The sequence below is a fragment of the Cygnus olor genome, chromosome 1 (assembly GCF_009769625.2).
Source record: "Cygnus olor isolate bCygOlo1 chromosome 1, bCygOlo1.pri.v2, whole genome shotgun sequence".
NCBI lineage: Eukaryota > Metazoa > Chordata > Aves > Anseriformes > Anatidae > Cygnus > Cygnus olor.
The window spans coordinates 207,066,839-207,309,017 of record NC_049169.1 but is presented as its reverse complement, the minus strand read 5'-3'; the positions used below and the strand labels follow the sequence as shown (position 1 = coordinate 207,309,017).

The 242,179-nt window shown below is 47.5% G+C and overlaps 4 protein-coding genes and 3 non-coding genes across 15 annotated transcripts; 6 read left to right on the top strand and 1 right to left on the bottom strand.

Moving 5' to 3' along the window:
• Window positions 1-2,102: 2,102 nt before the first annotated feature.
• On the top strand, window positions 2,103-7,523 carry RPS3 (ribosomal protein S3). 2 transcript variants are annotated; one of them, XM_040544641.1, is made up of 7 exons: window positions 2,103-2,229; window positions 2,624-2,754; window positions 3,087-3,180; window positions 4,419-4,513; window positions 5,241-5,428; window positions 6,615-6,811; window positions 7,455-7,523. In XM_040544641.1, exons 1-6 carry the CDS (start codon window positions 2,200-2,202, stop codon window positions 6,806-6,808), a joined length of 732 nt encoding a protein of 243 aa, XP_040400575.1. In that variant the 5' UTR covers window positions 2,103-2,199; the 3' UTR covers window positions 6,809-6,811; window positions 7,455-7,523. The 2 variants fall into 2 exon arrangements, with proteins under 2 accessions (XP_040400575.1, XP_040400576.1); XM_040544642.1 differs by lacking the exons at window positions 2,103-2,229; window positions 2,624-2,754; window positions 3,087-3,180 and adding an exon at window positions 3,188-3,206.
• Window positions 4,879-5,027, top strand: LOC121064226. The gene has a single exon (XR_005816425.1). It is a non-coding gene; the product is annotated as a small nucleolar RNA SNORD15 (small nucleolar RNA).
• Window positions 6,100-6,248, top strand: LOC121064227. Its single transcript, XR_005816426.1, has one exon. It is a non-coding gene; the product is annotated as a small nucleolar RNA SNORD15 (small nucleolar RNA).
• LOC121064228 lies at window positions 7,053-7,183 on the top strand. Its single transcript, XR_005816427.1, has one exon. It is a non-coding gene; the product is annotated as a small nucleolar RNA SNORD15 (small nucleolar RNA).
• A 2,842-nt stretch (window positions 7,524-10,365) lies between the features above and the next one.
• Window positions 10,366-16,577, bottom strand: SERPINH1 (serpin family H member 1). 2 transcript variants are annotated; one of them, XM_040544640.1, is made up of 5 exons: window positions 16,384-16,577; window positions 13,420-14,033; window positions 13,131-13,229; window positions 12,431-12,663; window positions 10,366-12,277 (listed from the first exon to the last, which is right to left on the bottom strand). In XM_040544640.1, exons 2-5 carry the CDS (start codon window positions 14,000-14,002, stop codon window positions 11,975-11,977), a joined length of 1,218 nt encoding a protein of 405 aa, XP_040400574.1. In that variant the 5' UTR covers window positions 14,003-14,033; window positions 16,384-16,577; the 3' UTR covers window positions 10,366-11,974. The 2 variants fall into 2 exon arrangements, with proteins under 2 accessions (XP_040400574.1, XP_040400573.1); XM_040544639.1 differs by having other exon boundaries at window positions 13,420-14,036; window positions 16,384-16,531.
• A 28,403-nt stretch (window positions 16,578-44,980) lies between these two features.
• GDPD5 (glycerophosphodiester phosphodiesterase domain containing 5) lies at window positions 44,981-208,905 on the top strand. 6 transcript variants are annotated; one of them, XM_040544630.1, is made up of 17 exons: window positions 44,996-45,225; window positions 104,601-104,775; window positions 161,299-161,402; window positions 168,195-168,288; window positions 168,894-168,953; window positions 171,932-172,030; window positions 173,097-173,190; window positions 176,832-176,977; window positions 186,640-186,722; window positions 189,649-189,799; window positions 191,234-191,452; window positions 192,987-193,144; window positions 195,061-195,208; window positions 198,136-198,218; window positions 200,790-200,804; window positions 204,798-204,910; window positions 206,222-208,905. In XM_040544630.1, the coding sequence occupies exons 2-17, from the start codon at window positions 104,659-104,661 to the stop codon at window positions 206,335-206,337; spliced, it is 1,800 nt and encodes a 599-aa protein (XP_040400564.1). In that variant the 5' UTR covers window positions 44,996-45,225; window positions 104,601-104,658; the 3' UTR covers window positions 206,338-208,905. The 6 variants fall into 6 exon arrangements, with proteins under 6 accessions (XP_040400570.1, XP_040400564.1, XP_040400568.1 ...); XM_040544634.1 differs by lacking the exon at window positions 200,790-200,804 and adding an exon at window positions 89,558-89,638; XM_040544635.1 differs by lacking the exon at window positions 200,790-200,804 and adding an exon at window positions 59,720-59,819.
• A 3,141-nt stretch (window positions 208,906-212,046) lies between these two features.
• KLHL35 (kelch like family member 35) lies at window positions 212,047-222,713 on the top strand. Of its 2 annotated transcripts, none has more exons than XM_040544628.1 (7): window positions 212,047-212,331; window positions 213,958-214,848; window positions 216,347-216,531; window positions 217,096-217,214; window positions 217,676-217,873; window positions 218,403-218,591; window positions 219,395-222,713. In XM_040544628.1, exons 1-7 carry the CDS (start codon window positions 212,090-212,092, stop codon window positions 219,581-219,583), a joined length of 2,013 nt encoding a protein of 670 aa, XP_040400562.1. In that variant the 5' UTR covers window positions 212,047-212,089; the 3' UTR covers window positions 219,584-222,713. The 2 variants fall into 2 exon arrangements, with proteins under 2 accessions (XP_040400562.1, XP_040400563.1); XM_040544629.1 differs by having other exon boundaries at window positions 212,049-212,331; window positions 217,676-217,864.
• The last annotated feature ends 19,466 nt before the right edge of the window (window positions 222,714-242,179 follow it).

Below are 242,179 nucleotides of genomic sequence, written 5' to 3'. Positions count from 1 at the left end.
GGGTCTGTGAAAGCCAAGCTTGGACTAGCCCAGAGAAAGGGGCAGGGGCTGGCTGAGGGCAGGACGTGATGGCTGGGCACGCAGGGAGTGAGAGGAAAACACGTTTGGCACCAGCAGACACAAGTCTCTCACCAGCATCTGTCCTGGCGAAGAGGGCGGTGGGTCCTGGCATCACCCGGCTTCTCTGGACAGGCTCCGTCTCGCCGCTGTCTCCGCCATCCCTCAGATCCTGGACAAATGAATCCCTTGGGAAGAAGAGAGGAGGGAGGTGAGGAGGCACACACGAAGCTTTTCCCACCCTGGAAACTGTCTCCACTGACATCTAGTGGCAAACCAGTCCTTTTTTTCCCTGGCACAGAGGAGAGCTGGCTCCTCCAGGCACTGCTGCCAACCCTCTGGTCCCCACTGGTGGTTCTGGGTGGTTCCGAGCAGGCTGAACACAGGGGCAGTGCAGGAGGTGGCTGCAGGACGGATCATTTTTTTAATTTAAAACCATTACCCCTCGTCCTGTCACTATTCTCCCTCACAAAGAGTCTCTCTCCATGAGAGAAGCCATGCTGGCTCAGAAGAAACCTAGTTCAGCGTTTCCGTCTGTAGCCAAAAGCCCAGGGAAACCTGAAAATACAACAAATCTGCTTGCAGCAAGCACCCACCTCCCACTGCCTTCATCTGCTCTTTGTGGGAGGACCGTGATCTTGAAGCCTGTGTGGGTTGGTGGATCTCGACCACATTTTTATCTTTCCAGCCTGCACAGGTTACTGCAGATAGAGGTGGTCCCAGACCTGTCAACACCCCTCTCCTCTACCCCTCTGAGATGGAGATCCAGATGGCACAATGCAGGTGGACTACAGACGTATTTACAGAACCACGAAATAATGCTATCCCATTTCTTCTTCCTTTCTTGATATATATATATATATATTTGGCACAGAGGCCCTGCAGCAACCACACAAGGCCCTCTCTGTACAACCAGAGCTGCACAGTGCCCCTGCCCTCACCCGTGGCTGCTCAGTTTTTGTAAAATCTCTAGTGAGGGTTTCCAAAAGAAGCCTTATGGAAAGCCAAGCAGCTTATTTCAACCTTTTTCACTATTATCCCCAAATCTTCTGGCTCTGTTCTGGGAGGTTTGCAAGGCAGGACTTCCATTTTCTGACTCTTCCCAAGCAGTCCATATTTACCCACAAGTTTGTGGATATTTTCATTTATTAGTTCTCCCCATTATTATTTTCTAATTTACACAGCACATCCAAAGGCCTGTAATCCCCTAAAATGTTAACAAAATGACCAATTTCCCCATCTTTGGCCACCATGGAAGTTTTATGCAAGAAATCCCATCCTGTTGTTATTCACGTAACACAGTGCCCAGACTGCAGGGATGATGACATGTCAAAAGAGGAAAAAAGAGGTGATGATGTCAAAAAAGGTAAAAAAAACAACTCAGAAAACCTGTCCTGCAACTACATTTGTCACGTTTATTGTCATTTGGCTTGAGCGAGGCGCAGGGATCACAGCCCTCCCTTGAGATGCTGCACAAACACAGCAGAAAAGACCTACAATAGCTCAAAATTTACAGTTAACCATAATCTATGTTTATAGGTAACTGTAAATAATTAATAGCTATTGTTAAATTTTACTTAAAGTAAGGGATAACAGTTTGGCACTCTCGAGCTGCCAAGACTCCTAAGGTTTCCCTGCAAATAGTAGAAAAGCTCGTCTGTGCTTTTCACACATTTTTCCTGAGGGGCGTTTCCTTCATTTGTGACTGACTAAAAATAGGAAGAAAGGTAAAAAACGAAACAAAACGCGGCCACAGCGGGGCTGGCGCCCTCCCCTTAGCGCCGCTCCCCTCATGGCGACGGGGATGGCAGCCATGAGGGGACGGCCTCTGTAACCGCCCCCAGGCCGCATATTGGGGTGAATTATCCTTCTGTCAGCGCCTGGGCCCTTTCACATCGGGTTTTCAGCCATTTTAACGCCGACTGAGGGCGCTCGCAGCCGCTTGGGAAGGCGGAAAAACGCTCTGACAGAGGGAGGGTTAAACCTCGCCAACATGGCGGCGCCGGGAAAAACTACATTTCCCATCGTCCCCCGCAGCCAGCCCCACGTGATGGCGGCAGGCCAATGGGGAGCGGCGGAAGGCAGATATAGCCCTCCCAGGAGGCCGCGCTCCCTCTTTTCCGCCGGGCGGCGCGGCTCAAGATGGCGGTGCAGATCTCCAAGAAGCGCAAGGTGAGGGGGGGCTTCCCGCGTCGCCGCGGCCTCAGGGCGCCTCCATATCGGCGGGGCCGCGCTGAGGGAGGTCTCGGGCTTCGTCGGCGGCGGGGGATGGCGGCGGATGGGGGAGGATGGCGGCGGATGGGGGAGGATGGCGGCGGATGCGGCGCGGAGGCCCGGTGGGGAAGATGGCGGCGGGAGGCTGGCGGGGTGCTGAGCGGAGGGAGGGGAGCTGTGCCTGGGAACCTCAGGGCAAAGGGTTTTGTTTCTCCTTATTTCTGTGTGAGGAGAGGAGCTGCCAGGCTGCAGGCCGGTTCAGGGATGAATTTGGCCCAGGCTTAAACTGGGAAAATCCTCACTTTATGTTGAGTGCTTGACCGGAGATTGACTTGGCCCGTTTGTTTTGTAGTTTGTCGCTGATGGCATCTTCAAAGCTGAGCTGAACGAGTTTCTGACTCGCGAACTGGCTGAAGATGGCTACTCTGGAGTAGAAGTCCGGGTTACTCCAACCAGGACTGAGATTATCATACTTGCCACCAGGTAACTGACACGCTGCTCTTGGGTCGTGGAGGCTGTGCCAGGCCATAAGTGGTGCTGCTGAAACTTTAAACGATAACGTTATTAGGGAAAGACGTTTGGGAAAGAAATCCTGAAATGATACTCAGTGATACAGCACCATTACAACCCCTGCTAGTCAAGGATGAGGACGTTACAACCCCTACTAGTCGAGGTTGGATGCTCTCTGGAAGCTCTGTGGGACGGTTGCAGGCTCTGACATGGGGACACTTTCTCAGTTATACTTCAATGTCTTGTGTGTTCAGTTTCTCAGTTATACTTCACTGTTCTGTGTGTTTGTTTTTTATCCATTACAGGACCCAGAATGTCCTGGGTGAGAAGGGGCGCCGCATCCGGGAGTTGACAGCTGTCGTGCAGAAGAGGTTTGGCTTTCCTGAGGGAAGCGTTGAGGTAAAACTGCCTCAGTTAAACCAGTAGTAAGTGGGCTGTTCACTTAGCTGTGTGCACTTTCTGTGTGGTTTCAGCTGGAAGTTTGTTTGGAGATATCTTGGGGCGCGTTTTACCTGTTCTCACAAAATGCTGTTGCCCTGAAAGAGAAGATGGTTGGCTCTTAGCGGTATTTTGAGTGCTGTCAGTTTGGCTGGTTTTTGCTGCTTTCCCTACGTGTAGGATCTGAACAGCAGATCTCTATAAATATCTGTGGCAGGGAGTTGGAGCTAGATGATCTTTAAGGTCCCTTCCAACTCTGATCATTCGATGATTCTGTTTTTTAGAGGATGTTGCTGCACTAATATTGAAGTGAGAGATGAGTCCAGCAGCTTAATTTTATTTGTACGTTACTATTACCCTTAGTAAATTCATAATGCTTCTGCCCTTAGAAAGTGCTTTGTTACAGAATGAGCTCTGAGATAGTGTATGGTAACCGCAATGAATTAGATAGTAAAGTGACACAACAGTGATCTCCTGGTGTATTTTTAATGGTTGAAATCTGGCGTCCTCACTAGTGCTTTCCTCTAAAAAATTCTGGGGGAGGCTGTGGGGTGGAAAGTTGTGGTCTGGGGTGCTGCTCACATTTATTCCTGCTCAGCCAGTGCTGCTGCATCACATTATACAGTGAAGGTTGCTGATGGTCTCCAGCAAATGTATAAACTTAATGACACCAATCCTCGGAATACATCACGAGTTGTTGGCTCTATGAATATTGTCTACGTGATTTTTGAATGTCTCCTGAAGTATTAGATGTTGGCTCTTGGAGATGTCAGAGTAAACGCACCTCACTCTCCCAGCTCACTAGTTAGGTTTGTTTTTTTCTGTTTTGGTTAAAGTCCTCTGTTTTATTCTTGGGGGTGCTGTGTTTGAGCTGGCGGCTTCAGCAGACTTACCTTGTGTGTTGTCAAAACTGCAGGCCTGGTTTCTGAGGCTGTCTGGATACCTCTCTCTGTTGTTACCGAATGTTTTGGGGCTCTTTGGAAGCAGCAGCTCTTGAGAACTGCAGCAGACGTGTTTTAATAGTGGAGTGTTAATGGGGTCCTCAGCTCTGCCAGGAGCCGGGTGCTAAGGGAGGGTTAACTGAACGGGGTGTAAGGGATGGGACATGGAGCAGTATGAAGCTCCTGCCTTCTGTTAAATGAAAAGCATCTGGAAATAAAGCCATTGCTGAGTTTACTAATCGCATTTTTTTTTTGTAGCTCTATGCCGAGAAGGTGGCCACGAGAGGTCTGTGCGCGATCGCTCAGGCAGAGTCCCTGCGGTACAAGCTTCTGGGAGGCTTAGCGGTGCGTCGGTGAGTAGAGCAAATCGAAGGCGGTGCAGGCTTCAAGCACCATTTCAAAAGAACCCCTCATCACCTTTAGTTTGAAAATTTAACCCGGTAATGCTGTACACGGAGAGGGCAGTTCGGAGTTTTGATTTCTGCTGCGTACAGCTTTTTGTGTAGTATATGGTTACTTTTTGTAGCAATTGCTACATACTGGATTTCAAAAGTAAATGTTGAAGTCCACAGCAGATGAGATTAAAAGTCGGGTGACTGGTGTGCATAAAGCTTGCGTTTCTTTCTTTGCGATTAAATGGTTCAGAACACAATTTGAAGCCTTCTGGCTGAGCTGCGGTTGAGGTGACGAGGTGACGGTGGCCCTGCTTCTCAGATCCCTTCGGTGATGATAAGATGACGAGTCAGAAGCGGGTGGCTCCTGCTGAGTGGTGCCCCTGCGGTGTCACGTTCTGTGATGCTGCGGCTGGCTCTTCAGCAGGAGCATCCTGTCCTCATTGAATGATTCTGAGGCATTTGTCTGAGGAGGGACGGGGGCTGGCCCCTGACGTAATCGATTGTCCACCTTCAGCTACGGAGCTGCTTTTGGCTCTCAGAACGTGCGCTTGTCGCTGTGCCCACAACTTTCCGAGGCCCATAACTGAAGCTGGTGTAAAATGGCACCGGGGGGCCGTGCGGATTTGGCCGAGATGCCCTCAGTCAGCGGGACTAACCCAGAGCTTGTTCTGCTCTCTGCCTGCAGAGCCTGCTACGGTGTCCTCCGCTTCATCATGGAGAGCGGCGCCAAGGGCTGCGAGGTGGTCGTGTCGGGCAAGCTCAGAGGTCAGCGCGCCAAGTCCATGAAGTTCGTGGACGGCTTGATGATCCACAGCGGGGACCCCGTGAATTACTACGTCGACACAGCCGTGCGTCACGTCCTTCTCCGGCAGGGTGAGTGGCCGGGGTGCGGATCCCTTCGCGGCTCTGGTGGTTTCTGTTCCAAGCGCTTTGGAGCCAGAAGATCTCAGCTGCAGGTATTCCGTGCCTGCAGGTGGGAGATTTTCCTCAGCTGTGAGGTGGCTGCATGGTTTTGATGCACCACTGACCTTGCAGTGTGCTTCTGTGGTGCTGCCCCTGGGAATTGTAACTCGAGGGAGATGGAGAAGCGTCCTTTAGCAGACAACAGGACTTCCTGTGGTCATTTTTAGTCTTCTGCCTTTGCTAGTAGTGGGGACTGAATGTTTCCAGTTGACAATGTGATTTTCCAGACGCTGATTTGTGTCTTACGGCTTCTGAGGCTGGTAGCAAAACACCTTAGAAATAGAGAAGCGCTTCCTGACTGTGTTCAAAGGTTGTTTGCAGTTGGATTCTGGCTCTCTTGGCTCCCAGGGGAAGTCGGGCAAAATTTGGGTGCTTACAAGGCCCACAAAAAAAGCAAACATTGCTGACAGGTTTCCCCCCATAGCTGTGCTGTTTCAGGTCTTCCCAGCTAAACCAGCCAAGCCTGCTCACCCTGGTCCTTCCCCTTGGTAAAAGTGACTTCTACATCTTAATCGGCTTCGCGTTACTTAATCGCAGAGCATCCGATGTAGGAATGCCAGCACAAAGTCACTCGGTCTTCCCTTCGGTGACGATACGATGACGAGTCAGACGGTGGTGTCCTCGCATCAGCGCGGCCTGCTCGGTGCCACGTTCTGTGGTGCTGTGCCAAGGCTGCCTTGGGCAGGACGTCCTGCGCATTGGGTGATTTAGAGGCATTTGTCTGAGAAGGGATAGAAAAAAAACGAGGCAGTTGGCTAGGAAACCGAGCTGAGTTATCCCAGGAAAAATGGTTTCGCATCAGGGTTAGCGTGACGTAAGGGTATAGGTTCTGTTGTAGTCATCCTGGGCTGCGAAGTTCATGAACAAATAGACTGATTTAGATCTACAGTAACTAGATTTTTAAGCTCTTATCCCTGTTGTCTTAATTAGCTGCCATCTATTCAGTGTTGTCAGGAGACGGTTTTGATGCAGGGACCATTTATTTTGTAGAGAATTCTCCAGGGAGAATTTATTTTGTAGCCTTGGGGCTTTTCACTGCTGACTGTGCACTTGGTATCTCGTGTTGAATGAGCGCGTCTTTATCCTTCTTTTGCAGGTGTATTGGGAATCAAAGTAAAGATTATGTTGCCTTGGGACCCAAGTGGAAAGATTGGCCCCAAAAAGCCTCTGCCAGATCATGTCAGCATCGTGGAACCCAAAGAAGAGATCTTGCCCACCACTCCCATTTCAGAGCAGAAAGGTGGCAAGCCAGAACAGCCAGCCATGCCTCAGCCAGTTCCCACTGCCTGAGAGGTAAGAGCCTGCGAGCAGCGGGACTTGGCTGGGTGAGGGTACCCGTGGGAGAGGTGTCGTGACACCAGGAAAGCTGTCAGGTAGCTGGGGTGCGGAGAAGAAAAGCAGGAGTGAGCTGTTCTCCTCCTTCGGACAGCTTCGCGCTGTTCCGGGGGCAGCCATCAGCTGGGGTGCGTGTTTTGGGGACCGCCGTCGTGGCTGCGGTGGGTTAGTGGCACGCTGCAAAGCACCCGAGCTTGCCCTTCGGTGAGGATGTGATGACGAGTCTGAAAGGGAACGTCCGAGTGCCCTGCTTCGTGCTGTGTTCTGCAGCTCGAGATCTGGGACCTTGGGCTGGGATTTGAGTGACCTAGAGGCATTTGTCTGAGAAGGGCTCCGTGCCTGAGCTGTTTCCACACCACTTCGCCCATCTGCCAGCACGCAGCTGACCCCATAGGGTATCTACTCCTCCAGCAGTACCCATCTGAAGTTTGGCTCTGAAAAGCCAGTACGTTGAACGTGATTTGTAGGCTGGTTTCACGAGTAAAAGATCCAGGTTTGAACTCCTGTCTCTAAATGAGTATTTTTGGGTAGGAGAATGGCAGTGGAAAATGGTCTGCTACCGTCTCACTCAGTATCTTGTTGTTTTTTTTTTTCCTTACAGGGTTTGCAGCATCTGCAACCAGAAGCTTGACTGTCCTGAAAACATCTCTTAATAAAATCACAAAAGACAGTGTTTGTGGAGGTGCTTTTTTTGCAAGGTGTATTCAGAGAAAGCCTCGCTCCGAGCTCTGGTGTGGAAGGAATTCCTTCGCGTTTCTTCTAGCCTGTGTTACCTTTTGGAGTGAACTTACTCGATCCTGATCTAAACGGAGAGGGGACAAAACGCTGATTTCTAGATAGAGATGGAGCAGCAGTCTGGTATTTAGGGTGTCATGAATATCTCCAAAACCTGGAGTCGTGGCAAATCTTTAATTACATACCAGTCTTTCTCCGAGGTTTCCAGAAGGGGGAGCTTTTTTAGCGATGTCCAAAGCCGTTGTGATCTTTCAGGCTTCAGCTGAAGTATTTCTGTATTTTTTACTAAATGCTTTTTTTTACCTCTGTGCTGCAATTTTCCTCCTCACTTTAAGATGTTCACTGTGGGGCTTTCAGGGCTACAGAGAAGAGCCTTACAGCCCTTGTTAGGGAGAGGTAATGTCACTTGGTGGCGATACGAGGTGAGACAACCTTCTGGGCAGCTGTTCACACATTACTTGGAAAAAAAAGTACACGTATGTATGTAGATCTCAAACCTTCTGTCCTACGTATTTAGATGAAAATACATTTAAAAGGTTGAGAAAATCTTGTCTTCTTTTGAGACTTGAACAGACAGAGTATTAATTTGTTGCTGTGTTACGAACTGGCTTCAGTGAGGAGCTGTCGGGTTGCGTAGGTAGATCCTGAAGCTGATAATGAGGTTACAAGGCTACTTTTTTTTTCCTTGGGAGTAGCTTCTACATCCAATTTTCCATTTTCCGGAGGCTCCTCTGCAAGAACTGTGTAGGCAGCCTCTGAACAGGAATTTCAAACTGACAGCGTCAGAAACTTGTCTGGCAGTGGATGTGTGAGCCTCAGCCTTCCTGTTCCTGGCTCTGGCAGGGCTTCTGGAAAGCTGGTCTGGCAGGGAGCTGGCTGGGATGCTGCTTAGGTCTGTCAGAAACAGACGTGTCTTCGCAGGGTGTCACGGAATGAGTCTGATTTTCGGGTTTCTGTGCACATCTTCTGGTGGAAACCTTTAAAAACCAGAAGTTCTAGCATGTTATGTGTTAGAATGATATCAGAAGTGATCAGTGTGTGTGAGTTTCTTAATTCAAATTTGAAATTTGAGTTTGGAAAAGAAGAAAAAGAAAAAAACAGACCAGCTTTGTCACTTCGTAGGAGCAGAAGTGTGTGAAAGAGGTGATCCTTCCCCTCTGCTCAGCGCTGGGCGGGTGCCGGAGCCCTGGCACAGGCTGCCCAGAGAGGGGCTGGGGGCTCCTCCTTGGGGATCTCCAGCAGCCGCCTGGACGTGGGGCTGGGCCCCCTGCTCGGGGTGGCCCTGCTGGGGCAGGATGCGAGCACCAGATGACCTCCAGAGTTCCCTGCCAGCCTCAAAACGTTCTGGGATTCTCTGAAAGCTGCAAGACCTGAAGCAACAGAAGGGCGATGCACAGTTGCAAGCCTTAATATCTAAATTTGTAGATGTCGCTGTAAGTAGTGTGTTCAGGTGTGGTGTGCTCTCTCCTTGCTACATGAAGTGGGCTGTGAGGACCTGAGAACGCCAGCGGGGTTTGTCCTATAATGCTCAAGACTTCTGTGAGGGAACTGAGTCCCTTTCTGTCATAGAATTATTAAGGCTGGGGATGGATGCTGCGATTTTCTGCAGTGAGAGGCTGTGAGCCAACAAGTACCTGGTGCTTTTTCAGTCCGTGAGGAGCCCCACGTGGATGTGTGCACCTGCTTGTCCCAGAGGTGCTGCTTTGGTGTGGGGAACGCAGGAGAAGGATGCGGCTTTTGTTTCGCTTGTGGCAGGTGGTGGCACACTCGAATACAGCAGGTTAACAGGCACAGGCCAGCAGGCTCTGACCTTGCTGGCTTTTCCAACACCTAGCTGTGTGTCCAGAACAATGCTGCAGGTTCTTGCTTTTCTTTATCCTTTTTTTTTTTTTTTTTATCCTCTGTTTCCTTCAGCTGGGTCCCAGACAGACAAGTTTTGGGCTGTAGGTTCAGGAAGGGTGGTCCTTGTGCCTAACGGATCACTTTTATTCCTACACAGATACATTTATTTTTAAGAGCCATTTGCTGCTCGGTTCAATGTCACAGCAGTAAGTCCTCCTGTTCGTGAAGCACCAAAGGTGCTGGACACTTGGCAGTTTTGCAAACCAGCCAGTAGTGCTCCTTTCCCATGACATAGATCATGGGAATTGACCCATATACGTTTGTAACTCTGGTCTATAAATACCCCATCAGCGGCAAGGAGCTGCCGTAAGCTCTTCTAAAAAGAATATTTTGTCCCCACCCAAGCCCTGCGGCTCAGCTTGGTTGCCCAGAGGTTTCATTGAAAAAGTTTTATTGCAAAATTATACAACTGTCATCATGTGGATACAAGAAGAGACGATAAAAGCCATTGGACAGCTGCATCCACATGACGCGAATTATTCACAATATCCCACAGTGTGTTCTCGCCTTGCCCTCCCCGTCTCTCCCCCCCCCACCCTGACCTCCAGAATGTGCTACAGCATGTGGGTTTCAGTGCGCTGATTCACCGCGTAGTGTCTAGCATACACGCTGGGTTTTAGGCTTCCCGTGCATTTGGGTACGTCCCTGTGGGTTCCCTCCTCCCCCCGACACAGTCAGGAAAGCACCTGGGAGCATGAGCTAGGAAGAAAATGGGGCAAGACCTCCCTTTCCAGCTGGCTTGGATGGGAATTAGGGCAGACCTGCTGTTCTGCAATCGTGTGTCCTTGCAAAGCTGGAGAAGACACGGTCAGGTTAAACCTGGGGGCGCAAGTTGCTGTGTTTTGGGCTGTTTGAGAGCTAACTCCTTAATTTCCACTTAATAAATAAGTGGAGACAGTCCTATATATGGTCTGAAAAAAATGCAGTATTGGGCTTGTGTAAAGCAGCCTGACAGCGAATGCATTGGAAGGGAAGTAAAAGCAACGCATTCACGCTGTCGTTGCTGGTTCCAAATAACTGCTGCTAATTTATGACACTCAGATTTCTCTCTCATTTCAGTAATTTGTCATGATTTGCTCTGTCTCAGTGCATAGCAAGGCTTACCTGACCTGTGCTTCGATGCTTGTGGGGTTGCATTGGTTATTTCTTTAAATAGTATTAACCTGACAACGTCCCTTAATGAGAGGAAGATAGGAAAAGCCTCCAAGTGGAGGCTGGAGCAGGCTGTGAAACTTGCTAATCATCAGACATAAATACGTATATAACCATAAATACATTTGTTTTTCAGTGTGCCCTTGTCCAGGTCAGCCGACAGGGAGCTAAAGTATCACGGAGGAGAAAGGAGCGTCAGAAAAGGGTCAGTAGGAAGCTGGGTAATGGCAGCTCGAAAGCTAAATTATACAAGAAAGTGGGGTTGAGACCTGATCCACCTCCCTGCGAGAGGCCAGCAGGAGGGCCTCAGCCTGCCCCGGGAGCTGATGGGTTCTAGCCCTGGCTGTAACTGGGGGAACCTTCACAGTGTAAACTTTGACATCCCTATGAGCTGATGCAGAAGCAGCGAGAAGTTCCTCTGTTGGCCCGGTACAGGATGTTTTATTTACGGATGTTGGCCCAAGAGCCCCCTCCGTGATTCCTGGAAACGTGGAGCACAGCCATTTATAGGAATTCCTCGCAGAAGCGTTTGAAGGGACCTCAAGTGGGACCTCGTTCTAGAGGCTCCTCTTCTCTTTCGCTTCTCTGCAGCGTAGACCAAAGCTGTGCCTGGCTTTGCGGTGTTCTAGCTAAGGAGCTGGTGCCTTGCTGAAGCATCTACCCATCATCCAGAGCAAGGGTTAGGCAGGACAGAAAGGCACAGCTCCGTGCAACCTCGGCTCTTACCTGCTGGCACTGTCCTGTTCTGCTCCCGCTGGCATGCCTGGGGCTGAACCCCAGAATCAGCCCTTGTTTTGCTCTGTTTTGTACCACTTAGGAAAGAAAGAGACAAGCATGCGTCTGCCTTCCATCACAAGCAAGAGACAACCGCAGAGGGATCAGAGCAGCTACGGCATAGCGTTTCACAGCACCAAAGTGTGGGGGGGGTGGGGGTGGAAAGCAGAGCTAAATGTGCACAAGCGTTTGAGATGGAAGGGTGGTGGGCCGGTGCCTTTGCAGGGCTGGTGGTAGTAGCAGGAGGCTTAATTTTAGCGCAGGGAGGTGCGAGGCATCAGCCTGAGCATCTCAGCTGAGGTGCCCAGAGAGCACGTGCCAGTTCCCAACCATTCCTGGTGACCCTCTTGTGCCAGGCTCCCCTGTTCCTCTGGAGGTGGGTTTGTGCAATAAGAGTATTTGGGGGTGAGGTAAAGTGTATGCTGGTTTCTCATCACAATGCACCCTGGTCTGAATAGCACCCATAGTTCGAGAAGGATACAAAATAGTGTTTCCCCTTTTTTGAAATCCCCCACTAAAAAACACAAACCAAAACAAGCTCTGGAAAAAAAAATAAAACTACAACTCATCACGCATCTTGTCTCCTTTGGGCCTCACGAGCCTGCCAATGAAAAGAATGGAGTTGGTTTTGCTGTCCTTGATCAGGAAGACGAAGGGGTGGTCAGCATAGAAGAGCTTGGGGTTCCTCATCTCCTCCCGGCCGTAGATATCAGCATCGTAGGGGTTCCCTTCCGTGTCCCATTCGAGAGCAGCGGCGTGGAAGACGTTGGACAGGTAAAGATCTTTCTTGCCCGAGATCTTTGACAGGTCAGCCTTGGTTTTGTCAATGGCTTCGGTCAGGCCCAGGTCAGCCAAGTGTTTCTAGGAGGAGAAAAGAGGTCAGCAACTCTCCCGGAGTCAGACTAGCCGATGGGAATAAAGCTGCCTAGCACAGATAGCCCATTATCCCACTGTTTTCTCTCCCACCCCAAAGAACTGCAAGGCTTAACTGCCTTCTTCAAGGACCTCCTTTACCTGAAGGTCATGGCTGACTTCCAGGACGACTTTAGGCAGTGAGATGGCCACAGATCTCTTCTTCATCTTGCCAGCCCAGGTCTTCAGCTGTTCCCTGTTCAGCAGTTTCTCGACCCTCTCCAGAGGCTCCACGTGGTTTGGCATGATAAAGATCATGCTGGAGAGTTTGTGAGCAAGTGGCATCTCTACCACCTGGAGCTTCTCTGTCTCATCATCATAGTAGTTGTAGAGACCTTGAAGTTGGAATCAGAGGTAGGAAATGGTGAGATGGAGAGCACAGGCAGAGCTACCCCCGACTTTTTTGCCAGTTCACCCTGGACTTGCCCTGACAAGCAAGGGAAGAAAATCAGTGCTATTTTGGGAATTACTGGAGCTGGCAACAGCTCAAAATTGTGGATGCCGTTCATGTGATGAGCTAGCATTTATTTCTAACAGCCAAACACTCAATATCAAACCTGGATTCTCTCTGCTTACAGAGATTGAATCAACAGCAAGCACACCCTGTTTTGTTCTCTCTCATTCATTGCCCATGGAGCAAAATGATCTTGGAAGCAGTTGGTAGAAAACTGAGCAGCAGGGAGCATAACTCCAGCAGGTTAGGAGTTGGACTCGATGACCCTTGTGGGTCCCTTCCGACTCGGGATATCCCATGATTCTATAATTCCAGGTCTTGGCAAGGGGCAAGAGGTTTGTAACTTACCTGTGCGATGCATCATAGGAACACCCACGGTGTAGGACCGGGACACCATGAAGCCACGGTTGTCTACCATCTTATGGTGGAACTTTTCATCCCAGTGAGCTACAGGAGAGAGAAATTCAGCATGTGAGAAAAAGGTGGTAATTTCATGCCTGGTTCCTAACTACATGCTCTGAAAAACAGTATGCCTCCCGTGGACCCAGGATTTATTTATCTTCCCACTTAGGCTGCTTTATATGGACTCAAGCTGGGTTTTGGGTCGCTTGCATCAATAATTGAAGGCAGAACTTACGCTTGAAGAACATGGCATTGACAATGAGGGCTCCATCAGTTTTCTCGACGTCTTTTGTGACCTCCGGCAGTTTCCCATCCGTGGTCTGGGCCGCCCACTCGTTGATGGATTTCAGGGCGCTCCTCTTGTCTCGGAAGTTGATCTTGGAGTGCTCGTAGTTGTAGTGCTTCTTGCTGTTCTTCACGAAGTCGTCGGCGAAGTTGATGGAGGCAGGGCCGTACAAGCGGTTGCCGATCTTCCAGGTGACGTTGCGGGCCGTGCTGTTGCTGACCTCGTTCAGGAGCTCCGACAGCCCGCTGTGCACATAGTCGTCGTTCAGCTTGTCAGCGCTGAGCACCGCCTTGGCCTGGGAGGCGGTGGCGGCCTTGCCCCCGAGGGACACGAGGCCGAGGGAAGAGGCCACGACCACGGGGGACAGCAGGATGTTCTCCATGTCCTTGTCCTTCGCCATGGCGTGGTAGAGGTTGAAGGCCAGCGTGGTGCTGCGGTCGGCCAGCGTCGTGGCCTTGTCGCTCAGCTTCCTGTCCTCCGAGGGCACGGCCGCAGCCAGGCCGCAGAGGGCGAGCACCGCAATAATCCACATGGTTTCGGCAGCACCCAACACCCTTGGGGACCTGCTGGGCAAGAAGAGTTCACCGTTAGGATGTCCCAAACCCTTCCTGTGGCGTTCAGAGACCCCAGGGGCTCCTCAGTGAAAGCCACTTCTAGTTTCCAGGGACTGCCAGAGCACCCACATCAATGCTTTGCTTGGGTTGCAACGATCCCAAGTCCATGTTGGGCCTTCCCCCAAACAACAGAGTCCAGGCTGCACTCTGAAACGCAGGGCCTGAGCATTTTTGAATGAAAGTTTCCTTTTTAAACAAATTTTGCTGTATTACTTTATGTTCGTGTACAGTAAATGACTTAAGGAAGGGCCAGGGAATGGGAACGACAAGTACTTCTGTCCACAGAGTGGCAAGTTGAACCTCTGCACTGGTCAGGAAAAGGTAAAAGTGGGATGTTTCTGCTGCCCAAGGGCCACGTAGCCGGTTCATCCTGGGGCTATCGGGGTCAGTGTGTGGCAGGATTGTCCCCTCTGGGGACCCCAGCTCAGCACCCAGCGCTCAGCATTCTAGGCACTAGGTGGAGCACGGGAGCTTCCAAATCAGAGGGGCCCTCTGAGGAGCTCCAAGGCTGGCCGGGCAGCTCCAGCTGACTCAATTTTGCCTGTTCAGCTCTATCAGAGAAGAAGGGGGACAGAGGGAGGTGGCAAATCCCCTCCTTTCCCCCTTCCTCTAACATACACGCGTTAGTGAAGCATCTCATCACAAGGCAAGTGCACCCAGGCCCAGTGAGGCCTCAGAGCTACTGTAGGGTTTTTAGATGAAGTCTAAAAACTGACCAGTCCTAAATGCTGTGCCTGAAAGCTAGCTCGTTGAAAGTTGAAACTAAAGTGTGAACGTTTACTCCAAGTGGGTTGCTTGGGCTCCCTCTCTGCTGAAAATATACATTTGCAACCCAAAGTGAGCTTTTCCCGCAGGCTGCCTCATGCCCAAGGCTACCAGGGCCTTGGTCCTGTCCTCCCAACCTGCTCCGGGCCTGCGGAGAGGAGAACTGCAACGGGTTAAAGCAAGCAGTGCAGGAAGCGAAGGGCCCGCCGGGATTACATATGGAAGGAAGCACGCACACAGCCCCGAGCAAAGCGAGTGCGCAGTTCCACTGGGGACCTATTGCCAGAGTGGGAATTACGTAGCTCCAGACGGGGAGGCAATTTATATCCTAAAGCCCTTTTGCGAGCAAGCCTTCCGTTGAAGGGAAGCACCGTCCTGGCTAAAATCAGAAGAAAAAATGTGTGCAGAGGGCTCAAACCTGCCCCTGATGCACTTTAAGGTGAAAATAGTGTTAGGTGCACCAAGCATTTAAAAGCTGAGGGGTTTTCTTTTCTCTCTCTTTTTTTTTTTTTTCCTTCCCTTTTATTTCTAAAAATACCTTGAAATTGTTTCATAGGGAGGTCAGCGTTTGCCTTTTTCCCTCTGAAAGAAAACAGATACACGGAGTAGTTCTCTCGCGAGCAACCCAAGGCCCGCGCCGCTTACATCCTCAGCCTAAAAAAGCTCCATGACTTCAGAGACCGGCGAAAAATTTTGGCCTGGCAGCCGGGCTGTGATGAGTAGTGCCTCAGCCTGCGGCAGCGAGACAGAAAAATGTTGCCCATCCTTGGAGGAAGGGTGAAATTATCGCTGAATTTGTAACCCAGGGTGAAAATAGGTCCGGATGCCACCGGAGGAATGTGCAGCTGATAGCATCCTCTCGGGGGCTGAACGGCCCAGCCCTGCGAGGGGACGCCCCATGCCAGCGTGGCATCCCGCAGACCTCGCGGGGACCCGCTCTCCGGGCAAGATTTGGAGGTGCCACCGCTTGCCGCCCCTCCAGGACCGTGCTGTCACCGCAGGACTTCAAGGAAAAGCCATCTCCGTGTGTTGGCAGAAGGAGGTGACGCTTTGGGAAGGCAGGCAGAGGGATGGGGATCGTCGGGCTCGTCTGCTGAAAGCTCGCCCTCCTGCGCTGGGCTGGTGCCCAGGGTCCTCAAGGCTCCCAGGCTGGGCAGGAGCAGGAGCTCGCGGCTTTCTCCAGCCCGGCACTGCTCAAACCAAGTCGGCGCTTCCCTTCTTCCCTTCTTCCACCCCCGCAAAGTTTCTCCGGGGTGCAGCTTCTCCGCCATCGCCCCTAGCAAACCTTTTAACGCCCTTCCTTTGGCAAAACAGAGCTGGCTTTTGGGGTGCCCTACCCATACCCCCCCCCCAAAACCCAACTCCATGCAACACCCCCCATTTTCCCCCTTTCCTCCTCCCCCCCAAAAAATCCCATACGTATTTTGGGGAGCATGCAACACCCCAAACTAACGGCCTGCAATCTCAGCTTGGCACATCCGTCCCCCCCTTGGCGGTGGGGGTCCCAAGGGCCATCCCCCCCCCCCCCCTTTACCTGCGGAATGGGGCTGCTGCCTTTCCTCTGCTCCCCTTGTGCACCTCCCGGGCGGGCGGAGGGGGTATATAAGGGGCCGGGGAGAAACTTCTGGAAAGTTGGGAAAAACCTCTCAAAAAAAAAAAAAAAAAAAAAAGGAAAGAAAACGCCTGGGGAGGGAGAGGAAGGGGAGGATCCGAAAAAAGCTCTCCCGGCCTCCCGCCAATGGCAGAGAGCGGCCAGCCCTGCTGCTGCAAAGGGGGGGTCCCGGGGGGGCTGCGGGGATGCGCGGGGGGCCTCCTTCTCCTGCCTCTGCTGGCCTCCAGCTGGGCCTCGCCTGGTGCTGGGGGGTACATGGGGGGCTCTGGGCTTGCTCATGCCCAAAGTGGGCTCTTGTGTTAGTGTGGGGCTCTGGAAGGGCTTCTTCGCAACGCCCCCCCCCCCCCCCCCGTGGCCCCCCAGGCACCTCTTGTGGCAGGGTGGTCGGTGGTGCAGGAGGAGTGGGGTTGATGGATTTTTTTGTAGGGTGTCATTGCTTTTTTTTTTTTTTTTTTTTCTTTTTCAGGGTGTCATCCTTTTTGTAATTGGTGGTGTTGCAAAGCGCCCTGCCCCGTGCACCAGCCGTGCCCACAGGCAGCAAAGGTTTAACGTCTGCATCAGTTTAGAGCCACAGCTCGCCGTCTGATGTGTCCCCAAAAGTCCCCAAAAGGCTTCCGTCTATTACCATATCCCACAGTACTGCTTTGCCAGCCCTCTCCCCTCCTGCATAACACCCTCTCTCCTCTTCCCCCTCTCCCTTTCCCCCTCTCGGTGCTGAGCCTCTTTTACCCATCGCATCCTCTGTACTTCCCAACCCATAGGTGTGAGGTTAGTGGGTTGGTGTTCCTTGTAGTGGCAAAGTCCTCATGTCCATCAAATTTCCGCAGTTTGGAAAGGGCTCATCTTCAGTCTCTGTTACGGCAGCAGATATTTGCAGCCCCAAAGTAACTTCGAAGGAGTTAAATATTCCCGATGCCTGTGTGCCTGGCTGAGAGCGCCTGCAGCAAAGACTGTGCCGTAGAGAAGTTTCTGTGCTGACTCACAGGTAGTGAACTCCAGTCGGCTTCACCCCTGTCACATTTTAAGCCGGCTTGGGATGTTTTTTATGGCAATCTGGCAGCCCCTTAGGGACATTTTCCAGGTACCACCCAGTAATTAAGCACCGTGCTCTTTAATGGTGACCACATTAGAAGGATGCTGCATCGTGTTGGTTAGCTTCTTCCCTTACTTCTAATCGCTGCTAATTTTATTTTGCCCCCTCTTAATGCTGGTTTTGGCTCTGCAGGTTTCCCTCAGTAGGCAGGGGTCTCAGCACGTCGCTACCTCTTGATGCTGGGGTAGAAAATAGCCCCATGTCTAGCCTGGATATTCTGCCCTCACCCCTGGTTGTTGTCCTGCAAGCACCAAGATCAGCCCATCTTTCCACTTGCCACCCCACCACACACTATCACCCCCCCAATTCCAGTGATATTTGTGATATTTGAGTGCTGTCTAAACCATTTGGATGATGCCTTGTGGGTATTTACTCCCCACCTCAAGCGAGGTGAGGTCTTTGAGCCATCCCTATACAAATATTCCCACCAGCAGCAATACACCAGCTCCCGGAGCTCTAATAATGAAACAAAAAGTGAGTTTCTGCAGTGACTGAGCTCACAACATGCCTTGCAGCAGCGAGACCTTGATAACAGCAGTAGTAGATAACGGCAGGTTTGTTCTGGTCACTGGATGTTTGCTTCTGGCTGTGAGGAAGATTGTCCCATTCATCCACTCCCAGCAGCATTTAGCGTGGCCAAACTGATCCGCACGGTGATATTTGCACAAAAACTGTTATAGGGGAAGCGTGCCAAGGGGTTCACTCATTGGGCGACCTTTTGGGTGCCAAGCAGGAAGTCATTTCAGCAGCCCGAAGGCTCCTGGCGTTATGTGAGGTTTTTATTTCTATTTCAGTGGCGTGTTGGAGAAAGAAATGCCTGAGCAAAATGTATTTCCAGCTGATGCCTTCCATGGGCATTTTGCATCCAAGCAGGTACCTGAGGCTGAGGTCCTTAATGGTAGGATGCTGAAATGGTCCTAATTAGCAGAGATCATGCCAGTGATCTCTGAGCAAGTGGTGGTGCTCAGAGGGATCCAGTGGGGGAAGGAGTTCTACGGTACCTTGAGCATCATGTCCTTCCGTGCTAGTGTACATTTGGAGCAGTTTTCTTGCCTTCAGTGGGGCTTTGTGTCTACAGAAGTGATCAAAATGCAGCCCTGGGGTTTTTACAGCACAATCTTTGCTTTATTACTGTGTTGCTATGGAGCAAAAAAATGAGTTTCCTGCTTGCAAACAGTCAGTGCCCAGGTGAAGTGGTGCTGGTCTGTACCAGCAGCACACGCCAGCTGAGAAATGAGAAGAGCTCCTTTAAACCTCCAGTGTCAGCCAGCTTTCCCTGCCAAGCTTTGAATTGCTCCACCTCCAAACCCTTCTAATAATTACTTCCCAGGTGAGATTTTATTTTATTTTTTAATTCTTCCAAGTGAGATTTAAAATACATTCTAAAACTTTTCATGAGATTTTATATATTTTTTTAATTCTTCCCAGTGAAATTCTAAATTTTTTCGTCTCTTTCAATGCCTCCCAGCACCAAACTATTTCAACAGAAGGACAGTGCTCTGTACTTCAGTCCTTTTCCTCTGTACTTTCAGTCCTTTTAAATGGACTTGCCTCGATAAGGGGAATATGGAGTTGATTAAAAATAGTTCTTGTGTCTGAGGACAGGCAGCCCAGCACCAAGATGTTTCAATTTTTGCCTGATTTTTTAATGTATTTTCCCCTATTGCCCTACTAATTTATCTCCCAGCTAGCACCATCCCAGCTGAATTCCTCTAAGATAACCACAATAAATCAGCAGGGATTTATGATGTTAACATGCAGAAAATGAGCGCATTCTACCAAAATATCTGCAACCAGCTCGATCGTGATGGGGAATATATTTTCCAGGGCAAAAGCGCTGGGAATCGGGCTGATCTGCTTGGCAGGGGGCAGATTTCTCTATCCATCGAGTGATTTCCAAGCGCAGTCGGACGTTTTCGGCTCTCCCAGCCCCCACAGTGCCACGTAGGAGATCCGATGGCGCTGGGGTGGGAGAGGACCGGGAAGGGGGGAGCGATGCTGGGAGTTGCCTTCTTCCGTCTTCTCTGCTCCCGTAATGAGAGGGCCCGGCTGCCAAAAGACACATCCACTTCTGCAGCCCAGCTCCTCCCCTCCAGCCAGCCGGCTTTTTTTCTGCAGGGCAAAACTTTTGCTTCTTTCATCGCCAGCTGCTTCAAGCGTGGTTGCGGTCCCTGGGGATGGAGAGCCTTCGGTTTAGGAGGGTGCGGATCTACCGAGCTATGAGATACTTTAATTAAAAATAATAATAATTCACGTGATATGGGTCTGATCCTACACAGCCCGACAAACCAGGCAGGGATTTACTGCATCTGGGCTGGGTTTGGGGGAGTTACTGAGGTAAATCTGCCCGGTACTGGGAGTCCTGCAGCCAGCCCTGTGGTAAACTACGCATGCCCAGACGTTTTATGGCCGCCGTGGTCGGTTGGCCTGGCTTTTGTAAAGCAGTGTTACTAATTCACTCGATTATATATTACAGGAGTGCTTTAGTCCTACGAAAGCAAGTGAAACCAAACCCTGCCCTCTACCAGGCTCTTTGGACAGAACTTTTTAAATATAAACACCAGCAGCTTTGCACGGTTACCCTGTCCTGTAGGCTGCAGTGACCCACGAGACTGATGTTGTTTTCCCATAGTAGAATCCAACGTCTCCTAAACTGCCATGAGACAGCGCTGCTGTAGGATTTCTGCTTTTCAAGATCAAGCATGGTCTAGCAAGGCTAGCAAGGAAGGTGATTTGTAGAGAAGATACCAGAGAAGGAGTCCCTTGTAACTCTCAGCTGTAATGGGGCAGGGGAGTAAAACTGCCTGCCTTATCCCACAGTTAAGAGCATGGAGCTAGGCAGAAGAAATCAAGTGATCAATTTAAAAGAGATCCCAGGCAGTCCTTTTTCACAAAGTTGCATCCACGGAGACAAATTTATGGAAAACAGCTCCAGGAGTGGATGCTACTGGGGGTAGACGCGGATGTACGCTGAGCATCCACAGCCCAGCAGGTCTGGGTGCTAGGGTGGCACAGGGGAAGGACCACAGGTGGGCTAGGACCAGGTGCTTGTCGTAAATTCTCTCTCCTGTGTCACTGGTGGAGTGTTGCTGGATGGACTACAGGACTGTCCAAGCAGGACATTTTGTACATACACAACACGCAGTGGGGTTAGGCGTTGGAGCATTAAAAGCCATGGGACCTGCAATGATCACAGGGGAGGTGGTGAAGGCAATACTGATCCTCTTGGCAGCCTCTACCTTGAATTGTAGAATTGTAAAATCATAGAATCAGAGAATGGTTTGGGTTGGAAGGGGCCCTAAAGCCCACCCAGCCTGGCCCCTACCAGGGCTGGGGCACCCCCAGCTCCTCTGGGCAGCCTGGGCCAGGGCCTCAGCGCCCTCAGAGGAAAGAATTTCTTCCAAATGCCTCCCTGCCAGGCTCCAGCCGGTGCCCCTCGTCCTGTCCCCCCAGCCCTGACAAAGAGTCCCTCCCCAGCTTTCCTGCCCCCCCTGCAGGCCCTGGCAGGCCGCTGGCAGCTCTCCCCAGGGCCTTCTCTTCCCCAGGCCCACCACCCCCAGCTCTCTCAGCCTGGCCCCACAGCAGAGCTGTTCCAGCCCCTGAGCATCCTCGCGGCCTCCTCCGGGCCCTCTCCAGCAGCTCCGTGTCCTCATGGACTGCTGAGGAGCTTGTCTGTCTCTGAATTTCACCAGCAAAATCTCTCCCAAGCCAGAGCAAATGTTGTGGATGAAGCCAGGCAGCAGCCACGGCCGCTGCAGCCTCGCAGCCCTTTTCCCCCTCCCTGGCTCGCAGCCGTGCCCGGCTCCCAGCTTGGCTGGGGCTGTACGGGACCGGCTTTGTCCGAGCAGACAGCACACAAAGGACGGCAGTGAAGCTGAAAGCTGAGTGTCCTGTGGATCTGTGCCCTGGCCTGTCTGGTTTGTAGCAACATCGAGCTAAACTCATCCCCACTAACCCTGCCATGCCTGGAGCAGGGGGATGCGGCTGCCCCACAGCGAGGGGGTGCTGCCTCTTGGGAAGTGTTGGGGTGGGTTTACGTGCCCTAAAATTGCAAGTTTTGGCCATGGATGCACATTTTCAGCGGTCAGCTTTCACTCCTTCAGCAAGTGTGATGGAGAACAAGGAAGAAAACAACACCGATTGCCCTGGAGGAAGTTCTGCATCGCAGGAATGTCGTGATGCACACAGGCCCCGGCTGCTGCTTTCCCGCAGGGCATAGAGGAGAGAGAGTCCCTTGATCCCACTTCGTAATCCCTGTTTAATACTCCAGAGAAAAGGTCAAAATCCACAGGGTCCCCTGCCAACCCATTGAGGACGGGGGGAAATTCCTCGGGTGCTCTCGGGTGGAAAGGAGGGCATCTGTTCGGCCTCAGCGCAGGTCCCACGTGGGTAGCGGCAGGTCGGCTGGCGCACCCCCATGTCCTAAACGATGGGGAAAAGAACAAAAAATGGGGGTCTTTGTGGGTAGCCGCGGCTCAGGGATGGAGTTTGCCTTCCCTAGGAACACCCACGGCCATCGGGTCCTGTGCTCTTTCTACACTGATTTAGGAGATCTGATTTAGGGTTGTGACAAGGCCAAGAGGATTCCCTTTTCCTTTCCGGGCTAGCTGGATGAGTGTTTGTGCTCCTCATCCCTCCCTCTGCCTTGCAGTGAACGGGACCATCTGGATCCGCCCAGAAGTTAACCAAAAGAGCAAGAAAACAATTAATTTTTCAGCCACGTCAGCCCCACAAACGCCAGGGCCACCTCAGGGGCAGGCTGCAGGAGCGGGGTGAGCCCAGTGCTTTGGGGTGCCGTGGCCTCAGTTTCCCCATTTCCAGCACCTGGTCGTTGTCCTCCTTAGAGGCAGGGAATGTGCCACCTCCAGTTTTTGACCCTTTATTACAAAATGTGAAGGTCCAGGACTGGGGAGGTATGTCTGCTCAGAGCCAGGCATGGAGCAAGGGCAGCTCCTGGGGGTGGAATCTCTGCTGTCTCATAAAAAGCTGCGTTCCCATCCACTGCAACATTTCAGCTCTTCCTCGTCTCATCCTGGCTGCCTGTTTTCCAGAAGGAACGTGGAGCTTTGAGCTCGGTGCCTCTCCTTTAAGTCAGGTCGAAGCTGTCAGAGAGCTGAGAGGAGGCGCAGACCCGCATTCCACCCCCCTGCAGCGCCGCAGTTTTGGGCCCCTTCGAAGGAAATGGGATGTAAAAGGAAACCATTTATTCCGGAGCCAGCTGAGGGAGCAGAAACGCCCCTAAAGCTGACCCTGCTTGGGGAGAAATCCTCTGCCAGCCAATCTTCTCCTTCCAGCACAGCGCTGGGACAGGCAGCGGGGCGGGTGCAGCCTGTGCACGCGTGTGCACGCGCGTAGGAGCACAGTTTGCACAACTGCGTGTGTCACCGTGACAAAACCAGGCTGGCTCAGGCCCCAGCAACCTTCCTGGTGTCCCTCGAAGTGGCGTGGTTGTTAGAAGTGGGGTTTGCTAGGTGCTGGTGATGGGATGGGGGTGAACGCTGGACACCCTGGATTCGTGTTTTACGCTGCATTGGGGATTTTGGGGTGCTCAAAGCTGTGGGGGAAGGCAGGAAGGGAGGAGAGAAGAGATGAATTCAAGGAAAGCCACACTGTGCTCAGCAGCCCCTGCACTGGGCAGAGGTCCAGCAGGAGCAAACGGCACGTACATTGCTCATTGCTCACGTGCTGCGGATATGTAAGCAAAGGGATGCTTAGGAAGGGTCGTGGCAGCCTCTTCGTCTTTTCCACTCTCACACAGACAACAGAAAAGCTGCCCAGAGAGATAGAAGAGGAGAACGAGCTTCATCCTGCCTAGGGACCCCATCCCCAGTGAGCACCTTGTGCTGATCTGTTGGGACCAAACCCGCTGCTTGAGGTCTGAGCTGTTGCCTCTTTGCTTGGGCGCCATGCACCCACATCAAATGTCACACCAGTCAGGTCCCTTCGTGTAAATGTGGGGTTGGGCCCAAATTTGGCCAGGGAGCTTGAGCCAAGCTTTTTAGTGCTTTTTGCAACTTTAATAGTTTTGTTTTTATTTTTATTATTATTTTTTTTAATATCATTTTATGGTGTCTGACAGATGCATAGCTTCACACATTGTTCAACACATTTAGCCATACGTTTCTCTCTGTCCAAAGTTTCCTATATCCCAGAATATAATTTCTGCATGCAGGACCCTTATAAAAAAGGGGTGTCTTTTACATATCCTATGCACCAAACCCCACATACTATATCTAACCTAAATACGACCGTTTAAAATATGCCAGCACAGAATTGCAATGAGCATTTTCCAGCTACTGTATGGATCTGGAGTGAAAGCCTGGCAGAAAAGTGGTGGCAGGCAGGATTTCTGGAAATGTCAAGGAGCCCACATGATGCAACCCTGCTGCATTCTTGCAGAGCGCCGTCTGCGAGCGTAATCCTTAGCAGGGGCTGCTGGCATTTTGCTCCAGATGTTCAGGGACTGCACTGACCCGCTAAAGACTTTTCCAGGGTCAGGTCTGTATCCCGCCAGAGCTCCGGGCTTTGTGCTGCCAGTGGTGCAGAGCCACATTCATGCGTCAGGGAGACTTCTAATTTTAGCAGCAAAAGCCACCGCTAGATTTCCATTTTCCTTCTTTTGTAACTCACAGAGAGGAGAGTTGTTGATCGTCCAGCGAACCTTTTTCTGCTTCCCATTTCAGATTTAACCCCAGCAGCCTGAAACCTTTACTAAAAGCACACAAAAAATGCATCCAGCTCCTGCAGATCTTTCTTCTTTGCTTCTGCCTTTGCAGAAAGCCACTGGACACAGCAAATCTTGCAAGGTTTTTGGTGCACACGTGGCCAAGTTGTGCTCAGCTTCCCTGGCACTAGGAGCCTTGATGGGACCTGGTGGAAGTGCCTTTTGGCTCTTCCTGGAGCTCAATTAGCTGCTGTGGGCACTGACAACACTTTGGCCACTGCAGGCAAATATACCCTGGCTTTTCTCTCTTTCATTCATAACACGCTGATGGAGACGTAGCTGTGACTCCTGTACTGCTCACACAAGTGTTAGCAAGAAAAATGTGGCCCATCTGCCGAATTGGGTCCAGAAACTCACAAAATAGTCAGATATTTGGAAGTCTGGGGCTGTGCTGCTGCAGGAAGAAAGGCAAACACAGCTCCTGGAGCAGGGACAGCCCCGGAGCTGTTCGGTGGGAGATGGCCCCGGCCGTGCAGGGCCCCAGGAACATCCTGACTCATCACATCAGAAGATTTGCTCGTGCTGGTTTCCAAGCGTTTTGTAAAGCTGAGCAAGGCCGATTTTCCTGGCTTAAGAGCTGGGGAAACCGAGGCACGGGTAGCAAGTCTGGGGCAGAGTGAGAAGCCAGGTGTCCTGCACTGTGAGTCCTGTACTGGTTTTACTGGTTTGAGCTGCATCCCCTCCCAAAAAGGTGCTGAGCACCATACAGTGGCTCATAGAGCCCCGTGACTGCTTGGACAAGCAGCTTGGACAAATTGCCTCTTTGCATCTCCACCTTCGGGGCTGTCCAGGAGCAGCCCAGTCCACGCTCTCGGCCAACACACAGCAAATGAAACCTCTCTCACATCTCACCCGTGGCTCGACGAGCTGTTTCGAAGCCCGGAGGAGGTGAATTTGGGCTTTGCACACAAGGTCTCTTGTTCAGCATGGGGCAGAGGTGGGTGGGCAGGCAGGGGAGAGGTGGGGTAGGGGGAGGCGATGAATGGGGACCGTTGTTTCGCTCCTGATTACCTCTGGGGGAAGTTTACCAGCCACGCACAGCTTGGATTCAGTCCTTCAAAATCATCATCACTTCTGGCCTCTGTCGGACCAAGGACGAGGCTCGTATCTCCCTGTAATTCCTCCTGGTTTGAGTCTGAGGGGGATGATGTGGTTAAAAGAGCCCTGAATCGAAGCCTCTCAGAGCCGCCCTTCTCCACTCCTACGCGGTCCTGGCGCGGCCCCATCCAGCTGGGATTTATTTCAAGCTCACTCGCTGCCCGAACATAGAGAAGAAGCAGCAAGGAATGAACGGCAGCTCCTGAGCTTTGAATAGTTCGGGCCACGAAACAGGGGCTGCACTTTTTTTAAAGGGAAACGCACAAAGCCTGAACTCCCAACCTCACAGGTATCTGATGGATAGGGTAACACCCAGCTGTATATTTGAGTGCAGCTTCCAGAGACATGCTGGACATGCAAAATAGTGGAGAAACTGCAATTTGTACATTGCCCAATTGTGAGAAAGCCCTGGACAACATTCTGCTCTACCTAGTCCCACCTAACGAAGGCTTGGAGTCAAATGCAGAAGTTTTGGTGTCTCCTCTTCACCTGGACTCGTGACTGCCCTCCAAGGGCTCATTTCCAGGTCAGGTTTCACATTTTTTTAATTTTTTCAGGAATTGCCTATGAGCATCCCTTCCTCTCCGTTTCATTTTTTAACTCTTGAACTGTTTTTGTTTGTTTGTTTTGTCCCTTTCCCATTCTCCAGCTGGAAGCAATGCCAGGAATAGAGAAAAAAACATTTCCATGGACCTTGTGCCTCCTCACGTGCCTGTGCTGGGACTCCTCGTACAGACTTCCCACTTAACGACCAGCAGGGGATAACTTGCAGAGAAAACACGTGGGGCTGTGCCTTTCCCTTCAGTCCACAGATCCAAAGGGCTCAGAGTCTGTCAAGCACCCAAATTAAACGTGTGGGTCTCTTCCAAGAAATTGGGACCTCTTGACATGAATCTGGGTCCCTCTTTGAGCTGTGTGAAGTCTGCGATGAGATTTTGTGTCAAAGAGCGTGCAGACCTTCTTTCTAGGCTTCCCCTCCAGCTGCTAGTCCACCTGCAGGCTGGATTATGTATTTCCTCTGTGACGGTGCGTCCTGGATGTCTGAAGCCTGGGAACTTTGTAACTTGGAGGGGGGCAAGGCCTGGAGAGGGACGTGATTTCCACGTTCCTCCTGAGGAGTCCATCCGGGAGTCCACATCCATCTCTCCTAACCTGGTGGAGCTGCCCTCTACTTTCCCCCTAACCTCCCTCCACATTTTCTCTTGTTCACATCGTGTCCTGTTCATGCAAGTCCAGGGAGAACCAGCTTTTGAGCTGAATTGGTGGAAAATCCTGTTGGTGGTGGTGGTAAGAAGGGGTAGGAAGGTGAGATGAATCAAGGTAAGGTAAATCAAGGTAAGATGAATGAAGGTAAGATAAATGAAGGTAAGATGAATCAAGGTAAGATGAATCAAGGTAAGAGAAATCAAGTAAGATGAATCAAGGTAAGATAAATCAACATAAGATGAATCAAGGTAAGACAAATCAAGGTAAGGTGAATCAAGGAAAGATAAATCAAGGTAAGAAAAATCAAGGTAAGATATAGCAAGATAAGAGAAATCAAGGTAAGATGAAGCTCACGCAGCTGTGTGTCCATGCTGGGAGGAATTGCCTGCCAGAAATGGCTCTCTGGTGGTGGTGGTGGAGCTGGGCAAACCCCCTCTGATGTTACGGACACAATTTGGGGAGGAATGGTGATTTTTTACAAAGGGACACTCCAGGAGATCAAATTCATTGTTCATTTGAGACAAATAAAGTCGGAAGAGGCAATTTTCTAGCCCAAAGGGAAATCCACTACACTTAATTTCAATGCAACATGGTTTCTCTTTTATTTCACTATTCTTCTTCTACACTAAAAAGGGGCCAAATGGAGCCTTAAATATAATTTTCAGACAAAGAAAAATAAATAAAAAACTCATTGAAACAAAGTGCTTAGATTATTATCCCCATTTTATCTTCTTTTTTCAAACACTCCCCCAGTCTAGAAATGCCTTCGGTCACTGTGACAGTTCGTGTCTTGATGAATTAACTTTTTAATAGGGGTTTTCTCCCTAATTCCAGCTAATAGAATAATTGGCCCTGCAAGTTCATAAAATGTGGGGTGTGTACCGAGTCCTCTCCTCCATCGGCTCACCCCGTAGCAGTGCACTGGGTGCATCCCCGCTGCCTCGAGCTGTCCTGCCAGCGGGTCGAGCTGCAGGGTGTGTAGGAAGGGCTGGGGATGGAAGTGCTGGGAAGGGGCAGGTGCCTGGGGGACACCCCAAAAACCCTGTGGCATTGGGTTTTGGAGAAGCAAGGAGAGCTCGCTGCTTCTCCAGCAGGTCCTGTAGGGTCCTATGACCTGTGTTTTCCTGTTAGCTGAAGGATCTCGATGCTCTTGCTTCAGATATGCGGAAAATTGTGTCCCTGATGTCACCCCCTCTCTGTCCTTTTGGGTGAGATCAAGGCAAAAGCCTCCCCCAGCCTCCGGGGCTGCCCTTGCCTGTCCCAGCCCCAATCCCACGCCCCGGATCCTGCCCTGGGAACACACTTCTGGCTGCGCATGGCGATGGACAACAGCTTCCCATGCTTCAAAAAGTGCCAGAAAACCACAAGAAACAGCACAGGGTCCTGCGCTGCTGTCTCCGAGCTCCCTCTGATCCCTGCGGGGCCGACACATGGGAGAACAATTATATTTCAGGGTACTTTCCGGGCTGTTAGTGTCACTGAAACGTACTGAGGCGGGAGAGATGGGTGGAAATGGATTTAAAAATAGTAAGGAGGAGGAAACAGGGCTGGAAGAGGTTCCAGACCTCATGGGCTGCCTCACAGGCTCCTTTTTCCCCACGATGGGTGCTGTAGCCATTTAAACACTGCATTGTTCTTGCCGCAGCCGTTGCTTCTATGCAGAGGAGCATCCTCGTCTTGGCCTCATCCTTTCCAGCCTCTCCCCGAAGTCTGAGCCAGCTCCTTGCTCCTTGCACAGCTCTGCAAATGCCTGCGGGGTTTGGTGATGGAGAAGAGCTCTCAGCATCCCTGGGGGCCCAGCAGGAGCTGCTCGTGGTACCAGGGATGCTGAAGGATGCTGGGGGATGCTGGAGGATGCTGAAGTCCTGGAGCCCCCCCGAGTGGTGAGCAGGGGGTATCCCCCCAGCTGCAATACCTCTGGTTATAACATCAGGTTATTTTTGTGGTAATGGGTCAGATTTCCATGGGATAGGGTTACTTCTGCCCAACACAGATGGAAACGATGCCCTTGGGTCCTGCAATCCCCTTCTGTCCTGGTGAGAAAATCACTTAAAACTTGCAAAGTATCATTTAACATGAAATTTATTAGAGCAAACATGAGGAAGGATGAGACAATAATATAGGTACTCCTATACCCTGCTGGACCCTAGATCGTGCAACATCAAAGGGGCGCCGAGCGGCACGCCAGGAGATGCCGCACATCTTTTTGGGTTCAGTTGTAAAGGCTTTGGTCAACGCTGCTGTTCCGCTGGAGGACAGCGAGGGGGAGCCCTTCTCCTTCTGCTCTGCAGCAGCTGCAGGATCGGGTCCTCTTGCAGGGGGCACTCTTCACACCGCCCAAATCCCGACTGCTCAGAGGATGCTCCGAAATATTTGCATCCTCGGGGAGGGAAAGAGAGGCAGGGAGCAGCGGGTTCTGGAGGAAAAACCTTGCAGCAGGATGGATTTGGAGAGGCTCCTTCACACTGGGGGAACAAAACTTGGATGGAGCCGGAGGAGCTGTTCCTTGCTGGACGAGGAGCCCCCAGGGAGCCTGGGGTGGCCCCATGGTGGGAGTCTGGAGGGCCACATCCTGCCAAAAGCCAGCAAACCCCCTCAGCACCCAGCGGGGAGCTCAGAGCATCTCGGAGGGATGCAGGGGAGAAGGATAAGCCACATCCCCCCCGTGTCCCATGGCACGAGTGGCTCAGGGGGTACATGGATAACAGCACGGGCAGCGTCTGTTCTGCACTGATTTGTCCCTGGGCTTAGTCCAGAGCTGCAATCCCAGATCAAATATCGACCAAAAAGGGGGGGGGGGGTGGTTGGTTTGTAGGGAAGTGTTTTTTTTTTTTTTTTTTTTTTTTTTTCTTTAATTACTTTGATCCGACCTGGCTGGAGACCAGCTGCTTTCTGGACAGCCAACAAGCCCTGGGTGTGTGATGGGAGCTGATGGCCTCACCGGTGTCATCGCAGATGCCAGCAAAAATTACCAACCAACCCGACAGAAAGCCTACGGATCTGACATGAATCATTTCATACTCGGGGAACGGACATTTTAAATTAAATATCAGCAATGGGGGCAGATTCTGCATCGATTTTGCAGTCACTAGAGTTTGGGAACCCCCCTGCAGAGTCGCTCAGACCTGCTCTAACAGCTGCCTGCATGAGAATAACCATCCGAAGCAATAAGTTTTACCCCATATATAACAAAGACAGAGCAATTAGAGCCTGTTGTAATTAGCACAGCCTGTCTGCAGGTGATTTACCCGCAGCCGAGTGCCTCTGCACGCAGCTCTGGGTGCCTCGTGCACGTCCTTCTTAAGGACGTGGTGCTTCCCTCAAGGATCAGCTGAACGAAGGAGGAATTGGAGGCATGAGCTATTTACTGGCACAGTTCACCAAAAGGCCAGGTTCCTGAGGAGGAGCAGCTCAGGGTCTTGCTTTCGAGGGAAAATCTGCTTTATTAGGGCACGGCAGCCCGCCCTGGGGGGAGCGAGGGCTGCGCCCTGCCTTGGAGGTAGCTGTGATTTGTCCTGGAGGTGGGTTTCTGCTTCTGTGCAAGGAGATGTGGGGATGGCGAGGTGAGCCATGGTGCTCTGGGGAGGTGGTTTTACCCTTCTATTATCCCTCCTGGAACCACTTTAACACTGCAGCCCAGCCTGGAAGAGATGCCTCAGCTCAGTGGGCACTTGGGGCAGATGCAGTCCCGGCGTTTTTCTCCCTCTTCCCAGAGCCCTGCCCCAGACCTCGCAGTCAAAGATGAATCAAACACACACAGAGGATTCAGTCAGCTCCATTTCATGCCTGGGCACATGCTGCCTTCCCACCCTGCAAACCTTTCTGCAGCCACAGCCCCGTGTCCCTGGGGAGCCGCCTCCAGGACCCCGAGGCCTTTTGCTCGCAAACACTTTATTTCCATCCCCTCGTCTCCCACCTGCCCTATAAATGGAAAGGCTTAGACAGCCACCGCTGCACATTTAGGGCTGTGTGACCACGAGATTTACCGAGGCAAACCCCGTCAGCTGATCCATCCTGGCGTGCTCGTTAAAGGAATTTATTTTCCAGCGACGTTCGATCTGCGTCAGTGCGGGGGAGGCGAGCTGGTGTGCCCTGCCGAAAGGGTGAATGCAAGGCTGGGGGCACACCTCCGCCGTCCCTGCAGCCCCTTCCCGAACCCAGGTGCCCTCTTCTGCATTGAATTTCCATTTTTTTCTGTCCCAGTGGAGAGGGGACAGAGGATTGTTAAAGCCTGCTGTGTCTCCTCCTGCTGTCCTAGAGGAGCTGCCACCTTGCAGGCAGCTCGTCCCTCGCTCTGCTTTTGGTCCTGCAAGAACCTCTGGCAGCACGTAGGGAGTGTTTCCAAAGGGATATTGTGAAAACTCCCCTTTTGTGGCAGCCTAAGGGGTCTGAGCAGTGCAGGCTGCCTGATTTATTTATTTATTATTTTTTTCTGGTCTGAAATCAAACTCGATTCCAAGTATGCCTTAGTATCATTGTAATAGAAATGCTGCTTTCTGCCTTGCTCTGTTGCTTCCCTTGGTGCAAGACACCCTGTTTCTTAACCCAGACTGATACTCCTGGGTATATTCACTTAGCTGCGTGGGGTTTTAAACCAGAGGTGGGTTCAAGCCCCCAAATGTGGACATAAATCGAGGTGCACTGCCTACATTTCCATCTCTGTGATGGGTCAACCTGTGTGAGCAAGGCAGGGATTTGATTTTGGCACTGGATCCACATTTGAATTTCCATTCCTAATTGGATCAGATGCTGGTTTACGCACAGGCTGCTGAATCTAGAGCTCTTCCAACCAACAAATGCCCAACCTGTATTAAAAAGCAAGCCCAGGGTGCACAAAGCAGGCGCTCTCCTGTGTTCACCTTATAGCTGCTCGAGCTCAGAGCCATGGGAGGAAGGTTTGGTTTGGGCTGAATCCGTGCTGAGCTGGCCCACAGCAGCCTTAAACTCCAAAACTTCTACAAAGGAGATGGGGAAATACTGATTGCATTGCACCTGAGCTGCCTCTTACAGTTCCTGCAGTTTGGATCAAGAGAAATCAAAGCCTGGAATGGGTGCTGCTGAGCAGTGCTGGGTTCTTCAAGACGGGGCAGGTTTCGGGAGGGGACGTTGGATTAACCCATGATAAACACCAGGCAAAAAGGGTCAGGATGTCCTGGGATGTGTCCTGCAAGCAGCCCTGCTGCTGGGATGTACACAGCCTGGTGCAGTCAGGAAAATGCAAGTCCTGGGGGAAAGATAGAATGAAATGTGTTTTTTTTTTTTTTTTTTCCTTTGTTTTGTTTTGCCAGAAGCGGAGACATGAGACAGACTTTAAATTCCTAGAAAAAAATGGTACAAACAAGAAAGGAGTAAACTCCCATGCCACGGTAGAGAGGAGGAGATGTCACAGATGTCACCGCTATGGTCAGACACTGGGGGAAATCACAGGGATGGAGAGGCTGGAGAGGGCTTGCAGTCCCCACTGCCGGAGGTTTTAAAGCACGTGGCTGATAAACACGGAGCTGGGCCTGCCTGGGGCAAGGCTCGGTGGCTTTTGGAAGGCTCTGGGATTCCGGGCGAGCAGGGTTTGTTTAGTCTGGGGAAGCAGAGGATGACACATGGCTGTAAGTCTGTAGGGGGTTTGGGGAGGGAAGGGGCAATAAACACACGGGGGAGAAAAGAGTGACTGAAACAACTTTGGTGGAGCTTGGTGTGACTTCAATGATGGCTGGGCAGGAGGAGGACTCTGAGAGCCACAAGGTCCCGTTCACAGCATCAAGGATCTTCTGGGCCTCCGCTAAGGAGGAGCTCAGCAGCCTCCGGGTGAGGCCGCATGCCCTGGTGTAACCGGGGACTGCGCCCAGGTTCCCAAATTCCTGCTAAGCCCTTAAGGAAACTCAGGGAAAACATCTGATGCAATGGTGTAAGGTCCTGAGTTTTGTACGGTTACAACACCAGGCAATGATTTCAACAGAGCTCAGGCTTGCAGCAGCCACGGGCAGCCTCGTGTGGAGGTGCCTCCTGGTGAAGGCATCCCACGAGCATCAAGCCAGGCGTGTCCCAGGCATGATCGACCTCTGGAGCACTTTCCTCCCACCTTCAGTTCTCCAAGATCTCCCACAGAATCATCTAGGTTGGAAGAGAGCTTCAAGATGATCAAATCCAGCCAAGTTTTGGACTCTGCATATTTCTTTTGAGGGTGAGCTGCTAACATGGCTGGGTTTGTTGTTGGCTTGGTGGCTTTTTTGGCCAAAATAGGTTCCTTCAGAACATGCAACTTGGTTGCACTTACCTTTGCATGCACGGCTGTGAGCCTGTACAGTCCTACCAGATTTCATTGTTTCCATTAAGAACAGGCTTTGTTTCTTTTCTGCTTTCTGTTTTCTTTTCTTTTTCTAAGATAAGGGGAGATCCTTTTAGGTTTGACTTTCTCCCAGGTTGGGGAGGAGCAGCAGAGCTGGGAATCAAACCTCGATCCCAAACAACTGCCCAATTTCCAGCCAGTAGGGCACAAAGTATAGGATTTTTTTAACTAAATCCTCCTTGATGTGTCCTGCTCCACAGCTGCATGTGCTAGCGTGTCTGGGAGCATCCTCAGCGCTCGGTGCTTTGTGGGACCAGCACCACAGCCCACAGCAGGACAAGGCCTGGATTCACACCAAACCCCTGCAGGGACCCACTCCTCCTTTCCCATGTTTTTTTTCCCCCCCCCAACAACTCTTTCTCTGTTCATTTTCGTGACGTTGTACCTCAAGATCAAGCAAAACCCGCCATCCACCTCTCTGTGCTTGTGCTGGCCTTGGGAATTAACCACACTGCAGCATTTTTTTCTGCTTCCCGCCCCATTTAACACTAAATTTTCTGAAAGATGCTCCTACACAAGTCTCCTTTCATGCACTAAACCCTTGCATGCACTTTTCAGGAAGCATCCCCTGCTCGTGCCTCTCCAGCAAAGCTGAAATGCTCCTGCCTGAAAAATTGTTTGTCACCCAGGCAATGCCAGGGAGGGCTTAGGCAGAGAGGGAGCAGCATTAAACAAGCTTTTGGCGTGGGCTTTGGCTCTGCGATGGAGCTGCAGAACATAATCCGTGCTTAGTTCCACTGGGGTGCGGGCTTCATGCACCGGGAGAATAATAAACCAGCCCCCGGGCTGAATCTCTGGCCAATGGCTGGAATCTGAGGAAATCCTGCAAGTTTCTAATCTTAGGCTGCTTTTCCTGGGTAGTTTATTCCTTTAAATAGAAAGGCTTAAGTGGGATTGACTCCTACAATCCTTCTGTTCGGGATGAGCCTGTAATCTTCCGTGGCCAGAGATGGGCATCGGTGCTGCATCGTGCAGTGTTGCTGCCTCTCCTGCGAAGGGAAAACAATGCTTAGGTGGGCTTAATTTTGGCTTCTTTGTCTCATCCAACCATTTTTGGAGCCTGTGGCCAATTTCAGACATGACCTTTGGGCAGTAGAAGTCTCCAGGCTTTGTGACATGGAGCAGGGAGAGAGAGGAGATAAATGTCCTGTTGGGCTCGGACGTGAGCACAACCCTTATGAGACACTAGAGAATCCACATGGAGGGAAAGCCTCTATGGCCAGAACTGGTCCTGGGTTTGACTCAGTTGTGCCACGTCCCCAGAGCATCCCTCACTCCAAATGTAGCCCAGGAACATCTAAAACACAGTGCACTCCTAAGGCATGGTGGAAGATGGATGCTCCAGAGGTGCTGTTGAAAGGATGGGCAAAGCTGGAGGCTTCACCTCCAGGCAAGACCCATTAGGAATTCCTAATTGGGTCATTAATTCAGAGATAGCCTTAGTGTCCATCCGTCCATGTGAGAAGCGTGGAATACCTGGGGTGCTTTCTAGAGCTTATTTTGCTCGGCCTGGAGGGGAATATCTCCTTTATCTGCTCCGTCTCACGTGTGAAAGAGGTCAGGGAGCACCGTCCCCACAGCTCGTGGTGGGGTCAGGGAATGTCTTCTGGAGGCTGACCGTTCACGTGTCTGTTTCGGGATGGCCACTTCTTTTGCAGGTCTCCAGGAGAGCATCCTTGGCAAACGGATGCAGGTTTCGCCGTGATTTTCCAGCAGGGTTTGCAGTGGGTGGTCACAGACTGGAGAGCTTCGCAGCCGTTTGGTAGTGCTGCTTGCTGCAGAAAACGCTTATTTTTATCGTTGCATGCAAAAATTGTCTCCTGCTGCCTGTGCTGAGACCCGTAATTCATGCAGCCAAGCTCCCTAACCCCACAAGATCCATACCACCATCCTTCACACACCTCAAAGCAAGGCACCAGCCCTGGCTTTACCCATCCACTACCCCAACTCTGCAAAATCTTCTCTGCAAACCTTCCCCTGGCAGTCCTCCACATCCTGAAGAACACCTACAGGAAGGCAGGTCCAGACCAGATCCCCTTATCTCCCAGACCAGATCCCCTTATCTCCATACATCCCCATCCAAAAGAAGATCCCTTGCATTGCCTCAGCCTGTCCCTGCTCCTCCACCCCTCTGGCGTGTCCTCGGTGCCCTCTGACGTATCCCCGTGGCCCAGGGGAGGGCAGGAGGAGAGTTTTCCTCCTCCCATAACCCTGTCTCAGGGCGCGGGGGGAGCCCGATGCTGTTGGGAGGTCGTGCTGAGTCAGCCTTTGGGCATGCTGAGTCACCGCGAGGCGAGGAAGGGCGGTGAGGAAGAGGGGGCTGCCTGCCTCCATCAGGAGTGGTGGTGGTAAAAATATCCTGCACTGAAGATCCAACCGAAAATGAATTCCTATTAATGACCCCTTTGTGGGGTCCTGTTAATGACCTATTCCTGTTAATGACCTCCTTGGGTAATCAAGGGCACACCGCCGTCTCCTAGGGTTGCTTCACCCCACGAGGAAAGGTTGGTGCCTGGCCCTGCCTCCCCCTCAAAACCCCTTCCTGCGGCTCCAAGCTGTGGCACCCCATAGCCACCCCACAGACACCCCAAAATGATCAGTCCCTAAGGGAACAGCTCCGAGTGCCCCAGGCAGTGCTAAACACACATCCCCAGGTCCCCTCCTTGCAGGCACTTGCTGGTTGTAGGGCTGCTCCTCGCCACCCGCATGAAGTCCTAGATATTTTTATGGATACCCGGATTTTTTTTTTTTACCTGGATATTTTTATCAAGCCCTTGAGTTCCTCTCTCTTCCCTTTCAGCTAGGAAATGGGGGAAGAATGAGCCCCGAGGATGGCAGCGGGTTCAGGAGGACGGGGGGACCTTCCCCTCTGCAGCTATGGTGGGAGCTTATCTGCAGCATGGCACTACCAGGTCTTCCTCCAGAAGGTCTTCCTCCTGTCATCCTATTTCAGATTTAACTTCTTTGCTGGTTTAACCCCCAGCCTCCTCCTGAAAAGCAGGCTTCAGCAGGACATGGACATACAATCCCCAAAAAGAGATTTAGTTTTGACATTTCTGCTGTTGGCAACGTTCAATTTTTCTTGCAGGTTCCCTCTTCTGGCTAAGCCCAGAAATGAAGCGAGGCAGCGCTGACTCTGGATTTTCATCCCCCCACTTCCAGCCTTAATGGGATAAATTTCCAGGTCAAGAAGAGCTGGAGGAACCACCCAGGAGTTTTCGGGCTCAGGGTCTCTGTTAGGGCCTGCCCCTAACACGAAATGAATTTTCTGTGCTCGCTCAGAGCAGAGGCCAGGCAGGGAGCGAGGCCAGAAAAACAAGTGGTCATGCTGGAGTTTCTTTTTTTCATCGCTTAACTCTGAAATAAAAATATATCTCGGGCTTGTTTTGGGATTAGCAAGAAAAAAACTTCCCCTTGATGGGAACCATCTGTGGCCGGGAGATGCCGGCTCCTTTCCACCCCGTGCACAGATGCTGTTACGCGGGGTGTGTTCCTCTCCCAAATATTATTCCTCTCATCCCTGTCTGAGGAATCCCAAGTATTCAAGGAGGTTTCTCTCCCAGCATGGGCCCAGCATCAGAAAGCAGGAGCTCGTTAGGCCTGTACAACATAATATTTGCTCTCTTCATTATGAGAGCACTGCCCCACACAGCGGGTCAGTGGCTGCTGTGTCTGTAGCATAAATAGGGGAAGCGTTTTCCTTGTAACCTTTCCACCCCAAACACTACAAAGTGTTCAAAGTAAATGTTTTGTGGCCTCTATGTGATCCAGGAGGGGAAATCTGCCCCGGGGGAGAGGAGCTGTGTTGGTGGACGTGGGGGCGTTTGCAGCAGTGTCCCCGTGGTGTAGGGTCGCTGGTGACCCCCTATGGGGCCTGGGGTGCCTGCTCCTAAAACGTGACCATTTCTGCTCAAATAAAAAGTGAGGTTACAGCATGGGAAAACAGGAAAAAAGCCTCCCGGACCAGGAAGAGGAGGGGAAGCTGGAGATGAAAGCAGCCAAAGAGGGGCAGGTCTGGCCCCAGGAGGATGGCAGCAGAGGCTGAGAACGTTTCTCCACGCTCCCAGTGGGTGAGGAGGATGGGAGCCTTCCTCCTGGGACTGGTTTCGGCAGGTGGAGCTGGAGGCTGGAGGCCAGACGAGACCAGCAGGTTCTCCGTGCTCCAGGGCCAGCAGCAGGACCTGAGCTAGGATCCTCCCTCTGCTAAGAGCGAGGCACAGGGCTACCTAGGCATGAAATGGGTCAAAATGAGCACTTTTGGGGCTTTTAACTCCTGGCTCGAAGGGAGGATTTTTACACGGCCACGCCGTCTTTTGGGTGAGGCCAAAGCTTGCCTGGGAGACGGTTTGGGCTCATTTGCCCAAGTGGTGGCAGAATGTGTGGGTCTTGCCTCCAACGCCCTCCTGCTTGTCCCCGGAGGACAACGTGCTGCATGCATCACAATTCCCCTGAATTATTTTAACATCTACCTGGATCAAAGGAGCTATCTCATCTCTCCTCCATGCAACCCATCATGAGCTGGCTGGGGAGCAGAAGGATGGATTTTGCAGTCCAGGGGATGAAGGCAAAAAGCCTCCCAGCTTTGAGGCTGGCAAAATCCATCCAGAGGGCAGCGGCTCCTGCACCAGGACCGTGGGATGCTCTGACGTTGCCGTGCCCAACCCTGCTCTGACCACAGGCAGCCCTGCCCGTCCTGCATCCTTTGGGATTCGTACGATAAATGCCGAAGCTCCCTTGGGCTCTGTCCTGCCCTGGCACCCAGGTACAAGGAGCCCTTGCAACTAATCCTGGTCCAGCCCTGGCCCAACCAGTGCCTCCAGTCCCCTGGGACCTTTTTCCTGCTGGTGGCCAGGAGGAGGTAGGAGCCGACGACCCCACTCTGCCTAAAATCCTCCCCGTCAGCCAGTGGCTGGGCACTTCTGCAAGGAAGACTCCACTTTCCACTGCCTTACATTAAGGTCCTGATGGGCCAAACATGCCCCAAAATCCCCACGTGATTTTAGCAGTTTGTTGCACGTAGCTACCGAGGCTTGGGCAAATGAAATCACAGGCACCACCCCCCTGCTCTATTTCATCCATCAAAAAAAGCAATTTACTGATTAAATTTGCATGAAAGGCCAGAACAGCATTATATAGAACTATGTTATATTGCGGCAGGGAGAAAATGCACCGCTTTTTTATTAGAAAGGGGGAAACGGATTCATGTAGTGCTTGCCAGACAATGAGGTTTTGAACCACAGGGGTTTAATTTCGGCATTGTTTGTGCAAACACGCCCTGTCACCGACATCTGTGAGGGGCCTTTCATCCCTGCCTGCAGATAAAGCCCCCGTTATAGGGTCACCGAACTGAGCCCAGCGTCTCCACCCGAGGAAACCCCGGGACAGAGATAATCAGCAAAGCGATGTTCTCCTCTGCCTGGCCGGATAAGAGCTGCTTTGTTCGGGGACCCAGGTCGGCTCTGTGCCACTGAGGTTTTATTTCAGCGACCTGCAAGCGAGCTATGAGAAGAATGCTGCAGGTTCCCCTCTGTCTGGAGAAGTGGAGGGATATCGCCCCTAGGGGTTGTTTAATATTAACCGGACCAGTGCAGGTCTATAAAGGGTTTGATTGTGCGTCTATCTGTGCTTATATATAAACGTCGCCTCCAAAGCTGTATTAATGAGGTTAAAACCTTGCACGGGCTGGAGCAGGTGAAAGTCCTCCTGGAGGGAGCTGTGTCGGTGAGGGCTTTTGTCGATAAAGGGATTTCTGTGCTGGCACCAGGAGTGTGAGCCCTGAGCCCCAACCAACCTCCCTGTGCCCAGTGCTGCGCAGGCACAGAACAAAGGCATCGTCGAAAGGTTTGATTAGTGTTTCTGATAAGGGAAATCTTATCTGAAACCAGGTGTAACCAGGTATCTGGAGCCAGCTGTAACCTGCTGCACCCCATGGGGATGGCTGGGATGGGAGCTGTTGCAGAAAAACCCACCTGGATTTTGATGCAAGTGAGGTTTGGCCTTCATCCTCATCCTCATCCTCATCCTCGTCCTCGTCCTCGTCCTCACCGTCATCTCCATCCTCATCTTAATACTCATCATCATCCTTTTCGGGCCAGATGGCATCCGGAGCACCTTTGGTAAGGCTGCTTCCCACATGGGCAGGGGAAATGTGCTTCACAAGGTGAAAAAAATAATTCTTTCCTCGCTGTTTCAGCCACATTTGTTTATTAATTGGACTACATCTAGGATCTAGAGAATGCTGTTAAACACCGTCATTCTGAGCAATTAGTTCAGAGAGAGCTTCACCCACCTGCCCTGGAGTTCTCACAACGTATCTCAACACAGTCTGGCGGTGGGTGGATAGCTATTCCCACCTACAGCTAAATGCACATTTCAAAAAAGGAGTTGCAGGCTTGAAATTATTTTGTTTGCCCCCGATTTTCCTCCCCGAAGCTGCCTTCACTCAGGGAACCACCAGACAGCGAGCAAGATGCTGGTGAGTGACTCCAAAAAGGGCAGAGCAGGACCTTTGGCAGTACTTAGGTGTTCCTTTGCGGGAGCAAAAAATGATCCTAAGAATGATCCTAAATCGTCCCTTTTGATGCTTCCCTCCTCCTAGCACCCTTGTGCAGATGCCAGCTGCACCCTTTCTGCTGACAACACGTGGCTGTAGCAGCAAGCACATTTTTCTTGAACATGGCCAGCTGCAGACCGTGGGCAGATGGGGAGGGAGACGTCTGGTCTGACACCCTGCCCCTTGGCCAGGCTGAACGGGGAGCCATCAGTCCAGGCTTCCACCCAGATATTTATTTTACTGCTCCGCTAATTGCACATGGCCACGAATGTCTTTGGCACACGCAAAGCTTTGGTAATGCAGGCCGATAGCTGAGACAATATGGGATTTTGTTCTAATGCATGCCTGTTTTTTTTTTTTTTTTTTTTTTTTTTTCCCTGTAACAGACCTGGGTTTATCCTAAGCCTCTGACCGGGAGCAGGGTTATGGATGGGTTCTGTACTCTTCACCCCGCAAAGACTCCTCCTGGCACCTCCAGATGCTCATCGTCTGAATTCCCTCCATCTCCCCATCCTTGTGCTGCCTCTTTGCACCTCTGAACACACTCGATGCCGTCTGCAGCCCGCTGCTGGGACCTCACCGACTTTGTCCTCACTCTTTTGGGAAAGCCAAGCTTCTCTTTTGAGAGTCCTACAGGTGTTTGGAGAAGATTGAGCAGAGACAGTCTTTTTCTTGCTATTTTTCCTGGTTTCTGCTCCTAAGGGAGACGGGTTTGTGCCTCGTTGCCTCTGTCCTTCTGCTCCTCTCCTTATCCCAAATGGGCTGACGGAGACCCGGGCACTTCTCAGATCTCCAGGAGGAATGCCTCCATCCCTACCCATGTATCCACCCACTGAAACTCAAACCTTGTCCCAGAATCATCCTTCAGGAAGGTGCCAGTTGGCCAAAAAACCCTCATTAGTGCAGTTAGAGCCACTTGCTGGGAGAGTTCACACTTTGCTCCCTAGGCATCGATTTGGAGGACGGTGGCAGGGAGGCCAGATGGGGCTGTGATAAAACATCTGTGATAAAGTGCTGGTTAACCTTTGCTCGGGAATACTCCACTCACCTGCTTTGGGGCTCGACTGCACCTTTCAGATAGGAAAGAAGAGGAACTGCCTTGTGACCTGATTGTGCACCTGATGTCATGTTCTGCATTTATTTACAAAACCAGTCTGTATTTAAATACAGAGCAGGAGCATCTAAAGGGAGATAAAGAAGTCCAAGGGGGTGACTTCTGCCTCTGTTCATCACTTTCCGTGCTGTTTTTTCCCAACAGCTAAAAAAAATGCTCATTTATCATCCCCATTGAAGCTTTGTTGCTGACTCGCAGCCTCTGGTCTATGGGAAGATGTGCTCAGGGCTAATTTTGCACCGATGACATGCCACAAAGCATTTTGGTCTGGCTGCAATTCTCTCCTCCAGACCGTGCCAGGCCAACGTTATCCCATTTATTGCATGGCTCTTAGGCCATCTGCATGGCCATGGTTTCTTCTCCATGCAGTAATTCGGGGAGACAGAGGGTGTCCGGGACCCGATTTACCCGCAGCGACAATCCATGTGAGTGACTTTCCTCTTATTTAAGCATCCTCACCTTATCTCCTCCTGAAAGGGCTGCAGGGTTAACCCGCCGCAGAGCAAGCAAACACAGCTATTGTGCAAACAGGCAAAGCGTTTCCTGGCTGAGCGGACACGCGATATCTTCGCCTCCAGTTGCTGGGTAACATCAAACATTCACATGCTCTCAGCCCGTGAGCAATTCAGGGATCCCAGACCAATTTCTGCCCCCGTTGCAGGGCTGGGTGCCTGGTGTGGGCTTGTGCGGGTAAAGAGAGGAGAAAAAAGGGTGAAGGAGAGGTGGAAATGCAGAGCCTGTAACAGCAAAATAGCTCCACAAGTTCTCCCTGCAGCTGTTATTATGGGGAAATGATGGGGCCTGAGGGGACACCGGCAGTCAGAACTCTCCTCACCCTTATTAGAGGCAAAAGGGCCGGGAGAAAGAATTAGGAAAAAGCACCTTAATGAAAGTATTTGCAGTACAAACACAGGAAAACGCAGCCCTCCCTCCTGTTTGTCCTGCAGTCCCCGAGCATTTGCAGGAGCCGAACAATAGCGTGTCCCTCGCCACGCTTCCTTCCCCTCACCCGGGGCTGGTCGGATGCTGGGGCATGCCGTGATGGGGTCTGCTTCCCACCAGCTCTGCTGCCATGCACGGATGGGCAGACAGACAGACAGACAGACAGACAGATGTGTTCAGCATAGCATTGACAGGAGGCTTCTGGGTGAACTTGGCCTTGCTTCTTTCATGCCTCGTTTTTTTTTCTTCTGCAAGATGGAGATGGCAATGCTAACATCCAAGTCCTTGCTCAATGGTCTCCACCCTAACGGGACATCGGGGTCGCCATCCCAATGGGACATTTGGGGTCTCCAACCCAATGGGACATTGGCATCTCCATCCCAACGGGACATTGGGGTCTTCATCCCAACGGGACATTTGGGGTCTCCATCCCAATGGGACATTAGGGTCTCCATCCCAATGGGACATTTGGAGTCTCCATCCCAACAGGACATTGGGGTCTCCGTCCCAATGGGATATTGGGGTCTCCATCCCAATGGGTTATTGGGGTCTCCATCCCAACTGGGCATGGGTGCCGTCACGAATTTCTGAGCTGTTCCTTGCTCTGCTCAAAAATCCCACTGTGGAGGAATCCAATAGCAGCAGGGTATAGACCGCATATGGCACGTACACTCGGCTGTTTTGGGGGTCTGGTCCCCCAAAAGGTAAGGGGCAGCCACTTTATTTTAAGGCAATGCTCTCCGATTTCTGTGTTTTCTGGTGCTGCTCACCATATACCTGGTCTTGTTCCCCAAACCTTCCTGTGGTCACCTTCCCACCTCTGAGCACAGCAGCAAATACAAAAAGACAACACCCAAAAATACTCCATCTTACCGGGGAGGGACCAGGCACCAAAACCGATCCTTTTCCATAAGCACATAACAAAACTCTTATGGGATGAGGTGAGAAATCTGCCCACTGAAACTTGCCCCTGGATCTGAGCATCGGGGCCGTGCCGGGTCTTAATGCAGCAAAGTGTGAGCTCTGGGGGAGCAAGAGGGCTTTTTTATAGGTAAAACATCCTGAAATGAGCATCACTGGGGTTATACGGTGAGGAATGAGCACAGTAGATTCCCAGCCATGCCGAAAGGAGATAATTAAAATAGCTCCCAGTACTCAAGGCTCTAAATGGGATCAGGAACTTTCAAACCAGAAAACATTTTCCCACTCCAAAACTGCGTTTATTTTCCTAGAAGTGAACTGAAATTAATGAGATATTTCCTTCCCTTGGTCACTCCGTGAAGGTTTGGACATTGGACGTGCTTGCTGGGGGGAGGACGGGCTTGCTGCTCTTCATTCCTCCCTTCACAGCTGCTTGGAGGTGGCTGGAAAAGGGAGCCTTGCCCAGCCCAGCGTGCTCCCCGGCGTCTGCGTCGGGTTCAACTGGCAACGTTGGAGAAAAAAATCCTGAAAATGTGCAAACTGCGGTTCTTTTCGGAGGTATTTCACTCAGCAAGTGTTCCCGGGGACGGTGAAAAGCAAGTTACTGGCTGACGCTGGGAGCAGCTGCAGTTCCTGGAACCTCAAGAGTTATAAGAATATTTTCCCCCAGTGCCAAAAAAGAAAATAGTTTTCCCTTAATCTTACAAACGGTCAAACTATTTCTGCTGAAATTACAAGGAGACCATCCCTATAGGCAGACACCCAAGCATGCAAAATCTCATCCCGGTTGTTTAAAGCCTGGCAGAATCACAAGGAGCTGCGGTCACGGCTCTGCTATGTGCCTCCAAATACCTGCGCCTGTCCCCCATCGCCCTGCACGCGGGGAAAAAAATGTGAAAAAACATCCCTGTCATCCATCAATGTGCCCAGCAAGCAGGCAAATAAAGTGCCCACGTGGGATGTATTTTCACCAGGATTTAAGATAACCGCAGAGCTGAAGGAGAGGAAAGGAAAGGCGTTTGCGAGGCGCTCCCAGATGCAACGCCAGCCTGCTCCTATCCTGCTGTGGCCAGCCATCGTCTTTTTGGATCAGGTTTTAGGTTTTGATTTTTTGCCTTCTCTTTTCTCCTCCAGATGAGGTTTCCCTGCTGGAGGGTGCAAGCTTTTGGGTTATTTCTGAGCTTGTTTTTTTGGAAAAGCTGCTTGCGAGCTGTCGGCTTTGCCCGTGTCGGTAGAGGAGCCTGGTGTCTGTCTCACCTCGCGTGTTGTTTTGGCAGCACATCTCCTCCTTTTGCACCATACAGAGCTCCGGGGCTGGCTCTGAGCATGGGCCAAAAGGGTGAAAAACAGCCAATTTGCGGAAAAAAAAAAAAGGGACTTGCTGAAGGGACCTGCTGCTCTCAGGTGAGTATTTTCCACCTTGCATTAAAGCCTGACGCCGGGGACAAAGTTCAGCAGGTCTGAGCACCCAGCAGCTCGGAGCCAGCCCCGGCTGCTCTGATTCATCCCTGCTCTCACAGCATGCGGGAAACAAATCCCAAGCGTGGTGTAGGCACAGCAAAACACTCATCATCAAAACACTCATCCTTTCCCCAAACTGCTACCACGTGCACCTCCTGCGCCGGGACCCCCAGGGCTTGCAGGTGAGGTCCTGGGGACCCCCCCCGTGGTGCACGCTTGGGAGAGCAGGGGAAGACCAAGATGGAAGAGGATGGAAAAAATACGTAATTGTTGGGTTGAAAAGGGCACAATTAGAGGAGGAGGAGATGTCAGCAAACTGCAGCCCCAAAATCTGTGCCTGACCCTTTTCATCTGTTCCCCTGCCACTTCCATCACCCGGGATGGGAACACCCCGTTGCGCAAAGCATCCCCCTGAGCAGGCTTTGGGACGTGATCGCCTTCGATATAAATATCCCAGAAACAGATTTTTTTTTTTTCCTTTCCCTTAGAAGTGTTTTCCCTTATGGCCACTCCGCTCCCCGCTGCCAAATGGGGATTTACTGGTGCCCGGTTAACTGCGTCCCGGGGTGTGCAGGGCTGGATTTGTGCTCTCGTTTGCCGAGGTTTCCAAGGGTAGATTTTATTTTCGCTGCACCCTGCGTGCGTGCGTGCGTGTGTGTGCACATCGCTCCCGGGGTGGACGATTTCCAGACCTCCTGCTTCGGAGGAAGATGGGGGTGGAAGAAGGCTGGCTTGCCCAGGAAAAGAAGGGGGGGAATCAGTGCTACGTGATGAGGCTTTTTTGGGGTTCATCACTGCCAAAACCCCTTTGGGATCAAGCACCCCAAGGCTTCCCCAGCCCTTCGGGGGTCTCCGGGCCGTAGGGGAACCCCCAAACCTGCACCCTGGGGGCACCTTGGGGGCACCCTGGGGGTACCTTGGGGGTACCCCGATGCTTGCAGCCAGCCGCATCCCCGTAGGGACACCCCTACTAAGAACGGGCTGGCAGCTTTCGGGTGCAGCCTTCCTCCTCCTCCTCCTCCTCTTCTTCCTCCTCCTGCCGCTGTCCGGGGCGGAGCCCGCCCGCCCCCAGCCCCCGCCCCGCTCCCGGGAGCGGGCGGCGGAGCCGAGCCGAGCCGCGCCGGGCTGCGGGGACAGGGACGGGGACAGGGACGGGGACGCGGTGGTGCCACCTCCCTCCTGCCGACCCTGCGCTGTCCCCAGCCCCCGCGCTGCAAGGGGACAGCGGGGGGGCATCGCTGGCAGCGGCCGTGTCCCCCCCCTATCCCACCCCACCTTGGCGACACGGAGGATCTCCCAGTGGCAGCAGGTAAATGGTTGGACTGGTTGGACTGGGGAGGTGTTGGGGGGGGGGGAATGGGGGGCTTTTTGCATCCCCCACCCAGCCTTGGGACCGGCCCCGGGGGTGCAGGGTGTGCCCGAGGGGTGATGCTGAGCCGGGGGGGGGGGTGTTGGGGTTTGGCCAATACACAGCTTTCAACACCCAAAAGGTGCTGCGGGGGAGCAAAAAGGCGTTTCTTTCCCCAAAATGTGCTTCCTTACCCTCTGTGCTCCCCCACCCTATTCCAAGTGGTGTCCCCCCCAGCCCCCCCCCAAAAAAATATTTAGCTCACCTGGCTGGGAGCATCCCAAGCAAAGTTGGGAGTCGATGGGTGCTGTCGTGTGGTGGGGGACGTGGGTGGGCACCCGCCTGGGATGGGTGCCCGGGTGCCCCCCGAGCTCCCCAGGACCCCCCCAGCTGCCAGGGTGTGGATCCGGCCACCCCCCCCCCCCCCCCGTCTCCTTTAGGCCATACTTGTTTTACAGGTAACTCTTCATTTTTGTACACCGCTCGCAAAATAACGCCACCCGCCGTGTCCCACGGCCCCGAGGCTTTACTCCGGGGTTGTCCGGTGCCGTAAAATCCTGAGAAAGCAAAATCCCAGGAGGGTTTTATGACAACTTGCCTGGTGAGGGCTGGAGGAGCACCCTCTGCTCTCCCAGCACCCAGCTCCCCCCGCCCCGAGCTCTGAAGCTGCTGCGGGGACATCCTGGGTGGCTCCTGGGGACATCACCCCGGAACAAAGCCCTGTCGTGTTGGGCACCCCGAATTTCTTGCCAGAGCCGAAGAGGGTAGATGTAGAGGGTCTTATCCTGTCCTCGATGCTCAGCAGGGACATCGGTCGGGGAAAGAAGGAATTCAGGAAAAGGGGAGAGGGAAAAAATCTCGCCGCTGTTTTATTGAAGCTCTCTCGCTAGTCCTGTGTGTTTGCTGCCTAGAAAACTGGGCGTTGAGGAGTCGCAGTGGAAATGTGAGCTCGCCTCTGGAAAAGGTCTGTTGTAGCAATTCCTGGTGTGGAAGCTGCTAAATTTCACCCTGGCCAGATGGAAACGGGGATTCTTCAGCCAGAAAGAAAACAACAATGTCAAAAAAAAAAAAAAAAAAGAAAAGAAAAGGCTTCTAACTCACAAGGACTTGGTTTTTAGGGGTGGGCTTGCAGAGCCACTATTATTATTTGTAATTGTGTGGGCTTAAGGTTTATTTTGGGGCTGGGAAGGGATAACTGATACATGAGCAGAATAGTCATGAAAATACTGCATGTGAAATTAAAAAAAAAATAATAATTATGGTTCTCTTTGCTGGCTTTTTGTCCCCGTGTGAAGGAAAAGGAGTGCTCGCCCGGTGAGCCCCCCCAGGGCTTTCTGCGTTAGGAAGTTACGCGGGGCACCGGGAACGCTGAGCCCCACCACGCTGGGCGGGCGCTGCCTTCTCCTCCGGGAAATTCAGAGCATTGCTTATTAGTGAGCAAAAGTAGCACTGGGGCTGCTTCTTAAAGAGCTTTTTTTGGGTTTGGATCCCGCACTGATGTAGGGTGAATGCCCTCTACCTGCTTTCCCTCTCCTAAATCGCCAGCTTGCGCTTGGCAGGTGTGGCTGGGGCAAAGCTGGAGTCAATGGGCTCCCTGCCTCGCCATTCATCCGGCACCTCCACGTTCGTGGGCTGTCAGATTGCTGCGGGAAGCAGTCCGTTAATGCATTTACAGCCTTTGTCCACCCGAGCGGCGGTGCATCCTTAAAGGCTGCTGTTTTAACCTGTGTTCCCCTCGTCAAGACCTGAAGCACCTCCAAGCTGATATTCGGCAGCATCCAGCTGCTCCGTGATGCAGTAGGTACGGCTTCAGTGGCAAAAATAAGCTCTGCTTCGAGGCAGAGTTAATTTTGGAGTGGGTGTCTCTGTCAAGCTGTACTTTTTTTCTATTAAATAAGCATGTTCTGCACGTTACGCTCCTCCCTGCAATGAATTCTCCACTTGAAAGCGAAGCATGACTGATGTTTGTCTTGTGCCTCGACAACGAGCGGCGCAAAGAAAATGAGTTCGGCTCCGATCAATTTAGTTGGTGTCGGGCTGTAGATTCAGAAGCTGCTGACTTGGAATTAATGATAAAAGGCTGAGTTTTAGCAAGGCAACAAATCGCTTTTATGAGTCAGGAAGGTTGTAGCGAGATACCAAGCCATCTGCGGGACCAGGGGTTGTTTCTTGCACCTTTATCCAGAAAGCGCCGGGTACATTTGATCATAGGTACCTGCATTAAGATTGTTACAACATTTCACTCTGCCCAGTTCAAAAATCAGTATATAAAGGATGTTTTTTTGTGGTTGTTTTGTTTTAAATATGTGTTACAATACAATTATATTGCAGGTTGAGGTCAAGATCTTGGCAGGGAACGGCTCCTTCACCCTTCTTGTTTGCTTTGAGGTGTTTTGGTGCTCACAGGTGGTGGAAGTTAGATCTGGGTGCCCTTTTAAAAGACGCACCTGCAGGGAATATTGTCCTTTAGCTGGCTTTTAAGTCTTTCTGAGGGCGAAGATAAAAGGATATGGTTGCACTTTGAAATACTCACGGCATTGCTGCTGTGCAGCTACGAGCTTGTGTGTCGTGGCTTGGGTTTAGCCAACACAAAGAGTTTTGGGGTTGGACGTGGATGGGTGTTTAGGGCTCCTCTCCTGCAAACATGGGGTGTAGCAGCACACTTTCCCTGGGGGGTGATGCTGCTTTGAAACTACTTTTCCATGAGAAAATACCTCTGGGGGGGGCGTGCTCCTGCCCAAAAGTGCTGTAACGAGATGCTTTACACCTTCCTGCTAGTAGGGAGATGAAGTGATGGGATCCACCTGGCCACCACTTGGCTCCTGCTATAAAGAGGCATCGTTAGGCTGTCCCAGCTGGGAATTATGCTTCAAGGGGACCAAATGGTGCTGGGGGAAGTTCTGGTTCTGCTGCTGGCATCACAACAACCGCTGCTGGTGCTGTGCGAGGAGGCTGGGGCTGGTTTGGGCTCTGCGGGTGCCAACCAGGGCACTTCTAGGGTGAGTGGTGCCTCTTGGCTTCTCCTTGTGCCTTTGTCACTCGGGACTGAGGTCCCAGGGTGTCACCCAGGGCTGCAGCTCCCCGGGGGCACCACGCAGAGCTGGCCATGGAGCTGAGCAGTGTCTGCTGCTCAGAAGAGGGCAGTGTGACACCAGCGAGCTGCTGCTGTCCTCCAGCCCTGTGCGGAGGTGCCCACTTTTCACCTACCCAGGGCTCCGGGAGGGTCCCTGGGGTGTAATTCCCAGTCCCCATGTGGGATCCCAGTGCCCCATTCCCCTTCCTTCCTTCCTTCCTTCCTTCCTTCCTTCCTTCCTTCCTTCCTTCCTTCCTTCCTTCCCCTACAAATGATTTCCCTTCCAGCTATGTTCCCTGCTGCCTTTCTGTGCATGCCAGGGCGCTGACGGTGTTTACCAGACCTTTGCAGGAATATTCCGTGCATGATGCGGGGAAAAGGGATTTAAAGGATTGGTTATAGCCATTGCTTTTGCTTGCCAGCCCGTCTATAAACAGTGATTAGTTGCAGCTACTTTAATGCATGGCTCTGCTTTCAAAAAAAAAAAAAAAAGCTGCACGCTGGTGTTTGGCTTCGCTGCTTTTTCCTCTGTAGCTAACTGCCGAGTTCTCCCCACTTCCTCCAAAAATACCCACAGATACTGGCAGGACAACTGCCTGAACGCTTGCTTAAATAGCCTCTCGTTGCTCAATAACCCCCCAAAAGCCTTATTTTTATATGTAATTAAATATTTGTATAATGCCTCTGCCAAGAGAGGGGTTCAAGGTACAGCGTGTTCCCCCGAAGGGTGTTCAAACAAGGACCTTCTTGGGTGGCAATGGGAAATCTTCCCGTGCTTGGGTCTATCACACCACACGGCGTGTTTTCACATACTGAATCCATTACACATCTTGATTGAGCTCTGTCTATTTTTGCCTGTCTGGCCTTTGGGTAGGATCAGCTTTATGAGAAACGTTTCTCTTGTGAATGTGTTTTTGGCACTGGTTTTTTGTGGCTCTTGAGCCAGGTATTGCTGAGATGGGCTCTTTTTTTTCCTCCTCCTCCTGGATGAAGGATGCGATGGGGGTAGGAGAGAGGCAAGCTGTGCCTCGCCCCAGATGATGCACAAATCTGGGCACCAGCTCCACCGCCGGGCTCCTCTGTGCACAGTCCTACTGGTGGCTAATCTCTTCCTGGGAAATAGCTCGTGCTGGTTTTGATGTAATTCCTCAGTCATGACAAAAACAAATCCTCCTGCTCTCCAACCACTGTGTCCTCTGTGCTGCTTGGAGCTGGGTTCTCAGCAAAGCCTCGTGCGGTGCTCGGGTCCGAGCTGCTGCATCCTGGAGGAGTTGGATGTGGTGGACTGTAAGTTTTTTTTTCTAGGAATGCTTAAAAGAGCCTGTTTCGCTTTCAGTTTTACCATGTGGCGCTGTGTTCATGCAGCTTTTATCTTCCAGCTTTGCCTTTAAAGCAAGTTTGCCTTTTAAAATGTTCAAATCCTACAGTTTCTCTCTTTTAAATCCCTGCAGTTTCTGTTAGCCGTTGTAACTTGTACAATCTATTTTATAATTATAAGATAGCTGGTCCATAGGTTTCCCTTCCCCCATGGTGAGATGAAATGAAACTTTCCTCCCCCAGCCTGAGGTTAGATACATGGTGCAGAAATGTTCTGTCTGGGCGCTGGTTTTAGCTATGCTGAGCTTTCGGCTCACACACGCACAGGTTGCTCAGGGAAAGCATCTCACTTCTGATGAAAATAGCACAAGGTGAGAACCAGTGTTTCCTTTAATAGGTATTTTGGATGCGGCATTAAAAAAGGCATAATGGACTGGTGAGTGTTCTTCTGAGCTGCTCTAATAGACTGTTATCTTGAGCCGCTTGTCTGGTATTGATGAACCTCTTGTGTTGACAGCCACCTCATCATAAATTGTATTGCCTCAGTCTCAAATCAAGCCACTGGTCAAGTCACCACCTCAGAATTCCAGTAAAAAAAAAAAAGATTAAATTTTTGGACTGGGAGTCACGAGAGAAATGGGGTTACTGGTTGGGATGTGGTCCCCAAAGGCTGTGGGCCATCAGGGTGATGCGCTGAGGGCTGAGCAAGGCTGTTGGAAGCTGGTGTGATCCTGGAGCACTCACTGAAAGAGGTTGGAGAGGATTTGGGGTCGTGTCTGGGCTTGCTGTCCTGCTAAATGTCCAAGGTCCCTGCAGTGAGGGCAGAAGCGTGGTGTTAAGGGGCAGGCTTGGCCCTTCAGAGGTGCCCCGTGCGTGTCACCAGTGCCCAAACTCTGCCCAAATGCCCCGGCTCTGGGATGGATGCCGAGGGCTTAGGCTTGTTTGCAGGGATTTACCACGGCAAAGTCTTGCTGTGATACTTGGGCGGATTTTGTTTGTTTTCTTTTTTTAACAAGGGGTAATTAATGCTTTCCTTGGGATTAAAATATTTCCTGCATGTCTCAGCTGTTGATGTCGGAAGGACTCATCCAACCCTTTGACCTCTGGCTCTTTGGAGACAAGAAAGGCTTTGTGGGGAAGGCAAGGAGTGTACAAAACCTGTTTCTCTCTTACCCGACTGCTTCCTTGTAGGAAGAAGCCCAGGATAAAAAAGTTTCTTGATGCTGTCAAGTTGGTAATGTTTTGTAGGCAGTCACCTGATAGAGCAGTGATTGTGTTTGTAGGTAGTGTGGGAATTGTGGTGTCAGTCTGCCTGCTCGTTATCCGTGCATCTCCTCGATGAGACTTTTAAACAGCCACTCAAACCTACTGCAGCTGGAAATCCAGCAAATTAGGAGGGCTTGTGTCTTGGTCAGGGTGTCTGTGCAGGAATCCAGCTGTGTGATTTGCTCCACTGCTCTCATCCTTTTCCCTCTGGAGTTTTTTTGGGTTGGGATTTCTCTGTCCATGGCTTCAAGGTGCTTGTTTGAGCCTGGAGATGTGTGCTGTAACAACGGCTGAGCGGTCCTCGTAACCCGTGTGTGGGTTTGGGGTTGTTGGGAGCCCTGCGATTCATCAAGAAAAGAGGTGAGGTGAGACCCATGGCTTCTCAAAACTGCTATTTTTAGCTGTGTTCCTGTTAACATGCAAATTGTGTTTATCGCAAAGGATTGCTCTGCGCTTGCCACGCTGAACTTGAAAGCCTTGTTTTCCAGCTTCTACAGAAATATCGAAAAGCTTACCAAAAATATGTATCTAACGTTTTTCCCATGTTCAGTCTGGGTCCTGTGAACTCCTGGACTGCTTGTGATGTGTTTGTGCTGCCTAAATTCACAGGGGAGGGTGGCTCCCTGTTTTAGGGGCAAGTTACCCCATGCTTGGGCTTTGGCATTAACTTGGAAAGCTGCTGGTGTCTGACAGCCTGCGAGCTCTTTGCAGTTGTGCTTCTTTTCTACTGTTTTTCCTCCTGCCCCAAGCCTGGCGACAGCATCAGTGTTAAAACAAAGCAGCTAAACTCATCCTTAGCTCTGAATTAATCACTGATGCAGAACGCTTGCCATCTTCATTAAAAGCCTGATTTAAAGTGCAAGGTTTACAGCTTGGCTGGAGACGCTTCCTTTTATCACAAGTGTTTCCTAATCTGTCTCCCCTGCGTGAGGATGTTTCTTGTTTGCATCTCAGGGCTCTTGCTCTGAGAGCTGTATGTTAAAGGAATGCGGTGTACTCGTGGGTAAGCCAGCTGTGTATGTTAAAATGTTAATGTGATGGGAGTAAAGTGTGCTCTGGTGCCTCTTAAGCTGTCAGGGAAGTCTCTGCGCCTCACAAGGTCACGCGGCTGCATAGATGTGTGTTGCTGAAACAAACTGTGCAGGGCCTCCATACGCAGTTTTGTTTTGCAAAGAGAAATAAATCCGCTCGTGTGGCGATAGCGAGAGAGCTGCTGTCCCTGAAAACACAGGCAGCAGTGGTGGAGTTGAAGGCCAGCACCCAAGGGAGCACCCGTCCTTGTGCCTGCACCCCTGCACCTATCAGCCCTGCAACGTGCTGGGGTTTCAGCTCTGGCCCTGGCCTTGCATGGGGTAACTGGTTGGGTGAAGCTGCAAAAGCTGCTGTCGTTACAGGCATTTGATGCTTCTATTTCTGGGGCTGTATGTGTGTGTGATTGCAATTGATTTAACGAGCTCAAAACTGGAGCTGGAAGGGAGTCTTTGCAAGAGGGTCTTTGGCTTTTGTGCAAATCCTTCCTGAAAGCCCTCCCCGGGGAGGTGTGCATCTCTCTTGCTGTCACAGGAGCTGTGCTGGAGGCAGGAACCTGATGGGCTCCCTAGATGTTGTCAGTGGGGCCAACACAACAAATTAGGGGACATCTCTTCTCAGAAAGAGCAGTCAGGCATTGGGATGGGTTGCCCAGGGAGGTGGTGGAGTCCCTGACCCTGGGGGTGCTCAAGGCAAGGTTGGACGTGGTGCTTGGGGACATGGTTTGGTGGGTGACATTGGTGGTAGGGGGACAGTTGGACCAGGTGATCTTGCAGGGCTTTTCCAGCATTAATGATTATAGGATTGTAACACCTGCAGCCCTTTAAAATAACCCTTCCAGAGCACCTTGCATATGGCCACTGGGTTTTAGCATCTACCAAGCTTTTTTCCTTCTACTTTTAAGGGGGAAGTCTTCCAGTGAAGTAAGCTGGAAGCTGTGAGCAGTCTGTAACAAGGTGGATATATCTGGTAGTCCAAGCTCCATCAGCTCCTTTTAGCCTGGAAAGTTGCTCTCCATTTTAAAAGGAGAAGATGCTGGGTAGAAGGTGAGCGGTGCCACCAGGGTGGGAGAGTTGGGCGCGAGGCTGTGCTGCAGAGGCCACCATGCCTGCGGGCACCTGGGGCATTGGGGATGTGCTTAGTGCTTGCTTAGGGGGTGGCCCAGATTGGTATTTTTGGGCACTGAAGACCACAAAGAAGCAGTGAAATGTCCAGTTTTATAGGTAGGAAAAACATGGCAGGAGCTAACACAACTGCCAGCTGTGGCTCGATGGGAACTGACCCCACAGAGGCTGCTGGAGTGGAGAGGGGATCCCAGCAAAGGACGGGCAGAGCACCCTGCTGGCATCTGGGTGGAGCAGGGCCCTTTCTGTGTCTTTTTTTATCTCCAGGGGAGATGAAATTACATGGCCTCCAGCTAGGAGCTGCCAGAGCTCTTGGAGAGATGCACCTACCTAGATATCCAGATAAAGCTTGAGCATACCCATTTGTCTCCCCTGGAAGAAGAACATGGGGAGGAAGCTCTCAAATACAGTAGATCACTCCAGTTTTGGGTTTGATCTTGAACGCAAGGTTGATTCCTATGGTTTTGGGGTTTCCAGCCCTCAAAACCTCTTTGGTTTGCTCTTGTCCTGGGTCATAATGCAACTCTAGCTCCACCAAAAGTTGCTGATTGGAAATATGCCCCCACTTCTGGGGGGCTGTTGCAAACAACTTGCCCGCTGTAATGCATCTGACAGACTGTGGAAGCTTTGGTGTGTGCTGATCTCAAGCTGCATGGCTGAAAAACGATGCTGGTGACCTACCCCTCTGTCACCTGGTGTGGGGTGGTAATTGCTTGGGCTGGAGAACAGGCTGTGCTGTGCTGGGACGGGGTGGGAGGAGTGGACAGAGGTTGGCTGGATAATAACAAGGCTGGGTTCGAGCTGGTGACCTGAAGGTAAAGGCTTCTGATGACCTGAAAACCCCTCGTGGCTCTATCTCGATGTGCTAAATGCTGCTGTATTGCAGTGGGAATGTGATTAGTTAGCAGGAATGGAGCCTGGGAGCTTGATTGTGAAGCTGTAACCTGAAGTCCAGACTTGTAGGGATGTAAAGAGTTAGAGATCCCCTTCTAAGAGCAGAGCGAGCTTAGAATAGGGGGGTCCTCTATTTCTAAAAGTGTCAGTTTATGATGCTAAAAATCCTTATATCTCAACAGTCCTTAAATGCAAGCTTCTGGGGCAGTAGTCTGCTAGTAGTGAGTGGTGTATTAGAGCCACGAGACCATCACTTAAGTTCTCTTGGCTTCTTCCTCCCAGGCACAAGGAAACTATTGTCTTTCTCCTCATTTCCCTGAAGTTTGTAGCTCAGCTGCAGTTTCTTTGGAGCAATGGATCTGGACTGCTGGCCTCAGGGCTGGAGGCTGTCCTGCTCCTCTCCTTGTGGTTTGGATGTTGGGCTCTTTTTGCTGTGGAGGTTGGGGGTACCTGGGGTGAGGAGCAGGGAGCCCCCGAGGTCACGAGCTTGGGGAAAGCTGTGTCAAAAGGCAACGTGTCCACTTGCATTTCTGCAGCTCCCCTCCATGGGCATTATGTGCTGCTCTCTATCTCTGCTGATATTTGCAGTGGTGATAAGAGGCTCGGCAACAAGCATGCTCTGCAGCAGATAAAACTTGCTGTGCGCAAGAGCTGTTCCAGCCAGGAGCTTATCGGCCCTATTAAAACTTTACTGATCAGCAAGGCTCGAGAGAGGTGGGTGTTTCGGGTCCTTTAGCAGAAATGCTCAATGAGGAATTGCACTGAAGTACTGCTGCTCTGTAAGTCCTGCTCAAATGTGTTTTTTTTTTTTTAAAGGCAGGGAATAACCTGGGGAATGAGGCTTGTAAAGTGGCCAAGGGTTTGGCTTGCCTGCAGCCAGCTGGTTACTGCCCTGCAGGTTTGTGCATGTAATGAGCTGGCTGCTGATTGAGGAAGGTGGTAGCTGGTCACAGTGTGGGCTGAATTAAATTGAGGGATCCTCCTCCTGCGTCTTGCTGGGCTGCTCTGTGCTTGGAGAAAGAGCTCCTGGTGCTTTTGTGCAACAAGTACAGAGGACAAATCTCCCAATTTGGCTTGATGCTTTTTCAGGGCACCTGCAGGGATGGTGAAAACCTGGCCTGAAAGGGTACAGTGGTGTGAATGGAGACAAGGAATTACCTGGTTCCCACCTTGATTTGGAAGCACCTAATTCCCATGTGCTGCCCAGATGCACCAAGATGAGTGGAGAGGCTGTAGTCTGAGCACGGGCATGTCTTGTCCTGATTTGGGCGGCTGACTCCATCTGTATGCAGACTTCTCCATTCTCATGGGATTTGCAACTTGTGGCCTCTCCAGAGGGTGGGTGCCCATGGTTTCTCTCTAAAAATACGAATAGGGTTAATTCTGTGCTAAACCCCTGAGGAGGGAGGTGTGATATCTGCTGTACAGGGGAGTGGTGCAATCAGAACTGTTCAGAAATATCCTTTTTCCCTTTTGGCACGAAGAAATGAGACCTTTCATCTCCATCCTCCCCAAAACCCCTTCCCTGGGAGGGATGGAGCCTGGAGGTTGAAACCAGATAGCCAAATATTTCTGGTGGCAGAAGTACTCATGCTGTCTTCAAAGCCATGCTTTGGATTTTGGTTGGATAAGCCAGGCTTATTCCAAGGAATGTCAGCCCTGGCAGTGCTGCAGATAGTCTGAGCTCTTCGAGGAGATGGCATTCGGACAAAACCGGGAGCAAACGCTTGTTGCTGTTACACGCAAGGTCAGTGTGACCGTCTGGTTCCCAAATCAGGCAGTTGGGTTCAGTTCTTCAGCAAACACTTGCTGCTGCTCAGCTGTGTAATCAGCTAACAGGATTTAACACAGCATCCACTGTTTCTAACTCAGCTTTGTGTTAGCAATGTAATCAAAAAAAAAAAAAAGGCCAGAGTTAAAATAAGTGGAAATGTGAGTTCCTGGGGCTATCCAATTCCAGTACCAGATAGAGAAACCGTCTGCTTTCTACCAGGATTAATACACTAACGGTTACATCAGAACTGACTCGAAACGATATAAAGCTGGGGATAAAGAACATCTATTGGCACTTATTACATCTCAAAGACCTTATGCTTAAGGCAGCATCTCCTGTGAAATTTCTCTTGTTTAAATAGTGCAGCTGGAAAATGCAAACAGCCTCTTGCTTTGAGGGCAGGTGGTTGCAGTGACCACAGGGTTGTCTTTTACCTTGGGAGCTGCCATCTGGAACCCACGACAATTTCATACTTCTAGAGGTGATTCTATGCTTCAAGTTGGAAATGAAACACAGCCATGGTGGAGCCTGGGGTGAGGCCTAGGAGGAAAAAAAGATTAATAAGTGGTGGTAGAAGGAGGAAGCCAACAGCTTGAAGTGTCTAGGTTGTGTACCATCACTCTCTAACCTTCCACGTGCTGCCATCAGATCTGGATCTCGGCACAACTCTGTGTTCATGTGGTGGTCTTTTGTTCTTTATTTTTTTTCTGACACCTTGTAAAGCTCCAGAAGATAACTATAGCCTTACAGAGTCCTAGGAGGAATGTTTACTGGAGGAAAACTCTTGTCTGAGGGTTGCTGTTTCTGGGGAATACCCAAGCGCTTGACCAAAAATCAGGACTTTACACCATCCTTGCATGTGGCTCAGCTCTGCCACAGGTGACTTTAGCTGGCTGCCATTAAACACATTGCTGTGGTTCAGCTTTGCCTGAAGCTGATGTGATGTTCTGCTCCCAAACTCACCTTTCTTTTTTTTTTTTTTTGGGTGATGGTTCCCATATGTTTGGTTGCAAAGGGTTAGCTTTTTTTGGAAGGAAAGGTATGAGATAAATACTGCCTAAAACACTCGTGGCTGTCAGTTCTACCGAGCCAGCTCTTTTACAGGGGTGTGAGTAAAACACTGTTATGTCTCATGCACCATCAAGTTTAATGCCTGCTAAATGGCAGAGCTGTTGAGAGGAAGCAATGGGCTGAGGCAATGTAGCTGGTATTAAAAGAATAAATACCGCTGCTAGTGGCTGAGCTTCCAAATAAATCGTGCTGTGGATGTTTGGTGAGTGGATACATGGGGATTGCTGAGATGCCTGGATTCTCCCCAAGGCTCGCTGCCAGGTGGGACACTTGGGAAAGCAGCAACTACCTGCACGTGGGGAAAACGTTGTGTCCCAGTGGTAATAAATCCTTTCCTTGCCATGAAATATGAGGGCTTTATTTAAATCGTTTTCCTGTTCTAGCATTTAAAGCAGCTACAGAGTTGGATCCTCTAACCTTTTTTAATGTTGTAAATGATGGCCAAAGTAGGGTTTGTTGCTTTTTTCTTCTGTAGAAGCATAAAATGCATGGGGGTTTATAGGGCTGAAAGATCTCAGTGCCCTAATGGCATGGGTTTTGTGAAGTCCTATGCGCCATGGCCATTCTGCAGCTCTCAGGTGCTGGAGGCCTGCTTGAGTTGTTGTGTTTTGCTCGTACTTGCTTAAGAAGGTTTCTTTTCTGGAAGTTACTTTGCAAAACAGCAGAATTTGCGGGGTAGGATGAGCAGGACTTGTCTGAATGCACTGATTGACAAAGATGGCTTGGTCTTGATTTTATTTTTCTTCCCTTCACCACCTGAAAAAAACCCACAACTTTCTGCTCTGCAGTTCCAGCACAGACGGTACAGGCAGCATGAAAGCTAATATCCTACTGCTCCAGTCCAGCATCTCCTTCAGGAAAAACCTTGCTGTGTGACGAGGACACTGAAAGCACTGGCATGGTGTCTCTTGTGGGGAAAAAGTGGAGATGAGCTGGGAAAAGAGTAAAGTGCAAACAACGTGCTTCAGGCTCTTTGCTGCAAACACGGACCCCTGCAGGCTTGGGCAGAAAGCTTAGGACTGTTGGGACTTAAACCCATTGAGGTTCTTGCTTCAGCAGATGAAGGTCCTTCATCCTTCATGCCTGTGCTTGGATTTTCTCCCCTTCCAGGGGAGATGATGCCTGCTTTGCATAAGTAGTACAACAAAGTGTCAGGGATTACTGCTGTGGACGTTAATGTATTTATCCCCTGGGTGCTTCAATGGGATTTTCTTAAGCTTAAAACACGGTGACCCTCAACACTAATCTTCCTGTGGAAAGAAGGGGAATGTTTTTACTTCCATGGTGTTATTCTATAAGATTAGCTCTCCTGCAGTCCTGTGGTTGTATCAGTCTCTGACCTTCCCAAAGTGTACCTGATGCTCCTTGTGTGGTTTTCTCACCCCACGTGAGAGATGGGGACAGGGAACGTGCTCCTCTTTCTTCCTACCAACACTATCCTGTGGCCAATTATTTTCTATTACAGATGACTGAAGAATGGTGTAAAGGGGGAACAGGTCTTTGTGGGATGTTATGAGTAAGTAGTTGTCCTGAGATTCAAGGCAAGTGTTTGCTTTGACCTTCATGAGACTGATGGAAACAGTTCTCTCCTTGGGTGGCTGGTGCTCTGGAAGCTTTTCTTCTCCCTTGGTCCTGAGAGGGATGTTTGCTGGTGGACTCTGAGTTATTCCTACCCAGCAAGAGGAAGGCATCTGAAAATGATCATCCAGGGAGAAGAGGCATTAGGTCTTGTGCATGCCATCTGCCTCCTGTTTCAGCCTGGGAGAGCTGAAGCACAGAGTTATTCATCCTGCATTTTAATTTGAGAAACTCTTGATCTGTTGGATACATGTCCATGATACTGTGGTGGATACTGTCCTGGATGCTGTGATGTTGTAATGAAGCCTGGGGTTGATGCTGTGGTGACGAAGGAAGGATGCCTGAGTTATTGGGTGATGGCTGGGGCTCATCTGTCTGCTCTATGCACGTATTCTAAGTGGCTTTGGACAAGGAGGAAAATGTCTCTGTCAGCTGAGGACATGACACCCCTTCAGGATGGGATGGTGGGGCAGTATGAGGATGTGAAGACTTGGGTACTATAGAAAGGCTTGTAGACACATAGGTTTTTCTCTCCTTGAGGTATGTTTCCACAAATCCAGCTTTCCTGGTGCTGATCTTGGGCTGACTGTACTTTGTGACTGCTCTGGAGAACAGTTTGGTGTCAGAAATGAGTGGTTTAATGCGAGAAGTCAGGTGCCTGCTTCTAAGTACACTTACCACCAGCCCTGGCCATCTCCTGGAATGGAAGGGATGCCAGAAAACTCAGTATGAGCCACCTCATTCTGTGAGAATTGTTTTTGGGGGGGGTAACCATGTGTGTCCTCAATATTTGCCACTTTGGAGGTTAGTGTTAGCAGCCTGTACAAGCCACCTGCAGGATCTGTGCTATCACAGGAGTATTTGTGCACCAGTCTTCCACGCTCACCCAGCGATGTGACACAAGAAGCTGTTGAGCTGTTGTATGGCAAGGAAAGTCTCGTTCCTGGAAAATGCCTCTCGTTAGGTGGGCTGCTCAGCCTGTTCCTGCTGTGATGCTGGTGGTTTGAGCTGGCGTACTTGACTTTTTGGATGCCTGCTCTAACAAATGGAAATACAGCCCCAGTGACGTGTTCAGAGTATCTTAGGCTGGCCAGAGGGAGGGTGATGGCCCCTCTGGTAGGGCAGAGCTGCAGCTTGCTGGGTGGGCAGCACTTCAGATGCACCACTGGTGTATGTAGATGCCACCCCCAACCACATGCACCCTGCTTTCTCTGTTGGGGGTGAGATGCTCAAAACCAAATCTGAGCATCTCTACTGTTGATGTGAAGTTGGGATTAAAAACCTCATCCTTCAATCCCTGTCCCAAAATTCTTTGTGTGCGCCCTCTAGGTCTGTTTTCCTCTTGCAATGGGCAAGATCTGCCATGGAGAGCTTGAAGGCGGTGGTTCCAGGCCACAGGAGGACTGGGATGGCACCAGCAGGGAGCGAGGTGACTTGGTGGAGATTCATCTCGGTGATGGGCTGGGATGGATGGGCATGTAACACCCGCATGAAGGCGGTGTGACGTGTCTGAAGGATGGGATTTCTAGGGGGAGTAGTGAGTGCTGAGATGAAAGAGGGTCCAGAAAGTGCCGTTTGGGAGGCTGGACTCCATGCCTGGCTCCCAAGCTGAGAAGCTAGGTTTTGTTCTGTTATTTTAAGCTCAGCATAATGGCACTCTTCCACAAGAGCAGTGATGCAGAGCCACTGGGGGACTATGGCCACTAGAAATGCAGCAGCTCAGGTGGGATTAGAAAAGAGAATCTGCAACAATTCTCCTCCTCCTTCACCTTTCCTTCCTAATGGTCTTTGTCTAGTGCAACAGCCAAATGATGAGCACTTGTGATTTCTGCCCAGCGATGGATGGTAACTCAATACCACAACTCCTTGCAGCATTGGATGCGACCTGCCAAAAATAGTTGGGAGCTCTGTGGGGGCTGGCGCTTGGTGAAGGGCTCTGCTGTCTTCATCCCAAGCGTGCCCATGGGCTGAGTTCATGGAGCATCTCTGGAGCCAGTGGGGTGTGAAGGTGGTAATGGGAAAATCTTCCTGTTGCTGTGGCAGTGACGCGGGGTTGTTTTGTCACCACCTGGTATGTTCACCGTGGTGTCTGCAGCTAGAAATGTTGTGTGAGCATTGCTGCTTTTCATCCCAATGATTGAGTAGCTTTTGGTACCCTGAGGTAGGACCAGGAACGTAACGGTGGTCTTTGAGCCCAGGAATCTCCCTGAAAAAGCAGCTGGCAGTGATTTGGAGGTGACTGTTCCAGTAACCATGGATCAGGTGGGGTGGGAGTGAAATCCCAGTCCTCTGGGTCTCATTACAGGACCATGAGATATCTTTAGCTGCTTTTCCCCGAGAGGCACCAGTCTGTGTGTGGTGCAGAAGTGTCTGAGAGCTGAGCTGGTCTCTGGGTTTAGAGAGGTGCTGAGGGTTGCTCCGTGAATTATTTGGGAGAACAGCAATAAGGAATGTGTTGGCTTCTTGTGTTCAATAGGGAAGGTCACTTCCTCAATGTATGGAATGTCACTGGAGCTGGTGAGCATGGGAGACCTGCCGAGTGCTGGAGGCTCAGCTTTTCACTGGTGTTCCCAGGCTGAGCTTCAGGTTGATGTTCAGCTGCAAAGCATCATTGCCATGGTCATGGCTAGCTGGTCACACTGAACAGCCTCTCCAGTGGAGGTGGGACCGACATGGAGGTTGCTTTCAATGCATGATTTGGCTTTTCCCCATACTCTTAGGGAAAAAAAATCAGGCTAAACACAGGTCTTCTTAGGACAGCTCATGAGCTGCTACAAGGAATAAAGTGAATATTGTTTTAATCAGGACAGAGTTTGAGGCTGTTCCATACCCTTACCAACCTTGTCAAGTCCAATTTTTGCTTAGCGGGGCTGATAAACTGGCGAGCCTCCCATGGCATAGCACAAGCTAATGGGCAGGTGGGGCTGCTGAGGAAGTATTCAGTCCCTAAAATACTTGGTCTAAATCTGCTCTGAGATGTCATCTTCCAAAGGGTTTCCTTGTGTCCTGAGTTTTTGCTGGCAAGTCGGTGACTGTGAGGGACAGCGGTGTGGTTTGTGTGCTGTTAGGTGTGGGGAGCTTTGTGAATTACTCAAACTTGTGGCTTTCTGGTAATATAGGAACTTGCATTGCTGGTATGGCAAGATCTTGACCTTTAATGGGATTGGCTGTCCCTAGCAGTGTGAGGCAGGATGCTTTGCTTCTGCCAACCCCTGCTGAGCAAGTTCTTAGGTGCATGTTCCTGTGAGCACTTGATGAGTAGTTGCAAAGTAACTTCCAGTCTCTTCCATAAAATGCAGCTGTGGTGGCTTAGTGGCCTTTACACATGGAGGGGAGAGCAAGGCAAGCTGCTTCCTGGAAAGATTTCTTGCTAGGTCCAACAGTGGTGCTTATTCAGGGTCATTTGGGATCAGTCTGGAGGCTGCCACTGGGTTAGTACTCAGCATGGCTTGGGCACATGGGTCTGAAACTGCTTCTGACGTGGCATGGGGTGTCCATCAGCTGATGGCTTCAGAGCTCCACGTTATGCCCAGACATGTGCAGGCTGCCCAGGTAATTGTTCATACCTCGTTCCTTCTTGTTTTCCCCTGATCCCGCAGCACCTGGAGAAGGGACTCATGCCCTGCTGTCGGAAGGGCTTCGGTCTGCAAGGATGTCCATCTTCTCTTTCAAAAATGCTTGTGAGTCTGCTTGCAGAGCAAAGTCAGCTTACAGGCAGGTGGGATACCTAAACCTGGTGGCTGCTGAAAGCATGGTTAGACATCTCAGTGTCTCCTGCCTTGAGAGAATCACGTGTGCCACAAAGCTTGCCCTGGCCGAGCAGGGCTTCAGGAGATGCTGGTGAGCGTGCTGGTCTTGCTGACCCTGTTCCTGCCTGCTGGCTGCAGCAGTGACAGTGTTGAACTGCATCCAAGCTGTCACTCAGGGCAACAACTCTACAGCAAGTCACTGGCCTCCCGGTGCTGGTTTTGGCAACGGGGGAAGCTTGGCTTGGCTGCCTTTATTTATACAGCTCAAATGGATTCGTCGCTCAATAGCTCGATCGCTCGTAATTATAACATCAAAGAAAATCACACCTCTTATTTCCTGCCTGCATACCTGCTTTCTTGCAGTTTACCTTTCTCTGTCCCTCCTGTTTGCTGATATTTTCATGCATCCTCTGCTTCAAAGGCTGTGGTGTTTCAATTTTATAATAACTTTTTTGGTGGGGCATGAAGGTCAACACTGCTGTGGCTTTTGCCAGCTGTCCCCTCCTGGGTACTCTGTGCACTATAGCACCACTAGGAAGGTTTTATTTTTTCTTAAAGTAGTTAAAATTTAAACGCGAAACGAAATGCGGAGGTGGGAGTCTTGGCTGATGGACCTAACTTGTGGAACTTATGTAGCAAGAAGGGCTTCAGCAATGCTCCCTCCTGCTTTTTACCTGCAGTGTTCATATTTTCCTCTTTAGCCCGTTGGCAATGACTGTAAAACTCCCATTTATTGACGCTATGCATAGCACCGAGCTTGCTGCATCGATCTGGGTGCTTAAATAGCACAAAGATTTTTACCTTGTATCTGGACTGGAATAAACTCTCAGCAAACCCGGGTGCTAATTTTGGCACCGCACACCCCTCTGCTCCCTGCGCAGGGCAGCAAAGTCACAGGTACTTAGCAGAGCGACCTCGGAGGAATCTTTATCTCGGTGGAAACAGATGGAGTTTGACTTGGTGTCAATCAGGAGCCTAGAATAACTTAATTTTAATGCAGAGGAAGCGGAAAGGTGCAGCGCTGCCACAGCCTGGATGCTGACAAGCAGGAATTAAGCTTGGAGAGCGGTGTCTGGTGTGCACGCTGATTATTTCCACACTTGAGAAGCTTGGCCACCAGGAGGAAACTGCACTTGTCTCCCTGCACAGGCCTCTGCTCGGGAAGGTCTTAAGCAGGGCATTGTAAAGCATCCTCTTGATTGCAGCCTGGTGGTGGATCCCACACCTGAAGGTGTCTCTTAGAGAAGGGATGTCACACTAGAGTAGGGGTGAGGATGTAATGGGTAAGAGCTTTGAGTCCTTTTCTTTCCCATCGCTTGATGGTCACCTGTAACACTAGGCCAGCTGTATATTTGGGAAAGAGCACAGACATGGAACAAATTTCATGTGGCTTACTTGCTTTTTTTTCCCCAAATAGTTTGGTGTTCTCCTCGCTGGCAGGCCTTTTGGACAAGGAGGTGCTGGGGTGCTCAGCCAGCTGCGTGCAATGTCCCCTAAATTTCCCTTCTCTTCAGTGCTTCAGGCACTGGAGTTAATCTTGCAGAAGGGTCTGACTTGGACTTTGCAGAGCACTCTCATGTCCAGGGCTTCCAGCAGCCTTCACAGGTCTCAGCTTTGTGCCAGGATGAAGGTGCACAGTGCTTTGGGCCATGCATAGTTGCAATCCATCCTCTTGAACCTGCCATGGCCTCCAAAAAGCTGCCTGGTGCTGTAGACCAAAGAACCTTCCAAAGGCAGCTTCTACGTTAGCTTTTCATTCCCTGGGGAGAGATGCAGGACCCTGGGAGTGCTGTGGGTCTCCTGGTACGTTCAGGTTTCTATAGCTCCAGAACTACATAGGCAACTCCTTAAATCATTGAAGAGCTGCTGTGGTCATTCCACAAGCTTCTGTGGGAAGGCTGAATGTGGTTTCAGGATGGCTCCACCAGCATGTTGGGTAAAGCTGCTCACCAGCTTTGTTTTAGTGGTTTGCTGAGGTCGCCAGCTACATCCATAGGGCTAGCGAACTTAACAGCTACGCAGTGACCTGCCATCCCCCAAAATGGAAAACCAAACTGTGGAACTACCCTAGTGCTTGGCAGGGAAGGAGACAGCAAGTTATAGCTCTCCTTTTTGCTAGCAAAGACTTCTATGAAGGCACTGGACCGAGTGTTTGTCCTGGTCTGCAGCCTCTGGCGTCACTTAGACACCAGAAAAACAATAGTTTCAAAGCCTGTTGCCAAAGCTTTTATTTATCAGCTGTTTTCACTGAGCTGGGGATGGGATTGGTTGAATTCAGCCTCCCCTAGCTGGTGCAGCCTTTTCTTTAGCCACCCCTGCTCTCCCTTACATGGGGTGTAAATATCTCAATCAAGAGCCTTCTGGGGTGTCTCAGGGCAGGACATCTGATTGAGTAGTGCTACAGCAATACAGCTTTCAGCAGCACATGTGGATGCTCCTGCCTGTCTGTACATGTGATCGTGGTGCTGAGCACGCCTTGGGTCTCTGCAGCCTGTGCCTGGCTTGTTGGCCAGGTCAAAAGCTAGAGGGGGTGGAATAAAGGTAAGACTTGACCATCACTACCATACATAGCTCTCTTAAATGCCCCTTAATATATTGCAAATAACTTATTAACCCTCCTGTCTCTTGCCTCAGCGAGTTTGGGCCTCTCCTAAGCAATAATTAAAGTTTAACCTCAGCAGTCCTTGCTGATGTTTGCCTTTTGCTTTGGAGGAAGGAAATGTGATCCTAATCGTTAGATCAAATGGCATCTGTACTTCCATTGAAAAAAGTAAATTTGTAGGGGGCTTAATGAAACCTGGAAAGATATTCTGGATGGGGACAGAAAATGGACAAAAACTACGTGCCTTTCAAAAACTTTTGTCTCCCGAAGTTACTTCAAGACTTCCTCTTGTGCTTAATAGGGATTTTTTTTACCCTGCTAGCTTTCAGACAAGAAAATGGCCTCAGAAAACAGATGTAAGGGTTGAATTGCATACTTCTGTTTTCATTTGGGTGGAAAGCATTCCTTAGAGACCAGTGCCTGCCTCTGCAGAGATGCTGATGAAGAGCTACAGATCAGGAAAAAAAAGTGGTAAAAATTTCAGAAATTTGACTTTTTTAAACTTTGTAGGTCTCTCTAACTTGAGACCTGTGGATTACTTGTGTGTATATGGGAGGCTGGTTGCTATAGCAGAACTCCAAAGGTCTTCCAGAAGGCACCTGTGCTTCAGAACTCCTGGAGTGGTGGGTTTTGGAGAACCACGTCCCTCGCAGAGCTGTTGCTCTGTCTTTGGGCTGGGTGTGTGGTGCAGGAGTAGCTTATAAACTATCTGCCTGTTGGTAACTGGGGTGAGGAGAGAGATCTGGCTGTGAACCCCAGGACTTAAAGAGCAGCTTAATGTCAAGCCATGTGGGAGATGTCAATACCTTTCTCTAAAGGTGAGTGGTTTTGTTGCTCCTTTCATCCTTGGGGATAAAACCCAGGTGTGCCAGAGCACCTTCCTCCTGTCCTGATGCATGTGAAACACCACGGGCAGCTGGATGGCAGCCACTGGTTTAAGAGAAAACGGAAGGAAATCAAGCAAAGGGATGTGGAGGCAGAATTTTTGGTCCTGGGTCCTGGCTGGAGTACTATATTTGGTCTGCAAGCACCGGTGAATGGCATGGCAAAACAGGGATTATCTAGGGGGGAATCTAGGAGGATGTGGTAACATGGCTGATAACTGTCTGAGGAAACAAACTGAAAAGAAATACGATTGTTTTCTAGCAACTTTGTGTACTTTCAGTTTTAGGTTGAAATCCTCAAACTTGGGAAAACAAGAGGAAGGAATTTATCTTGACTTAGAGAAGATGATTTAAGCTTACCAACAGGATCTCTTTCCATTGGTAGTGTTGTGCTGGGGCAGGGCTGTAGGACAATACTGGAGATCTTGGGATCCATTTGGACAAGGCTTTGTGCAAGGCTGACAAAACACCTATGCAGAGGTGGGAATCGAGTTGGGTGACATCTCGAGGGTCTTCCAAGCACCGTGCTTCAGACTTCTCCCTCTCCTGGATGCTGCCAAGACAGCCTACATAAAATCACTCAGCTTGTCCCTTGCCTGTGTCCTGTCCTCTGCTTGGTGGAAAGCTCATTTCCAGAGCGTCTATAGGAACTTGTAAGATCTTGCAGAGGAAGGAGTGGTGTCTGACCTGATATTGCAGTGGTAGTGTGGAATAATGCAGAGGGATTTGTAGGAGAAAGGTTAAAGATAGTGGGACTTGTGAATGATTAGCAGATGTGTCCAGTTTCCTTTGGGGAGAGGTGCAAAACCATGATGTTTTTAGCACTGAAAAAGCAGGTGGGGGAAAGTAATTGACCTTAAATGCTCCAAGAGCCTCCAAGCAAAGTCTAAACATGCAACTGCTTTGCTTCTGCCAGTCATCAGGGAACCTGATTTCTTTAATAATCAGTTAAAGATGTTAGTTCAGATAGGGATAACATAATTCAGTTGTGTACCATGACCTGTACTTTGGGGGGCCAGGAAGGGTCTTGCATAGTGAGCTCCTGGAGGCTGGGGTGGCACAGGGCAGAGAGCTGAGATCCAGCAGTGGGTTGTTACCGGTGTTAGTGGTGAAGGGCAGGGTGGCTTTGGTGGGATTAGCACTAAATGCTGTGCACAGGAAAGTGCTTTGAGGCTTCAAATATTTTTTGAACTTCCTCCGTTTGAAGGAGAAGGTATACTAAGGCTTTTGAGGCAGTGTCGGCAAAAAAAAAGTATGGTTATTGCATGATTGTTGTGTGCTAATAGGATTTAATTTCTGCAAAGCTTTTGATGAGAAATAAAACTACCTCAAAGGACCCACAGGTATTTTGGGAAGACTTAAGTGGAATAAAATTCAGCTGTGATCATGTTACAGCAGGGAGACTTGGAATTAACTGAGAGGGGAAGCAATGAATTTTGCCATTGCTAAATGGAATGTGCATGGCCACACTTCTCCTGCTTATGCAAGCATCCTCAGGGGCCTTCCCTGCTGGAAAGAGGGAGACAATGCCCTCAACCCTGCTGGATGAAAGGGGAAAAAGGGGAATGTGTATGCATCTATGAAGAGCTGTGTTGGGTCTGTAGGCTTGCCTGTGGAAGCTGAAAAGACTGCAGGTGCCCTGGAAACCTGGGCTGGATTAGAATTTGTGACCTGTGGGTGAGCTGCTGCATTTTGCTGCCACTTTTGTGTGCTGTGAGGACTCGTGGGAGCTCTCAAGAAGTGCAATAAACGTGTGGTCCCATTGTCCTTTGGCCTGTTTCACTGGAGGAGGCAGAATAAGGAGTCGGTCTCAGCCCTGGTGAATTTTGGGGGAAGGGCAATGCGGAAGGCTTCCTTCCTGGGGAAAAGGGCTGGTAACGCCACCTGGAAAAATCAAACAAAGCTGCTGCTTTTCCCTTCTGGCTCAGAGCAGGCAGGCAACATCAAGGTGGTGCTAAGTCTTCCCAAAGCATATAGGGTTTTCCTTTTGTTTTTCTTTCTCTTTTTTTTTGAGAGGTGGGGTTTGGGGACTGGTTCATATGGCTTTTGGTTAAATCTCTCAAACAATGTTGTTTCCTCTTCCTTGGAGCAATTGTTCCCTGTGCAGCTGACTCTTTTCATTCCTCTTCCTCTCCATCGTGGGAAGCACTCTGATGATATATGGGCTCAGCTTCAGTCTCTGGTTTGCTTTTCTTGCTCCTGCTCAGGTCCCTCTTATTCTTGTGTAATTTCTGTCTGGATCCCCATCACAGGGTCCGTGAAACCAGCTGTTTTAGTGCTGATGGAGAGAACTGGCGGGCCTCTGAAGCTGTTGTTTATCAGAGTAGCTTACATGGGCTGTAGATATGGGACTGCAAAGACTAACATGCCTCATGGTAACACTTAATTTCTTCCCTCAAGGTGTTGTAGCCTTTTCTCTGGAGCACTGCTTTCTTCCTTGAGGAAAATCTGGTCTTTTTGTGACCAGTCTGCTCTTAAAGCTTTTCAAGTGCACTCACTTTGGGGGAATATTCTCGTGTTCTGTGGTCTTCTAAATTTTTATTTTCAATTTAACTTTTATTTTTGCATCTGCAATGCTTGAGAATCCCTTGCTTCCTTCTCTCAGGCCTTGCGTCCTCTCTTCTTGGACCACACCAAGGTACTCAGAGGAGGAGAGGCCAAACTAGGCAGTGGGTCTTTAGCACCTATTTGCCACATGGCTAAATGGAGATGGATGCCTACCTTTTTTTGGTGCAGGGGAAGAAGAGCATAGTGGAGATGGTGTTCATCTTGGACCAGCCAGGTCTGAGATGATAACCTGATGAGACACTAAAGCCAGGAGAATCCTTATTTCTGAGGTATCTCAGTCCCCTGTGCCATCCACTATATCAAAGCTAGTAGACTTGCCTTGAATATTACTTGTAAGACTGGATTTGTTCTCCACAGGCATTTCCAAAGACAAGCTGTCATAAATCAAGCCTCGACAGAGCAGCATGAGGAAAGATGCTCATCAATTCACTAAGCCTTCACCATGGGTGCATGGGTTGGAGCTGAGCAATTTGTGGAGTGCTGTATGCAGAAATGATAAGCCCTTGGATGCTGCAGGCTTAAGGACATAAGTAACCACCTGATTATGCAGTTACTTAAGTATGACCTACTTCTTTTTTTGAATATATTCCATAGACTCCATGGCAGAGCAGATAAATGCTGAAAAGACCTGGCAATTCTTATCAGAAGAGCTTCCTGCAGGGAACTGTTGGTGATTTATGCTGTGGAGGAAGAGGAAAGGTGGCTGGTGTGAATGTTTCATGATAGACTTTGTGTTGCTTAGCTCATGGAGTGAGCTAGGAAAGGCAGCCGCAAACTTGTGGGCTTTGCCCACTCCTGTTAGGTGGAAATCACGTGCTCTAATTAAACAACAGCAGTTCTTGATAATGTTTTAAGGGATTATATCATGCTTTAGTGGGATGGGGCATGCAGCCAGAGCACATTCATCCTGTTGATAAGGCCAACGCCCACTGTAAACACTGTTATTAACAGTCTGAGCCTGTGTGCGATGCTCTAATGGAAAGCTGTAATTTGAGAATAGGCAAGAAGCTCAGAGAAAACCCTTGGTGGATATTTTAAACCTTGCCTACAAAACTTGTTCCCTTGGGCGATGATGACCAGTACCTTCTTGCATAGAGTATGTCATTATTTTTTATGGACAGAAGTGAAGTTAACCCTTTCAGCTTCAACTTGTATGTGATGAAACGATGTAGTTGGGTTTCAATGGCTCTCTTGGTATCCAAGGTCTGTCCTGGGGTTCTGGGATGGTGCTGGTCTGTACTTTGTGCTTAGACTTTGGGATCAGGATCCCTTGACCTTGTGCAATCCCTAGCTTGCTTTCTGCTCTCATTCCTCAGTTTGCAGAGCAGCAATAAAATGCTACAGCTACAAGACACGTTCTGGCAAGTTGATGTATAAACACTTTTTCTGGCAAATGGGAGCCTTGGGGTTGGAATTTAGTAGGAAGAAGAAACTGAAAAGCAAGAGCATGTCTGCACTTCCCTGCTTAAAAATAAATTCCTCGTGTAGAGGAGAACAGGGTGTTGTCTCCCTGGAGTACAAAGCTGACGAGCATCTGAAAACTTTCCACTTGGCAGAACTGGATATGAAGTTATCTGGTGGGGTGGGATGGAAACTCAAATGGCCGCTGTCCATCCTGTGGCTGAAATGCTTCAGCAGTGACTCTTCCCCTCCACAGGGCAGGGAAGGTGCATGGAGGTGATTTAGTTCAGATCTGCTGCAGAAACTTGTTTTCGTGGGATTCATCATAGCCATAATGATGGCTTTGGATAGAAGCTTCTCTTGGAAAGCTCAAATTTATGTGTTGACTTGAACTGGGGGCTTTCTGCAGTGGAGGCTTGCGTAGCTGGGTTGTTCTGCAGGAGTGTGATCCTCTAAGGAAAACATTTCATACAGTAACGTGGGGAATGAGGCCAATTTTTTTCTGGATTTTGTTTGTATCTAGCTTGGATCTGACAATAGATTTCCATTCCAGAACATGTGAGGTCTGTAATAGAGCTGTAACAAATAATCAGCCAAATCGGAGAATTTAACACCTTATTCTGCATCTAGTACTGTCCAGTGGGTAGATCTGAAATCCAGAAATTGCCCCCAGAGCAGATGTCTTGCCCACAGAAATATTGGTCTAAATCTGCAGAAGCTGTAGGAATACTGATGAGAAATCTAACATTTGCTCAGGCCAAGGTGGATTTTTCTTTTTATTTTGTTTGCCTAACTGGCCATGGGTACTATTATGTGCCAGATGACTGCCTTCCCACACATGCAGGAATGGAGACTGGTGTTCTAAAGAACTGAAATTTGTGCATATTCTCACTTTGGCTTCTCCTCTGGACTGTTAGTTATTCATCTTATTCTTCCTCTCCATTTAATCTATGCTCTTCTTTTAAAAAAAAAAAAAAACCAAACCTTTTCCTGGCCTTATCAAGGCATATGGAGATTAGGAACTGCAGGTAATCCTCTGAGATTATTGCATGAGAATTGCTTGGAAATGTTTGACTTGACAGATAAGTCCCTGAAACAGTGCAGTCTAAGCTGTAGTTTAGCAACTGTCCTTGCCCTATCACAGTCACTGAGACTATACCTGCATCTGCAGTGGTCAAAAGCCAGATGTATTTTTAGATAATGTTTAAATAGACATCGTCAAAACTGTTTAATGCTGTCTCATGGGGACGAGTGATTGCACAGAGGACTGTTCTCTTGTACTGAGAGCTCATTTGGGCATTGCGGTAACACAGAGGGCATGCTGGTGCAGCTCCTGTCACTTTACCCCAGAGATGCTGAGCAACGCAGTTAGCTCAGGTTGTGTACATGCTATTGGGAGGACTGAGTTTATCTAGGCTTTTCTGATCTGTTGTGTAAACTAAAACCAAAAAATCACAAAGTGAGGAGCTATTAGGAGATAGACAAATTCACCCTTTTCTGCATAAAATTCACACAATCCCAGAGAGGTTGAGGCTGGGGGCACCCCTGGGTGAGTTGCTCCCACCCTGCTCCACCAGGGCCAGCCCGAGCAGGGGGCCCAGCCCCACGTCCAGGCGGCTGCTGGAGATCCCCAAGGAGGAGCCCCCAGCCCCTCTCTGGGCAGCCTGTGCCAGGGCTCCGGCACCTGCCCAGCCCAGCAGTGCTTCCTGAGGGGCAGAGGGCACCTGCTGGGCTCCAGGCTGGGCACGGGGCCTCTGGGCCTGGCTCCGGGTACCCCTGAGCAGAGCATGGCTCCGGCCTCTGCGCAGCTCCCCACAGGCCCCAGCAGCTGTGGGGGAGCTCCCCACAGTATCATTAGGGTTGGAAAAGCCCTCTAAGATCATCTGGTCCAGCTGTTCCCCTACCACCAATGTCACCCACCAAACCATGTCCCCAAGCACCACATCCAACCTTGCCTTGAACACCCCCAGGGACGGGGACTCCACCACATCCCTGGGCAACCTGTCCCAGTGCCTGACCACTCTTGCTGAGAAGAAATGTCTCCTCATTTCCAACCTGAACCTCCCCTGGCACAGCTTGAGGCCATTCCCTCTGGTCCTATCACTGGTTACCTGTGAGAAGAGGCCGACCCCCAGCTCCCCACCCCTTCCTTTCAGGCAGTTGCAGAGAGCAATAAGGTCTGCCCTGAGCCTCCTCTTCTCCAGCCCAACCCCCCCCCCAGGTCCCTCAGCCGCTCCTCACAGGACTTGTGTCCCAGGCCCTTCCCCAGCTTCGGAGCCCTTCTCTGGATATGCTCCAGGGCCTCGATGTCCTTCTGGTAGTGAGGGGTCCAAAACCGAACACAGTACACAGAAATAGTATAATGCAGCGTGTTTTCCCTTTAGCAGAGGTCCAAACACCAAAACGTTGACCGAGTGCCTGCCAGGCTGGAGAAGCTGGGGCTCAAAACACTTCTTGGTTGATTCATTCTGGGAGGTGGGCTGAGATACCCCCTTCCCTCCTATTGGGAGGTGATAATTTATTTTTTGTGATATCCCTTGCTGGAGGGCAGAAGTTTAGAGAGAAGTCCTGTAGAGACCATCTCAGGTACTTTTCCATACAGCTCTGCTCGTGTGCAAGTCTATCCAGAAGTGTCAAATAAGTCTTCAAGACAGGCTCCTGTGTAATCTGCAGCAACCCTGAGATTGCTGGAGCCTTTCTGTTTTGAATCAGAAATGCTCCACGGATACAGCTGTAGTAGTGTTTTTCTGAAGTGCTGATCCACTTCCTTCCTTTCCAATTCCTCAAAAGAAAACAAGTCAGTTGATTTAGGCGCTGGAATATGCTGCTGACTCTGCACAAGTTGTTTGCTCTTCTGATGTCCTTTTTTCTTAGCTGAATTACTCCAGAGTTTGGGCCACAGGGAAGGTACTTCTGGAAGGTCTTCAATGCAAAGCTGATGCAGAGGCACAGAAAAGAGCAGAGGGAGAGCTGATGCTTAAATACATTGTCATCAGATATGCTTTTCCGTGCTTGTTGCTTGGAGACCTCCTGTATTAACTGTGTAATATTTTAAAGCCGTGTTTTAATGCCTTTTTTTAAACTGTAGGCCTTGGTAGAGTGTTTTTTACAAGTATATACCCTTGGAAGTCTATAAACTTGGACTTTGCAGGGTGCTGTGCCAAAGAGTTTTGCAGGTGGGCTGCTTCGTGACCATCACTCCTGGCATCAGATCTGCCACTCTTGGTGGAACCATGCTTCAAAGAGCCCAGCACTCTCTTTGCCTCCTGGGGGGAGCTTTGGACTCCTGTACACAGCTGTATTTGTATGGTTCAGCCCTCGGACAGATCCTGTGCAAAGGCACCAGCCTTAGCTTGGTGCTACAGAATGCCAGGGAGGACCTTTGTCTCCCGAACCTTGGGACAGGGACCCAGAATGGTGTGGACAGGGCAGGTCCATGCTCCTGCTGCACGGATGGATCAGCTCCCGTTCATCCTGACCTTGGCAGTCTGAATCACCCCTTTAATCCCTATACTTATTTAAAATTGTTGTCAGAGTGTGTCTGAGCAGAGATTAGAGGCGGATGAATGAGGCTGCCTGCACAAGTGTGAAGAGAAAATGCAAGTTTCTCCAGAGCTGAAAATTACTCTGAAACTCTTTTATGATTATTACTATTATTTTAAGTTTTCTGTTCTGAACTAAATACTAGAGAGCTGCCCTTTGTGCATCAAGGGCTGTAGTGCAAAGGGATACCTAATGCAAAGGCTCCTTCATCGCTAAGCAAAGCCATCCCAGCTCTCTGCTTGCCTCTTGCGTTGCACTGGGTGCCTTTGAGGTGACAGCTGTGGCATGGCCCAGCTGTCTGCGTTGCTCTGGCTGATCTGCACTAATGCACTGTTTGTTTGAGTCAAGCCTGTTTTGCTAATAATAGGCAGCTTTGTGGGAGATAAGCACCAGACTGACCTTATCTGTGCCCGTCACGTTTGGCCTGAGGGAGCCTATTAGCTTGTGTTTCACGCTGCGATGTATGTGAGGGGAAATTAGGAGGAAAATACAGTTTTTTGAACTATTGGAGGAGCCTTTGGAAGGGAAGGGCGCATTAAATAAAGGCATGGACTGTGGGGCTGCAAGCAACAATGAATGTGGCTTGTGCTGTTACAAGTCTCATCCCCTGTGCCTTTCCCACCCCTTTAATATGGGTGTCAGTGGTTTGGCACATGCAGCCTGGTCCCTGTGTCTCCTGGGACCTCATGGGGGGAAAAATTAATCTGTGCCTTGGGGCCATAACCAAACATCTTATCTTCTAGGCTGCTGTAGGGTGCAGGAGCCCTGTTTGTTTAGGCAGGAACAGGCTGCTGGTCCTGCATGCATCTCTACAGTGATCCCTGTGAGATGAGCAGGAGTCCTGGTGTTGCAGGGGTGGATGGATGGAGGTACAGAAACAGTTTTCTCATGTAGCATGAGAGGATTGCACATGCATACATAACCACACACAAAATTGGTGCTTGGAAGCACTCTATGTAGGTACTTCTTTCTCCCTTTTTGGGGGAAGAACTGGTGGTCAGCATCCAGCACCATACATCTAAAAGCAAGTCCCCAGAACCAGCAGCTGGTGTCGAATTCTTACAAACATCAACTCGCTCCATTTATTTCAAGTTGTCTGCTCATTTATGTGCTTATAGTTCAAAGGCAGTGTGGGAATCCTGACTCTGCTTCATGTGATCTTTCAGTGTTCGTGCCTTCTGGATATGGATTTAGCACAAAATGGGACTTTTCAGACGTCTTAGAAGGGGCCTACAGAAATACTGGGAGGAAAGCTAATGCGAAGGAAAAATTTCTGGGAGATGGAAGAGTGTTTGCTTCTGCTTTTCCTTTGGTGCAAAGGCTCAGTATGTTTGTCTGCTGAGCTGTGTGTTGGTTTCATTAACTAGCAGTCAGGCATCTCCTGGGCTGGTGGGCTCGACTCTTTTCCTCTCCCAGGCATTTGGACACAAAAAATGCTTGGGAAGATTACAGCAAAGAAATGTTAATGAATATTCATCAGGGCTGCTTATAACTGCTTTATTCCTAGTTGCACTTGCACTCCTGTTGTCTTGTTATGCCTTTATATTTTTGGCTGGAGTTGCAGAAGAAGGTCACGGTGACACGTATTAAGATGCCAGCCATTGTCTGTCTCTGGTGGCACAGTGGCAGTCCTCGCTGGCCATTGCCTAGCGAGTCCTTTGTTGCTAAAAACCACTGTCACAGCAGTGGGGACTCTGTGCCAGAGGATATTTTGGTGGTGTTTAAGGATCTTGCTGTGGTTCTTGTGAGTTAATTACTGGCCTCTGTGGATGCTATGGGCTGGTGTTGGTCCAGGGGTGCCAAGTATTAATCAGTCTTCCTCAAGGTGTGTGCTTGAATGCTTGGGCTGACACGATTGTGTCCTGCTCTGTTCTTTGTGGTGGAAGCTCTCAGCATTGAGGAGCTTTATTTCTGGGAATGGAAATGGTGGGGGTAGAGCTAGGGTGCAAAGTAAAGGTGGGTGCAATGCTTAATGTCATCTGCAGCCCCAAACTGGGAGGCCGGTGGGATCTGCAGCCCCAAACTGGGAGGCTGGTGGGAAGAGGCTGCACTTGCTTGGCTAGAGGTGGCACGTGTGTGACCGTGCCGTGCAGCTGACCAGCTCCCCAGAGCACCAGCTGGGCTCTAAATGCCTGACGTCAAGTTATGGGTCAGGCGAGGGCACTGTTTACATCCTGTGATTAACGTCTGTGCAGTTAATCACCGGGACTGGCAGACCCGGAGACGCTGGATTGGAGTTGCACTCTCCGTTGCAGTTGGATCCCTGTCCCAGAGATGACAGGAGGCTAATAACAAAGATGTGTCAGCTTGGACTGTCTGCTAATTCATCCTCCTACCCTTTCCAGCATGAGTTTGCAGTGTATAAATCAACCCCTCTTTATGAATCAGTGCTTTAACTTTAATTTCTTCCTCCTTTTTTGGAAGGAAAGTTTTTCTTTTAACATGTGAACCTGTGGGGCAGATTCAATAAGGCTTGGCAAAGGCAGAGCCTTGAACACAGCATTTTTGTGTGAGCTGATGCATTGGAGCTGCTTGTGGGAAGCCAGGTGGAGACCTTGCTGGGTAGCACAACCACCTCTTTGACTTGCGGAGACTTGAGTATCTTAATTACTGTTCAGCATAACTGAAAATCTAATATTTGGTGGATAACTGTGTTCTGAAATATGCTAATAGCTCGCTGGAGCGATTAACCTTGCAAAGCAGGAAATGTGTGTGATGTATTGATTTTTCTTTCCTTCCCCTTCCCCCCCGTCTCTTGGTGAATGCCGTTCTCGTTAAGGCGAGGAGGAAAATAAAGACAATCAGTTGGTTTTCCTTGGTTTAATGCCAATTTCAGAGGATGCAATTTCCGTCCCTCACAAAAGGATGGAGACAGCCATAGGAAGCCAGGAAATGGGGAGGGTGACCTGAGGTCTCCTCTCCCGGTGTGTCTACTGCAGAAGGTGGACTTGAGATTTCCCTGGGATCCCTTAATCCTGTGTGAAACCCTGGCATGATTAAATGCAACCAGCTACTCTCTTAGCAGCTGGTCTGTCTTTTCTGCTGTGACAATGACCTTTCTATAAAGGTTTAAACCCTATTTTGTATGACTTGCTTGCTCCTTTTGATTGATCGGTATTAACTTGCCTTGGAGGTGAAGAGAAATTCATATGCTCTCTCATCTCACTAAGCTGTGTATAAAGAAGGATTTAATTCTGCATCTAAAAAGGCTCCATAGAGGTGGTAAGGAACAAAATACAGCTTTCCTAGCAGATACAGACATGACCTTCTCCTTGTTAAAAACTGGTGTGGTTGAGACTTTAAAAACAGCTGGGGCTGTAAGAGTAGAGATGACATTAATTAACACTTATCCAAATATGCTGGGGAGCTGGCTTACATGGTCATCTCTCTAAAAACATTAGAGAAGGGCTGATGTATCTTTTGCTTCCCACAGTGGTGAGGAAGAAGAAAATTCTGGTCCAGAAGCTGTGCAGTGGGACAGTTTTGAAACCATTTAAGTCCTGCTCCATGGGTGAGCTCCAGGGAAAGGGAGGACGTGACTCTCCCTGCTGAAAATAGTACCGAGCACCTCTAGTATGGGTTGGTGATGGTTTATGGTGGTGTTTTTGGGATGTTGCCCCAAAGGTAGCCCATGTGCATTAGCCCACCTGCATTAGCAAAGGCTCTCTGGAAAAGGTCAGGACAGGTTCTCAGTTTCTTCGTGGGGAAGTGGGAGGATGGCTGAGAATCCGATTATTTCTGTGTTGGATTGCTGGAAGAAAGATGGGGTGATATTAAGCCAGTGTCGAGCCCTTTGGGACAGATTGGGATGAGCTCTTAGCTCAGATTTTCACCACCTACCCCTCCTCTCTTGAATTTGGTGTGTGGTTGTGGGCACTTTCTGAAATTCTCAGTCTGAGGTCTACAGAAGCCTGAGAATTTCTGCCTTCATTAAAAACTGTGAGCCTTCAATTTTGGAGAAAAGCTTAAAGAAGAATAGAGCAGAGTGACCCAAGCCATCAGCTCTGCTTCATTCAGCAAGTGGCACAGCTTGAACGTGTGATTTCCTGCACACGCAAAAAATTGGTGTGCCTCTCTTAGAGGAACATTTTGTCGTGTTCCTCAAAGGACAAAGAAGAACAAGGAGCAGGAGCTGAATGAACTCAGGTTCGTCTGCCTCACTGCTGGTTTCGAATGGACGTGCTGTTGTGTCTTAGCTAAAAAGTAGCTGCTATTGTTACCAGGCAAAAAAAAAAACACAACAGAACTTTAAGGTACACTTCTGCCACTCTGTGTTAAGTAAAACTAAACAGATGAGAGCTTTCTTCCTCTTGGTTTGAATAGAAGTGCTGTTGGTAGACAAGGCAGGGTGCTTACAGCAGGACATGGGAGGAAGGCAACGCAGATTTAAACATCTCTTGCACATCCCAGGCATTGTTTTCAGTCCTGGGACTGTTGGCTGGTTTTGGTGAGAAGGATGAAGTGCTTTGCTTAACATCCCAGCTCATTCTTCTGTAGGGTGGGAGAGGGAGATCTTTGTAAGCCACATCCCACAAAGGTGGAGAAAGCTGTTCTGCTTGGTGCACTGAACTGAAATGCAGGCACACTTCCATGCCTGCACTGACTGCAGCCCTGCAGAAAGGGCATGGGAAAGCAAATTATCCAAGTGGTGTTTGAATGCCCCAATCCCTTGGGAAAAGGCCAGAGAAACGATCAATCATCTTGAAAGTAGTGCATGAGGTGTCTGCATAGGTGGTGATGAGCAGGATGCCAAAACCTCTGCCTGCTGGAGGGTTACTTAGGTGCCTGGGTGGCCAGAAGTACCCCCCAATACAGCCTGATTCTCTTTTATTTAAATACCATAATTACATTGGAGGTGCTTCTAGTGCCTGAGGTAGTGGCCTCACAGTAATGAGGTGAGAGAGCTCTTAGGACTGTGGAGATTGACCTGCTGTCCTTCAGGATAAAAACAATCCTTCCTTAATCAACACTGACAAACAGCCTCTTTAAATTGGAACTATCTGATTCCTGGTAAATTGTGTTTTTCCTCTGTTTTCCTCCAACACAGTCCCAGAATGGCCTTTAAAGCTGAACTACATCTGTCTGTCCAACTCCTCCTGTGAAGCCAATAATCCTTCTCTACTTTATGTCCCTTCACCCCCAGATGTGTGTGTGTGCATAAGCAGAGTCAACAAATCTGACTTGCCACCGCAGGGCTCTGTGGCTGTTTCAATCATAAACCCAGCTCAGCTCTCGGTTCTCTCTCTGTTAGCTGCATGGCTGTCTTTCCACGTAATAAATTGCCAGCATTTATTGGTCTTCTGACATATAGGCTTCCCGAGGGAAAGGAAGCGGGGAGGTTGAACAAAGCCTTCTCTATAATTGGAGTTTGCAGGAGGCTTTGGACAGAAATGGCAACTGCTGGCCAGTACAGCTAGGGTTTTATGGATCTCCCTATAACGGCACTTATGCTAACCATAAGACTTGAGAGATGGTGAATAATATACCTTAGGCTGTATTAAGAGCTTAATGTGTATAATATATGATAGTATTTGCAGGAACTGATGAGAAACCAGTGTTTGCTGGACGCTTGTGTCTCCTGCTGGGGTGTGGGATGGGCAGTGCTGCTCATGTTCCCATCTCTTGAAATTTGCCAGGTAACTTCCACCCTCTGTGGGCACCGTGTGCATTTATACTGGCTTTGGAAATGGGCTGAGGCTTGGAGCTACTTGAAAACTGCTGCTCTGTTTGTCCTGATTTCTTTTCAACTGGCTGCAATAAGCTGGGAACATCCAGTAACATCTACCTGATTTTTTTTTTGGCACCAAGCACCACGTGCTGTGCAAGGTGTCCTGTAAATGCCAGCTGCATCCTGTGCCCTGGATGAAGCAAGAGGTGACTAAAATGAGCTGGATCTTTGATGTAAGAGGGATAGCTCTTGCTTCTTGGTTGCGTTTATTTTGCATCACCTTGTTCTGAAACAGTTTGCTGCCTTAATGAAAATATTTTGCAATGACACGCCTCTGTGACTCATGGAACCCAAGCCAATGGCTAACCCTATCAATGCACATCCGTGTGAGATAAGGTGAATTTCTTCCTCTGAAAGGCTTTCTCCTACAGAAAGGAGCGTGGGATAGCTATCCTTCCAAGGTTCTCATGACCCTCCAAAACAGGCTGGTCTGTTTTTGCAAGTACATGAGAAAAGTAATCCTCCTGAGATGAGTATGGTAGGGTGAATCTTGTCTGAATGCTACTGGTTCTGCTTCACCTTTGGCTGCAGTTTGGTGGCTCTCGGGTAGATAATCCAGCACGAAGATCTGGTTTGAGAGCCTCAGCTTGTGTAATAAATGTGAAACTTCCTTCAGTGGAAGCGTTGCTGGGTGAAACTCTGTGTTCCTCCTCCCTGGAATTTTTCTTGCATCTCTGGCCTGTTGCACGAGGAGAGTGGATGACTTATGTGGATTCTGGGAAGACTTTGCTGTCCATGGGTGTTCAGTTGGGGTTGTAGTCAAGCCAACGTGTCCATCACCTCAGTGGCTGTGTCCTTCTCCTCTTGGAGATTGGTTTGGAGAGAGGCTTTATGAAGGCACCTGACTCCTCTCATTTACCCGGAGGACACTGCTCTTCCTCATCCCTGAAGCAGAGCTAAGGCAAGCACTAGCAAAAGAGTTGGAGGAAATACTGCAGGCATAAAAGATGACTACAGGCCCTGCAGTGACCTCTGTCCATCCTGACTTCATCGACCGCTGGACCAGGCGGTTGTGATCTCAATGCCCGGGCAGAAGGACAATTCCCCTGCTTTGCAAGGGGCTGGCACGGAGCAGCCTGCGTCTGGAAGAGGCATCGCTGCAGCAGTTTTGGCAGGGCTCCTGTTCGTCTCTCATGCTTGCAGAGCAGCAATAGCAGCTGCCTCTCCAGCAAGGAGGGAGAAGTAGGTCAGAATTTGCATTCTTTGCCCGGCTTCTCGGCATAACATGCACACTTTTTTCCAGGTCCTCTTTTTTAAACGAGCTGTTCCTGTATGTGTGTGTTCCTTGGGCTGCCCTGAATCAGAGGGTGAAGACATAAATTCAGATGTATAATTGTGCTTTAATGCCTGTCTGCCCTCTGAGAGCACTTCTGGGAACCTCCTCAGACTCAAAGGCTGATCTCAGCATGTAAAATCTGAAATGATTGCCTGGAGCAGTGTCTTCATTTTGGTGGTTGTGTTTTTTTGGTCAGGATTTAAACCTTCTCCTGTAGGTTTTGTTTTGCATGACAAGAGCAAGTAATTGGGATGAAATCATCTGTGCTGCAAATGCGATGGTGAGATTTCTTTTCAGCACTTCTCTGTGGGCTCTGGTGGTGGTTTGCATGGTCCTGGTGGGGGAGAAGAGAGGGAGATGGAGCACAGCAGGCTTGTGGCAACCGGAGCAGCACCCGAACACTGCTGAAGGGCTGCAGGACACTTGAAGGTTTTCATTGTGATTTTCCTCACTGCAAGAGAAAGCTTTGATGCTCCTGAAACGCAGGTGTGTCAGATGAGGTCTGGTGCAAGGGGATGTCTTCTGGAGGGTGGGACAGGAGAGTGGAGTTAGCTGGTGGGCTGCATGGGGGCACCATCCTTGTGTGAACCTGCAGGCTTTAAGGGCCAACGTGTCACAGTTCGTCTTTCTTTTTATCCCTTCTCTTAGTCCAGAGATTTGCAGAAACTGGCTGTGCTCTCTCTGAGCTGCTGCTCGTAGCATGGTGACAATTTGTCTCCTAGTTTTAGGGACAGGGGCATCTCGTTAGGATTTCTAGCTCTCATTGCTGTTTCTCATCCCCAGTTCAAAACCAGCCTGTGTTTCCTGGGTGATTCAGCATCTCTGTCGGGTGTTTCAGTAATCTGACTGAAAGAGGAATGCAACAAAACTTCCTGAAATTGGGTGCCCAGATAGGTGGCTTTTTGTAGGGGAGGGTTTCAAGCCGTAGTTTCAGCATGTGATGGAAAGAAAAACCTGCTGCACAATTCCGGTCTGTCTTCCATGGTGTAGGTGACTTTTTGCTGAGGGTTTTTGTGGTTAGATGCTCTAGAGGCCTGCTTGCCTTTTTTCTTTCTGCCAGTGTGAACTATAAAGCGAATTGCTGTGTGGTCTGAAGACAAGCATGTGGGTAAAAGTGATAGAAAGAAACTACATTAAAGCAATGTGATCCTTGTTTCAAAGGACTTTCAGTTTATTTTTTGAGCAGGGTCAATGATCTTTTGCCTTTTTTTTTGTAGTAGCATGTGCATGCATCTAGCCAGAAGTGACTCATTTTCTTTTTCCAAGGAAGCTTCGGGGTGGTTTATCAGGCATATCCGCTTTGCTCTAGTGAAACTGCAACCTGAACGCGTCTAAGGCCTGTGCAAATAGCAGGCAGTGTCACGCTTATTCCTGTTTGTGGCTCCTCTGCTAATGTTTAGCTGCCCCCAAAGTCTCAGCAGCATTGAGTTCTCTGTGCAGGAATGACCTTTTGGGAGCTGAAGTCTTCCCCATCCTGCTCTGCTGCTTGATCTCCCTCCTTGGGGCTTTGCGTGCTCAAACACTGGTAATAGGAAGGCTGCTTAAAAGTAAATATAAGATGGTCTGAGTCTTTTTTTAAAGCACTGGAAGAATATAATTTGAGTAGGTTTGGGGATTGAGATAATTGCAATGGAAGCATCTTCTGATATTCTGTTCTTGTACCTGCCATCCAGCCCGCTGCTCACATTAATCCATGTGGATGTCCTATTGTTCCCTTCAGGTACTAGGTTTTTAATTGTGCTGTCTTCTCTTAAAAGCCTCAAGTCTACATGCTGAGAACCGTGTTTCAGGGTTGTGCAACACGTGGGTGTATAAAAGATCATCTGGGGAGGAGAGGGGTTGCAAAAAGGCACCGTTGTCTTTCTGCTTGAATATACCCCTGAGATGAAATGTATCCTGTGTGTGTGCACAAATCTAGCTAATCCTCCCTACCCAGGGCACTCAACTGTCACTGTTTATACGGACTTTTAAGGTAACCTGGTTTCATGGCTGTAATACACTTTGTCTGTCATGTATTCCTGTTCATAGCAAGCAAAGTGGAAATTGTGCGCTGCTTTTGCCACTATGGGATGTGGCTTCATCCCCTGGATGATGCTGCAGTCACAAGAGTGCTGTGACAGCCTTACAACGTGTTGCCCAACATCTCTGTCACTATAAAGCTTTTTCTGCTCAGTGTTGTTGCCTCTCACCTTGCTTCCACTTCCAGGTGTGGTTTGAAGAAACTACTTTTATTCTGAACTGTTGAACGTCTCACCTCTCTCTTCAGTTGCTGATGTCCAACTGCTATTTGTACTCTGGGCAAGCATCCTAGTGAATAGTGTGCTCTAGCTGTGCTCAGTAGCACCCAGATTGCTGCAAAGAATAGCCAAATGGCTGCTAGATCCATGTATAAATCTTTGCCTAGATCTGGTATCTCTCTTGGCATTGCATGGATGGAGACAGGCAAAACATCTGTGCTGCTGTGCAGGTGAAGTCTTGGCCACCTCTTTTTTCTAGTTTTGCTGTGAGTTGACAAATTGCGTTCATGAAATCTTGTGAGGAGAATTTCAAAGGCTGGCAAGACTTAAGATATATATTAAAATTTATATATAATGTTTCCAAGTGCAAGGTCCTTCACCTGGGCTAGGGTAATGCCAAACCCAACTTTGGGCTGGGCAGGGAATGGCTGGAGAGCAGCCCTGAGGAGAGGGACCTGGGGGTGGTGTGGGGTGAGAAGCTGGTCCTGAGCCGCCCCGTGCTCTGGCAGCGAAAGCCAAGCATGCCCTGGGCAGCAGCAGCAGCAGCGTGGCAGCAGGGCGAGGGAGGGGATTGTCCCCCTGGGCCCCGCTCTCGGGAGGCCCCCCCTGCAGCGCTGCGTTCAGCTCTGGGCCCAGCACAAGGACACGGAGCTGCTGGAGAGGGCCCGGAGGAGGCCGCGAGGATGCTCAGGGGCTGGAGCAGCTCTGCTGTGGGGCCAGGCTGAGAGAGCTGGGGGTGGTGGGCCTGGGGAAGAGAAGGCCCCGGGGAGAGCTGCCAGCGGCCTGCCAGGGCCTGCAGGGGGGGCAGGAAAGCTGGGGAGGGACTCTTGGTCAGGGCTGGGGGGACAGGACGAGGGGCACCGGCTGGAGCCTGGCAGGGGGAGGCTTCGGGGAGGCTTTGGGAAGAAATTCTTCCCTCTGAGGGCGCTGAGGCCCTGGCCCAGGCTGCCCAGAGGAGCTGGGGGTGCCCCAGCCCTGGCAGTGCCCAAGGCCAGGCTGTATGGGGTCACCCTATGCTGTGAGGACGTGTACCCTGCCCATGGGATGATCTTGAACATCCCATCCAACTCAAATGTTTCTGTGATTCTATGATTCTTCTGCCTGGGGGACCTGATTTCAGCAAGAAATTGGTGATTAGCTTAGTCTTTCTTGTGCAACCTCCTTTCATAAGGAGTAAGATGATGAATGGATGCCAGTTCTGCTTCTAGTAGGCAATAACTGCAGCTGGAAATACTTTTCAGCTAATAAACTGCATTATAACTTATGACAGGCTTGAGTTTTTGCTTTAATACAAAGATGGAGTCTATCTTGAATACAGCTTATGGCTTCTAATGTGAAAATATGAAGTCAGTAGTGCGAGACTGCCCTGGAGAATATTTGCTCTGTAAGCTGCTGACAACTGTGTTTGGAAATGCAGTGCTTCAGCCTCCTTGGGAAAGAGTGTTTGTAACAAAGCATGAGCATGCAGTAAAAAAACACCCTGTGAATCTCAAACTTCTTGCCAAGAAAATTGACTGTCCTCTTAAAAGCTCTCTTTCTTGTTGCTTCTGGTCTGCCTGTGGTTGGTGTTTTTTCTAGATGTGCTGGAGCTGATCCTGTACCTGCTTTTTCTTCCTGTATTGGTGGTCAGCTTTAGAAGGTTGTTTTCATTTTGGGTTAAAACAGATGATCCAGTTGGCCCTGCAGCCTTCAGCAGTGATACCCGACAGGCTTGAAATCTCTGCGTGCCACCTGCTGAACTCTCTTGAGGGGAAAAAAAAAAGGCTTGTTCTGATGCTTAGAAGGTCATCTCATCATGTGTGGCTGGTTCCTAGAATGCAGGGAAAGTCTAGGGCTACTGAGCAAGTTTCTTATGAAACCTGCCACAGAACAGGGTAAACCCAAGATGTTAACAGCTGGGGGTAAGAAATGACTTGTAGTGTGCTAACTGTCTCAATGTCCTTTTGGGGTGGGGCGGGGCTGTAAAGGAAGTTGGCAACCCTGCTTGGATCTCCCTGGTGCATCTTAGGTACTTCTGAGCATGCCAGACCCTCTTCCTTCTAGGGTTTTGTTTCAATCCTTTCCGCCTGATAGCTTGAGTAGGAGAAGAAACAGGGAAAACCTATGTACTGGTGGGTCCAAGCTGTTTCTGCAACAGCAAAGATTGTGACAAGGATGAGATTGTGCTCTTATACTCTCTGGCTCTAATGAAAAACCAAGTGACTTGCTGTGTTTGTTCTCTGATCTCCCCAGTGTGCTCTGCTCCTTCCTTCAGTGACTCCCACAGATCCTGGTAGGGGGTTAGAGCTGATGCTCTGGGAGGTGTCACTGTTGCATGTTTTGCTCATCCTAAGCTAATGCTGGAAGCAGGAGGAAGCACTGAAGACCAGGGATATTGGCCCTTGTAAGATGAGTATTTGTAGCCTCTTAGCTCCCTCCTTGTAAAACCTTGTAAAAATATCTATTCATCAATATCAAATCCCCAAGTCTCCATTCTTCTCTCTGTGTCTTGACAGCAAAGAACTAAGGTTCTGTGTATAATACCCTCAAGATTTTCTGTAAGACTTTCACTGGCCTGCCTCAGGATGGATGTTTTGAGATGTCATTTGCTCTGTAGAAGAGGTCTCTTGGGACAGATAAGGCAAGCTGGTGGGAGTTTAGTTGTGATAACAGTAAGTGAAGCATTTCCATCCTTCTCCAACAACCTTGGGAGATCCCAGTACTTACTCTTTATTGTGTCTAGCTCCTGAAGTCTCTGAACAAGAGATCAGGAAGCTGGGACGCTCTTGTGAAAGCTGGTGGCATAGTGCTTGGGTTTCCCAACTGGGAGTCATCTTAATGCTTTTGGTCTCACTACAGAAGAAAGCAAACCCCTTTCCCTGTATGAAGAGTTATCTGGAACATGGTATATTCCCCTCCATCCTACCTGCCTAAATAGGGTAATGCGAGCTTAGTGGCACAACCGCTCTATTTTTTTCCTATCTAAAAGCCATGCGGCCTTATATTTTGGAAACTTCTCTATAGATAAAGGTATAGATAATGGTTCATGTTGGCTGTGGACCACATGGGGCTCTTTGCAGCCATGTCTAAACTGTCAGTGGGATTATCTCCTGCCACGTGGCTGAAGTGTTTTTGACAAGACTGAATTTAGAATGTCATAGAAAGTGATTTCCAAGACTATGAAAAACTTCTTGAAGCTGAATAGGAAGGAACTTGTGTTAGGGAAAGGTACTTTCCTTACTGAGCATCCCATTGCCAAAGAATGTCTGGCTCTACCCCTTTCTGCTATTTTCTGTGACATGTTTGTGTCTGTGGTTATTTCCTTGTGTTTTGTGGCCAAGTACCAGGGTTGGGCTTGTCAAACTTGTAGATCTCTTATAGTAAATAGCCTGGGTTTTCAGCTGCAAGTCTGAATAATGACAGCTTTGACATCTCAGCTGAGCTGAGAGAAAACCTATGGGCTTCAGGATGCTCTGTTTAAAGTGTCTACTTTGAGCTGAAAGAGAAGATTTAAGAGAAGTCACACTTACATTCCTGTAAAAGCTGAGCCACCTGTTGCGGAGAGAGGACTTGTGAGCTTGGGTGTGCTGAGCAAGCTGCATATGCTGGGTTCAAACCTGTGGGCTGAGCAAATGATGGGTGGCAAAGATTTCACCAGCAAAGGGAACAAAACCTTATTAAGCTGTGAAAAGAAACATGAACAGCCCGATGAAAGACAGAGCTAGACGAGACGCGGAGCTGACTCCATGTTTTCACTTGAGAGGGATGCTGTGAAGCCAAACAGATTGAGGACCAAAGTGTAGGTGGTGTGTGAAGAAGATGCTTGCATAATGTCCCAGGAATAGAAACAGGTGTGTGATGCTCTGCTTTCCTCCCTGCTGCTGGAAGCAGGTGGTATCAGCTGTTTACAAAAAAAAAAAGTTTTAACAGGCTTCAGTCAATACTCAAAAGAACAAAAAAGGAAAAAATGTGGAATTGTCGGGGGCTTGGCAGAAGACTGAACAACAACTCCATTACAAAATACGTAATATTCAAATTAAAATTTACCATGTATTACTAATTATTGGGGCAGAGTGTTTTCTACCCCGGTGAAAATGTTGTCAGCCTTGCTTAAATAATGCTGAGGAAGACGCAAGGTAAGGGGTTAGGGCTTTAAGTCTCACAGCCTACTCAATAGCTTGCAATTGCTGTGCTGCTATAGAGAAATGGATATTCTTGGAAAGCAGCACAATCCAAAACCCCAGCTTTCTGGAATATGCGAAATTGCTTAGAAAGCTAAAAGTTAATAGCAAGGATTAAAGAGAAGAGTGATTTACAGTGATTTGGCCAACATTATTAGCTTGAGGGGTTTATGCTGGAAAAGTTTCCATCCTGACCAGACTCTTTTGGAGTCTGTTGTTGGCTGCAAACCTCAGACTGTTTTAAAACTTGGTAAGGAACTTTGTTTCTCTAATGGAAACATCCACTGAGAAAGGGAAGAAAGAGGGGGAAGCACTCAATTTTTCTAACTCCTCTTTCCAAGTTGCTTCTGAGTACAGTGTGAGTAGCGGTCATTTTTTCCTCGGTCACTGGGTTGTGCTCTCCCTGTCCAGGAGGCAGACACCAAAACCTCTCTCTGCAAACCTCATTCCTGTATGGAAGCTGCTGCTGGAGACCTGAGACTGGTGAAATAGCTGCTTGGCAGCTGGCTATCAGGAAGCACGAGCTGTGCCTTCTGTGCTTTTCTGTAGCGCCTTGATGTGTGGCAGAAGAATTAACGTGAGGCTGTGGATGAAATACAACGCTGCTTGTGCTTCCAAATTTTCAAAAGACTTGCTTTTACTGTGGCTGTTAAGCAAGTAGAACAGACTATTGCTTTCTCAGTTTTCTCTTAATACTTTACAGTGCATTTCTCAGTGCATGGACCTGGCTCATTCATTAATGTCCTTAACAGGAGATAATGAGATTGTCCAGTATTGGCAATACTGGTCCCACTGGTATGACGGACAACAGGGTCTAGCTGTTTTTACTGCAGAACAGGGCCATGTTTTCCCTTGATTGATGAGATAAATCAGTATATAAATCAGGCACATCAGTGACAGAACGAAGACTAGGAAAACTGTGGGTCCTCTCTGGGGAGGGAGCTCATGAAGTCACCTAGTCAAATCTCCTTCTCAGGTCAGCTCTGAGGTCATCTGAAAAGCAAGCTGATCAAATAAAACCTTACAGCTGAACCTCGTGGCTTGCCAGAGCTTGGTGTGATGTTGCAGCATGCAGAGGCTGACTGCAAGAGCATTGCTAGATGAGCAGGAACTGCCACATCCTGTATGATGGAGAAGAACATGGACCTAAGGCGTTTAAGTCTGCTGCTGTGTTTTGATTGAGTTCACAACATGAAAAAATAGAGTTCCCCATTGAATTGGCTAGGAAAAGAGGTGTCTTCTACCAACTATCAGTCGAGATTTCTTCTGGACTGCTTTGAAATAACAGTAGTGAAATGACTCGTTCACCTGGAGAGAGCAGGAAGAACATAGAAGTTTCCTTCACCTGTCTCACTTGACAGCTATGGGCTCACTAAAACCAACAAAAGTAACTCTGTTTAGCTCTACTGGGTGCAGGCATTGGAATGACTCTTTTGTGAATGATGCGATCTTCTGCCTCATCCTTTCTTAGACTTCTTGATAAGCTTCTTAATGGCTTGAAGATGCACGTATTCGCTCTTCCCCAGCTTTCTTGGCTTAAGAGCTTCCAGATCCATGTTTATGTAATAGTTGAGCTGTGAGCTGACCATATCAGAAAAGTGAAAACTTCTTCAGATACAGGTTCTCAGTCATTCCACTCAGGGACTTGTAAGGAGAAATAATCACTTGCTGGTTAAGAAAGTGCTATGTGGTCTAATGCCTAAAATATTTGAATTTTGGGGAGCTGATTGATTTGTTTTACATCTCTGAAATGAGGAAGGCTGTGGCCGAGAGATGTGGAAGATGTGCTAATACTGCCAGAATTCAGGTCAGAGAAGAAAGTGTCTCCTTTCCATTGTAACCAGAGGGACTCTTGCATAACTGTTCTTGAACCAGCTTAAGAGGTAGCAGAGATGAAAAAAATAGACAAACATATTGCTGATAAGCCCACAGAATCCAAAAATAGGATCAGGCTACCGGGAATGAAAAAGGACCTGATGGAGGTCTGCTAGATTGACAGAAATTCAGATACTGTCAAATCAACCGTGAGCCAAACAGAGCTGCTGTCACACATCAGCCGGGCTGTATCTTAATGTAAAGGTACCTGGCTTGGTTTATAAATTGTCCTATTTGGGAAAATTGTTTTCTAGTTCTAGCAAGTGGTGTGGAAACTGTCTCCTGTGCCTTACCTAGACCATGCTGCTCACATCTCTTGGATGGAGGGGAAATTGGAGGCAAGAAAGTCCTGCAGCGATGAAACAGAGGGAGAACTTATATCAGGTTCCTAGTTTTTAGTTGAAAATGGTTCTTAAGGAGAACAAATGGACTGCCACTTTTTGAAATAGAAGCATGAAGTATGCTTTTTCACATCTTTCTTTTTTCCTTCTCATTTGTGGTAGATTACCTGGCTAATTCATTACGCTACTGCAGATGCCTTCTGCCTTGTGCTTTTGATGAGTCCTTGAGTAGTAGCAGGACCCTGGTCACTTTTATAAATGGGGTGACTGTGTTAGGCCCTGTGAACTCCTGCTAGGTCAGCCTCTTTCCTGACCTTTCAAGCTGTTTCTTATCCCTGAATAACCTGAGAGGAAGGTTTCATGGCTTCAAGTGCTTGAGGGGGATTTTTATGAACTTGGTACAAGGGCCTCAAAGTATTTTTCTTGTTGAATATACATATATACTTTTTTTTTCCTGCTCTTCAGGTAGTTCTTTACCTTGTTAATGCAGGGTTTTTATATTGCAGCCTTGTGCAAATCTGAATAAACTGATTCTTGCTAAATGCAGTCCTCATGTTTCCTTGCTGCTCATCTTCACATCTGTGGCCTGAAGCAAGCTGGGATTACTACTCCTGCTCTTTCTCACTCTGTAGGGATTGCCCTGTCCCTATTACTTTATACTCGGCCATCCCTAGTGTTTGTACCTTTGTCCAGTTTATTTCCTAATTCCATCTTCCTCCCCTGTTCTCCAGTCTGACCAGTTACCCAGCTAAGAAATGCAGCATTCTGTAACAGTCTCTCTTTTTTTTTTCCTTTTTGGCCAGTTCTTTTCCTTTGGGATTAAGTCTTCTGGTTTATCCGGTCTACTGGTGGTGCTGAAATCAAGTGTGCTCATCCAGGGAAGGGTAAGTCTTGCCCTTGAGTTTTAGGATTGTGTAAGAACCGTTCCAACAACAAAATATTGCTAGCTGATGGTCCTTTCTGTTTTGTCTCTGGTAATTGTAAAGTCTAAACCTGAAATTTGTCACTGGATTAGTACTTGCAGAGATGTTTTGTTAGGTACTTGGTACTTTCTCTTAATTTGGTTAATAAGCCAGCATTTTTTTCAGGACCTTTTAAGTATGTTCAAGAGGTAGCAGATACTGGCTTGGTCATCCATCCAGCAAGTTATTTAATGTGAGCTGTTTTCAAAGTTTTTCTGTTTAACCAAAAAAAAAAAAAAATTGACCTAAGAGCAAATGAAGTCTGTTTCTTTGGGATTTATTTCAAACCTTTAATCTTCCCACTTCCATCCTTTCATGTCTTTAGCTGTACGTGCGGAGTAGTCTAGGCTAGTGGGCTGGACTGGGACGACTCTTCCCTGGGGGGCTCCTGCAATCCTTTTCCACCCAGCAGCATCTTTTGGAGAGCTTGCCAGTGCACAACTGCTCTGCGTTGGAAGAGGCTGAGGCCCCAGAGCATTGATGCTTGGGGAGGGAAGGGTGGCGGAGAGCAGAGAAGAGTACAGGATCAGAGAAACTTATGCAAGCAGACCGAGTTTTCTTAGAAAAATAAGCTGAAAATAAAGATATTTTTAGCTCTTGGCTAGTGTAAGGAAATCTGCTTGTTTTCTGTGGATGGTAGCTTTCCTCAATGTTCTTATCTAGACAGGTTCTTAAAGATGAAAACCCCAAATGGGCTCTGCTAGAAAGTGAAGTGAACCAGGCTAAAAGAAAACCATTTAATCCTGGAAACTGTTTGCATGTAGCTGACCTGCCCTTTCAAGCTACACAGGCTAATTTTCCTGGGAACCTCTTAATAACTAAACCCAGGATGGGCAAATTAAAAAAAAAAAAAAAAAAAGATGCTTTTCTGTGGGAGATCTGTGCTCCAGAAAGTCCTCATCCGTTTTCCTCGAATGCAGCTGCTTTTTGGTTTGTATTCCTGGTGTGAGGTGCATGATGCTCCCAGGTAGGTGCTTCAGCCTTGCAAACTAGCAAGTGTTTGTTTTTCTTGATGCTTGCATAAGGATGGCTCATCAAAAGACTTTCAGGAATCTTTTTTATTTTTTTCTCTTGCTTGGTGCTGAAAGGTCTGCTTTAGGTAGTGTCTGTGTCATCTCTGTGGTGACATCCATGTCCTCCTTGGTAGGGAAGGAAAGGTCTTGTTGAATGAACACGTTTCCCTCCGGCCAGGCTTATTAGCAATGACTGAATGCTTGCATAACTGATCTTTAGTCTGTGGTTCTGAGCGCTCTGCCCTGGTAAAAATCTGCGGTTGTTTTTCCCCTCACCTACTGCATTGTCACAGGGCTAAAAAGAAAAATCAGCTTTCTCTCTTTCTCTCTGAGGCTTTTTCCTAGAAAGCTTAGTGTTTCATGGGGAAGGGAAGAAAAATAGTGGTGCTGTTGCATCCTGGCCTCTGGGCTCCTGTGGGACTTGCTGCTTAGCTGCTCCAGATGTTTGGCTAAGCTGCTCTGGGCTGGAAGCAATTCCCACCAAACTACATAACTATGCATTGATGGACCCCTTGGGCTCTTGCCTCAGGACCATGTTCTCTGCAGCATGAGGCTGAGGATCATAAGCAGTGACCGATGTGGACATTGATGCTTTGAGGCATGTCGGATGGAGAGCTTTGTGTCACATCTCCAAAGCCCATTGTAACCTCACCAGTTTGCTCCAGGTGTCTTTGCCTGACCACCATAAATCACCTGCTTGTTGTGAAGGATGAGGGGGAAAGGTGGAAATAGCTGTAAGGATGGGCAGCGATGCTTGATGCTCCACCCTATAAAGGATGCTCCTGTTCTCTGTGATTTATTGTCCACCCAAATAAGTCCTGTTTAGCTTTGCTTAGGGTTTCACCAGGGGTGGAGGAAAGGCGGCTGTCCTGCTGCGAAGGCAGCTTGCTGCAGATGTCGTTCTTCCACTGTAGTAATTAATTTGGCTCTGCCACTCTAGTGGCAGAGTGGTGGTACCACAGAGTGGCTGAGTGGTGGTACCACTGGTAACTGTCTGGAAGAGCATCGTTAATGCTGGAGAGGGCTCTGGAATAGGCTGGGTTAATGCTCGTGGTGCTAAAAGTCCTCAAAAACATTTGAAGAAAGCCCTTGGACTGATAGGTCTTGGATTTGCATCAGTGAGTTTATGAATCCCTCGTGGCTGGTCCCTTCCATAAGGAAAATAAGATAGCAGCTGATGCAATGGTCAGGGAGAGTTCTGGTTTTTATTTCTATTAGAGCTGGGCTCTCCAGGCACGGCTTGGAAATGTCTGTGAGTCTCCTCTGTTTGCTCTGGGAGTCACCTCATGGATGGAGGGGTGGTTCCCTTCCTGGCTTCACCTTCTCTCCTCTTCCCTTGCTGTGTCACTTCTAATGCCACCGTCGCAATGACCTTGCCTAGCATTTTGAGATGCTCTTCAGAAAGCAGAATGCATTGGGGAACTTTGCAACCGCTTGCCAAGTGAAATGAGAAAATTCCCTTCCCCTGAAAGATTTATGCAGCTGCAAACAGAGTAAAATCACTTTGTCCTTATTCATGTCGTCTTAAAGATCAGCTCCTGGGTTTTGAGTACACACATCAGCAGTCAAGACAAGTATTTACCTGGAACGAGTGACTGTATGATCCGATGCTTGTCACCTGTCTTTCCTTACCCGCTTGTTTCCCTGGATGCCATTTTCATTCACCGCGCGGTGCCTGGATCGAGCTTTTAAATCCTTTGGGACGGAAACTGTCGTGTCTGCCTCCTTGCATTGAACAGAGACTGATTTATACAGGACTGGAAAGAATTCAGCCACAACTGGAAAGAGGTTTTAGGAATGCGAGACAAACCTCTGAGTATCTCTGGAACAGGAGAGGGGTGAGCAGGAGTTGAGCCCTTCCTCATCAGAAGTCAACATATCTGCTGTGAAATAGCTGGAGGAGGGGGTGTGAGTATAATTTCTGATCTTGTCTTTGATTGTCTTAAGGTTTTTTCTTTTTTTTTTGAGTGATCTAAAACCTGTAGCGGGAAGAGCCAATTGTGCGAGTCTGCTCTGACAGCTTGTCACAAAGGGATTGTGGTGGTAAAATGGAGTCGCTTTATAAGAGGTTTCCAGGATGTGCTGCAGGTTTGAAATACCTGTGTGCATGCTGATCTGGAAGCTGGGGCTCCTGTGGGGCTGGTGCTTGATGTTTTATTTCATCATGGATCCATCCGCCCACTGGGGTGAGAAGGGACCACAGGAGGGCTCTGCTCTATCTTGCCCTGCTCAAAGCAGGGTCGATGTGAGCTCAGACCAGGCTTTGCCCAGCCAGGTCTTAAAAAAAATCTCCAAAGATGGAGCTTGTGCAACCTTCCAGAGATACCTGTAGCACTGCAAGCCTTCCTGAGTCATCGGTCATACCTCCAGGTTTGAGACACTTTGCGTGCATCTTCCATGAGCCTTTTGAGCCACTTCTTGTGCTCATGTCACTTCTGGCATTCCCATGCATTTTTTCAACTCTTATCACATGCAATCACACTCTTGTTTTTGCTCAGCACTTTAATGTAGACAGGGAGAGAGAAACAGAGACATGAACAGTTCTTCTGTATCCATCTCCTGATGCACGCTGACCGTTTTTGGTTATCTCCTGGGCTTCATCAGTTAGCTCATGTTTTTTTTTTTTTTTAGTGCTCTATCCAAAAGTGAATATCTGGAAATCCTTCCTAGGGTTTGATGGTCTGTCTTGGTGGCAACTGGACTGATGTGGAACAATGGAAAGGAAAGGAAAAAGTGCTGGAGTCAGAAACTCTCCAAAATCTCAGAGATGGGGTTGGCTTCCTCATATCTCTCATGTCACCAGATCCTGCTGACTATCTTCTTTTTTTGATTACTTTGGCCATGGGACATGCAGGGTGTTTGTAGTGGGAAGGAGCTTGCTGTGCAATTAGAGCCTTATCAGGTTAATTTATGCCCTCTTGGTGTACAAAGCCAAAACAGTATCTGGCTTTTAGGACAAGGGAGCTACAGAGGAGCAGCTAACCGCGAGGAGCAGTGAATGTTTGCTTTGGGAATGGAAGGGGAAATAACGTCTTGGAAGAAGCAGAGGGAACAGATCTTGTGTGTGTGGGTCTCAATGTGGTCGGAGAGGGTGTTTTGGTGCAGAGCTGTGCACGTTGGCTGCATGCAGGAGCCTTACCTGGGAGGGAAGGAGCAGTTGGTACATGGGGAACAAGCCTACTGCCCCCCAACTTAGCTTCTCTGCTGTGTAAGAACAGTTGTGAAGAACGTTTCTTGCAGCCGCATGGAAGGAATCAATCACAGGAAATAAAGAGCTTGTAATCCATTTAACTAGGACTTTCCACCTCTCATTAAGTCAGGGACATTCACGCTTAATTCTCTGGATAGCAGTTGCACAGCAGACGTGCACGGTATTGATTGTAAAATAAATCTTGCTGTTTTTTTTCCCCCCTTACTGTTTCAATTAAAGTGTGTGCTGTGGGTGTGGAGGCATTTTGCTCGTTCTCAGATGAACGCTGTTGGCGTGGTTCGTGCAGTTCTCTTCTCCTGCTGGCGTGAACCAAACTTTCAGCAGTGCAGAGGGGAACACGTCTTGGGGAAAGCAGATGACAAGCCCTCTGTAGCAATATGTTGGACCGACTTCTGCTCTAGCTGCTAACACCTTCCAGAGGAGATGAAAACTGCCCCTCGGAGGGCCAGCTAATACAATTCACGTGTGGTTATGGTGAACCCTTCGGGGTGTGGGTAGGAAAGGGTAATCAGGGAGGTGGGAGAAGCTTGTCTGTAAAGGAAACTGCATGGCAGGGTGTGCATGTTCAAAAACACTTCTGTTTCCCTTTAGTTCCTCAGCGAAAACACATGTCGAGCCTGGATAAGGCTCGATACAAACTTTTGTTCTCCAGCTTGGCAGAGATGGCAGAGCTCTAGGGGTATGCGGGAAGGAAAAGCTGTGCAATCTTTCAAAAATTTCTGAAGGAATCAAGAGATTTCATTTTAAAAAACAACCGGAGGAACTCACAGATATTCTTCAGCATCTAGTTGTGTTTTCTTGGTCTTACTGTCTTCTCCCACTGGTGACTTCCCTTTCATCGTCGGCTGTCTGCTGACATGGTTTCATCTCCCAGACTGTGCTGGCATCACAGTGCACACTATTAGATGTTTGTAGGCAAAAGAGGTTGAACACGGGGTGTGCTGGACAAGACACAGCCTCCCTCCCCTTCCAGCTTCCCCCAGACCTGCTTGGCACTTTGTGGTATGACTGCTCCTGTGACTCAGCTACTGCTTCTTCCACCCCTTCTGCCAAGATCAGCAGCCACTCCTGGTGCTGTCTGGGTCCTTGCCTTGTCCCACCCCAGTTTACTGTTGAGCTGTTTTTTGGTTTTGTTAACTGTTGGACTGCTGTGCTCTTGTGGTGCTAGCCTGGATATTTCTGGCTTGCTGTCCCAAGGTGGCACCACCAGGCATGGTGCCAAGGCACTGCTCCATGGTGATGGGATTTGGTGGCTTTTTCACATCTTCCACCCATCTTCCTCTCTTGCGGGGCCAATGATCTGAGACAGACGTGTACTGGAGAACCTGTGCCTTCTGAAAACCCTGTGCCCCCAACATATCTGTGGTTGGGGAAGGGTGTAATCCAGAGGTTCTTCGGTTCTTCCCCACGGGTTCTCCACTATTTACCAGCAATGGCATAAAAAGTTGGCTGTTGTAACATGGAAACTCCTGCTGGCCTCCTGGAGGATGCCCTCCCTCTTTCCAAACGCTGGCTCACTTGAATACTACTTAAATGCAGGATAACTCTATAAAAGTGACTGGGATCATAGAATGGTTTGGGTTGGAAGACACCCTAAAAATCATCTAGTTCCATGGGCAGGGATGCCTCCCATGACACCAGGTTGCCCAGGGTTTCATCCAGCCTGGTCTTGAACACCTCCAGGGATGGATCTCTTCTGGCTGATTTGGTTCAGGGTTTCAGAGCCCAGAGGACTGGGGATGTCCTCAGCACTCTTAACCAACCCATCAGGACGTTCTGGTGCCCTGCTGAAATCCTGTCTTCCTGGCATATTATTTTTTTGGCTTGGAAGTTAGCATGTGCCTACCAAATGCTGGCTCAGAAGGATGGGGCTTTCCTCTCTCCCAGTGTAAAGATTGCGCAGTGGTTTGGCTGCCGTGGCTTTCCACGTGAAACTGTTTGTATTTCTAATTGGGTAAGTGACCCTGGTGCAACACTTAGAGCCTTAGCTTCTCAGCCAGAAAGCACTATATAAAGGAAATGTACTTATAGAGCTAATTAACTCCTTGGAATGGGAATTCAGGTACTGCTGATATTTCCTTTATTAATCTTTCTACCCTTTTTTTTAAAGTCCCTTTCAGCCTTGCTTAAAAAATGAGTTTAACATTTATGTTCCAGCAGTGGAATAATGTTTCTGTGCCTGCCAAACACTGCCCTGCCTTGCCCAACAGTTGTCAGCCTTTCCATTCAAGCACAGGAGACACCTCTACGTGCAGCCCAACTTGGGCTTTCCCTATGACAAATACTCAGAGGTGGAAGTAGACCTCTACCATTCTCACCAGCTAACCTAAGGATGGGACCAGCTCAGTCTGTGGCACTTTCAGCATTTTCTTAACTTTTTTGGGTACTTTCAGCTCCCCCCAGCCACCTGTATTTTCAGATAGTTTCTCTGCTAGGGAGAATCAGGTTTTACACCTCTTGGGCTGCTTAAAACTTCTTTGCTACTTCTAAAAGCAAAAAAAAAAAGAAAACAACCTCATTAGACTTGGAGATGTAAGCAATTGATGAGGCATTGGCAGGAGTTGTTGCCCATCTCTCCACCAGCCCCCAAAATAACAAATTTTTCACACTTGTTGCCAGACAAACTTTGGCAGAATGGGCCAACAAGTCCCTTGTTTATCACCTGCTGTTTCATAGCCTGGCGTGCATTTGTTGCTTCCAGTTATTAAATATCTCTTTTGTGCAGAAATCCCTTTCGTCTGCTTTGACAAGACAGCAACCCAAGTAAACGTGTGGGGTGTCTTCCTGGCTGTGTTGATCTGACTTCTGTTGACCTTCTGAATTCTGTGTATGAACCAGAGCCCATTTCAGCTGGTTGTGCTGGTTTCCAGCAAATAGTCACTTAGAAATCAGGCGGGCATAGCTCATGGAGCTCCTTGTAAGCATTTGTCAACTCTAATCTGTCTCCAGCTGGGTCTCCGTATCTTTCCAAGAAGAAACCAAGTTTATCAAAGATAGTTGGTTTGTGCTTTGTCCATTCCTTGTGGACTAAGACAAAGGAGTAGGTTTTTGGTTTTAGACATCGTAGCTGGTGCTTGGGATTATTGCAGAGCCATAATCTGGCAGGATTAGGGCAGGACTCTATGAAACTGGTGCTGTTTGCTCTTGAACTTTGGAAGAGGGGAGACAACTGAGTCTGCTTGACGGCTTTGACTGTAGCAGGCGTTGGGCTTTCAGAGCTACACTAGTGTCTTGGCCTGCAGGGTTTTGTTGTAAAGGCTCAAGCTCATGCAGAAAGCAGAGATGCCATTTGGTTATTGCTCTGTAAGAAGTTTGTACAGGTTTTTCCGGTGTCCTGTTCCGCTTCTTCAAGCCCTTTAAAATGCTAGGCACCCAATGTGCCCTTAGTTTGTGGAAAATGTTAAGAAGCTAGATTGCAGAGGGCGTTAGCATGTGCCGTGCTTATTTATTTAGTGAGATTAAAGTAAAAGTCCTTCTTTTGTAATTCCTTTGAAGTGTTTATCTTTTGAAGTCTGAATTCTCATTAACTGGAAGTGTGCAACCCCCGAACTACAAGCTGCCCTAGTTTCAAAGTGTTAATTCTTAAAAAAAAACATAAGAACAATAAACAACAGGTCAGACCCATAGGGGCTACACGTCAGCCAGCTCCTGCCTATTTGGGTCATCACTCAACGCTTTGTGAATCAAAGTGGCTCTGCAGGGTGTCTGCCTAGGCTAGGATGTAGTCACAGGGTTTTTGGCATCACCAGGCATCAGGGAAACAGTACTGTTCCGCTTCGTAAGGGTAAGAGTTCTCTGATAAATCAAGCCCTGTAGGCCTCTTCTTAACTTTTATTTTCCCCTCCATATTTTTTGTCACTGGAGCAGTTGCGTGTGGCACACATGCAGCAATGAATGGCTTCGGATTATCCTTTTTTTTTTTAATTGTTTATTTGCCAGGGAAAGATCTTGGTGGCGACAGGCACTTCAACACATCTGATGCTTCTCCTTGTGCTGGGATTCTTCTGTGTTGCCCAGATAAAATTGGGTGCTTTACCCCTGGGGAAAAAAAGGTGGGAGACCTCTAACCTAACCTGATTTCCAGAGCAGGGTGTAACAATGTGTTGGAAAGAAAAACCCCACTGGCTCATCAAGAGGGCTTCAGGAATTGAGGGGTCACCACAGCTGCTCCTTGGGCACCCTCCACCACCAAGAGGCAGCATCTCGGTGATTGAAGCTGCTCATGGCTTTGAGGTCTTCTCTTGCTGTTCCTGCCTCGAAATTAAATCTTGGTCTTGCGAGCTGAGATGTTCTGGGCCTGAGCCAAGAAAATGTGGAAAGTACTGCTCAGCACGTGCATATAGATTTCATCTTGTGGGAATGGCCGTAGCTAACATCCCTTCTGTAGGAGCTGTTCTATTATTAACCAGATGGGGATATTGTCTTTCTTCCATTCCTGTCTTCCAAGCTGGGGAAAATGAAATTGCATTACTTTGTTTTGGATGAGCTCAGCATGTTAAAGAAAAGATTGCTATGAAAACCGTGAAAGTCACAAGGATTTAGATCAGTTTCTTTAAAAGCTTTAAACCATTTCAGTTCTGGCTGGGCAAAAAGGATTTCTTTTGCGTGTAGAACTGGAGGGCTTGCTCTTGAAGAGATTAACTTCTTTTATTTGGAAAGTATTTTAAGAAAATCAGGATTTTCCAGTGTAATTAGGGAAACAATTGACCTGGAGGCTTACAAGAATATCAATAAGGATAATTGGTTATCAGCAATGTTCTCATGTGTTTGGTATAGGTAATTACTTGCTTAACAAGGTCTTACGCATAACTAGCTTGATAGAAGTTTTAATAAGAGATGGAGATGTTGAAATTTGACAGAGATTCTTGATAAACAGTGATCCCATGAGTCACCAACGAGAGGAAAAACACTTTTAATGTGGAAAGTGGCAGAATCTGCCAAAGCCCTTTCAAAATGGGTTGGTTAAGAAAATATCTCAGGCACTAATGGAGCCTGCGTTTTCGGCGTTTATTTCAACCGCAAGCGGGGAAACTTTGCTCAGGCCTGATTTTTGGGAGATTGCACTTCATGTGCTTGGGGCCTGCTCTGGTTTTGCTCGTCCCAATGGTGTGCTGGCCTTGGGCATTGCTGGGTGTGGGAGAAGCACATTGAGGCTGTGGTGACCATGACATTTCTGTCCCCATCACTCTCCCAACAAACCTGCCTCTCTGAAACTACAGAATCCTTCTCTTCAAACCCCATGGAGACTGTTTTCCACTTGCTAGGTCTTTCCAGCCACATCTTGATGGGTGGGGATGTGGAAGACCGCAATGGTCCTCCTCTCCCTAACTGCTTGGGTTTTCATACTCTAGCTTCTCCCTAGACTTCAGGATTCATGAGTTTCCATCAGAACATCCTCAGCTCTGTTTTTGTTCTTTCTTGGCTGTGCTGAGGCAATTTCAGAGTCCTTGGCAGGCTCAAGCAAGAAGTCACACACTGCACTGTACCAGCCTAGGGGATTTGGGGGAAGGCTGGAAGTAGGAGGTCGAGGTAAGGCAGGCAGGAGTCCCTTGCTCTCAGCTCTTCCCCCAAACCATCCTGGCCAAACCACGCGGGCGTTCAGAATAGTAATGCCAATAATGTTGCTGGATGTGCAGTAAGCTGCTGGTCTGTGGGCTATTAAAAGATTTGTCCCAAGGTGCTGGATGAGATCAGCCTGACCTGGGTGAAACTGGGTTGATTAAATAAAAAGTGGAGAGGGATTACAGGGGAGGGCTTGGGCTGTACTAAGCCTTGCGAGAGGGTTAGGTCCTACTAAACCCGATGCTCCATGGCTTCATTCACATTATTTACTCACTGCACTGAAGGATTTGTGCTGTTGCTCTTCCCTTTGCTAAAATGATTACGTTGAGATGGTTTAATGATCGGTCCTGCTTGCTCTGTTCTCCCCCAACTCCAGGCTTGTAAGGCTACAGCAATGGAGGAGTTAACTTGTACAGGGGAAAAAAAATCCAAATTTTTAGGCCAAATCTCCTCAGAGAGCTTCCCTTTTAAATTTGCAACTTGGATTCTCTTGCCTTTTTTTTGTTCCAAAGCTGTTTGGAAAGGAATAATGTGTCGCAGGCTGTAACGGATACCTACAGCCCAGGACCTCAGGAATGCAGTGTGTGCTAATTAGGCATCCCAGAGCCTTCAGAAAATGCTCCTACTGTATTTGCAGATGGATTCTTCCCTGCTCCCCCTTTTGGGGCAAGCCAGCTGCCGAACCTGGTTATTCAGACCTAAGATGTTTGTAGCTATTGGCAGCTGATGCATCTTTAAAATCAAGGAGGATGGGTTATGTGGGTTTGCTTCTTATTTTATTTTTTCCTCCTTCTGGTGCGTGTTGCTGGATTTGAATAATTAATGTATGTTGTTTTGCTTCCTGTTTTCATTTCTGTATGTAATGCTAACCAGCAGAGGTTTGAATCATTCATAGCCTGTTTTCTCCACCTCAAAGCTGTAGATGTCATGGGAACACTGATTGTAAGGTACGGACTTTCTGCTTTTCTCCATTAAATCTGTTTCCGGAGGCAGAAGTAAGTATGCAGTCCATGATCTCAGCCAAGCAAGGAGCTCTGGTATTAGTGTGGCAACTTTATCCGTGGTTTGTCTTGAGCAGCAGCATCGTGCTTGCTGTGCTTCAGTCTCTTCCCGTACCTCCTGGTCTGTGTAAGTGTGGTGGGGAGGATGGGTGCTGTGCTGTGTGTTCTCCTTTCTGCTGGGGGCTTCTGTGCATCTCCTAATGACACTGATGGAGAAGAGGGGATGGTTTTAGGCTTGTAGGCTGTGCCTTGTGTAGTTCAAGGCAAAGGTGCTCATGTTGCTCTGTTTAGGAATGGCTTTTTCTAAACTCATGTTGGATTTCTTCTTTGGGCTTCTGACTTCTCTTATGGAGGGCAGCCTGAAACGGATGGAGAAGCTGCTGCAGCACAAATCTCTGGGCTCCCATAGCGTGTGCCCCCGTGGTGGTTCAGCAAGAGGATGAGGGCAAGAGCTTCACTTGGTGGGCTATGGAGCCTTCTCAGCTGTATTTTGCCTTGCGAATTTTTTAAAACCTTCCAGAGGCGCCTTCTGGTGATGGTATTGATTGACAGATGTGCCTTTTTGGTGGCCCTTTTACACTGAAAGCACCCAAACCCTCCTGAACTGGCACCAGGAGTCTGGGAGATGTTGGCTTAGATGCTGCTGTGGGAGGCTGCTGGATGCTCTTCAGAACTGGACAGTAAACTTGAACTGTTTGCATCTCCCCTGGCTGCTGGTAAGGGTTTTTCTTTAGGAAGAAGGGTCAATTGCTGGTCCCTCTCCACTTGAAGTGCACTCGTACCTTATTAAAGCAGTGCAATGCTATTTGAAAAGGCTCTGGTGCCTCCAGCTGTGGATGTGCAGCTTACCACGGTGAAAGCTCATGCCTTTAACTGATGGCTTTGCTGGATAAGCCATCACGAGGAGGTGTGTGGATCTTGAACTGGTTGATTCAGGGATCCTTGTGATAGCCCTGAGATGAAATTTCTTCGTGTACCTGAAAACGTTGGACTGAAGCTTTATGAAAGCTTCTCATGCTTCTCCCTCCCCTGTATTTGTGAGAGTCCTGGTTCCAAGTTGCATTTCCAGATAGACTTCTATTTAGTTATTCTTTTATTATTTTGGGAGAGGTTGAACATGCGGTCTGTGTCTCAGACTTCTGGAAGCTTACGAGTAGTCCCTTGCCTTGTTTTACTCTTTGAGCGTCTGTGGACCACCACTGTCAAACAGCAGCACTGACTGTCATCTTCTCTTGCTTCCTATCCTTTTTTTTTCCCGTGTTGCCATCCATTTAGATTGTGATCTCTTTTGGTACACAAGGATGTATGGATGGATGCAACTCTTGTCTCTGGAAACCCCAGGTACATCATCATGCTATAATGATGCTGACTAAGTCTCTCATCTGTAAAACTTTGAATTATAAAGCGGATGAAGCTTCATGTAGGGACTTAGTGATAAATGCTCTAGCTTCAACTTCCCTAAAGGACTTGTGGATCCAAGACTTGCACAGCATATGGGTTTTATTACTGCTGAAGGGCATTCTCTCTTCACAGCCTCCTGGCACTTTGGATGAACTGGGTTTTTGTTTGAAAAGTCAGCCTTGCCAGCTTTGGCACTCTGCTGTATGGCACCACTTCTCCAGGTGTCTGGGCTGGACAAGAGCTAGTGGCTTCCCAGAAGAGTGCAGTGATGAAATGCTCAAGCGTAGCACTCCTGTTTGAGTTTGCAGTGATTCCTGTAAGTCAGCAAATAAAACACCTGGTCAAAGCTCTTGAAGATGGAGAGGGTCTGTTTGACCTCATAACTAAATAAGGAAGAGGTGGAAATTGGGAGACATGCTGTCTTTTTGAGGTTAGTTCATGAAGGCTTTCTCATAACAACTGTGGTCTTCAGGACACTGATATGTGGCTTGGTGGTGGGGTTGTTAGACTGAGCATGATTTTTAAATCCTGCTTGTGTCCTGCGTCTTGACATCACTTGCTGTTCAGGATCTTCAGGGCAGACATCGTGGCTTTGTCAAAGTCTCTCAAATAGCATTGAACTTCTCATGTCTTCATGTCCTATTCCAGCTGGCAGTTGTTTCAGCCTGCGGTGTGCTGCTGGTGTGTGGGGAATGCAGCCTGGGAAGCTCTTGTAGGGACACACCAAAGCAGACAACAGCTGAGGGAGGGAAGGGAAGAGGCAACTTGTGCAGTGACTAATGCTGGGTTTTATAAATAGCATGAGAAAAGACGGAGTGCAGGTGGTGAGGCGGGCACGAGGCCATGGGGTTGTGGGGGCACAGAGCTTGGGGCAGATGAGAGAGAGCAGAGGCGATGCGATCAGGAAATAGCTCTGGTTTCAGACTGGATGTTCTTGTGCCTCCATGCTGTGTCCACCCCGAGGGGATGAATAAAAACATGTTGGGATCTACGTCAGCTACCACCCGATGTGCAGCCAGCAAGTTCTGCATGTCTCATGTCCTCTGCATGGGTCAATGCCCCGAGCGGTGCTGAGAGCCCTAAAGAGAGGTTTCCTGAAAGGGCAAAATGGATGGAAGGACAAAATTTTGATGGAAGGAGAAGGGCAGAGGAGCTCAGGTTCTGAACCCTGGAGGCACCACATTAATGGGCTGGTAGGCAGCAACCAACCAGCAACATCCATCTGCCTGCAGGGTGCTGAGCCCTGGCTAGGGAAAGCCAGGACAGGGCTGTCCCAGGCTGTCAGCGTGAAGCCTGGAGTATCAATGGGCACAACAGACAGAAGCTGGAGGCGCTGAGCTGTCTGTACCCTTGTTGAAATTTCTAGAGCCTGCCACAGTGTTTGCAACACTTGCAGCATCTCCTGGGCACTGGCTGAAATGAAAAGTAGGGGGTGAGCCTCGTTCTTTAAGGCTTTCCTCTGTAGGACATGGCAATGAAAGGTTTTTAGATGGTTAGGATACCTCTTCAAGCCATGTCGTGCTTTGGCGCCAGGGAGGATGTTGCTGCTCATAGCTGTAGCAGCTTTTGCAAGACCTGAGCACTGGGGATCCTGCAGGTAAGGCCACAAAGTGGTTACCCTATAGAAAGTGCAATTTGCTTACTGCCCACATACTGCGTGCAATCTGGAAAGGTAGCAAAACGCTTTGCAAGCTCAATGATTCTTGAGCATCACTCAAACAGCACTGATTATCCAGGCGACAGCAGCGTGTGGGGCTGTGGGTGTGCACTTGTGCACGAGGAAACTGGAAAACCCCTGGTGGGAGTGAGTACCACCGAAAGGCCGACGTGATGCCACGAGACTGGCGAACGTTTGCTCTGAGGTTCCCATCCCCGAACGCTTACTCTATGAATTAGTAAGAATGTACAGTGACTCGGTCTGTTCTTGATATGAATCTCAATGGAGATAAAAGCAAAGCTTCTAAATATGTAATAATGAAGAAAAAAGAAAGAAAACCCCTGTGACGCACGGAGCATGTAATCGATAGAGCGAAGTACTTTCCCTTGAAACAGCGGTGTTCCCACGCGTGGCAAACAGAGAATTGGAGTCAGGCCAGTCCTTTGGGAGTGGATGCTGCTTGGTAGAGAGGGAACCGTGCTGGGGGAAGGCTGCTCCCAGCTCTGCATCCTTGCAAGTGTTTGCTGTAAAGGTAGGGGGTTAATATCTGCCTCTTTGCAGCCTGCACGGAAGTGTTAGCTCCTTGCCTGGGACCGTTTTGCAGCCTCCGTAGGATGCTCGCTGTAAACTGATTTAGCTTGGCAGGGTTTCAGCTTTGCAGAGGTCTCTGAATCAGTTTTGAGGTTGTGCTTGTGGAGGGTACGGTTCTTTACATTTCAATCATTTCTATGAATCTAATCATCTGGGCAGCAAGTAGTCTGTCTCTCACTCTTGTCCTTGTGTGCCTTCTCTCACCGATAACTCCTATGAATGTGGTGTTCTTCAGTGGTGTGGGAGAAACAGTGCGAGGAAATAAAACTTGCAGACTAATTAAACTTCTCAGTCTTGTTGAGTAACAAGCTGGAGACGTTGGCAGGGCTGGGAATATCTGATTATCATTTCTTCTCTCAATAGCCAGAGGACATGGTTAAAGTATTAAAACATCACTTGGCACCTCTAATTTCCTTCCCCCCTCTCTTTTTTTTTCCTCTTGCTGAAGGGCGCTCCCAGGACCTGATGGGTTTCTGATACCTCGCTCCTGAGGGGCTGGAAGGAGCATGGTTAAACACCAGCCGCTGCAGTACTACGAGCCGCAGCTATGCTTGTCGTGTCTGACGGGGATCTACGGCTGCCGCTGGAAACGGTACCAGCGCTCGCATGATGACACCACCAAGGTGGGTAGCGGACCGTGAAAACCCAGCCCAGGAGCTTTGAATGCAAGGGAGATGCTGGCTGAAAGTGCTGGGTGCTTGTTTTTTTGTTTTTTTTAATAGATTGCATCTGGGACAAGTCCTCAGCCTGTGGGTGATATAGGAGATGGGCATGGATAGTTGGTCTTGGTGCTCAGTGGGGTTGAGTGGTATGGGTCTGGCTAAATCTGTCCTTATTTTCCCTTTTGGTGCTGGGGAGAGTTCTGTTTTCTCCTTGCTCCTCCATCGTTTTTGGTGTTTGCTCCATCTTCGGCCAAATATGTGAAACCTGCATTTCTTTGTATGTGTGGAAATACCTTTGTGGGTAGGTAAAGGCAGCAGGAGGTGAGAACCAGCTGGGGATGAACAGAGGAGCTGTTAGAAGTGACTGTTCCCTCCCCTGCACAAATGCAGCTTATATTCCCTCTGGCAGAGGGAATCCAGGCGGCTGGGGCCAGACTTGTGTGTCCCTGGTCATTTGGGGCTGGAAGATGGGTCCCTAGGACACCTGCTGTGTTTGCAGGAGGGAGGATGGAAAAACTGCTGTCAAAGCTTCAAGGCTGTCGCACGTACAGCAGCTATTACCCAAAAGATGAAATTACTGCTCTTCTGTTCTTTGTTGTCTTTTGTGTGTGTGTTCATTACTTAAAGAAAAAGAAAAAAAAAATCACAAAGCAAAACTTAAATCTCACTTGTTCTGGCAGTGCTCCCAGGAGACACTTTGATTGCTTTCTGAGGGCTCAGTCTTGCTCTGGTGACAGTTAGCTGTTTCACTTTTAAGTCTATAACCAAGAATCTTTCAGGCTATGGATTGCCTCTCTGGAACAGAGACTGTTAAGGAGAAAACACTTCTGGGCAGCAGATCCCATGCCAGAGTCCTTCTGGTTCTAAATTGCATCAATTGTTGGTGGTGCAGCTTGGCTGGGAGCTCCCGTGTGAATTGAGAAGTCATGGCTTATGTTTGTGCAGTGTAAAACAAATTTCCTTTTCCAGAGTAGAAGTGTTTGTGCTGTTTTCCCTCCTCTCTGTCTGGCCAGCTTATTCTCAGTGACTGTTTTTCTGAGCCAGCAGAAATTTCCTTTGAGCAAATGCCCGGGCACATCCGCAGCGGAGGGTGTAGTTGGGTTTCGAAGACTTGGTCAGGAAAACAGTGGGATGTAATGTCTTGGCATGCATGCATGTACTAATTCAAATACTCAAAATGCTTTGTTCCTTATGTCTTATGAACCAGAACATCATGTTTCTGAGCTAAAAATCCATAGGAAAAACTGCCATTGACATAACTTTTCATTGAAATCTGGCTCCAATTGCACTGATTTTCTTTTACCAGAAAATATCAGTGGCAGCTTTCCAATGCTACTTGGAAAGTCAGTTGTTTTTCTGGTGCTGGAAAAGAATTTGCTGCGTTTAAATGTACTTGGCTATGCATAAAAATACGTCTGGTCTCTGAGCCTGTTTTAAGCCTGCATGGGGGTCTCAACTTCCACTTCAAAGGCACAAATGAAGGAAACTTATCTTTTGTGTGAGCAAGAGAAGAAGGTCTAGTCTAAAATTAGCTGCTGACTACGGAAAACCAAGGTGCGAAGAATCTGTCCCTGTCTTCCTGTCAATAAACTGCCTTTCAGGTAGCCAGGTGCTGAGATAAACGATTGTAGCACTATGGGGTGAGGGTAAAAAATGTGCAAATGAAAGCTGGTTGTCCTCTGGAGTGGTCTATTTGCACGTGTGTGAATACTGACACAGTTTTTGAGTGTATCTGCGAGAGATTAGCTAGGAAAATATCATACCATAACTTAAGTGCCTATTTGCTTTGCACAAAGGCAGTGGCATATTGATGACAATAGCTATTCTGTTACCCTGTATCCATCCCTATAGTAACTCTGCCACTGCAAACCAAGGGTAGAGCCAATTGCGGTGTAATAAACCTTTGTAAGTGTGGTTTCTATTATGTATATTAAAAAAAAAAAAAAGCATTCCATGCTTGGGAGGTCTTAAGTCTTGCAAAAAATCTAGAGCTACCTGGAAAGGGAAAAATAAGTTGTGTGTGTGTGTATATATGTTACATCTATACATTTTGTATACATGCTTTGCTTTCTGATAATTAGAGAGCAATTTATCTTAGATGGCCATGATGTACCCTACATTGTTTCTATTCAAAAGATCAAGTTTTCTAGAATGAAAAGCTTTCATTTAACAGTGGGCTATGTCCCAGTCTTGCAAAGAGCATCCTTGAAATCTGATGATCACGAGCACTTGTTTTCTGAATTGTGCTGCTGCTCAGCAGCCAGAGTTTTAATGATTCTGCTCCTCTTCCTCCAATTTTATGCAGTTCAGGCTTCCTATGAAACACAAATTTGCATGAAAATGAGGATTTTAATTGTAAGCTTGAATTCTAAGTTTGTTTTGGGAGACTGCATGCTAGAATTGTGATTATCTCTTGCCTTCCTAGAATGGCTTCGGTTGGAAGGGGCCCTAAGGGATTGCTCAGGCTGCCCCCAGCCCCACCCAGCCTGGCCTTGGGCACTGCCAGGGCTGCGGCATCTCCAGCTCCTCTGGGGCAGCCTGCGCCAGGGCCTCAGCGCCCTAAGAGGGAAGAATGTGCCTCAGCTTTGCTGATCCCATCCCTGCACTCTTCATCTCTCCTTTTGAGAGCGCAGGAGGGGGGCTGAAAGCAACCTGCACACTTGGTCTCCTTTTTAAATTGAGTTTAAACAGCTGCAAAATTCCTTTTTATTGTGTGGCTTCAGCTTTACTGGCAAGATCTTTTTTTTCTTTTTTAGTGAAAGCCATGTAAAACAAAGCCATCTTACTGAAGTTCAGACCATGATAATCTCTGTAGCTGGTGTGAGGGAGCAATTTCTGCTCTAACTACAGCTTGTTCAATGGTTATTCAACCAAGGACGTCCTTAGGAAATCAGTGCATCTTCTTAACAGGGCTCTATCTCCCTGAACACAGAAAATGCGGATAAATAAGCTTTGGCTTGTTAGTTGCCAGGCGTGCTTCAAAAGGTCCAAAGTTCAGATGGCAACTTCCAAGGTAGCTCCTGGACAACACGATCCTGTTGATGGATTGCCAGCAATTAAACACACAGAGCGGCACGGCTAATTGCTGTGTATAAACACAATGCTCCATGCGCAGCTTGTGTACTTCACCTGAAATGACCTGCTGCTGGGTATTACACCACCAGAACAGCTCTTGCTTCCAAGGAAGAGTCCAGAGCCGGCTGCAGCATCTTTTAAAATCCATCCAGAGCTCTTGCAGGATCAGTATCCACATGGGAGATATTGATGGGTTGCGTTATATAAACATGAAGTTAGATTTATCAGCTGGTTTTGTTCTTTAATTGATTCCAAAGCCATGTTGTTTGTAGACAGCAAATATCACACCTGGGAAATCATCCTGGGCGGGACTGGGGGAAGAGATGTTCTGCAGAAGAAAATGGCAGTGATAATTTTTAATCTATCCAGCAACGAGAAGTAGCTATGTTCATTGGCTGGCTGTTCTTAGTGGTTACTAAATATTGAAGTCGTGAGAGTTTTGCAGTCCCATTTAATTTGCTGTCAAAGGGGATAAAATAATATAGCTATTTGCAAAGAGCTCTTCTGCTTGGTGACAGGTTTGATTGATAACCATGCTTCCCAGCCATCAACCCTTCTGAGATACAAGTGGAGGTGAACAAAATGTAACTGGGATCTCTTCTTGTCTCCCCCATTCCCACTGAAACTTTCCATCTTGTCCTGGTTTTGGTGCATATGCCATCTTTTTCCTCTCCAAAACTGCCAAGAACAGGCAAGGCTAGGTGTCTGGTTTGATTGCATACAGAAGGAAGGGCTATCACCTGGGCTGAAACCCAAATTGGCAGCTTTGGATCCCAGATGACTGAAATTGCAGGATTTCTGTGATTTCTGTTCTTCATTGTCATCTACAACATATATAAATGGAGGTCTCTTCATCTACTGTATGAATGGTGCCCTTCATGGGACTCGTACCATCTTTTTTTTTACCTCCTGTTACTCTTGTGAACACCCCTGGGATGTTGCGGGTGAGAAGTGTAGTGTTAGTGATGAAATCCCATACACGCAGAAATTTGCTTTCTGAATGCCCAAATCCTAGAAGTGTTAATCTGAGTGTCTAATAAACCACATTCTTATTAAGAACCTGGAAAGATGGTGAAACTGGAGCTAATGAGGTGCAAATCCAAGTGCAGGAGTGGATTTCTTTGCAAGCCTTCGGGGCAGTCAAGGCTGATCGTCAATGAAACATGGGGCCCTTAAGGTTGGATTTTTGGGCATAACAGTAAGGTTTTTGTTGTCCTAAAAACATGACTTGTTCAGAATCTATCACAAAACAACACAACCTCTCATCTTTCAATGTAGCACAGAAACAAGTTATTTAACATGGCTTTGCAGTGTCTGCTGCAATGTTTCCCTTTCTGCCTCCATCCTCTCCTGACAGCAACATTCAGTAATTGCAGCGGCGGAGACGTTTCCTCATCGCTGCTGCTTTGTAGGCATGCTGCTCCCATCAGTGAGGAGCTGTCAAGTCCTGAGCAATGCCTTGGCATGCTTCAGCTCCTCTACACCCAGCAGCAGATGCTTCACGGTCCGTGGAGCTCAGGAGCTGTCAGGTTATGATATTAGAGATTCTTTGGAAACACCTTGGGCCAGGAGTGTCACTCCATCCCTTGTCCCTCTCAACAAGCAGGCTTTTATACCTGTGCTGGGCAAAATACTGAGAAGGGTTAGGAACACCTGCGGCTGCTCTGATTTAGTGCAATAAAAATTTAATAGGGCTTTGAGTGCCTCGAGCTCCCTGACCTGAGGCCTCTGCAGCAGATGGGCATGTCCAAGTGGGAGGGAAGGGAGAATTTCCCAACATGGCCAGTTCTTGCACAGCACCCTTCTGGTCTTGTCCTCCACCCCATGGCCCAGTGGTTAATGACTGGAATTGCCAATCTTCAGATGGAATACCAAAGCCTTTAGCCCTCCCACATTTATCTTGCAGTGTGAAGCATCATAAGCCCTTCTACAATCTTGCTTTTTTCTGTAATGGGGTAAACTGAAGCACAGGAGTCAAAGCTGGTCTGTGATGACTTCGTGGTGGCCAGAATGGATGAGTTTTGAATCCCAGGAGTCACGCTGACGTGGACACTTCTGAAATCTCACCAGTTCCTGTGAACGTGCTTAGGGGCTTCCTGGTGGCGCTGGGTTTTGCCTGTTGGTTTGGAGGGGAGAAGCTGGGCACAGGATCTGCAATGCCTCAGGAACTGCAGGCAGCTTGGTGGGTCAGGGTTGTGTTTGCTGTGGCTGTAACTTGGCTGCCTGTGGCTTCATGCTCTGTGTAATGTTACAAGTGGCCCACGGGCAAGGCTGATGTTTTTAGAGGTGATTGAGTAGCTCTTAGAGCAATGGTTTGAAAATTTCTAATACTTTGTCGTTGCTGCTTTATTCAGAAACTTTGAAGTGATCCATGCACAAGCTCCCTGCGATAAACAGCCAGACCAGCCCCCCTTGGATACACAAAGGTGCCTTGTGACTTTTCCAACATTATGGGCCTCCAGGGTTTTATTCGGATTGTGGCATTTCCTCGTTATAGCTGCCAGATGTGCTCCCTCCAACTGTTTTTTCTTTATGCATTGTACTAATTATCTGGGTGAATAATTACATTGCTGGAGCCCATTATTCCTCCCTCTCTCCTGCTTGCTCTCGTGTCTTTTCAGGGGGGTGTAGCAGATGCTGCTGCTTCTGTCCTTCTTGAAGCCACTGCACACTTGGTGTTGCCTTAAAATGTGATTTGAGAAGGTGAACTCAGCATTACTGAGTGTTGGTAGGTTGCTTGCCCGCTGAAGATGCACCAGAAAGTCCCAAAGTAGGCAGTGAATCTCCAAAAACACAGAATATCAAACTAAAAGAAGATTATAGGGATGGACCTCTATCTCACCCCAAGTTTTCATCGTGGGTGGTAGTGAAAAGCAACCTTGAATTAACAGCTTAAAACAGGGCCCAATTGTTGGTGTGCATGTAGTATGTGCAGACCAGCAGATCCAAGGACTGGTGGCCATATGCTCTCTGTGCAGGAAAAGGAGGCTTTGGGAAGTTGAGGCGGGACTGGGGAAGAAAGAAAAGTGAGGAAAAGGTATAGGGATAAAAGGGATTTTCCAAACCCTTTAAAATAAATATTCCCAGATGAGCTGGGACAAAAGGGGGCTTCGTATTTTTCTGATATTCAAGAAATCTCCATTTTCTGTCTTTACTCCAGCAGTAGCCAGTGGAGATGACTCTTGTACTCTGCCCCCCACACCCCTTGTCTATGGTTTCCAGACAGAAGTAGGCGGCTTGTGCTTCCCAGGAAATCTATTGTATATTACCAGAGGGTTTAGCCAAGCCTTTGCTAGAAAGTACTCAAAAAGCGATGGCTTCGAGCTTGCTGTGCTCAGCCTGGGAAGAAGAAAGGCTGAGAGCAGGTAGCATCGATGCCTTGGAGCTCTGGAGGGTAAGCACTGCAGAAAGGAGTTAAAGGCTCACAGTTGGTTGTGAGGACCCTGATTTCTGACTCGTTGCTGGCGTGAGCTTCTGGAGAGAGGGGCTGGAGTTTGATGTGGGTTTCCAGGGTCAGCTGATGGAAGGGATAGGAGGAAGTTTTGTGCTCTGTGCTGGGAAAGCTGATTGGAGACTTGCAAGCTGTGGCTGGTGCCAAAACAGCAAGAAAAATGACTTCAGGCACTCTGGTTTCATTTGAGATGTGTTCACCCATATCATTTCCATCAAGATTTTTCTCTGAATTCCTCCTTGGATGTTTGACTGTGCTGGTGTTTCCATGACAGTCATCCAGATTTTGGTACTTGGAGGAAAATCTTGATGCATCTACATCCTCCTAATGCAGTGTGTCCCAGCTGGGATACTGCAGTACAGGCTTGCTGAACACACATTTTCCTTAGCTTTTTTTTTTCTTTTTAAAGTCTAGAAAATGCCAAAGTGCTCTGTATTGTCTGTTGACCAGTTATATACATGCCAAGGGCAGAATATGAGTTGATGCACCCCTCTACCCCTTCCAACCACCCAACAAGTGATGGAAGAGGGCAGTTATTATATGGCCAGGCAATGCTTTAGGAACAAACATGGGGAGAAGCAGAGCTACCCCAGTCTGTGCTCACGAAACTGATGCTGCATTACAGGGGGGTGACAACACTGGTCTAATTAGTGCATTATAAACGCTGTAGGTAGTGTTAGGGCACGCATTGGCTGCTGCCAAGCTATCAAAGCATCCTCCTTTATGGGTATGTGTTCTCCTGTTGTGGTCAAAGCAAAGAAATGGGGACTGCTGGGCTACATGAGAGAGCAATGGGGAAAAGCAGAAATGCCCAGAGCCAGATGCATCTCCCTGCATCCTTTTAACCTCAGCAGTGCTCATTTAGCAAGAAAAAGCAGAGAGCTGCTGTAACGGAGGTTAGAAAGCAGGCCGCCCCTTATGATTTAAATAAATGTATTGTGCAGATGCCTTGTGGTGCATGGTGTGTGAGGGAAAGGCAATGGGTTTGTTGTAGCCCATGGGGCAGCTGAACACGCTTGTCAGAAATCAGCGGCGTTGTTGGAGGAACTGCACCACTGCTGTCGTCGACACGGTGTTTTGATGGTACACATCTCCTAACCCCTCTGGTTAAATAAATGTAAGGTTTCTGAAATGTGCAGATATGGGGGGGAAGAAGATAGACTTACAATGTCTCTCCCCAGCTTCAAAGTATCTAGTGCTGCTCGTGTAGCTGCAGGACGATATAAATTAGTTATCAAACCGTTCCTAATAAATTGGGTGTTTGCTGTTAAAATTTATTCCCTTTGAGTAAAATGGTAATGATTCAAGATGGTCCGCCTGCTTAAAAACATCACGCATCTTTGAGCTCAGGCTTCTGATGGCCTTTTTGTTTTTTCCTTTTGGAAAAAGATGAAGCTGTGAGAAGAATGCAGAGCTGCGATCCATCGACATAATGGATTGCTGTGCCGTGTCCATGATACGTGCATTAATTCACTTCAGAGTGAAATACTTTTGTAATTCCCGATTGGTAAGAGTTGTTAAATGACTTGAACAGATGATCTGAGCCACGCTGGTGTGATATACCTGTGTGACTGGAGGGTTTGGAGCTGGGACTTTGCTGGGTCTTTGGTGCTAATCCCCCCGATGGCCAAAGGTCACTGGTTAGCCCACAAAAATTGCTTGCTTTGCTGAAAAAGGGGAAAGGTGAATTCTCCCTTTTCAATGCAATTTCAGTTCGTTGATGTTTGTAACTGTAGGCCTGAAGATACGGGAGCTTTTCATGAAAGATGCTCTTTGAAGGCTATTCACTTTGTGGTAGGCTCTAAGGCATCAGATGCTGGCTTCTGTGGTGGGACGTGACCAGTGATCCAGAGCTGGATCTCCACGATTGGATTTACGGGGTTATGTTGGAGTGATGGGCTAAATGCAGGAAAACCCAATTATTGGATTAAATACTTGGTTTATTTAGTTTTAAACCAGTGCTTGCAATCAGAAGCAAAACTACCCTGTTCTCAGGGCTTTACCCATCACTTAAACATCTTTTAAAATCTGCCTTTTGAGTCCTTCTTTATACAGGGAGGCTGTGAGGTGATGCAGGGTAGAGGGTTGGGGAGGGACGGGGTTTGAGATGCTCACAGCTGCATGCGGACACATCACCCTGCCTACATTTCAGGGTCTGGAGGCCTCATCAGTTTGTGGGTTTTCCTGAACTCCCTCAGGTTTCTTGTCGTGGCTGCCTTGCAGGAATTGTGCTACCTGATTTTATGGTATCTCTCCCCCAAAAAATCTTTCCCTGAGCTCTGGGAGATGCCCAGGAGTCAGGGAAAAATGCTAAACCTCTCCTAGGGCTGCAGGTGGTTCTCCTGGGAGTGTTGAGATCATTTAAGTGTTTTCTTGCTCTGTGATGTTTTTGGGATTCAGATGCTGAAACACATTAAAAGCTTCATCAGGGGTAGAAATCTCCTTCAAATGAGCAGGACGTCTCTTAGTTTGGGCAGAAAGTCCCATGTAAGACTGGCATGGAGCAGAGATGTCCTAGAGGCAAAGTGGATCTCAGAAACTGGTCTTAACCCACCTGGAGCTTGCTTATCACAGAGACCTACATCCTCAGAGAGCTCCTGGATGTCTGAGGCTGGGATGAACCTGCCACAGGGCAAGGCTGATGCTGAAACCATTGCCTGCTTTAGACAGGTGAGCCTGCAGAAGACCATTGCTGATCATATCTAGATCCTGCCATGGGTGTACAAGCCTAGAAAGCTGATGTGTTCATGATCACTTGACCAAAAGTCCAGGCTGCAATCCATTAAAAAGCTGCACTTCCAGCCTTAATGGATTTGGGTCGCCCACCGAGCTGTTCTTCAATGAAAAGTCACCGTTGACCGCAGATCTTGCGGCCTCTCTAAATTCCTTCCTGCTTGCTCCCTGTGAAGGATGTTTCCTACTCCCGTAATGCTCGTTTGAAGAATGAGAAATCCCAAGCCCCAGGAAAGCCGCAGGGTTTGACTTGCTGCCTGTTGCAGCCTCATGCTGTCAGAGTGAGGATGTTTGACTAATGCTAAATCTCTGGCTTATTCCCCATGTAGGCAGAAAGCCGGTGGGAGGGAGTCTGCAAAACCCATTGACTGTGCGCCTGAGTTTGGATTATGGGCTCAGACTGGGTGATTAACATGCCCTGTGATTTATAATGCTTTATAGGTGTCAAAGGTTTTTACTGCAGAGCATCTGCAAAATGCGTTTCAGGCTGTAAACGGCCAGTGCTGGGCTGGAGCTGCATCTGGAGAAAGGGGAGAGGGAGGCAGGTGGGAGATGAGTGGAAAAAGATGGGGAAGGGGAATCTTTGGGTTGTGGTCCCTTAGTTCTGACCCCATGCTTTGCTAATAGGAGCTGGTGGCTATGCAGTTAGAGTTTTGCCAGGGATGGAGAGGTCCTTCCAGTCTAGAGGCAGTGGTGTGCAGCCACTCTTGCAAAATCTTCATTGATTTAAAAGATGCTGAGTTAGAGATAGGATTTGGATGTTCAACCAGCATGGGGTTTAACCCATCACCACGTATGGGAGAATGTCCCTCAGTTGCAGCAGCAAAAGCATCACGCTGGGTGAAATCCACCACGCTTCCCGTTTTGTTATTTAGCTAATGCCTTAGCATTTCCACCAGGCTGTGAGAATTCAGCAGGCTTGGGCTTCGTCATTGAAACTGAAGAGGCCAAAGGATGGCGTGTTGATTCCCTTAAATGCATGCGTTGCTTTGCTCTGTCAATTTTTCTTTACATGAGCAAATACTTCACTTTCCCAGTACAGCACCTGCGGAGGGACTGGGGAATTCCAGCACTTGCAGGGAGGAAGGTGAAATATTTACCGAATGCTTTCTAAAAGGGGGAAAAAGGATGTCATTTTTCTGCTTGCTTTCCAAAACAAATATATTTTTTTCTTGGCAGTGTAGTTGCTGCCAGTGCTAGAGGTTGGCTTTTTAAATTAAACTGGAAAACATCCTTTTTCAGAAGAAGCAATGGAAAGCAAGCTTTATCAGTGGTAGTGGCTATAACACAGGTTAATTCAATGTCATGCTATTTACTTGAATATTTTGTCCTTTCCCATAATGGCAGCAAATGCTAGAAGTGAGGTGATATTAAAATCATGGAAGGTTGGCCTGTTTTGGTGTGTGAAACCCTCTCTGATCCAGCAAAGGATGGTGACAAAGCAGGGTCCTTCTCCAGAGGAGACTTCACTTATCCTGATTCAGAGAGAACCATGGTGTCCCTGCTGCCTATCAGTTGAACCCAAGTGATTTACTTTTACTTTGGGGTTTGAATTTACTGGTCTACTGATCCAAGTCTACTCTCTCAAAGCCTTTCCCTGATTCCCAGGGGTGATGGTGCCAAAACATCGATGGGAACTAAGGCTGCCTTCTCCTGGGGATTGCTGGTGAGATGTGCTTTGCAAACAGCCTCCTGCTGTGGTCCTCTCTTTGTTTTCAGCAGTGGATTAGATATTTATAAGAACAATTTGGACTTGGCACTGCTCTTGCTGCTGTTTTAAGTGGCTATGGATAGCAGCCTTTGGGGAAGGGAAACAAGGAAGTGGAGGGATCATTGAGCTGAAGAGGTTGAACTTCCCGTGAAGCCATGGTTGGAGCACATATGGCCCCAAATGATGGTGTCCTGCCCCTACAGCTCTTCTTAGAGAGGTCTGTTGGTGTCCAAGGGAGATGGAGATGTGTGGCTTTGAGGGTACTTCACCAGCAGGAGGGCAGACATGGTGATGGAGGGCCCAATCCTTGCCAGCTGGGATGGGTGGGAGATGCTGCTGTGCAGATGGTGGGGCACAAGCTCATGTATGGGTTGTTGCTGTGGGAAGGGAATGTGGTGGAGCACCTAGCCAAGATTGGGATGGGAAGGCTTCAGCATGATGATGGGCTCCAAAATGCTTGGGGGTGTGAAAAGGGAGAACTTGGAGGGAGGGAGGAGATGAGGCTTGGGCTGGGAGAGATGCCCGTGTGTCCTGCATCATTTGAGAGAAACCCATCTTTGATGTCTGTGTTAAAAAAGCATTTTGGAAGCTCTGCACTGCTCAGTACAGAGCTGCTTGTGTTGGGGATTGAAATGTTTGCTGCAGACTTCACAGAGCTGAACCTGCCTAGTATTTCTTTATTTCAGCTAATTCCTCTGCCCAAAAAGTTGCACACAGTCCTTCAACCCCATCCTTTTGGTACTGGAGTAATGCAGAATTGAAAATAAAAGACTTGAAAAGAGTAGATTTTCAGTGAAATAGGTAGTTGCTTTTGAAGGGTGAGAAATGTTTGTATAACAGGGAAAAAGGAGCACTATACCACTGTTCTCTCTTGTCCTTTAAGCACTTGCTCCTTTGCAGAAAGTGGTGGGTTTTTATATGCAAAGGTCTTTTGGCTAAAAATGGTAGGGGGGAAAAAAACACATCCTTCTGCAGAACTGTAAAGGTGTGAGGGATGGAGCTGTGCAATAAGCTTAGCTCAGAAATCTTGGCAGTGGGGGCAGGTTTTGGAGCTACTGAGTTCCTACAGATGCTGAAAATGAGCATCTGGGAAGAGTGGAGAGAGGGGAATGAATTTCTCTCCCACCGGGGAGCCTGCAGCTAAGAAATCTTTTTTTCTGACTTGCCAGGTGGCCCATGAGTGTAAACCCAGATAGCATCTGGTAGACATGTACCCAACCACTCCAAATGCTATGCCCAAATAGTAATTGGATTTTCTTCCTCTTGTCCAGCATAAGGACTGGCGTGTCTCAGTGGTCTCTGGCTTAGGTCTCTGGCTTAGACCAGAAGTTGTAATCTGGGTCTAAGAAACCTCCTGATGAAAAATCTTGTGGTTTCCTGGAAAACTTCCCCAACCTGGCACTTTTTTGGAAGGTCATGCTGAAAAATCCCATTGTGCTGCTTTCCTTTAAGCTGACTTTTCTGAAAATTAAATTTCTTGGCAGTTGAACCTGCAGCTCTCCTCCAAAGTTATGTATGTAGCTCTAAATGAAGAACATCTTGCCATGTCTAAAGATGATGAGTGGGAATTGCATCCAATGGGGGATAAACTTGTAGGTTCTGGTGCTGTGAGTGCTTTTCAGTGGTGTTGATTCTAGTTTGCAAATCAGCATCATCCCATATTGTGTTTGGCCTGATATTTTGGAGAGTGGGTCACCTTATTTTGGGTTGAATAACATGTCCTCTGTGACCTTAAGTATTGAAGGGATAGTTTAAAGTCTGTGCAACCATCTTCATTTGCATCGATGGACATGATTTTGCTTGAACAGACTAACAATTCTTTGCACAAGTGGGTTACTTGGATCTGTTTCTCCCTTCTCTACTGCTCTTTAGGATTCTCGGTCTCCAAACCCATTGGATCTCTTTCTGGAAAGTGCGCCTAGAAACCATGTTTAACTGTAGCTCAGTGCTCAAGTAAGGGGGTGACATTCAGTGGCATTTCTTGTACAGAAGTCAAGCTGGATGATTTAATAGTCCCTTTGGTTTTCAAAATGTATGTGTTTTATTTTGTGATGTAAAAAGCTTCTAAATTGAGGGCAGAGGTTAGCTTGCCAAATACATCGCAGCTGTTCATCCTAATTTAGAAGAAGAGGCTGCTAGAAGTTCTGGAACAGAAAGGCTTGGAAGCCAGAGTGCTTTTGCATAATATCTTCCTGCCTTTAATACAGATGTTCACATTCATGCCTCCTATTCTGGGAGTCTGGCCAAGCTTCTGTATAGAGTAACTGCACACAGTTCCTGGTCCTGTCCTTCACCCCAACATCATCCTAGAACAGGTACAGCCTGAGATTAATTTCCTTGCTGGAGTTTCCAATCCGTTTATTAATAAATCAAACAGCGCGCTGCTTCAGACACATGGCTGGCTTTTGCACTGGAGGGATGGATAGAGCATATTTCCCCACAGGGCAATTGTTCTTCATAGCTTGCAAACTAGTCCCATTAAATTAAAAAGCCACCACAAACTGAAAGTCTGAAGCTTTCTTGCAGCGTGTGGGTTATTGCAGTGATGCTCGTTCAGGGGATTGATTCTGACGGTTGTGGCTGTGGCTTCCTTCATCTTTACCAGGAAAAGACTGTAGCAGTTCAGCAGTTTTTGTTCTTTTTTTTTTTTGTATGCCTCTTGATTGCAAGCATTTTTTTGAGAAGCAAACTCTGCATCAGAGAAGTCTCTATTCCCCAGGTAGCTTTACTACTCAAGCAAAGAATTTTGGCATCTATAACCGTGGTTGACAGCACTAGCAAAGGCCAGCTGAAGCTAGGAAGCTCACAGCAAAGATTTGGAAGCACAAATAGGTTAGAAATTGTGGTTTTGGGGATTGTTCTTGTGAGCTTTTCTTAATAGAAGTTGAATTTTCTTAATGGACATTGAGCAAACACCCAGAGTGGCTGCCAGACCAGGTGTCCCGCGGTGCACACAGGTTTCCAATGCTTTCAGGAGTCATTGAGGTGTGGGTAAAAATGAAGCCATGCACTATGACCACATGCATACGGGTGGTTTGGCTTCTGGTAGGTAGTTCTACGGCATGCTGTGGTTAGGGGAGAAGAACTTGAAGAAATTTGGTGATGTGGCTTTCCTGGCATCCGTCTAGGGCTAATCGCAAGGCGGTTTGTAGTCTGCCAGGAAGTCTTTTTGCAGATGATGTGGCTGCCTGTCACCTCTACGGGGATCCAAAGGGCCTCAACACCGAGGTGATCAACTTGGACGCCAGAAATGCTTGCCTTTTTATGAACTGGAGACCTCTGTGTTAACCCGTTGGCTTATTTTAAAAAGAAATAGATTAGCAATGCTTAAAAACATACATAACTGTTCTGCACTGTTGGCCATGAAGTTGAACTAGACTTGTGTCTGCCTTTTTGTCTTGTGAGTTCCTCTTGAAAACTTAGGAGTCTTGAATTTAGAGTTGTTTAAATGCAGATTCAAACTTTTTCTCCTGGTTGTTTCTAGGAGATCTGCTGCTGGGCTCCCAAGTGTGATTTCAAGGGTAGAAGTGACAGTAGGAGATGTGCAAGGAGAAGCTGTCCAGGGCTTGAGGTTTTAATAAGCTTTTCAGTGGCTGATGCTTGTAGCTCATCTCAAGCTTGAAATTTTTTTTATCCCTTTATGCCACTTCTACAATGAGCTGTTAACAGGGAAGAGCTGATGAACTGGTCTGAACCCATAATTTGTCATGTTCTCCTTGACACGCGGCTCTGAGCCTTTGTTTGGCAGCATGCTTTTTTGCACATGACGTCAGCCAGCACTTGAGAATCAATTGACTTCAATACTGTCAAGAGGCCCTTTTACCGGGACAATTATAAGAGAGGGGGAAGAAAAAGGAGAAAATAAAATTTAAAAAAAAATCATAAGACGCACCTTAAGGTCTTGTTTAAAGTCTTCTAAACTTGGAGCGTTCTGACTCTGTTTAAAAATTGAGTCACCTGTGGTTAACTTCCTCGTGTGGTTTCCTGAAGCAAGCTTCCCAAAAGTCATAAAACTTGCTTATCTCAACCGGAGGAAATCAGTGGGACACTTAGCAAAGGAACATGATGGGAAGCTGGGGCACTCCTCTCTACTAGAAGCAAGCAACCCCTCTCCTGACTGAGATGTTTGGGGTGATGCTTATTTTTTTTTTTGGTGTCGTGCAAGACTCCAGTGCCATCAGCCCCATTGCCAGGCTGAACACCACCGGTTAGTGGTGGAGGAAGAGAGCGCGTTGGCTTTTCCGCTCTCCCAGACTGCTGGTTTCACCGCAAAGCTGTTCTTTCATTCTTGCTAGCTGCTCTTATCTGTTTTTTTTTTGACTCAGCTATGCTGGCCTCTCTGGAAAAACAAACCACCTCCTGGTTCCTCTAATTCAGAACACGCTGCTATGCCTTGCTTTAGGGTTTGCTTAACAAGCCGAGTTCATAACCACCTAAACCGCCGCAGAGCTTGAGCAAACTGTGCTGCTGCGAGCTGCACCGGTGTCTTGGTGTTTTCCTCGCCAGGAAGGCCAAGAGCTTGAAGCTGAGCTGGGTGTGGTGGTGTAGCTTTTAGCTGAGTGATATCTGAAAAGGATATCTCATTTCATTGCTGTTCTTGAGGTCGATGTGAATTAGTGTGTGTGTGTTTGCAAGGGTTATTAGCAATGCGCCCGAGTCTGAACGAGCGATTTTATTGCATTTGTCTGCCATCAGGGTTTCCTGCTTCTTCAGCAAGAAGGGAGTGATAAATGGGGCAATGCAAAACGAAACCTGCCTTGATGCTGTTGTATTATGCTTCGGTGTGTTTTATCTGTGCTTGGCAAGTGTGGCACTGCCGTGGCTGTAAGGCTGTTGTGTGATGAGCAGACCCCAGCACTTACACTATAGCCATGCTGGTTGACTTTTTTTTCCCCTCTATGTTCAGTCCTTGAGAGGTAAAAAAAAAAAAAAATTCTGCAAGGAAAACGTCTGTCCTCTCTCCAGATGGGTGCTGGCTTTGGATACTCAGCTGCTGCTGAAGTTTGTGACTTCATTTGGTTCCCCTCTGGCAGTGCACTGAACCCGTTTAAATCTCTTACAGGCAAAAATAAGTAAATCCCTTCCATATGTCAAGTATTAGAAAAATACATGATTTCTTTGACTTGCACAAAGCGTCCCGTTGTCTGGCAGATAGAGAAACAAGTGCACCCTTGTTTCTGGGAAGCAGAGCCTTAACCTCACGCTGGTAAATCTGACATGTCACTGTCCACTGTTTCAGACGGTCTCTGTTCACGTTAACTGGGCATGTGGAGGCTGGGCAGGGCTCTGATCTTATCGATTTTCTTCCCCTTAAAAGAGAGAGACTTCAGTTTTCTCTGCTCTAAGTCTCTTATTATAGTCTTTCAGGTCACTGGATTGCCCCCAAAGATGGGGGAGAAAGCATTTTGTGTGTTAGCTTGCTCAATGGCTTTTGTTAGCAGATATGTCTTTGCCCTCTGGATCCCCCATCACATGGGAATTAATAAGTCTGTGTACTGACGGGGCAATGTCTCGTCAAGCAAAGTGCAAGCTTGTAGATCTTGCCAACTGGGTCAGACCAAAGGTCATTTTACCCGGCATCCTGTCTCTGCGAGGGTCCAATGATTGATGCTGGAGAGAGGCAGGAGATCATGCTGGTTGTGCTCCCTTCTCTCTCGGCTTTTGGCAAGCACTTTTTGGATGCAAAACCATGAAACGTTGCTTCATAAAAAAACGTAGCATTACTCCATAAAGCTGCTTGTGCTCATCTGGAGTCACCTTGTGCCACCAGCTTGCTCCCGAAATGCCACTGGAAATGTCACTGGAAAATGCCTCGTGGTCTGAAAAATGATCATTGAGGAATTCCTGGGAACTCAGGAGCTGCCTTGTATCTGAATTGGGGTCCTCACTGGAAGATCTCTTCCTGCTCGTAGTGCTTACAATGGGGGATGCTGCCCAGTGATGAATACATGGAATGAGACATGAACCTTGGGGTCCCTGGGCATCTCTTCCCAGTGCACTGGTTGGTCAATTTGGCCGAGAGGAAGATGAAAAGGAGATAAGCTGGGCCTTGGGTGGGAAGGGGAGGAATAAATGGAGGGGGCAATGTGCAGACAGAGCCTCAGCAAGAGCTTTTGGAGGTGTTGGCCAAGGGGCTGCAGCCTGTGCACTCAGTAAGCCCTTTTTCTAGGGTTTTCACCCCAGTAGAGGAGGTCCACATGCTAGGGTCCACTTAATCTCCTCCATTGACGATGGTGTAGTATTAAGTTCCCCTTAATGATGGAAGCAAGCCAGTACAGCTGTTAGGAGGATGTCCCTTTTTTAGGGGGACATGAGGGTGCAGAGGTGATAGGGAACAGGACAGGGGATTGAGCTTTTGGTCTGATCCAGGATGGGCTGGGGAAATGTGCTCTCCTGCTGGGAAGATTAGCCTTGTTCTTTTGTTCATCCCACTTTAAAAATAAGTATAGAGAGGCTGCAACTTGCCTGGCACCCTTGTTTTATGAGGGTTAAGAGCAGCCCGAGGGACAGATCCAGTTGATCTCGGCTGTCCTCAATAAAAACTGATTAAAGCACACCTGGGGATCCATGGACCTCAGAAATAAAACACCCAGAATACAGCAAGAGAAGGACTGAAGTTTGTACATAGGTGATAAGAAATTCATGCGGCTAATATGTACCAAGACAAGAAAGTTTTCTAATGGCCAGGTATTTGAGCTAATGAATGACAGAAGGATGAAGGAGGTGAATGCAATACAGGTTGCCATCCAGCTGCCCATCAGCCTTGCTCCAGGTAGTCCATAACAATAGTTTTTGTAGCTGAGGCATGAAAAGCTGGCAAAAAGAAGCCAAATTATGGGGTCGTACCTCTGAAAGAAGGATGAGTTCTAGTGGGAAGTCTTGCTCCTTTCTTTCCTTCCTGGCTCTTCCCCACCCAGCCTTTTTTGTTCCTTGCAGCACTCTTTAGCTGAAGAAAAAGGGCTGAATTTCAGATCTGTTTTGTGCTTAAGAGGCTGAGTTACTTTTGTGGCTGCTGTCCTGAAGCAGTGAAACTTGTAAAACCTTAAGACAAAGCCTGGGGAAGAGGAAAGCAAGTAGAAAGACAAGTAAATAAAACAGAAGTGAGGAAGGATGTGTGTCTGGTCCAATAGTTAGCTGCACTTTTTGATTTTAATTACCTGATGTCTATCAACTCGCCTGGGAAGTGAGCAGAAAAACATTTCCAATTGAAAGTATCTAGTGTGTGTGTGTGTGGGGGGGGGGGGACATTTTCTAGTGAGATTATTTTGGATGAGTACAGTACTGCCTTAGAGTAATAAAATGGCATTAGGGTAATTTCTGAGCACATTTCCTTTGAACACCGGAGAATTTTATGCGTGGTTGGAGCAGGAACCCCCTTATGTATACAGGCTTTTTCACATACCTGTTAATCTAAGATATTGTTCTGCTACTCTGAGCCCTTCTCAGGCTGAGCTTACCTTTGTGGGAGTAGAAATAAATTCTGGGTCATGTACTTTTGCTGGAGTTGTCTTGTTACTCTGTAAAGACTTTTTTTTTCAATATAGTTTAGTTCTGCTAAGGGACACCATGCTAAATACCAGCTTTGCAATATTTTTAGGAAACACATGTTTTACTGGGTCTGAAACAAGTAAAACGCTTTTTCTTCCCACTTCCAGTTCATGTATGGCATGGTTGGGTTACTTTGCATCTTGGTTGCTCAGAAGCACGAACTGAGCACCCAAATTTGGCCTCATCCAAATCACCACAGTTTGTTTACGTCCGACCCAGAGCCAAGCTGCAAGCTGCTCATGAATCATTTTGTTTTCTGAGACAGCCAGCATTGGTAAAGAACATTAGGTTGTGGGTGCTGTAATGTGTGAACTAGGGGAAATGAAACCCAAGTGTTTATTTCATAAAGAGCTTTTCCAATTGATGAAGCTTTTGGATCTGGGCACTTTATTATATTTTTCTATTGCTCAGCAGTAAACCCATATCTGCCTTTAACCAAAGGAGTAACATGCTGATATCCCACAACTTGTCTACATTTTATTTTTTTATTTTTTTTTCTGGGTGGCACAAGCTGCTGCTGCTTTCATCCCAGCTCCTTAGGGATGCTGTGGCAGGTCTGGTGCGATGCAGCTGTATTGGGGGAAGGTGTGATGAGACTTCTGCCACCAGGGCAGAAGGGGATGCCAGGGCATGTTCAGCACAGACACCAGGAGGAGGTGTCTGAGTGTTTATGGGTCTGGTTTTGATGGAAATAGCTGAATATTTCCCAGGAGGCTGGTAGTGTAAATACGTCCAGAAGAAGAGAGACAAGAGCTGTCTGACAGCCTGGGTCCTCTTTGCAATGCTTGGCACAAAAAAAAAAAACAAATCATCGCAGGGCACTGTTTCTCTACCATCAAGCAGGTGATGTGGGGAGCTTGGCTCCTCCAGGAGTGACTAGCCCATTTTGCCATTGGAGTAAAAATTTCCCTTAAAAAAACAAACCACAAACTTTGTTATTCTATTTTTTTTAAATGTGTGTTACTGATTCTGGAATATAAGCCTAACTCTCAACAATATCCCTTTAAAAACTTCCAGCCAAGCTGGGAAATGGTCATTATTTTTTTTTCCTTCCCCATCTTCCCTGGCTAGCTGGGATGGGGTTTTGAGTAACTCCATGCTCTGTAATTCAGTGGGTATTCTCACTGGGTTTAATTTCATCAGCTCTAGCGTTGGCTCCTCTGCAGCAGCCTGTCACTGTTTCCATGATAAACTGCAATATTTATGGGTGGCAGATAAGTCTGTGAAATACATCCTTTGTGTATGCATAAGCCTTCAAGCAGAGATCTGGGAGGAATTTTATACATTCAGTTATTTAAGTCAGAGCCAGAGGAAAAATTTACCTGTTTCGTATGTGGTTGTCTTGTATTATTATTTCAATAAGAGTTATAAATCATTTTCTGTGTTTTCCTTGACTTGGACTGGTTGTGATTGTGGTGTATGGACATTCATTTGAGAGAAAGTATTTCTGAAGTTATGGGTAGTTTTCACCAGCACTTGTTGAAAACTTGGGTTGCCAGTACTTCCAATTTTATTTCTGGCCTTGCGATGAGAGATTTTTGTGCTGGGGACAGCCTGAGCTCTGCAAATGTATTAAGCTAAATGGGAGAAATGGGAGGTGGCCTGGCACTTATAAAAAGGCAGCTGAGAAAATGAAGCAAAAATAGTCCTCCTGCCCACCCTGGGCTAAAGTGACAGCAAAACACCATTAAAGCAACCTGTGCTCTTAGGTCAGCGTCCTCCTGTGGTTTCATTGGGATGAACCTGGAGGGATAGCTGGAAAATGAATTTCTTTGGGACGGATGACACACTCTGCTCAAAGCTGTCCCGTAAATAGTTACTCAGAGCATTGGGTAATGTCCTAAAATTGGCCAACCTCGCAGCCCGGGTCTCTGCTCCCAGCCAGGCGTCTGGAAAGGTTTTGCACAGGAGAGGTGTAGACAGTCTTTCAGCCCTTGTCCAGAAACTGCAATTTATGAACCGAGCAATGGCCAGACGCAACAAAGTAAAGCATCTCTTGTGTAAATAAATGCCTGCTCTTGCTGTGCAGCCTTCCCGTGGCTGGGGAGAGAACTGGGGAAAGGGTGGATATTTGTCTGCCTGAGTTGGCTTTCTCCCAGGCAATTCCCTCCCTACAGCTTAATGATAGCTAGGGCACCCAGCTGGGCTTTCATATTAATGAGGACAATGGCCTTCTCTCCTCTAACAAACTCATCTTTTGATACATAAGGAAATGTTACGTGAGAGGATGTCCTAGATAAAGTGCTTACCAGTCAGCCTCTGGCCATGCTTAAGGCTTTTAATTGTGTTCAGTGGGAATAACCAGTGAGTAGATTGACGTGTAGGACCAGTATCTGCTTTCACAGGTTTTAGATCTGCAACAGTTCTTAATTCAGAAGAAAATGGGTGATCTCGGTGTTTTTTCCTCTTTTTTCTTCCTCAAAATCCTTTTACTGTTGTACTTCCAGCCTAAAGCATGTCTTTTGTGGTGCTGCACAGGGGCACATCCCAGGTGGATGCGCCCTCTCCCATGGGAGGCAGGAGGTGGCTGTGCAGCAGAGCTTGTAGGGGACCATTCCTACAATTCCCAGGTGTAGCCTGGGCCATGGTGCAGGACATACAGCTCAGCTCCGTGATTGTGCAGCCCTTGTTATGAATTAGGGTCGTGGATGTGAAGGGATGCCAACTACTGCCAATGCATGAAGTGATGGCGCAGCAGGTGGGGTGGGGAGTGCTTTGCCTTCACCCCCCATTTCTAAATTCTAGGTTGTAGGTAGAGGTGATGCAATGGATTTATCCTGATTTCATCCCACCATGGTTTGATCTGGATGTAGGATAACACCCTCATAATCAACAGTCCATATTCTGTCATAGTTGTTGGATAATGTTAAGCCAAACATCTGCATTTGGTGGTTTCTTTCAACCTAAATTCTGCATTTGTCTTTCTGGTGGGGTTTGAGACTTGTCTGTGCGCCCTGTGTTTTGCAGTGTTTGTTATCCAGGCCGTTGCATGATCAAGATCTTGCTCCTCTGATGGAGTCTGGTGATACCTGTGTTCCTTGAGTAGCAACTGCACTGCCCCAGCCTCTCCCCAGAGCATTACAAATGGGCAGAAAAATCAGTATCACCGAGGTAATTTGCGTCATGTAGCCTGCCTTGTCTGATGAAGCCTGAGGTGAGGGACCAGCTGAATTTACGGTCGATCTATTAATATGAAATGCAAACTCGTCTGGCTCTCCAGTTTTCCGAAATCAATGGGTTCTTTGAGCTTGTGTCGGGTTCCCTCAGGCCAGCAGAGCAGTGGCGATGTTGAGCTGGTGGCTGGGCTGGAGAGGGACGTGCTGTTTGGCTCAAACCTTTCCCTGCCTGGTTGTGTCCGAGCTGATTAGCTTTCAGAAAGTAAATGACTGACGTGAAACAAAACCACCCAGGAGTTTTTGCTACCAGGCTTGTTCCTGCATGGGGAAGCTGTAGTACTAATGGGAGCTGCTGCTCTTCATTGCTCCTTTTGCTCTGGCTTTTTGAATAAATTAAAATAAAGAATAGTGCATTTGCTTTGATGCTTATCGCTAGCTTTACTACCTTTTCTGCTGGTTTGCCAAGAACATCCCCATCCCAGACTGCAAGGTGTTTCCTCAGGCCCTATTGCCAAATCTCCACGAGCTGCTAATTCCTTGGGGCACAGGGAGCTGCTTGCTTCGTGCACGGCTTTTCTGAGCGAGACCCGGAGTATGACGGCAGAGCCGAATGTTATGCTAATAAACCATGATTCAGTGCATTTCATTGTGTTTTGTTGACTGAAGACTGAAACTCATTGAATGAAAAAAAATGTGCTTGTTCCTAAGGGTTTTTTTTTTGTCATCTTATCTTTCTAAGCAGCCTGGACTGTGCCTGTGCTTCTTGCCTTAATATTCTGTATTTCTTTTCCTGTGTTTTTTTGTCTGTTTCTTTTTTAATGATAATAAAAACCCTGAATGATAGATCTGGTGGGGCGCTGGTGAATTAAATATAGGCTTGGGATCTGGCCTTTTTATTGCCCATCATTCTGTCTTTGGCTTTCAAGGTGGCAATTTAATCTTTCTTCCTCATCTGCTAATGGGGGAGGGCTGATCTGATATCAAGGAAATGGCATTTAATGCTTCCCCACGTTTATCTCCAGAGTGGTGAAAGTGCTGGAGGTATGATGAAGTCATTAAAGTTCATACCACTGTTTGGGGAATGAATGTTGCATTGGCCAAAAAGATGTGCTTTTGCCCATATTTAGGTGATGTGACTTGAAGTTGAGTGTGGCTGTGGGCAACGCCACCCACGATGAGGTTTGGAAATAAGGTAGGAATGCATGCAATGTGTATAAGCCTTAGTAGGCAGCACGTATTGATTTATCTGTTTTTCTAGCATTTTAAGTAGAATCTGTCTCATTGGATGTTTGCATACATATGAGTTTATTAGGATTCTTTCTGTCTCCTTCTGTGGCATGTGGCCGAAGAACTGCCAGAACCCTTTTCCTCCTGAGATCTTCTAATGGAAGTGCTTAACATCTGCCTGGCATATGCAAAGTGTCTAGAGGTTTATTTGGAGTGACAGAAAGTGTATGAACACTTACTTACAGGACATGGTGTCCTAAAGGGCTGCGAGATCTGCAGGAGCAGTTCTCCAGGCCTGATCTCTTCACCCTGAGACCAAATCTCCCTGGGGAAATAGTGGCTGAATGTTTCTGTGCTCAGATGCAGGGATCAGCAGATGAACTTCTCTGTGCAGTAGCCATGATAAATTATTTGAAGTTATTCCTTTCTCCGTTTCCTAGAAACTTCTGCAAGATTTAAGAAAGCACTTTTTCCTGCTCTAGGAAATAAAGATTTTCTGTGCTGGTCTTGTTGCTTAAAAGCAGACCTGTGGAGAGCACCTCAGCAGTTACTGCTGGGGAAGAATGAAGAAGTAACCATCTCTTTCCATTTTTCCCCCCCCTTCTTTCACTTTGGTCAAAGTTTTTTTTTTTTTTTTTTTTTGTCTCTCTAGCCTGGCTTTGCAGGAAACACATTTAGGGGAGTGCTGAGGGGACAGAGCCAGGCTCTGCTCAGGCTGCCCAGAGAGGGGCTGGGGGTTCCTCCTTGGGGATCTCCAGCAGCTGCCTGGATGTGGGGCTGGACCCCCTGCTCGGGGTGGCCCTGCTGGAGCAGGGCTGGCACCAGACGACCTCCAGAGTCCCCTGCCAGCCTCAAACATTGTGTGGAAAGGGGAGGGACTGGGAATCTTGCTTGGGGGCGAGGTGTTTTTGTGCACGGGCTTGGTTTGGGGCTCTGGGCGGTGGATGCTCGCTGGAGGCAAAGGCACCTTGTGACTCCATCATGAATCCGCACCAGCCTTGGGGAACGGGATGCTCCTATTCTGTTCCTTCTCTCTTTGGAAAAACGCAAGTCCTCCAGTCTAAATTACAGAGTCCCTGATTGCAGGAGCCTGTCCTCATTAACATTTCAATTGCCAATTTGTGGCAGTTGTCTGCCTGATACAACAGGGCCTCGAAGGGAGGCTCTGGCTGAGGCTCCCCGCAGTTATCTTGTTTCGAATATTATTTTTGAGTGTTTTTAACTAGTTCTGCACCCAGTTACCACGTTTTTCATGTTTTTGTTTTAATTTTGGCTCCTTGAGTTTTAGCTCTTTGTGTTCAAACAAATTGTCAGGGCATTTTTTTTAATCTTGGACCATTACTAAAGGGATCAGGGTGTTGATGGCAAGAGGGAATTCTCATCTATGCCAACACAGGACACGTTTTTAGTCCCTATCTGCATCGACCTGTAGGGATGCTTCAAGGCATTGAGTCAACTGGAACTAAACAATTACGTTTTGCAACAATGTTAAGGTCTAGAAAAGTTCTCTGCCCACTCTGTCTAGGTGTGATTCATGAGATAATTCACTGCCTGTGCTCCTGAGTTGTTTTCCTTATCAATTATCACTTGTTCTCCAGCCTGTCATTAGCAGCTGCTGGAAGTGCTGCTGCTGGTGTGGATAATGCGAGCTGCTGGAGCCGGGTGCACCGGCTGCCCAGGGGAATGCAATTTGCCTCTGTGGCTGCTGGCAGTGATGGATGGGTTCACCTCGAGTCAGATGCTCCTGCCTTGAAACGATGCTGAGCAAGCGCAAAACCTGATGGATGGTGACACCCTGTCACCAGGCAATGGGGTGACATGATTTGCAGCAACCCCAAGGGCTGCTGGAGCGAGTTGCTGGTTGCTTTTCCATTGACCTTTGCTTCTGTGCTGCGTGTAGGATGCTCTTGGACCCATTTTGTTTTCAGGACCAGCACCAGAACCTGACTCGCACCCATTCTGCTTATTGAGGGCTATATTGTAAAGCACTGGGGCATCTCTGGAGATGAAGACTTCTCTTCCTTTCCTACCTTCATTCCCTCTGACTAGTCTGCAAATGAGAATACTCATCTTACCCTTACGATGCTGTCCTTGGAGCAGATTGCTTTATCTTCTGGCAACCTTTGCTTTACAAACGACTCCCAGCGGCAGCACTGGATGTTGTACCGGAGGGAAATTTTGGAAACAACTGCTGGTGTTTGCACATAAACTGGTTTATGAGAGGTTAGCAGTAAAGCTGCTCTATGAGAGGTCAGCACTCAACTTATTAGTCCAGTGCCTCTGTGGCTTGGAAACAAATAAAATCTGATATTTTAAACACTTGCAACCAATGCTTGAAGCTATTAGAGAGCTAGAAGAGGCTGGAATGACTGCTGAAGCCCCCATTATAATCATTAAAACTGATTGAAGTGTTTCACAAAGGTGCCTTGTAATGCTGAGTGTAAGTGCTTAATGTAGCAAGCAGAAAGCAATGATATACTGTAATGGTTTTTTTGAAGCAGCTTCTGGACTTTCCTCCTCTAGGAGTCTGCGGTGAAGTTGGGAGGGTGAACGTGGTCCAGGGACAAAGGTCTCCCAGCCCTGGGGGTGATGCCCAGTGGTGTCCTCTGGAGGGATGGCCATGGATAAGGGCAGAGTCCCTGCTGGGAACAACCCTTTAGAAGCCTCCAGAGGATCTGAGGTCAAAAAAAATAACAGGAGGAAAAGAAAAAGCCCCAGCTTCACCACTTCTGCAATGCACCAGCAAAGCAGGCTTGTTTAGCGTTTTAATGTTGCCATGAATGAACTGTTTTCTTCAGCATTAAAATTACACATGTTGCTTTCTGGTTTTAATTTAGATAGTGTACACCTTCTTTCCTTCTCTGCTCTGTTTGTCTGTTTTTCTGTATTTTTTATTATTTTTTAAATTATTTTTTTGCTCATGGTATCCCCTCCTCTGCCAAGGAAACAGCCAAAATCTTTCTCCTAGGAGCTGCCATGCTAAGAAACATCAGACTGTTTAAAGGCAAACTCTTTTAAAGTCAGATATCTGTTTTTCACTACTGTTTGCTGAGGACAATGAGTTCTTGTACTCTTGTTCCTGATGGTGCTGATTTTACGACATCAGACAGATTGTTTTTCCCCTGCTTTGACTTCCATAAAGAAAAGAACTAGGTGGCATTCAGGCACTTCCCAGAAACAGGCAGAATGCGTTCCTGCTGCTGGGAAACGTTATTAATGTTTTTTTACTTAAAGTGTGTGAGCAAATTCTTCAGGACCAACCTGCCCAGATATTGCTGGGCAGTGGGTGTTAAAATTGGATGGAAGCTCCTGGTGGAAAAAAAAAAAAAATAATTTGAGGCTGTTATTTCTTCTGTGTATGTTTGTGTCCTCCTCTGGAGCAAGTTAAAACCTACCTGAGCTCTGCAGCTCTGGTTTCTTCTCTCTGCTGATCTGCAGTGCTTTGTGTATCTGCTGCTATCATGGTGAAGGGAGGTGGTGATAACAGCATAAAAGCATGTCAAAGGCCAGAGAAGAGATGTGATTTAGCAAATACAGCTCACGGGCTGCAAGTGCACTGAAGTGATGAGTATAATAGTGTTGGACTCTCATATGAGTATTTGGCATCCTTTGTTCTTGCACAAATGAAGCTGCAGGGAATGGATATTGTGGTTTTCCTCACTCCATTGCACAAAACACAGGGGCTGGCTTTGGCCAGGTGTACGCTTGGCAGGGAGCTAGGGGTCAGGGGGAGCTGTGCCAAATTTGGGCTGTCTCAACACCCTGGGTCAGTGACAAGCCCAGCTGCTGTGTGATAGTAAATGTTGCCACCCACGTCACTTCCGAGCCCATCTGTGCAGCTGCAGTTTGTGCCCACATTTAATTTATAGCAGCAGTACCTAAAGGTGCGAGCATCCCTCCTTGTGATGCCGCCCCCAAAAACAACACCCACAAAGGAATTTCCCCATTTTTCCTCCTGCTTAACACGTGACTGTTGTTTGAGAAGTCCTCTCGCTTGCTATGCAGGCGACCCATGAGACTGAATCAATTCACTGCTGTGCTCAGTGTCTCATGTCACCCACCATCTGATCTGGCGTGCTCGGATGGCTGCACTGGCTAAAAGAACCTTGGAGGTTTTGGGGGTGAATTGGGGGAGCTAGGTCCGTGTGCTGAAATGTTGTATGGGGACTATAAAGCCTGTAAAAACAAGGCTGACCATCTGGCAGAGTGAGGAGGATCAAGTTAATTTTGCAAACATTATTTGGACGCTTAAAAATCACCTTTTCTCCATGCTGGAAGGCAAGAGACTACAGAGGTGGTGACAAAACTGTAGATTTAAGGAAAGCTTTGAAAAGGAGAGGGATTTGGGATCAGGAAAGGTCTCTAGACACGGAACTGAAGGCAAACTTTTGCAGGTGATGGTCTTCAAAACTGTGTCCCTCCTGTAGGTAGAAAAACACTTAGAGATGCAAGACAAGTGCTACATGAAATGCCATCCGGGTATCTCCAGAAAGTCAATTTCTTTTTTGTCCTTTGAGGGATAGGAATGATGATGTTTTGTGTAATGGAGGCCCTGATCTTAGCTGGTTCCTCTGAGCTCTCTTTCTACGAGCAGTCCGTTGTTCAGGCTGGTTTACAGGCTGCTAGGAGGGTTTCAAGAGGTTTGTCAGGTCTGGGACTGACTGCAACATGTATAGTCTTTTGTACCCTATGGCTGTTCATGAGCACGTACATGGGAATTGTTACCTGGTTCTTGGCTGTCTGAATGTGTGCCTTTGGCCAGGGAGGGGGCTGGAGCCAAATGCCTGGATGGAGAGCCCAGGTATGGTTTAATGTGCGAGAAGGGGATTGCACAATGACCACCTACCTCCCTGGAGCTAGCTGGGAATCCTTCATCTCCTTTACCTTCATCTCCTTTTTAAAGGAAGAAGGTTGTTTGCATATTTTTTTAAGTACTACTTTTTAGAGAGCTCTGGAGCCCCAGGGAACGTAGTTTTCAGGGGTGGTTGGTGCTGCAAAACCAACTCTGAAAACGTTCTGGTTTGTTTATTTAACCTGAAGCTGCTGCTGCTTGCTGTGAAGATGATGATGACTCTGCGATCACGTGTGCAGGAAGAAAACTGAATTACTTCATTGGCCTGTCAAATATAGCAGCATTCGATTCAGACTTGGGGTTGGATGGGCAGGACCAGAGGTTTTTGTCCTCTTCTGTTCCTAAGATAATGTGATCATGGCATGCAGAGCATATCTCTTGGACCAGCGCACAGTATCAGCTGCATAAAAGCTGTGCTCTTTCATGTTCTACGTAAGCAGGTATCAAGTGTTGTAACTGCCTGTGATGGGTGTATATAATGCTCTTTTATGCTCTCCTCTACCCCTTCTCTCTATGTCCTGGCCCCGTCCTTCCCATGTCTTGTGCCAAATAAACTTCCGTTCAGTAGCCATTTGGTTGACGTGTGTTTTGGTAGCTAAAGCTCCAGCTTCTCTGGAAGAGGGCCAATGAGCATCGTGCGGCTAGCTCCACCGAGCTGGCAGGTGGGCTCCTGTCAGAGAATCATGGAAAGGTTTGGGTTGGAAGGGACCTTAAAGCCCATTTAACTTCACCCCCTGCCATGGTAAGGGCCCCCACCCCCACCCAGCCTGGCCCTGGGCACTGCCAGGGCTGGGGCACCCCCAGCTCCTCTGGGCAGCCTGGGCCAGGGCCTCAGCGCCCTCAGAGGGAAGAATTTCTTCCCAATGCCTCCCCGGAGCCTCCCCCCTGCCAGGCTCCAGCCGGTGCCCCTTGTCCTGTCCCCCCAGCCCTGACCAAGAGTCCCTCCCCAGCTTTCCTGCCCCCCCCTGCAGGCCCTGGCAGGCCGCTGGCAGCTCTCCCCGGGGCCTTCTCTTCCCCAGGCCCACCACCCCCAGCTCTCTCAGCCTGGCCCCACAGCAGAGCTGCTCCAGCCCAAAGCTCTGCTTTAGCAGTCCTCAGCTCCTGTCCATAGCTCCTGTTCTGCCACAGCTCTTGTTTATGAAGGGGACGGACCTGCTGCTTTTCAGCAGCACCTTGCCAATGCGCTCAGTGTGTGCTTTTATCATTGCATCCAGCCTGCTTCCATCATAGCACTGGGGGGTTGGGTCTAGAGACTGCTTTTTTCCCTCCTCTTCCTTTCCTCCTCTTTCTTTACCAAGCTTCTGTTTTTCTGTAGTCTCTGCTCTGGGGGGACAGTATGAGTGAGATGTTGGTCTCTAAAGGGTGTAGGACCTTTCTTCAGGTTTTCTCATCTGATGGGAGCCATGGCTTTTGAAATCGATGCTTATACATCCTTTGTTAGCTCTGAGCATTCCTGCTTTTTCCATGGCTCCAAAGGTGCTGTATCCAGTGTCACCCTCGGTATGCACAAGATCAGATCTTCCAAGGCCTGTGATAAACGCTTGGAGTAAAAAATATTCTAGATAAAAGGTTCCAAACCAATGGCTTTTACCCTTACAGATTCATGCAGGCAAAAATCTGAAAAAATAAATTGTATTTGCTTCTTTTTTGTGTACTGTCTCATTCTGAAAAAGCACTTCTAAGTTCTGCCTGGTTGATTGGATTTTCAGTGTCTTAGCATAAGAGTTTCGGGTTAGAAAAGAGCATCTCTAGCAACATGAACGCTTCCCCTTGTATTGTGTGTAAGGATAAGGTCTGGTGCTTTGGCATTTCTTGGCTTTTGGCATAGACATTTCTCCCTGTCTCAGCTGGTGTTGCTATTAAGTGATTTTACTGCTCCCTCCAGACCTTGCCTTGCTGCCCTTTGGGTATCACAGATGCAAGCTACAAAGGGTGTGGGGGCAAGATTTTGGTCATGCGTGGTCTGTCTTCTCTATTAACCTCTCAATGGAAAAGACAGTCATAGTTGTTTTTTCAAATGAGTTGAGCAGTGATGAATGAATTGAGCTCTTCTCAAAGTCCAGCTCTAAGATCAATGGGCTGAAGAGAAGAAAGAGTGAGATTGGAAGCAGGGGAATATAACTTTCTCACTCTACCATGGCACAAGATTACATTGTTTTCAAAGACTGGTGCAAAAATTGATTTCTGATGCTGCAAGGATATTGGGGCACTCCAAAAACCTCTTGCCTGTCTCCAGTTCGGTGGCAAACCCTTGTGTACATCCTGCCTTGATGCTGGTTTGAGTTGGGATGGTCCAAATGTCAGAGAGGTACCAAGACACTTGCAAAACTAGGAGTGCCCCCAGATAAAAGGAGCGCCCTTTATTTGTCATCGTGCACTTAATGCTGCAGATGGAGGCTGGATGACCAGCCTGCTGGAGCACCTTGATTAAGGGGCACTTAAAATAATGAGGCTGCCTTCTAAGGATGTTAAAGAGTTGCAAAGAACAATTTAAGCATTTCCCATCTGACCAAGACCAAAATCCTTTCTATTTTTGTGTCAGGGTCGTGATAGTTTAACAAATGCATTAAGGCAGCTGTGGTAAAAGCACCTGTAACTGCAAATCACTATACTGCAATTTAATCACAAATTGTTTGGCTTTATTCAGCTGTGGCTCACAACTGAGTAGATTAGCTAACGACAAGAAATGTCTCTCAAGCATTTTAACTTGCATGTAGTTTCTTGCATTTTGTCTACTTCCCCCCAGGTCTTGGATAGAGTAGGAAAATGCAGCTAAAAACCCCCAAATATTTGGCTTTAGAGAGAATTGATGGGGAGTGGCAGTGGAGGTTTAGTTAGCAATTCATAATGACAAAGGAGCTATCTACTCTTGTTGCCTTTTGATTATCTTGTGCAATAGTGATCACCCTGGGAACTCTAGAAAAGTGAAATAATTGTTTGTCTCTTGATTTAAAAAAAAAAAAAAAAAAAGGAAAAGGTGCTAAAGTGCCCTTTCTGTGGGGCTTTAGGAAGCTTTGAGAGGGTCCTGGGGATTTGGAATTTTGTTTTCCAACCTCCCCTCAGAGTTTGTTCCCTTTTTCTAGAATTAATATTCCTAGAGACAGAACTTGCTTTTTTGGGTTGCTTTGCATAGAGTTGAGAGGATGAACTGGTGCGATCCTCATGGAGAGAAGGGTCAACCTCTCCCAAAACTGAGAGCTCACTCTCTCTTTCCTGGGTGGCCAGAGACCAATTCAAAGCAGGAAGGGATTAGTAAGTGGAGAAAAACTAAATATGTGGACACGATTGGGGGAAAAGATCATTGAACAAATGTAGTGGCAAAATGAAATGGCAAATTTTTGGACTGTTGACTTGCTTATGGGAGTATGATGAAATGTTCTTTTTCACCAAATCAGAAGACACACAAAAAGGTTTTGAGCTTAGTAATTCACGCATCAACTTCTTGAGCTTTGTTTAAACACTTTTGCCTATGATTATAGCGCTGGCTTGAAATAGGATTATGGTTTATTTTTCTTGGCATCCCAAAATTTTGCTTAAGGAGGACTTTATTATTAAGCCATATTTACTCTGTAAGGACACTAACACCGATGATGAAAGCTTGTGAAATAATTCACATGCTTCCTGCGTGTTTGGCTACTGCTTTATATTTATTATAGCTTTCTACAGTAGATTTGCTTTCATATAATTTGTGGGAGGAGGGTTACATACATATGAATCTAATTATTTTAAATAGTAGTGAAGGAATCCTCCATCGCAGTGTCATTCCTGTCTGCAAAATTGCACCTATTCATCCTCCCCGGGGTCCTGTTGCGGTAAAATTCCAGATGTCAGTGTTTGCTGGGTTTTAAAAATGATTTTAATTTTCTCAGAGGTCTAGAGAGTGTGTCAGGATTGATCTGCTGTCTGTGAATAGAGGCTTCACCTCTGTGGGCTCTAAGCTTGAAAGACAGCTTCAGGGCCACTGTGCATCTTTTGATAAGCTTTGGGAATATTGCAAACCAAATTATCCAGATCAGTCTTGTCTTGAGAATGTTACTTCTGTTTAGAACCTGAGAAGGCTCGTGGGAGGATGAAATAGGTTGGGTTATCTTGATGCAAGGACTTGTCTGTGCCTATGAAGTGTATCTACCGCTGTAATCTCAGACCCAAACACGTGTAGGCATCCTGTGAGGGCTTGATGCAAGAAACACATTTTTTTGTGAGCTCTCATACAGGATCGTGCCTTAAAGCAGTAAAGAGGTGTCTGAGTCGTAGACTCATGAAATATTCAAGGCTTAGCCTTTTGTTTCCTTGTTTCTGAACTGCAGGTAGGAGCAGATACAGATACAGCCCAGGTCTGCTTGGTTGTGCTCTTGTGTGAACTTAATAATTACACGTCCTCTGGAAGAGCTTTCCTTGTGTTGGTTTTTAGGGAAAATGGGACAGATTTCTATGAACCTGTTATACAAATTTATCTCCACTTCCTTGGTCTCATGGAGCTTTTTTTGGTCCCAAGGCTAGGACTGATCTGCTTCCTGTGCTCTTTAAAGAATACAGATTTTTGGTCTCTGTGGCAGGGGGTGAATCCTTGAAAGCCCTCAGCACGCGCAGTCCTCCCTGTTTGTAGGTGGGGAGGAAGTGCAAAAGGTTCAGGCTGTGTTTTGGGAGGTTTACTGGGCTTCCTCACTGCCAGCACCACCTTCCTCTTGGCTGTCAAAGAGCATTTCTTCAGTGGCTGGGGGCAAGTGTGATGTCCTTTCTCACACATGAAATAGAGAAAGAGAGAAAATCTGCAGAAAGCAGGGAGAGTTCACATCTAGGGCTTGCGCGTGGTCCAAGCAAAACATCATCAAGGTATTGCTCCAGGCCAGCCTGCCCTGCTGGAGATCAGAGCCCAGTGTTTTCCCTTGCATTGCTCCGTGTACAGGATGGTCAATACGGGAGTTTTCAAGACACTTTTATTACTTATTGGCTGCTATTCAAACTCTGATAGAGACCCGTTGATTCCTTCAGCCTTTCCGTGACTCTCCCCCCTGGAGCATCTGATGATGGTTTGTCCTTGGAAAAGGCTAAACATTAAACTGCAGTCAAAGAGTACAAGACAGGGCTAGAGCGGGCACACACGGTGGGAAATTAGACAAAGTGAATTTTGGGGGGCTTGTAAAGTCACTGGGCTGGTGGAGGATGGAGAGCTGGCTGGATTGTGGGCTAAGCAAACAGTAAATCTCCTTCCCTTCCTTCTCTCTGTGTTCATAAAATGCTGTCTTTGTAAGACAAATAAATCTGTCTCTGTCCCCTGCTTTTTGGGGGTGGATTTTTAAATTCAAGGGATCCCTCTTGCTGTTACTTTTTTTCCCCATCTTACATTTATTTTCTAGCATGGATGCTTCCAAGGACTTTAATATTCTTACAGTAAGAGATGTGGAAGGAGAAATAGAAACCACACACCTGCATGAATGTCTGAGGGTATTGGTGATGCTTGCCCAATCCTAGGGAAGAAAAGGGTGGAAACTGCTTGTCTCTCCCTTCCACACAACTTTTGTGGCTCAATAGACATCTCAGAGGCACTTTCTCTAGCCAAACAAACCCTCTGCAACTTCCAGAACCTATTCTTGCTGGTCTGCCCCATTGGGACAGGTTTGCTCCTTCACAGAACCCAATAAAAGCAGCGTTTCCTGAGGCAAAATGCTTTCTCCTGATTTAACTAGATCATCTTCAGCTGTGCTGTAACAAGGAAAGGTAATGTGTTTCATGAAATCTGGCCACACTTCTGAACTGTTGTTTGGAGGAGTTTCTTCTCCTGCCTTCTCCATCACCCAGCCAAGTGGTCTGGTGGAGATCCATATCCCCAGATCTGTCTGACCTGTCTCTGCTTCCTTGTTTATCATCAGAGTGGATTTTTTGCCTCCTGTTTCTGTATATCTCCCTGCACAGATGTGTAAAGGTTCTGGTTTGTGGGGTATTTCCTTAGTTAGCTTTTAGGGAAAGATGCTTTGCTCTTGGAGAAATTTCTGTGCTGCAGAATAAAAGAAGAGAGGTGCCATATATCACCCCTCGTGACGTTATGATAATTATGCTCCCAAAGCAGATTTTTAATTTGTGCCCTTCTAGGGTTGGCCATAACTTATAATCCAATAAACCTATATATTGTTGCTCAAGGCAGGCAGGGATGTTGTATCAAGCCAAACCTAATAATTTAGAAGCTCTTTAGTAAGCTCAATAACATCTATAATGCAATTGCTTTTATGGGCTGGTTTATCCCATTTGGCAGTACCTAGTTTTTCCAGCATGCTGCTATGTCCTAAATTTATTGCTACAACCCACGAATAGCTTGCCTAATTTATTTTGATTGGGGAAATGAGGCTGCCTATGTGGTGAGAGGATGGGCCCTAAAACATCTCTGTGCTGAGAAGAGGAGGCTCGCTTAAATGGGCCCTTCCTTCTGGGAAGCACCTTTGTGGAAGAAACTCCTGGGGATTTTTGGTGACGTGAGAGAAGTAAGGCAGGAGTCCGCGTGCTCCACAGGGACTGTGGTCAAAGCTTTTGGTCACTCCGACCCCGTAGCTCTAAGAGCAGCTGAAAGTCTGGAGGTGGTCAAGGTGCTTTTGTTTGCCCTGATGTCTGTGTTATGCGTGAGGAATAAAGCCCTTGAATGATCTTAAAGGATAAGGGGACTGTTTTGGCTGAACCCTGTTGAATGAAGGCATGAACCTTGCTCTAAAGTCATGTCCTGTTGCTTTCGAAGCTCCTTGGGGATGTTTAGCCCTTGCAAACAAGCTTTGTGTGGGGTACCACAGAATCACTGAGTGGTTTGGGTTGGAAGGGGCCCTAAAGCTCCCCCAGTCCCCACGCCATGGTCAGGGCCTGCTGCCCTCAGCCCCACCCAGCCTGGCCTTGGGCACTGCCAGGGCTGGGGCACCCCCATCTCCTCTGGGCAGCCTGGGCCAGGGTTTTTGTTTTGTTTTTTTTTTTTTTTTTTTTTATTTTAAGCAAGCATTTAGCTGTTCTAACCTAGGAAATCTCCCAGGCAGTGGTTGTTTGATGTGTACACATACTTTCTATTGAAAAAGTAAAGCTGGAAGACTTGAAAGAAAGCTGCGCTGGTCATACTGAGCCTCTCCTAATCCACACAAGGAGCACTCCACCTCACATGGAAGACTTCAGGTGGTAGAGCAGCGAGATGCTTGGCTCTACTCCACCACTACAAGCAAGAAAATGCAAGAAATCCCCTTGTATTTTTGTGGTGGTTTTACTCGGGTGGGCGGCCAAGCTCCACCACAACCGCTCTCTCACTCCCCCTCCTCAAAGAGGAATGGGGAGAAAATACGATGAAAAGGGCTCAAGGGTTGAGATAAGGACAGGGAGATCTCACAGTAATTATCGTGACAGGCAAAACAAACTCAGCATAGGGAGATAGTAAGATTTATTACCTATTACTAACAAGCTAGAGAAGTGAAAAACAAAGGAAAGAAACCGAAAGCACCTTCCCCCCCATCCACCCTCTTCCACCTCCTCCCCCTGAGCGGCGCAGGAGAACGGGGTAGTGGGGGTTATGGTCAGTCTATAGCGCGTCTTCTCCACCGCTCCTTCTTGGTCACTCTCGTCCCCTGTGCTGTGGGGTCCCTCCCACAGGATGCAGCCCTTGCTGAACTGATCTGGTGTGGGCTGCCCAGAGGCAGCAGCTCTTCAAGAACTGCTCCAGATATGGGTCCGTACCACGGGGTCCATCCCTCAGGAGCAAACTGCTCCAACCTGGATCCCCCACGGGCAGCAGCTCCTGCCAGGTCACCTGCTCCTGAGTGGTCTCCTCTCCATGGGCTACAGGTCGAGCCCAGAATCTGCTCCGGCAGGGGTCTTCCACAGGCCGCAGTCTCCGTCGGTGCAGGTCCACCTGCTCCACCGGGGTCTCCTCCACGGGCTGCAGCCTGGAACCCTGCTCCACCGTGGTTCTCCATGGGCTGCAGGGGGACAGCCTGCTTCACCATGGTCCTCGCCACAGGCCGCAGGGGACTTCTGCTCCAGCACCTGGAGCACCTCTCCCCCTCCTTCTTCACTGACCTTGGCGCCTGCAAGGCTGTTCCTCACTCCTCTCACTCTCCAGCTGCTGTGTGATGCAGTGTTTCTTTTCCCTGTCTTAAATATGCTCTCACAGAGGCGCAAAACAACATCACTTACTGGCTCAGCTCTGGTCAGCAGTGGGGCCCTTACCAAACATGGGGCAGCTTCTAGATCCTTCTCACAGAAGCCACCTCTATGGCCCCCTGCTACCAAAACCTTGCCACGTAAACCCGCTACAATTTTACTACATCGTCTTGTGACAAAGCAGTGGAGATGTTTTTCTTTCACAACTGACTTGTGTATACCATTTACTACCCAAGCATATGCATAAAGCATTTGTTGTGTGACACAGGACCTAAACTTTTGATAAGGCAGAGTATTATTTTTTTAAATACCTGCTAGCAGAAAGCTCTGGCTTCATCCCTTGTCTCCAAGCCATCGTGTGATTCTGACACATTTATTTTATATTCTCTCTTGCTTGACCCCAGGCAGCTACTGCATCTCGCTTGCTGTTTTCTACATCCACATCTGTTGCATGAGGTGGCAGCAGCATGCTAATAGCTCGCTTTTGCAGATGGCATTGAGCACATTGAGAAGAAAATTGGCCACAGGAATAAACCTACCAGTTCCCTTGAAGTCTACATCATTCACTGGAGACCTTCCAACACAGTGCTGTGGAGGTGCAAGGAGAAAGTTTTGCTCTGTCTCATGAGCAGAACACAAATTTCTGGACCTGCAGGAGTTGTCCAAGGTGTCAGGATGAGCACCTGTGAGGAGGAAGCCCTGGGCACCATCCTCCCAGACTTGTAAATGGCTTCTGGATAAATAAATACTTTCTGCAAACAGTTGGCATTGATTGGAGCCATCTCTGATGCCAAGCTGGTCTGGGCTGATTCTGTTCTTAAAATTGAATGAACCCCTGGGCTTTGGGCTGAGAGGCAAGTGAATTTGGTTCACGGTTTCCCGTTCACACTACCTATGCCTTTGGGTATTTCCAAGTGGAGAAGGATATTTCCATTCCCCTATTTCTTGTTCTAGGTATGGATGTGTTGAGCCAGAGCAAATCCTTGTGCTTTGAGATGTTCCCAAGTATGTGGTGTGAATATTTGTAAGGGAGCAGTGAGCTCAATCTGCTCTTACTTAAATGGTCCAGCCTCTGCTATATTGGTGACTTGGCTAAAGTGGATGTCTTAACTTCTGTCCCTGGCAGCAGTTTTCTTGCTGGAAATACCAACATCCGCATGCAATTCTCCTGTGGCTTCCTAATTTGAGGCTGGGGGGTCATGTTCCACCTTTTTCCTGTCTCTCACCTCCTGCAAGCTCAACTGTAAATTAGTTCGGACTGCGGTCACAGCCTGCTTCCAGGTTGTTGCCATGTGATTTATGAATGCTTTTTTTTTCTTTTTTTTCTTTTTCTTTTTTTTTTTTTTTTTTTTCTGGCACAGTACAATCATTGCATTAGGTAGATCTTTTGTGGGGGTCCTGGGCTGGGGAAATCAGCCCCAATGTTGTTTCCTTAATGGATTACGAGTCGTCAGTGAAGCTTTGCTCATCAAACATTCATGCTCTTTTTGCTGGTGGAAAAAACACTTCTGATGCCAGGCAGGAACTGGCTCCATCCTTTTATCTTCTCTGTCCTTTGTGATACTCCCAGGGCTACTGGCCACAGCCAGCAAATGCTTTGGGAAATGCCCCCTGTGATACGAGACGGTAATTGGAAATTCAGCTGTCTTTCAGGTGCGGGTGGATGGTGCTGGCAATTGCTGAACTTTGAGCATCTAATGGAGATCATTTGGGGCTAGAATGTCAAGGGAGATGATGGAGGAGCCTTTACTTGAATAATTCAGGCAGAGTCTGAATAGAGGAGACTGGAGGGGAGTAATCCTGCACCTGCTGGGCTGGGGATAGAAGGAGTTACTGGAAATCACAGCCTGCGTGCATGTGGTTGCTGGACAGCAGAGCCCATCAAGGAGATGGGGTTTATGGCTCACCTTGCTTGTGACCAAAGCTCACAGTTCGAGTTCTTTTCTTTGCCCTGTTTCCTAATGAAATGCAAGCAATTCAGTATTAAATGCACCAGGAAAATGCAAAAGATTGCATCCCTTAGGGAGCTACTGTTTGAGCACTTGGTGTGTGAATTGCTTTAGAGCTATTGCTTTTCATTTTATTTGTCTCTTCTGATAGCTGCAGTAAGTCCAAGGGCAGTCTCCTCTTGAGCTTGTGGACTTGAGCAGTGGCACACCTCCTGCCTCCGAGCATCCTTGCCTATTTTTGGATGGGAAGGAACAAAGAGTCCTTCCGCACCTCTGCGAGCTACCTGTGATGTTTTCTTAGCGGGTTGGAGGTGTTAATAACCTTACTGCTGAAGAGTGACTTTTATCACGCGTATTTAAAAAGAAAAGAAAAACTAGAAATATGCCTTTGCACATGCTATATTCAAAAGTCCCATTGGTCCTAGTGAAATGGGAGTCGAGGTGCTGTAGGTAACTCAGATAATCCAGATTTTTTCGTCGCTGGAAGTGTTTGGATGGGTTTCCTGCAGGCAGACAGTTGACAGCCTTGTGTTTGGCTGCGGGTTTGTAATTCAGGCTTTTCTTTTCCATTGTCCCATGCTTCGTGTAGGCAACGTCTCAGCTGTATTGTTGGTAGGGGCAGTAAGCAGAGCATAACGGAGGTGTCATGGACCCGGCGTGCCTGGAGAAACTTGGAGCTGTGACTCTAAGACACATCAAAGAGTTCAGGGACCAAAAAAAACAGCTAACAAATAAAAGCAGAACTGCTGCATGCCATCCACTCCCGTCAAACGTCTAGCTCAACAAGTTAATCTTCTACTTAATGATTTTGGTGTCAAAGCCCACGGAGATGATAGATGCTTTTTCAGTGACTGTGCAGATACCTTTCCTGCCGTGGCTTCTATTGAACAAGCAATTATACTCTTGCACGGAGAGAGCTGGTTTGGAGAAACTCCTTTTGGGGAGGTGCCATTTTAGTGTGAAATCCAATTTTTTTTTCCTCTCAACTATGCATTTGTCTCCCCCTGTTACTCCTTCAAGCCCAAGATCTTTTTGGGGAGAATTGTTTCTGATAGCATTACAGTCAGCAGCCCTACGAGCGTCTTGACAGTCTGCCAAGGGTCCGTTCTGTCGTCTAACAAGAAATGAAGATTGAAGAGCTGCTTTAAAACTTTCTGAAGTGAAAAGCTGCCTGTAGCAGCCTGCGTGCCCAAGCTGCCTGCTTAGCCTCTCTGCAAGGCTTTTACACTGGAGGAAAGTACCTTGGAGGGCATCCCTGTGTTGAGCTGTTAATTCCTGGATTGGCTTTGCCTCCTTGCTTCTCTCCTGCTGCTTCCCCTGAAGTTCCTATTAAGAAGATGCCTAGTGAATGCTTCTTTTGAATATTTTAATGCCTGCATGGGAAGGATTGCTGGATGCAAAGGCCTTAGGTGAGCTTTTATAACTCTGGATACTGAGTCCTGCTGTCTCTTGCCCTGGCACTTCAGTATCTACGTTTGTTGAGAATACCATCGGTCTGTTTTCAGGGTTACCTTGTGCCTTAGGGATCTTCACGCAGACCATAACCTGCTGCAGATTAATCATGGTAAAACTACCTGCCAGCACTGGATGTGGCAGCCCACGATTATCTCATGGGGCTGTGCTGGGATGGCTGGGCTGACGTCCTTCATGGTTCCGATTGTGGCCACATCTCTCTTGATGTCCAGTGAGAGACAAAATAAACTAATGCCAGATGTGAAACAGCCTGAAACTCGTTATCCAGTGGGGAAACAACTTTACCTCTGATAATTAATGGGAGGAATAATGCTAGTGACATGCCAGCCAGAGAAGTTGCCTGGTACAGCTATCTATAAGACAAGAGACAATGCTCTCCCGAGCTCTGAGCTGCGGGGTGGGATGTTGCTGTGATCTCCTCCTCTTCCTTCCCCCCTGCTGTTCGCACAGCTTCGCGGGCTGGCTTCTCCTCCTGCATCTCTGATTCACAGCGAGGGGCTAAAGTGTCAGCAAGGCGTCGCTGCCTGCCTGGATCGCTCTGACTTGGGGTTTTTTTTTAGGGGCTGCAGCGTGGTGCCTAGCAGACGAAAGCCAGCGTGTCATGGAAATAATCCATCTCTGTTCCTGTCCCGTTCTGTGCAGGGAGATCATCCCATAAAATCTGGTGCCCACAGAGCCTTGCAGCTGTCTCTGCATTGCACCCGTGCTCCTGTAGCTGCAAACTCAGTGGTTACCCCCAAGGAGACCCATCCTGCGCTTACTGAGCTGTTTGTCACACCCTGGGGCTTACGGCATTTTTGGCACCTCTCTAAAGGAGCCTGTTTTTACGCCAATAAAAGCAACTTTGTGAGCAGTTAATTATTTTAAAACTTGCGGACAGTTGAGGAAGTGAGTAATGAGTATATATGTATATATTAGTCCTCTGGACATGGTAAATCTGCGGTGGCGCGGGGGAGAGCTCAAACTGGGCTGTTATTTATCACAGAGGGTGGATTGTGACTTGACCTATGTCAAGGAAAGGCATTCCTTTGCTCCATGAGAAAGCTCGCGAAAGGATAGCTGAATGCAGGCTTTATACCTTGCTACAATGCAGCTTGTGCCTAATTTGGGGCTGGAGCAAATGACAGCCTTGGTCTCTTCCGCAGCGGGAGAGGGGCTCTGGGTGGTGGCATCTTTTGGGACGGTGTTGTTGACGCCGTGGGCAGTGTCTGTGTCATGTTCTATTCTTGTACTTGGAAATATTTTTTATTAGCACGTGTCTGGGATGTGAAGCCAAAAGCCACGTTGTTTGTTGCCTACAAAATCCCAGGCTGATGCTTCGGGAAGTTTTTCCCTGCATGTTTCCTCTAGCTGTTTTCCCATTCACAGCATGCGCCTGGTCCATCTATTTTGTGGCCAGAACAGTGGCTTTATCTGCAACTCAGGAAATATCTATTTTGCATTGAGCAAAGCAGTTTTGTGAAAGCAGGTTGCTCCTGCAAGGTGTCCAGACTCCTGTAGGAAAGCTGCAAGATTCGTGGCATATTTCTGCAAACAGTCAATGCGGAGCCAGGAGAGAGCCTGAGCTTCAGCTGTCTGGGTTATTTTCTGGGCAAGTTCTTTTAAACTTCCACCAAATGTTCTGTTCAGGGTAGCTTATTAGGGGACAATGGAAAAATCAGGCTGGCTTTGGTGCTGCTTAGAGAAAACTCTTGAGTTCAGCAAGCTCCAGAAAGAGTGGCACTGCAGAGACTTGCTATTTCTGGAACGCCTTCCAGTGGAGGGATTGGAGTGCTCTAATCAATGAGCAGCTCTTGATGAGGGGGATAATTATTTCCATTTTTATGGAGTGGGTATATGAGAGAGATTAAAATGGCTTCTCCGAAATTGCAGATAATTCTATGGCAAGGAAATGAACCGAGCCTTCCCTCCAAGGATTGTCCTCCCAGTGTGCTTGGGCTGTCTCCACCTGACATCCCAGCAGAGATGTGAAGTTTGCTCTGGTTTTGGGAGGTGAATCAGGAATGCCTCTCCTCTGCTACCTGGAGGGCCAGTACCTCTTCTCCCTATGCCCCCTGTCTATTGCATGTCCTTGTGCTTTAGCTGCAGATGATTCTTTGGCTTCTTACTCAGCTAACTCCATGAGAAATTTCAGGATTTGAAGGGTTCATGTGCTGGCTTGCCACTGGAAAGCACCAGGACGCTAAGGAGTTGTGATGCCTTTATCGACACGCCTAGAGCAATCGGGCTCTTGCTTAAAACAGGATGGAAACAACTTGCTTCTCGAGTCTGCAAGTGGGCTGCCTGCATTTCAGTTATGGTAATGGGTACTGAAAGGAGATAGCTGCAGGGGAATCTCATGGCTTCCCTCTAGACAAGCGTGGCAGAGCTGCTGTTATGTAATTTGACTTTGCTATGCTGGAATTACAAACATCTCAGAAAATACCCAGTTGCAGTAACAATGATGTGCGATTTGTCAGAGCCACTGGAAAGCAGAAAAAGGGGCCTTGCGTAAGGCAGAACCTCAACTTCTTTGCAGGTTTTATTGGCCAATAATTTTTGCTTAACGTCATCAGCATTTCTGTGCCTTCCAGTGAATAATGCAGGCGTTTGGGTATCTACTGCTTATAGTTTTCCTTGCTGCTTCCTCAGCTGGGGTTCAGCTGACCCACTGGATGGGATGCCTGGACAGTTTGCCCTCAGATGCCTTTTTGAGCTGTCACTGCCTGTTACTTCTGACGTGGATGGGGACAGGAGAAATAGCACGTGTGGACTTCTGCGTGGGGAAATGTTCTGGCCTGCCTTTTGGCATTGCTTTTGATAATGCTCGTATTTTTAGCTTTTTCCTCCCGCATCTGTATGGGCATGGCCCTACCTGCACCAAAATGAGCAACGTGAGATGAGTGGGGCTTTGGGGAGGGCAGATGTCACGTGCGTAGCCTGTCGTCTTGTATGGAGGTAGGACGTGCTGGTCTCTGTCATTCCCAGGGCATCAATAGGATTTTCCTAGATGCAAACAGAGTTGTAGCTGGGGTGTAATATAGAAGCCCTCTTGAATCACCACCACCAGGGTGAACTTCTTGGTTATTCTGTGAACGCCTGGTCCTGCTCTCTGCCTCTCTCCTCTTGGCTTCTTCCAGCTTGAATATAAACCCTCTTCCCATCTGAGGGAAGGTAGAAGACCTCTTCTTGATGTCAAGAGTCACTCATTGCCTCGCCAGTGCAGGTTTTCAGCACTCGCTGGTGATGCTCTCACCCACTGAGAGCAAAGAAACACGGGGTGTTTGTGCCCAGCATTGTGACAAAGTAGTATTCTACAGCTGGGTTTTCAGGGATTTTCAGCAAAGAACAAGATGTGGCAGAGGAAAGAAATTATCCAAGGAATAAGTTGACTGGCTGTTTGTTCTCCTTGTCGTGTCCTTCACCCTTGAATCCACTTGACATCTGTGTTAGGCTCTTTGGGTGAGAACTATTTGTTCTGAACCAGAGCATTTTACAACAGAATTCCTGTGAGCACTCCAGTAATGACAGTAATTCTCTTTAAATATGCATTCAGTATTCATTCTCTTCACTGTTGTTCCTAATGAAAGCCATGCTTATTAGGCTCATAAACACCACCCAGGAAAGAGCTGGAGGCATGTCAGAGCCTGGGATGAGACTGAGCTGGACAAAGCAGGCTGGGGCAGAAATAGGAGTAGCAAAGGCTAATGCAGAGCTTTATCCTCATGTAGGTGATTTGGCTCTATTCTCAGATAACTTGCATATATCTCCCCTTTTTTAAAAAAACAAAAACAAAAACTTGTGTATATGTATTTTTAATCTGAAAACTCATTGCCCCAGGGTGTCAGTGCTTTAATTAAAGTGAACCATAAGCTGAACGCAAGTCGACAACATCGTGTGTATGGGAAAAGAACTAGCATGAGACTGGGATGTGATAGCAGGAGTTACGTCCTCAGGAGACATCGAGGACGCGGTCTTCCTGCTGCTTGATGCTGATGAGACCTCAGCAGGGATGCTGTGCTCAGCAAGGCGCTCCGCTCCAGGCAAGGCTCCGACTTCCTCCACTCGGTCTGCAGGAGAGCAGGGGGATATATATATATATATTTATTTTATTTTGTTTTTCAGATGATCCTCTTCAGTAGAGACAGAAAGACCTGGACCTATTTAGACTAGAAAAGAGCTGCCTTCCCTTGGCCTCCAAGTATGCAACACATGTTGTAAAGAGAAAGGGGAACAGAACGTTATTAGCAAAACCAATAATAGTTTTATAATGCATCGGAGTCCCCAGTACTTGAATCCATCCATCAGCGTGGTCAGAAGTACTGGGTGTTGCTGGTTATATTGTCTGGGGTAGATGCACTAGGCTAAAAACACAGAGTCAGGTGCTGTGAAGGTAGAGGGGACCGTGCTGCAGGGGGTAGGTTGGGGAGCTCCTGATGCTCTGTCCTGTTCTCTCGTGAATCAGAGGCTCCCCAGGGAGTTCAGTTTACTGTGCTGAATGAAAGAGGGAGGATGTAATTGCAAGAGGCAGAGCTGGTCCAGGATGTTATTGTTGCTGCCAAATGTCCCTTGGGGCTGCTAATAGCACCGTCTCCAGCTGTGCATCGTCGCTGCTCTGGTGTAGGAATTCCCATCACAGTGCCATTGGGATTTGCCAGTGTTTTCTGTGTTGATCGTAGCTTCTGGGATCCCGTTAAACATTGTCTCTGTTCGATGAAATGCACCTAGAGAGAAAATGGTCTTCTAGAGGAAGGGGCAGAGCACAGGGAGGAAGAAGGGCATGCAGGTAGTGTCATCCCTTCATTTGGAAGAAGGGTGCCTGGGCAAGCAAAACAGCCCGATTGCTCCTTAGCTTTGCAAAGGTGCAAGCTCTGAAGCTCGGAGGGAATTAGTAGTCCTGCCTGGCTACCCTTTCTGGTTGTGTTTTTGGAGGCTGGGAGCAGCAGTGTTTTATGAAGTGTAATAATGTTATTTTTGGAGATTTGGCTCTCTTTCTGTTGCATCTGTTGATCTTCGGTTCAATTACGGCAGCCCCAGCAGGAACCCATATTTCAGTAATATGTTTTCTGCCACTTTCTCTGACCTGCTAAATTGAATTGTAAATGGAGCATGTCACAGCTCAGAAATCTCATTCATGGCCTTCTCTAACAAGGTGTGCAGAGAGCTATTAGCCTGGTCTTTACAATAATCAAATAAGATGTATCTGAGATTTGCAATGACTTCGGAAGCATTGGGTTAGCTATCGAAGCCTCAGCAGCCAGAACAGCAGGAATATTTTTTCCTCTTTCCTCCATACTTTGGTCCCATCATCTGTTAGATCCAATTTCTTCCTTTTCTTTCCCATTTACAAGATTACTGGCAGATGTCTCTTATGCAAGACCATCACGTGTATACTAGGAGCAGTAAACTGGCCAAAACCTTTGCAGTGCCTGTGAAGTGGCTGGACTGGCTCAAATTCATGTTGACACACGTTTTCTTCTGCTTAGCCCATCTTCTTTTGCCCTGAGAAAGCTGTAGCAAATGGAAAAATGTTGTATACTGTATGAGATCTGAAGTGCTAAGCAAAGAAAGGGAGAAAATGAGAATGAAGAGTAAAGCAAGAGGTGGGGAATGTGTTGCAGCGGAGTTTTGTACCCAGTGTATGTGGTCTTGGTTGTTAGATGGAGGGATAATGCCGCCTTTGGACAGATTACAAAGTACCGTGAGAGCCAACTGATGCATTGTGGAGTCCTGCTCACTGCTGTGTGCTCTCTCTTGGGCTCGTGAGTCTTCAACCTGACAAAAAGACGAAAGCCTGATCCCTCTGTGGCCTCTTTAAGGCGAGGAAATCGAAGACCAGGCGCCTTGATTCTGTTCCCAATGTATGTAAGGTCTGCTTAGGTCAACATCTACGAGTCAGGTATTGATCTGGTCACTGAGACGCTTCGGGTATTTGGGAGTGCAAGGTGCATTCCCTTTATTATATCCCTCTGCAGTACGAGGTTTGGCTACTGGATGCACTTTGAGCAGTGAAAGCTGATTGCATCCTGGCCTGCAGCAGTGGAAGTGCAGCCAGCGGTTCGAGGGATGGGCTCTTCCTCTCTACTGATGTTTGAGATCTGAGCACTGGGTCTGGTTTGGGGCTCCACAAAACCAGGCAGGCAGTAACAGCCAGGTGAGCCCAGTGGGGCCATCAAACTGGAGCCTGCAACCTACAAGGAGAAGCGGAAGGTTGTGCAGTGGGAGAAGGGGAGGGGAAGGAAGGGGAAGTTTAATTATAGAGTGGTCAGGTAGAAGCAGAGGGAGCCAAGCAAGAGGCAAGGGATGCAAAATGCATCAAGGGAAATTGTGGTGCCAGGAGTTGGACTCGATGATCCTTATGTGTCCCTTCCAACTTGGGATATTCTATGATTCTATGAAATTCCAGTTGCTATGAAAGCTGCTCCTCACGAGGGTGGCCAAACCCTGGAGCAGGATCTGGGAATTGGCACCCTTGGAGACATTCAGACCTTACTGGGACATTGCACTGAGCAACCTGACCTGCACTGACCCTGCTTTCAGTGGGAGTTTGGAGCCCCTTGCACTTTCACTTATACTGCCTTTAAATGATTATTAGTGTCTGAGTTTGATCTAGGATAGTGTGGTCAGAGATAATAAGCTCAAAACTGGCTGGGATGGAGAACTCTCCATGTTTCTGGTATACGGTTCTGCTGTAAGGACTATGCATTTATGCCCCATAAGTTATTTGTGAAATTGTAACTTGGCTGTAGGAGCTGAAGTATTGCACACTGACAAAATCCTTCAGCTGATGTTTGCTTTTGTTCCTCTCATCTCCTGGTTCGAATGGGCGCAGCTGGAAGATGTAGTCATCTTTCATCTTCAGAGATGATTTAATAACTTGCTCAAAGATGATTTTCTTTTGTTAGTGCAAAGGAGGTCCAATTGGGTAATCCGGAAATGAAGAATCATGCCTTCAATTTTTCTTTTGTATTTACTGGATAAATGTTAGCTTGCCTCCTTCCCTCTCTAAGCTAATGCTGATAAATGTCTGCAGGAAATTGATTCTTCAAGATGTCAGAAAATAGTGTAGTGAAGGCTCATTAGTAAACTCTTCTTTGTACCCGGGAGTGGGTTTAAATGACCTGAAATCACACGTGAGTAATGTTGGTGCTCCAATTTGAGTTCAGCTCTTGCATTTGCTCTTGAGGTAGAGAGCAATTATTTCGGACTACCTGGCCTTGATCCTTCAGTGAAATCTAGTCACTTGTTAAAGGCAGGTGCAGCCCCGGGCCAGTGGATATCTAGGGACACAAGGATGATGTGCACTGCAGGAAGGTGAAAGATCTTCCCAGTCTTGCTGTGTTTGCAGGTGTGAGGCCTTGGTTTTCTTGGTTGTCTCTGAAGATAAAGCCTCCAGTGAGAAAATGATGAATATCTTGTGGCAGGGGCATAGAGAAGAGGTTCATCCACAGGCTGTGTGGCTGCTGTGGTTGATAGAGCTTACCTCTTCTGCAGGCCCTGCACTTAAACTCATAGGTGCTTTCTTCTGGGGTGAAAGCTTGAATTAAAGGGAGTGATGGGAGAAGCAATGTTAGATGTGTAACAGTGGGGCTGAGCACAGCAGAGAAGACCTCCTGGTAGCCCAGGGGCATCAGGACATCCAATCTGCATGGAGTTGTAGAGGTACTAATGTAACTTGTTTCAAGTCACTGCTTGCTCTCATTTTTTGTTCCTTTATCAATGCTGGGAAACCCTGATTGCTCCTGATTGTCCTTAGAACAGTAATCAGATCTGATCAGGGTGCCTTAAGTCAATCGGGTAGTCTGGAGTAGCTGTTGGCTGGAGATCCTAGTGCTGGCAGGGCAGGACTGATGTTGGATGGCTTGCTCTGGTTATGGATGTGGACTTTGATGGGGAGAAGACTGAAGCCAACCAAACCTTGGTCCAAGGTTGAGTTTGGATGCAAATAAAAAGCCAGTCAGGTTCGTAGCTAGAGTTACAATAGCAGTCTTCATAGAATCCTGGAAGCATTAAGGTTGGAAAAGCCCTCCAAGATCATCTGGTCCAGACATCCCCCTACCACCAATGTCACCCACCAAACCATGTCCCCAAGCACCACACCCAACCTTGCCTTAAACACCCCCAGGGACGGGGACTCCACCACCTCCCTGGGCAACCCGTCCCCATGCCTGACCACTCTTGCTGAGAAGAAATGTCTCCTCATTTCCAGCCTGAACCTCCCCTGGCACAGCTTGAGGCCATTCCCTCTGGTCCTATCACTGGTTACCTGTGAGAAGAGGCTGACCCCCAGCTCCCCACCCCTTCCTTTCAGGCAGTTGCAGAGAGCAATAAGGTCTGCCCTGAGCCTCCTCTTCCCCAGCCCAAACCCCCCCAGTTCCCTCAGCCGCTCCTCACAGGACTTGTGTCCCAGGCCCTTCCCCAGCTTCGGAGCCCTTCTCTGGACACGCTCCAGGTCCTTGATGTCCTTCTTCAGGAGGGTGAGGTTGTGTCATGTTGTCACCCCTCCAGACTTCTGTGTTTCCCCCTTTAACTTCCCATATCACCCACCCTGCAGCTGTTCCAACAGCGTTGTTGGACAGGCAGAGGTGAAGAAAGATGTGTGGGTTGGTTTCTTTGCATTTGTGCTGTTGTTCTCCATTCACTCGTGTCCTAAGTGATGCGCTGCCAGGCTGGGGGAGGGCTTGGTGTGCCCTGGGTGTCCTCTGAGCAGAAATTCCAACCTCGAGCCGAGATGCCCTTCGGCAAGAATTTGCTTTCAAATGGCATGCTTCCTATAAAAGACTTCAGTTCTTGACAATTGGGATTTTTCTGACCAGGAAAGAGGGGGAAAAAAAGTCAAAAAGCTCCTTCCTGCTCTAGTTCGATATATTTTTTTTCGAAGGAACAGAAGGCTTACTGTGCTCAGGAGACAGAATGGGTGGGATCTGGCACGAGGGCCGAAAGCCGTGAATTCCCAGGGGCGCTTTGGCTTGAACAAGAACCCTCTTCATGTCGGGTGACGGGCATTTCTAGCTGCCAGCTGGTCCCTCCGACCGCCGCTTGGTTTCTGGCTGGGGAGCACAGGTTGTGCCGGGAGAGGCTCCCCAGCAGGCATCTGCCACCTCGTGTGGCATGCCCAGGTCCTGGTTCAGATGGTGGTGTTCCCAAAGACACCGCGGGGAGTGGATAGAAGGCTGAGACTCTTTCACACCCCTTGTGCACAAAGTCATCATGCAAACCCTTCGTGATCATGGGGACTGGAGGTGAAATGTGTTTCCAACAGCGTTGATTCAAAGAATCACAGAATCATCTAGGTTGGAAGAGACCTCCAAGATCACCTAGTCCAACCTCTGACCTAACCCATAGAATCACAGAATCACTAGGGTTGGAAAACCCCTCCGAGATCACCTGGTCCAACCACCCCCCTACCACCAATGTCACCCACTAAACCATGTCCCCAAGCATCACGCCCAACCTTTCCTTGAACACCCCCAGGGACGGTGACTCCATGAGTTGGATGATAGGGAGGAATTCAAGCTATCTGGGTGTAATTTTTAAAAGTGAGAGGATGCTCTCAGAGGCTCTTTATGTAGCCAGCAAAGAGGACCAGCTTCCTCCAGAGCAAATTTAGATTGAAATTTTGTACATCTAGAGATTTACATTGAAATTCTAGATTGAAACCCTTGCTTGGAGCAAACCTCTGGATGACTGTACATGGAGACTACTATAAACTCACATATGCATAGGTAATAATTCTTGTCTTGGGTAGCTACACATAAATATACTTGCTATTTTTTCAGTGTGGAGTGACTTCCTTCCACATCATTCAGTAGCTGGTTCTATTTATTAGAAATAGGCTGAAAGTTTCCTGGTCTCAGAAACCTCTGACCAGAAAACAGCTGCTATCAGCAGGTGAAATGGAAAAAATAATTTTCTGCTCTGCCTGACTTTTAGGATTGTTGGCTCTGCACAATGTTTATTATAACTTAATGCTCATGCGGAGAGGTGAGTCAGATGTTTTTAGTGCTCTAGTTTGCACTGAATTTTCAAAATATGGTACCATGGAGCACTCGGGGTTTGGATTTATGAAGAAAGTTGAAAAAAATGTGCATTTAACAGAAGGAAGGTGATCTCTGAACAGTTTTGGCAGAATAATCCGCAGTTCTGCTTGAAGTAGCAGCGAGACAGGGAAGGCACCTGCTCTGCCAGTAGCATTTAATGACGAGAGATTTCCTGGTGCAGTGTGAAATATAAATTAACGGCAGAGAGAAATGTGGAATTGAAAGGAAACTCAATTTATCCACCTTCCTGAAATAATGAATCTAGCAATAAAAGGTTCTGGTTCAAAGCCAGGGCACAGGGAAGTGACTTGGAGTTTTTCTATTGATTTCAGTGGGCTCGTCTGATCCTTTCGCTGCCCTTCAGCTGCCCGGCCATCATGCTGTCTTTTTTGGCTGGTAGCAAACTCTACCCATCCTTCCTGTCTTTGCTTTTCAAGTGCAGGTTGCGTCCCTGCATAGCGATCTCTGGCGAAGGGCTTTTCTTCTTGCTGTCTGTGGTTTAGGTTTGTAAATGCTAGTGATGATCTTTCTTGATTTGAGGCCCTTCAGGGTAAGGGAGCTTTGAGTCTGAAAGGAATCAATAGATAGCTTTTTTTTTTTTTTTTTTTTTTTTTTTTTTTTTTTGTTTTTATTTTGTTTTTATTTTGTTTTGCTGTTTGAGCCCTGCTTTCGAAGAACTGTCTTTCTGCTTTATTGAACTTTGTTAAAAGACTGAGGCACCTGGAGAGCAGGCTAGCTTCAGTTGTGAATGCATGTCTGTTCTTGCCTTGCTTCAAGCCCCCTTTCTCTCCATTAAAGGTTTGGTGGTGCTTTGTGAAAAAGCAAAGCATGGTACCCCACCCGGTGCATTCGTCTGACCCAACAACCTGCTGATTTGTGGAGGAATTTTTCCTCTGAATGGCTTTTGTTGTAAATGTTTTTCTGGTTTTTAGTCTTTAAAAGAAAATTAGATTTTAATCAGGCAAAAAAAAAGAAATCCGCTTTGTTCTGCATCTCCTCACTTCCAGGTACCCCCAACCTCACCCCTGTTTTTAAGACCTGTAGGTGAAACCTTGCTCACCGTGATTTTGGCTGCTCTGGGGGAGCTTTGGAACCTACCACGGGGGAAGGATTGATATAAGGAGCTGTGAGATCCTCACGGTGAGGTGTGAATCCAAACAGGGGCTGGACAAAATGCTTGCTTGCACCCATCAGCTGCTAAGATTAATTACCCCGGTACAAATCAGGGCAAGCTCCCGGTGGCCTTATGACAGCGGCATTCGTTCCGGAAGGCTTCGAGGGACACGCAAGTTGGAAGGCACCCAACTTCACCCACGTTGGCTGAGCACTGAGCAGTTGTTTGCTGCGAGCTGTCCGTGGAGGAATGGAGCCCTTAATCCTTCCGGCGCTGGCATTTCCTCTCATCGCTCGCAGTTCGGAGCTGGCTTCTCTCCTTCCCCTTCATTTTGAAACCCTACGCTGCTTCTGTTTGCTAGAGAGGATGCTGGAGGCAGTGGGTTTGCTTTTAGAGGGGCTCCTGGGGTTTTGTCCCCATGCCAGGAGGTGCAGGCACATCTCAAGGACATTAAGCCATGCTGCTTGCATGGGGCGAGCTGACAGGTTTCTGACAACTTTTCAGGCTCGGTGATGACCGGGGTGAGTCCAGCAACTTCAGTGAAGCAAACTGTTTATGCTCGGCTTCATCCGTAAGCTGCCAGTAAATCAACTGGCTGCGGACTTGGCTTTTTTTGGCTTTAGCAGAGCAGTCCTCAAGCCAACAGTGTAGTGTCCCTTCTGAAAATGCAGTGTCTTCCTCCAGCTGAGCGCAAACGAGAGGTGAAGGGGGCAGCTTAGCTCGTGTTTGAGCATTGCACGGCATTTCGGTGAGCTCTGGGAATAAATTTGGTGGTAAATAAGCAAGCTAATGTGGTCTTGCAACATGTTGTACCCCCTCTGTTTTTCCTGTGCTCCAGATGGGGGTTTAGGACGTACTTCAGATAGATCTAGCTTGCTTTAAAAATAATAATAATTTAAACTTAGAAAGACACATGTTCCTTTCAATCACTGGGCTCTCACCCTTTTAAGATTTTAAATGTTTCCTTGCTTTTCTGAGACCAAATCACACCCTATTCAGATCATTTTGCTGTACTGATCTGCTTTTTTGGGGGAACATAGTGGCCAGTTTGGTGATCTAGAGATTTGATAAGGGTTCTTCAAGTAAATTATCAAATGGATATGATGGTTCTTTCATCTCCAGAACAGCACAGCACTGAAATGTGTTCATCCCGTAATTCAGCAGGGAATAGCTGTGGCAGATGGGCGTTAGTTCTGCACATGGCTAGTTTTGGCAGAGGATCACTTTCTAGTGATAGCCAGGGCATCTCCTCTAAAGAAACTTTAAAAAACAAAACAAACAAAAAAAAAAGACCACCACCGTGGCTTCATTGTTTAACAAATTTCTTTGGTTTAAAAATTATATCACACCAAGGGTTGTCTTCCAGCATGAATGCAATCAGGCTGTAGAACTGGGTGAGAAATCTCATTGTTTCTGATACAGCAGGCTTGACTAAATTATGTCTACCCTGTGGGAGGGGTAGGTGGGATTTGTGTGCAGATGAATTTCATTTCATCTCCTACAGATCCTGTAGGAAATAAAAATAATCTTCCTGAGCCTGTCTGCTTTCCTGCTCCACCGGTGCCAGGTGGTAAATAAAGCTGTGACCTTCGTCTGTGTCGGGGAGTTGCAGCAGAAGGGGCTGGTTCAGTTAAACAAAGCCTGAAATCCCCAAAGTGGAGAATCTATTCTGTGCACCACGGTATGAAGTTCAGGGCTGTTTCTAACAACCTAAATAAAAACTTGCAGCTCAGGAGAAGATAAAGTACACAAGCCAACTTCACAACTGAACCACAAGCTGAATCTTTCTGTATCTTTCTTTCAATTTGTCTTTTACCATCCTGCTCACTTTGGACTTGGTCACACTCCCACCTGACATAGGGCGGGCATTTGGGAGGAACAAAAATGGTGAGAATGTGGGTAAAACACTAAGACTTCCTTCTGAAATATTCTTACTTCAAAGCCACTTTTGTCGTATTAAATGAGATTCTCTCCGTCTTTCTTTGAGTGCTGGCCATGTTGCTGTGTGCGCCTGGCAAAGGTCCACTCCATGCATCTGTTGGCTTTTTTTAGCTTAACTGGCATGTGGAACAAGGCCTGTCCAGCTTCTTAGCTGGAGGAAAATGTTGACTCTTCATTTATTCATTTTATTTAACATTAAATTTTTGTTTAATAAGACAAATTCTGTTTTCCTCATTCCATGAGCCACCATGGCCACATCTGCATTAGCAAATATTGTGGTGCTGAGATCCATTGTCCGTGACCCAAGCCTTTTGGAGGAGGAGGAGGTGATGGTGTGGTCACTTAGGAGTTGCTCTAGTCTCATCCTGTGGACTGAGCGTGTCTTGGTGGCTGAGATGTATTGGGTTCAATCCTGGAGAGTATCTTCTGGTTTAGCTGCACCCAGAACCCTTCTGCGCTGTGAACCAGAGCACAAAGAGCAGGACCGAAGGGTGAGCTGCTTCCAAAATGCATCCTGAGAGGATGCTAATGCAAATGTGCTCAGCTGGGTTCCTTAGCAGGACATTTCTGAGCACTGTGTGAGATGAGCATGGTAAAGCTCAGTTATAGATAACCAGCAATTACTCATCTTATCCCAGTGGGAAGAGAAAGGAAGGGGAATGAGGAAGGGGTGGGAGGAGCAGGCTTTCTACAAGAACTGCCAAAAACGTCAGTTCTGTCATACTTGTGAAGTCTCACAGAGCTGAAAATGTAGACATCTTTTTCTCCAGCACCTTCCAAACTTTTAGTGGTTCTGCCTGAACTTCTGTAGGTGAGGTAGCACCATTTCCTCCACCTACTTGTGGCTGTGATGGAGTGATTGGGAAGACACGATTTTAAGTCCTTTATTTTTGGTAGTAGAGGTTAGAAGCTGCTGCACGTAGCAGATGGCAACCTTCCATAAAGCACGTGGGAGCCTGCAAAGTAGGGGCCTGTAAAGCAATTTGAATGAGGGGCTGTTGGACGGAGGTTGAGCAGGACCCAGACCACATCCAATGCACGTGGGTCAGGCTTGCTCTGGTTCAGTTGGTGTTGAATCACCTTGGTGGTGCCGGGGAGATGTTCCCCGTTTTTCTGAAGACCCATCCAAGCCCATGCTGTAACTTGCTAGAATATTTCGACTTACAAAGAATCTGATGGAGTTTTCACAGAATCAGCCAGGCAAGTGTATCTGGCAGGTGTACCATCATGGAACAGACCCAAAATAGCTTTTGGAGAGCTTGACGTCAGCTATGCTACGTGCATGTAAATGAATATGTGTATATATATATATATACATATATATATATATATTCCATGTATATGTATAGGAGGGGGAAAAAAACCTCTTCTGAAATATTTTCTTTGGGTTGTTTATCAGATCGGTGTCATCCAGTGCATGAATAGTGGCCAAAGTTATCCCATAAAGACCTTTTAAAGAGAGAAATGATTTTTTTTTTTTTTTTTTTGGAAGCAATGCTGATGCAAAATCAAGGATTGCTTTCTAACCTTCACTCATTTTCTTCAAAACATGTAGTAATTGTATTAGCAAAGAACAACTTAACTTTATTTTCTTTAATAGATAATTTTCCATGACTGTGGTTTTGGTAGTGTTTTTAGAGCCAGCAAAGAGTCAGATTCATATCATAGACTGATATCTCAGCATTTGAGATGCTTTAGACCTTACTTGCTATGGAAAACCATTTAATTGATTCAACAGTGTTACTAATGGGTATGAGGAGGTGTTAGACCCAGACGGGGAGGAGAAAACAGCAAACAACAGGGAAGATGGGATTTGCAGGTTTGGAGATCTACAGACTGGAAGGCACCTAGGGAAACAGTCTGCAGAAAGGGTAAGGAATCGCTTCCTCCTGGAGAGCTCCGGTGGGACGGAGCAGAGCTGTGAAAGGATTTTGGCTTGGGTGTTTACAGAACCCAAATGTTGCATGGGTGGATTTTAATCCACAATTTCTCAGGTGGAGAGGCTTGGTTCAGCTGTGCTGTAGTGGCTGGGTGTGGAGGTGGTTCATCATGGAGAGATGTTGCAGCCTCACTGCTGCTTCTGGTGCTAGGGAAGGCTGGTGTGTGTTGTTGATGCAAATACCAAGGCTGGCATCCTGCTACCAAATGTGGGGCATTTGGGTGGGAAACCTTTCCAATTTCAGTGTTTTCCCTCAGAGAACCCATCTGTGCCTGTAGATGCAGATGTGTGTGTAAAGTGGGGAGAGGACAGTTTCTAAAATCATGGCAGAGCGGTTTGGCCATGTGGGTCTGCTTGTACTCAGTAGCTGCACTGTAGAAGTACCTACATACCTTACTTTGGTCCCTTTTGCCCCATTTTTCTGGGATGCAGAGCCCCTAATGGAATTAGACACCTGGTGCCACTGAGGTCTGATAGAAGCTGGTTAACAAACTTCAGCTGAGATGAAGAACAATTTTAATCCTAATCCCTGGCCAAGAACTGGAAATTTCTGGTAGAAAACAAAAAAATATTTTTTTTTGGCACAGCAGAAGTTAAATAATTCCAACCCTTTATTGCTTTCTTTTTGGCGCTTTTTATAAGACGGAGCATACGAGGAAGAGCTGTATCACAAGACTGGTATCCAGGGTGATGCGTGATGAAACAGGCAACACAGTCAAGTAAATAGCTTCAGCCCTTAAGATGGAAAGGGAGGGCAGAGAATTGTAGGATTTCTTATATATCACCAAAACAGTGTTTATACTGGTTACGTTTTGCATAATTGAAAAGCCATGAGACAGTTCACTAGAGAAAAGGACATTTTGAAAAGAGATTAATGGTGTGTGCTCGGGGTTTGGAAGGAAATTATAGTAGTAAAGTTGCTCATGCACTTCTTCAATTTTTCATCCCTTCTCGCTCGTTCTGGGAAGAGAGGATTCATTTGAATATTTTCCATAACTAATTTATTTCAGTGTTTTGTTCCGAACAAACTGGATGCTATTTGAAGCGGAAACATGTGTCGACTATTTAATGCCTGCAGGGTAAAACCAACAAGGAACACATGGAAACAATGCTGGTTAGGGACAGTCTTCTTGCAACACTGTTCTCTCCGTGGATGTCCTTGTGGTTTAGGATTTTACCCGTGCTATTGGAGAGGGGTACTCAACAGCTCTGTTAGGGATTTTTTATTTTGGGTGGTGGTTGCTATTTGAAACATTTATCAAAACTCAATATTGGTGCAAATGTCTTTCATCCGGCGCTGGTGTGGTCTCTTCTGCTGCTGTTATTATTTGCTAAAGACTTGCATATGTGGTGGTGGTGGGAATAAATGTTGTGGTTGGGTGGTTTGGCTCTCCAGAATTAGTGCCCCAGGGGAAGGAGAGGAAGGGTTTGTGTGTCTGTATCACAGTATCATCCCTAACCTGCCACAGAGAGTTGTTACTGTGTGATAATTGCTCGGTTATTTAGGCTGAGCTGATGGCAGAATAAGATGCCATGTTGCATCTCTCACAAGTGGATGGAAAAGTTAAACACCTCAAAAAACAGAAACGCTCAACCAACCAAAAAAAAACCCCAACCCAGCTCTGTACCAGAAAGGCTTCCTTTTTCCACCTGCCCCAAGTGCAGGAGGAACACCGTCCCAGCACTGCACAACACTCACCTCCGTGATGTGACCCCTCTGTCCAGAGCTGGGGAGAAGGGGCGCATCTCCCACCTCCCGGGGGGGAGAAGAGGTTACTGTCTCCCCTCTCCTGCTGTGTTGATGCTGAAAGAGGAGAAGAGGTGGGATCTTCACCCAGCCAGCAGAGCTGAGTGGTTTTTGACATCAAGGTGCCTTCAGCTGTGATTGCTAACACTTCTGTGTTAACTTCTGTGTTCCTCCTCTTTGTGCAAGCCCCGCAAAATACTTGGCGTGTTAGGCTGTTGGTATCTGTTGAAATCAGTGGGAAAAGATTTGACCTAATTAACTTGAGGCTTTTGGGGCAGCTGTATCAAGTGTTTGACCCATAAAGTTTGTAACCTAGAGGTAACCTGAAAGCTTCTTGCAGTCAGGTTCATGCTGTCTTGAGTAAACTCTTGCCTTGTAGATGCCTGATTACACCATCCAACCCCAACAGCCTCTAGATAAGATGTGGAAATGGAATGCTATTAATGTGATTTCTCTTTCTGTCCACAGTGGGAGCGCCTCTGGTTCCTGATCCTCACCTTGTCCTTCTTCCTGACCCTGGTCTGGTTTTACTTCTGGTGGGAAGTTCACAATGACTACAATGAAATCAACTGGTGAGCAGAGCCTCCCCACTGTGGGGAGGCAAGCCCTTAACTGATCTGGCTGCTATTGTACGCCTCTAAAAGGCTTTTTCAGTACCAGGTCGGATGCATTTGCGTCCTTCTGATGGACTTGTTAATGACAAGTAAATGGAAAGCGAGGTGGAGAGAGAGGCAGAGAGCTGCTCCTGCCTATCTGCGCTGATAGATGTAATGTGCTCTCCTATCTCCACTTCTCAGCTGTAAGAGCTTGGGGCAGGTGTGCACCCCGAAGCAGCTTGCGAAAACAAAGTGGAGCTGAAATCATGTAAAAGCCTTTTGTATTTTTTTCATTTGTTTGTTTCTACGGTCAGCTCCTTTTGGAAGCAGCTGAGCAATCTGGCCAAAACTTTCCACAATATAAATATAAATGAAAAAAATATTCAGCCTGAAGCAGACACGGGTGTGGAAAATTTTGCAATGTTGGAAGAAGCTGTAAAGCTTTCCGAGGGGATGTGCTGGGCAGTTTGGGGTATTGCCAACTCCCCCTCAGTGCTGGAAATCATCCTCTCTTTTACCATCTCAGCAGCATCCTAAAACATTTTTATAGTACCTTGGGCTCTGTTCTAACTAAACCGCTTTGACAACATCTTCTTGTCAAAAATAATATTTAAACAGAATTTTAAAACACAGCGGGTAGTTGATCTCTTAAATAAACTGCCTGCTTTAGATGATAGAGTTATGTGAGGGAGAATGTTTACTAACTTGATGATGTGAGCTCTCTCCTCCCAGGAGAGTGTTTTTCCTTTGCTCAGACCAACACTCAGAACTGAAACCCATCGCTATTCGTCTTGCTGTTTATAACAAGAACATGAAGAAAATGCTTGATTATTTTTTCATTTTTAAGGCTATTTTGCAAGTCCTCTTTCAGCTTATGCCTTCAGTACAGGACATGAACAGGACTGAACTGCTCCAGTACAAAGCCAAATTGGTTTTGGCTCAAAGTTGAGAAAGGGCTACAAAATTAAGTAAAGATGATGAATGTCCTAGAAATGCCGTGAATGGACACTAAAGCTGTGGTGCTGCAAAGTTTTGGGTTCCCAAATATTAATGTGGGGATGGGAGGAGATGTGTAGGGCTGCTCCATGTGCAAAAGAGGTATTTGGGCTTTTGGGCATTTCACTTATCATGCAACCGGTGTGCACAGGGCACTGGAAGCACTTCTGGGTTGACAGCACTGGAAAAGCAAAAACTGTGTTCACAAGAGCCATGGAAAATCTCTCTGGATGCAAAATAACAGGGCTACATCTGTCCATTCAAGCATTGCCATTTGGTGCTGAAAATGGGTCAGTGCTTTGCATGTGCTGTAACCCCAATTAGACCCCTGCTCCATGCGCTGGCACCAGAGGTTGTGGAGAACAGCAGGGTTTCTTAACGACAGCCTGAAATGCTGCAGAAAGGCTGGGAGGGGAGGATGGTAACATGGAGTGAGGTTTTAATTGCAGCCACGTCAGTTGCAGGGAGAGAGGAAACAATTTCCACTGTGGGTCTGTGCAGGCTGAGCCTGCCCCCTTCCCTCCCTGCACAGATGGGTGGGCTCCATTAAAAGATGATGGTAATTAGGGGAAAGTTCCCAGCCAGATGGGACACACAGAAGAGGTAAAAGCACCATTTTGGTCCCAGCAGAGCTGTGAGCCTGTTGCTGACTGGATATGGCTATCACTTTTGGGGTCAATATTCTTTTGATACTCGTTCCTATTGCCTCCCTCTCTGCTCCGTGATCTATTTACAAGCCATGAACACTCCCTGACTAGAACAGGATAGAATGGTTCATTTGGAAAGGACCTAAAAGATCACCAAGTCCAACTGCCTGGCCACTTCAGGGCTAACCAAAAGTTAGAGCACATTACTGAGGGCATTATCCTCATTATTATTTTGAACACTGACAGGCTTGACCAACCACCTCCCCAAGAAGCCTGTGTCAGTGTCTGACCACCCTCATGATAAAGAAATTTTTCCATACATCCAGTCTGACCCTCCCTGGTGCAGCTTTGGGCTGTTCCCATGTGTCCTGCTGTTGGTGACCAGGGAGCAGAGGCTGGTACCTCCCTCTGCTTCATCTCCTCAGGGAATTGCAGAGCAATGAGGCCACCTCTCAGCCTCCTTTTCTCCAGACCAGCCAACCCAGCCTCTCCTCGAACACATGCTTTCCTCTGGATGCATTCAAATATCTTAACATCCTTTTCATATTTATGTATTTTTATATTCATATAAGAAGGGCTCTTTGGGGCAAACACCGTCATTGTGCAGGGCCTAGCACACCGAGGTGGTGATAGGCTCCCTGGAGGCCCTGGGACAAGGAATTGCCTTCACATTCATGTGATGAGCTGCTGAGCTCTGTTCTGCCTTGTGAAGCTCGTCCTCATGAGCTGTCCTTCCTCACATCATGTACAGACAACTCCACTGAACCTCCTCGGGCCTGCCTCACCACAGCAGGTGAAGGAACATGGGAGGTGTTGTCCAGCCAACCCTTGAAGTAGGACTGCCACCGGCACTAGGCCAGGTTGACTGTGAAGTCCTGAAACCCCAAGGATGAAAACTTCCGTCTCGGCTTTGTTCCAGCTCCACACCACCTTCTGTGAGGAGGTTTTCCAACTCAAACCTCCAAGGACCATTTCCCATTGTGACAATGTCACCGAGAAGAGATTGGTTTCATCATCTTCACTGCTGTCTGTCAGTGTAGGCAGCAATTGGATCATCTGTTAACCTCTTTTCTGTGAGACTAAACAAGCCCAGCTTCCTCAAGCTTTCCTAGTAAGCCCTATTTCCCAGATGCCTCTCCATCTGGGTTTGGTAGCTCTCTGTTGGACCCCCTCCAATGTCCTCCTTGAACTGGGAGGCCCCAACCAGGACAAGGTGGTGCTGGTGCCACCTCACCAGTGTTGAGCAGATGGGAGAGCAACTTCCCATGGTCTGCTGATCCCAATCCTCCTAACGCATGTGTGTCCTAATGTGTGGTTTGACTTATAAGGGAGGTATCCTGCTGGCTTTCACAACCTTTTCTCCATAACCCCAGCATCCTTCTCAGTGTGCTATCCTTTCTGTTTTTTGGGCTAAAATGACACTTGAAACCTGGATCCGTTAAGAGGTTCTTCATTTCTTAGCCCACACATGCAGGGCATTGCTAAATGCTGCTGAGCAGCTTATAGGGATGAATTAAGAGGAAGCAGAAACCTACAAGTGACCATAGCAAAGCCTGCCTGCAGTTCAGGCCATGTGGCCAGGGTTCTGCAGTGGATGCACCTGCCTATGTAGAAACCAAATTGACCTCTTAATTAAATTGTGGTAGTGGTAGGGTTTACCTACATAAATGTGTGTACTTGGCCTTTAAGCTTGTAGAGACTTAAGGGACTATTCTGGGATTGAAATGGGCTTTGAAGAAAGACAAAATTGTAGCCTGGTATGTATTGCTGCAGGCTTTTAACCTTTTTCTGCAAGGTTTGCTGCCTGAATATGCAATTAGGTCTTTGTCAGTGAAAGCCCTTTGTGTCTCCTAAATGGAAAGTAAATATCTGTTAATTTTTTTTTTTTTTTTTTTTTTTTTTTTTGCTTTGGGCATTTCCTTTTCTTGTGTCAACATTTTGTTGCATTATACTTCAGATCTGTGCAAGGTCGAAGCCTACGTACTGCGACAAAACTCTTGAACTTCATTAATAAGGGATGCAGAAGGTGCTGTAACTTGTGAACCTGGCTGTATTTCCTCTAGAGCAAGACTATAAATTTAGCAATTTTTTTCCCCTTCCTTAGTTCTGGAGAAGTATCTGTTTTGTAACTACCATGGAAACAGCATTTTAAAACAGTCAAGCGAAGACCTGAAGGCCACTTTGAAGGGGCATCAGAGCAAAATTCGAAATGTACTGAAGCTGAGCTAGGGAAGGCGTTAATGGTGGCACAAGCAAAGAATTCAGAGGAACCTTTTTTTTTTTTTTTCTTGGAATCCTAGAGCAGAACCTGGATATACGTCGTGTTTGTCTAGCCTGAGAATTTGCTTTGCAGATCCTTTGTGGGAGCTTTTTTTTCTGGATACAACAAACTGGGGAAGTTGTCAGGCTGGAGTTTGTGGCTGATGAATGATGCAAAATTTTTAGTGATGGGAAGGGGGCTGTGGAGGAGATTGAGTCTTTGAGCTGGTTGCATGCAGTGTTTGTAGTTTATTCTAACAAAAAAAATTTTGGCCAGTTCATGTACTGTGTTATGGAATCCCCTATTACAGTGTGGGTTTACATGGAGGTAATTAACACAAATCCAAGTCAACCTAGTGATGTGTCTTTCCCCAAAATTCACTGTAAAATGCTTTAGTCCAGGTCAGACTAGAACTCTCAGAAGTTTCAAGAAGGGATTTGGCTGCCTCTCTCCTGGTGCAGTGGGACCTGGGTACTTTTGGGATTATTTTGATGGGAGCGTGATTGAACATATGGGACTCCATGGTGGCCCCGGACAACACTGGTGCATGAAATAAAAGGAAGACTGAGCATCTTGCAGGCATCTGGCCTGCTGTGGTGAAGAGGTGATGGTTCAAGAAAAACTTGCAAAATCATCCAATATGATTAAAACAAAACAAAACAAACAAACAACAGCTTTTACTCTTTGTCATTCATGTGGCTGCTCTTTTAAGGGTGGTTTTTCTACCTTCTTCCTCCAGGCCTCGCTGAAGTGTAGTTACAGCTGCATGCAGTAGTGTCTGCCTCCTCTCTTAAATGCTGTAGTGCATGAGACCGAGGGTCACATCAGCTCTGGGGATGCTGTTTTTTAAAACTGATCCCTATTTTGTTGGTTTCAGCTTTTTGACAGCTCCTGCTCAGGTTCTTTGAGCTCTGTCTCAGCTGCTTTGCCTTCTTGGCTGTTTTTTGGGGAGGAGAAGGGGGTCCTTTTGGACACTGACAGAAGCACCAATTTTGATAGGCATGTGTCTGGAGTAGCATGGAAGCATGCACGTGCTATAATTGTATTATTAGTAGTGCATAGGGATCTGGAGAGTTTTCAAAAGCCTTTGCACCCCAAAATCCTGTTTGTTATATCAGCTTTTGTCTGGGAGGCAGGGATGGGGGAGAAGGGGCACCTCTGTTTTGGGGAGGATGCTGTTCCTGGGGCTCTATTTCCTTCTGCTTTTCGTGACAGCCTTCTAGGCCAGGGACAGTACAGGACTGAGTCAGTCTTGAGTTTTGCTACTGCTTCGCTGTAACGTGCTTTAATGACTCTCCAGTCCGTCTCCAGGATAGCTTTAATGGGAAGTGTATTGCTATTTAAATGCAAATTTGACATTTGAGACCCACTGCCGGGCACAAGCGACTGTCTTTGGCTGTGCTGCCAGTAATGGACTGCTTCACCCGATGCTCCTGTTCACAAAGCTCTTGTTGTGCTGTGGCTTCGTGACCGCGATGGAAAGAGGCAGGCAGATGAGCCAGATCTGCCCTCTGAAGTATAGGGTTGGGAAACCTGATAACTGAGAACAGAGAGGGCGCCTGGGTGAATACAGGAGACGAGAGGACAAAAATCAGCTTCAACAGGAGAACGGAGCCTAGCAGGCAGCTGAGAACTGGTGGGGATCGAGCACTGCAATCCCAGCAGCTGAGGTAGGGAGTGAGCATGGGCTTCTCTGGTTTTAGAGCAGTTCTGGAAAAAACTGGCCTCTGTTTTTGTGCTGCTATACCTCGACGAGCTAGCAGCTCTTCTGTGTGTTCTCAGGGGAACTGTAGGAAATTTGCTGGTTCCTCCAGACCATCACTCACCAGAGAGGCTGTTTTGGAGATAAATGCTTTGGAGGTAGACCTGTAGGATGCAGAAAAGGATTTAAGAGTCCTGGTGGACACCAAGATGAACATGAGGAAGCGATGTGCTCTTGGTACAAAGAAAGTTAACAGTATTCTTGGCTGCATGAGGCAAAGTATTGCCAGCAGTTCAAGGGAGGTGATCCTTCCCCTCTGCTCAGCCCTGGTGAGGCTGCACTTGGAGTGCTGGGTCCAGTCCTGTGGCTGCCTCTTGCAAAGGTTGGATCACAGAGGCATCGAGTGGCCCGCCTCTTACTTAACTTTAAGGTAACCAGAAGGGCTGGGACAAGGGAACTTGCTGGGCCAAGAACCCTCACAGCATCCTTCAGGCTCAGCAGACAGACCCTTGAGTTGGTTGGAGAAGATCAGAAGGATGCGGTTCCTCTACCAGCCTCATTTGGGGAAGCCCCAAGCCCACTTCTTGACCGTCTCCACTCTTGGAGGATTGGACTTTCTCTCCAGACCATTGCAATAAAAGGCACTGTCTCTGATACATACAGACGATCCAATGTCTTCCATCACCTTGTCCCTCTGAAAAGTTTTTTGCCTTAAGTACAAAGCACCGTTACGCTCAGCAAGACTTTTCTTCCCTCATCCTTGATACCATCTCTATATTACATTTATTACATTTATTACTTTATGAATACATGGGACAGCTTTGGATCTATTGTTTAGGCAAACAACAGCAAATATAAGGATACTTTCCTCTTGTTTATAGGGAATATTTTTTTGAAAGCTCATCCTGTATGTTTTTTCCCAGCGTAACGATGTTGCTGTGTTTGACATAATTGTCGGATTCCTCTTTGCAGAGTTAATTTCCCACGAGGGATCAAAGCACAAACACTGCTTTTTGGTTTTACTTTTCAGAATGGTTTGTACTTTTTTGCTGCTTATCCATGCAGTAGAAGCTGAAAGGCCCATTTTCTACAGACTCGTCTAATCCTAGCGGAGTTGCTATGTTGTTGAATCCCTTAATCTCTATTTCATGTTTACCTTTCAGGTTTTTATATAACCGAATGGGATATTGGAGTGACTGGTCCATTCCAATACTTGTAACGACTGCTGCTGGCTTTACGTACATTACAGTGTTATTGGTGAGTACAACACCATTTGCTGAAGGTCTGTGTGTTTGTTTTTAATAAAGAACATGAGCTTCTCACTCTGCTTACAACTTGAGCAATTTTTCTTTCAGAAGGGATTTCTCTCTCAGCCTTCAGTTGTCTAAAATTAAGTGAAAAGTGCGTGGTCTCTGACCCCAGCTGATTAAGTTAGACACCCTAGAACTGGTGGTGCAGTTGGCCTGAGGAGACAAACAGTTCTTGTTTCCTGGCCCTGTCCTGGTTTTGGTGTATCTGAATCCCAAGTGCAAGTTGTTTCCCCTCACCCCAGGGTGATGGTGCCCCATCTTCAAGGTGGTGTCCATGCAGGCAGAACAGCCTTGTCCCATGTAGGATTCCCCCCAGGAGCTGTGCACCCATGGACCAGACTCTCCAACTCCATGCCTCTTGGAGGTTGAAGTCTCTTCGTCCCCATCCCTGCCATTCAGGAGGATCTGGGTGTTGCCTGCTGGACCATCCCCACCTCGCTTCCTGCCCTCGCTTGTTTGGTTGTATTTTGGGGGTGGTGGTGTGTTCCTGCATGTGCAAACACAGAATAGCCTTGACGTGCTGTTGTCTGACTCTTGTTTTCTTCTTTCCAGATACTAGCACTATGTCACATAGCTGTGGGACAGCAGATGAACCTGCACTGGCTTCACAAGGTAAATGGCTCTTCCCAGCTCGGAAGCAAGAAAGATCTCAACGAAATGAGTCTGAGTGGGTGCTGAATGGGATACTCACTGTTGTGCTGTTTGGGGTTAAATGATGGCCTTTGGATGTCTGTGGTGCTTGTCCTCATCTTGGAGGACTGAGCAAATTATGCAGCGGTGGCAATCAAAGCCTGGCCTTGTTTCATTAGGGCAACCTGACTGTAGTCTTGGTTCATCATAGCGCTCTGCTCTTCACCTCTTATGCTTCCTTCTGTGCTGAAACCAGCCCCGGAGGAGAGGCTAGGTGGGTGTGAAGCTGTTCAGGATGCGGTTGGAGTCAGTGACTGAGGAAGAGCCCTGGGAGATGATGTAGGTGTTAGGGCTGGGAGTGCACGATGCACAGGTTGGGGCTTGCTGAAACCCAAGGAGATCCCAATTTGCATTAAAGCAGTTCGAAAAAGATTTCTGAGAAATGAAGAATTATCTTCTGAAATGAAGAAATGAAATGAAGAATTATCTTCTGAAAATGAAGATACAGATTTGGTGTTTGGAACACAGAAGGGGAGAGGAAGGGTTGCTAGCAAGCTGCGGAGAGAGGCAGTGCCAAAGAAAATGGCTTGGCAGGATTAAATTGTAACTGGCAATTTGCTAATAGATAATTAAGGGACCTGTCCTCAATCTGCCAATATGCAGCCCCCCCTGAAATCAGTTCTGCGTATGAAAGGTCCTGAAGGACCAAAGCGTGAGCAGATGTGCCTTCCCCGGGACAGGGAGAGCACAGACATCCCCTCCCTCTCTTTTATTTTTATTTAGAAATGATAGAAATGGTGCTTCCTCAGGAGGGGGGAAGGATGTGCTGTGAAGAGGGGGCGGAGGCTGTCTGACTGGTGCTGGAAAATAAGTTGTTGATCCTTGAGTCTAACATATGTTTCCTCATCGGGGGAGATGGTATTTTCAGACACGCTCCAGGTGGCTGGTGGGCTTGGATGAGCAAGTCCAGAAGAGGAATGTGTTGGAGATGCATCAGTTCTTGCCTACAGAAACCCACCCTTCCTTCTCTTCCTCTGAAAAAGCCCACCTTTTCAGCACAATTCAGGCGTCTTGCTCTGTCTCTCTTCCCTTCCCCACACCACCTTCATTCGGCTTTCCAAGAAGGGAGAGACAAGAGGCTGGAATAAGTTAATATTCTCCCTGTAGTCATGCTGAGTTACCTTCAAAACCAAATTAAAGCACGTGGGAAAGGCCGGTATGTGCAGACAGCACGATTCCTTCCAACTTCCTCCTGTGCAGAAAGATCTGAGGATTGTAAGATGAGCTGGAGCTGCATAGGGGAGGGGAAGAAGCGATAAATCAGAGCTGATGGGAGAAGATGATGAAATGGAGATGGACTTGTGGTCTGACAGCCCTGTGCTGTGCAGGGCAGCAACATCATGGGCAATTTGATGTGTTCTGAGGAAATCCAGTTGGCGAAATCTAGTTGGCGAAATCTAGTTGGCAAAATCTTCCATTGCCACTGAGTTAGGAGTTCAGCTTTGGGGGATAAAAATGGATGAAAAGTAGACTGGATCATGTTGTGTGCTGGTGTTAGGCTGTGGCAGGGGGCCCAGAGGTCTGACTGCAGGATGGGGGAGCAGAACAACTGTTGCATACAAGTCCCATGGCAAAATAAGTTGTCGATGTGCATTGCTTTGTGCTTTGGTTACTCGGAGCCCTTAATGAGGAGAACTCTTGAAATAGTGTGGCTCTAAGGGAGCTGGGGATGTCTTTTAAATAGGTAAGTACATGCAGAGATGGGTAGTACATGGTTTGCAAGCAGCGTCTTGGCTTGTGGGTCCTTTTCAGTGGGGAGCAGCCAGATCTCGTGGCCCCATGTGTTTTGCTCGTGTTCCCCCAAAGGTGGAGGCTGAGGGTAAAGCACTGCTGTCCCACGGACACCTACCGTGCTGTTGGCAGATCTCTGGGGGAAGCCAGGAAAGGAATGGCAGGAGTGCTAAACTACATAGAGAAATCCTGTCCTTACATACCAAGCTGATTTCTTTAAATGTTTGAGGATGCGGGGTTTTTATTTGTCTAGGGTATTAAGAAAATCTGAAACTAGTCTAGAGATGTCCTGTACGAACTAGATGACCAATTCATTGCTGTGTATCAGTTGGCCTTTTCTGCCTGAGTCTCCTGCACAGATTTCAGATGTAGACAGTATGTGGGACTGGGAGGCAGAGCAGCAGCATCCTTTGGATCCAGCAGGCACGCAGCACAGCAGAGGCTGAGATACCAGACGGAGAGGTGGAGGATGGAGAACTGTTTTTTGACAGACAGCCCAGATTTAGTCCCTCAGATCTTTACAGGAGGAGTTATTTCTGAGGCAGATTGTGATGAACTTTTTACCTTCTAACTGGAGGCAACATTTCCTTTTTGACTGCTGTGCTCAGACTTCTGAGTGTTTCCACGTGGAGATGGCAGGGAGGGCTAGGGGAGGTTGCTGATGGACTGGGGCTCATCCTGCCATCTCAGCTCAGCCACTGCATCATCCAGAGCCTCTTCTCTTGCTGTAATATCTGTTGTCACTGCTCTGTCAACGTGGCTTGGATGCTGACCACACAGCTGTTTCCATTTCAAACCCAAGTGAAGTCACATCCATGCACAAAGTTGTGCTGAACCATCGCGGGGATGATGACCACTTTGTGATGGAGATGCACATCCTTGCCTGTGCACGTTCACCTTTTGCTGAAGAGCAATTTTCATTGTCTGCTGGGAGTGTCCAAGGTTTATTCCTGAACGGAACTGTTGGAGGGGCAAGCTGGGTGAAATCCAGCAACATTCCATAGCACTGGTGCATCACAGGTGCACAGGATCTTGGCAGAGCCCACTCTCTATTTAAATTGCCATTTGTTACATGCAAAAAGTTTTCTTTCTCCATTTCCCGATCTGTAAAACTGCTATAATAACAATACAAAGGCTCCAGTAAGTAAATACTCTCGCATTTGTTGCAGATTGGCCTGATGACGACCTTGATAACTACCGTGGTGACCATGTCATCGATAGCACAGCTTTGGGACGACGAATGGGAGATGGTATTTATTTCACTGCAAGTAAGTTGTGTGCGGGATGCTTCTCTGGGTGGAGACAAAAGTGATCACTCTGTTTCTGTCTCCTGGGCTTTTTCCTTTAAAATCAAACCAGGGCTTGGCTGCAGGGTTAGAGGTGGAAATTCTGAAGCTGGGGGCGACTTGAAGCTGCTGGAGGGCGAGAGCAATTCCACTTGGAAAAATCCATGATCTTGGTGTGGCCAGCAGTGCTCAGGGCATGGTGTCCACTTCTGGAGTGTCTCTGGCTTTTCCCAGCACCATGGGAATGCTTCTCTAAGTTTATTTTTGCCCTGTGTATAAGTGTATATATATCTAAAAAATAATGGAACTTGTGTGCTCGAGTCCTTTTTTAAGAAAGACTCGTGGTATGCTGCAGGGCTGTTTAGAGGAAAATAGTTAAGAACTGAATTTCTTGATAGACTTGCTCTCTCTTCCTTCTTTTCTCTTCCTCAAAAAGTTGTATGAAAAATATTTTGCCCATGAAAGGCTTGAGGTTATACTGGTGATTACTGCTTCTTATTTGGTAGTATGCAAATATGGGGGGAAAAATAGCCTTCACGCAAGTGACTAACATTTCTCAGAAGTGTTTTCCTTTTTTGCCTTGCTTTTTAAAGATATAGGCAGGCAGTTGGAGAGCAGAAGCATGACTCAGAGGGCCTATCTCAAACTTTCTCTCATGGTGATGCTCCATGGTGATGTCCAGTCCAACATATTCAGTTGGACTACAAGAAATGTTAAACTTAGTGGCACCAAAAGCCTTACCTAAAATTGTGTGGTGTCTAAGGGGGCCTATATCAAATATATTTTGAGATATTATGGGGTGAGCTCTTCCCCTGGAAGGGGTTTAGAACTTTCCTGCTTTTTCTTCATAGTGGTTTGAGTGCTAAAGGCAACAGTGGGATTTGGAAGAAGAGATCCAAAACAGATGCAGTAGGCTGAAGCAGGAATATTGCAAAATCCAACTCAAAACAGAATCATCTGATGTCCTATGGAGCCTGCAAGATGAGTGAATTTGGAGCTTTTTGGGATGTTTAATCATTTTCTTCTCTCCTATTCTTGTGTCCTGCAGGCCACAGCCCCTTTCCTGCACATAGGAGCGCTTGCGGCGGTCACAGCCCTGTCGTGGTTGATAGCGGGGCAGTTTGCACGAACGGAGAAAGCCAGTGAGTACCTGCTGGGCACCTCTTCTCTCACCCTGTAGACCACTTCAGTCCTTGTGTGGTGGTCAGGGGCTGGTGGGTGGCTGTCAAGGTGTTGGATCTAGCCAGCAGAAGACAGGGCTGGCCCCTCCAGGCTCCCTTCCAAGGGGGTCAGCAACCTCTAGCTCAGCTGCACTGGGGAGGTGGATGTTCTCACAGAGGAACCAGGCTGAAGCTGGTCTGGGGATGCACCCAGATCCCACAGCTGATGCTGTGCTGTTGGAACCACAGCCCAGCTGGAGGTGAAAGGGCCATTCTCAATGATGCAATGAATAAAAGCACCTAGACTTCCCCTAATCCTCATTACAATACATAATTGCATCCTCTCCAGTTAACGTGCAATGTTCTGCAAGGTTTAGTGGGTGACATTGGTGGTAGGCTGATGGTTGGGCCAGATGATCCTGGAGGGCTTGTTCAACCTTAATGATTCTATGATTCTACCTGCATTTCTAGGTGCTGCTTGAAATCCTCACTAGCTGAGGCTTTCTGACCCCCCTGGTGGTTAGGTGCTTCTGAAATGTGTGAAATGTTGAAGGTCACGCTGAACCCAGCTCTTTTGGTTGTTGAGCCCATCCACTGAAACAAGTTCTCCTGATTTCCCCTTCCCCACCTCATTGCCAGGGGCTCTCTCAAGCCTGGGCTCTTCCTTCGGGTTTTCTTGGGAAATAATTTGCTCCTTCTGTACCCGCAGGGGTGTTTTTCCTAAGGGTGTCTGTGGATGTCCTCAGACACTTGTGCCAGCTGCAGAACAATGATTTTAATTGGTATTTAACCTGTAGGAAAATACAAGCCCTGGAAGGATTTGGCAGCACTTGTGAAAGGCTTCCAAGAAGTGTGTGTTCAGCATGAGGAAGTGATGTCTGGAGATGGTGACTGGGGATTGAAAGATTTGATATCCAGAGAGACCTTTCAAAGAAAGAATTGTTCTGCCTTAATTTATAAATATGCCAAAAAAGCTGTACCTGGTGGTTCTTAAATACTTCCTAGCATGTAATTAGGCTGCCAGCTGGGGGAGGATTTGTGGTTGCACCTAGAGCAGAGAGTGCATGTGCTCCTGAATTCTTCATACCTTTTCTCTTCCAGTTGCATTCCCTGATTTTTTTTAATACATAAGGAAGCTGTTTTGCTTTTCTTCTTCTGCTCCTGATTTCTTTTTTAATTTTTGAAAGAAGACCATGCATCTCACCTGTATCATTGGCTCTTAAAACTCCCTGTTTCTTTCAGGGTCGTTTTACTTGTGAAAAATATATGGATGAGTTCATATACTTCTTGGTGCAGATATGTTTGACATGGTGGTGTTTAAAAAAAAGAAAAGTGAAATCTCTGAGAACATACAGTCCCTTATAATGGGAAAATAGTATTTCACTCAGTCTTTTGGAAATAACTGGTGCAGCTAGAGTCATTGCTGCAGCAGTATGTTCTTGTTCTTCCTTTGAGGCGTCTGATACTCTTCAGCATTTGGCTTTTTTTTTTTCCTGAGTAAATTGCCCCCCCTCCCCCTTTTTTTTCTTTTAGCCTTCTGAATTAAAAAGTTAACATCTAGGTGTTTTTCAGTCCTGCAGAATTGATGCTTCTTGAATGACTCTAGTAGTTTAAAAAATAAAATAATTGTAGGTTGTTCTCAACGCTTGTTTCTGAGGTCAGATAAAGAACAGTGAGCTTAAAGCAGGAGGAGTAGAGCAAGAAGGCATGCATCAAAAATTGTCATTGGGACTTTCATGTTGCACAAAATGGGAGATCTGTCCTGCTTACTTAGCTTGGGTGGTCACCAGGAGACCTTCTTCTAAACAGACTATCTAATTGCCAAGTTACAGAATCACAGAATCATTTAGGTTGGAAGAGACCTCCAAGATCACCTAGTCCAACCTATGACCTGACACGAACAAGTCCTCCACTAAACCATATCACTAAGCTCTACATCTAAACGTCTTTTAAATACCTCCAGGGATGGTGACTCAACCACTTCCCTGGGCAGCCCATGTTAACAGCAAGTACTTTGTCTGTATTTAATTTTTTTTTGTGTATGTGTGTGTGCATTGTCTCAATTGCCCTGAATGCATGGCTCGGTGTAGTTTTCATGGACCATTTTTGTAATGATGCATGTTGGGGCATCGTTTCCTTGAACCTGCAGGCCAATGATCAAAAGATAATTCAAGCCCATGCATTTCTTTGGTCTGAATCTAAGCTGCTTAATCCCTAAACTGCAGGAAGGGACCAGATTCTTTGCACAGCCTGGGTCTTTTCAAAATCAGCCCGATTGCCTTGCTGGTGTGTGGTGTTCCTAGGGTGCACAAGAACTGGGATCACCTCCTATGTCCTTCTGGTGGTTTTAATGCCAGTAACACAAGCCATTCAGTTCCTTGAGTGCTCTGTGGGTGATTGACATCTCTGCCAGAGAGAGGAGGAAAAATTAACTGGCAAAGTTACTAGTGTTAGATCCTGGCTTGTAGGAACATGCTTGAATGAGGCTGTTAGGTGCTGGACTCTAAAAGCAGTTGATTTGTGTGTTGAAACCAGATCAGTTGCGGTCAGGACCATAGCTGGGTTGGGCTGACCTTCCTGTTTAAAAAAAAAAAAACACAAAAACAACCTTTTCCTATCTTGTGTTCATTGCAAATACATGTTTAATTTTTTGGAGGCTCTCCCTCAAGTTCCAAAGCCTTAATGAGTTAAAAAATGTTAAAAGAACAGAGAACCGAAAAGCAACTTTTGCTTTAATACCTGTGTATTCAATTAAATCTAAATATCTGGGGAGTTCAAAGGTGCCTGCTGTTCTTTTTAAGGAATATGCATTTGCTGTGGACAAGGGGTGCTTGTGTTGTGCTGTCAGCACCTTTGAAATATTCCCAGGGACTCTGGGCTGTGAGAATTCTGTAATGCAGCTGCTTGCAGAGACCCTGGGGAGTGCAGCACCATCACAACCCAAGGGATTCATTCAAATGTGCCCATTGTAATTAGTAAAACATCACTGCAAATGAACTCAGTTCTCCTGGCAGAAGTTGTTGAAGTACCTTTACCCTGGCTGAAACAGGTGGTGTTGGTGAATGATCAGTATAAACCCAGGTGATGTGAAGTGCACCATGGTGCCACGATTTGCAGATATTATTTATTTTTTTATTATTTATTAATTTACTATATTTACTATTATTTAGTGAGTGCCCTGTTCCTGCTGTCGGAAAGGGCAAAACTTGGTGCTGGCCTGCCTGTAGAGCTAGAAATCAGCAGGTTTGGGGCTGTATGGCTGGGGCTTTTAAGCAGCTTGTTTAACTTTTTGTTTCCCCAACATAAATTGAAATCATAGAATCACAGAATATCCCGAGTTGGGAAGGGACCCATAAGGATCATCGAGTCCAACTCCTGGCTCCACACAGGTCTACCCAAAAATTGGGTACCAAATGAAACCTCCTGCAGAACTTGACTAGTCCAAAGAGATTTTCTTTTTTAATAAATTATGTTTTTCCCTAAACAAGGACCCTGTTGTTCTAGGAGCAGTGGCTGCAGACTGGTCTCCCCTCTGGAGGAGGAAGGTCTCTTGACTTTGCTCCTGTGGTAGGATGAGTTCATGACCGATGTCCTCACCATCTTCCTCTATCTTTCCACTCCAGCTTCTCAGATGCTGATGTTCACTGCATACCTCGCGGTCGTAGTTGCACTTTACCTTGTCCCCCTCACCATCTCGTCCCCTTGCATAATGGAGAAGAAGGCTCTGGGCCCAAAGCCAGCCATCATAGGTCACCGTGGAGCACCAATGGTGAGTGGCTTCGTGTTAGTCGTGCTGTGGTGCCTGCCTAAAATATGGTACTGGGCCTGGTGGTCTCCAGACTGCTCTCAGGAAAATATATTTGGCACTTGGAGGCAGCCCTCTTGGCTAGAATTGCTGTGGTGGATACAGCAGGACGTGAACCCCAAGTCAAGGCATGGCCTGGCTGTGCTGGATGCCTTACAAGCAAAAGGACAGTCCTTGCCTTGTTCAGGGGGTTCTGTGCCATTGTATTTCTCTGTATGTTGGTTCTTCTCTTTGTTTGGGTGTTGTTTATTTATTATTTTATTTTATTTTTTTCCTCTGCTGGCTTGGCTCTTGAGCTGAAGCAGAAATTTGTGATTTGTAGACCTTAAGGCTTGGGCTTTGTGTCCTTTGCAGGATGTCACCAGTAGCGATTAAATTCAACTCCCAGCAAGATGCCTTGGGTATGTGGTAATCTGCAGAAACAATAAAACAAGGGAGCTGTGCTTGACCCTACATGACTGCACTGTACTCTTGCATTGCAGATCATCGTGAGACAGAGTGAGGTGATGAAACAGTTCTGTCACCTGTCTCTGGGCAGACCTTGAAATCATAGTGCAGTAGTCCTTTCTCCTCCAACATTTCTGGTCGTGTTCGGGCTAAAGATGGGGCTTGTTGGTGTGGGCACAGCTCTGGGCTTAGATGAAGCTCTCCTGTGGTTTTTGGATACACTGGTCTGGGTCTGCACTTTAGGTGCTTCTGCTCATGGGCTTCCGTTTCTCTTTGCTGGTTAATTGATCTCATACAAGATGGCACACTGCAGTGTTGCCACTGGCCTTGCAAATGTTCTTTTTAGGCATCCAACTAACTTTTCTGCTTACAACCAAAAGAAAAAAATCTCTATAGGTTGTCAGAACCTATTTGGCAGGCTGGAGTGTGCTTGAGCTCCTTTCCAAGTCCTAGAGTGCACTGGGAGCTGCCTAGGAGAGATTAACATCTACCATGACCCAGAAGTATTTCATTTCAGTTCTCTCTTTTTAATGATTTCTTTCTTTAAGAAATCCCTTGAATTGCCAACTTGATTTGCTCTTCTAACCGTATTGTTTCTGTGGGTGATGGAATGAAGTTCTGGGCATGACAAATATTTTTTTTTTCCTGTCCTGCTGAGTTTGTACCAACTTTGAAGGCCAGAAGGCTGTGTGAGAACCTGGTCTCTGCATGCTTTCTGCGTGACAGGAAACCACAAAAATTTGTTAGACTTTCTTCCTGTAGGGTTTCTAGGCCTGTGCACCCCCCCTGTAGCCATCTAAAGACACCAAACAGCAGCAGACAAAATCTTTCTGTTCTCCAGATTAAACTAGTTAACAAAAAACTCAGCATGTCTTACCTGGAACAAGCTTCTTAGCAGAGACTCGGTACTTTGGTTTGCTTCATATTCTTCCTTGGAGCCAACAAACAGTCCTGACAGTGTATGTATATATATATGTATGTATATATGTGTGTATATATATATATATATGTATATATATAGTATATATATATATACACACTATCAAGCCTTGCTCCAACCTCCAACAGCAGCCTGCGTGTCTCATCGTGCATTGGCAGTAGGCTTACGTGACTCCTTTATCTTTGCCATATGTGTAGGGAGTGTGCTCTGGCTGTGCCCTCGAACGGCAAAGAAGAAGGATGAGAACCAGATAGAGGAGGTCAAAATGTTCTTCTGTACTTCCATCAATGCCCAGCTTTTCACTTTATCAAATGTCACCTTGACTTTGAAAAGCTTCATCTAGTATATATAGTGCAAGTCTTCATGTCTGCTTGGAAACTCATGATTCTGAAGCCTTGCCAAAAGGCATTTCTGCTAACAGAGTCAGGTTTTCACGAGGCTACTTACTATGTAGGTGTTTGAAGAGATGGCCAAGTGGAGCTGGGGAGAAGGAAATAACTGAGAGAAGAGTCTGAGTTGAGGGACACAGACATCTTCCCTTGGGCAATATCAAGATCAAAACTCTGGATCCTGGGAGTTTGGTTCCTGAGGTGATACTGCATCTAGTGGGACTGGAGATGATAAATACCAATGCAATGCTTCTTTCAAATCTCCTGAAGCAAGACAAATTGACTTGGGAGCTGTGCTCTCCGGTACAGCCTGATAGCTGGCTGCTTCACCAGTCTGGCAGGACTGGGTCTGTAATGCTGCATTTGCATGACCAGTGCTCTTCTGCTAGAAAGAAACACATAGCTGAGTGCTGTTCTGATGAGTAGGGGATCCATGGGATGGCTGAAGATGCTTGCTGTCCTTGAGTAAAGGATTTGTTGGAGTGATGGCATGTGGCATATGTGGCAAAAGGTGGTGAAATGGAGAGTTTCCCAGGAAAGCCCATATACACGTGCTTCCTGAGGGCTACAGTACCTGGCATGTTGGCTCATCAGTGTATGCAGACTGCTTCTCATAGAGGGGCAATGAACATCACTTGTACTCTAGAGCCTGCTGGCCTCCATGCGTGCACACAGCCCGTCTCTCTTTTCCTCTCTTTAGGATTTCTGAGAGTGTAATTCGCAGCATCTGAGTGCAATTCAACTGCTGTCCTTGTTCTGTGGAGGAAAAAAGCGAGGAACAGAAGCCATATGGCTCATATAAATTGTCTCAAAACACCAGTGCAGGAAAATGTCCTTGCATTTTAAGAAGCAAGAGAAAATTGGAAAGCATCCTGGCATCAGCACCTAGATGAAGCGTGGCTTTTTGCAGTACGGGAGAGATACAGGCTCCACAATGGCTGACACCTGGTGCTCCTCCAAAAAAAATGTCTCTTTGGTATCATCCTTTCCCCCCCATGTGCTTTAATTCATCACTAGAAATGCTCTTCTGCATAACTCCTTCTACCTTCTATTACCTAAATGTCACCAGTCACCCCCACTTTTCGCTGTGCTAAATGTCTTTTCCCATCAGGGTGCTAACTAAAAGCCCCTTCTTCTAGCAGGCATTTAATCAATTAGTTTCTTTTCAGGGGCTCTTCTGAAGTTAACTATTCAGCCTCCAGGTCTGTTTCTGTCCACCTGGAGTCCCATCAGGACAGCAAAAGGACTGTGGCAGCGGTGTGCTGGGCATTGAGGGCACCAGACCTCACTTTGTCCCTATTAGTTTGAAGGGGTCTTGTCCTGATGGGAGGAAGAATTATCTGACACCCAGGTCTGAAACATGAGATGGGGGCTCTGCAACTCGTTCATGTTAATAGGTTAAGCACGTCAGATGGTTTTATGAGCAGGTGTCTGGTGTCTTTGGTCTTGGTTTATTCTTCTTCATCAATCTATTGCGTTCTGTCTTCAATGCCAATGGCTTTGTCTTCTCTTTCTGATGTTTAGTGTGCTGCCTGTGCTGAGGATGAGCCGAAACAAGGGTGGGAGGTAGAAACTGGGACCAACTCTAATAGGCAAATGAGGAACTTCATCCAGTAGGTCACCAGCTTCTACTGCTGTTTGTGCCTTTGAAGTCTTCTCCCAGATGGTTCTCCTCAGAAGGTGCTGGGAGTTGAGGCAATTTGTCTTTGGGTTTGGGATCTGAAGAAGGTGCTCTTCATGATGTTGAATCATATTTGATTTCAGGCTTAGTCCTTAATTCCTAATCCTAATTTAGTCCTTAATTCCTGGTCTCCTAATTCCTTAGGAGAAAAATTAGGCTCATCATGATGATCTTTGGTCTCAAATTGTAGGTAAGTCACCCAAAAGATTAATAACATTAAGAACTTATTTCAGCTGTATCTGTCTTCCTTAGAAACCGCATGAAGCCTAGAAATTCACCTCCTATTACTGTGGCCAAAAAAGTTCTTTTTTTTTTTTTTAAAAAAAAAAAAAAAAAGAAAGAAAGAAAACAAATCAGGGCTAAACCTGTGGAAATTGTCCAAGCATGTCGGAGGCAAGAACGGCTCCTGATTTCAGAGCTGGAGGCTACAAATAGCATGGAAATAAATGCTTTTGGCAAGCCACCCAGACAGCTGGTTTTTGGCATGTCTCAACAGCGCTGTCTCAACATCTGTCTGCATGCTGCGAAGCACGTGGGGCTTGCATGCCGTCGACCTCCTTCCTTCTTGGCAGGCAGCAGTTGTCTCGGCGCCGTGCACAGGCACTGTGCAGGGAAGAGCATTTTTGGGCAGTGCTGACTCACGGGCTTTGCACAAGTTCGGAATGGAAAAATACCCGTTGTTGGGACATAGTGCTTTGGGGAGCCAGTGTTTAATTGTGCTTATGATTTGCCTTTTGGGGTGTTGCAGGGGGATGTTTTGCCTTGGCAGGAAGCACACTGTAGTGGTCCCAGGAAAATTCCAGCAAATGCGTCCTTGCACACGTGGAGGTGTTGTTTTTTATCACACCTGAAGGTGAAGCCTCCAACATACTGGCATTTCTGAGATGCTGTTTTTGTCATCTTGTAGTATCAACTATTGATAGTGAAGATTTGCCCCCATCCCTGGAGGTGTTCAAGGCCAGGCTGGATGGTGCCTTGGCCACCCTGATCTAGTGGGTGGCATCCCTGTCCATGGCAGGGGGTTGGAGTTGGATGATCTTTAAGGTCCCTTCCAACCCAAGCCATTCTATGACTTTTGGTTGGAACTGTGGCTTATTGAGAGTCTTGTTGAGCTAAAGAAGATCTGGTGATTTTTTTTATTGCTTTTTTTTTGTTGTTTTAGGTGTGTTGGAGGGCCTTTATTTCATTTTAAACTAGGATACCAAAACTTCGCAGCCACCTAATTGGGATGGCTTTGGTTTTTAAGGGCTCAGACTGAAATGGTTCGGTTTGTTCTGCTTGTGCTGCTGAAATCAATACATCTTTGCTGTATGCTTTATGCACCCCCAGCTGTTAGATATGGCCAAGTAACCTGTCCACTGCTCCAACTAATAGCAACAATCACAATTCGTGTCTTCTGTCAGGCCTGGAGAAAGGCTTGTGTTCATTGAAACCATTCTATATATGATTAGGCAGTCTTTCATTAAATCAAGCTTCAGCGCTAGCATGTGATGCAAGATTAGACCTCATGATTGCTGTATGCCTAGTTATTAAATCTCTAATGGCTTTTTGCTTAAAATCCTATCCTGTTGTGCAAGGCAATATTTTATTTTTTCTTTATTTTACTTCACTACTTTTCGGTCTAGTTGTGATGTTTCCAGAAATGCTGGATATGGATGTTCTCTAGAATACGTTGAATTCCTGGGGATTAAAGATGCATATTTTTTTAAACGGTATTGTTATTGCCTCCTAGTGAGCTGGCATAGTGGGACCTAATCCTGAAAGCCGACGTACTGACAGATCTCAGGCTTAGCCCCACAAAGGGAACTTCCAAAGAGCATCTTTTTATGGCAAAGAAAACTCCAATTCTCAGCTATTGTTGTAATCATGCTTTACGTTTTTAGTCCAGTTATTGGCTTATGAGGAGATGAAAGGGAAGGAAGAAATCAAAATGAATTTTAAAATGATGAAATGGATGAAAAATATCCTTAGAGCTTGCTATAGCTGCAGATATGGTTTGGAACAAATTTACTTCTTGAAATTTACTTCTCGGGTGCAAGCTTCTTTGTTAGCCTCTCTAACATGCAAATGATGCAATGATTTATTTACTTATGTTTTAAGTCCTGGCAAGCTGGCTGTTAGAGGGAAAATAGAGTGTAGTGCTAACTAGCATACTTTCCCAATATTTGTTAAGGAAGGTCCAAAGCTCCTGACTTCATTGCTCCATTTGAAAGCACTTTCAATTGACTTCCGAGAACAAAAATAGTCAAAAATAGGTTCATTCATGGGCAATTTTCTAGAAATTACCTGCTGTGTCTCCCTAGCAGGAAAATATGAATAGTAGGCTGATTTTTTTTGCAAGGGATGAGCCCATCAAACCAAGTGCAAAGAAGCTTTTAGAAGCTGTGGCTTTCAGGGGATGTTGGCATGGTTTGTAGGATGGATTTTGGGGTGAAATCCTTGCCACGTGCCCAAGGGCTTCCTTCACTTCAACGCTGGCTTCTTAAGAAATGGTTTGTGTCCAGTTGCAGTGGGTCACTGCAAACCTGGATTTGGGTTGTTTTAGATGTAATTTGTTTGACTGTATTGTACAAGGAGGAGAGCCAAAAAACAAACTGGAGGGAGAGAGGGTAATGCAAACAGAAAGATTATGTATTTATTTATTGCAGTTTTGCTGTAAAACACTAAATCAGCACTAAGCAAAAAACATCTTGCACCAGCAATTGTCCCGTTTAGACATCTCTGTACTAAACAGTCTGATGTTTTTTTTACTTCCATCTTTCTTGGAAAGAGACAGATGCAGGCAAGGATGATGGAAATATTTGTTACTGATTCTCCCTGTTCACAACAAACTCACACTGTAGGGAGTGTGAACTTGATTAAGAGCACTGTGGTGTTACAGAGGCTACCCAGCACCTGCTATCGTGGGGCATGGCATTGCGGAGGGCACTTCTGCTGACATCCGTGCTGCTTGCTGATTCAGAGCAGCCAGGGATGTTCACCCATCTGTGACGCTCTTCAGGATGACGCTCTTCACGTCTAGTGGTGTCGTGATGAAGGTGACGTTACAGCTCTGAAGTGTGCGTTTTCATGGTCAGATCTGAAGTGCCAGCCTGTTTGTGGAATAATTTCAAGCACTGTTTCCTCTGCACAGCTGCAAAACTCAACGTGAATCAGCATGAAGTTTTGTGAGTTCATCTAGCTTGCGTTTGGGGATCAAATTCCTGGGAAAGGAATGGATGAGCCTCATATCTGACCAGCTGCATGCAGCCCTGATGGTGTTCAGCTAAGTTTTGTCCTTCTTAACAAGCAAAGTTTGGTCTGCAAGCTCCGTAGGGGCAGGAGGGGAATATTCCGCTCCTGTGGCTGGGATCTTCTCTCCATGGGGTCAGGCTCTGTGGCATCTTTTTGAGGATGGGACAGTCATGGTGCACCAAATCTTGAAACTCAGTGTCAGTTTTTAGATCACTGCAATGTTTTATAGCACTGCATTTAAGATGCATGAATGTCACTGCTGTCTTTATGTGGCCAAAATTATCCGGTCTGATATACTGAAATCCTATCCCCAAAATACTGTTTTTTTTTTTTGTTTGTTTGTTTCTATGTGGCTTTCATTCATCACTTCTGTATGCAGTCTTGGCTCTGTCCAAGCTCACTTTTCCCCAGTCTGATGAGGAGGGTGATGAAGGCTCGTGTGTATAAACTTGCTTCCTCAGATCTGTTTTGCTCGGTTTCCTTCCAATAGTGCCTCCAGCAGTGCAGGCTGTGACTTCCCCACCATTTAGGTTAAAGCTTGCTCTGCATCTCCAACCAGCTGCAACCCAGGAGGGCTGGTGCCCAACCGATCCTGGCCCTGAAAAACACACAAAATACACTTCAGAGGCAACAACAGCCAGTGTCCTTTCTGGATTAGGACTCTGCTGTGCCAGAATTTGATGCCTAGGTAAGACATAAGACCTTGGCCACCTTCTGTAGAGGGAGAATATGTTCTGGCCAGGCTTGTATGCCCTCTTTAGCCCTGCTTCGTGCAATGTGAGCTCTTAATTGCGTAGGTGGGTAACAGCAGTGTCATTCCTCTTTGTCCTACTCTTGTTGAAGGCTTTAACATCAGTTGCTTAGTGGAGGTAGTTCAACCTGTCCTCTCCAGTCTCCCTTAGCCCAAGAGATGATTTACAACTCAATACACTTTGCTTTTCTGTTCCTGGTACATTCACATCCCTGATGAGGCTGCTCAGAGGGTTGCTGCTTGATGCGGTATCACCTCCTGAGCTGGGACTTGGGTTGCATCCACCCACCAGCCTTTCCTGACTTGGGCTGGTGGTCTTCCATCGCCCTTTGGCTTCTCATCCTCAGCTGGCTCTGGTTTGAACGCTGCCTGCTTTGTTTCCTTGTGGCTGCTGCAGTCTGAGAGCAAACATCGAGCATTGCTCTGCACCCAGCCGATCACCTTGCAGTGCGTGCTCATCCTGAAGAAACCCGAGCAACTTCGGGACGAAACCCGAGACGCTGAAAGCAACCCAAGGAGATGGAGCAGGTCTGCCTGGCTGGGATCTTTATGGGGCTGCTGCTCCCTGCTGACAGCTCTGGGCATCGTGCAAAAATGCTGCAAAAATCTCTCCTAGCCTGACCTGGTGTGACCCAGCACTGGGCTGTGCGAGAGGGTGTGATGGGGGTGATGCCTCTCGCCTTCTCCTAGACAACTCAGGCATTGATCAGGAGCCTTTTCGGGGAAGATAACACGCCTCCGTGTTGCTTTTTGTTGAACAAACAGAAAAATGAACCGATATTGATGTGTGGTTTGAGCCAGGGGAATTCAGTAGAGAGATGCTGTATCTATATAAAGGTTGTGCTGCTGCTGTTTCAGGACAGAGTGTGTGGCTGGGTTATTTTACCCCAAAGCTTTGCTGACCTGGGTGTTTAAGTTGCTCAGTTAACAAGAAAATGAATGGTCCTTACATATGTTTATATATAAGATCTATATATGTTATATATAAGTTTAAATATAAGTTTATTGTGCATGTTATTTGCATGGTGCGTTTAGGTCTTTGTTTATAAAATTATTCCTCTTTCCCAATCCCTCAGGAACTGTTGAAAAACACAAATTGTGAATGCTCATCGTCTCGATGGAAATTTACTGGTCCTGATGGTGGCAGGGATGAGTGGGGAAAAATAGGATGTTACAGGTGCTCTAAACCTGAAAGCAAAATTGGAAAATTGGAAAATAAGAAAATGATTTTTCAAAATAGAGCTATTTTGATGTGCGTGATGTGCACGTTTCAGTGCAGCCTGTCAGGTTTTTCTTTGTAGTAGTCTATTTTTTTCTGGTCTGCCTCTTGTTGGTTTATGGACATTTTTGGGCTAGCTATGCCCAAAAATGTTTTTGTAGAAAAACACAGTATGAAGATAAATACTTTATTGTTTTTAACAGATCCTAATTCTGCTGTCATCTGCTTCATTCGAAAGGAAGGAATTTGAATGAAAAGTTGTGTCCTTATCTGTGATAGCTAAGAAGGACACATTTTCCAGGCTTAAGATTATTTTTTTTTTTTATTGTTGATAAAAAGTTACTGGAACATTTGTTAGGAGAGATCAACTGATATTTAGTCTTAGCAATAGATTACTTTATTGACTGGGTAGAAGTGGAAATAAAATGTGTGCTACAGAACCTGTGGTCTAGTTGTTCTCCATGGTATAGATGATACCATGGTTTGTGGACTTATTTCTTTCTCTGAAGGCATTGTAATCACTGTTTGCATAGAAAAATAGGAGAACGAAGAATTATTAAGCTATTTTAGGTAGCTCTATTTGTGTATAGAGAATTAGCATCAGGTTAATAATCACTTTGTGGGTCCTCAACAAGCCATTTTGGGGACCACACTGGTCAGCAAATGTCTCATATCCTAATTTTGCGACAGACCTTGGGCTCACTGGGTTATTGGCATTGCAGGCAATGATAACTCTTCACTGAACTCCATCCTGTGTGTGAAGAACCATCAGTGGGATCATCTTCAGGCTTCAGTTCTGTCTGGGGGACGCTGGTACTCCAGCATAACTGGCCAGCATGTAGTCTGTGAAACAAAGTTGTTTTGGCTCCCTAGTTTTTCTATGCCTTCTTCCCAGCACCCTTGCTGATGGTGCTTTGTAAACATGCCTACTTACTGCTAATCTCTCGTTGCTCTTTCTGTCCCAGTTGGCACCAGAAAACACCCTGATGTCCTTCCAGAAGGCAGTGGAGCAGAAGACATATGGAGTCCAAGCTGATGTTGTACTGAGGTAAGCCCCAGTGTTGCTTGCTCTGAGCATAGACGCTTTGTGGACAGCCCAAACTGTGCTATTGGGTCTCTTTTATCTGCTGCCTGTCTGGATGTTACTGCTCTCTCCCATTGAATGGTGAATGTATCTGATAACTCCCAGCTGTCTCCACTTACACTGCATGGACACCACAAATTGTTCCACTGGGGTGATGGTTAAAGGTGAAGATACCCAGGTGGGGGAACCTGGATTCCTTTGTCCGGGCACTGATCTTAATTTGCCTGAAGGCTGTTGTTTATCCTAGAATTTGCCTTATTGCAGTGAAACACGGCTCCTGGTTTCTAGCCCATCTTGAAGGCAGATGGCCTTGGGAAGAGGCACAACTGCTTAAATGTGACTTCTACTGGGGCAGGTGCAGAGAGTGAAGCGATCCCAAACTCACTTCCTCGTGCTGCCGGTCTTCAGGAGGGTTTTACCGGCCTTGCAAAACTGTCACAGGAATTTAGCAGCCCAGGAGTAAAATCCTTCTCCTCCTGCCCTCCTTCACATGACACCAGTGCTGGGGGAAGGAGAAACCTGGTCATACTGTGCCTGTCAAAGTCTTTCCCTGCAGGCAGATGTTGAGCTGAATTGACAAGGCTAATTTAGACATCATTTAAAGAGAATTATTTCAAGAACTGTGCTTTGTGCCAGGAGTGTGATCATTGTCTAGTATTATTACTCCTTTTCCTGAACTGTTTTTTGTATATTTTACATAAATGTGCAAGAGGGTAAAAGTGGCATGAAGGGAACTGTGATGCCTTATCTTGGTGATCCCTCAGTTTGTCTTAGTTCCAGTTATAAATACAAGGAAAACACCAAGCTGATTTTTTTTTGACTTCTTTGGAGGTTGGTGTTGATGGAAAGGTCTTTTTGTCTGGTGGAAGATGGGCTTCTGGACCCTAATCGTCATGGTGCTTTCTTACTTTCCATAATTGCTTGAGAGCAAACGATGTGAAAACTAAAGGAATTTCTTTCCCCTGGGGAGTGGAATGTCATTGTGGAGGGATAAACTGGGATGTTTACAATAAAGTTGTTCCTTCAAAAATTCCTTTGTTAACAGTTGTGAAGGAAGAACAGCTTGGCTATCCAGAATCACAAATGAGCACTTATTTCATCTGGTGGCTGAATAGGTTGCTTCCCTTAGCTCTGGCCGAGAAGAAGGTTGGACTCTGGAAGGAGGAGAGCTTGAAAAGCTCCAAGAGCTTCCCATGTTGCCACCCATCAGACATCCCAGAGGAGCATCCCAGGTGTCTCACAGCTTAAATGATGCCCTTAAAGGCTCAATTATATGAGGCCCATTAGGAGACCCAAGCTGCTTTATACAAAGAGGACTTCAGTGACCTTCAGACCAAAAGCAGAGCTGTCAATATAGCTGGCAGGATTTTGGGAAGGGTTTACAGCACTGCCCCCACTGCTGTCCTTATCACTTTGAAAGATGCTTCTTGTGCCTGTGGCTTGATGGGCCTCCCATCTTCCATCTCCTCCTCTCTCGCTTACAAAGCTCTGGTTTCTCTCAATTATTTTTTCAAACCAGTGCCTGTTAATACTTCGTGGTGAGCCCTGCATGGCACTGAGTAACTCCGTAAGTGGAAGGATTAGAGAGAGGAGGGAGTGAATGTTAAGTGCCCCATCAGATTTCCATGCTGTGGTTAAGGCTTAGCCCTGTCTGATGATGCTCTGCTGCAAGACGTTGAGACTTGAGCTCCCGTCTCCCTTAAACGCTCCATGCCCTTAATTCTGCAGTTGCTTAGCATCTTTTTTTTTAGCTGTAAATACCAAAAACTGTTCTGATTGCAGCAGCATGGTGTGCTGCTGAGCGTGGTGGTGCTGTGTCAGCACGTTGCTTTGAGTGGAGAGGGGGAGGGAAGCAGTTGGCATAATGCACACTAGAAATAGCAAATGAGATGCAAGTGACCTTTGTGACAAGGGACTTCTGCAGGCAATGGGAAAGCTGAGGCAGCATTTGCTCCATCATCCAAAATCTTTTTTTGTTCTCCCTGCAGCTCTGGGGGAGTGCTTGTCCCTTAGTTCATATGGGTTTTGTTTAACTCCATCTCCTTTCCAGACTTTATTTTCCTAATACGAAGATGGGATTCTTGCTTTGGAAAACGTTGTAAAACCCTGCATGGCCAGTCGGATATCTTGATTTCTGAGTGCAGACAGCTGTCCCCCAGCCCTTGATACAAACCTTTATTGCTCTGGGTGGTGTCACCACTGATCCAGCCACAGAAAACTGGGCTGAAAAAGAGACTGAAGAGCATTTTAGGTTTCCCGGAGCTGCTCTTATCTAGGTGGCTTAAAATAGCATTTGGCTAGTTAGAGTCTTCTCAGACGTGGGCTTTCTTCAAGATGCTTGAACTTAGCTACTCATGTGAGCATGGCTGTTTCCTGAAACCAATTTCAAATTGGAAAAGGTTATTTCAGAGCAATTTTGGTAGCTTGGGGCCCTTGAATCTTGCTGAAAGCCCATGGACATTAAGTTCCTATGTGGTCTGAGAGCCTTACTCATCATCTACTATTAACAATTTGAGAATAGCTTGTGCATGTGTGGATACAGGGTATGGGAAACCTCTGACAGTTTTTGGAGCTACAAAAATTGCAGGCATTTTTGGTTGCTGTGAGCATTCAGGGTGGCTGCTCTTGTTCAAGCTACATGAGTTTGGCACTCTAGACGTTTTTGAGTCAGAAGGATGGGATGGATAGGGTTATGCCAGCAATTGAATTAAATTGAATTAATTGAATTGAGGCTGCTGGGGATGTGTTAAGCTGGTCGAGATCTTCACGATGATTTTGATGTTGTCTTCCAAGCTGTGGGAGAAGCTGGAGTGGGGATGGGTGTTTTTCTAGGATGGTTTAAGGGTTGTTCATCTCCGCCTGTAACGGGGCCCTCTGTCTGTCTGTGCAGCTATGATGGAGTGCCATTTCTGATGCACGACAAGACACTCAGGAGAACAACGAACGTGGAGGAAGTGTTTCCCGAGAGGGCCTATGAGCTCGCCTCCATGTTCAACTGGACTGACCTGGAAAAGCTCAATGCTGGGGAATGGTTCCTACAGGTGGGTATGGGCATGGAGAGGGGGTCCTGAAGCCATAGCTGTGGGATGAAGCACATGCCTAAACACACTTTGAGATGAAGATAGCTCCTTGATGGAGTGGTCTGAAGTGCAGCTAGACAAAGCCTCCATTTATTTTAGTCCTCTACCAAATTAACGTTGCCATTTTCTTTGCTGTTTGGAGCACCTTGGTAGGTAATCTGACCCTATCAAATCAAGGAATCTTTTCACTTGGTGGATTTAAATATATATATATTAACAGGCCTCTGTGGTGTTTGTGCAGTCAATTCTAAGATGTTGGTCTGCTTGTTCTTGTTGCAAGCCACAGAGCCTGGCATCCCACCCTTTGCATTCATAGCCTTTTTGGGGCTGAGGAGAAACTACATCATCTTTCTGTGCCTCTTCCACCACTTGGAAGGAGGGAACTTAATGCTTGGTTGATACCGCACAGAAGATAAAGATCCCCCTGCAAAGGGGGAATCTGATTATAAGGAAAACAGAAGAGAACATGCTATACCATTCCTTTTTCCTTAATTTAATTTTGGAGACAGTTGTTCTTGGGGGGGCGGGGAACAAAACAAAGCACGTTCAGCTTTCAAAGCCTCAAAGAAGAAATTGCTGTGGGATGGGCTGATCCATTTTTTGGTGTGCAGCCAGCTTGCAGGTGGGATTTCTTTCTCTAGCCTGCAGCTGTAACCTTCTTGGAGAGCATTTACTGTGGTCTGGAAGGAGGGCTGCAGCACTCTGGCACGCTTCTGCAAGTTCAGACAAGGCTCGCTGCAGTGATACAAGCTCAGATACTGGTTTCATGTGTCTGCTTGAAGCGCCCTGAGTGCTTGCTCAGTGGCAGCCTGAGCCATAGTAGCATCACTGCTGGTCTGAAGATGAGAGGGGGGTGTCCGTATATTACAGCTGCATGCGCTGTTTCACAGAAGCTTGCTGGAGTGGCAATGCTGTGAAAATGCCTCTTGCCACATGAGAAGGACCAAGACAGAAGCTGGAAAGCTGCTTTCAGGGGTGTCCTTTGAGCCATAATCATTCCTGAATGTCCATACATCAGGAGGATCCATCTTCTCCAACATCCCATAGCTCCTCTCTGATCCTCTTAGTTATTTAAAAACGGTGCTCCTTTGTATTTTTGGGTTCTGAAGGATCTTTGAACACTCAGTGTGAGAAAATACATTTTTAGCTTACTCCTTGCCCTAAAGCTCTACTCTTCTCCTGGAAGTGGGGTGACGTGCCTTGCTTTCAGTAAGAATCTATAACTTCCCCACAGTGGGGAAACTGAGGCACAGAGACATGCTCCAGCAGGATGGACATTGAGTGTAGCTGTCAGCATCCCCTGCTGTGGCCGTGGTGGGATAGAAAAGAAGCTTCACCTGCAGTTGGAGAGTCTGTGCTTCGTGGTGGTAACGCTGGGATGTGCTTTGTTTTCAGAACGACCCTTTCTGGACGGCTGGGTCTCTCTCAAGGTCTGACTACTTGGAAGCTGCCAACCAGTCAGTCTGCAAGCTGGCAGATATGCTGGAGGTGATCAAGGATAACACGTCACTCATCCTGAACTTTCGGGACCTGCCCCCGGCTCATCCCTACTACAGCACTTACATCAACATCACCCTGAAAACCATCCTGGCATCAGGAATTCGGCAACAGGCTGTGAGTTCTGCGGGGTTGGTGATGGTTCCAAAATTTCACTCATTATGGGTTCCCTGCAGCCTTGAGTGCCTTGTTTGATCCATTTGGACACTTGGTTTGTAATACTTCTTGGTGCCACGAAGCCGTGCTGGGGCTTCAGCTCTCCAGAACCATCAAGAAGGATGTTGAGAAGTTGGACCCAAGCTCCTCCCTGAGCTCCATGTCTGGAGAATGGGAGGTGGTGGTCGTAAATTAAACCAGGGGAAGTTCCTGCTGGATGTAAATAAACTAGTTTTCCCTGTGATGGCAGGAAAGTATTGAGACAGAGGCTCAGGGGCCCTGCAGCTGCCCGCCACCACCAGCCACGTGGGGATCCTGAGGCCATGAGGTGTAGAACTTCAGCCAGCAGCTCCCCCTGCTGCAATGACCTCTTCTGGAGGGAGAATCCAACTTCCCATGTGTCAGAAGGGACCTGGCCCTGAGTGTCCCTCAGCAAATTTCTTTCCTTGCCCTGCCTGGGAAGGAAATCTGGTCCTTTCACCTGTCCTGTGCTCTTCCTTTAACACGGACTGCTTGAGAGCTGTGTCGTGAGGCTGGTGAGGGAGGTGGCTTGGGTATTTTAGTGTGCCAGTTAGGTGCACCCGCATGTACAGACAAGTTCAGTACCATCTTGTACAACGATGGGTTCAGCAGGGACTGGAGCTACTTTTTAATTTCTATCTGTTTTTTAGTAGCTGACACTGCCTCATAATTTCCAATTAACTCTGGTCACAGTGGCAGTGTTTTCAACCAGCCTCTGCCAACTTTGCTACGTTGAGAGGAGGACCACACTGTCTTCCCCTTGGATATTGCACAAAGGGATGAAGGGAAAAACAGTCAAAACATAAATGTGGGGTGTTGAAGTTATATTTCTCACCCAAGTTTGATGGTTCCTTATTGAACCGAATTCTCATGCTGGTCTGATGCTTTAGTAAATGAGTGCTGATGAGTTATTAAGCATGGTTAATGCAATGCCCAGTGATGCTCCTGAGATCATCTGGTTGGGCCCAGCCTCTGCATGGCACAAGCCATAGAACTGCCCATCATGGCTCCAGCATCCCCTTGACATTGTGCTCTGGGTTGGGGTTGGAATAGATGTAGCCCTGATAAACGAGAGTGAATGAAAGTAGTCTCAAACATGGGATCGTGGGAGGCTTCTCCTGTGCATCCTGTCTTGTGTTTTAAGTTTTATCATCTATACTAAAAAGGGGAGGCAGGTTTTTAGGGATACACCATACTTAAGCTCATGAGCCCTTGGCTTGATCTCTTTGTATCTCAACCCTTTTCACCTCTAAAGATGTATGTGTTCCAGTCCTCTGGGCTTGCCAACTGTCCTGAAATTTATTTATATAGAGATGTGGGAGGCTGTAGGTGTCTTCTAGACAATTTATATGACAAATAAAGCAAAGTCTCTTGTGGTTTTGCTTCAGACTTGGTGTAAACTGGCTGTCAGCAGCCCTGCCTGGTGTTCCTCTCGTCTTTGTGATAGCCACCCTCTGTCTCGCTGCCTCTGCAGGTGATGTGGCTGCCGGATGCGGAGCGGCAGCTGGTCAGACAGATTGCTCCGGGATTCCAGCAGACTTCTGGCCTCAAGCTGGACGCAGAACGCATGAGAGAGAAAGGCATCGTGAGGCTCAACCTGCGCTACACCAAGGTCACGAATGAGGATGTCAGGTACGGTCCTCCGTTTGGATGTGGTGACGGCCCATTTGCTCCACAATGGGTGTCCACAGCTCCTTTCTAACATCATGCCCTGCATGCATCCCTGGCCCCGCAGCATCTTTCTTGGTAATTCCAGGTCTTGTCTGCATACAGGTGTCGTTTCAGATGGACTTGCTGTTAAAAACTTGAGCTGTGCAAGCTTGTCCGTACCCATTAACCACAAACCAGTCTGTTCCCAGGATTGCACAGCTGACTCATGATGATCAAGTGCACAATGATCCTTTCTGAAATACAAATACATGAACAGTATGATTCTTATTCCACTGTCATCCCTGGGGAAAAGTGAAGGTGTTCACTTCATTTTCATCCTCATTAGTAGCTGCCCTTTGCTTCTGTGAATCTGCTCCAGAGCTGCTATGACAGAATTTTTGATTAGCCCAAAGTCTAAACTTGCTTTTAGAAACTTCTTTTTGCAGAGAATTCACCTGATTTGTTATTGTCTTTTGTCACCTATTTAGACTGGTCAATTCTCTTCTTTAATGAGACTGGTACAGAATGTGCAGCCTTCTTCTTGAGTATGTATCTGAGGCATGTAATTTTAGCTCGTGGCTTGGTCCTTTTCCAAGGAAAGGGTAGGTTGTTTCTAGTAGAGCTTTTTTTTTTTTTTTACCTTTTTTTTGAGTTTGAATTTATTTCACAAAGAAATATTTGAAAAATGAAGCATTTTCAGAAGAAAAAAGTATTTTTAAAGGAGTTGTCTTATTATATGTTAGGTGCTGGGAGTAGGGAGGAAGAATTGAGCCTGCAGCTCTTTGAGAGTGGACCTATTTAGTGTAATCTGTCTGTGACTGCCAGCACTTGGTCTGTTTGACCTTAAAATCAAGTCTGTGTTTTACCTTCAGGTTAATTCCTGCCTCTTTTCCCCAACTTGTTCGCTCCTTTTCATGGAGAGGACCATATGCCAACTCTCATCTTTCCCACCTCATAAATCCCAATCTCTCATCAATCCTGCCTCTGATGTCTCCAAAATCAGACCTGCCACCTGAGTGTTTCTGGAACCCTAAAAGCTTTGTGGTGCCTGGTCAGACACCGCTGCAGTCCTGCAGTGCAAGCTGAGTAGGTTCAAAAAGCCCTGGTGTAGAACAGTCATCTCAACTCAACGTCACTGTGACCACACTTGAGACTTCCCTAGCCTTTCAGAGCACACGAGCTTTGCTTTGTCCACATCCTGTACAGCTGCTTTCCTCCTCAAAGTGCTTTGGTAGTTATTAAATTGTAAAAGTTAATCTCTGTGCTCTCTATGCCAGGGAGACTAGTGATGTTTCTGCTTTGTGGATAAAGAAACATAACAATTTATGCAAATTGCAGGGGTAGAAGGAATCCGATATTAGCTCTTGTTTCATTGCTGACAGCTCCTGTGCCCCAGCTTTAAGTTTTTAGCCTCTTACACAAAATGACCTCTGGAGACTGGAAGCTGTAACCTCATAACTGTCCCCAAGACAAGGGCATAGGAGCTGTAGAAATTGATGTTGCAAACCCAGTCAGTTTTTAATTAAGTAGATTGCCTACGAAGCGTGACAGGCATCTGAGCCAGATGTTAATTGTGCATCAACATGATGAGGTGGTGGTTAGAGAAACATGGTGTATCCATCTTTCACGAGGATGTGTCTGAAACGGGCTGTGGCCTTGGGCAGATAGCGTCTGTGGCCTTGGGCAGAGGATAAGAAAGCTTTCAAGTTCAAACCACTCGACTGCAATGCCCTTGGGTTGCTTATGAGGCGACTGTGCCCTATTAAAAACCTATTTCATGCAATTCAAACCCAATAAATCTGGATTTCAGCAGAGCAGCTGATGTGGGAACTCTCCTCTTTGAGCTGAGGGTCTGATGCTCGCAAGACTCAGCCCTTGCCCCATCTGTCTTCTGGCAGGGACTACACCATGGCGAACCTGAGTGTGAATCTCTACACTGTGAACGAGCCCTGGCTGTACTCCATCCTGTGGTGCACTGGTGTCCAGTCGGTCACCTCCGACAGCTCCCACGTCCTTCGCAAGGTGCCTTTTCCCATCTGGCTGATGGTAAGCACGAAGGCCAGGAAGGTGCTGGGAGCCTCTGGAGGGAGGGGGCACTGTGGAGGGGTGGCCATTAAACATGTCATCCATACAGCTGGGGGGTTTCTCCAAGAAGGTTTGGTTGGGTTCAACGTGCTGGTGAGGTTTTTCACCCTCTGTATTCCTGAACCCTGTAATGGGAAAGGATTAAAGCACCTCTTGCACAACCCCTTCCTTCAGGTGGCCTTGCTTCTCCCCTTGCAGGGTTTTGGGGTCCTTGGAGAGCACAACACATGTCCTGTTTAATCCATCCAACTTTTCCATTTTCCTCCGATGGAAAAACACCTTTCCAGACCTGCTGCTAGAGTTGCAGAAGAAGCAGCAAACGTGACTGTGTGTTTTAGGCAAGCTGCAGAACTAGGTTTTTCACTGCTTTTAATACCAGACGTGGACAGGTGTACCTCTGGCTATTGCCAGACTAGGAACACCCAGAGACCTTATCCCTCACGTAGCCAGCAAACCCTCTGAAATCTCTGCCAGCACTTTGGGTGTCTGAACTAAACAGAAATATTTGTGCTGGAGCAGAGGGAAAATAGCTGCATCAAAACATTCCCAAAGCAAGAGCTTAGCTATGGAGACATACATGCATGCGATGGGGCTCTTTCTTTTTGATAACAGATCCTGATGGGGGTAGGACAGGAGGCAGCTGTTTTGCCTGCTGTTCTGGCAGATCCCTTGGGAAAAGGGAGGTAAGATGAGCACAAGGAGAAGTTAACAGGCTTTAGTGAGTTATCCACATCTTTAGTGGGAGGTAGGACCTTAAGACTCTGAACATCTGTGCACAACGTCCTTGGCCTTAGTTTAACCTACTGCTTGTGTCTGACTACGCAAATTCACACTGGTGTTCGCTGGAAAATTGAAAATGGTCACCAGTCTAAGGCTGTTGGCAGAAGAGGTTATCATTGTCTGAATTCTGCTGCGGCAAACATCTGTCCTCTGCTACAGCTGGCAGGAGCTGTGAGCACATCACTGGCAGCTTTTTGCTGCAAAAGCCTCATTGTCAGTGATGAAATGCAGCTGGTAGCTGGAGCCCTCCTCAAAGGGCTCTTCCATCTGCTGGATTTCCAAGTGAGCCCTCTGCTGTGAGCGCATACCCCTGTATCATCTGACATGCTGTAGAGGAGGGGTTTGAAAAGCTCGAGCCTGGGATTCAGACCCCAGCTTGATGTTCTTAAAGTGGGTGCCCAGTAGGGTGGCACTCCCTGCTTTTTTGGGATTCTCCCTCAGATTTGAGCTGCCCTCTGGTTGGTTACATTGAATTGATGACGATTTTGAAGGGTTGCAAATGGGAGGGTTTCAGGAATAGGACTTAAGCTGAGTAAAGATTATTTAAAAAAATTAAATATATCGACCCCAAAGGAAGAGCCCTGCCCCAAAATTGGCAATTGTGGGTGACACAGAAAATTCCTGAGCAGATTTTAGTGTGGATGAGGCAGCACAATCAGTTGTCTCTGCATGATAGATGTTTGCTGGCCTATGCTCTCTTCTCTGAAGAGCTGAGAGCGTGTCTTGAGTGCATGACTTTAAATAATAAAAGTAAGTAAATTAAAAAAAAAAACACAACACTTTTCTCTTTTTGACCACATTGAAATTCCAGCTTCTCTGCTCATAAAACCTTGTTTTGGTACCAAACCCCGTTAGCTGTGAGCCTTCTGCAGGACTTCACAGGTATTGCAGATTTTTTTTTATTTTTTAAATCATCAACATAGGGTGCTAGAGTTTGCCCAGAAAGTCAAGTCTACACATGGCTTGGGATATATCATCCAACCTTTGACCCGCAAAAGAACCTGCTATTTGTGTCGTCAGTCATGCAATGCTGTCACTTGGATAAATTAAAAATTTAGATGTGTAGGTTTTCTTCTAACCTATAAGACTCTTGAGTTTTCCTTCAGAACAATTATAATGGCATTCTTCTGCCAAGAAAATGTGAAATATCAATTTTGCATCTGTTGTTTTAACAGATGCAGCAAATGTAACATTAGACAGATCTTCGTGCAATGTCTACACCATGCCAAATGTCACCTTTCTGTAATTAAGCTGGGAAACACAAGGATTAAATCTCTATCAGAGGCATTGGCTAATTAAAGCATTGCCCTGCTAGCTCTGTAGTACATTTTCCCAGGGTTACGTGAGACACACACAGAGGTAGTGACCACAAATCAAGTTGTTCTCTGCTGGGAGATGGAGGCAGCAGAGCTGATGGCTCCCAACTGGTGTTGCCCATGTCACCCTACTGTTGCATGAGCTCCTCTTTTTGTATTATGTATTTCATTCCTCTGATGAAATATTACTTGTATGCATTAATGATGGTTGTGATGGATCTGTCTGGTAAGAAATCAGCATCCTGGTTGGCGCTGCATTGTCCAGGCTTGGACTGGCAAGGCAGAATTTTGTTGGCTGTTGGTGGTGGCTTAGTGGGAAAAAAAGAAAATGGAGCCATTGCTCCCTGTGCCCTAAAGGACAGAAACTGAGAAGTGTATGCTGGTAGTACAGGGACTGTGCTAAACAGCTGACATTAGCACTCAGAATGGACCCTGAATCTCATGGGCAATGTGTATATTTTTGTTTTCCCACAGGCTTGTGTTTCCAAAAAGCCTCTTACCCCACCTAGGGGTACAGCTGAGATAGGATACTCAACTCCAGCCCACAAAGCTCTGAGAAAACATCAGCACATGAAAAGAGGCAGAGATTAAAATTGTTCCTGTTTGCAGTTCTTCCTGATAACGTCACTTTGGGGGATAGGCTAACATTAGAAATGCCATAAACTTTGTGATTTATGCTTGACTCCTTCATCTCAACGCTTTTCTTTCTGCCCTGGTGGTAACTTTAGCAACGTGTGGTCTCCATGTGATTATGCAAAACTTTCAGATCTGCTCCTGTTTTTTGTCTTCCAGCCTCCAGACGAGTACCGCCTAATCTGGATCACTTCTGATCTCATTTCATTTATCATAATTGTAGGAGTTTTTATATTCCAGAAGTAAGTAGCATTGTTATGGCTCAACTCTCGTGTATTCATGGAGTGTGTTTTCATTGAGAGCGTGGGGTGGAGATGGAAGAGAGGGCTACAGTGCTCCTCAGGCACTTGGATTGCAAATGCAGGAAAAATGTTTATTGAAACTTCCTACAAAGAGTGCAAACAATAAGTCATTCCACTTCTGCGATGACATTGAATTGGATGAAGTCACTGTTTTTAAGAAGAGTGAGACATCTCACAATAGGAGTGACAGACTCCTCGCTCCTCTCATAAATGTGTGTGGTAGAGAAACCGTAAATGTTTTTGGGGAAATGGATTTAAATGCTTTAAAGAAAAAAGAGAATATTATGAGATTCCACAGTTTTTATAATGTGGGTTTTTTTAGATTTTCTTAATTTATTTGGTTTCCATTTGATGAAGAAATTGGAAACATTTTAAAGCAATGCATTAAGTGATGCAAAGCTGTTATGACTTAACAGATCAAATCTGTTGCTTAGCTTGGTGCTTTGAGAAAATTTCCCCATTTTTCCAAACAAAATGGGGAGCAATGAGTGCATAGCAGAAGCCTCTAGTCAGTGCAGGTCATAGAAAACAAAATGTTTTCAGAGCACAAAGCCCAGGAGCAGGGCTAGCTAAGACACTGATAAGTCAGTAGGGAGATAAATCAACTTGCTAATGGCAGAGCTGGCCAAACTACCCTCCTCTTGATTATAAGGGAGGAAACCATGGTGTCCTCCCGTTGATGTGCCTTTTCTCCTAGGAGGCATTTTCGCTGTCAGTGATGACAGTGTAATAACCCTCTCTGGGAAAGCGTGAGCTCAGGAGGGGAGATGCACTCCCTCCGGCGACAACAGCAGCCTTCTCCTGGGAAAATGTGTCATTTTGAAATTGCACCCCTCTCTTCCCTCGGCTTTATAATCTCATCTGCTTTAGCATGCACAAACTACTGTCCTAGAGACATCAAGGGGCTTACGCTTTCCTTCCTTCTTGATCTCCGAAATGCCTTTGTGTCAGGAGTAGCAATTTCATTTCCTTCAGCCTCATGAGCTGGTGATTTTGCTGTCGCATCGTCCCAGATCATCTGCCTGCAGCAATCCCTTTCCCTCCCCAGTGCAGATAATTACCTGGGTAGTTTTACCATGCTACAGCAGGCTATTGCTCCTGCCAGCACCTGCTATGGGTTTGACTTCAGGCCATATGTCGGCTCTGGTGATAATTGTCCCTCTAAATTCGTGACTTGCACAGTCCCAGACTAGTCACCGATTCCAGCACAGGAAGATAGAATGAGAAACAGATACAAAACTGTCCTCTCGGATTAGATTTACCAACACTTAATGAAACCAATGACCCAAATGAGATTTGCCAATGTGTTTATAATTTTGCTAAGAAGTCTGCTGATTCGAATTGTGGCCAATTAAACCTTTCCATCAGAAGGGCATTGTGGCTGTGTTGTCTGGAAGCTTGCTCTACCCCTTCAGATTCATCAGCTGGTTTAATGAGAGATTTCCCTACTCTTCAGGCCCTGTATTTCTCTGCCAGTTACAGAAAGACAGCGAGGAGTCTGGAGGCAGGGACTGACCTCTCTCAAGAGCAGAATTTAAAGGCCAAGGCAATAAGATACTTGAAGTCTTTTGCATCATCTCCCAAAGCTGGTTTTATCAGGCTTTCTGAATCAGACTCAGAAGGCCACAGCTGAAGAAATTACACTGAGTCATACTGCTGAATGTAAGCTGCAGGTCCCAGAGCGGAGTGAAACGATGCATGCTTGGAGAGCAGAAGTCCCAGCTATATGGACACTGCAATATCTGGACTCTTCCTCTCTTCACAAATTGAACTCCTCCCAGCTTGGAGGTGGTTTGAAGGAGTAGGATGAGAGGAAGCAGGGTAAGGGATGGAAGGATTAGGATGGCGAGTGTCAAATGTCTTCTGTTGGATCTCTGCCTTGGGACAACCCAACCCCAAGTCAGCAGAATGAGGGAGAAACTCTAGTTCCAGAAATTGCATTTTCTACAGCATGATTTGCTCTTTTGAGAGCTCCTGCTTTGTGCATCCCATCTAGGAGAGCCCCATCTCCCTGCTGTTCACGGTTTCACCACCACGCAGACGAATGGGTAGCAGCACGGAGGATATCTCAAAACTAAGCTGCAGCAGAACTGCCCAGCTACCTGCTGACGTGGCTCAGCTCCAAGAAGCAGGGCTTGACGTTTGGCCTTCAATGTGTCATGGTGTGGTTTGGTTTGGTTTTCTGAAGCCCTTTTTTGGGGGGCAAAACGGAGCCACTTCCTTCACGCAAGGACGAGGGGGTGGGTGGGAACAGAGGCACCGCTTCGATGTGCTCGTCGTCTCTCCTCCGCATGGCTTCTCTCTCCTCCGTAGCCACGGGTAGGGGTTGCTCCTGCTCTTCTGCTTCAGCTCTGGTGACCGGATCCTGGCAGCCTCTCCAGAGGGGGAAATACCGAGCGTGATGACTTATAACCGATCTTTTTTGCCTCTTTGCCTTGTTTATTTTCTTACTGCTCTGACTGTTGTGCATGTTCCTCCTCTTTCTCTCTGCTGCATTCTGGCATCTCACAGCTATCACATGATCAGGTAATTCTGGTGCTTTCTTCCTCTTTCTCTTTTTCATTCAACCTTCCTTTCTCTCTTTCTTTCTCCCTCTCTGCTATGGCTTCACTGCAGAAGGACAGTGCAGGACGCAGCTTTTTTGGGATGCTTTCAAACATCTGGCTTCAGAAGGGGACCACGAGGGTCTGAACTTTGCATGGTCCGTAGCCATGAGCACCACGGGAGCCTGATGCTGAAGTTGGTGGATATTTTGAAGGCAATCTGACCTTTTGTTGCAGTGACCCAGGTCACTGCCTTTTAAAACAACACTGATTCTGAACTCCTGCAGTGTGTTGAAATAGGGAAATTCCCAGTGGAGATAATGTTTTCGCCATGGAAATGATCTCACTGCAAAATATCTCCCTCCTTCCTGTATTTACCAGAGGTTTTTAAGACAAACCTCTTCTAAGTTGGCCAATTCTATAGAGGAAAAAGTAAAACATATAAAGTATCACTTCTACTGCCCTGGAAATGAATTAATAGGGCTAATATCTGACAAGATTTGGCTGAACAATTGCTGTACTCATTGGAGCTTGAGTCTCTTCCCAGTTACACCACTATGAAACTGGAAGAAATACAGTATGAAAATGAAAATTGTGCAGCAGCCAGGAATGGGATGAGCCTGGGATGTTGAAGTGCCATAAATTGGACAGCCAGATTTCTCCTTGCATTGGCTGTTTTCTCCCCTGTACTTTTTATCCCATTGGAGGGAAGTGCTGCCACCTTTCTGCAGTAAAGCCTTTACCACGTCCGTCCTCGGACCAAACTCTTCACGCGTTACCTTCCTTCTCCACTCCTTCCGCTTTGTGCCATGGGGTTGTATTTCTGAGGGCTGGCTACTCCCTAGGTGTGCTTAGCCCTCCCCTCTTTCCCTGCCCACCCACTGCCTTGGGATTTGGGGTCGGCCACCTGGAAGCATTGCCTGCTCCTCGAGGTACCTTGGACTTGCGGCGTTGCATCCTCGCATCACCTCCCCAAGACGGGACCGGCTGCGGGGCCAGGCTGAGCCCTCCAGCCGTGCAGTGAGGTTGGGTGTTTGCCTCCTGCCACCTCCCCATTGCTTTTTTCACAGGGGTAGGGAGAGGAGAGAGGCATGGAGGAGTGGCGCAGGCTTTAGAGAAGAGCTGTAGCAGGATGGGGATGTGTGGTTGTGGCTGGCTTGGCTCTTTGCTTGCTTCCATCTTACCACCTTGGTACCAATCAACTCTATTTTCCTCCCAGTCTGCCCTTTCCCATCTCCTTTCCCTGCCATTTCTCCTCCAACCGAACGGCCCTGGTGGTGGCCCTAACACTGTGTGTGCTGTCTCTGTGTTGTTGTCCCAGTATTTTTTAGTCTGTTCCCACCCCGTGTCCGTCTGGTCTGCTTTGTTGCCAACCTCCCAGAACAAGACCTCCCTGCAGTCTGGCTGGCACAACGAGCCCCTCTGTGGGCTGGCCTTTTTGCACACTGCTGTCCTAACTGTGGCCGATCACAACAGAGTCCAAGGGGGTAGGAGAGGTGTTATTTTCTATTAAATGAGCTTTCTGGCATCCTAAATCTACTGAGCAGAGCAGCAAGTGTTTCATATGGTGTAGCTGGAGTTGCACCACGGTTAAATGCTGATGGCTTCTCTGCTAAGAGGGTGTTTAAAAATGGGGGTGGCTACTGAAAGCTTGGCTTACTGTTGTAGCTGCCAGCAGCCCCATGCAGAAGCTAAAAGAGTAATTGCATGAGCCTTGCAAATTTGGGCTGGTGTTGGTGTTGCACCTTGGGTGGGTTCCATTTGAAAACGCATCCCAGCTGTGAGTTGCTCCTCTTACCCAGCACTGAAATCCTCTCCTGGATGCCCAGGAAGTCCTGGCTGGATCTGCTGTCAGCCTCTACTAGCCCAGTAAAAGGCCCTCAGATTTTGGGAGTGAGAACTTGGAGGATGCCTGGGGTCCATCTGTTCCAGCTCAGGTTGCAAAGACGTTGCTCAGAGAAGTGGTGCAAGAGCTGTTGGAGAGCCTGAGTTGGGATATCCTGTTTGGGGCTAAGAGGGGAAGGAAGATTTGTTGACAAAGCCTTGAGGTTATATAGCTGGAGGACTTCATTTGAAACCCTCTCCTAGCTTGTTGAAGCTACCTGCACTCCTGCGAGAGTCACAGGCCCCTTGTGCACCTTTTGCTGGCCTGGGTCTGACCACAGCCACCACGTGAGATGGGGAGCAGAGAGCAGTAGCTATTCCTCCTGGCAAGAGGTTTCAGAAAAGCCCTTGGTTCCTGCACTCCTTTGAGGCTGGGCTGTCTGGGCCCCAAAATGGCCCATGCCCTCCATGGGATGTTTAGGACCTGGGGACAAGAGGTTGCTGTGCCTCTTGGCTATGCAACGTATCAGGATTTTCATTGTTGGGCTGTTGTGGGCACAGAGACTTGGCAGCAATCCGTTTTGGTTTGATTATGGAATGTCTTATCCTGTGCGATCCTGTGCAGGTACTGATCTTAGGAGCTGCCTACATGGGAAACTAAGGGCAGAAATGATCATCTTCCAAGTTAGAGCAGCTCAGCTTAGATGAAAAAGAATTTTTTTTTTTTTTAATGCTTTAACGTCTTCTCCACCTCATGCTGCTTCTGTGTTGCTTCTGTCCATGGGCCTGTGCATGGTGCAGTGTTGCCATCCCATCTCCTCTCTGTAGCAGAGCAGCCACCTTCATCTGTACCTCAGTTATAGCCCGACAGTGTTGTCTTACCTGCTGGGATTTGGGAAAAGGATGGAAACCAGGTGGAATCAGCACCAGCTAGGTTTGGAAGAGCTGCAGAACCTCATCTGTGGGTGTTGCTTTGTCAGGCTGATGCTGTGGGCCCAGGCTGGAGATTTGGGGGCTGTTCCTCAGGTTTTCTGCCCCTGGGATAGGGAGGGTGTTAGGCATTTAAGAGAAGGCAGCCAGCACCCCAAACCAGAAAAATCACCTTCTCTTGTGTGGGTAAGCCACTAGATGGTGCCAGAAGATCAGAAACCCCATAAACCACTGTAAGTCTCTGCTGTTTTTCCATCAAATAGCTTGTTACATCCCTGGCTCTGGCAGGGGGAATGGGAATAACTGAAAGCCCTCCTCTGTGGGCAGGAGATAGGAAGAGTTGGTGGGTTTGGGGCCATGAAAGCCCACCAAGCCCTGCTTTTCCCCTATTTGCAATAGCCTGCCTTTCTCTCTTAATGCCAGCAGCTCTGCAGCTGAGGTTCTGTGATCCAGGGAGGCTCCCAGGATGAAAAGGAGCTTTAAAAGGAAAATCCTATGACTTGGCCTTGCTGCTATGGCTTACTACTAACATCAGTCAGTTTATTTATATGCATTCAGTAATTAGAATAAAAGCCTGGCTGACTTTAATGGGGAGCCAGGTTCCCATCAGCCTCATCGTATTCATATGGTGAAGTTTTGTTTTAAAAATGTCTGCATTTTGGATAGAAGCATGTAAGCAAAGACCTGGCATTTGGGGAGGCAAGTGCTCTGGGAGAAATTATGATCAGGGGCATCGTATGTGACAGTTACCCGTGTTGAGACTGCTTTGAGTTCCCTTCAGAGCATCTCGTGGTGATGTCTTTGCATGTCTCAGGCTTGAGACCTTTATTTGCCTTTGAGCTCTCTTCTCCTACAAGCATGAGTGTGCCATGTAGTGAAGAAAAGCTTCTGGTTTCTTTACTTGGCTTGGTCTCTGTTCTCTGTTTCTAACCCTAAGAATCAAAATAGTTCACCTCTACAGGGCAGTTGGGTAGCTGGTGAAATTAATGGAATTAGGATGCTCAAAGCGGTTAGAGATGACCATTTTTTATGTCTGTACCCTCCTTGAGATAACACACTCATCTCCAAACATCCTCCTATCATGTGGGGTTGTGTAGGCACCAGGGCAGGAAGGCGTGAGGGTCTCTGGGACTTGGTCTCCCCGGTGTTGGTGGCCACTTGCTTGGAGGACGCTCTTGGGGCTGAGGACTCCAGCCCCTGATAACCCTTTCTTCTCTTGCAGGTGGCGTTTAGGAAGCATCAGGACCTACAACCCGGAGCAGATCATGCTCAGTGCTGCCGTCCGCCGGTCCAGCCGGGATGTCAAGATCATGAAGGAGAAGCTGATCTTCTCGGGTATGAATGGGGCTGGTCAGTCGAAGCTATTTGCTCCGTCCTACAGCTGCCACCCTACTGTTGGAGGAGAGATGGTTTTCTATATGGGTGTCATCTCCCACAGCTGGGATGGGGCAGCTGGACCGCCCCAGCTGCACTGTACCACTTGTGGGATGTGGTCCTGGCTCACCCATCCCAAAATGGTCCAGGCCTGAGCACTGATTTACTCATAAATCCTGCATTTAACTTCCCAAGCTGTGCTATGCAGCTGTCTTAAGCTGTCTCACATCTCCTCTCTTAATTGCCAACAGTGTCAAAACTGTAAATGAAAATAGTGCTGTGAGTTGCTGCAGATAATAGTGACGAGTTTGAGCTAGACCTGGATCCTTGTCATCCTCCCAGCCTTTCTGTGTTAGTATGTGCTGGCTTCCTCTCAATGATCCAGCCTCCAAGAAAGATCTCAAAAATGTGTACAAAGAAAGAAACATTTAGGTTTAAAAGATTAAAGTTGGCACGTGAAGCTGGAGAGCTCACATTTGAAGGGATGTGAATATAAATCTCCCCTGGAGCTCTGTTGTTGGTTTTCTTTCCTCGTATCAGGGGCTAGAGACCTTCAGCAGGGATGAGGGTTTATTGTCCTGGACACATACACACAGCCAAAGAGATAACTCTTGCTTCAAAGAGCTTATTGTGGGCAAGGCAAGCCTGATTCTGCCCTCCAGAAACAGTCAAAATGGGGAATAAATCCGGGGAAACCAGAGTGAGAAAGCAGTTGGTATAGCAAAATTAACCCTTCCCACTGTTTTCTAGACATAAAATGTCTTCGACACAAACCACCCTGTGAGGCAGGGGATGTATGTTAAAGATTTGTGCCTCTGAAACAAACGGTTTTGCACAGGGTTGGTGTTTACCTGTTAGAACATTGGTGGGTGCACGGTTTTCCCAGTGAAACCAGTGACTACTGGAGTATCCCCAGTTCTAGAAGAGTAACTGGGGTAGGGATTAAGTTCAGGTATCTTGCATCCTTGTCTCCAAAGGCAAGTAATTCAGTCTGTGGCATAACATTATATGTATGGGGTGGTCCAGTTTTGTCTCTGATAGTGACAGGACACTCAGGGTCTGAAATTTAGAGGTGAACTCCAGTTTGGAGGCAGATCCTGTTCACAACTGGTTTAAAATGGTGGCAGTGTCACTAAAGCCAGGGATGAAATCCCTGTAGGATCAGACAGACCTCACGTGCTGGCAGCTCGATGCCTGTTCCCTCATCCACAAGGTTTCTCCTGGGTCTTTGCACCCCTGTGATGATGCCCTCCCCTTCTTTACCCTCCCCAGAGATCAACAGCGGCGTGGAGACCACGGACGAGCTGTCCCTCTGCTCCGAGAATGGCTATGCCAACGAGATGGTCACCCCCACGGATCATCGGGACACCAAGCTGCGGATGAACTGAGGGGCTTCCAGCCCAAGCCCACGTGTGGCCAACCCCGCGTTCGCTCCGGCAACGAGAGCCGTGCTCTCCTGCTTGCCGTGGGACGGGAGCCTTTGAAGGAACTGCTGGCTGGGCAGCTCACCCCTTCCCGTTCCACCATCAGTGGCTGCTCCACCTCCCTGGTTGTGAGGTTGGGGGGCTTTTTTTTTTTTTGTAAATATGTAAAAAAAACAACAAAAAAAATCTGAATTTTGTCTTTTTTTTGTGTAATTTTTCCAGGGCATGAGTGGAAATACCATGGTAATTAAATCCTCTACCCTTATGGCTGAAGTTATTTGAATTTTGGTGTGACAGCCTCAGTCCCGGGGGGGTGCTGGGACAGCTCTCCCCACCCTGCTCCATTCCTTCCCTCGGTGCAGCGACGGTGTAGCTGAATTGTATAAACCGTATGTTGTGAAGTTCTTGTGAAATGTCACTTTTGTTCTGTTTTCCTTGTTGGTTTTTTTTTTTTGTTGTTTGTTTGTTTGTTCCCCTCCCTCTCCCCCTTCCTGGGCAATGAAGTTTTAGCTCTAATTTAACTGTTTGGAGGAGAAAAGCTTTTCTGGGAGAGGAGACTGCTCTTCCCTGCTGAAGCTCAGAGCCGGGGAAGGAGTTACACTGGCTCAGTCACTTGGGCACCTTCTCCCTGTCCTGTCCCCGTTCCCCAAACCTGGATGTTCACGAAGAATGGCCTTCTTGAGATGTTCTGCTGTAGTCTGAAGGCAAACCCTGCGTGGTAGCTGAAGCTTGGCCTCTGCTGGCAGCAATGTTTTGATTTTGTCCTTGTTCTTTCTATCTTCTTCATGAGTTGGGCTCTGTTGGCAGCCCAGATGGCTTGCAAAAAGCAACGCCATGGGCACCATCTCTGCTCACGTTTGGCTAAAGTGCCTGCCACTCCAAGTGGTGTCTGCAGTTGCTCCTTGCTTCGCCGTGCAGGAAGAAGGGACGGTGGTGCAGTGTCAGCCCCTCTGCGCCAAGCAGATGCCCGTGGATGAAGGAGTTGTAAATAGTCCGGAAGGCAAAGCAGCCCAGGAGAGTAATTTATTCCTGCAAGGAGACTTTTTCTCCTTGCTTTGAAAGCTGCATGTTGGTGTCCTCCAAAGGAGCGGCGTTTTTTTTGCAGCAGATGCTGAAAAGCTCACAACAGCGAGAGCTCTCAGCAGCGTGTTTCCAATACAAAAGGCTTTAAACCAAAATCCTAGATGAGAGATTTAAAAATATAAAAGCTCAGAAACCAAGTAGATGGCAGTTACATTTCATCCTCTCCCTGAAACAGCCTGCAGCCAGCCCAAGGGCAGGCTCAACTTGCTAGAGGAGCCTGGTTTTGGGTCACTGCTGTTCGCACGGAGCTGGTTCCCAAGGCAGCTGAAGCCAGCCCGAAGGCTGCCGGCGATGTGAATGGGGCTTGGCTCCGTCCCCGCAGCCTTCTGCTGCTGGGTCGCTCCCTTCCTCGCTGGATCTCAGTTGACACAACGTGCAAAGTGGGAAATCCCATTGAGCACGAGCTTCCTTTGAAGCCCTGAAAATGCCAGGACCATGAAAGTCGTTTCCCGTGGAGGGGATGGGAGCCAAAGCTCAGTCTTTGGTCTCTGGCTGAGCCAGGCTGCAAAGCCCTTGAGCTGCTGGGAGAAGTCCCCTTGCAGAAAAGAAGGGAGGTTTGGGGATGCTGATGTGCATCACGTTCGACACCTAAAGCCAACGGAAAAGCCGGAAACAAGCCCCAATAAACAGCTTCGAGCAGCTTGTTCTTGTTCTGGCAGTACTGAATTGCTCTTTTTTATTAGTTTCCTGAAGTAGTGTTCTGAAGCACCAAAGTTTTGGGTTCAGTGCATAAGAATTGGGGATGAAAGTGGCAATCTTAGCTGTAGAAAAGAAAAGGCATGTCAAAGTAACATAAGAAAATACCCCTATAACGCAAGTAAAATCTGAATTGTGCTGCTTAGGAGATGCCTACTAAAGCGTCACAAATTGAGTTTAATTTATTTGCATCTACCCTGTTTTTCTTATGAGTGTAGGTAGAACAAGCCCCTGGTCCATGCGCCCTCTTACCTTCCCCAAATACTCTTCTTCTATATGGTACTCTCTCGAGTCTGTGAAACATAGTATTTTTTTTTCCTCCAGAATTGCAAATTTTGGTGGATTTGAAGGCTTTTGAGAACAACGTTGCTTATCCCTTTAATGCGGTTGTTGTATTGAAACATTCCCAGTGGATTGTCATTGCCAAGTGAGAGATGTTAAATCTCGGCACCTGTCGATAATCACCTGCATGTTCTGTTTTTATCCTTGGAGATGACTTTATTGAAAGGTGAAGTGCTTAAAAAGCTTGGAAGTGTTAAAAAGCAATCCAGCAAAGAGTAGTTGTTTCCACAATACATTTTTTTTATGATGAGACCCGAACCTTATGCGTGATGCACTGACTGTTACCATTATCGTCCTGAAGATTTGCTACTTTTTTTTTTTTTAAGATGATACTTTTTTGATGAAAATAGAGCTAGACCAAAATGAACTCTGCGATCCTCTGTGAAATAAACTGTCAGTATTCCCCTGCCAGTCTGTGGTGCTGTCGTGTGTTCTGCAAAATGGTGGTGCCTTGCTCTTCTTGCATTGATCTTCTCGGTGGTTCTGCATTTTCATGCCTGGCGGGGGGGAACCTTGTGGTCTGAGCAGGGTGAGGGTTGGAGACCCATCCTTCTTGAGATCAGTTGTGCTGCATCCTCTCTTCTATCCAGATTTTATAAGACAGCAGCTGATAAGCAGGCAAGTGGAGAAGAAGTGACTCTGCAGGCCTGAAACTTGAATGATAACTGGAATAATTGCTTGGTGCTTGTGGCTGCATGGGGACAATGATGCGCCCATATAAGAGATCTGGCCGCAGTTTTCAGCCAAACAAACGGGAAGCAATTTATTTCTAACAAACTTTATGCAAGTCATCGCCCCAGGGTGCTGTGAAGGCCAAAAACCAAGAGCACGTTCAAAGAGGAGTAAATGGCTCGTACATCCATTAGCACTTCTTAAACACAGCAGTCCGGATGCAAGATCCAGCTTGAGAAGTCCCTGAGCAGTTGTTTGCTAAATGCGTATGTTAAGGGAAAGGCTTGCTTTGTGCTTGCTCTACTTCTTATTCCTAACCCCCGGATCTGCTCCCAGCTGCAAACGGCGGAGGGTGCTTTGGGTTAGGAGGGGATCTCGTCTGGGCCAGCCTGGGATTGTTCTTTGTTAAGCAGCTGTTTTCTCCAGGCCATGAATAGCTGCATTTAAAGGATAGATGAAAGGGATTAAAGTAAATACAACACTATCTCATTGGTTGGTGATGGGTAGGCAGTACTGTGTCAAGGATTTGACTGGCTCGGGGAATACCATTTGAGTGTTAAAAATGAACTAGCCCCAGGGGACAGGGCATAGCCAGGGTATATATATCAGGTGGGCTCCTGATATCCACATTATTGAATAATCCAAAATGGGGGGCTGTCCCTGCGGAGAGATACTGAAACGTTGGAGGAAGAAAAATGAGAGTCGTGGACTCTGTTATTCAAACAAAAGAGCTGAGGATTGGTCGCTGGCTCTAAGCCCAAATGGCTTGGGACAGCCAACATTGTGCTATTTAACTCTTTCTTCCTAAAACTGCCCTCATTTGTAAGAGCTTAGTGGTACAGCTGGGATAGTTCTGAGAGCATCTGGGAACCGTTCCAGCACTTCACGTTTGCTGGTAGAGCTGTAGTCCTGGGGTCTGGGAGGTGATGCCCTTGTGACCGTGCCCTAGGTCTATGTGGATATCTGCCCTCAGAAGGACCTCTTCTATCTCTGTGAAAACCTTCATGTGATGCAGAGGCTCAGAGTTTGTGAGGTTCAAACTGGGTACAAAAAGCCCAGCTGTGATGTGAGCAGCTGCAGTGGCATGGGGCTGCAGTGGCAGAGGGTCTTCTTTCTTCTTTCTTCTTTCTTCTTTCTTCTTTCTTCTTTCTTCTTTCTTCTTTCTTCTTTCTTCTGTCTTCTTTCTTCTTTCTTCTTTCGTCTTTCTTCTTTCTTCTTTCTTCTTTCTTTTCTTCTTTCTTCTTTCTTCCCCTTTCTTTTTCTCTTTCTTTTTTTCTTCTCTTAAGCTACTTCTTTTTTTTCCTCCCTCTCTTCCTCCTGAGCCCTCTTTCCTCTTCACTTACTGCTCTACAGGAGGGTACCTGTGTGGCTCCCTCCTGCTTTCTCTCTTCTCCTGGATGATGGTGACTGCCCTTCGCCTCTGCTAACTGGCTGCGGGCAGGAAGGGAGGGTCCTGACTCTCTCCATGGCAAGCTGAAGCACACGGACAGCTGTCCTGGGTAGGATATATTTCATCCCTGAGGCATGCAATGGAGAGGTACAGACCGTGGTGTGATCAGGTCCTAGTGACTGCCGCCATCGAGATGTCTCACCGTGGTCTCCATTACCCGATTTATCCAAAATTATCTCCCACTTTTCCTCTTGCCTTTTCTACTCTTTTCTACTTGCTTTCTTCTTAGCTTAGCTACATCCCTCCTCCTTCCTATTTCTTTCTTCTCCCGACACAGTCACTCTGCTGCTCCTGCAGGAAGCTTTCACTCCACATTCACACAGAGCTTTTCACGAAGTTCCTGGCCCTACAAACTCTTACTTTCTTTTTAATCCTCACAGCTTTGTGCCTAATGGCTTCTGTGGGCCACGTGCCACAGGTTGAGTGTTTTCAATGTGAAGAAGTGGCTTTACAGGGGAGTAGGACTCAGCTCACAGCCCCTGCACTTTCAGGCTACAGGGTGCTAGCCCCATGCTCTATGGCTGCACAACACTGGCAGCTTTATAACCTCCCTGAAGGGTATCCAAACCCCAAGAGATCTGTTTTTGGTGCCCCACAGGGCAGGGTCAGTGCCTGTGCATCCTGATGACCCAGATCCCAACCATCTTTAGCTCCATCCATGCCTGGATGTGGCCCAGCAGAGCCAACTCGATCGTGGTGGAAGGTCCTAAGAGCAAAAATTCCCCAACCTTCCCAGCCCACAGCACAGGCTGGAAACCACAATCCTATCCAGGTTGCTGCTAATTCATATGCAAATGCTGGGAGTGAGCAGGATGCCAGCTTGCATCCCAGCAAAGGGAGAGGAGCAGAAAGGATCCAGCCAGAACACGTGGTGGTGGTGCTCCAGGGAAAGGTGATTTTACTGGGATATCAACATGCAGGGTGTGGTGGTTATTAATATTTCCTTTGTGTTTAGTATGAAATAATGCAGGTTGTTCAAAGTGATGCTGGACATGGGAGGGAAGGCAGCCTGCAGGCTGCTGGTTACTTCATGGTGCAAATATTGGGCTCCCCAGGGCTGCTTTGCTCCCTGCTGTGAGCGTTTACAAATTCAGCCAGCAACTGGGATTGAGGTGGAGGGGAGCATGCTGAAAGCCACTTGGGACAAGCCTCCCCTTCTGTTCTCATCGTCCTTACGGACCTAATTATCCCACATTAACGAAGGGCACTGCAGCTCCTCACTGCCCCAATCCGTTCCTGCTACAGGCGCCTTTTTTGCTCGCAGAGCCCTATTTTATTTATCAGCTTTAGTGTGGTTTGCAGAGAGCTGGAGTCTGCTCCAAATGAATCGTTCCACCTGGACCCCAATTTGCTCTCCAGATGGCTGGGCCCTCTGAAGCTGCCCTGGTGTGATATATTTTCCCTGAGCCTCCATGGGCTTTCCCTGGGTTTTGGCTCCTCCCTGGCTGCCTGTTATTGACAGCTGCATGGCTAATGCCCTGTAGCTCTCTGGCGTGTCATTCGGGAGAAACAAAAGCAGATTTATCCCCCTCCTCTTTAGCAGCGAGGATAAAAGCAGGGCTTTTGTGCTTCCCCCAGCATTGCTGGAGAAGGGCTGAGCGCGCTTTGCGGAGGGGACCCGTCTCCACACCGAGCCCCGGCGTGGATGGGAGCTCTCCGAGAGGGAAGCTGAGGCTTCGCGAGGTCCCACCTGGAGGACACAACCTGTGGGCCAGGTAACGTTGGGCTTCCTAGGGAGCTTGCCCCAAAATACCTGGTGCTTACTGCTGGGCTGTGCTTGGACAGAGAGAGTGATGCGGAGAGGAGTGCACGTGGGCAGCGGGAGAACCCAGTCCCTCCTTGGAGATGGATTTGTATCGTGGGTAGACAGGAGGGCTGTGAGCTGGGGAAAGGAATTTGGATTAATCTGGGGTGGGGACACGTCCCTTTGTAAGCTGCGAGAGACCTCAAGGGCTTGGAAACTTGTACAGATCAGGGAAGAAGCCCTGACTAGCCCAGAAGCCGGGATATAGATGCATTCATCTTTCTTGGCTGGAGCTGTGCGTGTCGGCAGAACACGGAGCTTGCTGTGCTGTCCAGAAAGCTGCCTTTGTTGTAACTTCTCTAAATCACTTTGAACCAACTAACAGCATTTCCCTTCTGTGCGGAGCTCTGAGCACCCATTGGTGCCATTTGGGATGTTTGGTGCCTTCACCCACTCCCCCAGGGTTTCTTAGATATTTATGCAGGGCTCGTCATGCTGCTTCATACCTCTTAGGGGTTCTGCAACACCCCATGGCAGGAGTAGAGATGTTTTTGTGTGTGTTTTTGCAGGCTTGGAGGATATGATGACATTTTACCCGGGTAGTGGAGCAGGGATCCTCAGTACGAGGCTGGGTTGTCCTACACGTGGTCACTCAGTTGCAGGTGAGGTGCAGATATAGGAAGAAAGATCACGGGCTCGAGTTAGCACAGGGATTTTGACTCATGAGAAGCTCAAGGTAATCTTCCTCAAGGGGTGTGATGCCTGCTGTCCTGCCGAGGACTGGGTGGATGTCACGGAGCAGTTGATGTCTGCCAGCTTGTGACCCCATCTGGGGACCTGTGCTTCTGCCAGAGGCACGTGGTGAGATGCTCCAGAGCCTGGCTCAAGGGGTCAGGCACTTATGAGCAGAGCCTGAACTCCCCAAATGTGCTTTTTGCTGTTACAGAGCCTCAGAAAACCAATCTAAAACCTTCATGGCCATGATAGAAGCTGTGATAAAGAGTGCTTTGCTGGCTGCTCTTGCTGGTACCCATCTCAAAGGGCAAATCATAGAATCACAAAATATCCTAAGTTGGAGAAGACCTGCAAGGACCATCGAGTCCAACTCCTGGCTCCACACAGGGCTACCCAAAACCCAGACTATATCTGAGAGCATTGGCCAAGCGCTCCTTGAGCTCTTGCAGCTCAATGCTGTGACCATGTCCCTGGGCAGCCTGTTCCAGTGCCTGACCACCTCTGGGTCCCTAACACCCAGCCTGAGCCTCCCCTGTCCCAGCTGTTAGTACAGTGTAGGTTGGGTAAGGTAACTGCCTTAGAAAAAAAACATCTCCTAAAAACAGAAAGTTTGTTCTACTGAGATAGTGTTGGGTTGGAAATAGCCTAGTGCCCACTGCTGTGTTGTGGTTTGGAGGAAATGGTTATTGAGGATGAGCTATGCATGTGGGTAAAGGGGTGTAGTCCAACTAGATTTTGGCTAGAATCTGAACTTCCCCATGACACTGAGAAAGATGCAGAAACCGCAATGGTGTTGGACGTCATGGGCAGATATTTTAATGAGCACACTGTTCTCTTGCCTTCTTCACTGCTTCCCAATCAGGATGCATCGAATAATGAAGGAAGAGTCAAGTTACAGGACGAGCAGCCTGGAGAATGCAACGCGTGACCCGAGCAAAGAAAAGGTGCACATGAAGCTCTGCAGTGGGTCCTGCCACGCTGAACAAATCCTCCAGACGCTAAATTCCTACCGGCAGAGCGGCATCTTCACAGACGTGGTGCTATTAATCGATGGACAAGAATTCCCCTGTCACCGTGCTACGTTGTCAGCCAACAGCACGTATTTTCGGGCTATGTTTGGTGGCAATCTCAAGGAAGGCCACCAGAATATCATTAACATCCAGAAGATTTCTGCCTCCACCATGTCTCTCCTTCTTGACTACATGTATGGGGGGAACATCGTCATTCAGGAAGACAATGTTGAGGGCATCTTGGAACTGTCTGACTTGCTGCAGATCTCCAAGCTCAGAGATGCTTGTATCACCTTCCTTGAAGGCCAGCTCCACCCATGCAATTGTTTGGGCATCATGAAGTTTGCCGACTCATTCTCTATCGCTTCCCTGACCGAAAAGAGCAAGAGGTTCATGCTGGAGTGTTTTGTGGAGGTGTCGTGTCATGAAGAGTTCCTAGAGATGGGTGTGAAGGAGCTGGTTGAGTACTTGTCTGATGAGCAGCTGGTGGTCCCCAAGGAGGAAGTGGTCTTTGAAGCAGTCATGCGCTGGGTACGGCATGACGTCCCTGCCAGGAAGGGGGCCTTGAAGGACCTCCTAGAGCATGTGCGACTGCCACTGCTTGACCCCACCTATTTCCTGGAGAAGGTGGAGATGGACGGACTCATCCAGGACTCAAAGGAGTGCATTCCTCTACTGCACGAAGCCCGCAAGTACTACATCCTCGGGAACGAGGTCAGCTCCTTGAGATCAAGGCCCAGAAGGTAAAACCCAGAGTTGTGTTTCCTAGATCTACGTGGCCTAAGTTAATGGATCTTAAAGCTGATGGGGTGGGATTCTCTGATTTTTTATTTTCTATTATTTTTATTTTTTCCTTCCAATTACTTCTAGCTTCTTGGGCATCAGCATGACTCCTAGCTCAAAGGCATTGCTGCTGGGTCAGGAGTTAATGTTCATTGGAAAAATACAAAACCAAAACAAAACAATAAAAAAAACATATACTGTCCAGGTGTCTACCTATGTACTCAGATTCTGTCTTTTGCGCTGTTGATTTATTGATCAACAAGAAGGTAAAGAACTCCTGACCTAGGCAGCTGATAGTGTAAAGTGGAGGATGAAAAAAAAAAAAAACAATTCCTGGGTACGAGTATGTGTGGAAATCTGCACCTTTCTGTCACTTTGGCATTTGGATTTGCTAGATTTGGCCAGATATTTTTGAAGCCTCTGCTGCTTCTTCATGGTCATGGAGGTCCCTCTGCATGTGCTTGGTAAGAGCACCCATGGAGACGTCTGCTCTGGGGTGGGTTGCTGTATCAAACCAGGTGGTTTGCAAGGCTCTCCACTCTTCTCTAGAAGAGACCCATGACCACATGAGAAAGTTCTTGTGCTCTCCTGCCCTTTGGCCCCAGGAGTCCAGCTGTTTTTCTGCTGCTCAGTGGAGCAGCCTGGGCAGAAGACTGGAATTTGCACCAGTGCCTCTCAGAAGTCCCAGCCTGGCATTTAGGGTTTCTGTCAGGTGGAAAAGCTGGTTTGAACCCTTTCACTTTGGAGTGAGGCTTGAAGCTGCCTCTTTGTGCTGAATGACGCAACAGGTTGTTAACGAAAGAACTGCTCAATAAGAGAGTCTGTGCTGACCTCCTCAAGGATGCAGATCACTAAAATTCACTGGGAATAAATCCCACCCCCAGCATCCACACTTTAATTCTCCTCCTTTTACAGCTTTGGCCTTAAGTGAGTTGTCTCAGGCTGTACAAACCATGGCAGGGCTGGGGATTGGACCAAGTCCTTCAAATCCCCTTCCACCCTCCTCCTTCCTCTCCCTCCCCTCCTGCAGAGCTGTCCCTCTCTTGCCACCTACCAGCTGGCAGGATTTTCCTTCCCCTGCTGTCTCTTGCGTCTGCTCGCTGCTATTGGGGCTGGAGAGAGTGAGATTTCCTGGAAACACTTCTCTCTCCAGGCAGAGAGAGTGTGGCGGGCTGGCTGCCAGGAACGGCTTTGCACGCCTATGGCCGTGTGTTGAGGATTAGGCTTGGATGTAATGAAGGGAGAGGGTGAGGGGGTAATGCCACGATTTGGACCCTTTTCCACCCAAGCTGAGAGATGCCTTTAATTTGAGCATGCCTGTAAGAGGGAAGGTGCGGGGGTTGGGGGGGTGGTGGGGGGGGGAGAATTTGCCTAGAAAAATCAGTGGCTGATGAAGGAAAGGAGTCTGCCAATATCCTAAATGGGATAGGAGACTTAACCATGTCTTTCGTGTACTAGGTTCATGGAACTGGCAGAAGTCATCATCATCATTGGGGGCTGTGACAAGAAAGGCCTTCTGAAGCTGCCCTTCACAGACCTCTATCACCCGAAGAACAGGCAGTGGACGGCCCTCTCCAGTGTGCCCGGTTACACCAAGTCAGAATTTGCTGCCTGCACACTGAAGAACGACGTGTACATATCAGGTGGGATGCCCTGGGATGGCTGCTCCCTTCCTGCTTGCAATAAGCAGTGGGACCTCTGCTTGGGCAGATACTCCCCATGTCTGTTTGGTGGGACTCATTCACGACTCCAGAGCAAAGTAATTTCTTCTGAGTGAGGTTTACTCTTAGGTGATTTGCATTTTGGTGTCCCAAGGAGCCGATTTCAGCTCTAGGGGAGGATGGCACTATTAAAAAGCTTTTCTTCCTGCTTACTGGGGCATCTGTCCGAAGTGTCCAGCTGTGGAATAAGCTGGTTTTGATGTGTACTGTCAGAATTTCCTATAACATCAGGGTCTTCTGCCTGGCCTTCATTTAAAATAAAATGCCTATCAGAAGAGTTCTGTAGAAGGGATGGAGTAGTGTAATAAGTTCCTTAAAGTTCATAGGGTATCTTCCTTGGGAAGCTGAGTTTACATGAGTATGACCCAACAACCATATTCTGGCCTAGATTGTTCCATTGCACAGAGGAACTATACGGTATGGTGGTGTATCGAGGTGATGGGATTGTCTTTGGGATTGCACCAGCTCTCCACCCCTTTTTTTCAGGGGGACACATCAGCAGCAACGATGTTTGGGTGCTGAGCTCCCAGTTGAACGTCTGGATCAAGGTCGCTTGTCTGCAGAAAGGCCGATGGAGGCACAAAATGGCAACACTTCAGGGCAAGGTAGGCCTGAATTTGGGAACAACCCTTACAGAGCACAGTCCCCTGCTTCTCCCAATGTCAAGTACAATGAGAAGCTGTCAGTGTTTGGTTGTTTTCTGGCTCATTTGGAGATGATTTTGATGGGAGAAGCCTAGGACATAACTAAGATGTCATTAGTCTTTGGCTGTGTTGCCATCTGAGGTAGCCAGCAATGAGGCCATAGCAGTAAGTTCTACCACAGGATGGTGGAAGACTTCTGCAGATGGCTGTGTTCAGTATTTGGGTGAAAACCATGGAGGGTGGGGTGTTTCAAACTGGTCAGCCTGTGTGCTGACACTGGATTCAAGGAGAAAGTTTTACCAGGGCCTGGCCTCTGCCCTTCTGGCCTAGCGTTAGCCTCGCCTCATGCACACCATGACAGTGCAGCCCATTAGGTGACTCCAGGAGTTTCTAATCAGCTTGCTTTGCTCTTTTTGTGGCAGATCTACGCTGTGGGAGGCTTTGATGGTTTTTACCGCCTCTCCAGCGTGGAGTGCTATGACACCTTCTCCAACAGCTGGTCAACCTTGGCCCCGCTGCCTCAGGCCGTGAGCTCGGCGGCTGTGGTCTCCTGCCTGAACAAGCTCTACGTGCTGGGCGGCGCTGTGGATGACACTGCTAACACTGACAAGGTATCGCTGGTGAGGATGACTGTGAAGTAGAAACACGGCTGTGAGGTGCAAAATAAGCCCTTGGCAAGTTCAGGCATGGGAGGTTTCAGCTCAGCTTCGGTCTGGTTTCAGGCATTGTGCTTTGAGAGAGAGGGTTGAAAGAAAAGCCTGCAAAGAGCATCAAGGATGGCCAGAGACCTAAAAAACATGGTTCATGAGGGAATGTTGGCACCTGAGTTGTGCTGAGAGTTTTAATGGCACTCAGCTCAATCCCTGAATGTTTAGTCACGTTTGGGTCAGGACCAGCCACCCTGGGGGCTTGTAATTTGTCTGGGAGAGTTGAACACGCAGGCCCACAGAGACACTGCCTGAGGTCCCAGCCAGTTGAAAAAGGAATGCTAGAACCCTCATCGCTTTGGTCATTGCACTGGTCTCTGGGTGTTGAAGCTCCTGTCTGTGTTTCTGGGTATATTTTCTTTTATTTCTAGTGGATATCAACTTCATCCAAGCAGGGAGATGAGGTTAATTCATGTTCCCATAGCTGCGTTTTTCCTCCCAGGTCCAGTGCTACGATCCAGAGGAGAACAAGTGGACGCTTTTGTCTCCCACTCCTTTTTACCAGAGGTGCATCAGTGCTGTCTGCTTGGACAACATCATTTATGTCGTAGGTGGACTCCTCAGTAAAATCTTCAGCTATGATCCAAGGGAAGACAGCTGGCAAGAAGTGGCAACACTCCCTGGGCCTCTGGTAAGGAAAAGATTTAGGAAAGAAGCCCTGAGCCTTCCTTCTCTCTAGAACAAACGTACCCATCTGTGCTTTGCTGAGACTGAAGGTAAAATAAAATGGGGGGTTGGAATTGAGCATGAGAACATACTGACCTCTATATTTCAAGTCAAATTATGTACTTACCATCAATGACTGCTTGGAAGATGTGTTTCCCAGAGAAATCCCAAATTTTCTTGCTGAGGCTGGGTCCATACTAGCTGTTAAGGCCCTTGGAGAGGATTTGTGGGATGAAAAGGTGGGTGTTGAGAACCTTTTCTCCATGCTGCATGTTGCAAGGCAAGGGGTTATGCTGGCTCTAACCTGGTGTGTGGACTGAACATGCACCAGCTGTGGGTGTGCATCTTGGTTTAATGTCATCACACTTGATTTAGCGTTTTTGTGCTCCAAGGCCAGGCTGCAATGTGAGCCATGGCACAGTGAGTGGGGAGGAATGATGGGGGACAGCCCACCCCAATATGAGTTAAAATGCCACCATTGGTGTGCCTGTACAAGCAGCTCTGGCATGGAGGTGGTGGGCGACTCTCTGGGCTTTCAGCACCCTTGTGAGTCTGGGGAGCTGCCAGGAACAGCAAAGCTCCCATCACCAGCTCGAGGTATTTCAAATGCTTGAAACTTTAAGACTGCAGCACCCCAGGAGCCAGACCCCACTTACCCTACTGACTTTCCATCCCTTCTCCAGAGCAGGTGACAGCTGAGCCCATTGCAATGATGCACAAAGCTGGAGGGCTGTTCCTCAGCTCTTGGGCTTTCCTTCTGCTTTCCAGGAGAGCTGTGGCCTGACAGTGTGCGGAGGGAAGATTTACATCCTGGGCGGCCGAGACGAGAACGGGGAAGGCACGGACAAAGCATTCACTTTTGACCCCGCAACGGGCAGCGTGGAGCAGCAGCCACCACTGCAGCGCTGCACCAGTTATCACGGCTGCGTGACCATCCTGCAGCGCATGAACAGATGACCACGGGGCTTTGGCAGCATCCTTCTCCCACCCAGAGCCTCCCCTTGAGACAGTGGCCACCAGTGTGTGGACACACAGCTCAGCTCTCTGCGGGGAAGGGCAATACAAGCTGCTGAAGATGTGCTCCGGCCAAGCCCTGAGCACTGTTTTGTTTTTCCAGGCCTGGTGATGCCAGTGATTTTGATGCTGATCTAGGTGAGAGAATGAAAGGGTGCTGGGCTGTGTGAAAGCTGCATTGCAGACCTTGCACAGGAGGATTCAAGTATCGTTACAGCCCCTGGAGCTACTGGATTTGACTTTTTTTAGGTTTCCCTGGATGTAGATTATGGTTTTCTGTAATGTTGCCAACAGAGGCTCGCTGTCCCGCAAGGACATGTATTGTTGCTGCTCTCTGATGCCTGAGGCTGTTGCAGTCACAATTATAGTTACAGGATCCATTTTTTTTTAGCTAAAGCTATCAGATATTTGTGCATTTAGCTCTCTAGAGCCCTGTGTCAAACCACAGTGCTGGCCTAAATGACATCCATGAACAGTCCTACTAGAGCACAGAGCTGAAACCTCATAGCTGATACCCCAAGAAAATCTCTCTGGTAAATCCCTAAAAGCCTGGTTAAATAGGGTGAGCTCTGACTCCAACCTGCACATGGTGTATGAGGGTCCATCCCCTGAAAGCACAGAGTGCTGTACGTCTTCATACATGTTGCATAGTTGGACTGTCCAGTGAATTGTGTAGCCAAGAGTTTCTTCTTCAGAGAGCAGAGGTAGGCCAATGTGTGGGAATTAGGCAAGAAGTCCTGAAGCACTGTAGCCGCAGAATTGTGTCTGTCTCCTTTTGGCTCTGAAATGTGCTGGTAACTAGGAAAATAAACTCAATATTTAACAGGTTGGATCCAGGGCCCCTGAGAGCCTAAATGTGCAGCCTGCTTGGGGGTGCAAGCATTCAACAGCACAGACTGTGCAGCACCAGGCCAGTTGGCCTCATGCCTAGAAATGATCCTGAGCACATTAAATTTGTTAGAATAGCCGTAACTTTTGGTGTCTTTAGTCCATGACTGGACCTGGTAATTTCTGATGGGTCCATGTAGGTGTCCATGTTGTTCCAATAGAGACGTAGGTGCTGCCAAATGTAGAGTGGGATCTCCTAAAAACTCCCATGACTTGTATGTTGTAGGGTGCACCCCTCTACAGCAGGCTGCTGGCTGGCTGCTGTTCTCTCTGCACCTTTCTTTCCTCACCCCAGTGATGGCTTCTTCCTGAAGCAGTGGTGACTACTATGGCTATTGGCCCAGATACTCCTCTTTTCAGGGCCTTCTAATGATCTTAAACCTCCTGTTATTGCCTCGTTCCCCTTTATGGCTGGATTTTTTCTGGTGCTCTTTAGTACCTCTGTCTTCTGTGAGTTCCGAGAAGTTCACCACTTCTTCGTGATGATATGAGGATCACCTATAAAACATGGCAAAAAAGTTCCTGCTGAAGAACCCAAATTGGCTGGAACCTGAGCATGCTCATCTCTTTTCATTAGGAAATGTGTGTTTTTCCATTGTCCACATGAAGAGCAGGGTGTTTCATTGCACAAAACGTACCTTACACTCCTCATAGTCACCTCTGAAAAGTCTCAGGGCTATGGTGGCCGTTTTGTTCATCAAGGTACACTATTTATCTGTTCTAAGCCTCAAATTCTCCTCAAGGCCTGTGCACATAGGTTAGATGTTTTATCAGATCATGAACAACAGGATATGTCCTTCAAGCAACATAAAGGCGATTCAATGCTGTTATAGATTATTCCTCTGAGGAGAGAAAAGGAAAAACATGCTGGTAAAAGGCAATTTTATTTGCAATCAAATTGTAATCACAGATGGGCCTTTAGTGGGAGTGGTTATTTCACTAAAAACAGGCACCTTTCATTGATTTAGTTAAATTAGCACAGAAGAAAGCACAAGCATATCAACCCATGGGGTGATAGACTTCAGGGCCAGAGAGACCTTTATCTTACTATAGCCTGATTTCCTCAGCACCATCTCCCCACAGCAATTCTGCCTCTGTCACTGCTCCCTGTGCCCTAAGCAATTCACTGCTTTGGTACAGGGGCCCTTCAAACTGTATGGATTGGGACCCTGTGTCTTCACCTCACCCTATCACTCATCTGGCCAAGGACATTTGTAGTTCTCCACAGACTGGCCACATCTTGAGTTGCACTTTGGAAACCACTGCTGGTGTTTCAAGAAAAGGATTGCACCCTGAGCTTGCAAGGGCACACATTGAGCAAAGGCTGAGGAGGCTGAGCAGTGCAAGGAATCAGCCTTATAGAAGGGTTGGTCCCAGTGACAAATACATGCTTCAATGTATTTATTTTATAGGGTTGTAAACACAGTCATAGGTTGGCTGCTGGCATATCTTTGTGCTCATTCTTGGAAGGAGCGTAGTAATGTATTATTTGGACATAGTGATAACCTTTGATAGGAAAATGAGTTTTCCAGTTGCAGCTTTTTGGGTAAACATCCCTACTTTTACACCTGGCTGAAACACCCCTGAGGGAGCCTTGCTGAGGTGTGTTGACTCTTGTGTTTTGTAGCCCTGTTTTGGGGGACCTAATATTGGGTCTTAAACTTATGGACCTGGATTTTCCTTGCCTTAGGATGGGGCTTTTTCTTTAACCGTCTGGCAAGAGAGCTGCACTAAAGAGGATTCGGCATGCTGGATTTTTTTTTTTTTTTGGCGGGGGGGGGGGGATAGGAGTGGAGGGGCAATGTTCAGAAATTTGTGGTTTCGTTCCAATGGCAAATAAAGATGAGTGAGGAAAACTCCAACATTGCTGCACCACGGAACTGTTGCTCTCCTTAAAACTTCTCTTTCCACCATCTTTCCTGATTTTTCTAATTCCTCTTGGAGTCTTTCGCTATTCTTCACACCTTGATCCTGTAGAAATAAGCAACTCCAAAGAGTAGATGTTCTGGTCACCTTTCCCATGTGCTTTTGACGTGTGTGATATGTTGCAATAGGTGTAACACGGCGGTGGAATTTGTGACATAGGTACTAAAACATTCACCATGTTCTTGGTCCTGATATTCATTGTACCACTGAAACATGTTTGTATTTTGTAAGGGCTGTGGGCATGCAGGGGAGGGGTGGGGGAGGAATTTAACTTGTTATTCTTAGAAATAAATGTTTTCCTTGACTCCAAAATGCTTTTGCCACAGGAATTTCATTTGTGCATATTTCATCATGTTTTTCCAAAAATATATTGTTGATGGAGCATCAGATTTGCTTTGGGAGCACTATCCTTGAGGTGTCCCAGCCTCTGCCTGGGATACTTAGATTCTCACTATGTAGGGAGGAATTTCAAGGTATTGCAATATATTGGTCTGCAGGGGATAATATCTAAATACATGGGGTCATAGCCAAGGCATTGTAGAGAAGGTGCCAGGGTCATTCAAAATCAGCTGAAGGATGAGGAAGCTCTGATATTTTGGCATGACAGAAAGTGTATTCTCAGAGAATTTGGAAAATGAGCTGGCTTGCCCAATTTTTGTTCTTCCTTGGTGTGTCAGAAGAGCATGAAATATGAAGCTGGCTGCCACTACAGTCTGCTCCAGCTTCTGAGACTTTTTCCAACCCACGTGTAAATCACTACCTTGCTTGTGTTTACAATAAGACACAGACTGACTGTTGGAGCTTTCTAAAGGAAAGAAGTAGAAGATGATCATCTGCAGAGCATATGCAGTATTTTAAGCTTTCTTTAATTAAGATTTTAGATAATGAAGAAAGACTTTTTGCACTCCAAACCAGCAACTCTCAATCACTTGTAAGTAGTTCTTGGAACCTCATCCCATCCTTTTGATTTTCCTGCTGCTTGTCTCAGCAGTTGTGTTATTTTGGGTATGTTTGTATTTTGGAGGGGATCCAGAGGGAAGAAAAAGCTTTTGTCAACAAATCACATGGAGGATGTAGACAGCAAGATCTGCAGGGCTTGATAACATTTGTCTGTGACACACATGGACAGAAGAATAATAAATAACCTGGAAGACAGAGGCTGGACTGCTTGGTAGCCTTGGTTACGTAGCCCAAAATTACATTCTTCATTAAGGCAAACGAGACATGATGCAACTGGGCAAGACAGAAATACCACCCAGACCTAGAGAAGGATCTTGTGGAGCAGCCTTCAGAGAGGGATTTGGTGACCAGGGTGGACAAGCAGCTGAAATAATTTCCAGTGTGATGCTGAGAGCAGAGACAGGGTACTGCGATGTGTGAGCAGAAGGATGACATGGAGGGCTGTGCTGGGTCACTGCGATGGAGAAAGGACTGAAGAGCCATCAACATTATTCAGGAGTGGGATGAGGGTCACAGAGTGCTTAGTGTGTGATATTTAGCAGAAAGGAGCAACAGATATGTTCAATATGAAGTCTTGATGTCTTGGGTGTCACATAGGAACCTTCCCAGAAACTTCTGGGTCCTTCAGTTCCCCAGAGGACAAAACCCGACTGTGGGAAAATCAAACCCAATAAGCCTAAAAAGAGTTTATATAGCTGAACAGTTGGCTTTCACCGTCTAGAAAATCAGGTGTCCTCAAAGAGTGAAACTGGAGCCTCCTTCAAATTCCTTTTTGAAAGAGGGGACCTCTAAAGAGTGGGACAAGCTGCCCTACATCAGGTGTCCCTCTTGGAGCAGGATGAGTAACCCATTGGAGCTGCCTTTCATAATTAGTGCACTTAAGTGAGACTTTGATGACATGGCTACCTAATCTTCAGGTTGCAAAGGCTTCCCTCTGACCCCAAGAGTTCAGTAAATGAAGACTGGATTTTTTTTTTTTTTTACAGAGATATTTTTGTTTTACCCGAATTATCATGCTCTCAGGAATTGTGTTAAAAGAAGGAGTAAGTATGGCACTTGTCTCAAAGAAGGTTTGAGCTTGCTGTCCCATGAAGTCCTCCTCTCTCTCCCCAGGCTGCCCTTTCACCTCTCTCTAGCCCAAACTTTCCTTCCCTAGTCTTGGCTTGTCTTGCACAGGCCGGACTTTCAGAGGTGTATCCCTCACCCTGTGACATCCCTGTGGCCCAGACTGTTTTGCTCACTCCCATTCCTCCTTGTCTCCTTCAGGCTCGATGCACGTGCTCTCCCTAATGAATCTAGTTTATTTGCACATATGCTAATTGTTGTTGTGAATGCACAGGGCTGAAAAAACACCTCCCCAGCACAAACGTGGCAGGACATCACCACGGTCCAGCCCCTGGAGCTGCTGAAGCTGCCTTTGCATTTCGCTGCCCAGCTGGCAGGAGGTGATAGCACTGCGGGCAGGAGAGCAGCGCTCAGGGGTGCAAGCCCCATCTGAAAGGATGAGCTAGTGCTGATTAACTCAGATTAAGGGCCACAATAGGCAGCTGGGAATGGTGGATAGAGATAATAGCAGTTTTCAGTGGCTTTAAATATTCCTACAAGACAGAAGGGGAGGAGGGGAACTGTATCCCATTTATCGCAAGATTATTGATGTAACTAGATTTGCTTCCTATTAAATGTGAATAATGGTAGGATCAGCAGGGTCGTTCAGACACAGTGCCCGGCTTTGAGTCCTAATTCTTGTGGAATAAGATGTTTATCAAATTGCAGTGGCAAGAATTGAATCCTACTTTTAGGACTCATAACCCACACCACAGCTGTTTATGGGTGCCAGTGCTGGGTTTTGCACGTAGGCACAGCAGGGCTTGTCCAGCTGTGGACTTGTTGTATTGGTTCCTATCTGCTTCTGCACCACATGTGCGGTGTAAAGGCTTACCTGGGAGCTTGTGCCTGAATGCAGACAGAGGATTTCCTCACCCTTGCATTCAGTACTGAGCAGCAGCAGACATTTTATAGCCTGTATTTTATTTATTTATTTATTTATTTATTAACCCTGTGGTCCATACAATGTCAGAAGGTAGACTGAGAACCACTGCAAAGCAGATGAAAGAAAGCTATTCTTAGGCAAGCAAATACCAGACAAAACCGGGTGACCTAAAAGTTCTAAACATTTCAAACTGAATTGAATATTTATTTGTGTGAAAGACAGTGTGAAAGACAGTGTTCAGAAAGGCACTGAGCACCTAGATCCTCTGTAAGTTTTGTGGTCTCAAAGTATTTCCTCCCTGGTGTGTGTATTGGATTAATGAGAAGAATGAAAAATGCTGATTTAGCAATTATGGCAATCTAGGAATTGATTAAAAACTTAAAGCTATACCTGAATAAATGAAACAGAAAAGAGGGCAGCTTCTCCTGAAAGGAGGGCAAGGGACTTGGTGCTTTGTCACAGAGCAATCAGTTAATTCCTGAAGCACAAGTATTGCTGGAAGAAGGGCGTCCAAAAATGCATCCACAAGAGCTGGAGCGCAGACGAGAGCAGATGACATGAAGGAAACCTTCATCAGCCAAATTCCAGGCTTGGAGCAAACATTGTCCCACCGCTCATTTGCAGAGAGAGACGGGAATGTGCATCTTAGTGACCTTGGCATGAGCATCATGCCCCAAAACACCACAGAAGGGCTGAATAGAGTTGGGGCTGTCCCCAAGGACACCCATGGGCAGGAATTACTGCACGTAAATCTCTGAGGGAGGTGATACTTGTCCCCTGGAGCTTGCCCAGGGTACCCCAGTGCTCTGCATGGGAAGGTTACCTGGGCCCCCATCCAGCCCGAGCTTGGCAAAGTGCTGGCCGTTGACTATCTGTGCTGGGTCTCCGGTGTTATTTCCCATTAATCTCTGCAGAAAAGGGATTCAGAACGTGCCTGGGCTGGGGCCAGCCGCCTTTGTGCTCGCCGCTTTGGGGCTGCAGCCTGTTTTCAATGAAACCCCGAGACACCGAAAGGGAGACTGAGAGCCTCTGTGTGCAGCGAGCCCCATCGGCAGCAGGACCCACGGACTGCTGCTGGCCCCTGTTCTGCCCATGCAAGCTGCTTGGGTGGCTCTGCTGGGTGCAAAGGCTGATGAGGAAGGGAAAGGATGTGGGATGAAATGAAGGTGACCATTAAAGAATGATAAAAGTATGTAAGAGCCAAGCTGGGGTTGCTTCGGGAATTAAGTAGGTCCATCAGGCTTGCTACAGGTAGCTCCTGCTGTTGAAATACTCCATTCCTTTGCTGCTTTTAGTACTCTTGTGAGATGGGGAAATGTGCTGGCTGAGTACTGGAGGTACAGGAGACATGAAGACCCAGCACTGCACAGCCACCAGGTGCCCTAGAATCATGGAATTATAGAATCATCAAGGTTGGAAGAGACCTTCACGATCATCTGGTCCAACCATTGCCCTACCACCAATGTCACCCTCATGTCTCTCTCCTGTTTGGGTGAAGGCCTGAGGGACTCAGGGTGAGGGACTTGGGTGAAGGCCTGAGGGACTTGTCCAGAGGCTCTGGTGGGACATGGAGGGAGGACTGGGGTTGAAAATCTCCCCACCTTGCTTAGTGGTAAAACTCTCTGCCTGATAAGGACATCTGTGCCACCTTCTGGAGGCACTCTTCTTTCCTCATTCAATATAAGAGGAGTCAATATCAGGTCGGTTGATACTTTTAGATTCCTCAGCTAACTACCTAAAGCCAGGGGAGAATCGTCTGAGTCTGGCCATGGTCTGGTGCAAGTGGGTGACTACTTTTATTCTTGAATCCCAGTGCAGCATTTTAATATCCCTTCTCCTGATGCACCTTTAGCCATCTCTGAAGTCACACTGCTGAAATCTGGCACGTCAAACTTGTTTCTTCCTGAAGAAAAAGCTGCAGTTGGATCAAATTGAATTCTTCACAGTGCTGGAAGAGGTCTGGAGAAGCACTGAACAACAACCTTCTGTGGGAATAGGTGGGTGACATGCAAAAACAAAATCAAACGTGATTTGAAATGGTTCTAAATAGAAGAATTTAAAATCAAACACGGTTTTAAATAGAAGAATCATCCCTCTGATGTCTACAAAAATTCTTCAAGCAGTTCCATTAACAAATAACTGAAAGAACAACTACTTGGCAGTCTATTGTGATTGCTTTATTAAAATTATTTGTATTTTAAATTTAAATAAATATAGGAAATGTATGATGTAGAACTAAGATGAACGCTTACACTACAAAGCTCAGTAGGATTAGCCCCTCAATAAGGGGACTACAGCAAATCTAGTTTGGCAAGAGACCATTACCTTTTCCAGGTAAGATACTGAGCTAGGAGCCCCACAATCACACAGATGTTGTGGTCACTCAGAATGAGCAGAAATATGTCAGCAGTGGAACAATCCTTGTCAAATTTGTGCAACCCAAGCCATAGAATCATTCAGGTTGGAAAAGACCTCTAATATCATCTAGTCCAACCTTTAACCTAGTACTGAAGTCCACCATTAGGCCATGTCACTAAGTTCTACATCTACACATTTCTTGAAGACCTCTAGGGATGGTGACTCAACCACTTCTCTGGGCAGCTTGTTGCATGATGGGGGATAAAACATTTGTGAGGTCCTTGAACCATTGCCATAATCTCTTCCCAGTTGGCTCCAAGGAACTTTCCATCATCTTGTTCCCATCTCTGTCCTGCCACTGTAAGCCCATGAGGAGCCAGCGTGTGTGGTCATTTCTCCAGAGAAATGTCCACTTCTCTGCTGACTCCAGCTCCCCTTTCAGCTGCATTCCACCATTTTTCTGACTCTCCCATATCTTGGGGAGCTCTCCCAGTGCCTCCTGTAGCTGGGAGGTCTGTTGCTTCTCTTTCTCATATTGCTGCTGGACACTTTCCAATTTGTCCTTGAGGTACTGAACATAATTTTTGATTTTCTGAGCTTCACTTCTCTCTGTTAGCATCTCTTTTACAGCTTGATAGCCTTCATGTAGCCAGTAGGCTGGCTGTATCACTGATTTGCAAGGTGAGATGTTTAGTGGTGTTCTTCAGGGTTTTGTTTGTATGCTCTAGTAGTCCGAGCCTCCCTTCCCTTTGTTGCAATGTGTTTTTGATGTTCTTCATTTCCTTCTGCAACTCTTCCACCAATGTCTTGAAACAGCCCTTGCGAGCTTGGCTTGCAAGCTGCTGTTCAGGATTTGCAGGTCTTTGATTTCTTTTTTTCAGCTCACAGTTCCTGGTGCTGAGGTTGGCAACCAGATTTCCGAGATTCCCCTATTTGATTTTGCAATATTTTACTGGAAGAGGTCAGATCCTGAAATAACATTTGCTGGGGAGGTCTGTGCTCATGGTGGAGTGGGCTCTGTTGGGGTGAAGCTTTGGAAACCTTTTAGAGAAGGAGGAGGAAAAAGAAAAGTCAAATATTGATTTAATTATTCCAAATCTGATGCTTAGCATTACTTCATTTGGCCATGCATCCTGCTCCTAGTGACTGTTTCTCTTCAGCAGCGGGACCAATTTTAGCACATCAGTGCTACGTGGATTAGAGATGCTACGAAGTGGGAGGCCATACATTTTGGGGCCATCCCTTGGGTCCTGGAAGAACGTCACTTTGCAATCAGAGATCAGGGTCTCATCTAAAGTTTATGGCATGTGTTGAAGCAAACCAGGCTGCAATCACATTCAAATCTGGTTAAAAACATCAACAGAGATAAAGTCCACCTCTTCGCTAGTCTATTTCACTCCCTTTCCTCGCTTTTAAGAAGCCAATCGCTAAGAGCATTCTAACCAAGCAGTCCAGGTTGAACCAAGCTCCTGTTAAGACAATATAGCAATAAGCACAACAAACCCTTTTTTCTCAAAAGCAGAATTTTTTCCCCCGTCACCCAAGCTGTGTACTCCCAGAGCCCCCATCTCAAGAAGAGACTACAACCAATGGAGAAGATTTGTGCTTCTGAGAGACACCACCCTCTCTCTTTTCTTTTAATTAAGACATTCCAGGAGTTATTACAGGAAGTGTTAGTGACAGTATCAAAGCTCTCCATACTGACTCACCCTTACCACTTTTTCCTCTTAGGGCCTGATTCAGCACACACTGGGGAGAGGTAATGATTTACTGACTACAGCAGCCTCATGGCCAGGCTCTCTTTCAGCCACTCCTGTGAACAAGAAGCACGTGCTGTCATCAAAACCTGCATCTAAAATTGCAGAATGGCTCTGAATCAATGTTATTTTCATAATGATTCAGGGAAAGGGAAAGAAGGGAAAGGAGAAAGGAAAAGAGAAGGGAAAGGAGAAGGGAAAGGGGAAGGGAAAGGGGAAGGGGAAGGGAAAGGGGAAGGGAAAGGGGAAGGGGAAGGGGAAAGGGAAGGGGAAGGGGAAAGGGAAGGGGAAGGGGACGGAGAAGGGGAAGGGGAAGGGGAAGGGGAAGGGGAAGGGGAAGGGGAAGGGGAAGGGGAAGGGGAAGGGGAAGGGGAAGGGGAAGGGGAAGGGGAAGGGGAAGGGGAAGGGGAAGGGCAGGGGAGGGAAGGGCAGGGGAGGGAAGGGCAGGGCAGGGCAGGGCAGGGCAGGGCAGGGCAGGGCAGGGAAGGGAAGGGAAGGGAAGGGAAGGGAAGGGAAGGGAAGGGAAGGGAAGGGAAGGGAAGGGAGGGAAGGGAAGGGAAGGGAAGGGAAGGGAAGGGAAGGGAAGGGAAGGGAAGGGAAGGGAAGGGAAGGGAAGGGAAGGGAAGGGAAGGGAAGGGAAGGGACAAGCTGTCTTTATACACATTAATAGATGCATCTTCAGCTTCTGTGGAAGTGCAAGGGCTAAGTCAGTGCTGTGCAAGCAGGAGCCATGCAACAGAGCTTATGTGCTGCGAAGATGCGTGTGAAGGCCAGTGAGGATGATGGGGACTGTGGTGAGCCCCTGAGGATGCTTTCACCCCTCCGCACCACATCCATCACCCATCAATGGCTCCATCACAGGAGCTGTTGTTCTGCCCTGTTTGCTCAGGGTTGCCCAGCAAGTCAGTGGCAGAACATGGATTTCAATGTACATCTCCCATAGTCCGTGCCAAGGCTTTTGCAGCCTCAAGTCTTTCAGCTCCTGCAGCCTGCTGCTGGCATGCAAACACGAGCTTGCCTGGTTACAATCCCTCACATTGTCTGCAACGCCTTGGCCAAAAAGAATTAAAGCAGGCTTTGCATGACTCCAATGCAAAACCACAGGCTGGCTGGGGGAGCTGGGAAAGGCACTGCTACACAAGCAAAGACATTTTAGCCCTGAAAAGAGGAATATAACAGATGCCACAAGTGGTTAAAAGGCAGGAAATAAGGAATACTTGGTCATTCTCATAATGCACAAACTAGAGGGTGTTTAATGATCAGGTGGGCAGGTGAGATCATGCTGAAGATGCTGCTTGTACGTAGTCAGCTGGTGGAACGCATTGCCACAAGAAATTTTTGATGCCAAAAATTTGCACGTGCTCAGGAGACCAAATAGACAAAGTTTGTGGAAGATAAATACAGTAGGAAGAATTAACATGCCAATACCATTTCTAGCTCAAGGAAACCATGAGCTACAAAATACTGGGGGACTATACACTGAAAGCATCAATATCTGCTCGGATCCTCAACTGCTCTTGAAACCCTGGATTAGGAAAATGTTTATCCTGAACCAAAACATCTGTTCTTGGTGTCTTGAAGGCTGAGATTACCAAAGGCCCATGTAACCCCTAGTGAAAACCCAGGGGCAGCCTTTACGTTGTGTGCAATGTGAATTATTGTAAAATCCTGTTAGGCTGAGCTGAATTTGCCTTGGAGAGATGGTTTGGCCTAAAATAGCCAGAGACTGAGAGATGTGGCTGCTGCAAAGATGGATATAAAGCGGCCATCTCCACCGCGCCCCTGAAAAAGATTAAGAGGGAGGAATGATCCTGATTATGGGCCTTTTATTTGAATGCAGTGGAAACAACACGGATTTATTCAGGTCAGGGGAATACTGAGCAGCTGATCGCATGCTAAATATTTATGTCCAGCTGGGGGATTCCCCAGAATGACTTTTTTTCCACCCATCTGTAATGAAACTGGCAGCAGACGCTCTCCAGAGCTCATTAGTGTTGTGGTAGCTATGCCTATAAATCCAGGCATCGGGACTTGCTGGGGCAGAGGACAGGGCTGGGTTTGTTTTGGCTGCAGATGAGCTTTTGAGAGCAGGTCAGTAGCTTTTCCAGCTCTGAAATGGCAAGACTTTGTCCTTTGCTCGCCTCCCTGGCTGGTGACAATTTGCTTTCCAACCAAAGGCAAGAGAAGAGAGCTGCTGGCTTTGGTTGTAAAGTCAGTTCCTATAACAGTAGATAAAACTGATGAAAAAAGCTCTGTTTCTGCTCTCCTTCCCCATTCCCTGCTCCATCTCTGACACCAGCAATATTTCTGGTCCCACCAGAAATGTCCCCTCCACCAGACCATGGTGGGGGGAACCTCCTGGGGAAGGTTCTACAATGGGTCTTGGCTTGTTTTTGCTTTAGGTGTGTTCAGATGGGTTTGTTTAAACCTGGTTATGTTATTAGCAGTTGTACGACCAGCACAGCACCTTAAGGAATGGTCTATCTGGGGACAAGCAGCTCTTTCAAGAGATCTCAGCCTGTCTGTGGAGACGCTGGCAGGGGCCGGAGGATGCTTTTGCCTCAGAGGAGGAGGATTTGGGAGAGAATTGGTGGAAGGGATCGCCCAAAGAGGATGTGCAAGCTCCATTATGGGGGGCACCCAGTCCTCCCTGCAGAGCCTGTCCAGCTGCTGGGGACAAAGCGCTGACCTGCAAGTGTAGCATGGGGCTGGAAAGCCCTCAAATGCACATGAAGCCCCTTCCTCATTTTACAGCCTTTGTTTCAATCTTATTAGTCACACGGGCTAAACACGTTCCACGCCAGTGGAGATGCGGTTTTTTCTCCTTTGAAAAGGCTTTCTTCTACAGGATGGTTAATCCTCTCCACCCCCAGGAGCACGCAGGCTTGGTACCAATCCCATATCTACCCCCCCCATATAATTGCGCAGATATTAGAAAGAAATTTTGCTCCCATTAAGGTCAGCAGGGTCAAAATGGAAATGCAGAAATCTCAGCGTGACATTTATTCCTCCTCCAGCTGATACACATGGAAAGTGTCAGAAAAAGGGATTGATAGCGCTGAGCATTGCCCAGCCAGAGGGGACAGCCAAACCAGCCTGGGGACCCCTCTTTGTGCGCAGACCGGTCCCCAGACCCACTGCTAAATAAATTCATATGCAAATAAATGAGAACACCGCATTTCCTATGCATGCACATGAGAAGGAATAAGAAATATTTACTCCCTCAGCTGTCTCAGTCTTTAACCAATTTATTCCAGGAAAAATGGAGCGAGCGAGGAAAATGAAGTGAGTAATAAGGCGGGAATGGAGCTACCCTGCTGGGAATTCATCTGAACAGATGGATCTCCCACTGTATAAATATTTGATTGTGTTTTTGATCAAAGGCACGTAGAGTAATTCAGAAACCTGTGTTCAAGCAGGAAAAGAGAAAAACCTTGCTGTTAATATAAATCTTGCCTCTCTCAAGCCCGCACTTGTAAAGAACAGCAATTACAGGAGGGGAAGAAAGCAGTTATAATATAGACTTGTTCAAGGAAGAGCAAAAAGGTGTCAAAAATTGCAATTTTTCATGTGTCACCGGTGGGGCAGGAGCAGTGGACAGGAGCGGGTTATTATCCTGGGCATGGCCATTCACACCCAGCCTGATCTGCCGCTGGGGCAGGGTTTTGGCTTGGTTTCAGTGCCTGCTGTGCAAGAAGATGTGTATGTGGTTGGGGGGGCAAACTCCACCTTGTGACTGACCTTGCCTTCTTCTCCTTCAAAAAAAAAAAAATTCTTAATATTCACATGTCATCCTGGGAGAAAGCCTGGAAGTCCTCATATTCACCAAGCACTGATTTTTTCTTCCCTCTCTCCAAGCAATTATGATCAGTCGGATAACTCAAGAAATGAGCTTGCCATCTGACAGGTTCTCAGTACATTACTTCACAGTGCGCTTAGGGTCACTGCTGGAATGGAGCTGATTTATTAATTTTATCTCATCTTTGAATCCCTATTATCTGATGCATCATTCAGCTTCTTAACATGGTGTTTTTGAGAAAAAAAAAGAAAAAAAAAAGGTAAAGAAATTGTATAAATTTGCAAAATTCTGAATCATAGCTGGCGTGGATGGAGAGCAGGTGCTTGCTTGTGTGTGTATAAATATGAGTAAATTTTTGTGTTGTTTGATGTTTCTGGGCTGAGCTGATATAAAATTTAGTGGGTGACAGTGGTGGTTGGGAGACGGTTGGACCAGATGATCTTGGAGGTCTTTTCGAACCTTAATGGTTCTATGATTCTATGAAAATAAAAATTGCAAACAGAGCTGAACTTTTGAATGAAAGGTTTGTCCTCCATTTTTATTGGACAATATCAATAAAAAAAACAATTAAAAGCCTTTCTATGAAAGACCATTTGTATTTTTAGGCTGACAGAAATATTTTCCTGTATTGGTCACAAACAATCAAGAACAGGATAAATATAAAGTAATTTGGCTAAAATACAGAAACACTACTTCCAGGTGTAGATAGCCAATGTGATATCTGATTTCATTGAAAGCTTTCCTTCCATGTTTTTTTCCTCCTCTCCTCTCCCTCCTCTCCTCTCCTCCTCCTCTCCTCTCCTCCTCTCCTCTCCTCTCTCCTCCTCTCCTCTCTCCGCTCCTCTCCTCTCTCCTCTCCTCTCCTCTCTCCTCTCCTCTCTCCTCTCCTCTCCTCTCCTCTCCTTTTCCTTTTCCTTTCTTGTTTAACACAAAACTTCATTATGAAGAAAGTGTTTGAAGATATTTGATTTCCTTTTGTGTGTTTATTTTTATTTTATTTTATTTTATTTTATTTTATTTTATTTTATTTTATTTATTATTTTCCCTAAAAGCCACCATAACTATTTATAAACAGCATCCCAAAGCAAGGGGTTGGTCTGCTTGTGCAAATATTCTTCCTTGAGGTGAGTGATGTATTTCCAATGCATCAAGAGGTGGTAAAAGAGGGTCATGAAGTCCTTCTCAAACACACAGACAAGTTAGGGCAGCAAGGCTGAATCTGGGGTATTTTCAGACTACACCTGCCCTCTCTGATGGTGATGAGCATGATGAATGCTTGGGAGCCACTGCCTCGCTCTGAGGACCAAGTACTTTATTCTGGGCTTCATCTCCTAGGCAGAAGCGCCATCTGCTGCAAGATAACTCTTCTCCACCCATAAACTCCAAGATTTTCTCAAACGATATCTCATTTGGAAAAAAAAAAATGGGAAAGGAGAAGGTGTTTCCTGTCTCCTGAAAGAAATGGGGACGTGGTAACGCAGAAAGCTCTTGCCCAAGCCTTGGTCCTTGTCCAGCCAGCCAAGGGAGGAGAAACTTCTGCAAAATAACCCATGCTTCCCATGGCTGTAGTGTTCCGCTCCATCTCGGGCTGTTCCCCTGAGCCGAGGGTGCTCAGCACCCCACACATGCGGGACAGCTGCAGGATCATGCCAGCCCCTATAAACATACCATGGAAGGCTCCTGAGCTGCCTCCAGCTTTACACCTGATTTGGGAACCACTTTTGAAAGTCAAGGCTCCAGTGCATGCAAAATCTTCACCATGCTCACATACTGCAGCTGCTCCTGCTGGAAACATCCCACTGATGCTTTTTCACAGAGCATTATTTTTCTCCCCTTTCTTTTTCTTTCTAAATTTTGTTTGCTTATAAGCTTTCTGTGGCAGGCATCCCAGATTTGTGCCCTGCATGGGAGTGTTATATGACCACCTTCCACACCTGGACAGTGCCAGGACCCTTGTCCATGACCCAGTCTTTTAAATGCTCTGCTGATACAAAAAATAATCACTGTGAAACCTCCACGGGCATTTCTAAAGCAGGGACAGGAGGTCCCAGATCAGCCATAAGCTGCAGTTAAATGTGCAACCACTTCTTGGCATATTTCTCTTGATGTATGGGTTAAAGCTGCTCTCTCCTGAGGACATTTTGCTGAACTGAAAACCTCCAGGGGTGTTTCCACGCAGCATGGCCAAGAAACTTCAGTCTGCTTGCTAGTCCTGCTCCTCACCAGTGGGTGGCACCTGAAAACCACCATTCCCTGGGCTGGGGAGGTCCAGCCAGGGAATTCTTCACCTGCTGGGCTTCCCAGGAGGGTTTCCACAGCCTGGGAAGGGTGTTGTCCCCTTCTCCCTGCTGCCACATCCATCCTTATCATAGCAACTGTCCTGGCTTTACCCCTCTTCTCTCGGAAACACACAGTATTGACAACAGAAGACCAGGAGGGTGTGCCGGGGAAAAGAATGTGTGTGGGGCTTTTTTATTTCAGCAGAGGTGGGGTTTTTAGGCAAACCTTGATCTGGAGCAGAGCCTGTGCAAGGGTCAAGACACTGGAGGCTGTTTTAGCCCAGGTTACCAGGTGCTAGAAATGGCTCTGCACATCCCCCTTCATGGATGCTCCATGTTTTCCAGGCTGAGCCTCAGCATCCAGCTCCACAAGAAACCATCCACCTCATCCCGGCCAGATCCCTCAACCTCACCGCAGATAGGTCCCCAAATGCAAAACGGGGACTGCCACAGCAGCTACCAGCACCTTGAAAAGAAATGACCTTCCGCTGCCCAACAAAACAGTAAAATAAATCCCCTATGGATTGAGGTGGGATGGGTTGATGCAGGGAGGTGTCTCAGGACCTTGCCGCTGCTTCCCAATTTGTTTTCATCAGCATCCAATCAACTCAGGAAGGAAGAGACCCTAATAACATCTCACTGTCTCTTGCCATGGTAACGGTTGAGCCAGAGCCATCAGCAGTGGGTTAAGCAGTGTGTTACACCACAATGTCCATACAAAGCCCTGGGTGGCCAGGTTTGGAAGGAGAACATGGCCAAATTTTGCTGGGCAGCACCGTGTGTGTCTGCTGGGCTGCTGCCTGTAAAGAACAGATGATGTGAAAGCTCCAAACACATCTGCAACTCCTCCCTCTCTCCTTTTCCTTGAAGAAAAGGGCTGGGATCAGGACGCTGAATACGGCACCTTTGCTCCCAACCACCCATTGCTGGCAAGGGCAGCCCCAACAGACCATGAGCAGGCTGGAAAGCCATCCCAGATCATTCCTGTTCCTCAGGCAATTTAAAATCACCGCTGTGCTAAGGGCTTTGCCCCCCTGGCTTGGCTCTGACCCCTTAAAGGAGGGTGCCCCCCTGGAGCTCTTGACTGAACTCTCCCTGCTGCCCCCAGCACAAAAGGGGACCTGGTTCTCCTTCGTGCCTTCGAACCCCATTGAAAGAAACTCGCTCACTTCCCTATTAGCTTTTATTGTTACCTCCTGACCACCACCTACGGGCTGGCCCTCATCCACCAGCAAATTGATGGGGCTCTTCACACATCCTCTCACGGCACTACAGCAGAATGCCAGCCCAGCCATGTCCAGGAGCCTTAAACCAATGAATCTCCCTGACTTGCTATTTTTCCTCCCTCCCCCTTCTTATTCTGTAAGATCACTTGGCAACTCTGACCTCTGGGATTTTCTAACGATGATTTATGGGGATACTGGTGCTGAGCCTTTGTCCCTGTGCCTGTTGTCACAATGGGACACTTTTTGCCCGGTCCTCTATTCGATCCGCAGTGATGACAGAGCTGTTGTCGGGCACTGAACCCTGTGGCTGGGTTGGGGGAAGAGCAGGACCCTGTTATTGCACAGGGAAAAATGCAATTGGGATTCCTTTTGGATGGGGGACAAAGTTTTGCAATGCTTTTGTCCTCCTGTGTTGGTTCCAGCTCAGACGACCACATCTGAGCAGCACCGGCATCAAATAAATGCCAATTATAGGGCAGCAGCCAAGTCCCCCTCTGCTCGCTTAGGGGTCTGTCGGGTTTTGGTGGGGCTGGCAAGGAAAGCAATTGCTGGTCCCTTGGGAGCCTGGCCTGGATCCTCCCAGTCCCAGGGGCTGCTGCTCTCACTGGTGTCACTGGGGGGGTTCTGGTGTCCTCTGCAAGTGGCCAGGAAGGAAATGAGTTGCTCCAGCCTCTAATTATTTCACTGGGATGCTACAAACGTGCCCACATTAGCTTTTTCCATCAGTCATCCCTCTATTACGCCTCGACTGATTGACTTCTCTTTCAAAAACACATCATTAAGGGGCGAGAGGCTGATTGCACAGAGGGCCAGAGAGTAAAATGAACATTTTCCTGAGCTGGATTTACTCCCCTGAGAGACTACTCTCCCTGTCCTCCCCTCCCCTTGCCATCTGCTCGTGACAAAGGGCTCTCGGCTCTCCTCTCAGCCACCGGCACCCATCCATCTCCATCAGCACAGCGAGCTGTGCTGAGCACACTGCATAATAAGAGCTCTGCTTTCTAGTTAGCCCTGTGCATGCTGATTTCCTAGCCATGAAAAGAAGAGGGCTGCAAAAAATCCGTGGAGGTGGGAAGTGGGAGGATATTTCCTCCTCAAACACCCATTCGTGCCAACTGAGGATGCTACAGAGGGATCCAGGCGGAAAGTGTTTGGGGCTTTTGTTGTCTCACCTCTCTGAGTTTTGAGATTTTAGGAAAGGATGTGTTTGCATTGGATCCTTGTACCCAAAAGGTGATTCCCAGGGCAGATAAAGGACCCAAATTAGTGTTTGCACCTGTGCTGGCTGAAGAGGTGGAGTGAAGTGGGACTGCAGCATGGGGGAACAGTAAGAGAGGACCAAGTGCACACACAGATTTTGCACAGTGTGTGCAGAGGTTGTGTATCTGCTCCCCTTGTTCCAAGGGATTTCTTCTGTGGACCTGAAGAAGAAACTGTCCCTGAAAACATCTGCAGTTACATCAAAGAGAAGAAATCTACAAACCAGTAATTATTTTCTTCTCCCCACATACCTCCTTGTTTTCTCTTCTCAGAAAAACAAAACAAAACAAACAGACATGAAGGCAATTCTATTTCTTAGGCAACCCAATCTTTTCACTCTTTCTGAATCTTTCTCCCTAGCATAAAATGCCTGGTAGCTTGTAAATAGGGATAGTTACTTGTGTACTTTTCTCATTCCCCTGGGATGCTCCTGTGCCCCCACACCATCCTGCCCTGCACAGCTGAGGGGAACCTCATGGAAGATCTGCAGTGACTTATTCTCACATGTAAGCCAGCTCAGAGGCCTCTCTGCAGTCTTTCTCCTAACCTTGGCTGGCTATTCTTTGTTTTCATTTGTATTCCTTTAATCAGTCTCTTCCTAAGGCATTGCCTCTTCTGCTGCCCAGATCACCACCTGCTTCATGGCTCAGTGAATTATTAACTTTCGTCCTCTCATTTCTCGGTTCTTCTCTCTCTTTATTTCCCTCAAGCCTCTTACATTCTTCTGTGTATATATTTTGTGGTGTGTTAAATATGGGCTGAGAGAGAAGAAGATTACAGCACGGCCTGATGGTTAGAAGATGAGCCACGTGTGGAGGGCCATACACAACCTGGCTATGGCTGAGAACATCCACATGGCCTAGATAAATTGTAGGCATGTTTTGGGAACGGGCAGGATGAGAACATACTGCCTCCTCCTTGCATGATGGGCATGTGGGTGATTTTGGGATCCTCCACACAGAGACCTCCAGAGGTATTTTAACTGCCAGATCCCTTCGTTATGATTTTGTAACATATCTTGGAGCTTGCATAGGGTCTTTGAATTCCACCAGGGTATCTTAGCTGCGAAAATGAGTTTAGGTAGCAAACAGGTAACAGATCATGACCCCAACCACTGATTTACCCACAAGTTCCTAAATATTTAAGCCACATCCCAGGTACAAATTGCTCTCAGTTTTAATGATCACTGAAATAAATCTGTACACCTGGACACAACATCCAGCCTCAGTTTTATCTCAGATAAACATCTGGACCAGTGCATTTTCAGATCCACCCAGGAATCCTAGAGCATCCTGCTGAGGAAGAGATGTTGGTGGAGCATCTGTTTGGTGCCAGGATGCTGCTGAGGAAGGGCAGATGGATTGACAGATGGGAACACAGACTGCTGACAGCATGCTTTCAAAGCTGTTTGCTTTTACTTGGTCTGTTTTACCTTTCTGTTGCTAGTGGGTTCATTCTGGAGAAGGAAAGGACCTCTGCAGACACAGGTTCATTCTCTGCCAGCAGACTGGAGTGGAAGGAGAGGAATTCTCCATTTTCTCATGCAGTGGCTGGTGTTGCCCTGGAGCTGAAGGCACTGCTAAGAGCAATCTGAAGCCATTTGCTGGGGATGAGGGGCTTGAAGAGAGGGGGAGCTGATGACAATCTAGACCTGCACCCTCATGGGACCACCAGGTAACCCTGGTTGGAAGGACCTCCGGAGAACATCTTGTCCAGCCTCCTGGGAGGCTGAATGCTGTGTCCAGCTGTACGGCTTTGCAGTAAGGTTGCAGTGCCTGAAATTTTTTTATGGAGCAGATGACAGCATCAGATCGAAGGAGGTAAAGTTCATCCGGGATTGATGACCCTTAGAAATGTGCAGAAAGATAGCCCACCCTCCAAAACATTTGGTTACCTCCATGTACTTGGCCAGGTGTTGCATCTTCCAAGCTTGATTTCCATGATTGCTGCTGTTTTCCCCATTGCACACCAGCATTTAAAAATGCATTAAAACACCATGCATTAAAAGTTGCTGACATGCATTAAAAATTGCTGTGCCAAAAATCGTGTCTGGGGGATGTCTTTGTAGTGCAAAGCCAAGGAAGAACAGAGATTCACCATCCTACAGAAGCAAATAGTCATACTGACAAGGCTGGGCAAGGAGGTCAACACAGAAGACAAGGTTGGGATGTTGGGGATAACTTCTGGAGCAAAACAACTACATAAAAACAAAGAGCTCTCACCTGGCAATGATATCTGTTGGAAGGGTGCTTACAGTCCAAGTGAGTTCTTAAATCCTTTCAATCCTATCTGTGAAAGAAGAAAAGAAGCAGTAAGTAAAGGGTGCAGATCACTAGCTGGCTAAATAGTGAGAAGCTCAGAGAAAAAACCCTGTGGATTTATCAGCTTGTCTCCTCTAAGGCACCAGAAGGCTGATGGCCCCTATCATAAGGGGCTGTTTTCACCTGTGCTGTGGAGGGTAAGCGTGTTTCATGTCCCTGTACAACAATATCAGCACCTGGTAGCAAGCTGGAAAAATTGGCCTGGTTATTGATGAAAATGTCATAGAATACACAATTATTGAATAATTTAGGTAGGAAAAGACCTCTAAGATCATCAAGTCCAGCTGTAAATTTGGATCTGATCACCCTCCAAAATCCTGCTGAGCCGACTGACACAAGCAGGACACAAACTCCCTTCCCAGGATGATTTCAGTGAGCCAAGGGAAGTGGTGTGGTGGCATTCAGCATTAGAGATATACTTCGTTTATAATATAGTTCAGAAATATAATTATGTGCATTATATATAATTATAATGAGTTTTTCAGAGGTACTGATAGCTCAGCACCAGGATTACAAGCTGTGCTGGCTGCTGGCTCAAGGTGGGGGTCAGGATGAGTTATTTTAAGGCTCTTCTCCATGATGTATGTAGAGAAAAAACGCATTAGAAGAGACTTCAGTGTGGAAGACATACCCAGGCTAGCTCACAGAGCTGGTAAGAGGCCATCAGTAGAGCTCATGAAATTAGAGTCAATGTTCTTTTTTACACAAAAGGCTTTGTGCTCTCAGCTGCAGGAACAGTGGGGGAAGATGAATTACTGATTGGAAGCTGATGACTGTCCGGGGACAAGGGATGTTAACTTGCTTACATTTAATTTGGGTAAATTGAGGGCAGTCACAGCTGGCATCAGACTGCACGGGGGCTTCACCTCTGTGTGCCTGTATCTGCAGCCACTGTTTATGCAGGGCTGATTTCCAGGGAAATATTATTGTTTAAATTAAGTGTGTGGAATATGTAGGAAAGAGCTGTCTCTTTGAGAAAATTTGTGCAGATGATAAAAGCTTGCACGTTCAAGAAATACGATTGTCCTTGGTTAAAACATCTCCTCATTTGGAAAAAAAGAAAGATGAAAACTAAGTGGGGAAAAAGAAAAGGAAAAAGATTAAGAAAATGATGAAGAAAAAAAGGATGAAGACAGTGATGAATACAAAGATAAAGATGAAGAAAAGACGAAGAATAAGAAAAAAAAAAGAAAAGGAAAAAGATGAAGAAAAAGATGAAGAAAAAGAAAATAAAAATGAAAATGAAAAAGAAAACAAAAAAGAAAGAAAGAAAAACAAAAAAGAAAAAGAAAGAAAAAGAAAAAAGAAAAAAAAGAAAAAGAAAAAAGAAAAAAGAAAAAGAGAAAAGAAAAAGAAGAAAGAAAAAGAAGAGAAGAAAGAGAAAAAGAAAAAGAAGAAAAGAGAAAAGAGAAAAAGATGAAGAAAAAGAAAAAGATGAAGAAAATTATGGAGAAAAAGGAAAAGAAAAGCTGATATAAAATAGCCATAAACGAGGATGAAGAGGAGCTGACATAAGTTGTAACTTGTACTATAGAAAATTGTTGAAGGAAGCAAAAGGCTTGGTGTGAATACCCAGAAATTGAAAGGTCAGTGAAAATGCAAAGAAAGATGAAGAGGGCTGACACCAAAGCCCTTGCCATAACATTGTGGTTTTCCTGCAGCCCAAAACTAGAGGTGCTGGGGCTGGATGCCTCTCCAGGATATGCCCCGTGCCCACCTCACTTTTGGCAGCCTGTAGATGCTGCAGCCAACTGCATTGCTCTGGAAGCGTACTG

Coding starts and splice junctions, on each gene's coding strand:
- GDPD5 (XM_040544630.1), top strand. CDS start 104,659: ATGGTTAAACACCAGCCGCTGCAGTACTACGAGCCGCAGCTATGCTTG. Junction 161,403..168,194: donor GACTACAATGAAATCAACTG/GTGAGCAGAGCC, acceptor TTTACCTTTCAG/GTTTTTATATAACCGAATGG. Junction 173,191..176,831: donor TGCACGAACGGAGAAAGCCA/GTGAGTACCTGC, acceptor TTTCCACTCCAG/CTTCTCAGATGCTGATGTTC.
- SERPINH1 (XM_040544640.1), bottom strand. CDS start 14,002: ATGTGGATTATTGCGGTGCTCGCCCTCTGCGGCCTGGCTGCGGCCGTG. Junction 13,230..13,419: donor CAATGCCATGTTCTTCAAGC/GTAAGTTCTGCC, acceptor TCTCTCCTGTAG/CTCACTGGGATGAAAAGTTC. Junction 12,664..13,130: donor TCCTATGATGCATCGCACAG/GTAAGTTACAAA, acceptor TCCAACTTCAAG/GTCTCTACAACTACTATGAT.
- RPS3 (XM_040544641.1), top strand. CDS start 2,200: ATGGCGGTGCAGATCTCCAAGAAGCGCAAG. Junction 2,230..2,623: donor AGATCTCCAAGAAGCGCAAG/GTGAGGGGGGGC, acceptor TTTGTTTTGTAG/TTTGTCGCTGATGGCATCTT. Junction 4,514..5,240: donor GGAGGCTTAGCGGTGCGTCG/GTGAGTAGAGCA, acceptor CTCTGCCTGCAG/AGCCTGCTACGGTGTCCTCC.
- KLHL35 (XM_040544628.1), top strand. CDS start 212,090: ATGCCCTGTAGCTCTCTGGCGTGTCATTCGGGAGAAACAAAAGCAGAT. Junction 216,532..217,095: donor GAACGACGTGTACATATCAG/GTGGGATGCCCT, acceptor CCTTTTTTTCAG/GGGGACACATCAGCAGCAAC. Junction 217,874..218,402: donor ACACTGACAAGGTATCGCTG/GTGAGGATGACT, acceptor TTTTCCTCCCAG/GTCCAGTGCTACGATCCAGA.